This window comes from Pipistrellus kuhlii, unplaced genomic scaffold (genome assembly GCF_014108245.1).
Source record: "Pipistrellus kuhlii isolate mPipKuh1 unplaced genomic scaffold, mPipKuh1.p scaffold_m20_p_3, whole genome shotgun sequence".
Lineage (NCBI taxonomy): Eukaryota > Metazoa > Chordata > Mammalia > Chiroptera > Vespertilionidae > Pipistrellus > Pipistrellus kuhlii.
Genome location: NW_023425529.1, coordinates 8,563,412 through 8,834,971, shown reverse-complemented (window position 1 = coordinate 8,834,971; position 271,560 = coordinate 8,563,412). Strand labels below are relative to the sequence as shown.

The 271,560-nt window shown below is 43.6% G+C and overlaps 7 protein-coding genes, 4 long non-coding RNA genes and 1 pseudogene across 28 annotated transcripts; 6 read left to right on the top strand and 6 right to left on the bottom strand.

Moving 5' to 3' along the window:
* Nucleotides 1-3,379: 3,379 nt before the first annotated feature.
* Nucleotides 3,380-4,257, top strand: LOC118729347. The gene is made up of 2 exons (XR_004991204.1): nt 3,380-3,724; nt 3,940-4,257. It is a non-coding gene; the product is annotated as an uncharacterized LOC118729347 (long non-coding RNA).
* A 670-nt stretch (nt 4,258-4,927) lies between these two features.
* On the bottom strand, nt 4,928-44,752 carry NT5DC3 (5'-nucleotidase domain containing 3). Of its 2 annotated transcripts, none has more exons than XM_036456797.2 (14): nt 44,452-44,752; nt 35,717-35,901; nt 25,921-25,995; nt 24,779-24,834; nt 21,329-21,419; nt 19,576-19,713; nt 16,892-16,952; nt 16,159-16,261; nt 15,905-16,006; nt 15,055-15,136; nt 13,999-14,085; nt 11,029-11,169; nt 7,564-7,628; nt 4,928-5,988 (listed from the first exon to the last, which is right to left on the bottom strand). In XM_036456797.2, exons 1-14 carry the CDS (start codon nt 44,651-44,653, stop codon nt 5,514-5,516), a joined length of 1,863 nt encoding a protein of 620 aa, XP_036312690.2. In that variant the 5' UTR covers nt 44,654-44,752; the 3' UTR covers nt 4,928-5,513. The 2 variants fall into 2 exon arrangements, with proteins under 2 accessions (XP_036312690.2, XP_045443540.1); XM_045587584.1 differs by lacking the exon at nt 44,452-44,752 and adding an exon at nt 35,996-36,139.
* Nucleotides 44,753-48,592: 3,840 nt separating this feature from the next.
* On the bottom strand, nt 48,593-51,916 carry LOC118730626. Its single transcript, XR_004991537.2, has 3 exons — nt 51,769-51,916; nt 50,156-50,270; nt 48,593-48,869 (listed from the first exon to the last, which is right to left on the bottom strand). It is a non-coding gene; the product is annotated as an uncharacterized LOC118730626 (long non-coding RNA).
* A 25,758-nt stretch (nt 51,917-77,674) lies between these two features.
* Nucleotides 77,675-95,244, top strand: HSP90B1 (heat shock protein 90 beta family member 1). The gene is made up of 18 exons (XM_036454793.1): nt 77,675-77,857; nt 78,864-78,966; nt 79,659-79,800; nt 80,343-80,459; nt 81,480-81,811; nt 86,069-86,180; nt 86,565-86,684; nt 87,402-87,518; nt 89,631-89,768; nt 89,852-89,929; nt 90,030-90,095; nt 90,582-90,851; nt 91,112-91,357; nt 91,807-91,943; nt 93,690-93,768; nt 93,855-94,010; nt 94,324-94,452; nt 94,951-95,244. Exons 1-18 carry the CDS (start codon nt 77,809-77,811, stop codon nt 94,978-94,980), a joined length of 2,421 nt encoding a protein of 806 aa, XP_036310686.1. The 5' UTR covers nt 77,675-77,808; the 3' UTR covers nt 94,981-95,244.
* Nucleotides 95,245-101,118: 5,874 nt separating this feature from the next.
* On the bottom strand, nt 101,119-103,993 carry CUNH12orf73 (chromosome unknown C12orf73 homolog). Of its 4 annotated transcripts, none has more exons than XM_036454799.2 (3): nt 103,901-103,993; nt 103,309-103,425; nt 101,119-101,282 (listed from the first exon to the last, which is right to left on the bottom strand). In XM_036454799.2, the coding sequence occupies exons 2-3, from the start codon at nt 103,414-103,416 to the stop codon at nt 101,187-101,189; spliced, it is 204 nt and encodes a 67-aa protein (XP_036310692.1). In that variant the 5' UTR covers nt 103,417-103,425; nt 103,901-103,993; the 3' UTR covers nt 101,119-101,186. The 4 variants fall into 4 exon arrangements, with proteins under 4 accessions (XP_036310692.1, XP_045443537.1, XP_045443538.1 ...); XM_045587581.1 differs by having other exon boundaries at nt 103,886-103,992; XM_045587582.1 differs by having other exon boundaries at nt 103,856-103,970.
* LOC123653124 lies at nt 101,485-102,363 on the top strand (annotated as a pseudogene).
* Nucleotides 103,994-107,304: 3,311 nt separating the features above from the next.
* Nucleotides 107,305-108,330, bottom strand: LOC123653125. Its single transcript, XR_006742760.1, has 2 exons — nt 107,728-108,330; nt 107,305-107,460 (listed from the first exon to the last, which is right to left on the bottom strand). It is a non-coding gene; the product is annotated as an uncharacterized LOC123653125 (long non-coding RNA).
* On the top strand, nt 107,890-126,983 carry TDG (thymine DNA glycosylase). 3 transcript variants are annotated; one of them, XR_004990879.2, is made up of 11 exons: nt 107,890-108,014; nt 116,797-116,939; nt 119,748-120,079; nt 120,981-121,050; nt 122,821-122,956; nt 123,155-123,237; nt 123,319-123,413; nt 123,652-123,823; nt 124,250-124,375; nt 125,078-126,414; nt 126,468-126,983. XR_004990879.2 is itself a non-coding variant. In XM_036454795.2 (10 exons), exons 1-10 carry the CDS (start codon nt 107,992-107,994, stop codon nt 125,209-125,211), a joined length of 1,311 nt encoding a protein of 436 aa, XP_036310688.1. In that variant the 5' UTR covers nt 107,890-107,991; the 3' UTR covers nt 125,212-126,983. The 3 variants fall into 3 exon arrangements, 2 of the variants coding, with proteins under 2 accessions (XP_036310688.1, XP_036310687.1); XM_036454795.2 differs by having other exon boundaries at nt 125,081-126,983; XM_036454794.2 differs by having other exon boundaries at nt 125,078-126,983.
* A 117-nt stretch (nt 126,984-127,100) lies between these two features.
* Nucleotides 127,101-158,922, bottom strand: GLT8D2 (glycosyltransferase 8 domain containing 2). 2 transcript variants are annotated; one of them, XM_036454797.2, is made up of 10 exons: nt 158,560-158,914; nt 149,455-149,501; nt 147,381-147,473; nt 144,376-144,547; nt 138,691-138,808; nt 136,726-136,810; nt 135,843-135,955; nt 132,926-133,092; nt 131,968-132,080; nt 127,101-127,690 (listed from the first exon to the last, which is right to left on the bottom strand). In XM_036454797.2, the coding sequence occupies exons 2-10, from the start codon at nt 149,471-149,473 to the stop codon at nt 127,518-127,520; spliced, it is 1,053 nt and encodes a 350-aa protein (XP_036310690.1). In that variant the 5' UTR covers nt 149,474-149,501; nt 158,560-158,914; the 3' UTR covers nt 127,101-127,517. The 2 variants fall into 2 exon arrangements, with proteins under 2 accessions (XP_036310690.1, XP_045443536.1); XM_045587580.1 differs by lacking the exon at nt 127,101-127,690 and adding an exon at nt 130,267-130,601 and having other exon boundaries at nt 158,560-158,922.
* A 14,116-nt stretch (nt 158,923-173,038) lies between these two features.
* On the top strand, nt 173,039-217,389 carry HCFC2 (host cell factor C2). 8 transcript variants are annotated; one of them, XM_036455128.2, is made up of 17 exons: nt 173,039-173,238; nt 175,290-175,438; nt 176,890-177,050; nt 183,266-183,474; nt 184,767-184,851; nt 186,122-186,228; nt 186,333-186,521; nt 192,158-192,325; nt 192,851-192,903; nt 198,475-198,652; nt 201,590-201,793; nt 202,570-202,643; nt 204,627-204,764; nt 206,897-207,082; nt 207,934-208,219; nt 212,329-212,388; nt 215,962-217,389. In XM_036455128.2, the coding sequence occupies exons 1-16, from the start codon at nt 173,076-173,078 to the stop codon at nt 212,352-212,354; spliced, it is 2,376 nt and encodes a 791-aa protein (XP_036311021.1). In that variant the 5' UTR covers nt 173,039-173,075; the 3' UTR covers nt 212,355-212,388; nt 215,962-217,389. The 8 variants fall into 8 exon arrangements, with proteins under 8 accessions (XP_036311021.1, XP_036311023.1, XP_036311019.1 ...); XM_036455130.2 differs by lacking the exon at nt 212,329-212,388; XM_045587576.1 differs by lacking the exons at nt 212,329-212,388; nt 215,962-217,389 and adding an exon at nt 174,630-174,800 and having other exon boundaries at nt 173,099-173,238; nt 207,934-211,432.
* Nucleotides 217,390-224,190: 6,801 nt separating this feature from the next.
* NFYB (nuclear transcription factor Y subunit beta) lies at nt 224,191-241,728 on the bottom strand. Of its 4 annotated transcripts, none has more exons than XM_036455134.2 (8): nt 241,573-241,728; nt 238,911-239,015; nt 233,623-233,716; nt 231,796-231,926; nt 228,097-228,294; nt 226,757-226,838; nt 225,928-226,007; nt 224,191-225,274 (listed from the first exon to the last, which is right to left on the bottom strand). In XM_036455134.2, exons 2-8 carry the CDS (start codon nt 238,914-238,916, stop codon nt 225,242-225,244), a joined length of 624 nt encoding a protein of 207 aa, XP_036311027.1. In that variant the 5' UTR covers nt 238,917-239,015; nt 241,573-241,728; the 3' UTR covers nt 224,191-225,241. The 4 variants fall into 4 exon arrangements, with proteins under 4 accessions (XP_036311027.1, XP_036311028.1, XP_036311032.1 ...); XM_036455135.2 differs by lacking the exon at nt 241,573-241,728 and adding an exon at nt 240,826-240,975; XM_036455139.2 differs by lacking the exon at nt 225,928-226,007.
* Nucleotides 241,729-265,141: 23,413 nt separating this feature from the next.
* On the top strand, nt 265,142-267,302 carry LOC118730710. The gene is made up of 2 exons (XR_004991589.2): nt 265,142-265,619; nt 267,147-267,302. It is a non-coding gene; the product is annotated as an uncharacterized LOC118730710 (long non-coding RNA).
* The last annotated feature ends 4,258 nt before the right edge of the window (nt 267,303-271,560 follow it).

Below are 271,560 nucleotides of genomic sequence, written 5' to 3'. Positions count from 1 at the left end.
CCACCTGCATGAAACTTCCAGAAGAGGCACATTCAGAAGCTGGAAGTTATTAGTGGTTCCGGGCCTAGGGAAGGGGAGGAGGGAACTAACTGCAGAGAGGTGTGGGGTTCCTTTCTCCATAGTGGGACGTTCTGGAATTTTAGTGCAGATGTGCAGGTGGACCATGCAAGGCAGAAGGTCCATCACAGCAGGTCCCTGCCCTCTCAAGGCCAGAAGTGCCCCCTTTACTATGACAACCAGACACCCTCTAACCCACCCACCACACATTTCCAAATCGTCCCTGATCAGTACTGGCTGAGTGTTTGAACCTCTGCAGGGACAGAGCAATGAAAGGCTGGGTCGAGATCTCAGGCTTCCCTCTCTGTTGCCCTCACAGCCCACATGACTTTGCCCCACATCTTTGGGGTTTTGCTGAGCCAAGTCCAAAGTTCCGGAAGCTTTTCACTTCTCCAGGAAAGGGAAGAAGTCCAGTTTTAGGCACAAAACAGCTTGCCATCTCTCTAGGAGGATACACCACGGTGGGAAGAAATCGCTCCCCAGAAAGAACATGGGTCCACCAATCCTACCATCACAGGTACCCACAGGCACTGACCAAAAAGAAACAGCCATCGGTGGGAAAGGGAATGAGATCAAGGTCCCGGCACAATGAGGGATCAAGGATTTCAAGGTGTTACATACAGACACACACGTGTTCACACTCATGCTTAACCAGTTAATTAAAAAAAAACAAAACTCATTTACAATAGCTAAGATTTGGAAACAACCTAAGTGCCCGTCAGCAGATGAGTGTATTAAAAAACGGTGATACATCTACACAGTGGAATACTACGCTGCTATAAAAAAGGAATGTTTACCATTTGCAACAGCATGGATGAGAGCATTATGCTAAGTGAAATACACCAATCAGAAAAAGATAAATATCACATCATCTCACTCATATGTGGGATATAATGATCAACATAATTTGATGAACAAAAATAGATCCAGAGACAGAGGAAAGGGGAGGAGGGGGTGGTGGTTAGAGAGCATATTAGCATAACCAATGGACACAGACACTGGGGCAGTAGGGGCTTGCCCAGGGTGGGAATGGTTGTGGGAGAGGGGGGTGTCCATCGGGGGGGAAAGGAGACAAATGTAAAACTTTAGACAATAAAAAAATAAATAAATAAAAACCTCTTCAACATATTTAAATTTGTCTAAAACCCAGTAGTGATTTGACTTCATAGTGCTCACTCCTAATTCAGTATTATTCCGTGTTTCCTTCCCTTAAAACACTGCTTCCAACCTCCAGCTTTCACAGCAATTTGATGGCAGACAAGCCCGCGGATCACCATCTTCTCCCTGTTCTCAGGGAGGGAGCTGTCGGTGAAATTCCAGGTGGGTTTGCCAGCTGCCCACCCAAGGCTAAGTTCACACGTTTCCCAGCTTCAATACACAGTCTACAGGCTCTGAAAACAAGCACACAAGCTTTGCTGGGAGTGATGGGACCTGTGAGGTGAGAAATGAACCCTAAATCTCTCACCCTCCCCTCTCACAGGGATATCCTTATTGGTTATATTAGAATTTGTTATGGCTTTGCCACTAACGTAAGCATACACACACAAAAACACACACACACACACAAAAAAACACGATGACCTGCAATAGACTGGATGACACCATTCTTTTTATTTGGCAATAAATTCAGTATCTGGTAACAGAAGATCAACATTCAGAATAAATAGCAAATTCACATTCAGAATAAATATTATAGCAGGGGGACCTAGTTTGCATTGACTGTGCCTGCGATCGTACAGGCACCGTCAGTCATTCTACCGCATGATTAGAAAACAGGCCCCGACATCAGATTCAAGCCACGGAGCCGAGAGAGTGCAGAGGGCCGCCGAGGGCGGGCTCCCCGCTGAGACAGAGGTTCACGTGCAGGGAGTTCACAGGGTGTGCTCTGGGGCCCACACCTGGGGAGGGGAGGGAGGTGAAGGAAGGGAGTTGCTCAGAGGAGGGGTGTGACCTCGCCCATCCGAGACGGGGCTCCTTGGCAGGGCCCACAGCCGCTGAACACCCAGCGGTTGGGGGACTCGGACCCCAAGGGTTACATGGGAAGCCATGACCACCACAATCAGAGGTATAGTCAACTCATGCTAGTGCCCGAGCCCAGCAGCTGTTACACACCAGATGCCGTGCTGGGAACACAGGATGTCACCACTGGCCACAGGAGTGCATATGCCCCGAGCCAGCTCCTTGAGGACAGAGCACGCTCTCCTGCTGCCTGTTCCACTGCCAGGCTGTTCGTCTGCACGCTTTCTTCGTGACAGGAGGGCTTGCCAACTGCGGCCCGAGGGCCCACGGCAGCCTGCGGCTGGTTTATAAACCACGTCGTAAGAGGACAGAGCTGCGTCCATGCCTGGAGTGGTGGCAACGGAAAATGGCCCGCGAAGCTGAAAATCTGTTTGCTGAGCCCGCATTAAAGAATCTTCACTCCCTTTCCTTCCCTAACCCACTAGGGTGTCGGAGGTTAGCTGGCCTTGGAGCGAGGCTCCCAAAAGCTAAGGAAAATAGAAGACGAAAGAAGGAAATTGGTGCACAGGGAAACTGGTAAGAGGGAAGAGCACACGCTCCCCGGGAGCTGAACAGGGCCGTCGGGGGAACGCTGCCTCTGGCCACATTCGGTCTCAGAGCATTCTAGACATAGACAAGGGCTCCCCACGTGTCTTTGGCAGCCAACGAGCACTGGGGAGAGAGGAACTCAATGCTACACTGAGCACAGCTCTCCACTGCATCAAGGGCCTTCGGGGAGGAAGAGGGAGGAAAAGCCATTTAGTTCATCCAAAGCTAAATTAGTGGGAGGAAAGATTACTTTCCGTTTCTCCTCCGAAATAATGAAGAAGGCCGAGGCAGTCAAAGCAGCTAGTAATTTAATCTGAGCTGGGCCTGGTCAGTAACAGGTGGTTTCTGTTAGGCGGCACTAATGGCCACAGCAGGGAATGCAGCTGAAGAGCGAGAGCGAGAGCCAGAGCCAGAGCCAGAGCCAGAGCCAGAGCTGGGAGCTCTGAGCCAAGCTCCTAAAATACTTTAAAAACAAAAGCTAGGTTTCCTTACAGAAGCAATTCTGGAAAAGCAGCGGTGCAGGTCCCCTCCAAGGCGACCTGCTGCGGGTCCCACGCGCCCGCGTTCAGCCGGCGTGGACCGCCCCTGGACTACGAATGTGTGTGCACCTCCTTCTTAGAAAGTCCGTCTAACCCATGCTACGCGGGAGAATATGTCTTAAACGTGCAAACTAATTTTATTCTGTTGGCTTTCCAAATGGCTGCTTTTGAAGGGTGGAAAACAGACCCACCTCCCTTGGACCAACAGGCTTTCACCAGGGCGAGCCCCGGAGAACAAAAGGGAAAGAACAGAATGCCCCGTGCAGTGTGCCCAGGCCCGGCTGAGTCATGAGCACAGACCAGGAGGCTGCCCGCTCCTTCACGTGGCACCACCGCCCTCCCCCTGCTGCTGGCCCGGGAACCACGGGTCTGCCAGGCATACGCGAGGGGGCCCCGCTGAGAAACATGCCAGGCCTCTGGCACCGGGTGGATCTCAGCACGGCCATGTTCGATGGCGCACAGACCGAAACCTTAATTGGTAATACACTGTGAAATTCGTAATTCACACCCAGCGAATGTGTTTCTCCCCTGAGGTGTGGCTCACCCAGCCTAGACAGCCACGAAAGCAGGATTTCAAACAGGTCTACTGCCGAAACCGGTTTGGCTCAGTGGATAGAGCATCAGCCTGCGGACTGAAAGGTCCCAGGTTCGATTCCGGTCAAGGGCATGTACCTTGGTTGCGGGCACATCCCCATTGGGGGGCGTGCAAGAGGCAGCTGATCGATGACTCTATCGATGTTTCTAACTCTCTCTCTCTTCCTCTCTATAAAAAATCAATAAAATATATTTAAAACAGGTCTACTTCATTCTTGAGTAAAACAAACACCCTGTGACTGGCACTACAAGACAGCCAATGAACACCGGATTAAATAGACACCAAGAGATTTTTAAAAACAGGAGTAACTACATCCTCACTCAGCTTCCCCGAAGTGAAGCCGGCAGCACCAGCGTGTCCTTGGAGGCCTCAACACCAAGCAGCTCCGGGCCTCCACCCCCTAAATGCCAGTCAACTCTGATGCTCAGAGCACCTAGGAGCTAACAAACAGTAAACAGAAGGCCTACCCCACCCCCAGAAAGTAACGGACCACTGTGTGTATAATAAAATTTAGCAGGAGAAGGGGGCCTAGCCGATGGGGCCTCTTGGGTCTACGGGGTCACCGTCACTATCCTAGTTAAATACAAGGAAATGCCAGAGTAAAATCCCACCGTAACAGCAGCACTGCAAAGCACGCTCCAGAACGCATGTGCGCCTGCATGCTGGCAGGCGGCGGTGGCATGCCAAGCTAGCCTGTGGTCAATGGCCGGGTCTGCCAGTCACTGCCATAAAAACACTGCTAGCAAGCCCCTCCCTGCACCTGCCACACATCAGGTTTAAAACGTATGTCCCGGGCGCTGTCCTTACAAAGACGTGAGAAATACTCGGTTACCTAAGTCATTTCTAGCCCCTTTTCTCTTAGTTTCAATACCCTTTATGCTCCCCCATCTTAAATACAGACACCTAAAGAAAAACACCCCCGAGTCCCACAACAGCCCACGCATGTATGCACACACGCACGGCAGGAAAGGAAGCAAGCTAAGGGGAGCAGAGGGTGGGAGCCAGCCAGGCGGTGAGGCCTCCGCCCCCTCCCCTGCTGGACGCAAGTCCCCTCCTCCCCGATAATCCAGGGGGAGGCAGCGTGTCTGTTGCCTCCAGAAAGGGACAGTTTCTGACAATGCCTACATTTTAGCAACACAGCCCAGGGAGGGGACCGGCGTTTCACTGCAGGGACTTTTTTTTTTTTTTCTGTTCTGTTTTTCTGTCCTCCAGTGAGCACGTCCAGCCAACACTCAGGGGTCGTTTTCAGGGGGCCCATCCCCAAGCGTTGGCTCTGGGCGCTTGTTGCTCACAGCCTCGTCCCAGGCTGTTCTGCCGGCTGGACGTGTGACCAGGCGCCTTTCTCTCCTTCGAGGAAACGAGCGACCCCCATCACCCGTGGCCTCTGTCCTTCCCCAGGACGGGCTGGCGCACAGGAAGCGGAGACGGAGGACAATCCAGGGCGAAGGACTTGCATCTCCCCTTGTTCTTTCTCTTTTTTTTTTCCAACGGATGCACCGGAACGCCGAAGCCCTGGGACCAAAGGGCTGGGGGACCCCGCTGTTGGGGGGTCCCCTCTGCCACATATGCTGCTACAGAGCCCACTACACCATCTGCTTTCGGGGAGCAGTGTCGCTGCACACCACACACCCTTCAATCCCGATGCACCCTGGGAACACTCCCTGTTTTCCAGGGAAGAGGCCGGAGTTTCTCCTGCTGGAATACGGAGATGGCATCGGAAGTCTCCCCAGGAAAACCGACACCAGTGACAGCACCTGGGTCAACGAGAGGGCCGATCACCGTTTCCCCGTGAAGCCTGTCACTTTAGCCCGGGGTGACACGCTGGTCAGCCACCCGGGGAGCAGCCTCCGGAAGGTCCGAAGTAAATACCAAGAGGCGATTCCGTGTCTTTTCTGAAAGCAACGCTCGTAGGCACGCGAGGCCAGCCCCCCGGTGTCCCCCGGGGCCGGGCCGGGCTGCCGGCCTTGTCCGCGGGCGGGCGGGCGGGCGGGCGCGGTCACTTGGCCTGGGCCGCCTGCAGGAGGGGCAGCCTGCAGGGGGGGGGGGCCGGCCGACCAGGCGGGGAGCTCGTGCTGCAGCGGAGTCCTCCTGGGGTAGAAGGTGTGGCTGACGTCGTAGGTGAGCAGGCAGCTCAGGGACGCCATGTAGATGTCGGCAAACCGCGACAGGCGCCGCAGGAAGTAGGTGGGGTTCTGGTCTGTGCGGAACAGGCTCCCGAAGTGGGCGTTGAAGAAGCTCTTGTTCATTTCTCTGAAGGAGCAAGAAGAGAGGGCAGACAGTGACTCAGAAGAGGTTCAGGTGACTGAAACCAAAATCACCCTTCCACAGGACTCATTTGGGAGGAAATCCGTCTGTCCACCCGTCCACCCGAAGGACGACCACGCCTCCCCCTGGGACCCCGGGAGCACTGGCTGAGACTCCAGGGTCCCTGTGCCTGCCCCTCTATACCTTCACACCACTCTCACAGACAGAAGGAGAAAAGCAGGAACTGCTTCTGAAGCTACACACAGAGATGTGGAATGTTCCAGTCTCCAAAAGGCCCTCATCTATAGAATGGGATCAAGACCCTCCCCCCTTTTTACAAGGTGACAGCAAAAACTGGGTCAGATAAGAAAAACAGCCCTAGCCGGTTTGGCTCAGTGGATAGAGTCATCCTGCAGACCAAAGGGACCCGGGTTCAATTCCAGTCAAGGGCATGTGCCTGGGCTGCAGGCTCCAGGAGAGGGCCTGCAGGAGGCAGCTAATCAATGATTCTCTCTCATCATGGATGTGTCTTTCTCTCTCTCCCTTTCCTTTCCTCTCTGGAAGCAATAAAAACATATATCTATTTTTTTTTTTAATCTCATTGAGATGTAAAGTTGTTAGAAGCTCGAAATCAAAGCAAAAATTTCTGACAGATGAAATGGTTCCTTTATCTAATAATCAGGTCCCTGGAGTGCAGGGGACGAGGGGCCCAGGATCAAATCTCAGTACTTGCCCGTCACCCTCTCACCCAACATTCCCCCCCAGTGTTGGAGTGACCATTAAATTCAAATACGCCGAGCCCCTGAGAGTGATGAGTCAGGGCACCCAGGCTTCTGCAGCCCGAGGGAGGGGCTTCGGCCCTCTCCGTGCCCCGGCGGGGCCTGCTCCTTCCAGGGCAGGGACGGCCACGCACAGAGCAGACGTGAGCCTGTAACCAGTGTCCACACAACACATCCTCTCAGGGACGCACAGCCTCCTCAATAACCATTCCCTTAAGACGCACACCCGCCACACTTTTCCGGGAGCAGTGGGCATTCACCAGACAACACAGCCACACTGAGTGCGGGCACATTCCGGAAACAGCTGTGGTAACGGTGAGCGCCAGGGCTGGACCGGCCCCAGGAATTCACTGTGGTGCAGGGCCTGCCTCCAACACTGTCCCGGGAGCCACGTGGTGCAGCCAGCATCACCAACAGGGCCATCCCCCTCACCCCCACCCCCACCCCCAGGCTGCCCACATGGGGAAGCCAAGCAGGCGGGTTGGCAAGGCAGGCTCCTCCTCCCCGGCCTTCACATCACATGCGCCTGGCAGGGAATGTGGAATCAAGATACGTAATATGTCTGTTTCGGGGAGAGACGTGAGAGCACGTTTGTTCGGTTTTAAAAAAAGAAACAAACAAATGCAAGGGCAGGAGGTGAGTGCGGGAGGTCACTGCTGTCACGCATCACTCTCAGACAGCGGAGGGGTGGGTGGCTCCGGTCATGCCTGGGAGCTAAAACGGGCGTCTGGAAGCCTGCCCGGGCCAGGGGTGTGCGTGGCAGGGTGGCGGACGCCCTATGTTCGGGACGGGGTGCTCTTACCTCATCTCCTTCCTCTCCCTTTTCCACTCCTCCAGAACCAGCTGGGACTCCGCATCCCTGTGCACCTGCAGGGCACACGCCAATTACTGAGAATGTTCTGGATGCCAGTAAACGCAGTAGGTAATAAGAATTTCTAATGGGCAGCTTCCCTCGTGGACAAATGTTACTCAAATCTGAGAGAGGGGCACTTGCATGAAGTCATACATTTTCAGACTCCCCACCTGCAACCATCCCTTCTTCACCAAAATGATTTGAATGGCCAACAACAGAAACCTGGTTTAACAAAGGAAACTGGATATTATGAAGATATTAAGCAAGGCCTCTATTAAAGTAGATAGTGTTGTTAAAAGCTATGTATAAACATGTGCATATATCTACATAAAGTCTATGTGTATACTGTATATATGTGTACATTGTATATATGTGTATAGTGTATATATGTGTATACTGTATATATGTGTAATGTAGTCATTACACATGTTATTTTTTTTAATCCTCCCCCAAGGATATATTTTCCATTGATTTTTTTTTTTTTTTTTTTTTTTTTTTTAGAGAAAGTGAAGGGAAGGGAGGATGGGGAGAGAAACACCAATGTGAGACACATCAATTGGTTGCCTGCCACACATACCCCAACCAGGGCCAAGGATCAGTCTGCAATCAAGGTACATGCTCTTGACTGGGAATTGAACCCATGACCCTTCAGTCTGCAGGCTGACGGTCTAAATACTGTGCCAAAACCAGCCAGGGCCATTACACATATGTATTTCCTGTATGAACATATACTTAATACATACCACCTACCACATGATGTATATATTATGCATACACATCAACATAAAAATGGCAGGTAAGTGGAAATAACAGGTACACCACTAATTGGAAGCACCTGAAAATATGTGCACATACTAAGAAATTAACATAAACTATTTTCTTTAATTGACGCAAGGGCAGTAGAATTATAATTTGTTCTACGCTGCTGTCTTCCTTAACACTGTATTATCTTTTAAAATATCGAAAGGAAAAAATGTTTTTGTAAAAGGCAAAAAGATAAAGTACACCTCAACCAGATGGAAAAGCAGAGAATTCTCTGCTTGAGCTGAAACAGAAGCAAAGGGCAACTGCCCACGACCTAACAATGGAACCTCACACGCCTCCCTGCGAGGCTCCTGTGGCCGGACAGGAGCGCTCAGCCAGAGTCAGAGCGCGTGTGACCGCAGGGGACAGGCGGCTCCCTGCCCTTCCCAGTCACGGGGCAGCCTCGGGGCCCGGAGGAAAAGACCAAACAGACCATCTGCTTCTGACGCGGGAGCCAAGGCCCTTCTGTTTACCACGTCTGCCCCGCTCACCAGCTCGGCCAGCAGGCACCCGCTCAGGGTCTCTGCCACTCGGAGGACAACCCTGAGCTTGCAATTTGGGTTTCTTGCCCAACACCACTGCCCACACCAGCAGGAAGCAGCTACGCTGGATGACCACTGGCCGTATCACTGGAGACCGGAAAGCTAGCCCGGCACTTCTGGGGATGTTGATGGTTTTGTGAGCATAGTTTTGATTAGCTTTCACATTTTAATTAACAAATTAATCACTATAATAGAATTTAAACTCTACAATGTATGTGACTAGATAAAAAAATCTGTAGAGGGTCACAAGTAATTTATTTAGACTAGGGGTGTCGAACTCAATCAGAGAAGGGGCCAAAATCTAAAATCCAGCCTAAATCGCGGGCCGAATGGTTTACTGAACAGTCATAAACTGTCATTGTGATGGAAACGCAGCGGAGTGCAGTGATGACAGCGCGGTGCGGGCCACATTGCAAGGCCTGGCGGGACGGATTTGGCCCGCGGGCCTTGTGTTTGACACATGTGATTTAGACATATCCATATACTAAAGGCCTAGTGCATGAAAACTCATGCACTGGATGGGGGTGGTCCCTCAGCCCGGCCTGCCCCCTCTCACAGTCCAGGAACCCTCAGGGGCAGGAGGTGACCTGGTGATCAGGGAAAAGTGATGCCCCCATCACACCTCTGCTGCTGCCACTGCTGGCAGTGCAAGCCTCAGCCCAGCCCTGGTAACCTGTGCCTTCGGCAGCCCTGGGCGGCTGGGCAGCTGCCATCCAAGGCTTGCCTGTGCCTCAGGCTGGCCCTGGGCAGCTGGGGGACTGAGGGGACTGGGGGACTCCAGAGGCAGGCAGGCCCGGCCTTGCGGTGGGGCTGAGGGCACTGGGCACAGCCATCTTGTGGCAGTGGGCGACACCATCATTGAGGGCGGGGCAATTAGCATATTTCCTCCTTATTGGCTGTGGGCGCCACCATCTTTGAGGGTGGGGCAGTCAATTAGCATATTCCCTCTTTATTAGATAGGATACATATATACACATGCATATATTATATATGTACATATATGTATAAGTGCACATGCATATTACCGTAACCAGACTTGAGGCTACATTAATCTAGAATCAATGCCTTTTATTTTTAGAAAACCATCTCACAGACAAGCACGGGCAGGAAACAGAATGAGTCCTTGTCTGAGAACCAATGGAGCTGGAGCACGTGGACGCAGGACCGGGCAGTGCAGGCCACATGCTCTGCAATGCGGGCACCCCGGAGTGAGGGCCTGGCCTGCCAACCCCTCGCAGCTCTGCCTGAGCTCACACAGGCTGCCAGCTGGGCCAGGCAAGACAGTTCCCGGCCATTTCCAAAGCGGCTGGCAGGCCGCGGGCAGAGGCTGCAGGTGCGTTAGCCAAGAGAGCGGGCACCCGTGCCTCTGATCCTGAAAGAGTCGGCCCTCACGCTGAGAGGGCTGAAGGCCTGGCCGGCAGAACCAAGCGAGAAAGCAAGGTGCCTCATGAGCTTGGAGAAGGGAGGGGCGTCTTCCCAGGCCAGGAAATGACCACGAAAAACAACAAAACTGAGTATGTGACTTATGGGAAGAAAAAAACCACCGCTGCTCTCTAGTGAGCCAGCCAGTTGTAGGTATTATCTTCAAAAGCAAGAGGAAACTGCACTTTTGCTTTGAGACGCTCCAGTAAGCTGTGGTGCCTTGCCTGAGTGTTCATTTCACAGGACCTTTCATTTTACAGAAAGGGAAACTGAGGCCCAGACGGAGAAGACCACTGCAGGCTCATGGCAGAAGCAGGACTAGACCCAAAAGAAGGCAGAGGCTCTCGAATCCCACCCCCACAGGACATCTCCCAAAGAGGCTGTGGTGGGAGTGAGGCCACTGGAATTCCAGACAGAGGAACGTAAGTGGCCTTTTTCTCCAAATGGCTTTGGGGATGTTGAGAAAGATCTGTTCGGGGAAACTGGCAAAACTCTTAGGGGCAAAATAATGCCAGTAATTATTCTGCAGGATGACTTACGCCTCACACTTTATAACCACAATTAAATAGAGAATGTCTAAAGAAACACTGGCCAGCGCACTAACTTCAGGCTTCCCGAAAAAGGAGGAGAGAAAGAAATCTCAAACCTGCATTCGCTCCAGTAGCCCAGTCAGTGTCTGCAGCCAGGTCATGGTCTGGATGTACTGCTCCGTGTTCATGATTCTGAGCTCGGACCGTAATTCCGGGATGATGGCGCCAGTCCGCCAGCCATGCTTCAGGGTCAAGTCCTGCTCGCAAAGATCACAGAGAGTCAACGTTCATCTCAACGGACCTCCAGTCATTGCGTGACTGTCCCAGACACAACAGGTACTCACTGAACATTACTTTTTAATTGTAATGGTTAGTTATTAACCAAGCCGAATTCAATAGATTACATGCCATTCAACCCAAGTTAGCCTACGGCTTTGGTCATTACACCCCAAGAAAATTTCTGTTCTGGAAATAACTGCTGTAAGTCACAGCCTGTGCAGGCACTAAGAGTCTAGGATCATTATCCATGGCCTGTAAAACCACAATTAGGTCAGGAGCCTCGCACGTCATGGGGAACCGGGGAATATCGGACTTAGAATGATCACACAACCTACACACACATGATCACGGTTTTCATTCAAATATCATGAGCCTATGAGCTGACAACAGGCCAAGCGACCTGATGTCAGTGATGTCCCAGCAAACCTAAGATACGCAATCGCTGTGCTAAAAGGTCATTTGTGTTCTCCTTTGGCAAATATTTATCAGGGACTATGTGCCAGGCCCAGTTCTACAAACTGAGGCTGACACAATGAACAAAAACTGACACATCCCTGCCCTTGTGGGAAATACCAATGACAAATCAGCAAGTGAATGTGCAATGCCAAGTGGCCTTAGTAAGTTCTGAAAGGCTGAAATTGTAAACAAGCATCTTTTCTGCTCAGAAGGAATGAAACTAGAACTGACAGCAGGAGAAAGAACTGGAAAATTCACAACTAGGTGGAAACTGAACAACCCTCTTAATCAATGGGTCAAAGAAGAGATCATAAGGGAGATGAGAAAATACCTGGAGGCAAATCAAAGTGCAAACACCCAGACCTACGATGCTGCAAAAGCCATGCTGAGGGTGAGATCTACAGCTGTAAACACAGACATTAAACACAGACATCAAGTTACCTAGCTTTATATCTTAGGGAACTAAAAGAAGTAAACTAAAAGTTAGCAGAAGAAAAAAATAAAGATTAGATCAGAGATAGAAAATGGGGGGCGGGGGGAGAGAATCAACAAAACCAAGAGTTGGTTCTTCAAAAAGATCAACAGACTTGACAAATCTTTAGCATAACTAAGAAAAAAAGAGAGGAAACTCAACTTAGTGAAAAAATCAGAAATGTAAGTGGTGCCATAACTACCGATCTACAGAAATAAACAGGTTTAGCCGAGACCGGGTTGGCTCAATGGATAGAGCGTCGGCTTGGGGACTGAAGGGACCCGGGTTCGATTCCGGTCAAGGGCATGTACCTTGGTTGCGGGCATATCCCCGGTAGGGGGTGTGCAAGAGGCAGCTGATCGATGATGACTCTCTCTCATCGATGTTTCTAGCTTTCTATCTCTCTCCCTTCCTCTCTGTACAAAATCAATAAAAAATATATTAAAAAAAAAAAAAAAAAAAAAAAAAAAAAAAAGAAATAAACAGGTTTAAAAAGAGTACTCTGAGCTACTGTATGCCAACAACTTCTGGATAACCTAGATGAACAGACATTCCTAGAAACACACACCTGCGAAGACTGAATCACTAGGAAACGGGAAATCCGACAGGCCTCTAACTAGTAAGGAGTCTGGATTAGTAATCCAAACTCTTCCAACCAAGCCAAGCCCAGAACCAGACGGCTTCCCTGGTGAATTCTACCAAACACTTGAAGGTGAGTTAACATCATCCCTCTCCAACTCTCTCCACAACCAAAGAGGAGGGGGTACTTCCTAACTCGCTCTGAGATCAGTACTACCGATACCAGCTTTTAGTGCGGAAGCTGGTTAACACACAGATGGCCAGGCGCCAACCCCAGAGTGGCTAACTCAGTAGGTCTGGGGCGAGGCCTGAGAATCTGCATTTCTTACAAGGTCCCAGTGGTGCTCCAGCCACAGGACCACACCTAAGATGTGTGTGTGTGTGTGTGTGTGTGTGTGTGTGACCTCACAGGGCCACATACCCATGTGACTTAAGGGCAGTACACAGTAATATCTCATCAGGGCCTGAAGACCCCACCTAGCAAGAGGCGAACACTTGTGATGATGCCATGTCACACAGCTAGACATTCTGGGAGTGGCGACATCCTGATAGTAACACTTTATACTTCTAGTTTATTAAGCCCTTTTATATACATTATCTTCTTTCACACTTTTTTACAAATAAGGAGCTTGAGGGACGTGTTCAAGGTCACATAGCTAGTAAACAGTGGAACTGGGGTAAAAACTACGGTCTTCTGACCTGAGTACAGGTTTTTTCCACTAGACCTCAACCCATGGACAGAGGGGACTACGCAGGTGTGTGCAGGAGTCACCTGGGAAGATTTCACTACACACTGGCGCTGGGGCCGACCCGTCTAGCTCCAATTACATATTGTTCCAACTATGGTTCAAGCAATCTCCTCTTGTCGTTCCAATGGCATGAGAAGCCTCATTTTCACTTCAGGGCTGTTAGGAAAGGTGGATTTTTAACTCGACAGGCTGGCAATGGAGCCCTGACTGATGTCTCAAACCTTTATGCTGCGGTTATGTGTTTCTGACACACGGATAAATTGAAAAGGAAAGAGCACTAGCATCTATTTCTCACCATTACTTAAATGGAAAGATTTTCTGATTAAACTCTGAGTCAACTGCTAACTTCCATCATTTAAAAAAAAAAAATGTGTTTTTTTCCTGGCTGATCCATCCTGTTCTATAAAATGTAAGACATTAAAAATGTGACCCACTCCTCACTTTATGAAAGCATAAACATGACCTTAACCAAAAGAGAAATTCCTTAGTAAGTGGACTAACACGTCTGTCCCCCAATGAAGAAATAGAAGGGGAAAAAAGACTCCTCTCACCGCCAGGTCACTGTATATATGGTCACCAAAGTACAACACTTTGGATCCTCTCCATCCAGTAAGCTTCAAAAATTCATACAGATTGCCCTGCAATAAGGAAAATACAGATATTAACTCCGCCCTTGTGTAACCCATGGCCCAAAATACTTTTTAAAAATTTATTTTGCTTTTATAACTTATTTTAAATAACAAAATGTAAGGATAAAAACATCTTAGTGTGAAACCTTTTAGCCTTTCTTCTAAGTCAGATGTACTTTTCCAAAAGGGTTCATATGGCATATGCCTCTTTGGGACAATCTATTTACACTTAGCAGGCTCTGACTGTCTTCCCAGGTCAAATATTAACCTGCCATGTAATTCCATTCCTGATAAGGACCACAATCCATTTTACAAATTCCCTGTTATCATTTACTTTGTTATCTATCCTGTAAGTAATTTCATTCTTATAGTATGATTTTAGCTACATCTTAAATCATTTTCTTGGGCTAACTTCCTAGAAGTGAAATGGCTTTGTCAACGCTAAGTTTTCAAGGCCTACAAAATAGACGTAATGCCAACGTTGTTCTAAACCCACCAGGAATGTAGCAATACATTAAAAAAAAAAAAAAAAAAAAAAAAAACTTACTTCAGTAACACAATAATAGTTAGCAAGTCAATCATTTATTTAAACATTTGCAAGCCTTATATAATACCAAAATATATCAAAACTGTAGAATAAGACATAGCTTGTCACGAAGTAATTACTAATCTGGGCAGATACTAGTAATATGCCATGTGGTCAAATGCTTCTTAAGGAGACATTTCCAAGCTTTGCTACCAGTATCTTGTTATGTACTATGAAAAGTAACGCTTCACATTTCGTTTTAAGAAACTGTTCAATTCTGAGTTGATTTAGATATTGACTTAGGATTAGATTCTGCCACCAAGTCATACACAGTCCCCCGGGCAGAGCACTGAGCACTGCCAGCCCGGGTGAGCCTCGGTGAATGTCCGCTGTCGTCATTACTGACCACGCGCAGCACAGCAGCCAAAGGGATAAAGAAGGTCGTAAGGTACCTGCTTGTAAATCTGGCCCTTCTGCAACTTGTAGATTTTATCCCAGAGTAAGACACCTTTCTCATTCACCTTCCGGAAAGGTCTACGAACAGAGAAGGAGGACGTTATGAGGGGGGTGGTGGTGCAGGCTGTCTGCTGTGTGAAACACCACGTGGTCACCGGCCGGGAACAGAAGGGGCTGCCCGAACCTGAGAAATCCCTGGAAACAATTCTGGCATTCCCCTTCCCAGGGCACGGTCTCCCGAACTGTGCCCACCCCCCACCACCCACCCTCCCTGCCCGCCCCCCCACCGCCCACACCCCACCCCTGAGTCCAAGGACTTGTAGTAGAGAAAGAACTCCAGGGTCAGCTATACAACGGCTCCTCTGTTTCCCAAGGCTATTGGCTGCAGAAAGACATTCCATAAACCTTGGTAGAAATTTACTCCACCTGACGCAAAACCTGTGTTGCAGAGAGTTTTGCAAAATCCAACTGCAATGTTAAAGGTAGCATTTACAGCTCTCCTTAAAGAGCTACCCACCAGGTGGTTTGTTGCCGCTGTTTTGTTATACTTCACCATACATCTGCAGCGGGAGATCTAATGTACTGCGTGAGAGTACGTTTGCATTTTCCATTGTTATCCATCCATTTCTTAAAGCCTGACCAATAGGCCATTTTGATACGTGTAAGGTGTCTGCTATGCACACATCTCACTCTCCTCACAAGTACTTGCCAGAGGACTTCAAAATCAAAGGCTTTGGTGGCAGACGCTCGTGATTTCCCACCGGATTTCACCAAGACACACGCTATCGTAAGCATTCACAGATGCGAAGGAGGAAAGCCCAGGTCCCTGGAGAGGCGGGCACTCACCTCCGCCTGTCGTTGAAGAAGCTCGGCTTCTCGGCCTGGACGATGACCACGTCAAACAGGTCCCGCCAGTCCTTCCCGACGATATAGCTCATCCCTTTGTCCCTAAACAACACGCCGCCAGGTTAGCCTAGCCCTGAAGGGGTTAACTATTTTTTTTATTTTTATTTTTGCCACTTTTTCTTGCAAATTTCCTCTGAGACAGGCAATCCAAGAAGTGGGCCGGAAGGAAGCCGGCCAGGCACCCCGGGACTTACACAAAGCTGCTGGGGCTGTTGGTGATGAGGAACATCTTCTTGCCGTGATCAGCCAGCTTGGCCAGCACCGCGCGGGTCTGCTCGGCATAGCAGATGTACTTGTCTGAGAGCAGGAGGAAAAGGCACACACGGGTTCAGCGCGGGCCCCCCAGTCTGCCGCTGCTTGCTGAATGGGGTGCAGGCCCGCGCTGTCCAGGGCACGTGGGGGAAGAGGAAGAAGTCTTAAGGGAACCTGGATCAGGGTGGTCTATCAGTGTCCGGTGCATCAGTAGCCAAGACCCCCCCCCCCCCCGCCTCCTCAGTCAAAGGGCTGCAGCTGCCAGCACCTCTCTCTCTTTTTTTTTTTTTTTTTTAATATATTTTATTGATTTTTTAAAGAGTTAGAAACATCGATAAGAGAGAATTATCCATCAGCTGCCTCTTGCACACCCCCTCCACTGGGGATGTGCCCGCAACCAAGGTACATGCCCTTGACCGAAACCGAACCGGGACCTTTCAGTCCACAGGCCGAAGCTCTATCCACTGAGCCAAACCGGTTTCGGCCTGCACCTCTCCTTCTGAGTCAGGATTAGGCAAAGGGGAGAGAGACAGCTGAGAGGCGGGGATGCAGGACCCTTCCCAGTCAGAAAGGAGCTACCGCCTCGACTCAGCACCTTCGGGGACATGAGATGCCTGGAAGGGGCCCGGGGGAAGGGCGGCCTGGACCGCCTCCGTGGCAATGCCAAACACGTACCGATGTCGGCTTCGATGGCTCGGTACATGATTCCTTTGATGTGCACGTCTCGGATTGCATCCTGTCAAAAGGTACGTTTTTCAATCAGTGAGCGTACTGGCCCGAGTCGTAATACCAGCGAAAGGCACTCTGCCCTGAGGAGCCTGCGATCCAAGCACTAAATGGAACCTAAATTCTGGCCCATTTATCAGAGGTGGCCCCGGGGGGGGGGACGTAAGTTTCCATGGTGATAGTGGCGGGTTTTCAATGCAATGTGCAAGGGGATCACTGGGAGGAGATCATTTGTGTGGATAATTCTGAAAAAATAAAAAAATAAAATAATAAAATAAAGCCTCACATAAACCATAATTTATAAGCAGTATTGTGAACAAATGATTCCAGGCCGTCCAAAGGGTGTTATTGTTCATCTCTGCATCCACCCCTAAATCCCAACAGCAGGTTCAGAGACAGAGGCAGAGACAGAGAATGGGCCTGCCTCTCTTCAGCGCTACCGATGAGGGGAGGACTGCCAGCGGGGATGCTGACTCAGGCAGAGACGTGGTCCAGCCCTCGGACACGAGGAGGAGGAAGCAGCTGACCCTTTGCAGGCCCAGGAGTGTGGCGAGCTGCTGCCTGGCAGGTGTCCCAGCACAGCCCCTCTCTCCGGGGGCGCTGAGGAGGTCCTCCACACAGGCGGCACCTGGACACTCTCAGAGCCGGTGACAGGGGGCTGGACTGGGACAAACTGGGCCGTGAGCCTTAGCAAATCGCAGATTTCTGTCAAGCGTGAGCACCTGGACTGTAAATTCAACCTCGATCCCCCTCCCCCCCCCCCCCCGAACCCCAATACATCATATCGACAGAAGGCAATGGTTAAGAGCAAACCAGAACCAAACTTCCCGGCTTAATCCAGGCATCTTCAAACTACGGCCCGCGGGCCACATGCGGCCCGCAGAGGAGTCTGATCCGGCCAGCCAGGTTTTTTGGGCAGTGAGCGCAGCCGAGGTTTTACAGTAGGAATTAGTAGTTCATATAGTCCGGCCCTCCAGCTCTCTGAGGGACCATGATCTGGCCCCCACTTTAAAAAGTTTGAGGACCCCTGATAGACTCTGCTATTGACTAACTGTGTGACCATGGGCAAGTCACTCAACATCTCTCTGTGCCTCAATGCATCTATAAAATGAGGGTGACAATAACAGTTTCTACTTCAAGGCATTATTCTGAGGGCTTAATTAGTAGATATGCATAAAGCACTAAGAGGAACAGTGTCTGGAACACAGAGAACTCGGCACGTGTTCACTGTCGTGGTTGTCTGAACCGAACTTTTAAATAAACATCTCTCCTCACGAGTGCAAGGGGTTATGTAACTCTACGTGATTCCTAAAGATTCTTACAAATGGAGTATTTGTGTGCACGAAAAGGAGACTGGAAACTAAATATTTAGGTTCAGTTCACAGAACACCAGATTGATACTGAGACACTATAATTCATCTTTTATCTGCCTGAAACCCAGGACTCAGGGCGGTCAAAATTTTAAATTAGTCATAAACATATCATAAACAATATTGTAGGAATGAATATGGATCTTTGAAAAAATACATATATTTCAACAAATATGTATTATATACAGATTATATTTTATATATATTTCTAGCACATGCTTTGAAATATATATGAAAAAACATATAAAATAACACACACATTTTAAGTACTGGGAAAAGTTCAGTTTAAAGAATATTAAACATGCAACTACGAATTAAAATATATAAATACAGCTGAAGCCGGTTTGGCTCAGTGGTAGAGTATCGGTCTGCGGACTGAAAGGTCCCAGGTTCGATTCCGGGCAAGGGCATGTACATTGGTTGCGGGCACATCTCCGGTAGGGGGTGTGCAGGAGGCTGCTGGTGGATGTTTCTCTCCCATCGACGTTTCTAGCTCTCTATCTCTCTCCCTTCCTCTCTGTAAAAAATCAATAAAATATATTTTTAAATAAAATATATAAATACAGAGCTATATAAAGAGGTGTGGATATGCATATAAATATTTGTGTTGCTCTTCCTCCCCCTCTGAATGGATTTCCACAGCTGCTGCAGGGGGCCTCTGTGTGCCGGAGAGCATGGCGCCCCCTGTGGGCAGCTGCATCCCTGGGCCACAGCCTGAGACTCAAATGCCCGTCTTTGTGTAGAGCCATCCACCCAGCCGCTGGCCAGGCTCAGGGAGGAGCCAGGAACAGCTGGACCTCAGTCACCACTCGCCCCTCTGGCCTCAGAAACAATTGAGAAATCCAGCCGAAACCGGTTTGGCTCAGTGGCTAGAGCGTCGTCCTGGGGACTGAAAGATCCCAGGTTCGATTCTAGTCAAGGGCATGTATAATACCTTGGTTGTGGGGGGTGTGCAGGAGGCAACCGATCGATGTTTCTCTCTCATTGATGTTTCTAACTCTCTATCCCTCTACGTTCCTCTGTAATAAATCAATAAAATATATTTTTTTTAAAAGAAGAAGAAATTACAGATAACAATAGGATCTTCTTTTAACAACCAATTTGACCCATTTCCAGTTCTCCCAACGGAACGTCTTACAATGTTGAGGGACAAACCACAAACACAAGCACTGCCAGGCGAACGCTAGGTCCTAGTTCCACAAAAAGCACCAGGGGTGGGAACCCGGGACCTCTCCCCCGCACCCCCCACCCCACCCGCACAACCTTGACGTCTTTGTACAGGTGGACCGGCTCATAGTCGATGTTGTTCTTCAGGAAGTACTCGTTCACGCAGGACAGCAGGCCCATCTCGGGCAGCGAGAAGATGTCCATGAACTGCTTCATGGTGTTCCCTTCGGAGCTCTGCGGGCGGGGAGCACAGTGAGAACCCGAGGCCCGCGCCCAGCAGGGCCGGCTCGGCCTCTCCCGCAGGGGGTGCTGGTCAGCCTGATCCCTCTCCACGAGGAAAGAAACACTCTGACAATACCGACTAAGAAAGGTTCACCTTGGCCGAAACCAGTTTGGCTCAGTGGATAGAGCGTCAGCCTGCGGACTGAAGGGTCCCGGGTTCAATTCCAGTCAAGGGCTTGTACCTTGGTTGCGGGCACATCCCTAGTAGGATGTGTGCAGGAGGCAGCTGGTCAATGTTTCTAACAATCTCTCTCCCTTCCTCTCTGTAAAAAATCAATAAAGTATATTAAAAAAGAAAAAAAGAAAGGTTCACCTGTTCCTCTCACCCAGGCAGAGCTGGCATCTCACTCTAAGCATAAGTGGCACATCCAAGGAAATCCCCCCGAAAGTCTAACCGCCCTTCCCTCCACGCCCCTGTCCAACTCCCCGCTCACAGTCTCATCGAGCTCAGAGGAGAGCCGGGAGCCTACACCCTTGGGAAAGCAGAAAAAGCCACTGACTGTCCCGAGTCTGAGCACCTCCCAAGCCTCGAAGTGAGCTTGACAAAGAGCCTTTCTCTGAATGGCTGCACATTTGTTAACAGTTTACCAGCGGATGGGACATCTGCCATTGCACTTGGACAATGCTGGTAAGACAACGCATCTATCTAATAAGAAGCAAAAATGCAGGGGCCAAGGAGAACCACAGAGTTAGAAAAACAGAGGTTTCCCTTCAGGCACAGGGTAACCTGCTGCCCTCAGTCTCGGGAGGCGACAGCCGCTGCAGTGACAGCCCCCAAGGTCTTCATCCAGAACATGGGGACACCTCAGGGGGTAGTGGCACACAGGGGCAGGTAGCAGGAAGGTTAAGGAGTCTTCGTCAGGTAAGGAGGAAGGGCCTAAGAAAGGAGAATCAGCCCTAACTGGTTTGGCTCAGTGGATAGAGCGTCAGCCTGCGGACTCAAGGGTCCCAGGTTCGATTCCTTCAAGGGCATGTACCTTGGTTGCAGGCACATCCCTGGCAGGGGGTATGCAGGAGGCAGCTGACTGATGTTTCTCTCTCATTGATGTTTCTAACTCTCTCTCCCTCTCCCTTCCTCTCTGTAAAAAAAAAAATCAATAAAATATATATATTTTTTTAAAAAAAGAAAGGGGCCAAAACCAGTTTGGCTCAATGGATAGAGCGTTGGCTTGGGGACTGAAGGGTCCCGGGTTCGATTCCGGTCAAGGGCATGTACCTTGGTTGTGGGCATATCCCTGGTGGGGGGTGTGCAAGAGGCAGCTGGTCGATGACTCTCTCTCATCGATGTTTCTAACTCCCTATCTCTCTTCCTTCCTATCTGTACAAAATCAATAAGATATATTCAAAAAAAAAAAGGGGGGGGGGAATCACAAAAGGACCTACGGAGCCTGTACCATACTAATCTCTCTCAAACCCTGGGTCTCTCAAAACACAGCCCCAAAGCTCCTTGTCAGTTCCCTATGCGCAGTCCCGGAGCCGAGGAATCCAAGCTCCTACATGTCCCAGGCCATGTTTTGAGGAGGAAACAAGACAGGCTGCTTTCCCTAAACACGGCATTTCTCCTCACCTTGCCGTAAAAGTCGCTCATCTGCTCCAGAGGTACGTGGCAGCCCTCGTACATCTCAATGACTTCTTCATCGGGGACCACACTGAGGCCTCTGGGGGAAAGAAAAAAAAAAAAACAAGCTTGGCCAGTGAGAGCAACGAATGTCACACTTCCGGCAAGTGCTGGGGTCTTTCCAGCAAGGTGCGAGGCGTCCCCGGGAGGCACGAGGTGCCACTAGGAACTGCTGTTCCTCCTGCTGCCACCCTCCGGGTGACGAGAGCAGAGAGAGAAGAGCTCGTATCACACAGGCCTTCCCTTCGTTCTCTGCAATCCCAGGCGAAAGGCACTACTATCAGGTCTCCCTTGACCCAGCAGAGGCAACCGAGGCACAGAGAGGTCGTGCACCTTCCCCCAGGCCAGTCGAGTAGAAAGAGGTGGGTCAGGACTGGGTCCGAGGGTAAGGTGACCAGACGTCCCGATTTTTAATGATTTTTCAAACGCCACGGGACGCGGGATCAATCTTTAAAAATCGGGACTGTCCCGCCAAAAGCGGGACATCTGGTCACCTTATCCAAGAGCTCTGTGGGTCTTCAGCCTCCAGGCCACACTGCCGCCCTCAACAAGGGCCAAGGCCTAATGCCTTGCTTTGAGGCGAGTTGTTTTGGGGGGGGGGGGGTTGTTTTTGTTTCTTTTTTTAATGATTTTAATGCATTGGGGAGAGAAAGGCTGGCTCTGTCTCCATCATCCCTGTGCCCTCTGAGGCTCTCCCCTAAGGTCGGCGCCGAGATGGAAAAAGGCATGCACAAGGCCCGGTGGATCGACCCCGTGACACAAGGCAGGCAGGCGCCCGGGCACCGCCTCCAGGACGGGTGACCCGAATGCTACGTGGCAGGGAAGGCCAGTGTCCGCATCTGGACACCACGCCGAGGCAACACCCACCCCCTGCCGGCCTCTCCCACCTCCTGCCAGGAGCCGCGGGAGAACCTGCAAGTGAGCCCAGCGCCTCCGCACACAGGAAAGCACAAGTTCTGGAGTCAGAGCGGCTGGGTTTCAGCACTGCCGCTGCCACCAGCGCCATCGGGAGCAGGTGCCAGCGCCCAGGGCTCCGTGGTCTCAGGTTTCCTCATCTGGAGTCTCCCTCTCCAGGAGGTAAACAGGGGGCAATGTCGCTCCTCTGCCCCCTTCTCCCGAAGAGGAGGTGCTTGAGGAGCAGACACCATGAGGAGGGACCAGGGAAGGAGTGGTGGGAGCACCACACTGCGCTGCAGGAGGGGAAACACGTGACTCCATAAGAATTTTAGCTACTGACACAAAGAGGTTGCTTCAAATGCCACGTCGCTTGGCCAATGTTAAAGCATATTAACATTGTAATAAAGTAAAGTAAAAGATAATTTACGTGTGATTTGTGACTTTAAAGAAAGCTTAATGTCAGCCTCTTTTCTCCTTTCTCCACCCCCTGTATGACTTCTAAAAACATCCACGTGGATTCATTAAATATTTTGCCTCTGATCTTGATTAAACTTGTTACAAGTACCCGCTTTGAAAACAAAAGAGGCCATGTACTTCCGCCTATCTCCGCTCCAGAAATCAGATACGACGCTGGGACCAAGCCAGATCAGTCCGGACAGTGACCTTGGGAAACGGCGCTTGCTAAGGTAGCAGAGGTCAGGGGCGCGCACTCCTGCAAGGTTTGATCACTTGGAAAGAAAATACAAAAAAGTAGAAGAATTCTGCCGGGTGGGTTCTCGGCCTCCACACTAGGCCCGACCCAGGCCTTCGGAAGCCGCTGCTGCCTCTGAGCACGGACACGGGAACCTGGGCACACAGTGGCATCCTTACGGCCCCAGGGACCAAACGCCAGCTCCAAAGCAGCCGAGGAAGCAGCCTGCTGCAGGGTGTGTAAACCAGCACTGAACACTCCGTCACACACCCCGTGCGGGTATGAGACATCCAAGAGGTAGGAGCACAGATCGGAGCCAGTCTGCCTGGGGTTCCACTCCCACCTCCCTTCATCAGTTGCCAGCGGTATCGCCTAGACAAGGAGTTTAACTCTTTGGGTCTCGGTGTCATTTTAAACCTGGAAACAAGAACAGTACCTACCTCCTAGTGTTACTGAGAAGACTCAAAGAGTTACCATAGATGAATAGTAACTGGTACACGGTAAGGGACTGCGATGGGAATGACCCTAGCTTTTCACAAAGGTTCCTCACTCCCACAGCCCAGGACATAAAATTCAACCCGATGCAGCACCTGATCCAGCAACCGCGGTCCCTGGCAGGGCTCTGGCCTCAGAAACGAGCGAGGCTGAGGCGGAAGCATTCTTCCCGGCCACTCACTCACTCACGACCCCTTTTGAGGGGAGGGGAAGAGAAGGGGTATCTGTGCCTAGCGTGCTTTGGGCACCGTTCAAGCACGCTTCAGTCTGCATGGCAACCCGCCCCTGAGGAGGGCACTGGACCCATGCCCATCTGACAGAGGAGCCAACCAAGGCTCTGAGACAGTCGAGAGCTTGCTCAAAGCCACACATCTACGTGGTGGGGCCTGAGCTTCCACTCAGGAGGTGTGACGCCAGAGCCTACACATGCACCCCTTCAGCCACACCCTTCTCAGCACATGGCACAGGGACCTTCCCGTGACCTAATAGTGGGTACTCCTGCCCCTGCAGAGGCCTCAGCCCGCTCCTCCTGCCTGGCCCCGCCCATACACCTTAACACGATGGCTTATTTATCTACGGAAGAAACAGACTATCATTATAGAAGCCAAGAGCAAAGAAAAAAGACCATTTCAGGCTGAGGGTTGGGGAGAGGCCCGAAGGAGGGCTGGGATTTCAAGGAGCAGGAAGGAAGGAAACCCATCCTGGTGGGATGGCCGCCAGCGTGCACAGACGATGCAGGGAGAAAAGAGAACTCAGAGGAGAGGAATGCACGTGTTGTCTGGCCCTGCCCACCATCCGCTCCCTCTAAGGCTGACTGAAACTGGAGGGAAGAGAAATTGCCCTTCTCTCGAGCTGCGGGGACGGAAGTCTGGTAATTCCAGGGGTCCCCACCCCGAGGGCCTGCCTAGACAGAACTCACCCAGAGAGCAAGAGAGAGCCAAGGAACGGAAAGAGTTCTGACAACATCAACGTGGGCCCTGGGACCGGCCACACCAGCGACGGGCCTCGCAGTTAGTGAGCCAGGGCTGTGTTTTCGTTTGAGTTGGGGTCCGTTTGAGTTGGGGGTCCAGTCACCTGCAGTGAGAGTCTTAACCAACCCTGTAAGTAAAGGAGCTGTGCGTGCAGAAAGGGGAAGCTAAGGGTTTGGAGGTGGACAGAAAACCGAAGAGGTGAGGGGAGCCTCCGGACTTCAGGAGAGGAGGGCGTGGCCGAGGAAAGTGCTTTAGGCGCCATGTCCAGGACGGACGCCTCTGCAGAGAGCTAAGTGTCAGGGGAGGAGGGGCCAAGAGTGTCGAAGCTGGGGAGCTGCCTCTTACCTGTAGACGGTCCCCAGCTGGATGTAATGAAAAGCATCGATCTTCATCAGCACGGCCTTCAAAAACATAAACACAGGCAGATAATGCACAACAGTCTGCACGCTGAATCAGAACTCCGGGTGTCGTTATCAATCCTATGCAGGCGTCTTCAAACTACGGCCCGCGGGCCACATGCGGCCCGCAGAGGAGTCTGATCCGGCCCGCCAGGTTTTTTGGGCAGTGAGCGCAGCCAAGGTGTTACAGTAGGAATTAGTAGTTCATATAGTCTGGCCCTCCAGCTCTCTGAGGGACCGTGATCGGGCCCCCACTTTAAAAAGTTCGAGGACCCCTGTAAGGTGTTACAACAAGGAAGCAGCTGTATGTTGCTGAAAGCGTTGCTTCCTGATTAAAGCAGTGTGCAACTCATTAAAGACACGGCCTAGCCCGGCTGGGGTGACCCAGTGGTTAAACGTCGACCTATGTGGTCAGCAAACCGTGGCTCACGAGCCACATGCGGCTCTTTGGCCCCCTGCGTGTGGCTCTTCCACAAAATACCATGTGCAGCGCACACATACAGTGCGACAGAAACTTTGTGGCCCGTGCACAGAAGTCAGTTTTCGGCCTGGGGGAGTCTATTCTGAAAAAGTGGCGTTAAAACAAGGGACCAAAGAGCCACATGTGGCTCATGAGCCGCGGTTTGCCAACCACTGAATTACTGAGATCAAGGTTTGATTCCTGGTCAGGGCACGTGCCCAGGCTGTGGGCTCAATCCCCAGGAGGAGGCGTGCAGGAGGCAGCCGATCGATGATTCTCTCTCATCACTGACGTTTCTATCTCTCCCTCCCCCTTCCTCTCTGAAATCAATAAAAGCATTAAAAAGAAAAACACGGCCTCTCTGCAAGGTGTGACAAATGGCTCCTCCTCGCGCCCACAAGGACTCCTGGAAATAAACGGCATGTCCCCAACTGCTGAATGCATTCCTGCTTTTCTAATACAAGGTCTCTTTTAAAAAGCCTTCATCCAAAGACGTTCTGAAGAACTCAATTCTGTGGCCCCGAGGAACGTGAATTTAAAATCAGCGTGTGTGCTGAGCACAGAAAAGCACCCGGAGCCCACTGTATCCGAACGCCGCGAAACGAGAAAAACACGAGGATTGCACCTACCCGCTGCACATCGTAATGAAGTCCACGGATTGCAAAATTTGGGTCGTATTCATACTTCCTGATTTCCGCGGGGTACTAAGAAAAAAAAGAAGGAAACCAGTTTTAGCTGACAAGGCCCTCGCGGGGGTGGGTCCAGGTAGTGTCCATTCCGGTCCTTGTTCAAAGGCCGAGGTGGCTGACGCACTCTGAAGGTAGGGTTAGAGCACATGTGTCAAACACAAGGCCCGCGGGCCAAATCCGTCCCGCCAGGCCTTGCAATGTGGCCCGCACCGCGCTGTCATCACTGCACTCCGCTGCGTTTCCATCACAATGACAGTTTATGACTGTTCAGTAAACCATTCGGCCCGCGATTTAGGCTGGATTTTAGATTTTGGCCCCTTCTCTGATTGAGTTCGACACCCCTAGGTTAGAGGGTCAAATCGCAACCATCCCTCTGCTTCCGGCCCCAGAGCAGAGGGGTTTCTCATCCCTCCCACTTCTCTCGTCTTCACTGCCCCTCCTTCCCTCCTTCCCTCCGCCCCTAGGCTCCCAGACCCCTGAGACCCCAGACGCCCATCTGCTTCTCTACCCCCCTTAACACACTGTCAGCATCCGTTCTGCCCAGATGGGAGGGAGCACCTCCCTGTCACAGCCCTCGCGTGGCCCATTACCAGGTTCCATGAAGAGACCCAGATGCAATGTGGCTCCCATTGCATCTCTCATCTGGTCAGCAGGTCAGTCACTTGCTCACCTCCCGTGGGCTGGAGGGACCCCACAGTGTCAGAGCGGTGTCCTCCCCTCCCAGGCTCAGAGGGGCCCTTCTCAGCATGGGGCTCCCCCTGACCGCTCCAAAGCTCTGATTCAGAACGAATGTGGCTTGTGGAGGGAGCTGAGGTCCCCTGATATTTCCTAGTTATTGAGCTATTCCTCCCAGCTCCCCCCTTACCTAGGTCCTTCCCTCCTGCCCAGTCTCAGAATTGGACCAGCTACCCCACTGACAGCACCAATGTACCAAGCACTGCAGGCCCTGCCATTCCCATCTCACAGATGGAACATCAGAGGCACCAGATGAAACCACCTGGCCTGGGCCACGCAGCTGGGGTGTGGTGGGCGGGAAGTCAATGGGCAAAAACTGAAAGCATTTCCCTTAAGATCAGGAATAAGACAGGGATGTCCCCTTTCACCGTGCTGATTCAACATAGCACCGGAAGTCCTAGCCACAGCGATCAGGCAAGAAGAATAAATAAAAAGGCCTCCAAATTGGAGAGGAGGAAGTAAAACTGTCAATCTCAGATGACATATTGTATATAGAAAACCCTAAGGACTCCACCAAAAAAGCTACTACATCTAATAAATGAATTTGGCAAAGTAACAGGAAAATTAATATTCAGAAATTAGTGATATTTCTATACACTAATAATGAACTATCGGAAAGAGAAACTAAGAAAATCATCCCGGCCCTAGTTGTTTTGGCTCAGTGGATAGAGAGTTGGCCTGCAGACTGAAGGGTCCCAGGTTCGATTCCAGTCAAGGGCACATGCCTGGATTGCTGGCTCAATCCCGGGGAAGGGGCATGCAGAAGACAGCTGATAGATGATTCTCTCTCATCATTGATGTCTCTCTCTCTCTCTCCCTCTCCTTCTCCCTTCCTCTCTGAAGTAAATAAAAATGTGTTTAAAAAACAGTAACAACAACAAAAACTATCAATAACATATATGCATAACCCATAGACACACTTAGCAGTATGGTGATCACCAGAGGGAAGGTGGGGAGGTGAATGGGTGGTGGGCAAAGGGGGGAAGATGGGGACATCTATAATAGAATCAACAATAAAATTAAAGAAAAAAGCTTCTTATCACCAATAGAATTTTCTTTCTCTATTCGGGTAATTATTTCCCTTCCCTTCTCACAAATCCCCTTGCCTTCACATCACAATAGAAACACTATTAGGGTTTCTGCTTGAATTAGTGCGTATAGCAATTCCTTCTTCTCAAATAAATGCTTGTTGCCTCTCAAACAAAACACACACACACACACACAAAAAAAAAAAAAAAAAAAAAATAGGCAGTGATCAAGAAACCTCTCTGCAAAGCTGCCCTGCTAACTTTTCAGGGCCAAAGTCACATTGGCGTGAGAACATTTCCCGGTCCCACCAGGCTGAACTACATGCAGCAAGTTTTCAATGCAAGCTGCACAAAGCGCTGACTCAAATATCACATTTAGGCTCATTTATCTAACACCTGCCACGCGTGCCAAGAAATCACTACGTGATCGTTCCACTCAGGGGCGTTCCCAAGAATTCAGAACCCTGTGCACAGTTCATACACACACACACACACACCAGCACACACACACACACACACACACACACACACACACCACAGTCCTGCTAACCTCAAAAGAGGCGACAGGAATCCACGCCGCCGCAGTCTTCCTTGAACTCGGGAGGGACAAATAAGGGACGGGAGGGAGGTATTTAACTTGTTACTACGAGGGGGCCTCTTACTGGGCCATGGGCCCCACTGTTGTAGACGCTTTCTGCGACCCGATGTTATGCACTCGCCCGGATGAAGGGCTCCTCGTGTCCGTTTTCCTGTTGAATGGTCTGATGAGCCTGCCCGGGCTCACACAGACAAACAGAGGTCAGGCCAGGTCCACCCCAGCGACCGCACCATCAGGTCTGAACCAGCCCCCGGACGCTGGTGACAGCAGACCTGCCACCTCAGAGGCGCGGTGAGCTTGCGGAGGACTCGCGGGGACGAGGGGGAGCTGTTGGTTGTAGCTGAGGTGCGTGAATGAGAGAGTGTGTGTGCTCTGTACGTGGACCGCTCCAAAGTCTGGCGGCTCCTTCCCGAAACCAGGCCGAGCTGGGCTCCCTCGGTCACTCCCTCACCTGGGCCTGCCTGTCGCTTTGGCTGTTTTCTGGGAGCTACTTTTTCCGATAGGTGCACGATGGTTTCCCGATGGCCCAGAGACCACAGTCCACGACTGGAGAACTGGCAGAAGCAGCTGACGGAGCCTCCCTCCGCAGGACAGCATCTGATGAAGAATACGGGCCCCTGCGCTGAGGGGCCAGGTGTCACCTTCTAGGCTAGGGGTGTCGAACTCAATCAGAGAAGGGGCCAAAATCTAAAATCCAGCCTAAATCGCGGGCCGAATGGTTTACTGAACAGTCATAAACTATCATTGTGATGGAAACGCAGCGGAGTGCAGTGATGACAGCACGGTGCGGGCCACATTGCAAGGCCTGGCGGGACGGATTTGGCCCGCGGGCCTTGTGTTTGACACGTGTTCTAGGCCCACGGTGTGCTATCTGTGTGACCCTGGGTAAGGGCGTCTGTCTCTAAGCTTCGACTTTCTCATTTCTAAGGTGAGGATAACAAGAGTCTCACCCACAGGAAAGCAGGGAGGACTGAGTCAAAAAATGCCTTTGGGGGGTCAGGACAGCCTCCTCCCGCACACAGCAAGTGCTCAAGAACGCGGACTTGTGCCCTAGCTGGTTTGGCTCAGTGGATAGAGTGTCAGCCTGCGGACTGAAGGGTTCCAGGCAGCTGATCAATGATTCTCTGTCATCATTGATGTTTCTATCTCTCTCTCTCTCCCTCTCCCTTCCTCTCTGAAATCAATAAAGAAATATATTTCAAAAGGAAGAAAGAAAAAGAAAACTGACTTGTTTCACAGGATGAGGAACCAGGAGGCCTGGGCTTAGAGGCCCACCCACCCCCCCCCCCCCCCCCCCACCCCCAGCCTCTGCAGCTCTCCTGGAGGACTCTGGGAGAGCCACAACCTCATCAGGCCTTTTCCTTCACATGGAAAATGAAATGGTGGGCCTGGATCGTTCCACTCCTGCCCCTAAACTGTAATTCCCCACACAAGCAGCCAAGTCCCAAATGTCCCCAGGATGGGACACTTTCTGACACACACATGCACACACAGACGCACACACATGCATATAAACACACACCACGTGCACACATGCACACATGTGCACACACACGCACACACATATGCAGCATCTCTAGGAATAACCGGTCACAGCAATATCCAGTCAAGGAAGCCAAAGTCGCTCACATAGAACTGGAAGGTCACATTCTCTCCAATGGCCCATGGCTAGACTTTTCTGGACCTTTCAGTTAAGAAACTTTCCATCATCCTGAAAAACAGGACTCCCCCAACCTGTCACGAAGATTACTGGTACCCCTAAAAGCAGGAAGAAAAATCGAAGATAAAAGATTTTCACTTGGGATTTTCATTAAAAACATCTTCCGTAGGCCCACCCAGTCTGGTTTCCTTCAATGCATGGATTTTTTTCCAGTTCCGGGTGCAGTCTGGGCAGGTTGGTGAGTGTAGTCAGAGAAAGGTCAAGGTTTCCCCCCCGAAAATGCTCCAGCTTTGAGGAAAGTTAAGACTAAAACCCTGCGGAGGACCCAGGCGTGCCTGCAGGTGCCATTCCTGCAGATCTGCAGCTGGGCCACGAGCCCTTTCTGGCCAATCACAGAGCTCCGGCTGCAGCCAGTGGCCTCGGGGTCACTACACTGCCCATGAGTTCCTGGGGGCCAGATGCCTATACGTGCATCCACCTTTCCAGCAGTCTCAGCCTGCTCTCAGCAGGAGCCTACATTCCGAGTCTAATTAGAGGCAGGGCAGAAGGGCATGAAAGCAAAGCTCTCCAAAATCCACACAAAACAAGTGAGGGAGGGCAAGTGACCCACATCAGAAGGGCAGTTCCACACTCAGCATGGTGCTCTGGCGTCACCGTGGAATTCCACAATGACGTCAGCTATTTGCTGAGCACGCACTTTGTGCCAGGGCCTGGGAATCCAGCCGTGAACCCAACCAGCACAATCTCTGCCACTAAGCAGTTTCCAAATAAGCAAACACATACACAGTACCGGGCCTGGTGGGGGTAAATACTACAAGGAAAATGCAGTACAAGGGTTCAGAAATCTGAAAAGAAAAAATATATATATTAATAAGAAGCTAAGGGCTCAGGCTGCCTGGGCAGGACTGACTTCCAGAGCAGAGGCAATGGCAAGTACAAAGGCCCCAAGGCAGGAACGTGTCTGAGAGTCCGAGGAGCAGCAAGCAGGCTGGTGTGACCGGAGCAGAGAGAGGGCAGAGGCAGGAGAGGCTGCTGAGGAGGCCGAGGAAGCCGGGAGCCTTGGAGGCCTTCTGTGTCATTGAGCCCAGGAATGAGGTGGTTAATATTTAACGATTCATTCTTGCTCCCAAAGGAAGAGCAGTCTAAGGAGAACAGAGAAGCAGGGAGGCCAGCCAGAAGACCACTGCACTGTGGTGGCCGTGAGAGGGGTGAGAAGTGGCTGCAGTCAGGACACAAGTTTTATGGGTATCTTCTGAACGAGTGAAAGGAGAGCTCACAGCTGCACAGAGTGACAGCCTCCCAAAGAGCTCGTGGGAAGGATGGGAAGGGGAAATGGTGCAGAGACATGGAAGCACGACCTCCGCCAGGTGGTCAAGGTCAACATCACAGGTAAGTCATGTTGGTGGCCTGTGCCCTGGGGAAGATGTGACGACAATGGCACTGTACCTCTGTGGTCTTCCTCCCCCAAACCCTAACCCCATCTAGCCATAAGAAAAACACCAGACAGATCCCAAGAAAAGCATCAGCTAAATTCCCAAGAGAAGGAAATCCTAAAAATTACCCAGCTAGTACTCTTCAAAACGGTGACGGTCATCAACAAACGAGGAAAGCCTAACTGCCAAAGCCAAGAGGAGCCGAAGGACTAACTGTGACGCTGGGTCCTGGATGGGATTCTGGAGCAGAAGGACATGAAGGAGCAATGAAGGAAGTCTGAATCAAGTAGAGACTTCAGTTAGTGATAACTCTTTATTAATACTGGGTCTTCTCTTGTGACAAATGTACCGTGGAAATGTAATACGTTAACATGAAGGGAAACCAGGAATGGGGTATACAGTCAGAAACTCTCTGTATTATCTTTGCAACTTTTCTGTAAACCTAAAAACTTCTAAAATTAAAAGATTTTAAAAAACAAAAGAGAGTGAGGACCCCGCAGCATATGCTGCAGAAATCAGATGTGAAATACAGAATGCCAGGGGTCACGGCCAATGTTAAGCCTTAGACTGAAAAACTGGGTGAATGTCAGTGCCACAGATGAGGGTGCAAATTTAGGAGATGAAATCAAGAACTCCTCTGACACTCCCCTCCTATCCCTCCTTCATGGACAAATGAACTGAAGGTACAATTATTACCCAATCTTTTTTTTTTTTTTTTCTATCTTTGGTGTCTGTTTTTGTTGTTATTGTTGTTGTTGAGAAGGAGGAAGAGGAGGAGGAGGAAGAAGAGGAGGAAGAGGAGGAAGAGGAGGAGGGAGAGAAAGAAAGAGAAGGAGGGAGAGAGAGAAAGAAAAAGGGTAATTAAGGAGCTGAAACTTTTACATTTGCTTTTCGGGAAGATGCTAAATTGCCCACTTCCTGTCTATTACTGTGCACTCGAGCACAGATGTCTTTCCAACTCTCCAAGCACACAGAGTCTTTGGCAGGAACAACAGCACCAAAGCCAATGCTTCCAACAGCATCTTAGGAGAATCCTTTTCAAATCCAAAGCAAAAGAAAAATCTACATAAGCATAACTGACTCTATTAATACTCCTGATATAATTAGTGTATTGATATCTTTCTTTTATTCAAGCAACAAACATACATAATTGGAGTGAAACTTCATGATCTTAAATCTGGAAGCTTTTCTAATCATAATCATTGCAACTTTTTTAAACTATATAGGTAGGTATGTATGAAAATAATTTTTTTATTTTCCTAAATTCTTCATCTTCCTGAACATTTTATTTTCCTGTGAACAATGAGGTAGAAATGGCAGATGTTATTAATCCCACATGGGGCAACATGGCCTAAAGGAGGGGGCATTTGCGCCTTGGAAACGGACAGATCCTGGTTCTGCCCCCCACTGATCTCATGACCTTGACCTTCCAGCTTAACTCCATCAGCCTCAGTTTCCTCAAGAGTAACACAGAGACAGTATCTATCTGCAGGGCTGTCGTGCAGATAAGAAGTGATAAAGCCAGGCTCTAAATCCCAGCAGTCAAGTTCTAGAACCTGGGCTTTTGGTACCAGCAGACAAGCAGCAGACGGTACTGTTAGCAATGACCTAGGTTTTGTGAGTGACATCAGAGCCACAGCCTATGGCCTGGGAGTAGAAGGTCAGCACCCAGCCACACCCCTTCAGCTCAATCTCCCAGTGGGGTACCAGAGAGGTGGTGTAGGGGGACAAATGGAAGAGTAAGGGCAGGACCACATGGTTCTCATTCAGCTTCCATTCTCGCAGACCAGGGAAAGGACTACGGGTTAGGCCAGTGGTCGGCAAACTGCGACTCATGAGCCACATGCGGCTCTTTGGCCTCTTGAGATTTTAGCAAAGGCCAGCTTAGGAGTATACCCTAATTAGGTTGATAACAATGTACCTACCGCCGAAACCGGTTTGGCTCAATGGATAGAGCGTCGGCTTGGGGACTGAGAGGTCCCGGGTTCGATTCCGGTCAAGGGCATGTACCGTGGTTGCGGGCATATCCCCGGTAGGGGGTGTGCAAGAGGCAGCTGATCGATGACTCTCTCTCATCGATGTTTCTAGCTCTCTATCTCTCTCCCTTCCTCTCTGTACAAAATCAATAAAAATATATTAAAAAAAAACCAATGTACCTACCTATATAGTTTAAGTTTAAAAAATTTGACTCTCACCGAAACCGGTTTGGCTTAGTGGTAGAGTGTCGGTCTGCGGACTGAAAGGTCCTGGGTTCAATTCCGGTCAAGGGCATGTACCTTGGTTGCAGACGCATCCCCAGTGGGGGGGGGGGTGTGCAGGAGGTGGCTGTTCGATGTTTCTCTCTCATCGACGTTTCTGGCTCTCTATCTCTCTCCCTTCTTCTCTGTAAAAAATCAATAAAATATATTTTTTTTTAAATTTGGCTCTCAAAAGAAATTTCAATCGCTGTACTGTTGACATTTGGCTCTGTTGACTAATGAGTTTGCTGACCACTGGGTTAGACCAAAGAGAGTTTCTTGAACAAACGGAGAACCGTTATTGAATGGCAAAGGGCTAGATGGGCTGACATCTGGTAAGGCGGCCATAATTAAAGAAAGATGGCCGGTGGCTTAGTGGCAGAGGTCAAGTTATTTTTGGCAAATACCATTTCTGCATTTTAAAATAGGACACGATGAGTTGCTTATTAAGTGCACTGATAACCAAAAGCTGAAGAGAATATACTGCATCCAATGGTGAGGATTCAAAGCTGATAGAAACTTCGGCGGTATTAATAAAGGTATGGTATCCAGAATCAGGGAGGTGATGGTCTCCCTCTATCCCACACTACCAGACCCCACCCGCAGTAACATCTCCAGTTCAGGGCCTCACATCCGAGAAAAATAAAACGGAGCACAAACAAGGGAGATCAAGATGATAAAAGGAACCCGTGGAAGAGTCTCCCCCAAATCGGAACTGTCTCCCGGAGTAGCGGTGGTACGAGCGGAACTTCACAGGATGCCATGGGGTTCTCCGAGGACACGAACCCAAACGGTCTCTGAGGATGCTTCTCATCATGGTTCCTGAAATGTGTGCTCAAACCAGAGAAACACATGCTAGGTTTTGAGTGTGTGTGTTTTTTTTCCTTCCTTAGTCTAAGATCTCAACAATACTACCGTATTTTCCGGCGTATAAGATGACCCCCTAATTTTACAATTAAAACATAGGTTTAGGCCTATATTCGCTGTATAAGACTACTCCCCACTTCCGAGGCAACACCAGTTCTTTTTTTAGTAGACCGCCTCTCTGACTCTGGCCAATCCAAGCAGGCTTTTTATGCATGCAAATTATACATGTTCTGTACCCAAAGCTACACTGTGTTCTAGTAAAAAGCCTGCGAGGGCGGTGGTATAGTGCCATCCTAGATTTCCAAGTGAGGTGCTTTCTATCTGTCCTCTTTTCTCTGTTCCCTCTGCTGAGACCTGAATTCAGACCACTGAAAAAGTCCGGTTGACTTTTTTTTGTTTCAAAAGTCGTCTTATACACTGGAAAATACGGTATGCATCAGAAGACATTCAAATCCTATCTAATAAAGAGTGGATATGCAAATCGACCGTCACACCATCACAAAGATGGTGGCGCCCATAGCCACAGTTGGCGGCACCTAGTCCCCTCAGCCCCGCTGAGTCCCCAAATCCTTTCAGCCCAGCCAGGGGGGCGGCAGGCACACAGTGTGGTCGGACCTGCCCTCAGCCCCCTACCCGGCCCATGGCAGACCCAAGGCCAAGGCAAGCCTCAGATGGTGGCTGCCCATCCGCCCGGCCATGATTGTGCACTGGTGGGGTCCCTCGGCCTGGCCTGCACCCTCCCAAAATCCGGGACCCCTCAGGGGATGTCAGACAGCCAGTTTCAGTCCGATCTCTCAGGCCGCACCAAGAGACCGCACTGGTCCACGAATTCGTGCACTGGGCCTCTAATAATAATAATAATAATAATAATAATAATAATAATAAAGGAGGCAGGAGGAAACTTAGGGAGGTGATGGAGTTTATGGCCTTGATGGGGGTGTGGGTTTCACAAATGTATACTTACCCCCAAACTCATAAAAATGTATATAGTAAATATGTACAGTTTTTTACACATCCTCAGCTCAATAAAGTGGTTAATGGAATAGAAGAATATCCATTCATTCGGCCGCAATTTTCTAAGTGACACCTGTGTGCCGGACACCGGGTCAGGTCAGCCACAGCTGTTCTTTACCATCTAAGGGCCGGGGAGGAAGAACGACATGTCCCTGTGCTCTCACCCGGTGTTCATTGATGAGAAGGTCCCGAGCAGCGTTGAATATCAGTGTGTGGAGGTGCTTTGAGTAAAACACCAAGGTGTAGTCATAATCAAAGCCGTAGATCTCGATGTCCGCCAGGCTCATCTCATTGTTTGAGAAAATGGCATCCGGATTCAGCAAATTGCTCATGATTGAAGGCACCAATTCTAGAAGTAAAGAAAAAAAGAAATGCATTACGCCGTGTGGTAAGTAAGGGTTAGTTTCTAAGTGAAATGAGCAAACAGAGTGATCCGGCTTCACCTCGAAAACATTATGCTGAGAGAAAGAAGCGGCCAAAAAGGACCACGTGTGTGTGATTCCATTCACAGGAAATGTCTAGCCCAGGCAAATCCATAGAGAGATTAGTGGATGCCTAGGACTGTGGGATGGAGAGAAATACAGTGACTGCTAATGGGTGTACAGAGTTCCTTTCTGGAGTGAAGAAAATGTTCTAAAATTGATTATGGTGAGCATCAGCCTGCGGACAGAGGGGTCCCAGGTTCAATTCCAGTCAAGGGCATGTACCATGGTTGCGGGTACATCACCGGGGGGGGGGGGGGGGGGGGGGCCTTGCAGGAGGCAGCTGATCGATGTTTCTCTCTCATTGATGTTTCTAACTCTCTATCCCTCTCCCTTCCTCTCTGTAAAAAAATAAATAAAACATATTTAATTTTTTAAAAAAGAAGTCTAAAGATACCATCTTTGCAATGGAGAACAGTGCCTTTTTTTTTTTTTCTTCCAAAAATAAAATAAATTCAAGTCTTGATAATTTCAATGCTTTAGAGTCCACAGTGCTCCCCTTTTCCTTTCTGCTCACTTCTTTCTGACCAGGAAGGGCCCACCTTACCCACTTGCGTTCCAAGGGCCACCTGAAGTACTCCAAAGGTCCTCCTCATCTAGCAGGGTGATCGCTCCACTCCGGACTGTCCAGCAGCAACTCTGAGCATCCCAGAAGGCTCCTCGCAGCCTGGCGGCTTGGATCCCTTAGGAAGCTATGGAATCCTCTCCCCAGAAAAACGCACACGGATTTTGCAGAAAATTTTAGGGCACATGTGTCAAACACAAGGCCCGCGGGCCAAATCCGTCCCGCCAGGCCTTGCAATGTGGCCCGCACCGCGCTGTCATCACTGCACTCCGCTGCGTTTCCATCACAATGACAGTTTATGACTGTTCAGTAAACCATTCGGCCAGCGATTTAGGCTGGATTTTAGATTTTGGCCCCTTCTCTGATTGAGTTCGACACCCCTATTTTAGGGAGATGGACCCCTGAAGCCTATTCATGGTCTCCAGTTAAGCTGCCACATTACCTTAACTTCAAACCAAGCCTTTACATCCCCACACAGAATTTCCAGGCTAATGAATGAGGGCAAGTGTATGAATGAGTGAGTGAGTGAATGAATGAACGAAGGAATGAGTGAATGAATGAATTGCCCATTGATAATTTAGATGTGGCTGACTCTACTGAAAACCCTAACAGTCAAGATTAAACTCATTCCATTTCTTCATTAATTTTGACAAAGAAACGAAGGAGACAATAGCCTTAGTGTGTTGTTGGTTTGTCGTTTATCTGTTTGTTTTGCAAATGAAAACAATGTGAGGACAGGAAACAGGAACATTTTAGAAACCTGAGGGTAGCCAGTTGACATGAGTCAGTCCTAAGGAAGGGAGAAGCCAGCAATCTCACGCTCTTGGGCATCTAACACCCAAGACCTCTGGCCTTACATAATAATCGGATGGTGCTATTTTCTGAATATGGCCACATGACACTGTCCGCACGAAGCACGTAAAGCGGGGATCGCTTACAGCTTTCAGTGCCTGGAAGCTCTACCTTGGCAAACCCACTTTCCAAGGGAAGTTCTAACGGCCGGTTTAAATAACAAGTTTATATTTAGAAATGGCCTCGGCAATGAAGCCCCTCTCCCTGAGAAGCATATATAAGGCTCTCAAGGAAAAACAACCCCGGTGGAAAATCACCAATAGCCAGCACATCTCCGAAAACTGCTCTGGAATCCCCCCCTCCCCGCCCCCGCTGGACTGAAAGTGTGTTACTCACATGAGCATCATCACCGGAACGCTGGGACGTTTAATTTACCAGCACTCAGAACAAAGAGAGGAACATCAGGAGGCTAAAAGGGATCACAGCACGCCCAGCGACCTCTTAAAGAAGTGCTAAGAATAAAACCCATGCTTACAAGGCAAGGGAAAAGCAGGCCCATCACTCACCAGGAGGATGAGGAGACTGAACTGTGAACTCTGAAATATAAATCAAGGCTCTTGGCTAGTCAGTTATGCACTTTCCCAAAGAGGAAACGAGAGTGAGCAAGAACTTAGAAAGTGAATTCCTTTTGCGCCTAATGGATGATGACAGCAAGACTAAACAACGGCACTAAGAAATGGAGACACAGCTCTGTTGCTCTGGCCAGAGCCGGGCTCCCAGGCAGCCGCCCTGAGCTGGAAGCTGAGGGCCTTGCAGGGGACAGTGTAGCAGGTGGCAGCTTCCCATCCTTCATCGACTCCTCCCACGGAATGCTGGGAAATGTGGTGACCAACCTATAGCAAGACATGTAACCTGTCTGAGGGGTTCTGTTTACTCATTTTTATTGCAGTAAAATTACATAAAATAAAATAACCAATTTTAAGTATACGGTTCAGATCTTAAGTTCGTTCATATTGCTGTGCAACCGGTCTCCGAGAACTCTTTTCATCTTGCAAAATTGAAACTCCACACTCATTCAATTACAACGTCCCCACCTCCCCCCCACCCCACCCCCACTCCCCCCAACGTCAGCCCCTGGTAACCACCGCTCTACTTTCGATGAATTGTTCCAGGTACATCATAAAAAGGGAATCATCATATTTTGTTCTGGCCTATCTTATGTCTTCAAGGTTAACCCATGTCATAGCATGTGTCAGAATTCTTTCCTTTGGCAGGCTGAATAACATTCCATTGTATGTATATACCATGTTTTGTTTGTCTCTTCATCCATCAGTGACGACCCTTGGGTTATTTCCACCGCTTGGCTACTGTGAACAATGCTGCTATGCACACATATGTACACATGTCTCTTTGAGCCCCTGCTTTCACTTCTTCAGAGTATTTACCCAAAAGTAAAATTGCCGGATCATATAGTAATTTTTTAAAATACATTTTCATTGATTTCAGAGAGAGAGGGAGAGAAAGACAGAAACATCCATGATGAGAGAGAACCATCCATCAGCTGCCCCCTGCACACACCCTACTGAGGATCAAGCCAGAAACACAAGCATGTGCCCCAATCGGGAATCAAACTGTGACCTCCTGGTTCATAGGTCAACACTCAACCACTGAGCCACACAGGCCAGGCTGAAGTTCAATGTTTTAGGTAAGGCAAACCACAATCCCAGAGACACATTTCATGAATATTCATAAGTATTCAAAAAAGATTATGAGTTAGTGTATATTTCCTAAAGATGCTTTAAATTCTCTTTTAAAAGTCCACATGTAGATTGAAAATAAGGTTTTAACATTTCTTTTCAAAGTATATAGATGAAAATATATTGGGGGGGGGGGGGGGAGTACAGGAACTTTGGTTCCTAAGTTCCTAAGTGAAGCAGTATCTACATTTCAACGGCCATCTCTGTGACACATACACTCAAGGTTCAATATCCAAATTTGAAACATTTCAACTTCTCATCTGTAACTGCCAAGGAAAAGACAACCCCACTTGAGGTGGTTTTCTCTCAGAAAACAGCACACGTGACAACTTTCTTCTGTCAGGAAAGGCTTGGGCGGAAGCCAGTTTTGCTTCTGCCACTTGTCTGAAAAGTGTCAGTTTGTTCTGATGCAATTGATAGGTTAGGGAACAGTTTGACCATCACACAAATTTCACATTTATATTTAGAATGTTAGGTTTCCTGCCAACCAATGTTACTTGGGACGGTTGTGTCCATTTAATATCCTTTCTGCTCATCATTAGTTACAGGAAGGGAAATCAAGACGAGCAGAAAGTGTGACTTGAGGTACAGACAACTCCTAAGAGTGTGCTACTGTAAGACCTTAGAGATTTATTTGGGATTTGGGGTTTTATGGGTTGTTTTGTGTGTGTTTTTCCTTTTTGTTGTATTTATTGGCATGGCATTGGTTAACATTATATGGGTTTCGGGTGTACAATCCCACAACACAGCATCTATATAATGTGTTCAGCACTCCCCCAAGTCAAGTCTCCTGTCACCATTTATCCCCCAGGCCTTAGAGATTTAAATACAACCATTCTTAGCCAGAAACTGCTTTCTCCCGCACCTCCAATAGCCGTCCAATTGTAAATCAATTTTCCTTCTGCAATCGTCCCACAACAGATGTCCGATGTCCAAGGTGCCCTTTTCACTGTGAAGGTGAACATCTATGGGGTCATCAGCCCAACACACCCCAACCCTTAGCCGAGGAATGACCCTTTGCCACCTCTAAAAACACAAATTCTGTAGTTGGTCCGAAGGTTGTGGGTTATTGTTAAGCTGATTAAAAACACAAATTCTGGGCTCTTCTGGGATCCTACCCCGCCCCTCCATCCCTAGTCCTTGGTCCAGAACAGAACATGTGACTCATGTTGGACCACTCCTAGGGTCCTACCTCCTGGGTAATGACTTAATCCAGGCTAAACTAGAGTCCATCCATTATTTCTGTGTCTCTCCTTTATAACATTAAGGAGGTACCAGTGAAGCCATCATCCCAATAAAGATAATGAACCTATCTCAATGTCTCCAAACATTTCCTCGCCCCCTTGGAATTCTACCCCTCTCTCCCTCTCTCCTGTGCCCCTGCCCATCCCCAGGCAACTGCAGTTCATTATATCAGATTTGCATTTTCTAGGATTTTATATAATTGAAACCATACAGCATGTCGTATTTTGATAAACTAAAACTCTCAGGAATTTTTGCAATAAGCCTTACTGCACACCTACTGTGTGTCAGGCACTGTATGGGGCACGGGGCAGAGATTATAAACAAACGTAATGGCAAAGCACAAACCGTAATGAGCAACATCACATCACAGGCAGTGAGAGAGGCCAGGAAATGGCACTCTGACAGGTGGAAATAAGCGGGACTGACACAGGGCTGGGGGGGGCCCAGAGAAGGCGGCAATTCAAAAGCCACGTTTATTGCATTTATCAATCTAAAAAGAAGCTGCCTTTTTTTCACTAGGTTAGATATTTTGCATCATCTCCAGGGGAGATCAATCCATGACAAAAAGAATTACTTATCTGAATAATGAGTAATGCATATGACAGTTATACTACTCCCACCAAAAGTTAAAATTATAACTCTTACTACTCTGTAAGTGACACCTGTAATTGACTGCTCTGTAGAAATTCATTATGCTTCCCAAAGTTCCAAAAATAAAAAACACTTGCCCTAGCTTCTTTGGCTAAGTGGATAGAGAGTCAGCCTACGGACCAGAAGGCTAGGGTTCGATTCCGGTCAAAGGCACACGCACAGGTTGCAGGCTGGATCCCCAGTGAGGGGCGTGCAGGAGGCAGCCAATCAATGATTCTCATCATGGATGTTTCTATCTCTCTCTCCCTTTCCCTTCCTCTCTGAAGTCAATAAATATACTTTAAAATAAAATAAATTTAAAAAGCTTAACTGCTCAAAAAAAAAACTTAGAAAAAGAAAAGTGAGCCCTATCCAAAGATCAAAACACAAGGCAAACTATCAAGAATTTGCCATCGAGGTGTAGAGGGCACAGAAGAGGAACAAATACTTGTCAGTGCCTTCCGCACTGGACACGTCTATTCGTCATCTCAGTTAATGTCCCAGAAATCCCATGAAGGAAGACACACAGGGCAGGCCAGGGAGTAGGCTGGAAGATGCACACCGCATGCGGTATAAAGGGAAATAACAGGCCATATGCAAGCACATCCATCCCTTTAAATGACGATTGCACGTGATTTCACAGAGCTCATCATTTTAGAACAAGTTTTCTCAGTCTTGGTGCAACTGACATTTGGGGCTGTGTCATCTTTGCTGTGGGTGGCTACAGGAGAGCCGCATCCTTGGCCTCCACTAGAGGCCAGCAGCCTCTCTGTTCTCCCAGAAAAGGTCTCCAAACATTGCCAAATGCCCTGAGGGGCAAAAAGTCCCCCACTTCAATGCTGGTTGGGAACCACAGGTCTACAGGAAATTTTTGCTAAAGGTTATAAACCAATGTTTCTTTTCCTAAAATTAAAAGAACCTTTTCTAGAGCTGGCTGAATTGTATACAAGGTGCATAAATATTACATATCTAAAAATCTCAAGCTTAAAAAAAAAAAGAAATTCTAAATGAGGGGCCTTCTACAATGTGACCAGCACTCACCTGCAAGCACTGCTCTAAACACCCTTCATGGATGGACTCACCGATCCCTGGACACAACCCTATGACGCTGGTGCTACTGCCAGCTTCCCATTTTACAGATGGGGAAATGGAGCTTCTTCGTGGCATCCCCAGGGTCCCACAGCCTACGAGCAAGTGGCACATCTCACCCACAAGATAAGGATGACAAGATTCCTGCCCAGTTTCTCATAAAACTAAACATAGAATTGCCATTCAGCCAAGCAATGGCATGGCACTTAGAGAAATGAACACATACGCTCTTTCACACAAAAAACTTGGACCCAGATTTTACAGCAGCTTTCCTGTAACAGTAAAAAGCTGGGAGCAACCCAGATGTTCTTCAGCGAGTGGACTGTGGTTAAGTAAAGTTAAGCTGAGGTACATCCATACCATGGTGTGCTTCTCAGCTATTCCACACAGCTTAGATGAACCTCCAAAAGCCAATTCCAAAAGGTTACACATACTGTATAATTCCATCTATAGAACACTTTTGAAATGACAAAATCTTATAAATGGAGAATGGAGAATACGCCTGGAATTAGAGAGAGCATAAGGAAGGAGTGGGTATAGTTATAAAGATAATGTGAGGAGTATTATATATATATATATATAGATAGATAGATAGATAGATAGATAGATAATATAAAGATAATAAAGATATATAAAGAATATAAAGATAATATAAAGGTAATAAAGATGCTGGTTGTAAACTGTTCTTTATCTTGACTGTGGTGCAAGAAATAAGAACCTACAAGTGCTAAGACTGCATAGGACTAAATACACACACATAAGTACAAGTAAAACGAGGGGACTCTGAACAAGAGCTGAGAAATGTATCAATAGCGATGTACTGGTTGTGCACGGTACTATTTATTGTTTTGCAAAATGTTACTATGGGGAGAAAGTAGGCAAAGGATACGCCCAATCTCACTGTATTAATGCTTACAGCTGTATATTGTAAATATACAATTCCTTCCATTGAGAGTTTCCATTTGAAAGTCTTCCCTGCCCAAAAGAGGGGCTGCATGATCTACATTTCTTTCCCTGAAAGACTGCAACTTCCAGTGTCTCCAAAGCCAGTCCTTTTCCCACCATAGCACACATCCACTCCAAAAACCAACGCAAAATTAACTCGGACCAAAGGAAAAACTAAGAAAATGGCCGTGGTACACATAGCATTCTGCATTGCTGGCCAATCTTGAGTTCCCTCAGAAAAGTATCCCAATGGATTTCTTTCATTCGATTGACTTCTAGCCAAAAAGTGGACAATAATGATTCTACAAACTGTCCTCTCCCACCAAATAATCTCTCCTTATCTCTATGTGCCCTTTCCAACCCCCTCCTCAAAAAAAAAAAAATGTTTCAACTTTCCATTCTAAATCTCCCTTGAAAGAAGCAGCACCAATTATCACTGGCCCTTGGCACCCATTCCCAAATGGTCAGCCACTACCGCCTGGCAGAGCAACGCAGGATTTGAAATAAGACAGTGGCCTGGGTTAGGGGCTGAGGCAGATCGGAGTCCAGGTGTGACGGTGGCCCGGGTTCCTTACATTTGAGTCTCACTTTCCCATCTATAGGATGGGGAGGTGGCACCTCCCTCGGGTAGGCACAGGGAAGAATTAATTCAGGGAGACAGTCCAGGTAGCTGGCACTAATATTTCCTCCCTCCTCTTTCTCTCCCCATTTCCCTTGGTAACCACGGAACCATGCTGATGTTAAGTTCACGAGGCCACAAATGCAGTCACTCCCCGGGAGCCAGCCCCTCCCCGTCCAGAACACAGCCGACCTGCACACACACACACACACACACACACACACACACACACCTTTCCAACAAGGCAAACCCAGCCGGTCCCCTAAAACAAAGAAGGAAGCTAGATTAGCCTCCGGGCACTGTCACCTGCCCAGCAGGCGCGTCCAAAGTAACCCGCAGTGGGTCGGATTCGGCTGCTGCTATTCTTAGTGCCCGTTCCCAACCAAACCTAACGGTGCGTGGGGGTGACCGTCTCCACCCCCGGGGGAGCCCAAAGCGCTTCCGATGCAGATTTCTGACTAAAATATCCCAAGAATGTATAAAAGAGCTTTGTAATTGGAAGAAAGGCAAGAGTTGTAAAGTTTCCGGAGGCGCATTTTTCCGCGTTTCCCTGAATAGCAATGCGGAGGTGATGTTGCTCGCAGTTGGGGGCGATCGGGGCGGCTGAGGGTCACAATTGGGGATCCCGTAGATCAGCAAGCGGATCCTGCACGGGTCCGAGGCTACACGCTTCCCCGCTGACCGTGCGGGAGGAGACCTGGCGCCCCAGCCCCGCGGGGAGGGTCCCCGCAGCTACAGGGGCCCCCGGGGACGGGGGGAGGGCGATCGCACTCACCCTCCGAGCTCCTCTTCGCCTCCTGGTAGCGCTCCCACAGGTAGCGCTTCTGGTCGCGGGCGGTTCCAGGCGCCGTGCACAGGGCCCGCGCCTGGCCCGCGCGCGGCCGCCCCCGGGCCGCGGTCCTGCAGACGCTCCGCAGGGCGGCCGCTGCCGTCCTCGCCCGGGCCCCGTGGGCCATCGCCGCCGCCGCGGTGGCCATGCTTGCAGCCGCTGAGCTACAGCGGGCACCGCGGACTGGAGCTCCGCCCGCGCTCGGCCCAGCAGGCGGGCAGCTCCTTGCGTCTGAGCACGTGGTGGCGCGGCCCAGCCCCGCGGCTGGGAAGGAGCCTGGGGGCGGGCCCGGGGCGTGGTGGGCAGGGGCCTGGTCCAGTCTGGGGAGGGGGCGGGGCCTGTGGGGCGGAGCTTGGGGCGGGCCTGTGCGCTTGGTGGGCGGGGCCTGGCCCAGCCTTAGGAGGAGGGCGGGGGTGGGGTCTGGGCAGCCTTAGGAGGGGGCGGGGCCTGGCCCAGCCTTGTCAGGTAGGGGGCGGGGTCTGGGCGGGGCCTGTCGGGTGGTGGGCGGGGCCCGGTCCAGCCTTAGGAGGGGGCGGGGCGGGGCGTGGCCTGGGGCCACGCGCCAGGTAGTCTGCAGTCACTGCTTGGCCCGGCGGCGCCCCAAGTGGCAGTGCCCCAAGTGGCAGTGCAGTTGGGCAGACGCAGGTTCAGACCGAGGTCACAAGGAAAGGTATGACTTTTTTTTTTTTTTTTCTGTTTTTGTCTTGCTTTGCTTTTTATTTATTTTTTGTTTTTCTATATTGAAATTTCATTTTTATTTATTTTTTATTTTGTATTTATTTTTATTTTTTAATTACTTTATTGATTACGGTATCACATATTTGTCCTTATCCCCTCCATTCCCATCCCAAACCCCTCCCCACACATGCTCCCACCCCCCTGTTGTCCGTGACCACTGGTTAGGCTCATCTGCATGCACATAAGTCCGTTGGTTGATCTCTCTCCCTTATCCCAACCCTCCCCTACCTTCCGCTGAGGTCCGACAGTCTGATCAGAAAGGGATGACTTCTTGCCGACCCTCACCCTCGGCCACTGAACGTGACCCCGTTGCCGCCTGCCCGTCCAGCTCCGCAGCGTCTTCCTCCCGCAGTCTGTGCCTGTCCGCTCACTCTGGCTGCACGGACAGTGCCTCTCCAGGAGGTGCCCTCTCTCCACATGAATGGCCTCTGAGTTCTGGATCTCCCCTGGATTGCAGGGTGAGTCTAGAATGCCTCGGGATCCTTCCAGTGCTTCCCGGGAGAGGGCAGCTGTGCCAAGGCCCCACCCGTGGCCTGGTGTGTTTGAGGGCCACTCCCCTCTGCACAGCCCAGAAGGCCCTCCGGACACTGCCACCTTGTCCAGCCCCTGCCCACACTCACCTGCCCGGTGCACCTGTCCTCTCTCAGACCTTCTAGGCTGCACCTGTTCTGTGCAGTGTGGTTCCACCAAAGTCAAATAAACAGGAACTGCCCCCATGCTTCATTTCTGTGGGCCTGAGTCAGCCTTGGCTCCTGTGGGAAAGACGGATGCGGCCCACCCAGGGCCTGACGGAGACCCGCTGAACTGCGAGGGCTTCCCAAGCTACTGCGGTGGTCACTGTTGAGCGGGGCTGAGTGACGTCAGGAATTACTCTCATGTGTCTAAGTCCTTAATCTACAGAAGCCAGAATTAGAAATGGTGGGTAAGGCATTTTAAGAAAGATGACATCTGCTGAAACCGATTTGGCTCAGTGGATAGAGCGTCGGCCTGCAGACTGAAGGGTCCTGGGCTTGATTCTGGTCAAGGGCATGTACCTTGGTTGCAGGCATACCCCCAGTGGGGGCTGTGCAAGAGGCAGCTGATGTTTCTCTCTCATCAGTGTTTCTAGCTCTCTATCCCTCTCTTTTCCTCTCTGTAAAAAATCAATAAAATATATTTTTTCTAAAAAGAAAGAAAAAGAAAGATGACATCTAATACCAACCAGAGGACCCATTTAAAAAAAAAAGAGAGACTGATTTTAAATTTAAAATTGGGGGAAAATAATTATACTTATGTGTTTAGATAAAAAAAAAAATGCAATTTTTGTCTATATGACTTACCTGACTTTTTGGATTAAGAGTCCTCCTGCCATAGAGCAGAGGTCTCTGGCTGAGCCAAGCACTTTGAGGCAAAAAGTCACCTTCTAGAGCACATGTGTCAAACACAAGGCCCGCGGGCCAAATCCGTCCCGCCAGGCCTTGCAATGTGGCCCGCACCGCGCTGTCATCACTGCACTCTGCTGCGTTTCCATCACAATGACAGTTTATGACTGTTCAGTAAACCATTCGGCCCGCGATTTAGGCTGGATTTTAGATTTTGGCCCCTTCTCTGATTGAGTTCGACACCCCTATTCTAGAGCCTTTGTTTATTGTCTTCCCTCTACTAGGGGTGTCGAACTCAATCAGAGAAGGGGCCAAAATCTAAAATCCAGCCTAAATCGCGGGCCGAATGGTTTACTGAACAGTCATAAACTGTCATTGTGATGGAAACGCAGCGGAGTGCAGTGATGACAGCGTGGTGCGGTCCACATTGCAAGGCCTGGCGGAACGGATTTGGCCCGCGGGCCTTGTGTTTGACACATGTGCTCTACACTGACTGAGATGCTTGGCATTTCTTTTTTTTTTTTTTTTTACAAGAACCCCAGGGAGAAGGAAGTCACATAACGTTCACCTACCATACTTCACCCAAAATAAGCAGTTCAGCACAGAACCCCAGCTGGATGTAATAGGATATGAACCCGAAGTTCCGGTTTTTCCTCCCACTGAAATGGTCTCTCACTAGTCAGACTTAAATCAAATATCAGAGAAGAGAATAATAAGACCTCTCTGGGTCAGAGGTAGCTTGGAACGTAAATCACAAAAGCCTCTTTCATAGTCAGGATTAGTACTGAAATCTCTAGAATTAAGAGTTTTTTAAGATATGTTCTTAGCCGAAGCCGGTTTGGCTCAGTGGTAGAGCCTCGGTCTGCGGACTGAAGGGTCCCGGGTTCGATTCCCGTCAAGGGCATGTACCTTGGTTGTGGGCACATCCCCGGTAGGGGGTGTGCAGGAGGCAGCTGGTCGATGTTTCTCTCTCATTGACATTTCTAGCTCTCTATCTCTCTCCCTTTCTCTCTCTGTTAAAAATCAATAAAATATATTTTTTTAAAAAAAGATATGTTCTTGAAACCAAATCGAAATGTAGATGAGATGAGTTATAAAGGATCTATTAAACAGAAAAATTTCATCTTTGAATAAGTGCATCACAAAACTGTGATCAGCAGGAGAAACAAGCCCAGCCGTGTGACTCGGTGACTGAGCATCGACCTATGAATCAGGAGGTCATGGTTCGATTCCCAATCAGGTACCAGGGTTGCAGGCTCCATCCCAGTTTGGAGCATGGAAGAGGCAGCCAATCAACCATTATCTCTCATCATTGATGTTCCTATCTCTCTCTCCCTTCCTCTCTGAAACCAATATCCTATATAATAAAAGCATAATATGCGAACGGGAGGTCATCTGGGAGTTAGATTAGGGGACGGGGCCAGGCTGGGGAAGAGAGGGAGTACCCAGCCAGCAGCCGGCAGCCATTAGGGAACCTACCAGTGCATGATTGCATAGTGTACATATTAGAAACAAAATTTAGGTTTTAACACCCTCTCACAATTCCATCATTTTAGCATGTGCTTACTATAATCTCATGCATAAAAATGTTATGAATGTAACTAAAATCTGAGTTATCATTGCTGGAAGCCCACTATTCTCATACCCCTTGAAGGATTACACCACTTTCAACATGTTGATCGAATGTAATGATACAAGACTAAGGAAAGTCCTAAGACTTTTCAAGCTAGCAATTATCATCATTAATCTATAATCCAAAGAGAAACCTGAAAAATCAACTAAAGATTATTGTTTCCAATAGGTTAAAATACAGTTCAGGCCATTTCTTTCAATGCTGTTAGTCTGGGCACAGCCAACACTTCTGTTGAATACCCAGGCACATTGTGTAAATACCCAGAAAGAACCTGTTTATCCACTCCCTCCCCCTTCCTGCATTGACTGAGCACCATTTCTGATGCTTTGAAGAAATGAAGAATGAAATTCAGTGTTTAACTTTCATTTCATTTTAAGTTTCTAAGTTTTTATCTTTAATCAGAAAGTACCTTCGAATCTCTGGGCCAGGTCTGAGGCATTCTGTCCTGCATTCCATAAGTAAAATCCAAGGTGGGCCCATGTGAAGAGCCATTTGTTACTTCAGGTGCCGTGTTACTTAGTGTCATGGTTATCCGTGAGAAGGCTCTCCCTATACAAAGTGTCTTAAACAGAATTTGAGGAAAGATGTGACACACTGACATGAGAGAAGTGTGGTTGAGCATGGTGCTCTGCCTACAAAAGAATGAGAAATGGGATGGAAAAGACCTTTAAAAGGTATCTTTCTGGACTGACTAAATGTTTGTTTCCCTCCCCTAAAATTCGTATGTTGAAATCTTAACACCTGCCATGACAAGAGGTGGCCTTTGGGAGGTGATTAGATTGGGAGGGTGGGGCCTCCCTGAATGGGATTAGTGCACTTATAAAAGAGACCCCCAATTGCTCTCAGCCCCTTTCTTTCCACCATGTGAGAACACAGCGAGGAAATAACAATCCATGAACCAGGAACTGGGCTCCCACCTGACACTGAATCTGCTGGTACTTTGATCTTGGATTTCCTAGCCTACAAAACTGCGAGAAATAAATTTCTGTTGCTTAGCCGAAACCGGTTTGGCTCAGTGGATAGAGCATCGGCCTGCAGACTGAAAGGTCCCAGGTTCGATTCCGGTCAAGGGCATGTACCTTGGTTGCGGACACATCCCCAGTAGGGGATGTGCAAGAGGCAGCTGATTGATGTTTCTCTCTCATCGATGTTTCTAATTCTCTATCCCTCTCTCTTCCTCTCTGTAAAAAAAAAATCAATAAGATATATTTTTTAAAATTAAAAAAATTGAAAATAAATAAATAAATTTATGTTGCTTAAGCCACACAGGCTATGGTGTTCTGTTGGAGCAGCCTGAGCAAATGAAGACACTTTCCTAATGAGGGAAGGTAAATAGATAGCAAAAAAAATGGAGAGTTTGTAAAAACAGTTGCATACTTTAAAATCGAAGACTTTTTTTTCCAGAGAGGAAGGAAGAGGGAGAGAGAGATAGAAATATCAGTGATGAGCCGGGACCGGTTTGGCTCAGTGGGTAGAGCGTCGGCCTGCGGACTGAAAGGTCCCGGGTTCGATTCCGGTCAAGGGCATGTACTGTGGTTGCGGGCACATCCCCAGTGGGGGGTGTGCAAGAGGCAGCTGATCGATGATTCTCTCTCATCGATGTTTCTAACTCTCTATCCCTCTCTCTTCCTCTCTGTGAAAAATCAATAAAAATATATTTTTTAAAAAAAGAAATATCAGTGATAAGAGAGAATCATTGAGAGAATCATTGATCGGCTACCTTCTGCGTGGTCCACATCGGGGATTGAGCCCACAGCCAAGGCATATGGTTGAACTGTGACCTCCTGACTCATAGGTTGACGCTCAGCCACTGAGCCCCTCAGCCCAGGCTGAAGACAAGCTTTAAATAAGCAACGTATGGAGGTGACGCAATGGGGAAAGTCACCTGCTTCTGACAGAGGTAGATCAGAGCAATTACCTAATTTATGGTGCTCAGCTGCTTCCTGACGCATGAAAAGTTGGCCAGAGTGCTTGCATTTTCCTTTATTGTTATCACTTGTTTATAATATTCCATTGCTTTCTTCCTTTGGAGTCTGAAAAAGATAAATTTAATTAAAGTTTTGTATCAAAGTAGCATTGCCGTCATTCTTTCACTAAACAAACATTTGCTGAATGCTGGCACTAGGGCTGGAGTGCAAGCCGAAGACTAATTAATCCTTGCCTGGGGAAATTCCCGAGGTAGGAGGAGAGACTGGAGAGTGAAACAGAGGGCTGGCCACTCAGGGAGAGCACTGAGTACACACCGAAGGTTTTGGGGCTTTAATATTGAAGAGTTTTCATTAAGAGAATGACGTGATCTGATTTGCATTTTGGAAAACTCATTTGGGTGGATGTATGGAGGGTAAAGCAGGTGAGGCTACAGGCAGGGAGACCAGGCAGTTTAGAGCAGTGGTTCTTTTTTTTTTTTTTTTTTAAGACATATGTGTGTGTGTGTGTGTGTGTGTGTGTGTGTGTATTTATTTATTTATATTTATTTTTTTTACAGAGAGGAAGAAAGAGCGATAGAGAGTTAGAAACATCGATGAGAGAGAATCATTGATCAGCTGCCTCTTGCACACCCCTACTGGGGATGTGCCCGCAACCAGAGTACGTACATGCCCTTCACCGGAATCGAACCAGGGACCCTTCAGTTCGCAGGCCGACGCTCTATCCACTGAGCCAAACCGGTTCCGGCTAGAGCAGTGGTTCTTTCTCAGCCTTTCTAATGCCACAACCCTTTAATACAGCTCCTTCTGTTGTGGTGACCCCCAATCATAAAATTATTTTCTTGGCTACTTCCTGTCATTTTGCTCCTGTTAATAAATCGTAATGTAAATAAATATCTGTGTTTTCCGATGGTCTTAGGCGACCCTGCTAGTGGTTCTCAACCTGTGGGTCAGCATAGCCATCCTCGCTGGCTGGTCCTCATCACACACAGAGGCCTGTTCCTCATCCCCCAGCCCCGCGTGTCAGGCAGCCTGCCCCACCTTCAGCAAGAATCCTCTTCATCAGTATAGCCAGGGCCCCCCTGTTTACCCTGATGTCTCCTCTTCCCACCCCACTTTTCCCTGTATTCACCGTTGAGGGCAATTTCTCTCCCGCTCTGCAAAGCCCCTTTACCGCGGCCCTGCCCTGTCACAGAGGGTTTGGACCCTGGCTGCCTTGCCTTTCTGTAACACGGGTCACGAATGATCTTGTCTCTAGCAGCTTTAGTGGTGCTTGTGTGGGGACCAGAGACCATGGGCGGAGGCCTGCATAGAGGCCTGGGGCGGGTACATCGCCCTCACAAGGCCTGGGAGGGAGGCAGAAAACATCGGGCTCCTTTGGTCTTTTCCTGCTGCCGAAACCTCTGCACGTCCGTGGGCTAAGAGCTCCTTGCAAACAGGTTATGGTCGGAACATAACTCTCAGACACGGCAAGTCTCTCTGGAGCCAGAGAGGTGAGTCACCCCTGATGGGGGGCCCCAGACCTCCTTGCCATTGGGGGGGGGGGGGGTAAAGGGGAGGGTGTTTGGAGGAGGAGATACACTTGAAACATTTCATAAAAACTTACCTTTCACTCTCCCTTAATGGAAAATCAGTAAATCTGCTGAAAATTCCATCATTTCTCCGAGTAGGATGTTTTTCTCCCCCAAACACTTCTCCTGATATTTAAGCAGTCTCCAAATTTTGTGATTGCAAGAGAATTGTTTCCAGCAGCAAATCTGAAAATAAAACAGGCGTGTGTTAGTTACTGGGCACGATCAACGTTGGCTAGGTTCGTTGTGCGGCCAAAAATAATCCTCCTAACCACGCTGCACGTGGCACAGGAAGGTACAGCAGAGCGGTTCAGAACCACAGAGCTTCAAGGCCTTCCAAGCGATTTATAAGATGTTTGAGCTTCTTGATAAGAAACTGGGGCAACATTCTCAACCCTAGCATTACTGACATTCGGGGCTGGATAACTTGTTGTGGGGACTGTCCTGTGCGTTGTAGTATGTTTGGTGACATCCTTGGCCTCTACCCACTACATGCCAATAACACACGCGAGCGCACACACACACACACACAGGCAAAGATCCCGTGGGGGCCAAGATTGCCCTTTATTGAGAACCACTGGCCCAGAGGATGGAAAGACTTAAGTTCAGCATTTCTTTTTTTTTTTTCTTTCTTTTTTTTTAATATATCTTATTGATTTTTTACAGAGAGTTCAGCATTTCTTTACCCCGAAGATCAGAGGTGGGGGATGGATTCACGAGTGTGGGTTAAGCATATTAATCCTAACAATAAAAGCTAGTACAGGAAACCAAAGTGTATCAGAAAAAGACACGTTTACATCAGAACACCTACGGTGTATTCCGTGTCACAGGGTGGCTGGCCAGGAAGCTGGACATCCCAGTAGCACATTCCAAACCGTGGCTTCCTGTGAAGTTCTCCTCCGATGCCGACGTGGCCAGGCCAGGTCGTTCAGGCCTCTGCCTGCAGGGGAGGAATTTCAACCAAGAAGTGATGCCTAAGGTTTTGTTTTCCACAAAGGAAGTAAGGTGACAGTAGGCAGAATATGTAATACCGTTTCTTCATCACCACCAATAGTTGGATTTCTTTTTTTTTCTTAATAAATCAATGACCGGCCCTCGCTACGTGGGGCTTGGTTTTCATACAACGTGTTTGTGTGTGCACGGCCATTATTGGGCCACAGATCTAAGAACATAGATTGAAACCAAATTCTGGGTCCGTTTTACAAAGGAACAGGTCAGACACGGGGTGAGAGTAGAGGGGTCACGGGGTCACAAGTCCTAAGAGGAGGCCAGCGTAATAAGAAGCAATAGGTGGTCCAGCCGTGTAATAACACGCATGTGCCCAAGCCCCATAAATCCAATCCATCAGTAACGGCTCTACCTGGACACACAGCACCATAAGAATGTCCCTCTGAGGGCCCAGCACTTTGCTCCCTTGTTGAGAGCTATATATTCTGACAATAATACAGACTTGTATAAAGTAGGAAGTATTTTCAAAGTCATGCTTTGTTCAGAAGAGGGGAAAACCATAATAATGTTCTCAGAGGTGTTGTTACAGCATTGCTAGTAGGAAAAAAAATTAATTTAAAAAGCAGATTTAGCTCTCTCTCTCTTTTTTTTTTTTTTTTTTTTTTTTTTTTTTAACAGAGAGGATGAGAGAGGAATAGAGAGTTAGAAACACTGATGAAAGAGAAACATTGATCAGCCAGAAACCAAGGTACGTGCCCTTGACCGGAATCGAACCTGGGACTCTTCAGTTTGCAGTTTGACACTCTATCCACTGAGCTAAGCCGGTTAGGGCTGAATTCAGGCTTGATTACAAAGGACTGAAGTGAGACATTCTCTTTGGCCTGCCTCCCAGGAAGCCAGCCTCATCCCTTCACAACCAATGGGTTTCACAGGTCATGCTTCAACCCTGATTCCATGTTGGCAGGACTTCCAGTGAGACTGGGAGACCCACGAGGGCAGAAGCTAAGCCTGTGGTCTCGTAGCTATTACCCCAACTCCTGGCACAGGGCGCTGGCCAGGCACAGTCCTCAGGGAACAACGGCTGAGGGAATGAGGGAATGAGTGAATGAGTGAGTGAATGAATGAATGAAGCTACACCAGACACTCAATGATTGCCTAACAAACAATGTGCTTTCCAGACAGGCCCATCAGTAATGGAAATTGGGACCTCGCAGGAAAAAAAATCTGGTACAGGATAAAATCCCACAATCACAATCAGACACCAGAGAAACATTGGGCTCTGCTCTGAAAGATGAAAGAGTGGGCAAAATAGCTTAAATCAGACTCTCCTATTATTTATAACCAAGGCCTCAATTACTTTATAACCCACAGACGGGAATAACAAAATAGCTACCAGTTCTGATGATCTCACTAGGTGCCACAGCTTTGCACGCTGTCTCAGTTAAGCCTGGTAATGGCTCCAGGAGACAGAGAGAATCCTCAAAGGCGCTGAGTCAGAGGTGAGCATTCTTTCCGAGGTCACAGCAGTGAGTGGCACAGAACTTTCCATTGGGTCAGCCTGCAAGCAGCCCCCGCTCTGCTCACTGTTCCACGCTGCCTTCTAAGGGTACGAAGTATACTTGCAGATGCACACTGAGTCACTGAGTCACTTACCATGTTTCTATCGTCCCCAAAGGCTATACTATGCCATGGAGGATTCAGATATTGGTGGATGAGAATGGTCTCTGCCATAAAGGGACTTGGAATGTTGGATCTTAAAAATCCGCCCTAACGGGTTTGGCTCAGTGGATAGAGCGTCAGCCTGCAGACTAAGAAGATCCCAGGTTCGATTCCTATCAAAAGCATGTACATTGATTGCGGGCACATCCCCAGTAAGTGGTGTGCAGGAGGCAGATGATTGATGTTTTTCTCTCATCGATGTTTCTAACTCTCTATCCCTCTCCCTTCCTCTCTGTAAAAAAATCAATAAAATATATTTTTAAAGAATATTTAAAAAATCTCTTAAGATAGAATTCCTTCTATAGAGATGTGTGTCAATGGGTGAGAGGCAGTCTTTTATGCAATCCGGAAGATGTTTGCTTTAAAATAAAGACAGCTTGGTCTTGGATTAGACTATCTTTGGCCCACAACTTATAGTGAAGCCAGTGAAAGTTGATCATTTTTTTAAAGGGCAGTCCAATGGCATCCTAAGCATGGCTAACAGTTACATGTTATGAGTGAAGCTTTCATTGTATTCCACAAAGCCAACGTTTGTATTTCAGAAGTAAATCAATACAGACAAGATCGTCAAACAACCTTCTCCAACATCTTTATGAAAAGCATGACCAGCCTTTTATTAGTTCACTTCCATCCACTACTCAGCTTCTCTTTTTGCTTTATGAACGTTCCTCCCCCCTCCAAAAAAATGGCACCTACTGGTATTCATTCATTCCATATTGACTCCCATCTATTTACGGCTTCTTGTCATTAGTATACAGTTCAGTGCATGGATTAAAATCATTGTTTCCTTGCCGAAACTGGTTTGGCTCAGTGGATAGAGCATCAGTCTGCGGACTGAAGGGTCCCAGGTTCGATTCTGGTCAAGGGCATGTATATTGACTGCGGGCACATCCCCGGTGGGAGATGCGCAGGAGGCAGCTGGTCGATGTCTCTCTCTCATCGATGTTTCTAGCTCTCTATCCTTCTCCCTTCCTCTCTGTAAAAAAACCAATAAAATATATGTAAAAATAAAGAAAAGTAAAATAATAAAATAAAATCATTGCTTCCTCATGGTGAACATAACTAATCGATTTCTCCATTTTTGGACTACATTGTCAAGGAACCAAGGTGAACAATATCCAAAAACATCTAGCAAAATAACAAGAGGAGGAATGCTTGAAGGGTTTCCAATTCTGACCCACGTGACCTCAGCACTCAAGAACAACTCTTCTGCCTCTTCGGTCTTGCCCACCAGCTTCCAAAATCTCTCAATGAAGAACATTAGCCAGCATTTGTCGGTGGCAGTCACCTCAAGGGGCCTGAATCCCAGCACGAGAATGGAGAGAAGAGAAAATCATCTAAATTGTACTTAGAAAAGGCACAAAGAATCTCCGTCCCTGAACTTGATACCGGAGTTAAGTACATGGTCCACATTTTAGTGTTCCTCTCTCAAGGGATCAGCACTTTGCGTTTATTAAGATTTACATACGTTACCCAGTTTTTGAAACAATAACATAAAAAATAACTCTCATGGCTTTAAATAACCTATACATTTTAAAAACCAGAGGGTCAAAGAAGAGTATTTCTCTAGTGCAATCTGTATATTGCTGTGATTTGTATTTGGGGAGAGGGGGTGGACTTTTAGGCAAGATGAAAAAAAAAAAAGTGTTTCAATTTCTTGCACAACTCTGCCCTCTGTTGCAACTATCTTGAATTACTGGCTTTAACAGCAAGAACAGATGCTACAAAACAAAATAAGGAGCATACCGTGTGTGAATATGTGTTTGTGCACATGTGTATGATTATATTCTGCTCCACACAAATGAAAACACATAGAATTTGTAACTTGAAGACCCTATTTAATACATGGTACCCCAAAGTCATCATTTTCAGAATTTCTCCTTCCAAATGTTCCAGCATCTAAACGTCTACATTTTTCCACCTGTTGCATTTCAAATGATTACACTGAACATGTTTGACACAAGTATGTTCCTTGTTCCCCATCCGTGCCTTTGTACATGCTGTAGGCTACCCAGACCTGAGTACCCTCGTGCTTTCTGTCTGCCATCTTTGCTGTGGATCACCATTCTTGCACGGAGTGAATATTCACTGAGCATCTGTGTGTGAGACAGCATCCCAGGCTCATCAGGATAGCCAAGAAGGCTGCCTGCAGCCCTCAGCCTGCAGGAAGGCTTTGTACCAGAGTTACAGCGCCTCAAGTTGGAGAGCAAAAATGAAATCCAAGCCAAGGGAGAGAAAGCACGGAGGGTCTGAGACTTTTGTCCATCGTGGCTGTCTGAGCAAAGGGGCCTTCACCAAAATTATTATTGTTTTTAAAATTCATTATGCAAAAAAAAATCATTGTTTGGTATCTGAAAAATGGCAATTTGTCTTAATCTGCATTTCTTTGATTACTAGTGAAACAGAATATTATCTTTATTAACGATTTTTTTAAAAAATAGCAGCTTGCCCTAGCCAGTTTAGCTCAGTGGATAGCGCACCAGCTTGTAGACTGAAGGTACCCAGGTTTGATTCCAGTCAAGGGCACATATCCAGACTGTGGGCTTGATCCCCAGTGTGTGGCATGGAGGAGGCAGCCAATCAATGATCCTCTCTCTTCATTGATATTTCTATCTCTCTCTCCCCTTCCCTCTTCCATTCTGAAATCAATAAAAACATATTTAAAAAAAACAATTTATATGCTCTTCTTTGATTCTAAATGCCATGAAATCTACATGCATCCCTATTTCAGAAATGCTAAGTTTCAAGAAAGCCTGCTTCTTACAACCAGTGAAATCCGGTATTTATTCTTTAGTGAATTCATTCTTCAATAACCATTCACTGAGCACTGTGAGTACCTGCCATGGGCCAGGCACTGTCCTGGGTGCAGTAAAAGATGAACCCAAACAGACCTGGGCTGGGCTGTCAGAAGCAAGGCAGGGGAGGGGAGTGCGGGGGGGGGGGGGGGGGGAGAGGGAGAGGGGAGGGCGCTGACCATCACATGATCATACAAGTGAGTATGAATTCAAACTATGAAAGAACCATGAAAGAGATGGTGATGTAAACTGGTGGAGAAAGTTTTCCATGTATTAGAAATTGATATAATTTTTAAAAAAACAAAAAAGAGCTAAAAATAAATGAAAAAAAAAGAGTATAAGGCAAATGAGAAAGGGAGGGTGTGGGGCATTCTGGACAGAGTAAAGAACATTGTCGGAGGCGGGAGGACAGGAAAAAGCCTAGCACTTAGAGAACTGGAAGGTGGACCGAAGAGCAGAGAGAGCAAGGCATTTGGTTGAAGGTCAGGATGGAGACATAGGAAGGGCCACTCGGCACCCACCATGCCTGGTGCTGCTCCGGGCACTGGGGAGACAGTATGAACATGAGGGGCAGAGTCCTGCTCTCATGCAGCTTACCTCCCAGTGGCTGGGAGGGTAGCAGGCAGGGGTGAGAGGAGCAAGATAGATAATTTTAAAAAAAAAGAGAGAGAGAGAAAGAAAAGAAAAGACAAAGTCAGGTAGCCGCAAAAGCTACGCCAAGAGCGAAAACGTGCTAACACGATACAGAAGGACTAGGTATAGCTTAGCTTGAGAGGTCCCTCGGAGAAAGGACTCGTCAGCTGAGATCTAAACATGTGACCAGCAAGAACTGGTCTGATAAATGAATAGGAAGAGCCTTCCCGGCAGAGGGAGCAGCTGGTGTCGAATGTACAAGGAAGAATGTACATGGAGGACAGGAAGCAGACCAGGGTAGCTGACGTCTCGAGGTCAAGAGGGAGAATCTCACAAAATGGTGCTACGCAGACACGCAGATGTCATGCAAGGCCCTGTAAGCGAAGCTGAGGAATTTGGATTTTAGAATAAGTGCAATAGCAAAGCCACTGGAGTGGTCTTGATCTGAGAAGTGACATGATCTGGTTTACATTCTTGAAAGCTTATCCTGGCTATTTAGCAAACAATAGAATTTATAGGGGGGGAAATGAAAGTAGCAAGACCAGTCCCATTTACTTTTTACTAGAGTGAAAAGCTGAAGTCAGGATATCCCCTCTCACCACTCTCATTCATCATCCTACTAGGAGTCCTAGCTAGCGCAATAAAACAGAAAAAGGAAATAAAGTTATATTGAGCCCAGGCTGTGTAGCTCAGCGGTTTAGCATCAACCTATAAACCAGCAAGTCATGATTCGATTTCTGGTCAGGGCACATGCCCAGGTTGTGGGATCAATCCCCAGTAAAGGGTGTGCAGAAGGCAGCCGATCAATGATTCTCTTTCATCATTGATATTTCTATCTTTCTCTTCCTCTCCCTTCCTCTCTGAAGTCAGTAAAGATATATTTTAAAAAGATATACTTGGGAAGAAAAAAATACAAGTCTTTTTTTTTTTTTTTTTTTTTTTTTTTTTTTTTTACAAATGATCTAATTGTCTATGTAGAAAATCCAAAAAAATCAACAAGGTTAAGGATACACAAGGTTAATACACAAAAGCCAATTGCTCTATGTTCCAACAATGCACATTAGAATTAGAAATTTAAAACACAACAGGGGGTTGGGGCATTTGTGGGGAGGGGTTTGGGATGGGAATGGGGGGATGAGGACAATTATGTGAGACCATAATCAATAAAACTAAATAACTAAATAAAACCATTAAAATCATAAAAAATAGAATAAAATAATAAAGCACAACATAATTTATCATAGACTCCAAAAATGAAATACTCAGGTATGAATCTAACAAAATATGTACATGGCCTATAGGCAAAAATCTACAAAATTGTGGCAAAAGATATCAAAGAAGATTCAAATAAATAGAGAAATGTTCCATTTTGATGGATTAAAAAACTCAACATTGTTAAGACTCTTGGCCTACAGATTCAATGCAATCTTAACAAAAATCTTCAGTAGATGTCCAGCTGATCTTTGAGAAAGTAGCAGAGACAAGTCAATGGAGATAGTCTTGTAATAATTAGACATCCATATGCAAAAAAAAAAAAAATAATCTAGACACAGATATACCTTTCACTCAAAAATTACTCAGAATGAAACTATATCCAAATATAAAATGAAATACTAAAAACTCTTAGAAGAGACACAGAAGAAAATCTACATGACCTTTGACTGGGCAATAACTTGTTAAATAAAACATCCAAAGCATAATCCATGAAAAAAAATATTAAGTTAGACTTTATTAAAATTAAAAACTTCTGCTTTGTGAAAGTCAGTGTTAGAATGGGGGGGGGGACAGACTAAGAGAAAACATTTGTAAAGTACATTGTCATGAAAAGCTGTTCCTGTCCCATTTACTACATCCTCCTAGCATTTACCCTTTGCCCCATAAGAAAGCCTTGTCCTCAAAGACAAGATGGCTTTCCCTATCCCACCACATCCACCAGCCTTCTGTCAAGATGGAACCACGTTGGGGCAACCCATCCTTCCGCCACCTCTACTCTTATTCTCACTCTTCTCACCTTTAACATTGTCAAAAAAAAAAAAAAAATGTGACTGCAAGCCAGAAATGAGTTTTCTTCACCTTTATGCGGATCAGGGCTCCAGCCCAAAACAGGAGCAGCATGTCTCAGATCATCTATAAAAGCTGATTCGACCACAGGAGGTGACTTCAAGGCTCTGAGACCTCTCGTCTGGCCATCGATCAGAGCTGCAGCCTTCCCAGGTGCTGTCAGGCAGGAGGGGCAAGCTCGGGTGCCTACAAGCAGCCAAAGAAGCAAGATTTAGGTTCTGAACTTGGTGTATTCCCCGCACCCTAAATTCAGCGGCTTGTTCTCCTTGCAGCCACGAGGGGGCGCCAGACCACATGGTCCGGAGGGAGGAACTGGGAAACCCGGCGGGCGCTCCCTGTGGTACCTACCGTACACCCTCCTGCCCCTGGAACCGCATCCCTCCGCCAGCAAAGGGAACGGACTGGCCGCCCTGGAAACCCTGCCTTTCCAGAAGCAGGCGGGGGTCAAAAGTGTAAGTGGCTTATTTATTTGTCTGAACAAAACGGAGATAACGGAGAATGAGCCTGGAAAAGGGAATTCCGACTCACCTCCTGAGTAGGGAGGGAGGCGAGGCGCTGTGGTTGGAGGGTGCTCTGCTGTCCTCAGAACAGGCCTGGCCCTCGCGTCCTCCAGCCCCTTCTTCCCGCTGGTGGAGTTGGGGAAAGGCATCTGTCCTCTATCCTCTCCCTGCAGGCCAGTCCTGCCTCCGATGATGCCTGGCTCTCCTGTGCCAGGTACCTGTCCACCCTCCCTCCTGCTCACACCTGGGCCCCTCCACCCACCTGGGCTTGTGCTTCCAGTGCTGACTTCCTGGGGCTGCTTGCTGCGCCTCTCTGATCCACACTGCCTTTTACATATCTAATTGTTACTGGACTTATCTCCATTGACTTGTCTTTGCTACTTTCTCAAAGATCAACTGGATATCTACATAAGATTTATATATATATATATATATATAGATAGATAGATAGATAGATAGATAGATTTTTTTTTAATTTACAGAGTTTCTTTTTTATATATTTTATTGATTTTTTTAAAGAGAGGAAGAGAGAAGGACAGAGAGCCAGAAACATCGATGAGAGAGAAACATCGATCAGCTGCCTCCTGCACACCTCCCACCGGGGATGTGCCCGCAACCAAGGTACATGCCCTTGACCGGAATCAAACCGGGGACCCTTCAGTCCACAGGCAGACGCTCTATCCACTGAGCCAACTGAGATTGCATTGAATCTGTAGGCCAAGAGTCTTAACAATGTCCGAGTTTTCCAATCCATCAAAATGGAACATGAGGTTCTTCTTCGTGCCCCCAAACAATTGGTAGCAGACTTTTACTGAAAATGTAGGGGTCTCAGAGGAGGGTGTCCACCCAGCATTTGCCTTCTTTGCTCTTGGCCCCTGAGCATAAGTGGGCGCTGGCAAGGCCTTTCCCAGCCGCGGATAGTACATGCCCTGAGGGAAGGAGGGGCAGCCTTGTCCGGAAGCTGGGGCCTCGGATCCCTGGGGGAGAGTCTGACACTTGTAACACAATGTATTGAGTCCTCTGAGTATTTCATGCATCGAAGGGAGCTAGTCTTCCATTTACATTCCATAAGCCTATTTATTCATCAAGGGCTTAACTACTATTAGGACTTGGGTGGGTCCACAGGTAAATAGGAGCCTGTCACTTCAGCAGTCAGACCGATGCCATCCAGTCCCATGCCACTCATCTGCCTGGGGGCCCCTCCTCTGAGAGAGCTCCCGGAACCGGAACCGGAACCGTCAGGCAGAGCCAGCCCCGCCCTCTTCCGAGCTGGCACAGCTCTGGGGGTTGCCCTGACGAGGCCGCACATGCAGTTCCCCCGCGGGGAGCAGTTGCACATCTTCCCCCACTGTGTGCGTGGAAAGCACCTAAGGACGTGGCGCTGTATCCCAGTCACTCATGCATCCCCCAGAGCTACCACAGCGGGAGACAGAGGGGGTAATAATGATAGATGCTTGCAGAAGGAATGCTTAGGAGGACAAGAAGGGAAGGGGAGGGAAGGAGGAGGGACGGAAAAGGAAAGGAAGGAGGGGCCAGGGGCAGAGATGAGGTGGAGAAAAGGAAGGGAGGAGGGTCTAGCAAGGGGAACATGGCCAATCCAGTATCCCTGCCCAACAACAAACCCTCCTCTCTCCAGAATGCCTTTTTTTTTTTTTTTTTTTGACAAGACATTTATTACCAGGTGCTCTGACATCAGAGTCCACTGGGTTCACATTTAAAAACATCAAATGGAGCAACCCTGGGAATCCATCAGCCACTAATGTTGATGCCATAGGATGGTCCCTCCGAATCCTTGAATGAGTGGATGAATGGGAGCTATGAGTCACTAAAAGCTAAATACACCAAATACGGTATAAAAATGATGCAACAGAAACCGGTTTGGCTCAGTGGTAGAGCGTCGGTCTGCGGACTGAAAGGTCCCGGGTTTGATTCTGGTCAAGGCATGTACCTTGGTTGGGGGCATATCCCCGGTGTGCAAGAGGCAACTGCTCGATGTTTCTCTCTCATCGACGTTTCTATCTCTCTCTCTCTCTCCCTTCCTCTCTGTAAAAAATCAATAAAATATATATATTTTTTAAATGATGCAACGTACCTAGGACCTGGGAGAAAGCTGCACAAATGCCCCCGGGCACCGCTCATTTTGAAACGCCAGGCCAGCTCCAGACACTCTCCAGAAAGCCAGTTGATGTTGGGACTTCTGACCAAGATTCGCTGAAAAAAAATGTGCTTTCTTACGATTCGCTGGAGTCTGAAAGGCATGTGGACTGCTTTCTTGGACAGGGGTGATTACATCTATTTGAAATATGAATTAGAGTCTCACGAGAGGCCCAATGCACGAATTCATGCAAGAGTAGGCCTTCACAGCCGTCGTAGCTGCCTCAATTCTGCCTTCACAGCCTCAGCGGCTGCCTCGATCCCGCAGCTGCAGCCCAGGCTTCGTCCGTCAGGACATCCGGATGGCCATTTGGTCGATTTTCATAGTATGCTTTTATTATTAGAGATGCATCTGACTTTTTAGTCAGTGAAAGCGTCATCGCAAACAGATTGACAGCTCTGTGGCCATAATTAGAGAAAACAAGGTAGTTTGGGAACAAAAGCCACTAAAATATTAAAACGTGCCGAAACTGGTTTGGCTCAGTGGATAGAGCGTCATCCTGCGGACTGAAAGGTCCTGGGTTCAATTCCAGTCAAGGGCATGTACCTTAGTTGGGGGCGCATCCCCAATGCGGGATGTGCAAGAGGCAGCTGATCGATGATTCTCTCTCATCGATGTTTCTAACTCTCTATTCCTCTCTCTTCCTCTCTGTAAAAAAAAAAAAAAAAGACAATTAAAACGTATCTCCTTATAAATCAGTCTGAATTTGCCAAAAAATTACTTACAGTTATGATCCCTGACCTAGAATCTCAGAAGCATGTGAGCATGCTGATTTTCGTTATCTTCCCCTCCGCTGAGGAAATATCCGTGACCTACTTTTCTATTTTAAATACACACCATAGATTCTGCTTAAATAAGCACTTTCACATATTTGAGGGCATGCATGTAGGAGAAGTTAATCCACTGCCTGGATCTCATATAGGCCGGGCAAAATAACAACAAATTGGATGTTGGAGTCAAGACGATTATCTCTTCATTTCCAAAGGGAAGCGTTTGCAACGGATCCGTTTTAAGTTCTCCTTGACACTTTTTCTTACAATGAATGGGTCACTCAGCTGGAGAGCAGACCAAGCCCAGCTCTTTAGAAGACGTACTGTGAGCTGTAGCCTGGTGGATAGAGCATCAGCCTGGAGACTGGAAGGTCCCAGGTTCGATTCCGGTCAAGGGCACATGCCTGGGTTTTGGGTTCAATCCCCAGTAGGGGGCGTGCAGGAGGCAGCCAAGCAATGATTCTCTCTCATTTCTCTCTCATCACTGATGTTTCTCTCTCTCTCTCCCTCTCCCTTCCTCTCTGAAATCAATATATATATATATATATATATATATATATATATATATATATATATATATATATATTTTTTTTTTTTTTTTTTTTTTTTTTTTTTTTTTAAGAGCTACAGCAAAAGGGGAGCCCATTGTTCAAATACCCACCGTTGGTTTCTGATGACGTGATTTCCATGTTATCTACCCGCTTGGAGAGACTCCGTGCTCCTGGTCTGAGGTGTGCAGTCTGCCCAGGCGGCATGTGTAGTACTTAGGAAACCCACAGGAGGAATAGAAACTCCCTCCCCACTGCGAGTAGCTCAGGCATTGTTGTGGGTCTAAACCGGGAAGGTGAGGTGGGGAACGAGAGAGAAAGCGAGCTGCGACAAATACTACCTTGAGGCCAAGATTTGGAGTGTTAAACAGATTGCTGAAAGAGTGCAAAAACAGTTTCACTCCGGTTGGTGTTCCCAATGGTTAGAGCGTTGGCATGTGCACCGAAGGGTCTCAGGTTCGATTCCCAGAAAAGGGAATTGTCACTTCGTTCAGTGATACTACCTTAAGTTAAATGGCTTTGCTTTGCAATAAAATAAACACCTAAGGAGATCTTTCTAAATTCATTTCACATCCTTTCTCACCCCTTTGTCTAATAATAGCAACTATCTGTATACTGACTGCTTGCTCTGAGCCACACTTTGTGCGGAGTGTATCCACAGGCACTAACTGTATTAAGCATGGTTTTTTATTTTCTCTCTCACACGATGTTTTGACATCTGTTGGGGGTCTGATAGATCCAGAGAAAGATGGCTCCTCCAAAGGCCAGGCAATTCCTAGAGGTGGTGGACAGCTTGCCTGGATCAGGCCTTGCATGCGCAGACCAGCCAATCCAAGGCCACACCCTGAGCCGCTTTCTCATCTAACACTCACTTGCCAAGCCAGCATTTCATCCCAGGGCAGGGACCAGACAGCCACAGGGGGACAGCCTCTATGCCTCAAAGCCCGTCGAAATTATTCAACTGTCCAACCCTACACTGCTTACTCTGCTCTGCCGGATTTTTTTTTATGGAAACCCTAATAATGCCTTGGCCCCGGCTTTTCTCTGGCTCCTACCTCCTGCCTCCTGCCCACCTTGACACTTCCCGTGTGGCCCTGTGTGGAGTGGCATGTCTCCTTCTCACAGGAGAAGTAAATCAGTTATTCCCTTGACATTTGGCTTCTTCACACCAGCACTCAGTCCCTCCTCTCTAAGTGAAATCCCAGTACACAGTTAATGCACTAACTTAGGGGTGTCGAACTCAATCAGAGAAGGGGCCAAAATCTAAAATCCAGCCTAAATCACGGGCCGAATGGTTTACTGAACAGTCATAAACTGTCATTGTGATGGAAACGCAGCGGAGTGCAGTGATGACATGCGGTGCGGGCCACATTGCAAGGCCTGGCGGGACGGATTTGGCCCGAGGGCCTTGTGTTTGACACGTGTGCACTAACTCATCAGGCCTCCTAACAGCCCCTAGGAAGCAGAGGAGGAAATGGAAGCTCGGAGAGGCTCCATGTCTTCTCGGGGGGATCAATGAGGATGGAAGGAGGCTCGATTTGGGGTGGTAGACACTCAAAACAATATACAGATGATGTATTTGAGAATTGTACACCTGAAACCTCTATAATTTTATTAACCAATGTCACCCCCAATAAATTCAATAAAATAATAAAAATAAATACTAATTGCCTTATCTGATTCATTTTGATAGTAAACAGAGCTGGCATTTAAGTTGAGGGTCAGCTTTGGGCGGGACAGTCCCGATTTTTAACAACTTGTCCCACGTCCCACGTCGTTTTAAAACAGTCCCGATCTTTCAAAGAATCAAGACTGTTTTAAAATGCCGTGGGACAAACTGTTAGAAATCGGGATAGTCCCGCCAAAAGTGGGACGTCTGGTCACCTTAAATGCCAATCAATTCTTGCGTTCCATCCAGTACAAGTACACATGGCTTTAAACTGACAGAAGCCATGAATACTTCTACCGAGAAAAGACCAAGATGTGTGAGTCTTCATTCAGAATTTCAGTTTCCAGTGGAGTACCTACAGCATAGAAATGTGCCCTCATTAGGTGGAAATGGTCCCATCATCTGCTAGAATATGTATCGATAAATGGGATAGGGAAGCAGAAGGGGTTGGGAGCAATGAGTGGTACAGCTGGCACATAAATGCATATATGTGTGATTAGCAAACTCCAAATATTCACCCCAAAGAGATAATGGTATTTACCACCAGATGTCTCCTATACATTTTCAGGGTGTTACATAAAAAAATGTTTTGTATGATCCAACGTATTACTCTCACTTTCCAAAATGCAAAAATCATGTTACAAAGAGTTGGATTGGAGAAGAAAAGCCAGGCTGTCATGATCTGTGACGTGTCTGCAGCCTGTTGTCACGGGGTGCCTGTTTAGAGGTCACGGTCACCGCCCCGGGTGGCCCAGCAGTGCATACATATGGCATCTCCCACCCACTGCTTCGTCTCTTTGGTCCTAGCCCATCTTCAACCCAACATAACCAATCCGAAACTCCTCTGCCCACAATATTGGATCCCAGCTCTTGGGTTCTGAAAGTCACCAGGGAGAATTAGGTTATGAGCCAGCCAAAGGTCTGATTTGAGAAGTGATTTGAGAAGACCAACTTTCAAACCGTAATGAAGTGAGATAGTAGCAGCAACCCAACCTTATCATCAACTGCCTAATATTCTGAAAGCAATTTACTACACACGACTCCATCTGCTTTTATGTTTCAAAAGCAATATACTCTGTAGAAATTGGGCATATTAGAATCTAGAAAATCTAGTTACCCAAGGAAGCTTTAATGGATTAAGTCTCTCAAATGCATTAAAATTCTGTTAAGAGTCACGTGGAACAATTATATTTGACAAATGTTTACTGGCTGCCTATTATGTGAAAGGTTCTGTGCCAGATGACTAGGAGATAGAGGAGAGAAAAATGATCCATAATATAAAGTCAAGGAGTTAAGGGACGTGGAAATGATCCCCTAGACCAGCGTTTCCCAAACTTTTGACATATGTGTACCCCTTCTATAATTTTCGTAACGCTGAGTTCCCCTTGTACTCATGAGAACGTAGAATTAGGCGCAGCTAAGCACAGTGCAGTGCATATCCCCACCAAAATCCGGTGCAATGCGTACCCCCACCAAACTATTCCCGTACCCCTGGGGGCACGTGTACCACACTTTGGGAAACACTGCCCTAGATAAATAACCACTTTTCAAGGCGGAATGAAAGCCCGGAGTTGGATGTAGAACCAGCACCATGAAGAAGAGCTTCATAAAGAGGACACTTGAGCTGAGCCTTGAGACAGAAATGAGAGCAAGACTATCTCAAGCTGGACAAAGCGTGGGTGAAGGGCTGGAGGTGGGGAAGTACAGGAACAGTCGGAAGACAGGAAGCTGTTGGCGGTGAGAGCTGATGGCAGTGTTCCAAGGGCTCTAGACATCCTACAACACAGGACAGTCCCACACAATGACGCTCTGTCCCTACCTACCTGACTTTCAAATGTTCTGCAAGTCACAGAATTGTGGTGGGTGGGGCACTTTATAATTACCTAGTCTAGACACCAACTCTATTTTACATGTGAACATATTTTCTTGAATGGATTAAAAACACACTGAATTTTCTAGGAATGCAACTGCCGATTAAAATGATAGATTACATAGTATTTAATCTTAAATGATACCAAGATTTCTTCACCATTTCATAAAATCACAACCCTGATAGCAGTATTGTGCATGATGGTTGAGCCTTGAACACATCACCCCCACACCAGCATACTTTTACAGCTATCACTTTCATTGCTGTTTTCCTTATAGAGGCAGGCACCTGCCTACTTCTCTGTGCCTTCCATTGAAATCAGGTCTAGCTTTTACATGTTGACATACATACTATTTTATCACAAATTACTTTCTCTAACTCATCTTTTATGTCATAGTAGATGGTTGTATTGACTTTTATAGATATTTTATATCATAAAACGACATAAAATCAATGTCTTGAAAGTTATATATAAATGTGAGACATGAAAGAGAAGAAAGTATCAAAAAATAGTTTGAGCTTGTGTCACACAATAAAAACTAACTTTCAAGAAGAGAAAAATTAAACCTGATGCTTTGAGGGTTTTTTAAAATATATTTTTATTGATTTCAGAGAGGGAGAGGGAGAGGGAGAGAGGTGATGAGAGAGAGTTATGATAGGCTACCTCCTGCACGCTCCACACTGGGGATCAAGCCCCAAACCCAGGCAGGTGCCCTAACTGGAAATCGAACCATAACCTCCTGGTTCATAGGTCAATGCTCAACCACTGGGCCATGCTGGCAGGACCATCCTTTGAGGGGTTTTGTTTGTTTGTTTGTTTGTTTGTTTTTTGTTTTTTTTGTGTGTGTGTGTTTGTTTGTTTGTTTTTTTAATCTTTAAAATATGGGCAATGCCAAGATTTCAGGCCTTATATGACAGAATTCTAAAGGAGAAGGGGTTCTTGGACATCATCTAGTCTAGTCCAAAGCCCTCATTTTAGAGATGAGGAAACTGAGGCCTAGAGAGGTGAAGGGACTTGAGCACACAGCTAAGAGCTTTAAGTCACTTATTTCTTCTAATAGTATTTCTTCAAGAGTGCATTCTGAGCTGTGTGTGTCACCATTTCTTGGTGTTGATGGCTCACCAGCAGTCACATCTGGGAGACATGGATTGCTCAGCTTTCCCGCAGCTGGTGTAGAGATTAAGTGGCAAAACAAATGTGAACGAACCTCAAAAAGTACACAGAGCCTAACCATCCTAAAGCACAATCTCACTAAGAATCATCATCAAAAAATAACCCTGGGCCAAGAAAAAAAAAATGCTGTACTCAAGGAAGATGCTGGTGGGTTTATATCTTGGAAAACACACGTTCAGTATTTCTAAAATCATACGTTGGGTGATGAGAATCATTTTTCCTCAAAATTATGTTGATGATAAGGCCAGCATGATTAGTATTGGAAAATGATCTCAAACATCTCTCTTCATTCTGGCAGGACCAACTGTCTCTACTGAATGACAATGGCCTATGACCTAATTACAATGGTAACCTCTCAAGTATTTAAACACCCCATTGAGACAGGTAAATTTATGGAGAGAGGAAAATAGTTCACTGACGTCATTCCATGACACGTTGTAACAAAATGACTTAGTGATTGACCTACTTTTTCACTTTTTGGCAGTGTTGTCTCCGATCAACACAGATTTATTGAGAACCTTCTATGCCAGGCAATGAATACAACAATGGCCAATATTATAGATATGGTTCCTTGGCACTCACAGGACTAGAGAGAGAGACAATAAAATGCATAACAGGTCCATGTGTGACTCACCTGAGGGACCACAGAGGCAAGCTTACAGTGTTTGAGGGAGACACCCATACAAGCTAGAATACAAAGGGACTGGCCCTATCCTTGCCCCTGGCCCAAGTTGGGGACGAGGGAGAGAGGCACCCATCAGCTCCTCTTATGGAGAGTGTGTCCTTTAACTAGGACCTTAAGGGATCTGAGAAAATGGAAGAGCAATTTAGAAGGGAACTCAGTGGACAGACATGGGGCATGGAAGTGACTGGCAGTTCCGAGGAGACCAGATCCGCAGAGGAAAGGGAGAGAGACACTAGAGAAGTCAGCCTGGCCCAACCCTGCCAAGAACGCCCTCTAGAATTTCTGCCCATTGCTCATCACTAAGTGCAAGCTCTCTGAGAGCCCATGGTAGGAGAGGACCTGGGGGAAATCCTCCAAAAGAGCCAGCAGAGGCAAGTTAGTGCAGTAATGAGGACCGGGGGCTTCCGGCCCAGCAAAGACCGAGCTGAAACTCGCTGCTCTGCCCTCGTGCAGGTGTGTGACCCACCTCCTCACTGGGTCTGTGGTGCTGGGCAGTGAGAGCCTTAAACGACATGCTGATAAAACACTTGGCAGAGTGAAAGCTGGTTTGGCTCAGTGGATAGAGCGTTGGTCTGTGGACTGAAAGGTCCCAGGTTTGATTTCGGTCAAGGGCATGTAGTTTGATTGCAGGCACATCCCCGGTTGGGGATGTGCAGGAGGCAGCTAGTCGATGTTTCTCTCCCATCGATATTTCTAACTCTCTATCCCTCTCCCTTCCTCTCTGTAAAAAAAATAAATAAATAAAAAAAATCAATAAAATATATATATTTAAAAACAAAACAAAACAAAACAAAACAAAATAAAACAAAACACCCTTGGCACATCACCTGGCACCAGAAAACCAGTTCAGTAAGTGGAAGCCATTATTCAGGGCTGCCACCAGGGTCAGGGGGTAACAGGGTGAGGAAGCATGTAAAAGTCAGCTGTTCTACAGCCCTTCTGTGAAGCGTGTTGCAAAAGGGACACCAGTTGTCCACAAGGCAGGTGAGGGGCATGGGAGTGGTGAATGCTGGCTACAGGCAGCTCTCATCTGCAAGATCCCCTTACCCAAGCAGGGCTGAGGACAGAGGAGCAAACACGTGGGCTCTCCACCGGGCGCCCTGGCTTCCGCTGCGGGGAAGAGGGGTTGCAGCTGCAGACAGCTGAGGCAGAACCAAGAAAACGCTCTCTGCAGGGAAGCTGACCACCTCTCAGGCCCAGCTGTGTTCTCGCCTCCTCTGCTGCCACGTCCACCTCACCCAGGGGAGAGCCAGCTTCCCTGCTCAGGGGCCCTGGGCCAGACTGCCCGGGTCCCAGTGGCTTCCTCCCCTTGGGCTGCTGAGGTGACACAAACTCTCTTCTTGCTTTGCCGTCCTCCCTTCCTAATCGAATGAAAGGGAGTTTCTGATTCCCTTAGCGGTCTCTGACTCCCTGCCTCTCTTTCTGGCTCAGTGAGGAAGGAGAAAAATAAATAATAATTTAAAAAAAATCCATAATCTCATTCATTTGCTGAATGAAAAATTATAATATAATTTTTAAATTAGAAAAGCATAATTAAATATTTATCAGACCTGGAGAGGACTTTCAAAATTTACAAGCTGTAGAAGAAACCACAAAAGAAAACACTGACTGATACAGTTGCATTTTTAAAAAAACTTAAAAGACGCCCTAACCAGTTTGGCTCAGTGGATAGAGCATCGGCCTGCGGACTGAAAGGTCCCGGGTTCGATTCCGGTCAAGGCATGTACCTTGGTTGCAGGCACTTCCCCAGTAGGGTGTGTGCAAGAGGCAGCTGATCAATGATTCTCTCTCATCGATGTTTCTAACTCTCTATCCCTCTCTCTTCCTCTCTGTGAAAAATCAATAAAATATATTATTAAAAATATATAGTTGCCACAAATAAATTTATCTTTATTCCAGGAAAAATACTGACACCCTAGTACACTATTAAGCAAAATATACAAATAGAGGAAAAAACAATACAAGAATACATATAAAGGCATATTCAATGCCCTGGCTGGTGTGGCTCAGTTGGTTGAAACATCATCCCATACACCAAAAGGTTGTGGGTTTGATTACTGATCAGGACACATTCCCTGGTCATGAGCACAAGCAGAAGGCAACCGATTTTTTATGTTTCAGTCTCACATCAATGTTTCTCTCTCTCAAGTCAAATTTTTTTAAAGCATAGTCAACATTTCTAGAATTCAAAGAAATTTAAAAATAAGCAATTTATAGATTTTTTTCAAGTATAGCTATCTAAATATTGATGAAACTTATCTCAGATGATTTTGGAAAGCTATTGGGAGGTATATTTGGAAACTAAATGGCGATATACTTCAAAATATTTTGGAGTATTTATAATTTTTGACTCAACAATCCTACTTTCTGGGAATCACTCCAATCAAAATAATGAAAAGCTACGGCCAAGATAGTCATTGCATTCTGTACAACAGAAAAAACAGTAGAAGAAAGAAAGCAAACCAGTCGTCACTAAGGGAATAACTAAGAGATTAAAAGCACCACCTCTGATGGCAGGTTGTGCATCTATTACAAAGATAGTTTGGGACTTCTGCTTCCATCTGCATGCCTACCCTCTCTAAAAAATTAGAAAATTGGACAAAATATATGAAATAGCTATTTTCAGATATTAGACAACACAGGAGTGATCCCCAAGAGAAGTAAAGTAGAGGAGCTATATTATCATCAGGAAAAGTGTACTTCAAGGCAAGAGTGCTACTAGAGAATGACATCACATAAAGTAATCCACCAAGAAGTTTTAATAATCCTAAGAGTATGCACCTAATAACAATCACTTCAAATTTTACAACGTAAAATCTGGCAGAGATTAAAGGAGAAACAGACCAGTAATATTAGAGATTTGAGCATTTCTCTCCCAGTAATTAATAGTAGACCGACAATCATCAAGTACATAAAAGATCTGAGAAAAACTATCAAACAATGTTACCTTACTGACATTTCTGGAACATTCCACCCAATAACAACAGAATACAGATTCTTTTCAAGGGCCTACAGAACAAGGACCATATTCTCAGCCAGGGGTTAGCAAACTACAACCTGATGGCCAAATCTCACCTGTCCACTATTTTCATAAAGAATATTTTATTGGAACACAGCCACTCCCATTCATATTATGAATTTCATACTAAATCAGCAAAGTTGGCAGAGATCAAATAGCCCACAAAGCCTAAAATAGTTTCCATTCAGCCCTTTAAAACAATACATTTCCAACCTCCATTCTAGGCCATAAATCAAAAACTCAACAAATCTGGGAAAAAAATTGGAATCATAAACTATATTATCTAACCACAATGGAATTAAATTAGAAACAGATTATAGAAAGATACCCCCCAAAATTCACAAATTTTGGAAACTAAACATACATTTCTAAATAACTCATAGGTTAAAGAGGAAGTCAAAAGAAATATTAAAATAGTGACAGAGGATGAGGGAAGAAATTACTGGGAAGGGTCACAGGGGAACTTTTTAATGCGATGGATGTTCTGTCTTAATTATAGTGGTGGTGAAGTATAGGCATTCATCAAAACTTATCAACTGAACACTTAAAATTAGCGCATTTTAAGAAAATTACACCAAAATAAAGTTAATTATTAAAAATATTTAAGAACTACATAGCAAGAGAAAAACATAAGTAAGAGTTAAGTGCAAAGGAAAAAAACACACATATAGGCCATAATAGCATAGTGTTAATAAAACACAGCTAACTAGGGAAACAGCACAGTATAAAGGTGAAGAGTACAAGCTCAGAAGATTCAGGTCCTTACAGTAAGTTTCTTAAATTCACAGAGCCTCAGTTTCTTCATTTGCAAAACAGAAATAACAGTAGCTATATCACAAAATGGTTAATGAAGTTAAGTAAGTTATTAGATGCAAAATCCTAAGAACAGTGTCTATTAAACATTCAATGAATGTTGACCATCATGATTAGAACAAATGACATGAGGAAAAAACAAAAAATTAAAACGCTATATAGTAGCGGTGTTAGACTAACAAGGTTATGGCACATCTGTTTTTCAAAGTGACTGTAGGCCGAAACCGGTTTGGCTCAGTGGATAAAGTGACTGTAACCTATAGCTACATTATTTTATAATCAAATTTTTAAATTAAAAAAAAATAATTGCCATACCTTGCTCCACACCAGCTCATAAAGAACCTTCTAGCTTTTGAAGAAAGAGAGGATTAATTGTGGAGAAAACAAAAACAGAAAACATAGCAGACCTAAAGGGAAGGAGTTGTTTTTGAGTGGAACGACAATACAGAAAAGTAGGACACACCTTTTTATTTTTCTTTAAAACAATTTAAGTAAAAAAAAAAAAAAAAAAAAACTAGAAACTTTTCATTATTACCATAAGTGGCAAACCCTTCTCATATGCCACAAACAGATAGTAGTCATAAAAATAAATGCATTAGAAAGCAAACAGTGTGAATAAATTCTCATTAGATACAATTCCCTTATTAAAAACAGATTGACATGTACTTATTAGAGAGACATGTAAGACAAACTTGTACCAAACTGGCTTTCTTTTGGTATAATTAGAACTGAAAGGATCCAACATCCCACAAGGGAATCAACGTCATTAAAGTCTGTCCCTGGCCCCCCTGATGGCAGCAAGTAGCATCACAGAGGCCCCTCCCACATTGTCGGTACACTCCCTGAGGCTGAGCCCGGCTTTTGAGTCATATAAACCCTGCCTCAAGGTCTGACACTTCCTGCAGCTGGAAATCTGGAAATGACTGCACCCATGTGGCAGGACTTAATGAGACTTTGCATAATAGGCTCCTAATAAATGTATTAAACATAAATTTCTTTTAATATGCTAAGGTAACTTCTTGTCAAGAAATATCCTTCCCAACAGCTTTCTTAAGCAAGTTATTCCTGTTTAATTTATATTTCAGAATCTGCAAGAGACATGCTAAGCCCTCAGGAAATGTTTGCCATTTCTATGGTTATCTGTTGTTATTGTCAATGTTAATATTACATCTCCTGCAAATGTTTGCAGCCTCAGTGAGATCACTGTTTTACCGAACTTTATAACTGAAAGTTATGAGAATATCTATTAACTGGTCAAATGTTCCTCTGAACCTTTTCAGAAATTTCTCTCAATATTTGAAGGCTTAGAAATGTCTATATTCACCTGCCACACCTGCCACCCCCAGCACCAATGACCACAGCATCTAACTTGAGTGATTTTTACTGACAGCCCAAAACTGTACGTTTTCTTTTCCTTTCTCTTTAAAGTGTTTTATACTTAAAATGTAAATCAGTGGGGATGTAAATTGGTACAACTTTCCTTGAGGGTAATTTGTGAAGATATATCAAATGCCTTTTCAAATGCCCAGCCGTTGGCTCAATGGCTGTCAACCTATAAACCAGACGGTCACTGTTCGATTCCTGGTGGGGGGTGCAGGAAGCAGCCGATAAATGATTCTCTCTCATCATTGATGTTTTATCTCTTTCTGCCTCTCTGAAATCAATAGAAAAAATATTTTTAAAAAGCCTTTTCAAACTAGTCATACATTTTTGCCAAGCATTCTAATTTTAAGAATTTATTCTATTTGTCTATAAGGATTTATCTCTGAGAATTTTCATTGCAGCAATATTTATAATGGTTTAAAAATAGGTAACAAACTAAACTGGATAATGATGACACAGTCATGACATGAATTAGTGCACACTCATTAAAAGTTACCTGGTAAAAATATTTATTTCTAATAATGTTTATTGCATATTGGCAATGAAAAAGATAATTATAAACAACATTATTGTGTGATCCTAATTTAATTTAAAAATATATGTTAGCCCTACCTGGTTTCACTTAGTGGCTAGAGCATCGGCCTGCAGACTGATTCCGCTCAAGGGCATGTACCTTGGTTGCAGGCACATCCCCAGTAAGGGGAGTGCAGGAGGCAGCTGATTGATATTTCTCTCTCATCGATGTTTCTAACTCTCTATCCCTCTCCCTTCCTCTCTGTAAAAAATCAATAAAATATATTTTTTTAAATAAAAAATAAAAAGGATAGGAACTGATGATAAAATAGAGTCCGAAGAGGTGGAGAGAATAGGTGATAAACAGAAAGGCTGGGTACTGAGTAAGCTGCCCATTTCTTTTACAGGACGTTCAGCTAGGGATCCTGTCTTAAAGGGGCAGAGCTGAGCCAGAAAACAGCTGGCCATCTTCTTCTGCCAGCCTACTGTCTTGTGTTGCCTGCCTCATAAATTCCACCATTACCTGCAGAAAAGTATAGCTTCAAACAATGGGTCTATTTGGAGGGCATGTCTCATTCTCAGTTCCCTTCAGGTGCAACACAAACCACCCAGTGAACCTTACAATGGCATCTGCAGTTTCAGAACAGGTTGCTTACTTGTTCAGAGCTAGAGAAAAATGTAAAGAAGTTGAGCTGTGAAATGTAGAAAAGTGAAGAAACTCATCTTTTTTTTCAAAATACAAAAAATAAACAAGAGGGAGCCCCTTTCAATTGCAAGATGAGATGCTGCCCAATTCATGCATTGCCAAATAAAGCCAATTAAATCTTCAAAAAAGTTGTTAAACAAGAGCTAAAACATACAAAAATGCAATTCTGAGATTTCTGAATGTAATTCACACCCTCGTATTCTCTTTAAAAAAAAAAGATGCAAGCACAGAGGCATTTAAAAAAGCTTTGTAAATTACCTTTTGCTTACTAATAATAAATTACCTATTTGGGCAGATGTAAATAAGGCACCACCACAATGTGTACACACCAACCACAGAAATAAGGCTGACAAACCTAAATAAGGGAAGTTATAAAAGATTATGATAGACTATCACTGGAAAGCTTGTCTTCAGGAATTTGGATGATTATCTGAAAACAAATTTGAAGGACCATTTTCCTCGCAATAAGGAAGGGAGTGTTATGGTTGGAAATGGAGAGAGAGAGGGTGGGTGAAGGGTACCTAAAGACTAGGTTAAAGAGACAGAAAATAAGTCCAAAGGCGCAAGCTGAGTGCGAGGGACTTCCGTCGCAGGAAAGACACCTGGTGTTGCATGTCCTTCTGGACGCTGCTGGGTATTTCTATGAAGTTACAAAGTTACACTCCGTTTCTCATTTGCAGCCCCACGGGTTTTGCTTTCAAATACCTGCAGGTGTATCCGCCTGCCCCTGTTAAACTAAGAGATTTTGTGTTTGTGTGTGTGTGTGTGTGTGTGTGTTTGTGTGTGTGTGTGTGTGTGCGTTTTCTTTCCTGTGCTAGACAAGACTTTGCAACATTCTCCGGACTTAAGCAAGATTAGGGCCAACTTTAGGAGCAAGCCCAGGGCATCAAAGTTGCTCGCAATTTCCACTAAAAAAAAAAAAAAAAAAAAAAGCCCCACTACTCTTTTCTGTAAGCCAAATTAGGGAGGCTTCGGGATTCCGGCAGCGGAAAAGGCAGAGGAAGCGAAGCCTCAGGCTGCCCAAGTGACTCACAAGAAGCCACTTTTCTCGGAAACGCGCGTCTCCGAGTCAGAGGCGGAATCCAGACCCAGCCAGAGTGGCTGACTCGCCTAACACAACGTGGCCTTAGCCCAGGCATGGCGGCTTTTTAGTCCCGCTTAAAGCTGTCAGCTACTGCAATCAGAACAAAATATATAAATTCTAAGTCACGCAGCGCAGACTTCACGTCCAGACAAGCTGGGGAAATGCAGAAGAAAAGGCCAAACTAAGCTGCTGGTCAAAGACTACGATTCCCAGTGTTCAATGCGGTGTACCCCCAGTACGTTGCATGCCGGGAACTATAGTGGCGCGCACACACACACACACACACACACACACACACACACACACACACACACACACACCACCTCCTCCATCCCCTCCATCTAAAAGCACTCTTGGGATTTTCAGCCTCTCAGGTGTTTCTCTTTTCCGAGATGCACTGCCACATAGAAAGCTGACAGAAAAGAGTCGCCCTGGGATCCTCCTAGCGTGACCCCACGCTAAGATAGGGGAAAAAGCTGAAGAACTCGTTGCCACGGCTACCGTTCCCCTGGTCACGGAAGAAACGCTCTCCAGGATCCGGAAGTAGTTCCTCTGCGACCTCTCCCAAAAGAGGGATGTGTTCTGACCCGACGTTTATGTTCCCCTTCTCCCCCCCCCCATCCCTCCTCCCCTTCAAAGAGGCCAAAGCTTCCCAGGCAAAAGGGGCGGGCCCGCGTGAGAGGGGCCCGCGGAGCCATCTGATTGGAGCAAAGAGGTTCAGGGTGACCAATCGGGAGGAGCCACGCTTCGGGCATGGGGAAACCGCACCTGGACCTCTCCGATTGGTGGACTGCGGTCCCCCCCACGCGTCCCCATTGGGTGTAGAGAGTGCGTGGTGCGGCGCGATTGGTGGGTTCGTGTTTCCCGTCCCCCGCCCTCGAGACGTGGGGTGAAAAGCGGCCGGACACGCTTGGGGGGTAGTGGGCGGACCGCGCGGCGCGAGGTGTGAGGATCTGAGCCTTGGGGTGGCGGGGCGGAGGCGGCTCCTGCGATTCAAGGAGACTTGAGACTCTCTCCCCGGCCGCGCGCCATGAGGGCCCTGTGGGTGCTGGGCCTCTGCTGCGTCCTGCTGACCTTCGGTGAGTGATCCCGGAGGAGCGGGCACCCTGGAGCGCCCCCCCTCCCCCTCCTCTTCTCGAAGATTCTTGGGGCGTTGAGCCTGGGAGGGGGACCCTATCACCGGGTCTGCGCTGCACCTAGGGGACCATCGCCTTTCCTCGAAAGAGGCTTGGGGACTTTCCGTTTACTCTTGCTTCGCTGGAAAGAAAAAAAGAGAGAGAGAGAGAGGACAGAGTTATTTAAATCCCGTGCAGATCTCCTGGTGGCGGCCTGCAGAGCTCAGCCATCTCGCAGGGGGGGCCTCTCTCGAGCTCTCGCTCCCCCGAGAGCATGGCTGGGGCTCCATCGGGAGGACTCTTGCCCACGCCTCAACCTTTGGCCTGAGCTCTTGGACCCCCCCCCCCAAAAAAAAAAAATCCATGTTTTCCGAGTCCTCGAGAACGCGCCTTTCCTTTCTGGTGTCTGGTCTAGGGAGCGTGAGGTCCTGGGTCACAGTGTTGGATTCACTTGTGCTCCAGCTCCTTCCAGCTCTTCCCCCTTCTCGGGCCCCCGGGCCCCATGTCAGTCCCCCTCGCCAGAGTTTGCACAGAATCCTGCCTGTACTCTGACCTGTGGTTTCGCAGGCCTGGGTTTTGTTTGGCATGGCCAGTTTGGAGGCCTTGTCCTGGCCTGCGCGCAACACGTGTGCATGTGGAAGGGTCCCGGGATCAAATCCGCTAAGTTACAAAGGGTCGAGGGAGCCTCCTTGGAAGGGATGGCAGCCCCCGAGGTTCAGCATCTCCTGGGGAACCTCGGGATCTGAACTTAAATAAGAAATAGGCGGACTTGGGTTTACATTGGCTATTTAAACCTGTGGGTCTCCATTCTCCCATCCCCATCTCCCGCGTTTAACAGCTGAATTTTGCAACGCCTATCCTTTTTTATTTTCCCTCTGAGAAGTACGTGAAGCATCGGTGTTTTAAGAGATTTGTGTGTGTGTGTGTGTGTGTGTGTGTGTGTGTGTGTGTGTGTTCAATCTTCCTTCAGGGTCAGTCCGAGCTGCTGATGAAGTCGATGTGGATGGCACCGTGGAAGAGGACCTGGGTAAAAGTAGAGAAGGCTCAAGGACAGATGATGAAGTAGTACAGAGGTTTGTGTTCATCTATAACTGCCTGTGTAAGCCCTTCTGAACCCTGGAAAACTGGCTTCCTTTGTATTTCCAAAATTTAAGTAGCTAAAAAAAATGCTCAGAGGAAATATATCAAGCATGTGCACGCATGAGTATTTCCTTAACCGGCCCCTAAGAATGGTCCAACTTGAATGAATGCCTTTAAAAATTATTTTGATATCTATATTGCAGAACACTAGCACTAGAACCTTAGGAATTTAGGAAAGACATTTAGTTGGTTTGTCCTCAGGGCGTCCTTAGTAATTTTAAAAAGAGGATTTCTGTCCGTTGAACCGTGTTTTGAAATGTGTCCTCCCAGGACTTACTTTTGTAGACCTGTAGAGGCCAAGCTTCCCTGGGCAAAGGGGTGGTTCCACGTGTGAGGGAACATACATGAGTATGACTGCTATTGAGTAGAGGAATATTGGGTTTACTTTTTGTGTGTGTGTGTGACATTTTTAAGATCTGAGTATTTCCAATGCAATGTTAAAGGTAACCTCTTACTGTGGTAAAATCATAATGAGATGGTAGATTAGTAACATTTTATAAATGTTGCCAATTTACCCTTTTAACCCTTGAGACCATCTTAAGAGACTCCTGTGCTCTTAGCACAGATCATACAGTTTTGGAGGGAACTAAGCGATGCTTATTTGCTTGTCAAATTTACTTTTTAGAGAAGAAGAAGCTATTCAGTTGGATGGATTAAATGCATCCCAAATAAGAGAACTTAGAGAGAAATCAGAAAAGTTTGCCTTCCAAGCTGAAGTTAACAGAATGATGAAACTTATCATCAATTCATTGTATAAAAATAAGGAGGTAAGCAACATGTGGCTAGGATAATTATTTTTCTCTGTATGGTAGCACACTTGTTTACTTTCATAGTAAGTGTACTTAGTGATTCCAAATAAGTAATAAGATTTCAATTCCCTGTAGTGTATATACAAGAATTGCTACTATTATAGATACAGTGTGTGGTGGGAGTGGGGGGGGGTGTTATAGGGGATAGAAGGTTGTTAGGCATTTTGCCTTCTTTTTCTTTCCCCTCCAAAAATGTTCATGGCCTGCTAAACAGTTGTGAGTTGTTCAGGACCATTGCTAACCAAGCTTCATGCATTTCGTACCTAAAGATCACTAGTAGAATGGCATTACTGCTCTTAACCAATTCAGAAAGCCCTTCTAGTTGCTACAGTCTTTTGTGTAAAGAGCAGTACCTCCTTTTACCAAGAGACTAAAGCCACCTCTTTACATAAAGTGCTTTTTTAGAGTACAGAGGAGAAATAAAGTGAGTCTGACATTAAATCCAATGTCTTGTGTATTTTGAGCCTAATCTAACTGTATTAAATCTGGCCTCCATTTAGATTTTCCTGAGAGAACTGATTTCAAATGCTTCTGATGCTTTAGATAAAATAAGGCTAATATCCCTGACAGATGAAAATGCTCTTTCTGGAAATGAGGAACTAACAGTAAAAATTAAGGTAAGCTTAAAACAATTTTCTTTTAAAATAAAAAGAAATCTTAGTGACAGAGAACCTATAATGGTCAAGATAGACTAGGTTATGCTGCAGTAACAAATATTCCCCCAAATCTCAGGGAATTAAGGTAGGTAGGGGTCAGCAAAATATGGCTTATGGGCCAAGTCCAACCTGCTGCCTGTTTTTATAAATAAAGTTTTATCAGAACATTTCCATGCCTGCTTCTATATTATCCATGGCTGCTTTTGTGCTGCATGGTAAAGTTCAGTAGTAGTTGTGACAGAGGTCATATGGCCCAGAAAGCCTAAAATATTTACTCTCTGGCCCTTTTACAAAAAAAGTTTGCTATCCTCTGGCTTAAATCAGCCACATGCTGCCTGTGGCCTTTGCTTTATATCCTCTTCACTCCTTGACACAGGCTGATAGAGCAGCCATCTGGAGTGTAGCTGGTTGCCATGGTGAAAAAGCTTGGAGGGTCTTACATCAATTAAAGGCTCCACACTGAAAGCCACACTCTTGTTGCAACTTATTGGCCAGAACTAGTCATATGGCATCACCCAGCCATAAATAGAGGAAGCATATTCCTGTTACGTTCCCAGAAGGCAGAGAGTTGGAAATATTCAATAAAAATATTGATCACCACAAATTCTAAACCCAGAAGTCATTCAAGTTTTAGATTTTTATTTTCTACCAAAGAAATAAGCAAAACATAAAATTTTATTCTTGAATATTTTTTCAAAAATAACTTGTTTTGTTTAGTCTGCCTCTGCTTTCTTTATATTGATACTTTCTCAAACACACTAAACTTAAAATTATTCTCTATAAAGAAAGATGTTTATACTTAATATGTGCATTTTCTGAAAAGCCCATAAAAGAGTATGGAGGAAAATATCTCAATTTAGTTTTCTGTTTTGGAATTGATGTTGCCCAAAGCTGAGTATTTTTCAATAATAGCTCAGTATTTACTTGTCATACCATTAGTATTAAACAGATATAATTATCTTGTCTTTGTCTTTCCTTTAGTGTGACAAGGAGAAGAACCTGCTGCATGTCACAGACACCGGTGTAGGAATGACCAGGGAAGAGTTGGTAAAAAACCTTGGTACCATAGCCAAATCTGGGACAAGCGAGTTTTTAAACAAAATGACTGAGGCGCAAGATGATGGCCAGTCAACTTCTGAATTGATTGGCCAGTTTGGTGTCGGTTTCTACTCTGCCTTCCTTGTGGCAGATAAGGTTATTGTCACATCGAAACACAACAACGATACCCAGCACATCTGGGAATCTGACTCCAATGAATTTTCTGTAATTGCTGACCCAAGAGGAAACACTCTAGGCCGGGGAACAACAATTACGTGAGTGTTACTAATTCTTCATAATAATAATAAGAAGAATAAATAATTGATAGTCCTATTGAGGATCTTGACTCGCCAGTTCAGGCTCTCTAGGCAAATGGCTTATTCTGAGCCAATAATTTCCTTGCCTATAAAATGAGGAAATTGAATTGTTCTCATCACTTGAAGAAATGTCTGAGGACCTAACACAGAGCTGTAATGGCTGCTGTATGTGTGGGACATAAGTAGGAAGGGTTAGCCCTTCCAGAGGCAAAGGCTGATGAGGCCTCAGAGCAATGGCTTGGTCCAGGTGTTCAGGGAAGCAAGACTAAGACTCAGTCTGTAGAGCATCATGAATAAAGGGGTGGAGGAACAGCGTGTTCACAGGATTAAAGTCTTCTGAAGGATGGCAGGACTGAATGAGAGAGACTTCTTGGGTGACCATTAAAATATTTTGCCCAGGGAAAGCAGAGCCTGTTGTAAAGATAATCCAGGCAACATTTACTGTCTTCCTGGTCACTTCTTTTAATGAAGGCTAATTAGAGGGCTGCATGTCAGTACTTCTATTTATTCTGGGTTGTAGTCTCATTTGAGGATAATTAGAAATGATTGATTTTGAATTCATTTTAAGCCAATAACTATTGTTGGTGTAGATGAGGCAAGTCTTACACCCAGTATCACTTGGTTCCATCACAGTGGAGTAGACAGGGCAGCTTTTTTTCTAAAGGTCAGTAGACTTACCCAGTCCTGCAAGTTTCTAGAATAGAGCAATATTTCTCACATGTTATGTGCCTGAAGTCTCACTTTTTCCCCCTTATTCAGTTTTCAATTTCCTTAACATTAACTATTCAAGTAGGAAAAAAGCATATCTTATAATTTTGACCAATTTTCTTCATCCCAAAAGGTATCATTTCCTGTCTTCATGGGCACAGATGTTCTTTTAATGAAGGCTAATTAGAGGACTGCAGTTCAGTGCTTTTACTAATTTATTCATCCCAATTTACCTGTCCCTGCCTTTGTTACTAACATTGACACCTCCTAGTCTCATTAGGAGGCATCACTAATAGTCATACCCCAGAGCCCTCTCTCATTAGGTGTTAGACTGAGTGTTAGGTAATCACATCTCTGAACTAGAAAAAGCTAGAAAATGATGTCCCAGGAGATGCTGATGTCTTACAGTGCTGAGAGAAAGACAAGATTGCCTACATGTATGCTTTATGAAAGCAAACATTTTGTTGACTGCTCTGTTCCTTCACACTTGACAAGTAAATATTTGTATGAATGAGGTAATCAGAGCAGTTTTATGCAAGTCCCATGGATGCTTGATAAGTAAGTGAAACTTTACAACAGGTTCTGCTTTCCCTGGGCAAAATTGCCTTTTCCTTCAAGTCTTCCTACCTCACCATCACTCAACAGATACTCATTTGAATGCCTATTACTTGCTAGTATCAGAGAATAAGACAGGTGTGGTCCCTGCTCTCACATGGTTCATTCTAGTTAAGGGGTGGGGAGGGGGGGGAGACGACGACAATGAAGTCATTTCAAAGTGGCAAATGCTAGAAAAGAAGCTAAGGGACACCTCCCTTACCAGAAGGCCTTTGTGAAACAGTGATAAGTTCAAGTATTCCAGGAAGCAAGCACAGCATGTTGAAAGTTTCAGAGACAAGCCTCTTTGAGGAACTGAAAGTGTAGAGTGGCCAAAGAAAAATGGAGAGTGAAGTCTGGGAAGTGACAAGGTCAAAATCCTGCCCTATATCCAGGACTTCATCTCTGTTAATACTTTAAATTAGCCTCTGCTGTACTCTTAAGGGAAATTTTGTAAGGATTAAATGAGATCATGAAATATAATTACTTCTGTTCTTCTATCACAATGAGAGTGGTATTCTACATTTTCCTCCTAAAGCTAGTCACTGTGATCTCTCATCTTACCTCCTTGGAGACTAGCAAATTAATTCCTACCCCATCTTTTAAAGTCAGCCTTACCCACACACCGCCCTCTTTCCCATCAAAGTGTGAGCATGTCCTGGTCTCTGGGGTAGGATGAAGGCAGGTGGTGCCATCCTCTTTCAGGCACACTATTTCTCCCCTCCACAGCTGAGCTTAAAAAAGTACACTTGGCCCTAGCTTATTTGGCTCAGTGGAAAGAGCATCAGCCTGGGGACTGAAGGGTCCCGGGTTTGATTCTGGTCAAGGGCACATGCCCAGGTTGCTGGCTTGATCCCCAGTGGGGGGCATGCAGGAAGCAGCTGATCAATGATTTGCTCTCATCATTGATGTTTCTATCTCTTCCTCTTTCTCTCTGAAATCAATAAAAATAAATAGAAATTATTTTTTAAAAAGAAAAGGAAAAAAACATAATTTATTAAAAGAAAGAAAAAGTACACTTCCTTTGCTGCTACTTCACCTTTTGTCATGCCTTTCCATTGAAGTAATTTACCAGTAATCCTTGTTGCTAAATCCAGTGGATTTAGGGATTTTTTTAAATGACAGTGCTCCCCATCAATAGTCTCTTTTTTTTTTTTTAATATATTTTATTGATTTTTCACAGAGAGGAAGGGAAAGAGATAGATAGCCAGAAACATTGATGAGGGAAAATCATCGACCAGCTGCCTCCTGTACACCCCCCACCAGGGATGTGCCGCAACCAATGTACATGCCTTTGACCGGAATTGAACCTAGGGCCTTTCAGTCCGCAGACTAACGCTTTATCCACTGAGCCAAACCAGTTTCAGCAGATTGTCTTTTTTTTCTTAGTTTTTCTGTGGTATAGTCTTACAGAACTGGCTTTCTGCTACACACTTCTTAAGACTGTCCACTTACCTAGCTTCCATGACCCTACAAATCTTTTTATATTTCCTTTGCCCATTTCTTGAATATTAATGTTCTCTTTCTTTAAAAGCTAAGTTTGAGCCCTTTTCTCATTATCCTTATGTTCCTTATTTAATTTTTAAAGGGCCAGCTAGTAGATAATTTAACCTTGCAATCATAGGATTTATCACATGTCTCAACTGCTATTGTCCCTGACAGCAACCATGGACAACATATGATGAGGTTGTGTCCCAATAAAAAAATTTTTTTTTAAGAGAATTGGAATATTTTATTTTTATTGATTTCAGAGAGGAAGGGAGAGAGAGATAGAAACATCAATGATGAGAGGGAATCATTGATTGGCTGCCTCCTGCACGCCCCACACTGGGGATTGAGCCCGAAATCCAGGCATGTGCTGTTGACTGGAATTGAACCTGGGACCCTTCATTCTGTAGGCCAATGCTCTATCCACTGAGCCAAACCAGCTTGGGCCCAATAAAATTTCTTATGTGGGCGTCAGCCATACGCAGTTCGTTGACTCTGGTTAAGATCTCACTAATGGTCTGTTCATATATCTAATTGCCATTTAAGTATCACTAAGATGTCAAACCATTGGCTTCTGCTTGCATCCAAAATTGAACTCTTTCCCCAACTCTGCAGCTCTAAGATACTTTGCTCTGAGACCAAAGACTTGGTGACCTAATTTTATTGGGGGCACGAACATCAAGATATGGGCTGTCTGCTGTGTCTGAGAATATGTTGTGATAATTTGTTTTTGGCGGAAGGAGGAAAGGGTTTGCAGAGCGGGCAGTAAGTGCCAATACAATTTTCTGTATTGGATTTAGCTAAGCCAGGGTGTCCTGTAGAACTCTGGTGGAAATATTCTGCCCACATGTAAATTACTAACTACTTGGAATGTGGCGGTGCAACTGAAGACCAACTTCACATTTTCTTACATTTGACTGATGACCACTGTTTTGGATGGTGCAGATAGAACAATAATTCAGATTAATTTTCTAGTTTTTTAAAGGAACATTTTTATTAGGGGTTTGCTATCTATTGTATAATAATCACTTGATTTCTAGACTAACTTTTAGAATGCATATAATTCCACTTTTCTCTAGAATGTTTTCTCGCCTGGAGCTATCCTAAGATTTCAGTTTTACAAATGGAGAAACCCAATATATTTAGAAAGTTGGGAACATTTTCATTTTCTACTTAGAACTAAGGTTATTCTCTACTTGGGATTGCAAGGAAGGTTTTTGTTGTTGTTGTTTTTTATCATAACCATATTTGATGTATTTGCTCACAAACCCTTATTGGTGATGAAAGTTCTTAATATTTCTTTAGTAGAGAGAATATCTTGGATTAAACAGAATTACTGGCTATTAGCATTGTCAAGAAGGCAAATTTATAATCAAGTCTTTTAAACCATGGATGTGCCTATAAATGTCTTTTTTTCCCTTGCAGCCTTGTTTTAAAAGAAGAAGCATCTGATTACCTTGAATTAGATACAATTAAAAATCTCGTCAAAAAGTACTCACAGTTCATAAACTTTCCTATTTATGTATGGAGCAGCAAGGTAAATCTATATTGCTAAAAATTTATATGTATCACCTTTGCACATTTTTTAATTTGTAATAATAAAAGTGTAATATGCTAATTAGACCAGACGTCCTTCGAGACAAAGCCAGAACTGCAAGGGTAGCTGGGTCCCGGGTGCCAGAGGGAAGCTGGTGCCAGCAGCTGTGGGAAGGATGGCTACTCTTGCATGAATTTGGGCTTCTGGCCTCTAGTATTTAATATTAAAGAAAGCTAAATGTGGTTTGTTTTCCAGTTCAGGTATTTGGGTTTCCTCACAGAAGACCTATTTTTTTTAGTTGTCCTTTTGTTTTATATTCGACAGATGAAATCCAAATCTTTAAAGAAATGAGTTTAACCATAATTCTACTTTCTACTTCAACAGACTGAAACTGTTGAGGAACCCATGGAAGAAGAAGAAGCAGCAAAAGAAGAAAAAGAAGAATCTGATGATGAAGCTGCAGTAGAAGAAGAAGAAGAAGAAAAGAAACCAAAAACTAAAAAAGTAAGTCTGGTTTATGTCCCTCCTTAAAATATTGTGCAAGATATATTAGAAAACCTAAGTATGCACTCATTTGAGGCAAGCTTCAGTTTTTAAAGGTTGTTTCCAAATAGTAAGTCCATCTTACAAAAAATCAGAAGTGTGTAAGTGTGTCTGCACCTATGTTTCTCCTTCTAGAAATTTGTAAGTGCCAAAGAGCTCATTTTTATAAGAGTTTTCTGACTTCTATATATTGCTCAGGACTGGTGGCTTACACGTTTTGCATTTCAAAATCTTTAAAAAGCGTTCTGCATCTTTTGTCATGTAGGTATTAACTATAAAAGTAGTTCTCTGGCCTATCTGGCCTACTCAGGAAGCAGAGTAGGTAGAAGTTGTGGTGGGTTTTGAGGAATATTTAAGATGTTGGATTTCTTATAAGTGAGGAAATATGTAATATGTATATCCTTTTAGTTTCAAAACATTTTAAAGAACATTTTAGCTAAAAATAATGAAATATTGGCTTTTTAATTATAATGATAACCAGTTATCTTTTTATATTAAATATCAATTTTTGTTGAGAAACTTTCTTGTTTTATTTTAATTTTTTATATAATTGGCAGGAACCATACTAGATTAGGGATATCCTTTGTTCCTTCCATGTTCTCTTTTGAAATGTCCTAAAGCTATGGTTTCCACTAGTGTAACTGCTGAGAGAGACTAATTAAATGCTGTTAACTTCAGGTTGAAAAAACTGTCTGGGATTGGGAACTTATGAATGATATCAAACCAATATGGCAGAGACCATCAAAAGAAGTAGAAGAGGATGAATATAAAGCTTTCTACAAATCATTTTCAAAGGTAAATATTTAGAAAAATGTGATAAAAAGGTATTAAATTCCAAAATAAGTTTAAAATAATTTATAACTACTTTACAATTGATTTCCTTTTTAATCCTGTGTATTTTATGTTATGCATTAAAAAAATTACTCTGAGAAGAAATCTGTAGGCTTCACCAGGTTGCCAAGAGGTCTGTGTTATAGAAAAAATATATACCTCCATGAGTACATGTTTGGTTTCTACTATAGATACCATAAAACAAAGTTGTGTTATTGAGTGGCTTTTAACTAATTCTTTAAAGAGCGTGTTTACAACAACATCAAATAATTAGTGTGAGGTCATCGCATGCCTAGGCAGGAATAATTACTGACTGTTTTTTCTTTTATTAATCCCTTCTTGTAACTCTTAATCCAAATCTAGCAGAGATTAAGAATGTTCCATGTTAATGTTTTCCCAAACCACATTTTGTACAAAATAGAGTAGTTTAATGCACTTATTTAGCATAGCTAGATAGAATACTTAATATTCTATGATTGTATTGTCCTTTACTCTTTATTCCAGTGGTCGGCTAACTGTGGCTCGTGAACCACATGCTGCTCTTTGGCCCCTTGGGTTTTTAGCAAAGGCCCAGCTTAGGAGTACCCTAATTAAGTTAATAATAATATACCTACCTATACAGTTTAAGTTTAAAAAATTTGGCTCTCAAAAGATATTTCAGTGGTTGTACTGTTGATATTTGGCTCTGTTGACTAATGAGTTTGCCAACCCACTGCTTTATTCCATTTATTGATTTATTACCTAACCTTTGTTTTCCTTAACATTAACAACCAACCATCCCTTAAAAACTAAAAACTTGCCCTTGGTTCTCTAAAGTCCTGTGTATATAAAGGTACTTCATCTAGGGCAATTGTGTATTAAAAATATACACAATTATAAGTCAATACTATTATCTTAAACTAGAGGCCTGGTGCACAAAATTGGTGCACTCAGTAGGGGAGGTCTCCCTCAGCCCGGCCTGTGCCATCTCACAGTTCAGGAGCCTGTGTCCTGCCTCTGCATCCTGAGTGCTGCCTTGGAGGCGGAAGAGGCTCCTGTAACTGCCACTGCCTTCACCAGCCTGTAGCCAGGCTTCTGGCTGAGTGGCACTCCCCCTGTGGGAACTCACTGACCACCAGGGGCAGCTCCTGAGAGTTGAGTGTCTATCCCCTGGTGGTCAGTGTGCATCATAGTGACTGGTCGTTCCACCGTTCAGTCGATTTGCGTATTAGCTTTTTATTACATAGGATATTTTTAGAAGCCACTTTTTTTTTTAAGTTGAAACAAGTGAGGTTAATTGTTAATATATTTTATTTAACCCAACATACCCAAAATACTATTAGTTCAACATGTACAATATAAAAATTGTAATTTACTTTTCGGGATTTTCTTGTACTGTGTCTTCAAAGTCTGTTTGTATATTTTACACTGATCATTAATCACATCTCAATTTGGAATAGCCACATGTGGGTACATTAATGGATAATGCAATCTAGAGAATTTCTGTTTTTACCCTTTCATAGCTATTTATATACCTCTTTATATCTACTGCTATAGTCCAGTTTCCCTGGAAAAAATCTGTGCCTGCGTACTTTCTATGGTTGGCCGGTACACTCATGAATTATTGTATGATTTTACCATTTGGGCAGGATGGCGGTTTTCCCATCCTGTTCTCTCTCACAAGTGGAACCTTCCTGAGTTTAGGAATAATGTTATTGACAGTCACCATCAAAACAATCATGTTGTCTTAGTTTCTTCTTTTTTCCTCCAGACCCTCCCTATCCCCTTTTGATAAGGGGATTTTTTTTTAAATATATATTTTTATTGATTTCAGAGAGGGAGAAGGAGAGACAGAAACATCAGTGATGAGAGAATCATTGATCAGCTGCCTTCTGCATGCCCCCTACTGGGGTTCTGACTGGGAATTGAACCCTGACTTCCTGGTTCATAAGTTGATGATCAACCACTGAGCCACCCCAGCCAGGCAGGAACTTTATTGTTAAGTGCTAAACTGGACTGTGCCACATAATAAATTACTTAGCCTTTGTACCACCATTTTGTATGCTTTTTGCATAATGAAGTACCAACTTTCCATAGGAAAGTGATGACCCCATGGCTTATATCCACTTCACTGCTGAAGGGGAAGTTACCTTCAAGTCAATTTTATTCGTTCCTACTTCGGCTCCACGTGGTCTGTTTGACGAATATGGATCTAAGAAGAGTGATTACATTAAGGTGGGTTTTTAAGTAATGTAAATAGAATTTTAACTTTGAAAGTACAATTTCCCCAAAGTAACCTTTTTATTGTCTCTGCTTAGCTGTATGTGCGCCGAGTGTTCATCACTGACGACTTCCATGATATGATGCCCAAGTACCTTAATTTTGTCAAAGGTGTTGTAAGTATCTGAAGATTGAGAGAAGGAGGGATTGTTGTTTTTTGGTGTATCTTTTTCCAGTGTTTTTATTGCTCACTGAACTTCCTTTTATCACATGTAGGTGGATTCAGATGATCTCCCCTTGAACGTGTCCCGTGAGACTCTTCAGCAACATAAACTGCTTAAGGTGAGTACCTCTGGGAAGAGGCTGGCTGCTTTGCTCTTTGATTGGGCCACTAAGGACAGTTTCCATTAATAGAGTTACCAGATTTTGAAACTAGTCTTTGGTTATTCAGGTGAATTTAATTTTATTCTGGAATTCTCAAATCCTGAGAATCTTATTTTCCCCCATTATGCAATAAAAAAATAACTTCAAACATATATCAAAAGAATTACATAGTGAACACATACATATATATACATACATATATATAATTACATAGTGAACACATACATATACACACACACACACGCACGCACACACTCTCTACCTAGTCTAAAGATAGAATATAAACATTAAAGTTTCTGATTAGTCCAGCATAGGATTGCTCATCATGCCCTGCTTCTTGATAAACAGCTAGAACAGTGCCCTGCCTTTGTATCTTTTGCCTGCTACTTTACATCTAGTATTGAGATAATGTCCTCTAATCAGTTATTCTTTAATTTTGTTTAGGTGATTCGAAAGAAGCTTGTCCGTAAAACTCTGGACATGATCAAAAAGATTGCTGATGAGAAATACAATGATACTTTTTGGAAAGAATTTGGTACCAACATCAAGCTTGGTGTGATTGAAGACCACTCAAATCGAACACGTCTTGCTAAACTTCTTAGATTCCAGTCTTCTCATCATGCAAGTGACATTACTAGTCTAGACCAGTATGTGGAAAGAATGAAGGAGAAACAGGACAAAATCTACTTCATGGCTGGGTCCAGCAGGAAAGAGGTGAGATGAATGCCAACTGTCAGGGATCAGGGTTTGTAGCTGGAAGTTACAGCCAACGTTTTGAGAACAAAAAGGAAAACTTAAATGTAATTTTGAACTGTAGCAGGTATGAGGTCTGGTCAGTCACTGTATTCTCTGCACCTCTTTAATTCTCTACCTGCAAGTGAGGTTGTTAGTAATATATAAACATAGCTTTTGGGATGAACACGTTAACATATCATGGCTAGATTTGGAAAACTTAAGTCGCCTTTATTTTGTAGGCCGAATCTTCTCCATTTGTTGAGAGACTTCTGAAAAAGGGCTATGAAGTGATTTATCTCACAGAACCGGTGGACGAATACTGCATTCAGGCTCTTCCTGAGTTTGATGGGAAGAGGTTCCAGAATGTTGCCAAGGAAGGAGTGAAGTTTGATGAAAGTGAGAAAACTAAGGAGAACCGTGAAGCACTTGAGAAAGAATTTGAGCCTCTGCTCAATTGGATGAAAGATAAAGCCCTCAAGGACAAGGTATTCTTGTGAAAATTAGAAAGAGTAAAAATTTTAGTATTTGCATTTTTAAAAATTTTGTTTTGCCAACAAATTACACTTAGCAACTGGTTTCTTTGCAACCATTAAAACTTGTCAAGACAACATTTAATACTGTGGTTAAATTATTGGGAAGACAAGCTTAAAATTTAGGAACTGCAAAGAATTAAAAGGATAGTAATGGTTATTCCATATGTAGGTGCTTGGTTTTTTTCCTATATTTTTTAAGTTGATGTTTAAGTATTTCTGACAGAAAAATTCAGATTATAAAATGACAGTGGCTTCTACAAATATGAATGAGAGGTACTTTAATGGTCTGCCTCTATGTTTAGGATCTTAAGAGATGAATCCTTGAAGAGTTGAAATGCAAATATCAAATGACTTTAACTATTGATATTTATAGGTATCTAACTTTGGTTTCTTATTGCCAGATTGAAAAGGCTGTGGTATCTCAGCGCCTGACAGAGTCTCCGTGTGCTCTCGTGGCCAGCCAGTATGGATGGTCTGGCAACATGGAGAGAATCATGAAAGCTCAAGCTTACCAAACTGGCAAGGACATCTCTACAAAGTAAGTGTCCTTGGGAAGAGAAAGTTCCTGCCACAGTGTTCGCTCTTGTCCAGCCGTCCATACTGCAGCTAGCATTATCTTCAAAGGAACTGATGTGCTATAAGTGTCCACTATGTTAGGTAGAAAACAAGTTTACAAAGGGATTCTTCCTACATTAGATTGCTAAAGAAAAGGTCTTGGACTCATGATATACTTTATAGTATTTTATATATAAGTGCAAGTTTTCTTAACCTGTTACACATAAACTTTGTTTTTTTTTTCCATTACACTGTATGCTTGACTTGGTATTTAGACTTCTTTTACATTTTTGGATTTAGTTACAGATGAGGTCAATGACTATGTGTTTCTCAAAAAAGAGCTAAGTCTTTTTTTAAGCTAAGTAGTATGCCCCACAAAATTAAAGCTAAAATATTACCCATTAGTTAACAAGTATTTTTAACTCAAGGTCCAGGTATTGGAGGTAAGTGAATCTTTAGTACCTTCTATTTTTAAGAAATAAATATTTCAAGCTTGTGTTTTATTGTCACAGTGGTGGCCTTGAAAATAGCCTTTTCCCTACTTTTATTCTCTTATGATACTTGGAGTTGCTTCTTATTTGCTACCTAGTCATCCTTTTTCTCCCAAGGCCTAACTTAAGGATTCTTCTCACAAATGTACCAAAAGTAAATATGTAGATGCATATACATGTCATAATTAGCACAATTCATCAGTACGTATTTATACAATAAAATTCAAAGGTGCTATCTTGCTTATTTGTTTTGTCCCCCGACTAGATTATAAATGTCAGGTGAAGAGAAACAGGTATTTGCTTATCCCATTGCAATACCATGTTAGTCATTCAATCATTCATTAACAGGAAGTTACTTTTCATTCTGCAAGCATTTGAGATCTAAAGTAGGTATTACTGCTGTCTTTGTGCCATTAAGACTAGCCAGGATGACAAATCAAGTCATAATCTTCTAGCCCAGCACAGATCATGGGTATACCATGACAGGGACAGATGTAGTTCCTCCCTGTCCTCAGCATGCAGCTATAGGAAAGAGGACAGTCACCACCCACAGTAAAATTCTAGAGATTGTAAGGGTATGTTCAGTATTTGGAACTGAGCTCGGATAAAAGAAGTGATTAATTTTTTATGGAACCAGTTTGGTGAAGGCATCGTGGAGACTGTGTTATTTGCACACACCCACAGTCTGTCTAGACAACTCAGAACTCTGTGGGAACCAGAGCTGTAGTTAAGATAGTGAGAATGAATTAGTGGAGATGAACAAGACATTAAGTTGGTTCATCCACTCAACAGTGTTGGGATTCAAGTGTGTAGAACACAATAGTAAATAAAGTAGTTCTTTATTTAACCCTTTCATCTAAGCATGTCCATCCCCCTTAAAAAGGTAAAGCATGATGTAGCAGTAAGAGTATATCTTGATCTCTCCAAGAGAGATCACTGTAATTATGAAGGTAATAGAAAAATGTATGGACCCTAAAATCTGATGTTTGTTGATGTTCTTTTTAAAAAATATATTTTTATTGATTTCAGAGAAAGGAAGGGAGAAGAGATAGAAACATCAGTGATGAGAATCATTGGTTGGTTGCCTCCTGCACAGCCCACACTGGGGATTGAGCCCACAACCTAGGCATGTGCTGTGACCGGGAATTGAACCATGACTTCCTGATTCAGTAGTCTATGCTCAACCATTAAGCTATGCCGGCTGGGACGTTAATGTTCATTTTTTTATCCCTTAACAGTTACTATGCCAGCCAGAAGAAGACATTTGAAATCAATCCCAGACATCCACTGATCAAAGACATGCTTCGGCGAGTTAAGGTGAGTCACACTACAGCTATACTCCTTCATCTTAAATACACCTGTACTCTGTACCTTTTAATCAAGTGTGATTTCTCCCATTTCAGGAAGACGAAGATGACAAGACAGTTTCAGATCTTGCCGTAGTTTTATTTGAAACAGCAACACTGAGGTCAGGATATCTTTTGCCAGACACTAAAGCATATGGAGACAGAATAGAAAGAATGCTTCGCCTCAGTTTAAACATTGACCTTGATGCAAAGGTTTGTATTCCCAACCTTCCCACATAGACTTCATTTTTCTTTAAGAATAGGCTTCCCAGGATTAAGTGATATACCTTAGAAGTTGGACTAATTTCTACTTTTTAGAAATAATTAAGTGTTTGAATCCCGAGTGTCATGCACTATGCTAAAAATTAAACAAATTCTCTTTTTATATTCTTTTTTTGGTCTAAATCTCAGTTTGTTAGGATGGGTAACTCTAATTGGAGGATTGTGAAATTAATTATGATCTTATACATTTAAATGAGCTAAGTGAAAAAAGATCCATTAATGAGCTCATAAATGTTGCCCTTAGGTCGAAGAAGAACCTGAAGAAGAACCTGAAGAAACAACAGATGATGCCACAGAAGACACAGATCAAGACGAAGACGAAGACGAAGACATGGATGCCGGAACAGATGAAGACGAAGATGACACAGCAGAGGTAGGACCAGTCAAGAATGGGACTTGCATTCTTATTTCTGGCAAAGTTAGGACTGTGTAACATAAAGAAGTCAGGCTTACAGAGATCTGCCCCCAAATAGGCATCTCATAGCAAATTCAAAAGCTGGAGCAAATGATGTTTTTTTTCTTTTAAGTGTATATTTTGATCTCTCCTTTTATTCCTTTAGTCATCCATTCTTGAGATGTTTTTAAACAGATTTTTCTGTAGCCCACAATGGTTCTATACTCTTAGCCATTTCCTCCCCCTTACTATATGGTAACATTAGGGTGTTTTAAATTTTTATTGTGTTCGGGGGCCATTGACTTTTGGTGGGTTCTAAATTATCTAAAAATTTTTGCAGATTAGCAAGGTTTTAGTCTACAGCCAGAATAATGGAAATAAGCTTGGCCCATTCGTTGTTTTTCCACATATGAACCTTTTGAGCTAAGGATTTTATTTCTGCTAGCCTTTAATGTCTTCTGACTTTTATTTCCACAGAAATCTACAGCTGAAAAAGATGAATTGTAAATTACACTCTCACCATTTGGATCCTGTGTGGAGAGGGAATGTGAAATTTAAGTCATTTCTTTTTGGAGAGACTTTTGGATGCTTCCCCCAGTCCCTTCTCCCCTGCACTGTAAAATGTTGAATCGTGGGTCACCGAAAGAGGGTTTTTTTTTTTAGTTGAATTTTTTTTTAACATTCCTCATGAATGTAAATTTGTACTATTTAACTGACTATTCTTGGTGTAAAATCTTGTCATGTGTATAAAAATAAAAAAGGTCCCAAATATTCAGTGTCTTGCCTTTTTAATTTAAAAAAAAAGTTAATCATTTATAGTTAGAAAATATCATCCTCTTTTGTATGTGGGCTGGGCTTTGTGACTGTCTTCTAAAGAACAGAATATGGAAAGGGGAAATAGTGACTTCATAGCATAGACACTTGGCAGCCAAGTGATCGAGGTTGGTATCACCAGTGATGTCATGTATCCTTTTATAAAATGTGATAAGGACATTTTACCTCTGGTATTCTTTCAAAAAATAATAGCCTTCGCCTAATGAGAAGAACATCAGACAAACCTAATATGTGAATGTATACAACACCAAAAGAAGTTCACACTTCAAATATTTCAATTTAATTAAGTCCTTTATTTTAAAGTTTATTGAATGTATTGGGTAACAAATTATGTAGGTTTCAAGTATACCTGTTGTGTCTGCTTAATCACTTCACCTTTCCCACCAAGCCCTTAAACCCCCTTCAGAAGCCTGACAGTTGGCAGTCTGTTTCCTGTATGAGTGTTTCTATTATTTTCATTAGATTCCACAAGTGAAATCCTATGGTATTTGACTTTCTCTGACTGGCTTGTTTCACTTAGCATCATAGTCTAGGGCCATCCATGCTGCCCCAAAAGGTAAAATTTCCTACTAGTACTTCTTTACAGCCAAGTAGTATTCCATTGTGTATGCCACAGCTTATCTGCTCATCTGATGGGCACTTGGGCTGCTTCCAAATCTTGGCTATTGTAAATGACATTGCAATGAATATATATTTTTTTCTAATTAGTGTTTGTTTTCTTATGTATATTCACAGAAGTGGTCATGAAGCTGTTCCATTTTTAACTTTTTGAGATAATTACTGCTTTCCAGTGTCTACATTAGTCTACATGAGGGTTCAACTCTTCACATCTTCGCCAACACTGGTTGGTTGTTGATTTATTGATGATAGTCTAGCCATTGTGATAGGTGAGAAGTGATTTTATTTTTAAAATATATTTTATTTTTTACAGAGTGGAAGCGAGTGAGAAACATTGTTGAGAGAGAAACATCAATCAGCTGCCTCCTGCACACCTGGGGATGTACCTGCAACCAAGTACATGCCCTTGGCCCAAATCAAACCTGGGACCTTTCAGTCTGCAGGCCTACGCTCTGTCCACTGAGCCAAACCGGTTAGGGCAATATCTCATTTTAATTTGCATCTCCCTGATTAGTGACATTGAGCATTCTTTCATGTCTCTTGGACATTTGTATGTACCGTATTTTTCGGACCATAAGACGCACTTTTTCCCCCCCCAGAAGTGGGGGGGGGGGGGGGGGGAAGTCCCTGCGTCTTATGGTCCAAATATAGCCTACACATATACTTTAAAAAAAAAGTATAGTTTTTTTACTTGCCCGACTCTGTGTGGTCTCTGTGTGCTTGCCCGGCTCTAAAATGGTTCTAAATGCTGCTGTTTACTTTACAGGGTTGATTACATGTGTTTATGACTGTGATGTTGGGTTTTAATGCAAATAAAATATTTTAGGACACTGTTTGTTTCAGAATCTTTTTTTCATTTCCCTTCTCTAAAAACTGGTGCGTCTTATGGTCCGGTGCGTCTTATGGTCCGAAAAATATGGTACTTTTTTTGGAGAAATCTCTGTTCAGGTCCTCTGCCCATTTTTTAATTGTATTGTCTTCCTTTGTTGAGTTGTATTATGTATTTTGGAAATCAATCTCGTCAGATATATCATTGGCAAATACGTCCTCCCATTTAGTGGATATCTATCTTGTTGATGGTTTCCTTTGCTGTGTAAAACTCTTTTACAAAGGCAGTCCCATTTGTTTACTTTTTGTTTTCCTTGCCCAAGGAGATATATCAGAAAAAATACTGCTGAGAAATGTCTGAGTTTTTACTGCCTATGTTTGCTTCTAGGATTTTTATGTTTTCAAGTCTTACACTTAAGTCTTTAATCCATTTTGAGTTTATTCTGGCATGTGATGTAAGAAGGTGGTCTAGTTTCCCTTTTTTTGCGCATCTCTGTCCAATTTTCCCAATACCTTTATTAAATAGACTGCTTTTACCCCATTGTTTATTTTTGCATCTTTTGTCAAATATTGACCATACAGGATTTGTTTCTGGGCTCTCTATTCTATTTCATTTATCTATATGTTTTTATGCCAGTACCAAGCTGTTTTGATTACTATAACTTTGTAATATATTGATAGTTTGATATCAGATAGCATGATTCCTCTTTGTTCTTCTTAAGATTACTGTGGCTATTCAGGGTCTTTTGTGATCCCATGTAAATTTTTGGAATATTTGATCTCGTTCTGTTAGAAATATCATTGGTATCATGTTAGGAATTGCATTGAGTTTGTAGATTGTTATAGGCAGTATGGACATTTTAATGTTAATTCTTAAACTGTTGATTCACTGTTAACTGGAAAGTATTACAGAGTCATTTGAAATATACAGACAACTTCTAAACCCACAGCTGGTTTCCCCCAATTAAGAGAAATGCTATCATTATAGCTATCTGATGTCAGATTAGAATCGTTGAATAAAAAAAGCAAATATGATCTTTCTAAAGATTTGAGGAAGTTGCAAAAAATAACCCCACCTCAAAAGAAAATAAAAATGGTCATGTTTTTGACCATTTGATTTCAGATAGAGGTGTTTCTCTCTCTCTTAAATAAAAAATCCAAAGCTTTCCCTAGCCTGTTTGGCTCAGTGGATAGAGTGTCAATCTGCAAACTAAAGGGTCCCAGGTTTGATTGGCCAAGGGCACAGGCCTGGGGTGTGGGCTTGATCCCCCCCCCCCCAATAGGGGACGTGCAGGAGACAACCAATGTTTCTCATCATTGATGTTCTAGCTCTCTAGATTCTCTCTGAAATCAATAAATATATATATATATATAATTTTTTTTTTTTTAAAAAGACCCAAGGCTTTGTTCCTAAGACTGATGCTGACCAGATCCTAACTTTCCTGAGGGCTTAGTGATTACGGGAGTGCATGTGCAGGAAGGAGAGAGGCAGGCGTGGATGTTCTTACATAAACATGAATACAGGAAGGGCCAGATGAAGAGATGCGCAGGGCAAGGAATGGGCAAAGCGTGTGGCACTTCCATGCCCTCAGCCGGAGCTCCACTCTCCCAGCATCTCCTCCACCTGTCCACCAACCCAGAAGCTCTCTGAATGGATTGAAACTTTCTGCATCAGTATCATTTTTGAGTGTATTTGGCATCCATTTGGTCATCATTTTAAATGTTTTGTTATTTCTAGCCAGAAAGGCATCCATTGCTTTATTACACTGCTTTATGATTAGAACCCTTGTTTGTATTTTCAAGATGTTTAACTTTTTTTAAAATTAAATTTGCTGCAGTGACAACTGGTTAACAAAATTCTTCAGGTTTCAGGTGCACAATTCTATAGCACATCATCTGTACACTGTATTGTGTGTTCACCACCCAAGTCAAGTCTCTGGCCATCACCATTTGTCCCCCCCATACCCTTCTTAAATAGAGAACTGCTTTTTATTGGTAGTGAAATATGTTCCCTAAGATGCTAGTGAATTAAAATGTAAATATGGCCGAAACCAGTTTGGCTCAGTGGATAGAGCGTCGGTCTGTGGATGATTCTATCTCATCGATGTTTCTAACTCTCTATCTATCCCTTTCTCTGCCTCTCTGTAAAAAATCAATAAAATACATATTTTTAAAAATGTAAATATGGTGATGTTTTGTATAATTATAACCAGGACAGAGAAGACTAGTACAGAGATGACTGATTTCACATGTAATCCTGGGAAACAATCTTACTGATGCAACATCACTTGGTTTATAAAGATATCCATTGATTCAGCTACTAAGGAGGGAAAGGGAAACTAGGAGACAATCTGGCTACCCACTTCAGCCTGCCCTATTCAGTAGATATTAAAACTGGTAGATCCTGAGATACTTGAGAATTTCTAGCTCTAAGTCATTTGCCTTTGTTACTTTTCTTTGTAAAGCTGTACAATTATATGAATAACTACTTTCCAAAGGATTCACATGGAGGCCTATAAATACTATAGAATCACAAACCAGGTGAAGGTGTGTTAGGCTGTTGTAATTTTAGAACTAACTTCATAAAACGACCCATTGTGGTGATGAGGAATTAGTACACGTTCAGACCCTGTGGAGCAGGAGGGCATGTTCCCGGAGCATGCTCCTCAGGATCTTATCAGAATTCAAGTCCAGGAACAGTGTTAATCTTGTCTAGGGGCAGAGAGAGAGCTTCTCCTGTTGAATTCTACTGTTTCATCTTAAACCTATCAAGACAACTCTACAAGGGGGTCCCTGTAATGACTACTTTCTCTAATAGTTAATTGTCAACACTGAAAATTATATAGCAGTGTGATCTTTACTAGTTTGATTTTTTAAATAGACATGTAACATTGTGTGTTACTTTGGTACATTTATATATTGTAACATGGTTGCCATTGTAGCAATATTTATCACATTACATAATTATAATACAATATTATTGTCTGGATCATCAATTTTTAACCTTTTTTAATCTAATAAAATTCTGTGGCACACCAAAAAACATATCATACTTTTTGCCAATCTGACAAATAAGTATGTCCAGCCAGTGTGGCTCTGAGGTTGAGTGTCGACCTATGAACCAGGAAGTCCTGGTTCAGTTCCCAGTCAGGCCACATAGGCCACATGCCCAGACTGCAAACTTGGTCCCCACTGGGGGTGTGCAGGAGGCGGCTGATCAATGATTCTCTCTCATCATTGATGTTTCTCTCTCTCTCTCCCTATTCCTTCCTCTAAAAAAAAAAAATATATATATATATATATATTTTTTTTTTTTTAATAGATATAATTTTGATTCATTCACACCATATGGTTACTGTTGTGTTGGCTGTTGTCATTTTTTTTATTTGACAATCTAAGGGAAAAGGGGTCTGTGCCCCTGACTAGTCAGGTATTGCATGTTTTAAAAAATTCTTGTGGTCATACAGCCGAAACCGGTTTGGCTCAGTGGTAGAGCGTCGGTCTGCGGACTGAAAGGTCCCAGGTTCGATTCCGGTCAAGGGCATGTACATTGGTTGCGGGCACATCCCGGTAGGGAGTGTGTAAGAGGCAGCTGGTCGATGTTACTCTCTCATCGATGTTTCTAGCTCTCTCTCTCTCTCCCTTCCCCTCTGTAAAAAGATCAATAAAATATATTTTTTAAAAAATTCTTGTGTCATACAAGTTGAAAACCACCAGTTTAGATTCATATACTGTGTGTTTTAGATCACTATGGCTTATTTACTACTTGTCACAAGTTGGTACCCTTAAATACATCCCTCTTATCCCCACTCCCTTCTAACCACCATTTCACTCTCCATTAGGTGTGTTCGTGCGTGTTTTCTTTTTTAATAGGTATGACTTTTTTAGATTCCATACGTAAGTTATTTCATAACAATACTTGTCTTTCTGTTTGACTCATGACATTTAGCATAATGTGCTCAAGGTCCATCACTGTTGCTGCAAATGGCAGGATATTCTGCTTTCTCGTGGCTGAATATACAGGTATAACATCTTTCTTATCCATTCATCTGTTGATGGGGATTTGGGGTTCTTTTTGTACCTTGGCTAATAATGCAATAAACATGGGAGTGTGTGTGTGTGTGTGTGTGTGTGTATGTATGTATATATGAATTATAAGAGCAGGAGTCATTGCAAATACTGTATCTCATGTGATATCCACAGCTAAATGGCTATCAAACCACATTTAAGAACGCTTTGGCAGTTTTCAAGAAACACTGGTCAAGCCATAAATAAATCTCAATGCATCCGTTAACACCTTCTGTGCACCTCCTCCTGTAGTTAGCATTGTATTAGGTGCTTAAGTGCAAGTTGTTTGACTCAATAAATTTAAAAAATATATATTTAAGACTTATTATTCATAGAGTTCTTGGCAGAGTTGTATGTTGAGGTTTCTACTGCTGAGAAGTTTGAGGTCTGTGCTGTCTCTCTTTCAGTCCCAAGAGCTCCGTTTTGAGTTCTCCAGGCTTTGGTGGGATTTCAGGTATTGTCTATTAAAAACAACAACACAACACACAAAAAAGCACGTGTTAAAACTTTCTTAGACTGTAATTAAATGTGACCTGAAAGACTTCAAACCAGGTCAAGAGGAAAAGGAAGTCCCTTGCTACTCAACGCTAAACCGGTATCATGAGAACCCACAGCTGATCTAAGTCCCTTTCCAACCCTGATGAGTCTATTATCCAGGCTGGGTTTTAAGTTCTAGAGGGGGGAGAGTTTGCATCACTATCACAGATTTGAATAAAACTTTCCATAGTTGGAAATTCATTCCTGTACTATTGACTGACTCTTCGCCTGTACAGAGCAGTGAGCAAGAAAATATAAAACGACCTTCAGCCTTTCTGGTGGTAATGACCTTCCCTCGACACTATGCCTCTCGTTGAGGATCTCCTCCATTCTTCTCCAGAAGAGGAGAAGAGGCAACAGGAGAAGCAGCGCCTGGTGTAGCTCCCCAATCCTACTTCACGGATGTGAAATGCCAGGATGTGATAAAATCACCACCGGCTGCAGCCATGCACAGACGGTAGCACTGTGGGTTGGTGGCTCCACTGTTGTGTGCCAGCCAACAGGAGGAAAAGCAAGGCTTACGGAAGGATGCTCCTTCAGAGGGAAGCAGCACTAAAAGCTCGACGTGGGGGAAACCATCCCAATAAACACATTTTGGATACAAAAATATAAAATAAATAAAACTACTACCTCCAGAAAAGATGGTCAGAAAAGTCTGAGATTACCTTTTTAACCACTTTAGTGAGATAATTATTCACATTCTTTACCATTCACCCATTTAAAGTATAAATAATGGCCTTCAGTAGATTCATAAGGTTGCGCATGCACCAGTACAATAAATTTTAGACCTGCACCCCCAAGAGAAACCCCATGCCCATCACCAGGAACTCCCATTCCCACAAAGCTTTCCCACATCCACGCCACTGCCCTGGGCAACCGTTAATATACTCTTCGTCTCAATACATTTGTCTATTCTGGACAAATTTCATGTAAATGGCCTTATACAGTATAGTCTTTTGTGACTAGTTTCTTGGCATGTTTTTAAGGTTCATCCATGTTGACACGTGTAAGTACTTCATTTCCTTTTAGGAACAAATAATATTCTATTATATGGGTATACCACATTTTATATGTCCATTTATCAGTTTATGGACAACATGGGTGGTTTCCACTTTTGGGCTCTTATACTTTTATGAATATGCATGTATAAGTTATTGTGTGGACATTTTCATCTCTCTCTAGAAGTAGAATAGCTGGGTCCTATGATGACTCTATGCTTAACTGAGGAACTGTCAGACTTTTCCACAGCAGCTATACCCTCTACATTCCTGGCAGCCCTGTATGAGGGTTCCAGTTTCTCCACATCCTCACCAGCACGTGTCATTAGCGAGGATGCTCTTTTTAAAAAAAAATTAATACCCACCACAGTGGTTATAAAGTGGTATCATATGTGGACCTTACATTCTAGTGGAGAAAACAAGTAGAGAAAAGGGAATAAAATAATTGCAAATTGTGACAGGTGCTCCAGGAAACAAAGGACTGAGACAGAATGGCAGAGGAGCAATCCTTTTGAAGCTATCCTCAGAGATGCAGGAGATACCTAAGCAGAAACTTGCAATTTTGAAGAAGAAAACCAAACCAAGATCTGGGAGAAAAGCTCCCCAAGAACAGAAAAAAAGAGGCCTTCAGATGGGAACAGGCTTGATGAGTGTGAGAAACGGCAAGGTAGCTGGTGTGGCTGCAGCCCGGGGAAAGGGGAGGAAATGGTGTTAGGGAAGGCCAGCGGCAGGCAGGTGCCTGGCTGTGGCACCTCAGGGTGATTTCTGCCTGACTGTTTGAGAGCAGGAAATGGCATGGCTCTACATGCAACTGGATGCCATCGGCAGGTTTTAGGCCCAGGGCCAAAGCGCTCCTCATTCCGTTTTAAGATCCCTTTTGCTGTTGTGGGGAGGACGGGGGGGGTGGGGGGGGGTAGTCTGAGTGCGAAGCCCAGGACCCTCCTGCACTCACCAGGTCGGGCAGGTAGTACCTGTGCACCACTTGGGACCCCGCGAACATGGCCAGGAGGCTGGCGGTGAACATCTTCAGGTAGGTGGGCCAGGGCACGCCCGCGGGCATGGTCAGGGGCTGGGGGAGGGAAGAGGTTGGCGTCAGAAGGTTCCCAGCTCAGGACTAAACCGAGTCGGGAAACAAGCCTCCCAGCAGCGGGGTGCAGAGTGAGAACACCTGAGTCCTCTCCCACCGTGCCCCCCCACCCGGACCCCCTGCCCCCAGGCGCTGAGAGGGCAGACGTCCCCTCCAGGCCTGAGGCCAGTCTCCAGCGGTTTCTTGGCGTTGGAGGCTGGGCCTTCCGAATCCAAAGGCAGCTCTGGGGGAGCAAGGAAACGGCGGCCCAGCGTGGTTTCCCTTCAAACTCTAGGAGGGGAACTGCAGACCGCACCCCCACCGGCCCCACAGGCGGCCCGCGGAGACTGTCCCGCCCACGGAGAGACGGTGCCGGGGGAGGCCGCACCGGGGGAGACCGCACCGGGGGAGGCCGCACCGGGGGAGGCCGCACCGGGGGAGGCCGCACTGGGAGAGGCCGCACCGGGGGAGACCACACCGGGAGGGCACGGCCAACAGAGGGTCGGAGCGCGGGCGGAAGTGGCTGCCGGAGCCGGAGCGGGCGGCCTGTAGACGGAACGGAAAGGGCAGGGGCCGGGGCCCAGCCGGACTGGAAAGCGGGTAACGCAGCCGCGCGCACGTGACCCGACCGGAAGTGGGCCCTGGGGCCGAAACCAGAAGTGTATGTATTTTAAACCGATTCCCAGAACTTCCTGGCTCCGGCTCTTGTCTCCCTTCATCCCTTTCCCTACGGTAGGGTCCCCCTGGCGGATATCGAGACTTGGGGTCGCGATGGCTGTATTCCGGCACCATTTGCCCCGTGACATGCGCACATGGCTCGCCTTAAATTACCTTTTACAAGCCAGCGGGAGCCCGGCGCGCTGAGCAGCCAGAGCTCAGGTGAGGTCACCCTCCACGAGTGACGTTTAAAAGCCCTGTCTCCTTGTGCCCGGCGGCCTTTGCTAAGGAAACAGCCACCTCGAGACAGCTAGCTATACCCTACTGCTGCGGTGCCACTGGAAAACAGGGAACCCGAAATGGACAGTATTCACGCATTTTTAGGTTGTGCTTTGGTTATGGGTTGATTTATGTTAAGCAAAAGGTTAATACAAGACAATACGGAAAGATTATAGTTTGTGTGTATGAGGTGAATCACGATACACTCACTTTTTAAACAGGGAGGTATATTTGACATAAACCTCGTATTTAAAGCATACAATTTGATGAGGTTTTACCTATGTGTATACCTATGTAACCATTCTTACAATCAAAATCATGAACGTATCTATCACAACCAAAATGTTTCTTTGGGCCTCTTTCTAACCCCTCCATATCGCCTCCTTCACTGGGCAAGCAAGGTACATAAGCAAGCTCGCTAGGCTCTTGAAAGGGAGAGGAGGATTGGGAGGGAAGGGAAACAAGGTGAAGTGACTTGGCCCCTCTTTTGTTGCCCCATCATACAAGGTCTCTTCAAGTAGAGGCCTATTTGGCAAAGACAGGAGATTTTTCCAGGGCTTCCCTGAGCCAGGCTCAGAGCTGAACAAGTTTGTCTTCCAGACTGATTCAGGTGATGAGAGAGGCACTGGCAGAATAGGAGCCCCTTTGTTGATTGCCTAACCATTCCCAAGTTCAATGTCCTGCTCCCCAACAACTCTTCCGGTAAACTCTTCCTGTTGTAAGACAGAACTAAGAGAAGCAGCGGCCCTTGGTCTGCTGAGGTTACGAATGGAGCTAGCAGACCCAGAAGATGCAGCACCCTGCAGTGAAGGAGATCCTGGCAATCCAAGGGTAACTTCCTGAGTGAAAACCTAAGAAAAGTTTGTAACTCTTTACATATACTGTCAATCACTAGAAATCAGTGAGGCAAGCCAACTGCTTTAAAATTTTCTTAGACTGTGATCCTAGGTGGAAGATACCCTGTTTATTCATTAACTCAAATATTCAACGGATACCTACTGTTTTGTACTGGTTTCAGCTCATCAACAACCAATGTTGTGATGGAACCAGCCCTTATGGAGATTATATATATATTAGAGGCCCAGTGCATGAATTCGTGCATGGGTGGGGTCCACCCAGCCTGACCAGGGGGAGAGGACATGGGCGGTTGGCTGGCCTGCCTGCTGGTCGAACTCCTGGTCAAGGGGACAATTTGCATATTAACCTTTTATTATATATGATAATATACACTGAGTGGCCAGATTATATGTTCAGAGATCATAATAATCTGGCCACTCAGTGTGTGTGTGTGTGTGTGTGTGCGCGCTCGCACACATATTTTAATTGACTTTAGAGAGGAAAGGAGAGGAAGACAGATCAATGATGAAAAAGAATCATTGGCTGCCTCCTGCACACCCCCTATCATGCCTGCAACCTGGGCACATTGCCCTTGACCAGAATTGAACCCGTGATCCCCCAGTCCTCAGGCCAACACTAACCACTGAGCAAAACCAGCTGGGTAGATCTTATGGTTCTTATTATGGTTGTAAGACACCTCAGCAATAACCATCAGGAAACTGAGGTCTGATCAAATAATTGAATTGATACCCCTCCCCTGGGAACTGACCTTCTGACTTCACAACCAAGGACATTCCCTTTCACTTAGACCACATTCCACTTGCTAAGACCACATTCCACCTGTTAAGACTATTATCTTTCCCCTCTGGACTTTCCCAGAATCCAGATCCGCCCAAAGAATTTCCTGCTGAAAAAGCCCACCCAGAGTCCTTTAAAACCTCTGACTCTCAAACCCCAGGCGCTGGTGCCATTTGGGGGTTCAGCCTATCTGGACTCCAGATGACCTAATAAATTTACAATCCCGTACCACTTTTGGCCTCCTTTGGCAACCCCAACAGAAATGTTGAAAAGACACTGGTTTGTTATTTACAAGCCTCACTTGGGCCCCACAGCGAGGTCAGAGTAGAGAGAGTGAGCCTGCATGTGCATGGGCCTGGGTTCTACTTTATTGGGTCAAGGGTGGGAAGCCCAGGGTTTCAGAGTTCATTACCAGTGGATTTAAAATGAAAGAGTGGAAATTAAAGTAGTGGAAAAGGGAAAAAAAAAACAACAAGTAGTCCAAATGGTCATTTATTGAAATCAACTAAGATTCATTCTTAAAAAAGCCTGTTAGGAGAGGCAAACAGGCTCTTTCATCTCCGTGTGTGTGTGTGCGCGCGCGCGCGTGTGTGCGTGTGTGTGTGTGTGTGTGTGTGTGTGTGTGTGTGTGTCTGGCAATGCATTTATTCTAGATAGCCAGTCTATGAAGTGGATGCCTCTTGGAAATAAATGCCTTGGCAATCAAAGCTTAAGTTAGGCACTTGCATTATCAGAAGAAGATAAGAAATCAATTGTCAGGGTTTAAGTATGCATCAGGTTCTGAGTAGACCTATTAAGAGACACAGTACTGGTAAAAGTTCTGAAAAGTTTTAAAATATTAAGTTTTAAACAATTTATATAATACACATTAATGTGTATTTATTTACCATGAAAGCTCTTTTCTTGGATCCCAGAATGAAGAAGCCACATGACTCTCAGGGCCACATCCATCTCCCAGCCCAAGTGTTACATTAGTGAGAAACAGACCTTTGTTTCTGCAAACCACTGAGATTTTGGAGTCATCTGTTTACCCCAGCTTAACTAGGGGAAACTAATACAGCAACCATGTTTTTCATTATGCAAACTAGAGAAAGATAAAAAGCGATCTCCGTTAAAGATTATATAATGAAGTCCTTGTACGAACAGTAGTGACAACTTGAGAAATAACGAGACAAAAACTAGCTTTAAGAGCCATTGAGAAAACAATAAACTACAACACAGGGATAGTCTGGAAGGTTATAAAGAAAACGTGATGCATGAATGGCATCTACTACCATAGTCTTCAAAGATTCATATTTTTATATATCCAACTAAGCCAGACAACAATTTATGTCAAGTTCTACATTTTACAAAGCAGTTTTACAATCACCTCAATGTACAGATTAGGAACCTGGGGCCCAAGATAGTACAGTGGCCTGGACTCTCAGGTTCTCTGATTCCATAGACTCTTCTTTCTCCCACATCCCGCTTGATAATGAATGTAAAAACAGCTTTTAATCAGCATAAAAATTTGGGTGAAAAGGCCTGGATAATCCTGATCGATAAGCAAAACAGCCCCACCTACCTACCCAGCGCCCCCAGAAGGCACCCTCACCCATTCCCCCCCATCACCGCCCACCACGGAAGAGTAGGGATGGAGGGGGGGGCAGGAGCGCACGTCAGCAGAGCGCTCCCCCGCCTCCATTTCTGTTCTCCACCCTTCCCGAAAGGCCAAGCGGCCAGCAGAGGACACACCCGATTGGACTGTCCCGCGACACGTGACCCTCACACGTCCTGGGATTTGGCGAGGCGCAGGCGGAAGCGCCCCGCCAAAGAGGGGTTTGCGCGGGGGGAGGGGGAGCCCTGAGGGAGGGGGCGGGGCTTGAGCGTTCGCCGCGGTCTCCGGTCTGCCGGCCATCGGGTCCAAGCCTCCGGTCCCTGTACCGCTGCCCCTACGCCGCCATACCGTAGCGACCAGGACGTGACCGGAGCAGCCGTCCGCAGGAGCGGCCGCCGGGAATGGACGCGGAGAACGCGGGCAGGTAAGGCCGGGGCGGAGCGCCGCCCCTCCCCCCGCGCCCCTCGCGGCGGGGCGGCCGCGGCCGCGCATGCTCGCTGGGGGGCTTCAGGTGCCGCTGCCGCCGCCGCCGCCGCCGCAGGTACAAAGGCCGGGGCCGCGCGTGCGCACTGCCCGCCGGCCGCCGGCCCCTTCACGCCCGCGCCGCCCCCGCGCGGGGTCTGCGGCACCGGAGCCCCTCCCCAGCCTTGGCCGGCACCTAGCTGGCTTTTCAGTGTTAGTACCAGCCAGCAGCCTCCTGTTGTATGTCTGGTTGCCCTTCTTGGCTACGTTATCCTGCAAGGAGCTGTAAACGTGGAGTATGATCATATCCCTTCAAAGGTTTCATTTTTTAAAGAAATAAATATATATATATATATATATATATATATATATATATATGTGTGTGTTGTTTTTGTTTTTTTACAGAGAGGAAGAGATAAACATCGATGAGAGAGGAACATCCATCAGCTGCCTCCTGCTTGCCCCCTACTGGGGATGTGCCCGTGACCGGAATTGAACCTGGGACCCTTGAGTCTGCAGCCAAACCGGTTAGGGCAAAGGTTTCATTTTGTAGTTAAATTTATATGGCTCCCCGCCCCAAGATTTACTAAAAAGCAACGTCAGGGGCTACAAGATAGCTAGCTAGCGTTGCCATCCTGGAGCTCTTGAGTTCTGAGACCTTGACTACCCCTCCCAAGAAGTCATCGAAATGTCTTCCCATGGTCTTGAGGACGAACTTCAGAGACCATTTTTAATATGTCCTTTGGGGAGTGTTAGTCGTGTTGGAAAATCATTACAAAACCAGAGATTTCGAGATTTGAACGGGCAGAAAACAAACAAAAAATTTTTAAATAGATGATGGTAAGTAACAGGGTCTTTTTTTTTATAAAGTGATGCTGTGTATTGGAATAAAATACTGTTAGGCCTATGAAGACTTATCCTGGCTTGCAGTGGCTAATGGGCCCTGCACTTAAGGCTGGACACTGACTTCTCTGGGCCTGTTCATGTCTGTACAATAGGGCCTCGCTGGAATCCAGTTCTGACATGCTGTGAGTCCGTGTTATGTGGAAAGGGCTAAGTAACCAAAATCGTCTGAGAGTGTAGGGAAGGAGATGACATGTAGATAAAGTGGGAACTTTATCCTCATTTTGTGGATCGAATCCTGAAGTTAAAGTACTCTACTTCTTTCGCAGAAGAACTTTACAAGGAACTTGTGGAAATCACTCTGACCTTTGCGATCTTACTTCAGATCATGATGGAAACTTGGGTAAACCCTACCATCAAATGAATTCTCTGTGTTATAAGACCTTATTTAGTACCTTATAAAGCAAAGTAACAGGCTGATAAAGTATTTAGCTCGAAACTGACCTATATGCTGTCTTCACTTAAGCCATAGAGTTATAGACCACTTTTTAAATTTTGATATGCAAAACTTCAACCTCAGGAAATATGAAGAATTCTGTCTTAATCCCAAAAGGAGATTATCCTTGGGAATTCTGAAATGACAGGCTCCCATAATCCAAAGAAAGTGGTTCTCTGTCACCCTTACCTTGTGCTAATCAAGGAGTGGAATGGGATGCTGGGTAATAATGAGTTTGCTTTTTACTTTGGACGATTAACTTCAAAACATTCAAAGAGCCCTGGCCAGGTGATTCATTTGGTTGGAGCATCATCCTGTAAAGTGGAGGGTTACGGGTTCCATTCCTGGTCAAGGCACATGGCTAGGTTGTGGGTCCCATCCCCCTGGCGCTGGCAGGAGGCAGTGGATGGATGTTTCTCTCTCACAGGAGAGAGGCCTGAATATTGAAAATACAAACATGGGTCCCTGTTTCTTCCAGAGGTGGAATCTGTCTTCTTAACGTGTGGACTTTGATCCTAAACAAAATGTTTGCTTCTCAGTAGTAATTGAGCACGTTTGCAAGGAACTAGTGACCACTAGGCTACGGTATAAATTCAGGGGAAAAAAGTCAGAGTCACCAAGCCAGGTTATTCCCTTTTAGCGAATGATACTAGAGTAGACAGCATCAGGAGGGATGACAGGAGGTACCTAAAATATTTAAGCATCTCCTGTTTTTGTTATTGTTACGGCAAATTTATTACATACCAGGCACTGTTTTAAGTGTTTTGCACAGGTTATGTACTTTAATCCTCACAACCAGTAAATTGGGTGCAACTATTCCCATTTTACAGATGTGGAATCTGGGACATAAAGAGGTTAAGAAACTTGCCTCCAGAGCTAGTAAGTGGCAGTGCTGAGATTTGAACCCAGGCAGTGTGGCTTCAAAGCCTGCCTCCCTAACAATTGTGCCATACCACTGTGTGTGTGTGTGTGTGTGTGTGTGTGTGTGTGTGTGTGTATGTGTGAGAAGATGGACTGATAGCAGACTGATTAGGTGAAACCAAAGCTGGTTTACTACTGAAAGAGTCAAATACAGGCTGAAGGGAGTTCTGTACCGATGTGCCATTTTGTTCTACCCCAGCTTTGTACTTTTCACAAGTTTAATAGCCTCAAGGTGTTGATGAAACGATAAAATGTGTCCCGCTTTGTGGAATGGACGGGTTGAGTCGGAATCCTGATCAAGCCCAACTGGCTGGAACAGTGAATCAGCTTTTACAAAAAGAGACACAGTGTTTTTGCTTAGGTGTGGAAAAATCAGTGATACAAGTGTGAGGTGAGGGAGAGAGGCTAAAAGGGCAGTGTTCACTGATGGTGAACTCAGTATGAATGGATTGGATACTGCGGGTGCCAATACAGCCAATGTATTGGGCTCTGTACTCTGTCTGCAGGACGAGGAAGTAGATAGTCCTGCCAGGTTTCAGGAGGATGAGGCTCAATCTGAAGTATTCCTGTGTGTGTGTTTGCTTCTGAGCACCAAAATGACCAAATAGTGAGGAAATTGGAAGTCATACTACAGTATATGAGCTGCGGACTCTGGCTTATCCTGTATCTTTTTGTTTACAGTGTCTAGTGATTGTGCACAACGAGTACCCAGTAATACATGGTGAATACACACACTTCACTTAAGCATTATTGAATGCAGCCTTTAAATGGTTATGATGGAATCAACATCATTAAAATGTCCATACTACCCAAAACAATCTATACATTCAGTGCAATCCATATTAAAATACCAGTGGCATATTTCACAGATCTAGAACAAACACTCATTTTATAAATTTATATGGAACCAAAAAGATTCCAAATAACTGCAGCAATCTTGAGAAAGAAGAATAAAGTTAGAGGAATCCCAACACCAGATACCAAGTTATATTACAAAGCCATTGCACTCAGACAGTCTGGTACTGGCATAAGAGCAGGCACATACTGGTAGAATAGAACAGATACCCCAGAGATCAACCCAAGCCATTGCACTCAATTAATATTTAACAGAGGAGACAAGGATATACAATGGAATACAGACAGCCTCTTCAATAAATGGTGTTGGGAAAATTGGACAGGAACATTTTTTTAAAAATGAAACTAGGCCCTAACTGGTTTGGCTCAGTGGATAGAGCTTTGGCCTGTGGACTGAAAGGTCCCAGTTTTGATTCCAGTCAAGGGCAAATACCTTAGTTGCAGGCACATCTCCAGTAAGGAGGTGTGCAGGAGGCAGCTGATCGATGTTTCTCTCTCATCGATGTTTCTAACTCTCTATCCCTCTCCCTTCCTCTCTGTAAAATATCAATAAAAAATATATTTTTTTAAAAAAATGAAACTAGGTCACCAACTTACACCATACACAAGATTAAACTCAAATAGATAAAAAATAAACAACTTAGATGTAAGTCGTGAAACCATAAAAATCTTAGAAGAAATCATAGGCAGCAAAATCTCAGACATTTCTTATAGCAATTTGTTATATAGCTCCTAGGGCCATGGTCGGCAAACTGCGGCTCGCAAGACACATGTGGCTCTTTGGCCTTTTGAGTGCAGCTCTTCCACAAAAATACCACAGCCTAGGCAAGCCTATTTTGAAGAAGAGGCATTAGAAGAAGTTTAAGTTTAAAAAATTTGGCTCTCAAAAGAAATTTCAGTTGTACTGTTGATATTTGGCTCTGTTTACTGAGTTTGCCGACCACTGTCCTAGAGCAGAGAAAACTTTCTCCTAAGGAGAAAATAAACGAATGGGGCTGCATCAAAATAAAAAGCTTCTGCACAGCAAAAGAAACCATCAACAAACTGAAAAAGCCCACCGCATGAGAGAACATATTTGCCAATGATACATCAGGTAAGGGGTTAATTTCCAAAATAGATAAAGTATTCATACTACTCAACCAAAGGAAGACATAAAGAGTCCGACCAAAAAATGGGCAGACGACCTATCTAGATACTTTTCCAAAGAGGGCATACAATTGGCCAAGATACATATGAAAAAATGCTCAGTATCACTAATCATCAGAGAAAGGTAAATTAAAACAATGAGATACCACCTCACATCTGTCAGAATGTCTGTCATCAACAACCAACCAGTGTTGGCGAGGATGTGAAGAAAAAGGAACCCTAGTACACTGCTGGTGAGAATGCAGACTGGAAAACAGTACGGAGTTTCCTCAAAAAATTAAAAATGGAACTTCCATTTGAACCAGCAATCCCACTTCTAGGAATATATCCCAACAAACCCAAAACACCAATTAAATGTATGCATCCCTGTGTTCATAGCAGTGCAATTTACAACAGCTAAGATTTGGAAACCAACTGGTTTTGAAATGATTAATTTTCTATTTCTGAGCCCCAGAATTTTTGAAGATCCTTAATGACCCCTTAAGTATGCTAAGGGAGCCACATTTCAGAAATCATTTTTTAAAGTTTGGAGTCCTTGTGCTGGCCAGTGAGCATTGTCCTGTGTACCAAAACGTTTACTTTCTTATCAGGCACATGCCCAGGTTATGGGTTTGATTCCTGGTACAAGAGTCAGCTGATTGATGTTTCTCTCTCTAAAATGAATGGAAACTTTTTTTTTTTTTTAAGTTCAGACCCCTTTTGTAATGTGAATGGTGTCTCTCTAATTTTTATATGCTTTAAGTTTGGTTTTTCTTTACTTTTAAAAATGTTTATGTATTTACTTTAGAGAGGGAGGGAGAGAGGGAGGGAGTGAGAGAAGGAGGGAAGGAGAGAGAGAGAGAAAGATATCAAGATCAGTTTTGCTGTTCCACTTCTTGTTTATTCATTCATTAGATGGCTCTTGTATGTGCCCTGACTGGGGATCGAACTTGCAACGTTGGCGCTTTGGGACGACACTCGAACCAACTGAGCTGCCCAGCTAGGGCTTAGGTTTGGCTTTTTGTGAAGTACTCAGCATCTGTTGAACTCTGAGAGTGCTAACAAGAAACATGGGGGAGGGGCGGGGGAGGGAGCCTTCCTGACAATATATCGTGAGCAGGCCTCGTGCGTTCTTTGGCCACTCACTTATTGGGACCACATGTTTCTGCTTTTACAGATTCTAACCGAAAGCGGCTGTTAGACTCTCGGAAACTGGTATTAGCCCCAGCCAAAAGTTACAGTTCTTTTTACTAGAATTTCCAGAGGGCAAACTGCACAGGATCTTGCAATGTTAACAGCCTTATCCTACTCCTGATCAGAATAGTTAAATTATAAATATTGAACAACCAACGTTTGGACAAGTGAAGAAAAGAGCTACAAATAGCATCAACAGTGTGAAAATAGAGGACATGTCACTTCGTGCTGGGCACACTTCACTTCTCTTCGTTTTTACATTTTAATTTCTAGTCCTTGGCCTCACGGTTTCCCTGTGTGCAGCCTTGGTTTACAATGCTATTGTGTACTCGTTTCCACTTTAAAATATATCCAAGGTTTTCTGTCTTTTACAGAATATCAGTACACTTTCTAGGAGCTGCATAGTATTGTCTCATGTTAATGCTTTCTAAGTCATTGTATCACATTTATTTTACATATCTTGAGAACAATATATTTAAAGAAATATTGTAAAACTTTCAAGGTGTAGTTTATATCTTTCTTATTTTTAACCTTTTAATTTATTTTTTAAAATATGTTTTTATTGATTTTTTTTTTTTTTTTTTTTTTTTTTTTTTTCTTGAGAGAGAGAAAAACATTGACCGGCTGCCTCCTGCATGCCCCTTATTGGGGATTGATCCTGCAATCCCTGGCATGTGTCCTGACCAGGAACTGAACCAGCAATTAAACCTGCAACCTCTTGGTGCAGGGGATGATCTCAACCAACTGAGCCACACAGGCCAGGGCACTGATCCTTAACCTTTTAAAATCAACTTACCCTGACCGATAGCTTGATGTTAAAATGCCTCTCCAGTGGTTTGAACCCCTGTTTTCTTTGCAAATCTAACATTCTAGCTCGGCCACCCCTGGGTAGACTCTTACCTTGTGTCTGTCTCAGGCTTTGCACTTTTTCAGGGGGATTCTTTAGTTGGCCTTCTTTTACAACCATTTTATTGAGATACTAGAGGCGCCTTCCTTCCCCTGGCTTCCAGCACCAGTTTTCCTCTGGCACCTGGGACCCAGGACTTCAGTCTGCCGTCTTCCTCCAGAGTGTTCACTGCGCCATTCTGCTCCTGTACATCCCTTCGCCCCCCTCCCCCCTCTCATAGCAGGCAGCCACCATCGTTGGCCTTCTAATTTGCATACTCACTCTGATTGACTGTGGGCGTAGCGGAGGTATGGTCAGTTTACATGTTTGTCTATTAGGTAAGATGATTTAGGCACTATAAAGTTGACATGCTTAAAGTGTACTAGTCTGCCTTTTTAATTCCTGCTGTCTGAGCTCCCTGTCTTCTTTCTCCACATGCAAAGAGAAAGAAATCTAGTAAGAGGAGTATCTTGCCCCAGAACATAGTAAACAGTACTCATTCCCTTTATTTCCTAGCGTTTTCCCCCCCACTGCATATCCTGTGGCATTATTTGGCAGTAGTGTAACTTGGGTTTCATAAATTGTGTTTACTTCCCTCGCTTTGTGCTGATGCAGCAGCTTAGATAGTGGCTTATGGCCATCAGGAATATTTTTGGGAAATTGTTTTTTGTGAAGGCCTCTGTCCCTGACATTGAACACAATACTTTGAACAAAGCTTAAATCATGTTCAGAAGGCAGGTCTAAAGTGGTTTTTCCCCCATAAATTCATAGACAAAAATATTGATTTCTGTTCCTCATTTAGTGACAGAAAAGCAAAAACCCAGCAACAATTAAAAAATAGATCCAGTGATGAATACATAAACAGGCAAAGGACCCAGGAGAACTTTAGATTGGAAGAGAAATGGGAATGGGGAGATACTGGTCAAAGGGCACAAGTTTCCAGGTAGAAGAGGATAAAGAGGGATAAATAGAAGGAGACTTGACTTAGGGCGGTGAACACACAACATTCAGATGCTGTCTTATAGAATTGTGTACCTGAAACCTATGTAAATTCAGTAAATTTAAGAAAACATGAACAAGTTCTGGGGACTGATGGACGGCATCACCATGCTATTATTTACTTGAAGGTTCCTAAGAGAATAGATCTTAAATGTTCTCACTACAAAAAAGAAATATGGTAATTACGTGACATGATGGAGGTGTTTGCTAAGGCTGTCCCATGGTGGTCAGCACTGTATAATGCAGGGTGGAGCAAAAGTAGGTTTATAGTTGTTCATATATAAAGTGAGACAATAATCTATATACACCGTATTTTTCGGACCATAAGACGCACTTTTTTTCCTCCAGAAGTGGGGGGGGGAAAGTCCCTGCGTCTTATGGTCCAAATATAGCCTACACATATACTTTTAAAAAAAAAGTTTTTTTACTTGCCCGGCTCTGTGTGGTCTCTGTGTGCTTGCCCGGCTCTAAAATGGTTCTAAATGCTGCTGTTTGCTTTACAGGGTTGATTACATGTGTTTATGACTGTGATGTTGGGTTTTAATGCACATAAAATATTTTAGGACACTATTTGTTTCAGAATCTTTTTTTCTTCATTTCCCTTCTCTAAAAACTGGTGCGTCTTATGGTCCGGAGCGTCTTATGGTCCGAAAAATACGGTGTATATAAAAGGTTAATATACAAAGCATTCCCTTGGGAGTTCGCTTGCTCGCTGTGACATACACTGACCAGCAGAGGGCAGTGTGGAACAAAGGAAGGCCCTGGTCAGCAGCTGGAAGGCTCCGATTGGCCCTGATTGCCAGCCAAGTGTAGGGCCCCTACCTGTCAACTAATTTCGTAGATGGCCGAGGCTTCTCTAGTTAATAAATAATAATACAAGAATAAACTGTTTTGTGTACTCAAATGGCAAACCTACTTTTCCCCCACCCTGTATATAAGTGTATCAAATCAACATGTAACTTACACAATGTTATATGTCAATTTTATCTCAAAATTGGGAGGAAAGTTAGGCCGGGGGAGGGTTGGATTACAGGGTAAGTTAGATGATTCAGTACTTTCCAATGGTAGTAACACAAATGGTTTTTGTGCTCCTGTGTGGGCTTGTGAGCCTTTTGTGTCTCCCTGCTAGCAATTCCCATGATGTCATTTCAGGGAAAGTGCAGGCTGGCTGGATGGACTGGTAAGTTGTATTGAGGGCACATCTTGCCATTAAACAGTGTGAGGATGAATTAGTGTTGGTTAGTAAAGGTTGGGTGAGTGTGTAATACGAGACTAGATCTTCGTCCTCACTTTGCTGTTAACTTCAAATAAATACCACATTCTGGTTTCAAAATATTTGGGTCCTGAAAAGTTATTTACAGCTGATCATTTAAATTTACATTTGGGTAGTTTCCCCCTCTTATCTCAACTTAATTGTTCTTTCAGCTATTCTCTTCAGCAAGCTCAAGCTTTTTACACGTTTCCATTTCAACAAATGATGGCCGAGGCTCCAGCCATGGAAGCTATGGACACACCACAGATGCCAGCGGAAGTTCCAGAGCCAGCTCCTACTCAGGAACCTGAACAAGGTAGTTGCCCCGGTAGAGTATAGAAAGGTAGCTATTGGATTAGCCAACTTATTTAAGAAAGGGTTTAATGATGAGCTTTAGTTCTATTTTAGTGTTAAAATTTTTTTATTTATTTCAGAGAGGAAGGGAGAGTGAGAGATAGAAACATCAATGATGAGAGAGAATCATTGATCGGCTGCCTCCTGCACCCTTCTCACTGGGGATCGAGCCCCCCACCCGAGAATGTGCCCTCACCCTGAATCAAACCACGGCCTCCTGGTTCATTGGTCAGCACTCAACCACTGAGCCGTGCCAGCCGGGCTTGTGTGGAAAAATTTAACCCACTTTTTAGGTACTTAGTATCTGCCAGGCACTGTAGGGAGAAGGAGGGAACATGGATCCTGCCCGATACGGCTTTATCGACTGGCTGTGGTCCCTTGCACCAAAGTGCTTCTAGTTCAATACCCGGTTGGGGTACATACAGGGTTGCAGGCTCTGTCCCCAGGGAGGGTGTGCGGGAAGCAGCCAATGGATATTTCTATTTCTCTCTCTCTCTCTCTCTCTCTCTCTCTCTCTCTCTCCCTCCCTCCCTCCCTCCCTCTCCCTCTCTCCCTCTCTCCCTCTCTCCCTCTCTCTCTCTCCCCCCCCCCTCTCTCTCTCTCCCTCTCATCTCTCTGAAGTCAATAAAACATATTTTTTAAAAAGAACATGGATCCCGCTCTGGAATATCTCATAATGTGGTAGGGGAAAATAATAAGTAAACACCTGTCATGGTTCAGCACACAGAGCAGTGAAGAGCAGCGTGGGAAGCTGTGAGAGCTCATGGCATTGACACCTAATCAGACTGAGGCTCAGAGGCAGCTTCCCAGGGCTCAGAACTCCAAGGTGAGGAGACTATTTCCAGGAAGGAAGGACTGGGAGAGTTTCAGGTGGGGGAGCATGCACAAAGCACAGACAAGAAGAAGCACGATAGTTGAAACACAGTGGTTCTGACATTGGAGTCTGGGGTATAGCAAAGAAATGGTGAGAGACGAGGCTGGATAGGGGGCATTGAGGCTTATTTAACTAAAAGATGTATATCCTATTCCTGAAAGTAGCAGGGAGCGGTTGAGAGAATGTAGGCAGATAGTTGGGTATATCATCCTGGAAGTATTCCAGAGGATAGACTGGGTGGTAGAAAACAAGCAGAACTTGAGGCAAGGAGTGAATTAGAGATCCTTTGAATAATCGGGGGCCAAAATGAGGAGGAAGTAAAGGGATGGAGAAGGACAGAATTGAGAACTACTCCGGAGGTGGAATTACCTGGCCATGGTAGATGGGTTTCATGGGGAGACAGGGAGGAAGTGGAATCTGGAAATAATTCCTAGGCAGTTGGATGAAGGAGGTACCATTCACCAAGATAGAGAATTGGAAGAAAGGAGAACAGATTTGGGGGTGGGGAGATGGAGAGAAGGTAATGACTACAGCTCCCGGGAAGCTGTATTATATGAGAAATGTGCTCAAAGTTCCAGGTTATGATCCCAGGAACACGTCTCCCTTCACTGTGTTGGGGATACCCCTGCCCTTGGCCGCTGCTTTTCTGGGCAGGCAGCACTGGGGCTTCCCCAGCGACAAGCCAGTGGAGGTGGATCTCTTGGCATAAGAGTGGCTAACGCAGTGTGAGATAGGAAAAAGGGAGGATGGGAGGCTAGGATGGAGAAATGCCAAATGGTAGTAGAATGGGGGAGGAGCCTGAGAAGTTATAAGAGAGATGTGAAAGAACTAAGGTTAGAAAACCAAGGCTTCTTGATGGCTACTTTTGGACAGTGCTTTGTGACCAAAGATGATTTTGCCCTCTAGGGGCATTTGGTATTGTCTGGAGACACCTTTGATTGTCATGACTGGCTGCATGCTACTGGCATCTAGTGGAAAGAAGCCAAGGCTGCTATTAAATAGAGAATGTTGCCCAGCCTGTGTGACTCGGAGGTTGAGCAGTGACCTATGAACCTAGGAGGTCACTGTTTGAATCCTGATTAGAGCACATTGCAGTCTTGATCCCCAGTGGGGAGTGTGTTGGAGGCAGTCAATCAATGATTCTCTCTCATCATTGATGTTTCTCTTTCCCTCCCTCCCTCACTCCCTCCCTCCCTCTTCTTTCCTCTCTTAAATCAATAAAAATATATAGAAAGTTAAGCATTTTATAATGTACAGAACAGTCTCCCACAATCAAAAATTATTCAGCTTAAGATGTCAGTGGTGCCAAGACTGAGAAACTCTGCATTAGATCCTGAGATCAGATTCCTACTGCCAACCAGAGGTTTCATCCTCAGCACCTCTGAGTTCCCCTCTTGGCGTGTGTGTGGAACAGACACTCAGAATCCCTAAAACACGCCCACAGGCCTTGCTTTTGAGGCTTTCTGCTGCTGGAATTCTGGGGGAATTGAGATAAACTGTTTCCCTTCCTCCCTGTTTCGCTATGTACTTTTTCTGTCATTTGTCTACTTAACTATTTGTGTATTTACATGTAGAATTCCTATAAAATAGACTATAGATGCTTTGTGTCCAAGGGGAGGCCAAGGTGCCATGTAAGATTGTGTTAAAAAAATCAGTCGATGATTATGACGGAGGTTTCATCCCAAGAACAGCTAGCAGAGGAGGGAGGGTCATGGATGGGGCCACATGAACCCAGTTCTAGGGTGAAGCAAGGGGTAGACCTTGTAGAGGAGGCTGGGGCTGAGAGATTGGGGAGCAAGGGGAAAAGGATGTACATAGGGTGGCTTTTCTGGGAAAACTGCCCAGACTTTGCAGTTGCGGTTTCTGCATCACATCCTGGAAATCATTGTGTTTCAGAGGCTCCCAAAGGAAGGAAAAGGAAACCCAGAACAAGACAACCAAAAACACCAGCGGAACCCAAGAAACCGGCCAAGGCCAAAAAGGCTGCCGAGGCCAGAAAGGCTGCCGACGCCAAGAAACCTGCCGACGCCAAGAAACCTGCCGACGCCAAGAAACCTGCCGAGACCAAAAAGTCTGCCAAGTCCACAAAATCAAAAGAAAAGCAAGAAAAGATTACAGACACGTTTAAAGTGAAAAGAAAAGTTGACCGTTTTAATGGTGTTTCAGAAGCTGAGCTTTTGACCAAGACGCTCCCGGACATTTTGACCTTCAATCTGGATATTGTGATTGTAAGGATTTCCGTCCCCATTCGGTTTTATAAATAGCACTAGAGGCCCAGCACGTGAAATCGCACGAGGCTCAGTCCCGCTGTGCTGCGAGACCCATCCATGTATCTCCTGGTGATTGGTCGTTTGGTCATTGCAGCTTTACAGTCACTGGCCTTTTATAATATTCAAGATGGGTTGATTAACTTAACCTTTATCCTTGCAAGTAATTTTGCTGAAAAGAGCCATTTCTAAGAATCCTTTGGTAGTACCTGATGCCACCTTCATGAGGTCGTGTTACTGGGGAGTGTCTGAGAGGGTGGGCTCCAGAGTAGGGTTGTCTGGAGTCCAGTCCTGCCACATGTGTATGACCCTCAACAAGTCTTAGCTTTCCTGAACCCCTGTTTTCTCCTTGTGAAATGGGTGATAATAATGCCTCTCTCATAGGTTTCAGTTAAATTAAATAATTCATGTAACGCAGACTGCATGGGATCTGTGAGTTCCCCCTGAATGGTAACACTGATTCTGAACTTCGCTTTTTGTCTGCAACAAAGATACAGCACGCACACAGCTGTGCAGATGCTGTGAAGTCAGCTGCTTGCTGGGAGCTAAGAAGGAGGCTTGTGGCTGGACCAGGGCTCAGACTGACCAATGGCTCCAGCGCCTCTTTCTTTCCAGCCCAGTGGGTGGGGGTGGGGCCTGGGGATGTGAGGGAATCAAACTGGTTTTTAAAAACAACAGCAAAACTTTTAAAATAAAGGAAAATTTCTTTCCTCAGACTGGAGTACTTTGTTCAGATCAAGAGGAGATCACTGATAAATGATACTGCTTATGATGTCAGATTACACTTCTATTTTAATAAATTCAATTTTGTCCACCGCTATGTCACCCACACCCTTCTAAAATGAATGAACATTTTTTTTAGATTGGTATAAACCCGGGACTGATGGCTGCTTACAAAGGGCATCATTACCCTGGACCTGGAAACCATTTTTGTAAGTAATCACTTTCTTTTTATTATTACTATAATTTTAAACTAGATATCTGTGTTAATAGTTTGGGTTGTTTTTTTCTTTTCTTTTTTTAAAATATATTTTATTGAGTTTTTACAGAGAGGAAGAGAGAGGGAGGGAGAGTTAAAAACATTGATGAGAGAGAAACATCGATCAGCTGCCTCTTGCACACCCCCTACTGGGGATGTGCCCGCAACCAAGGTACAAGCCCTTGACCGGAATCGAACCTGGGACCTTTCAGTCCGCAGGCTGACGCTCTATCCACTGAGCCAAACTGGTTTCGGCTATTTTTTAAACCAAATTGTGTTTTTAATAAGAGAGATTGTATACATGTGTCAATATACATGTGTGTTTTCTGTGTGTGTACACAAAGAAGATTTTGAATGACATGTCTCTTGGTTTTCATGAGTGGAGGGGGATGAAAAGGGGTACTTCCTCCCTTGTTTGGATTGTTTCAAATGAGTGTTACTACCTTTTTAAAGGATTTTTTTAGTTGTCACCTATTGACATAGCAGCTATAGTGCATCGCTGAGCCAGTGCAGACAACACTGACCCTTGCATATTTCTGCTGATCGCCATCACATCTCCAGGAGAGATGAAATGCTTGCTCATTGGCAGTCAAGTTAAGAAGTGCTGTGATTGGAGACATTCTCTACAGAAACTCCATATCTAGCAGAAAATAGTATTAAAGACCTTCATACTTGTCAAGTGAGCTTTAAAACCACGTATAATTATTGTATTGTCCTGTATATGAGTTGTCTTACCAGCATGCCTAATGGAACAAGGCATGCTGTAGGTCTTCGGGGAAATGCTAGTTGATGATCTAAGAGTAACGTTAAAAATATTTAGGGCAGCTCTGACTGGTTTGGCTAAGTGGATAGAGCATCGGCCTGTGGACTGAAGGATCCCAGGTTAGATTCCAATCAAGGGCATGTTCCTTGGTTGCAGGCACATCCCCAGTAGGGGGTGTGCAGGAGGCAGCTGATCAATGTTTCTCTCTCATCAATGTTTCTGGCTCTCTCTCCCTCTCCTTTCCTCTCTGTAAAAAAAACAATAAAATATATTTAAAAAAAATATTTAGGGCAAATGATAGTAATGTGTTTTTGGAATGAATAGCATATTGTCTCCATTATTGAAAAAGTTTTTTCCTAGGGAATTTTGAACTTTTTCTCCACTGTCAAGCCCAGCGGTGTATGTTTACCTGTTGGAGGTGTTCCTGGGCTGGTGGTGCTATCACCAATGGTTAGAACTGTTTCAAAGTTTCCTGTACTGACTCGATTCTTGACAGGCATTTACCTTAACCCCCGCTATGAAAAGGGAATGATAATAGTAATATCTCATAAGATAATTAAATGAGATAATACATACAAAAGGCTTAGCATAGTCCCTAGCATACGTTAATTGCTTGATCCATTTTCTGATCTATGTTATAATATATACTTTTTTAAATTTCAAGAATAGTATGTAAAGTAACGGACAGATCTCAGAGGGGAGGAAGGTGGAAGGGTCCTGGAAGGGGTTAATCAAAGAATACATAGGTACATATACAGAGCCCAAGGAGACAAACAGTAATAATGGTAACAGCCTGGGGTGGGGTGGGGACTGGGTGGAGGGGGGAAAATGGGGGACATCTATAATACTGTCAACTATAAAAAAATAAAAGCAGAACAGTTAAAAAAAATAGACTACTACATCAGCCCATGGGGCAAAAACCTTTGACCTGCTATGGAAATAAACTAAACTCTCTCACAGGGAAGTGTCTGTTTATGTCAGGACTGAGCGAGGTCCAACTGAACCATATGGACGATCACACTTTGCCAGGAAAGTATGGTATTGGATTTACCAATATGGTGGAAAGGACAACCCCAGGCAGCAAGGACCTTTCCAGGTAATTACATGACATTCATTTTTACCGGCTGAACCGCGGCCGTGCTGGTGCCTCATACACTCTAGGATCACCATACTTTTCTAGTTCAGGCTGAGCTTGGCACACAGTATGTGAATTGATCTTTTTTTTGAAAGCTATCTGAATTTAGTATAAATATTGCCCTACTTATATCATGACGACTTTTTAATTTAATTTTAGTAAAGAATTTCGTGAAGGAGGACGAATTCTAGTGCAGAAATTACAGAAATATCAGCCACGAATAGCAGTGTTTAATGGAAAATGTAAGGTTTGCTTTTAAATTTTATCTTTTTTTTTCTTTGCTACATCATGGACAATGTAAATACGTTTGCATTTCATTTCAGGCATTTATGAAATTTTTAGTAAAGAAGTTTTTGGAGTAAAGGTTAAGAACTTAGAATTTGGACTTCAACCCCACAAGATCCCAGACACAGAAACTGTAAGTCCTTAAAATTATATTTGCAGATCAGCTCAATGCGGATTTTTTTCTTTCAGCTAGTTGACCTTTTTTTATTTGTTCTACGCATTGCCATGTATGCTACGCAAAGAAATGCACAACCACTTTGATTGGTTTTGCATATACTGCTGAAGTAATGAATCCAAAGAAAGACGCGTCTTCTATCTCCCTAGGAGTGGATTGAACAGATTGCTATAACTGTCACATTTTATGATTCCAGCTCTGCTATGTGATGCCGTCATCCAGTGCGAGGTGTGCTCAGTTTCCCCGAGCCCAGGACAAAGTTCATTACTACATTAAGCTGAAGGACTTACGAGATCAGTTGAAAGGCATTGAACGGAACACAGATGTTCAGGAAGTTCAGTATACATTTGACCTGCAGCTTGCCCAAGGTGTGTCCTCGTTATTGCTCCTTGTTTTCATTTCATGTCTGCGTACACTCCAGAAAGCATGTTGTGGATTTAAAAGCAGGAGAGGAGAAAGCGGTTATATTTACAGCCAGAATGCTCTGATAATGGCTGTTAGTCACTGTTAGAATCTCATTTTACTAAGGTCTTCCACATACTCTGGGGCTTTTACAGATGTTGAGGATAGAAAAAACATTGTAACCCACTCAAAATTAAATTTAGGCTGTAACAGTTCTTATGAGTTAATATAGTATATGTTATGAAGAATGCAAAAGCTTATACTTAGCAAAAGATGTATCTCAGTATACATGAACATTCAAGAAAGATTTCTTCCTCATGCTTTCTGAATAGAGCTATCTTTTAAGAGCGTTGTACAAAATCAGCTTTAAATCTCCTCCACTCTCCCCACAGAGGATGCAAAGAAGATGGCTGTTAAGGAAGAAAAATATGATCCGGGTTATGACGCAGCATATGGCGGTGCTTATGGTGCAAACCCATGCAATGGTGAACCTTGCAGCTTCCCTTCAAATGGGCTGAGTATGTCCTCTCCCTATGTTTGTTCTTTCAGAGACTTGCTTTTGTCAGGATTGGGGGCAGGGAAGTTCTTTTAAAAAGAGCAAATTATTGAATGGGAATTATTTAAAAAAAAAAAAATCTGGTTATTCATAGAGAAAATATGATGGTTATTTAATGTTTACGCAAACATACAGGCCCCTTTGCTTTAAGTCACTAACTACAGTAAGTCATCATAGTTGCATTTTTCTCCTTGAATAACAAATGAGGATTTATTAGTCTGGTATCTGAAAATAGAACAGAAATATACTGTATTCAAGAAGCTTGCTTGCCCTAGCTGGTTTGGCTCAGTGGATAGAGTGTCGGTCTGTGGACTGACGGGTCCCGGGTTCCATCCCAGTCAAGGGCATGTGCCTGGGTTGTGGGCTCAATCCTCAATAGGGGGCATGCAAGAGACAGCCATCAAAGATTCTCTCTCTTCATTGATGTTTCTATCTCTCTTTCCCTCTCCCTTCCTCTCTGAAATCAATAATATGTGTATACACACACACATATGTATGGATATATGTATACATATATATTTTTTAAAAAGAAGAGGAAGATGCTTGCTTAACTATTTTAATAACAGTTCTCATTCACTGGACAGTTAAAATCCCCTAATTTGATCATTTAGAGCTTTTAAATGTAAGAAACTAACGTTCTCCCTCTCCGCCTCCTCCCCGCCAGCGGCTGACTGTGGAGAACTGCCATTCAGTGACGTTCCCAACGGGCAGTGGATGAGCCAGTCGTTTACGGACCAGATTCCTTCCTTCAGCAATCACTGTGGGATGCAAGAACAGGAGGGAGGAAGCCTTGCTTAGGCATGGTGCTTCTCAGCCCTGCTCAGATGCTGCAGTTCTATTGCAGTGGTCAAGGAGTGGCCCTCCGTTTGCTAACCGAAGTATTTTATTAGTGCTTTCCTCTGGTGATGTAACCATAGTACAGTTGTGTGGTAGAATCAACTGTATGAACCTAGGTAGTTTGGAAGGAACATTTAGGGTTTTTTTGTACATGAGTTTTTGTATTTGAATGACCCATCATTCCAGCATTTTATAAAAGCTTTTTCATTTAGGAAGAAACAGATTTTCTTTTGGGAGTCACTTTTAAACTGTAATTTAAAAAAAAAAAATTGCAACAGTCTGAATATTTATATTTGATTATTCGCTGTGCGTAAACCTAGAAACACCATTATCCCTTTTATGCCTAAGAAGGGCATGCGATGCTGTTAGTAAGAATCGCCACTGGTAAAGAGGCGGATGTGTTGATTTTCACCTGAAGTTACGCCTCTGGGGTTGGGTTCACACTCAGACCTCTTTACCAGCAGCGATCGTTTGTGAGTGTTGCTTTCTAATGCAAACATAGAGTGTGGCCTTGCAGCCGCAAGACCAGCCTGGCCTTAGGTGACAGGGCATTCAACCCTGGCTCTGGCCTCCTCGCCCTGAGTGCTAATTCTCTCATAGGCAGAAGCTATTCTGCTGGGATGGTGGGCTCCAGGGAATGCAGTAGACCTTTTAAATGTTGTTACTTCACCTGTGTTTTACTTGAGAGATATACCCTCGATAGGGAAGGAACTGAATTTCCCTTTCAAGACCTATCCCCATTCGAATTTTATCTTCCTCGGCTTTCGGGGTGTCATGTGGCAAGTGATGAGAAATGAACTTTCAGGATGAGTGGCAGGATGCTGGAGGTGTTTGGTCACCTTTTTTAAACCGGTGCTTTACGTACATGAGATGTACTACTATAATTAAGACAAGTTTTCTTGCTGGTTAAATCTCGCAAGCCAGTAACTTACAAGCTTCTTTCTCTGCATCGTTGTTCTTTGTTACTGTGGACTGAGTTAACCTTACACAAGGTTAGTTTTTAAGTAATGTACCTTTGTGGTTTTCTAATGCATTTTCCAAGGTGCTACAAACAGCCCAGACTCTAGGCCTGGCAGGTGCAAACCGGGGTGTTTGGAAACGCTATCTGCATCTCCCCTTGATCACTTACACCCTCGGAGCATGCTTTTCAATATGAAAATATTTGTCAACAGGTGTTGTTTTTCTAAAAGGTTATATGCCCTATTCTTTTTTTATAGTAAGAGAAACAAATCCTTGTTGTGAATCTTAACATGCTGTTTAGCTGCTGGCTGTGATGGATTTTATTTTTCCTTTGGTCTGGATCAAGCTGTGTAAGAGTCACTCATGTTATTTAAATCATGTACTGTACTGCTGTTTACATGGATGTTTTGTGCGGGTGCTTTGAAGTGCCTTGCATCAGGGACTAGGAACAACTGAATTATTTTTTCATGGGACTGTGTAAAGCATGTAACTAGGTATATAATAATTTGTAGCCTTACAATGGATTTTTTTTTTTAATTTAAGTGGAGAAAATACCCTTTTAAATTATGGACACTTATTAGAGAATGGGTTTAAGGACTTTCCAAGCGTGCAGCAATGGTGTGTTTCATTAAATTTGGCCGGTAGTAAATGTTGATATATTCTATACATGATAATATGCGACTTTTTCATTAAAAAATGCTGAAAAAGTTTTTAAATTCATTTGAAAGTCCGATGATTTTTACAATAAAAAACTTAAGAATGATTATCCTTAAGTTGCAGGCTTTTCTGTAGCGAGACTTATTGTGGTATTCTTTCACCCTTTAAACCTGAGATCAGTTTACCTTCTGTTATATTTAACATGTATTGTAGAATACTATATACAATGAGAATCATTAAAAAAATCTATGACTGTTTTATTTTTCAGACATTCATGTTTTAAGTGTAATACAAAACACAAGACTGGCAACCTGTTAAAAAATATATACCTACATGTGAAAAATGCATGTAGAAATTTTGAAAAGTTTTCGATATAATTGTCACTGAGTTAAGCAAATTTATTGCTAAAACCTACATGGGGTTTCTTTCTTTCCAACAATATATTTCACTCACATAATTTTGATTTCCACCCTCAATGCTCATACTTAAGGAAGTAATACCTATGTGATCCAAGGTATTATTTGCACACAGCAGTCTTTGTTTTGCGTATTGTGGATCATATATTTCAAAGGTACTGTTCATAAAGAATGATGTTTTAGTAGGTTGCAAATGGACAATTCCACGTTTCTATACAGGAAATATTTAAAGTGTCAGCTGTTTTGGTTTCTGAGTTTAAATATCCCTGCAGGGTCAGGAACAAACCAGCTGTCCCATAAGTCGTTGTGAACGCTGGGGAAGTCCCACGGTTTATGTCTTCCATTCCAGTGGAGCAGTTTGGCTTCTTGCAGAAAATGCTCTGAATATCTGGTATCTGGACTCCAGCCTTCATTGTTTTTTTAGAGAAAAAGAATAGGCTTGTTAGAAAATAAAATTCTATAAAAAGTTGAGTATAGGTTCATTATTTAAAAAATTAAAGGGTATATAATGAAGAGTTTACTACCCACCCTAAATCTCTAAAATGACCATGGTTTGCCTGGCTGGTGTGGCTCAATGGTCGAGCGTCAACCTATGAACCAGGAGTTCTTCGCATCAGGGCACATGCCTGGGTTGCGGGCTCAATCCCCAGCGTCAAGGTGCAGGAGGCAGCCAATCAGTGATTCTCTTATCATTGATGTTTCTATCTCTCTTCCTCTCCCTTCCTCTCTGAAATTAATAAAAATATATCTAAAATATAATAATAAAGTGACCATGGTTTGAAGTTCTCATGAAAAATTATTCTACCTGTACACAATATGTGTGTATGTGTATGTAGTATGTATTTGCATATATATATATATATACATATCATTGCATTATTATATATGTTATTTTTAAAAATGTATTTGTAATTTGCCTTTTAAAATTACTTAGGAAACCTTCCACAGATGCACATTGATTTACTGAATTATTTTTACTACTTTTTAAATGTTTTTATTGATTTCAGAAAGCAAGGGAGAGAGAGAGAGAAACATCAATGATGAAAGAGAACCATTGATCGGCTGCCTCTTGCACACCCCCCACTGGGGAAAAGCCCGCAACCCAGGCATGTGCCCTCGACCAGAATTGAACCCTGGACCCTTCAGTCCGCAGGCCGATATTCTATCCACAGCCAAACCAGCCAGGGCTGAATTATTTTTAATGACTACATAGAATGAATGCATCTATGATTACTTATTTAGTGAGTTTCTTATTAAGGATATTTAGGCTGTTTCTGTCCCTTCACTAAAATCAACAATGCTATAGGAGACAGTCTTATGCATGTATACAAACAGTATGTCTGTAGGATAAGAATCTTATAGGTGGAATTGAGAAATTGAAGGGTGTGTGCCTTTTAATTTATATATATCTATTTTTAACTGATTTTTTTTTTTTACAAAGAGGAAGAGAGAGGGATAGAGAGTTAGAAACATGGATGAGAGAATCATTGATCAGCTGCCTCTTGCACGCCCCTACTGGGGATGTGCCCGCAAGCAAGGTACATGCCCTTGACCGGAATCGAACCCAGACCCCTCAGTCCGGAGGCCGATGCTCTATCCACTGAGCCACACCGGTTTAGGCACCTTTAAATTTTTTATAAGAGATTGCCAATTGTCCCCAGAAGAACTTGTAACGGTTTTGCCCCCCATTCAGAGTTGGTAGGAGTTCTTGTCTTCCTACATTATCCGACAATATGACAAGATTTTCTTTTTCAAACAGTCTCATTTTTACTATATGAAAAGTGACCAAGAATAAGATCCAGTTTTTAACAAACCCCTATCTCCATGTGTACATTATTTCCCTCATAAGTATTCACTTAGAGACTCTATGCATTTACTTTAATATTGCTGCTGTTTTAATATTTTTAGAATACTTCTTCCAGAAGTACATTAAGATCTTGAGGATGGAAGTATTTTTTTTTTTTTTTTAATGTTCTCTACCGTGTTGTTTTTTCTAAGGGAATTTGCTATTTTTGAAAAACAACAGTCCATTGAGTAAAGAAGGTGAGTAGTTAAGTCTGTTATTCTGGTTTATCATATGGTGTGAGACAAAAACAAAAACCTGTCTTCTGTTATTCATAAACGCAGCTGTGAGGGTGGGTGGAAGGAGATTTCCGTGGAGTCTGTACAGAGGCATTAATATGCTCATTGGGAAGAGGGACCTTCCCGCCAGAAGCCTCACCAAGTAGAATGTCATGTCTCCACACTCTGACAGGAAGGCCAGAAGGGCTTGTAGTTGTGATTTTAGCCAAACATGTTTCATAAATGTTTAATATTTTTAAATATATTTTTATTGATATTTTTACAGAGAGGAAGGGAGAGGGATAGAGAGAAACATTGATGAGAGAGAAACATCGATCAGCTGCCTCCTGCACACCTCCTACTAGGGATGTGCCCGCAACCAAGGCACATACCCCCAACTGGAATCAAACCTGGGACCCTTCAGTGTGCAGGCCAGCGCTCTATCCACTGAGCCAAACAGGTTAGGGCAAATTTTTAATATTTTAAGCTTCCCTGTTTAGACCCAAACTTGATGCTCTTAGCATTCCATTGCTTTCTGCTTCCAGAACATTCTCACATCGAGGTATGTTTCAAAGGACCACTGTATAGATTGACTTGGCAGACCATCCCTGATTTCAAAACCTTCGGCACAGACTAGATTCCGCTCTACGGAGAAAAACGACTTCTTTCTACCAAGAAAAATGACTTCTTCCCCTTGGGAAGATTCTGCCGCTTTCTACTCGTCAGTAAGTTAGATATTTCATAAAATGTAATTCTGAGTCTCTGTCCCAAGATCATAAATGCTCTGACCTTATCGATCTCAGCTCCGCATAGCTGTACCTACACAGCATTTTTCACAGACGTTCTACGTTAATGAGATTTTCTGCACATTCGTTACATTGAAATGTTGCTATTTGACCTAACAGTGAACTCAGCATTAATATAAATCAAATCGGACGGAACAATAGTGTCCTTAGCCTCCCTGTGTCGCTTTTATGTGCTGGCAGAGGCCTAGGAAAGTCAGGGAAGAGTCTGGGAATGAGGCAGAAGCCGTCCAGACGGAATCACTAAGAGGAGACAGGAACCCAGCTTGCACAGTTTTGTCTGTCCTAAAAGGAAGAGTAAGGGAAGGAACCACTTTAAAGGATTGTTTTCAAAACTAGAAACAATGCTCATTTTTATCATGGGAACTAGGCCCAGAACTTGGAAATGCAATGGGACTTGGTAAATAGATGTCCATAATCCATTGTCTCCAAGTCTGTAATAATCCCCAAATGTCTGAAAACCAAAGGATTTCTAATTACTTCTGTGGCAGCCAAACCTAGATCCCACTCAGGGAATTGCATAACATAAGTATATGCATCACTTGACCTTTTTAGGGTCCCAAAATCTTTCTTAATTTCTAAATAGGTCCGGCTCAGTGGTTTTGGCTAACAGGTTGTGGCCATGTGTTTGAGTGAAAGTGAATGTCTCGGTGCTTGGCTCTGTCCTGAGCAATTTATATATGTTAGGTCATTTATTCCTTATAAAAGATGTGTAAGGTTCTATTAGCTTTGATTTACAAATGAAGAAACTAAGGCACAGAGAAGATGAGAGCTTGCCCAGGGCCATAGGTAATAGAATTGGGACCCCAACCCACACTTAGAGCTTGCACTCCTGTAGTGAAGAGTAAATACACATAGGACACAATCAGGAAACAGACATTGAGGAAAGAGACATTGCCGGCCCTGGCCGGTGTGGCTCAGTTGGAGCATTGTCCTATATACCAAGAGGTGGTGGGTTCGATTCCTGGGTTGTGTGTTCAATTCCCAGTTAAGCGGTATATGGGAGGCAGCCAATTGATGTCTCTCTCCCTCTCAGCAGCCAATTGATGTCTCTCTCTTCCCTCTTCTTCTCCCTCTCCCTCTCCCCCCCCCCTTCTCTCTCTCTCTTCCCCGTCCTCCCCCTCCCCCGGTCTCCCTTCTTCCCTCTCTCTAAAATCAATAAAAAGCATATCCTCTGGTGAGGGAAAAAAGAAAATACACTGCCAGCTATCTAAATACATCATAGCCCTAGCTGGTTTGGCTCAGTGGATAGAGCATCAGCCTGTGGACTGAGGGGTACCAGGTTCAATTCCAGCCAGGGGCACATGCCCGGGTTGTGGGCTTGATCCCTAGTGCGGGACATGCAGGAGGCAGCCAATCAATGATTCTCTCTCATCATTGATGTTTCTATCTCTCCCTCTCTAAAATCAATAAAATATATTTTTTAAAAATAAATGCATCATAAACTACAATATTATGCTAATTCATTTGGTTTTGTCCACCGTAGGTCACTTTCAAAGAGTTCAATAAAAGTTACGAGAAAGTACTGACAGTGAAAGTTCTAACAAAAGTTCATGTTTATCTGGCACCTGTCATGTGTATGCTGAGCACGAGTCTAATTGCTTTTCAAGAATTCCTAGAAACACACCTCTCGGGCAGGCCATCTTGATCAGCTGCACCTGCAGATCTGAGCCATGAAGGTTCAGTAACATGTCCAAAGCCATCTCCAAGGTCACGTGGAGGGTGTGATGGAGGAAGCCGGTGCTGTAGCACGCTTCCCCCAACCTCATGCTCAGAGATCTCTAACGCGCACATTTGCGTTGTCTCTCCCCGGGACTCACCCAGGTGCCGGATGTGCCACAGCGGGTTGATGGTGGAGTATTTGCCATGGAACACAATCAGCATTGGGGACGTGGCCACCTCTCCCCCCATGGAACTGCTGTAGAGATTTTCCCTGAGAAAATGAAGAGAAAAGAAAGATTTGAAGCCTGGAGCCCCACCGACTCAGATAAAGAAGAATCTAATAATTTTAAAAGATGCGGGACAGTCTCACAATATTATAAGACTAGAGTCTTTCACTTCCCTCCAACCTTGTCTTTTGAAAATGGTTAAACCTACACAAAATTAAAAGCAGAAAACCATGAACATGCATGTACTTCACCTAGTGTCACAGGGTTAATATTTTGCCATTTTAATTCTCAGACTTCTTAACGGTAAACACAGAAGATCACATGCTGATTCTCCATTACTTAGAATGCCTTTGTTCACAAATTCAAGGTCTGGTGGAATTAAAAATATCCCGGAAAAAAGCAGGCAAGGAAATACAATGACATGATCGTAGTGATAATGTTAGCATGAATCTTCTCTGTTTAAGACTTCAATCGTGAGAAATTATATTTTTTAAAAATTCAATCCCCGGAAACCAAGTTGACTTCATAAAATAACCCTTAAAAAACCAAATCTGTGTAAGAAGGAGGAACTCGACTAAGATAAGTGATTTCCAGTGGAAAAGGTTCAGTAGGATTCTGGGAGAAGATGTACAGTCACATTATTAATAATTTCTTAGGAAAATGTTTGTATCATAAGGATTCCGCGGGATCTCACTTCCTCTGACATATCATTTGAGAACATATTTTCATCTATTGCCCCTTTGCTTTCCCAGGGAGAAAGTCTGACCTAAGGTGTCTAATAGTAATATATATCTAACCACTGAGCTATGCATAGAAGATTCATTGTATAATTGTGTTCCCAAGCGCGGGTGGGGGAGGTGGGAGTGGGGAGGGTAAGACCTGAACATACTCCACATTTTTCTGCATCCACCTCTCCAGCTGTTTGGTAATGCGCTGGTGCTTCCATTCCGTCATGTTGGCGACAATCACGCCCGGGTTGAAGGAGCAGGTGCTGGGGCTGATGCCGAGGTCTTTTATGGTCTGCTTCCTGTAGTCCAGGAAGCCCATGTAGGTGTTCTGTGAAGGAACAGGATAGGCGTCTAGGCGTGCCACATGGAGAACAATCTGAAAACAGTCATTTCTCTTGAAACCATTGTGTGGTGTCCCTGGCTTTCCTCCTGTGTCACTGGCCATTTCCTAGCGCCTGTTGCTGGTCTCCTTTAAAAGTTGGGGTCCCCCCAGTCTCATTTCCAGCACCTGTCCCTTCTCTAGCACTGACTCCCTGACAGCCTCATCTCATCTTGTGGCCCTAAATATCCTCCGTGGAGTTAGCCCTGACCTCCCCCCTGGATTTCCCACTCCTGCTCCATCTGCCAGCTCAGGGTCTCCTTCTGGATGCTCAAGGCAGCTCCACCGATATCCCCTTCCTGTCCCAAATGTGCTTTCCTACAACCTGCCCTATCTCAGTGAGTGCAACTCCGTCTTTCTAGCAACTTAGGCAGAAAACCCAGGGTCAGTAGGTCATCCTGGACTCGCCGCCTTCACTTTTCATCCAGATCTGTCAGCAAATCCTGCTAGTCCCATCTTCCAAAATCTATCCCGCTGCCTCTCCTGCTGCCTTCCCTGTCCCGGCCATAATGGCCACTCCCTGGATTTCTGCAAGGTCCTCCTAACCAGTGTTCCTGCTTCTCCCACTCCTTTCAACCCCACGCTGTCCCTGTTGCTCATCTGCTCCAAGCTCCTCTAACACCTTCCACCTCTTTCAAAGTAAAAGCCACAATTCCTAAAGTGGCCTGCCCTGCCCGACACCATCTGCTCCCCAATGTTCATTATTCCCCCTCTGGATCCCTCTGCCGCATCGACCTCCTTGTTTTTTTTGGTTTTTTTGTTTGTTTTTAATATATTTTATTGATTATTTTACAGAGAGGAAGAGAGAGGGATAGAGTTAGAAATATCAATGAGAGAGAATCATCGATCAGCTGCCTCTTGCACATTCCCCACTGGGGATGTGCCCACAACCAAGGTACATGTCCTTGACTGGAATCAAACCCGGGACCCTTCAGTCCGCAGGCCAACGCTCTATCCACTGAGCCAAATGGGTTTCGGCTCGACCTCCTTGTTCTGTGATCCACCAGACACACCCCTGCCTCAGGACCTTTGCACCTGCCGACAACACTGTCTTGGAATGTTGTTCTCCCTGCTTCGGTGGCTCCCTTCATTCTTTCAGGTATAGGTTCCCAACACCATCTCAGCAGAGCCTTCTATGATCACCCAAAAATACAGGCCACCCCCACCCGGATCCTCTGTTAGTACCTTTCTGGTCTTCCCACCAGAATGTAAGCTCTGTGAAGGCGGGGATTTTCATTTTGTTTGCAGTGTTGTTAGTACCTAAAAGTGTCAGGCACGTAGGAAGCCCTCAGTACACAGCTGAATGAATATGACACCGGGCAGGACATAAGGTTTCACACACGGGCTGCCATGATCTACCTCAGTGGAGGGCTCAAACACGACACAGCAGTAACAGACATACTCCATCGAGCGCTTTCTGTGTGCCAGGCACCATTCTAAGAACTGCACAGGCATTACCTCATTTTTAAAAAATATATATATTTTATTGATTTTTTACAGAGAGGAAGGGAGAGGGAGAGAGAATTAGAAACATCAATGAGAGAGAAACATCGATCAGCTGCCCCTTGCACACCCCCTATGGGGGATGTGCCCGCAACCAAGGTACATGCCCTTGACCGGAATCGAACCCGGGACCCTTGCGTCCGCAGGCCGACGCTCTATCCACTGAGCCAAACCGGTTTTGGCTGGCATTACCTCATTAAGTGTGTTCCATCACTTCACATGTGTTCACTAACCCAATTCTCACAGGGACTCCCCCTCTATCTGACAAATAAAGGAGAAAACAATGGGTTAAGTAACTTGTCCCAAGCTGCTTAGGTGATGGAGCCGAGATCTTGACCAATTCAGGTCTGGCCCCAGAGCCTAGGCCTTAACTGCCATTTAAAAATTAAAAATTATTTAAAAATTGTTCCCTGGAATTTTTTTGAAGAACAACATCCAATTCTTAATAGCGCCTTGCATTTTAAAGCCATTCTTTTCTCATTTCCACCCAGATAAGGAGCTCTTTACCCTTGAACAAAATCAGCATTTTCCTCTACTGAGGGGGCGGGGGGGGGGGGGGGGGGAAGGGGGAAGCAATGGCTAAAACTATGAAAGCAGGCCCTGTCCGGTTTTGCTCAGTGGATAGAATGTTGGCCTACAGACTCAAGGGTCCCAGGTTCGATTCCTGTCAAGGGCATGTACCTTGGTTGTGGGCACATCCCCAGTAGGAGGTGTGCAGGAGGCAGCTGGCCGATGTTTCTCTCTCATCAGTGTTTCTAACTCTCTCTTCCTCTCTGTAAAAAAAAAAAAAATCAATAAAATATATTTTAAAAAAACAATAAACTCTGAAAGCAGAACCAAAGACTCAGCAAGTCTCTTTCACAGAAAACACCACCTCTGACAGAAAGGGAGGTTAAGCGGGATAGAGATAACTGCCACTCCTGGTGCAGACCGGACATGCTATTTCATCTCAGCTCACAAAGACACGATAACATGGCTATTATTGTCGCCATGTTTCAGATAAGAAAAGTGGTTTCTGCAGGGTTCAGGAACTTGCCCCGGAGTGACCTCAGGGTGGAGCTGGGTGTCCATCCCAGGCCCCTGGGTTCTGCCTCCAGCAATCCAGATGGGGTGGGGCTCTGGAGGTGCAGCTTGCACTGGTGCTGAGTTGTGGGAGGGGGAGAGGTGAAGGCAGGATTTCTGAGACGCGCACTCACCTGCAGCCCCACAAGCCTGTGCCTGTCCTGGAGCGAGGGCAAATCGCAGTCATCTGAAAAGGCAGCGGCGTGGCCCAGGGCCAGGGTGGTGTCGTACAGCTCCTGGATGTCACCTGCGTCATAAACACCGGGAGTTCAGAGAGTGCGGCGTCAGCGTTAGGTGGCAGAGAGCCTCAGAGTTTAACCCAATCCCTGGCTTTGCTGTGGGGGACAAGTGCGTGATCCCCGATTTCATGTGGCTTGGCAATTTACTGAATAAGAGCAGCTCAGCTCAACGTAGAAAGCCACTTGATCAGAAGCTCAGCTGGGCATTGGACAACGGTCTTTATTTCTATTGCTATGTAGGTATCCCATCGATGCTTAGCTTATGTGCATCTAATATGTTTTTCATTGATTTTACAGAGAGAAAGGGAGAGGGAGAGAGAGAGAGAAACATTGATGTGAGAAGAAACGTTGATGAGTTGTCTCTCGAAAACACTGAACTGGTGATCTTCCAGTGCATGGGACGATGCTCAACCCACTGAGCCTCACCAGCCAGGGCTGTCTCATTTGCATGTAAACACTAAAACTTAGTTCTGAGAATGTCACCAGTGAGACGATCTCTCCATACATTTTTAGGGGTACAGAGGATGGAAAGAAAACCAACCTACTTATCTCAATGGATAGAGTGTTGGCTTTATCCATTTAACCATCTGTGAGTGGCTTTCAAAAACTCAACTGGACTGTCCAGGGAAGTGAGTATCAACCTCTGATTTATTCCTGAATTTGCAACAATACTATACTCCCAAATTTAATAAGCAGGGCGGGGGGAAATCACTGGGCAGCTAACTCCTTGGAAAATTGAGAGACAGTCATTCTACTTAGCCCGGCTCCTTGAGTATACCTTGGACAATGACATCGTCGTCCAAATAGATGACTTTCTCGTGTTGGTGGATCAGCAGAGGGAGATAGAACCGAACGAAGTTCAGCTGTGAGACAACAAAAGAAGCGAGGGTGGGGAGGAGGCGCAGGGTGCCGTGTCTCCCAAGGGTGCCGGGATTCAGTGGGGCTCGCAGAGGCTTCCTCCTGCATCTCCAGGCCACAGGTTGCCTGTCTCCCTCTGCATTCAGCAATTTGACTACTGTTGTTACATTGTAAGTCAGAAGACACCTTCATCAATAAGCCAGGTTTATTTGGAGTCCTGCTCATTTCGCGAGCGCTAAGCGGGCCCAGAGGAAAAATCTTGCTTCTCAAATGCTGGGGTCAAATATGGTAGAAGTCTCCCACATTGATACGTTTTCCAGTTCTTTGTCGAATGAGACTTCCAGACCTTCTGAGAAAAAGTCCTGTGTGCTGGGACAGGCCGTGAGACCCTATCTCAAGGCCTGGCCTGACGTCAGCACTCACAACTCTGTCTGGGGCATAGTTTATGGCCTCTCTGAAATGGGGAGTAGTCTTATTTTTCCCTATTATTTAAGCAAGCATACGTTTACAGAAGCCAGAATAGCAGGGTTAAATTTTAAACAGCAGTTTTTACCCAAGATGGAGGTTACTACCCTGTTTCCCCGAAAATAAGACAGTGTCTTATATTAAGTTTTGCTCCCAAAGATGTGCTAGGTCTTATTTTCAGGGGACGTCTTATTTTTTCCATGAAGAAGAATACGGTACACATTTATTGTTAAACGAAAATAAAGGAAATTTATTACCTGTATACGGTACGGTAGTACGGTAGTTGTCAACACAAACCAGACAAACTGTGAATCCTACAGTATCAAGAATTTACTCATTCATTCAATGACAATCAGGTCATCGTCTTCTGGAACATCATCATAACAATCCAATTCCTGAATTTCCTGGTGAATTTCTTGTGACTCCATTTCTTTCAGAATCAGTGGGCCAAATCTCTCATGTTTAGCAATAGCATTCTGAGACAGAGCCTGGGGGGGGGGGGGACTTATTTTTGGGGGGATGCCTTATATTTCACTCAGAAGGAAACCTGTAAGTAGGTCTTATTTTCGGGGAAACACGGTAGGCTTCACAGTGAACTAAATCAGACTCACACACACACACACACACACATACACACACACACACACACACACACACACACACACACAGGTATTATCCTCAACAGTAAGCTCAACCTCAGCTCCTTGAACCAGAAAACAGAGGAGCATCGGCGGAGGGTGGGAGTTTTATTAGCCACGACACAGCTTAATCCAAAGGCCCAGCTCAGCCCGGGCTCCAATAATAAAAACCTGGAATTGAGGGAAGATCGTGTCATTAGACAGAGGGCTTAGAATTGAGTACATTTTCAGGGATGGGTTTAAGGAGCAAGTATATGTAGAAGGTGGTTACATTTCCTGTAACTCTGCCATCAACACCACTCCTTCTGGTCCCTTTGGGAAGAACTCTTGCAGTAAAATACCTTAAGATTCCAAAGCTAGAAAATATGATCTTAGTCGATACTAGGAAGTATATAATCCATCATGCTACCAGTTTTCCTTCGTTGCTGGGATATTCCAAGATAAATGTTACGTCCAATCACAGCAGCCTGCGGGGTTGGGAATATTTTTTCCTGGCCTCACTACGTGGCCCCTTCCCCCACCCCCTCATGCATATTCACACACATAAATAAATCCTATATTTTCTTATGCTTCATTTCTTCTTTCACTACTCTGTTATGTTGATGTAAACCATCTTAAACCCTTTCTGGAGCAAGTGACTTGCAAATACAAAGAAGCTGAGTTTGGCAAAGATCTAACAACTGTGAGCTTCAGAACTATTCCGTCCGCATCCCAGTGGGGAGCACCCCATGTGGAACAGGGGCTCCCCGAGGACCGCCCCCAGCACCCACAGTCCTACTCACAGGCTGGAGCAGCTCCGGCCTTGCCGAGTCTGGTCGGATCTTCCCTTTGAGGACCATAGGGTTGAATTCCACGACTTTGAAGTTTATTTCTCTCAATTTAGAATGTTCGATCCATTTTCTAAAGAGATTAAACAAACAAACAAAACAACCTCTAATATACACATCCCATCTTCCCTCAATTTGAATATTGCCTCAATCCAGTGGCTCCCTGGAAAGTTAAAAAATAAAATATGTGTAACCTTAGTAGAGTTTAGTCTGTAATTCCCATTCCCCCCTCCCCCCATCTTGTCTGGTTTAAATCTTTCCATTATTATTATTATTATTATTATTCACATAACTTTTTCTGCAAAAGAAATAAAATAAAATAGCAATAACCAACTATCTCCCCAGATCTATGTCCTCTACACAGGTAACTGGAAGAACCTAACATTCCCCTATCTTATAAAGCAGCATCTTTAGTTGTCAGTACCACCCATGCCACATGTCAGCAACTCTGTAATGTTATGAAGCAAAGCAGGGCATTCCAACCTTCTGCAGTGACTGAGGTCACCTTTACCCTTTTGACTCCAGGGCCATTTGAATTTACTTGTGTTTCTTTATCTCTGTCTCTCAGTCTTCCCCATCCCTCCTCATTCCCTGCCTTCTCCTCTCACATATTCTCAGTCTTACAGAACTTCTATCTTTTAAAAAATCTGTACTAATAAAAGCCTAGGTGGCATCTTGCCCTCACATCATTACAAGATGGCTGCCATAAGATGGCCGCCCCCACATCATCACAAGATGGCCACCACAAGATGGCCAGCAGGGGAGGACAGTTGTGGGTGATCAGGCCAGCAGGAGAGGGCAGTTAGGGCGATCAGGCTGGCAGGGGAGGGCAGCTAGGGATGATCTTGCTGGCAGGGGAGCAGTTTGAGGGTGATCAGGCTGGCACACAGAAGTGGTTAGGGGCAATCAGGCAGGCAGGCAGGCGAGCAGTTAGAAGCCAGCAGTCCCATATTGTGAGAGGGATGTCCGACTGCTGGATGTCTGAGGGGTCCCAGATTGTAGAGGGTGCAGGCTGGGCTGAGGAACACCCCTCCAGTGCACAAGTTTCATGCACTGGGCTTCTAGTATATCTACATATTTATTAATTTCAAAGAGAAAGGGAGAAGGAGAGGGAAACATCAATGATGAGAAGGAATCATTGATCTGCTGCCCCCTGCATGCCTCACACTGGGGATTGAGCCTGCAACCCAGGCATATGGCCTGACCAGGAATTGAACCAGGACCTCCTACCTTCTAGGTCAATACTCAACCACTGAGCCACACTGGCCAGAGCAGAATATCTATCTTTTAATCTAACTCATATGAGATTTCTTATAAGAAATCATCTCAAAATAAATTTTCCAACACATAAGCCACACAGTAGTATTTCTTGTTGATTAAAAATTGCAGAGAGGAGAATCCAAGATGGCTGCACAGGTAAACACCTAGCCACAGCCGCACACAACAATTTCAATAAAATATAAAATGGACATTACCCAGAACTACAGGAAAGTTGACTGACTGGAAATTCTACAACGAGAAGCAAGGAGAAAACCAGAAGGAAGAGAGGAGGAACTGTAAAAGCCTAAGGTATGGAGACACGCGGCGCGCAGAGAGGACAGAGTCAGAGAGGAGGGGCGGTTGAGTGCCTGCCTGGCGTTCCCTAGTGGGAAGGAGATAAAAGCTCCGACTGTGCTGGGCCCCAGTTCTGACTGCTCTGAACCCCAGTTCTAGGCCAGACCCCGGGAACCCAGGCTCAAACAGAGGGAGCTGGGCTGTAAGACGGAACCCCGGGGGAAGCGGCGAAAGGAGGTCCCAGAAGCGCGCACATTGTGCGCCGAGAAGGGACGGTTAGCTGTGCCGTGGGATTGCCCTGGCGGGAATGAGACAGGGGCTCCAGACTGCTCTGGACACCACCTCCAACTCCACTTCCAACTGAACTGAACCCCAGTTCCGGGCTCATGGGGGGAGAGTCTAGACTGTTTGGTAGCAGGCGAAAATCGAGGGCACCTTTCTCTCAGAGGTGCTTGCAAAGAGTACTGAAGGACCCTGAGACTCAGGAGCCGCATAGGGCGGGGCTGACGGAAGCCAAAGCTGTAGGCTCCACCCTGAAACCCCGCCCCATCAGGGAAGCCGCGAAAATGCAGAGACGAAATAGATCACAAACGAAAGAAATGGAGGACAAAAAGCGACTGGATATTGAGTTCAAATCTACGCTTATAAGGTTTTTCAAGAATTTCCTAGAAAAGATCGATAAGACCTATGAGGATATGAAAAGGGATCAACTAGAATTAATAAGGAATCAACAAGAAATGATAAGGGATCAACAAGAAATAAAGAATACATTGTCTGAAATAAAAAATATTATACAGAGTCCTAAAAACAGAATGGAAGATCGCAAGAATCAAGTCAAAGATTTGGAACATAAAGAGCCAGAAGACACTCCTCCGCAGAAGCTAGAAGGCAAGAGAATCCAGAAAGTTGAAGATAATGTAAGAAACCTCTGGGACAACTTCAAGTGAACCAACATCAGAATTATGGGGGTCCCAGAAGATGAGAGAGAGCAAGATATCGAAAACATACTGAAAAAAATAGTGACAGAAAACTTCCCCCACCTGGTGAAAGAATTAGACTTACAAGTCCAGGAAGCACACAGAACCCCAAACAAAAGGAATCCAAAGAGGACCACACCAAGACATATCATAATTAAAATTCCAAGAGCAAAAGACAAAGAGAATATTAAAAGCAGCAAGAGCAAAGCAGATAGTTACCTATAAAGGAGCACCTATACATTGTCAGCTGATTTCTCAACAGAAACCATGCAGGCCAGACGGGAATGGCAAGAAATATTCAAGGTGATGAATAGCAAGAACCTACAGCCAAAGATAATCTATCCAGCAAAGCTATCACTCAGATTCGAAGGTCAGATAAAGAGCTTCACTAATAAAAAAAAAAGCTAAAGGAATTCATCACCACAAAACCAGAATTATATGAATTGCTGAAGGGGGTTTTTTCAGAAGAGAAAGTAAATAAAGAAAAATTATGAACAACAAATACGTAACTATCAACAAGTGAATCTAAAAACCAAGGAAATTTTTTAAAAAAATCTGATGAACAATATTAACTGTTGAATATAATAGAATCAGAGGTATGGAAGGGGAGTGAACTGATGATTCTTGGGGAAAAGGGGAGAGAGGGATGTGGGAAGAGACTGAACATAAACTGTGCACCTATGGATGAGGACAATGGGGGGTGGGGAAAGGGCAGAGGGTGGGGTGGGAACCTGGTGGAGGAGAACAATGGAGGGGGGGGGAAGGAACATTTGTAATAATATAAACAATAAAAATTTATTTAAAAAAAAAGAACTATGAAAGAAAAAAAAATTGACAGAGGTCTTGGCCAGCATGGTTCAGTGGTTGATCTTCAACCTCTGAACCAGGAGGTCAAGATTCAATTCCCAGTCAGGGCACATGCCCAGGTTGCAGGCTCAATCCCCAGTGTGGGGTGTGCAGGAGGCAACAAATCAATGATTATCTCTTATCATTGATGTTTCCATCTCTCTCTCCCTCTCCCTTCCTCTCTGAAATCAATAAAAATATTTTTTTAAATCAACAAAGAAATTAAATCTTCCTAAAATTTAGACCTGCACAATTTGAACCATAAAAATCAGCCATTTACACAATGTATTATATCAATTATTTCTCAATAAAGCTGTGGGTGGAAGGCAGTCATGCCAATAAAAAGTCAGCCCAACCGAAAAACTGGCAAGAGACTCAGGCATGGGCCCATCCTGGTTTGGCTCAGTGGATAGAGCATTGGCATGCAGACTGAAAGATTCCAGGTTTGGTTCCGGTCAAGGGCATGTACCTTGGTTGCAGGCACATCCCTAGTAGGGGGGTGTGCAGGAGGCAGCTGATGGATATTTCTCTCTCATCAGTGTTTCTAACTCTTTATCTTTCTCCCTTCCACTCTGTAAAAAAAAAATCAATAAAATATATATTTTTAAAAGAGACTCAGGCATGCATATCTAAATATCCAAAAAATGTGTGAAAAAGTGCTCAACCTCATTAAAGATAAGGGAACCCCACAATGAGACATTGCTGCTGTGGTGGTTGTTACAGGGCTGTGTCTATTATACATTTGTGACAATTCACTAAGCTATACATGGGTTTATTCAGTTTCCTGTATTTGTGTTACACTTTGATGGAAAGAGTTTTTAAAATATTTTAAAATAAGGGGTTGTGACCTGGGAATCATTCTCTGCTCATATGTCATACAATCCTGAAGCTCAAAACTACCGTTCAAATACAGACCCTTATTCAGACCATATCACACAAGCCATCCTTTGGGTTTGTTATCTATATCCACAGACAACTAAGGGCAGACTAAGTGAGCTCAGATTGTAATAGTAAATTATAAGAAGAGTGACAAATGAGACCAAAAAAACATTCAAACCTAGGAAACACAGATAAGCCCCCAAAACCCACAGCAACCAAGGACCATTTAGACTAGGACCAGGTCTCAGTATCTCCTAATGGTGATACTACCCACAAATTCAGTTATAAAAACCATCTATAAATACGTTCTTCTTGTAACTAATGGGAGTAACACTTGAGATACCGTGAGATTCCCTTCATCACTGTTTTCTCAAATATTCCATCCTCCCCAGAGATGGTCACTGTTAACATGTGGAGATCTTTCCCATATTTTTCTTTATGTTTTGTTAATTCTTACCTGAGGATATTGTTCCATTGATTTTTACAGAGAGTGGAAGGGAGGGGGGAGAAAGAGAGAAGATCATTGATGTGAGAGAGACACATCTACATGCCCCAACTGGGGCCTGGGATCAAGCCTGCAACTGAGGAATGTGCCTTTGACCAAAATCGAACCTAAGACTCTTCAGTCCAAGGGCTGATGCTCTACCCACTGAGCGAAACCAGCTAGGGCTATTCTACATTTTTATAATACATTTAAAATTTGATTTTCTGTCTATTTCTTCTCAATCCAACTCCAATTTATTTCTTAGTGTGGTGAGGGACACGAAAGATATCACTTTGCAGTTCAAAAACTATAATTAGTGATGAGCCACATTAAAATGACTGCATTAGCCCTAACAGGTTTGGCTCAGTGGATAGAGCATCGGTCTGCGGACTGAAGGGTCCCAGGTTCAATTCTTGTCAAGGGCATGTACCTTGGTTGCAGGCACATCCCCAGTATGGAGTGTGTAAGAGGCAGCTGTCCCTCTCATGGATATTTCTTGCTCTCTGTAAAAAATCAATAATATATATATAAAATATAAAATAAAAATAAAATGACTGCATTATACTAATATTCTCTCAGGTTAAGAAAGTAAAGAAAAGAGAAACCATTTTAGAAAGAATGACTCCTATAAACTGCTTAAGGATTGGGGTTCTTTAGTTCATTAGACAATTCAATTTTGCAGCATGACACACAGGCCTACCGAATTAGTGAGGCTTTGCTAGAAATTCCTTCGTGAGGCAACACATTTATCAAGTCACCAAATAAACCTGAGGTCATCCCCTTCTTAATTTGAATGACATTTCTCAAATAAAAATTAAAAAAAAAAGAAACCCATTTAAGAAAAAACAAGGAAGACCAAAAGGAAGTAGAAAACTCCAACATCTACAGTATACAACTTGCCGTATTCGAGACAGAGTGTTCCGGAGCCCAACTACATAGAACAAGATGTTGGCATCCGTATTGCTGTAGATGCTGTTGATGGCGGCCATCGCAGCCCCCATCCTCCCTGCTGCTGCACAGATCACCACGGGGATCTCGTCGTCCAGTTCCTCCGGAGTCCCGGAGTCATCATCTGGAAACATCAAAACCAGTGTCTTGGAACATGAAGGAATTTTACAGTCGAGTCAGTGAAACTTGTCTTCCCCACCCCTGAGGGAAGATAGCAGAGTGTGGAAGAGGCTGTGGATTGTTCTCCAATACCCAGTCTTTCCTTCTTCCCTTAGAACATTGGAATTTTCTCTGGCACGTGGCCAACCGCTAAGAATTTTTTCCAGACTCCCTTGCAGCTCTGTGTCGTCAGGTTCCAACCAGTGGGATGTTAGTAATGTGTGCAACTACTGAGTTTGCTTTTATAAGAAACTTGCACACCCGCCCTCTCTCCTTTTCCCTTCCCCTTGGCTGGAATGTTGTTATGAGGGCAGTTACCCTGGACCACAGATGGAAGCTGCCTATTGAGGACACCAAAACCCTAAGATAGAAGGAATCTTGAGCTAGATGGTTGCGGAAGTGACACATCAGACTTCACTTGAGAGGGAAAATAGACTTCTATTTTGCTTTAGTCGGTTTTTTTGTTTTGTTTTGTTTTGTTGTGTTGTTTTTTTGTTTGTTTGTTTGTTTTCTGTGTGTGTGTGTGTGTGTGTGTGTGTGTGTGTGTGTGTGTTTAACTTCCCTAGAGAAGCCGATCGAATAACAGTCGCCAACCTTTCTGACCTCATGGACCACCAGTAGTCCGCAGACCACCGATGGGCGACCGCTTGCCTAACACATACACACTTGAAAAATATGTGAAGAACTGAAAAGCTTCATTTAATTCAACAATTCCTCAACTTTCTCCCCTAAATTGGAATATTTTCCCCATCTATATTGCTATAAAATATATACTGCTTGTGGTCTTCCTTCCCTTATCCACATTCTAGTCAAGTGTCTCAAAAGTTGACAGAAAGAGAAAGAAGTTAAATAAAAAGCATGACTGATAGACAAAATCAATCACTTATCATTCTTTTGAGCCTTGGCTATCATATAAAATACTAATAACCAGTGTGTTGTTTTAAAACTGAAATGAAATCATACTTTTCATAGCCTTCTGCAACTTTCTTTTTCCATTCAACATACCATGGACATCATTCCATGTCAACATTGCATTCTTTTGAATGGTATTTTTTAATACTGGATTTATTTTAACACTGAATGGGATAAAAATTGTGATTTTGGTTCTATCCTTGTATCATATATAGCTGATTCCCCTGGCTGGTGTGGTTCAGTTGGTTGGGCATCCCATACACCGAGAGTTCAATGGTTCAATTCCTGGTCAGGGCACATGCCCAGGTTGTGGGCTCAATCTCCAGTAGAGGGCTTACAGGAGGCAGCAGGTTGATGTTTTTTGCTTATCTGTATTTCTCTCTCTCTCACACCCTTTCTCATTCTCTCTAAAATCAATAAAAACATGTAAAATTTTTTAAATTGGAAAAAAAATCTAGCTAATTAATCAGCCAGGATATGTACTTTAACAACTTTTTAAAAGCTAATAATTTCATTCCATGAATAAAGGCATTTGCAATGGGGATTAGCTGATCAAATGTGCTGGTTTATGGGCAGGGAATGAAAAGTGAGAAATACAGAGCTCAAAGTTCAGACAATTTGACCTTGTATGACCTCAAATAAATAAATAATTTAAAATTTTTTAAATTATTTATTTATTTGAGAGAGAGAGAGAGAGAGAGAGAGAGAGAGATTGACTCGTTGCTCCACTCATTCATGCATTTATTAGTTGACCCGATGAGGTATCAAACGTTCAACTCTGGCACATTGGGAGGACACTCCAACCAACTGACCCACCTGGCCAGAGCCTCTCTCTCTTTTAAAATAGTTTTAGGGAAGGATAATTTAGATACTGACTTGTCTAGAACCTCTAAAATTCAGATGTTGAAGTCCAAATTTCTAGTACCTCAAAATGTAACAGTATTTGGATATAGGCCCTTTAAAGAGGCATTGACGTTAAAATGAGGTCAGTGGCGGGAGGAGGGTATGGGGTGGGGGTGCCACTTAATCCCGTATGACTGGTACCCTTAAAAGAAGAGGAAGAGATACCAAGGACACATGTACAGAAAAAGGTCATATGAGGACACAGCAAGAAGGGAGCCATCTGCAAGCCAAGCAGAGAGGCCTCAAGACCCGCCAATCCTTCCAGCATCTTGATCTTGGACTGCCAGCCTCCTGAATTGTGAGAAAATAGACATCCATTGTTTAAGCCACCTAGTCTGTGGTAGTTTGTTTCGGCAGCCCTACCAAACTAACACAAATTTCTTTGTATCTACTTATTATGAGTGTACAGTTCAGTTATTATTTTTTTTGGTGTGTAAATGTATAGAGTTGTGCAACCATCACCACAATCCAATTTTAGAACATTTCCATCACCCCAACATGTTCCCTTGGGGCAGTCTGAGGTCAGCCCACTCCCACTCCTAGCCCTAGACAGCCACTCACCTGCTTTCTGTCTCTCTACATTTGCCTTTTCTAGAACGTTTGTATAAATGGAATCACACAATGTGTGATGTTTTGGGTCTGGCTTCTTTCATTTAGCATAATGTTTGTGAGGTTTATTTATATTATAGTGGGTAAATTGTGGTAAAATACACAATATAAAATTTACCATCTTAACCATTTATAAGTGTACAGTTCAGTGGTATTAAATACATTTATCCCGTTGTCCAACCATCTCTAGCATCCATCCCCATAACTCTTGTCTTGTCAAGTTGACACTCTACCCATTCAACAATAACTCCCCACCTTCCCCTCCCCTTAGCCCCCAGCAGCCAGAATTCTACTTTCTGTCTTAGGATGTTGACGGTCTAAGTACCTCACATAAGAGAAATCACCCATGACTTGCCTTTTTTCGCCTAGCATACCTGCTTCCTTCTTGAGCACAGTCCCCTTGTGAACTTTCTTATACAGAATCCCACAGAGGGTCACAATCAGAAAGAACAGCAGCACCTGATTAACTGAAATTAAAAAAAACAAAAGAGAGACAAGTTCAGCCTATCGAGCTGGAGCTGTGGAAACATTCAGAGCCGCCATGTAAGGAGTTGCCTTCCATGACACACACAGGCATGGTGGCACCGGAGTTTTTTGTTGTTGTTGTTTTTTTAATATATATTTTATTGATATTTTTACAGAGAGGGATAGAGAGTTAGAAACATTGATCAGCTGCCTTTGCATACGCCCTACTGGGGATGCGCCCGCAACCAAGGTACATGCCCTTGACCGGAATCGAACCTGGGACCTTTCAGTCTGCAGGCCGACGCTCTATCCACTGAGCCAAACCGGTTTCGGCAGGGAGCCTTCTTTAAGCAGATGGCATGCGTAGGGAAGACTCAACCTGCTATACTGTTGATACTCAAGGATATGCTCCTGCAGTGTAAGGAGGATCCTGGGATAAACCCAAGGAGTGGGATGGCAGAGGCTACCACCTCAATGGCGACCGGATGTTGCCTTTTCTGTGCAGGAACTTTGTTTGGAATAACAGCCAATGTTTGTATAACTTGTGAGAGGAGCCAGCACTTATTTCATGTTCTCGGCCATGGAAGCCCAGCTGCTTCTCAGATACTTCAGCCACCAGTCAAGGATGACATGCAGAAAACATTTTACCTCGTCCAAGCTGGTCTGGCTCAGTGGATAGAGCATCAGCCTGAGGACTGAAGGGTTTCAGATTTGATTCCAGTTGCAGGCTTCTCCCCTGCCTGGACCCCTAGTTAGGGCATAGGCTGGAGGCAACCAATCGATGTGTTTCTCTCACAATGACATATCTCTCTGTCTATCACTCTCTCTAAAAAATCAGTGGAAAAATATCCTCCTGTGAGGATTAAAAAAAAAAAAATAGAAAGAAAATGTTTGCCTTGGGTAAGAGGTTAGAAGACCCACCTACATGTGCTCCAGTTCTGAGCCTCCAGGAGCCTCTGTTTCAGAACTGTGGCCCCTGGCATCTCCTGAGAAGTGGGGTGATGCCGAATAGGGTTGCCATAGTAGGAAGCGTGTAGCCCTGGCTGTTACCAGAGATGATGAGGGAGGTTGTGCTCATAGCATTAAGTCACATTAAATCATAGCATGAGATGCCTTCCCGAGCTACATCAGGAGGCTCATGATGTTACCTTGCTGACAGACAGCTCCTCTCTGGCTCTGGGTTATCAGATTCAACCAGATACTACTTGATTTAAAACAAAACTATAGAGAAGCAGAAGGTAAGGGACAAAGTTCTATGGTTTATCAGTACATCTGATGAACATTTATCTGCCACAGCCAGTTTGGGGAAGTGGCCCAATGTCACTAAGATCTAACCCTTTCAACCATGGCTGCTACTGCTGATGCCAGGGTAACAGATAAAATACTTTAAAAAAAGAGAGAGAGAGAGAGAGAAGTATGTCTCATGAAATATTATATTTGGGATATAGTTATACTAAAAAATTACTCATAGTTTACCTGAAAGTCAAATCGAACGGTGTATCTTAACTTTTCATTTGCTACATCAGGCAACTCTACCCTGAGGGTAACAGAGACACAATCAGGTCACTGTGTGTCTTCCCAGATTCACAAACGACTGGGTCCAAAATCAGGGGCAAACCCAGGTTTCAATAGAATCTGAGACTATATCATTAATTTGAGATAACTCTTTAAGAATAAGAATACAAAATTACAGATGCTAAATTAGATGGGAACATGAATCTTTATTTAGATCAAAAATAATATTTACAAGTTGTATAGAAACATGTAAACCCTCTCATAATAAGTTCACCAATGACCAATATGCTTAACGATGATGATGATGATGATGATGATGGCAAGAGTTGCCTAAGGGAAAACTCTCCATGATAATAATCAAAGCAGATTTCAGGAAAATAAAAAAAGGGAGGGGGGAGGGCGAAACCCAGTATCACAACAGTCCTCAAGATATCTTTTAATCATGATTTTCAAAAGTTTTAAACTTACTTTTTCGTAACAAAGCCATGTATGTTCATGTGGATAAAAACTGTGACCTGTGGATTAAGAACAAAGTTTTGTTTAAAATAGAATCCTCTCTCCCTATAATTCAAAAAAAAAAAAAAAAAAAAAAAAAAAAAAAAAAAAAAAAAAAGAAGCAGTGAGCATTAAGAAAGGCATAGGACAGATGGGCAGCTTTGATGAAAAAAATGACGTTAACCAATTAGAAAAGAATTTTACATTATAAAATTCATTTTAGTTGATGAATCTAAAATCAAACTTTGTCACATTTAATATGTTCATTCCTTTCTTTGTGACATTTTGCCAAGCATCCAAGGAGCTGGAAACGGACTTCCTTTATGTTAAGAGGAAAAAAAGTTAATTTGCTACAAATAACAATTTGTCTTGCAAATTCAAAGTTTATTTTAAATTAAGTTGATTCTTCTATTTTTTAAATATATATTTTATTGATTGTTTAGAGTAGGGGTGTCGAACACAAGGCCCGCGGGCCAAATCCGTCCCGCCAGGCCTTGCAATGTGGCCCGCACCGCGCTGTCATCACTGCACTCCGCTGCGTTTCCATCACAATGACAGTTTATGACTGTTCAGTAAACCATTCAGCCCGCGATTTAGGCTGGATTTTAGATTTTGGCCCCTTCTCTGATTGAGTTCGACACCCCTAGTTTAGAGAGAGGAAAGGAGAAGGATAGAGAGTTAGAAACATTAATGAGAGAGAGAAACATAGACCAGCTGCCTCCTGCACACCCCCCACTGGGAATGTGTCCGCAACCAAGGTACATGCCCTTGACTGGAATCGAACTTGGGACCCTTGAGTCCACAGGCTGACGCTCTATCCACTGAGCCAAACCAGCTAGGACAAGTTGATTCTTTTTAATGAAGGTCCTTCAGAGGAACATCTGAGCTTGACGTTGGAGAGGAGGCAGCAGTCAGCACCCGGGAAATAATACCTTTCGGAATTAGCGATGTGACAAAGACAGCCTGCAGGGACTCCAACACAATAGGCGGATGTCACAGCACCCCAGGATGTCCTCCTCAACCGGAGTGTGGGGAGAACTCCTCGGAAGTGATCCAGGCCAGTGGTCGGCAAACTCATCAGTCAGCAGAGCCAAATATCAACAGCACAACGATCGAAATTTCTTTAGAGAGCCAAATTTTTTAAAACTTAAACTTCTTCTAATGCTACTTCTCCAAAATAGACTCTCCCAGGCCATGGTATTTTTGTGGAAGAGCCACACTCAAGGGGCCAAAGAACCGCATGTGGCTCGAGAGCCACGGTTTGCCGACCACAGATCTAGGGGAAACTTCAAATGGGGCTTTGACTCAGGTGCTTAACTCAGTGTCAACAACCAGCTACAATGTCCCTTTTCTTCCTTTTCCCAGGAGACAGGCTGCAGAGGCCGGGCACCCGGAGCTAACACGGAATGCCTTGGCAGTGACCTTGGCCCCTCTTGCACCTGGGAAAGAATCGAGCCCACACAGTAATTTACTAGGATTCTTCTGAGGTTGGTTGCAGGTGCTTATAGTCCATTGATGGTTTTAGATGACATGCATTTAGCTAACTTTAGGAGATAATATAAGCCTAGATGGTCATTGGCCACATGATAAACTCCTCACCCCACTCCCCAGCCCCCATCCATGAAGGAAGGCCATCTACTTCCAAAGGAGAGAATTGAGGGTGAGGGAGTGCGGGGAGGGGAGACAGACCAGAAAGATCTCAGCTCCGAGTCGCTGAGGTCAGTTCCCCCCTGGGTGAGCCAGCTAGCTGAGCCAATAAAATCCCCTTTTTTTCCTTTAAACCGCTTTGAAATGAGGCTCAGTGTCTTGCAACTAAAAATCCTTACAAATGTATTCCCTGTGGCCAGAAAGGGGTGCCCACATAGGGAGCTGTTTGAGGAGCCAACTTCTACTACTACAGTGGCTACCTACCGTTTACTGAAAGCTTCATTTGTACCCAGCTCTATACTGACCATCTAGGCCAGTGGTCGGCAAACTCATTAGCCAACAGAGCCAACTATCAACAGGACAGCGATTGAAATGTCTTTTGAGAGCCAAAAACCGACTTCTGCGCATGGCCACAAAGCTTCAATCGCACTGTATGCGGAAGAGCCACACGCAAGGGGCCAAACAGCCCCAGGTGGCTCGCGAGCTGCCGTTTGCCGACCTCTGATCTAGGCACATACTCTCCTTTCATTCTTTCCCCCCCCCTTCTTTATTATTTTTTATTTTATTTATTTATTTATTTTACTATATTTTATTGATTTTTTTACAGAGAGGAAGGGAGAGAGATAGAGAGCTAGAAACGTCGATGAGAGAGAAACATCGACCAGCTGCCTCTTGCACACCCCCTACTGGGGATGTGCCTGCAATCAATGGACATGCCCTTGGCCAGAATTGAACCTGGGACCTTTCAGTCCGCAGACCGATGTTCTACCACTGAGCCAAACCGGTTTCGGCCCCCCTTCCTTATTGATTAAGGTATTACATATGTGTCCTTATCCCGCCATTGCCCCCTCCCCACTTGCTCATGCGCTCACCCACCTGGTGTCTGTGTTCATTGGTTAGGCTTATATGCATGAGTACAAGTCCTTTGGCTGATCTCTCCCCTTTACCCCCACCCTCCTCTAACCTCTAATTCTTACACCTTTCAGGTGGATATATTGCTATTCCCAAGTTTCAAATGAGAAAATGGTGGCTCAGAGAGGTTCAGCGACTTGCTCAAAATCACACAGCTAGCAAAGGGCAGAGCAGGGGTTTGAGAGGAAGGGATCTCCGACTTCAGAGCTGATGCTCTTTAACCACAGGTGCTGGGGCTCTTGAAAGACTATTGTGGCGACCCCAGGGAGCCGGCGAGTTGCCATAACAGTTGCCACTGCATGGTGCAAATCAAGCTGTGCCCTCACAGGCCAGGTTGGTCTGCTTGAGCCCACCCCCACCCCGAGTGCCCGGTTACTCTAACGACTGAGATTACGCCAGAATCACAGAAATCATAAGTGTTGACTCATCTGAGGAGTGTGTGTAGGGGGGAGGGGGAGCAGGGAGGCGGGCATTGCTCCCCTGTCTAGCACGTTGCCAAGTCTAAAATCTCCTTATGACAAAACAAGAGGCTTCTGGGAACAGACTGGCACATTTCATTGCAAGGCGCAGCAGGAGTGAGGGAAATTCCTGAGCACATTCTTGGAGAAACCAAAGCCACTTTCAGAGAGAAGTCCTGGAGAAGTGTGTGCTTTGAAAAGAAAGCTGGGCTTATTTAATTTTTAAAAGTACGGAGCTGTGCACAGACTCCCCTCCCCCTTCCCCACGCCATCGCGTCTGTGACCGCGTGCCTGCTGCTGAAGCGGCTGTCCGTGGGTGTTCCTCAGACTTGCAGTCAAAGGCACTTTAATTGATTTAGTCGGTGCTCCGGGAATGCCTGCAGCTCCTCGATCACGTGGATTTGGCAGAGGGATCAGAGTGGTAAGGAGATAGAAAACTGATGGAGGAAGTTAGGGACAAGAGCTGGCGGGACCAGCCACGGGACGAGAAAAAGGGGCAAGAGAAACGGGGGGATGTCGAGGGCAGAGACTGGGAGAGGATCCTCTGGGTTAACACGGTCCCATGGGCAGAAACGCACCCGAGGACTCATTCCCATAGCAGAGGCCTGGGTGCACGGGAGGTCCCTCCTCCTTCCCACACTTCCTGTGGGACTCCACACCGAGGCCTCCCCATCTCTCTCAGAGTACCAGCAAAAGTCCTCCACGGGCCTAGAGAACCTCACTTGATCCAACTGGCCTCCTTGCCAGACGTCCTCCTGCCTCTGAGCCTTTACACTTGCTGTCCCTCCCCCACCTGACATGCTGTTCCCTCCATCTGGAACACTACTCCCAGATACCCACGTGGCTCACGCCCTCACTTCCCTGGGACTCAGTCAGCAGCCCCTACCCCCGGCAACGCATGTATCATATCTCGGCAATCGCCACCATCCAATGTGCTCCCATTTCACTGCTGGCTTATGGTCCGCCCTCCCAATGACGGATTACAGGCTCCATGAAGGCAGGGGATTTTTATCTGTTTTGTTCATTGCTATTTGCCCAGTACAAGTGCATGGCAGTATCATCCCTCATGTACACATATAATACCTTAATAAATAAAAAAAAACACCAATAGATAAAAAAAACAAAAAACAAACAAACAAAACTATTTGCAGACGGAAGGGGTGCATGCAGCTCTCCTCGGGGACGGTGCGCAGGCACCCCACACCTCCTGTGTTCACAGCACTCCCTCCTCTGGGGTCCTCCAAGCATCCTCTTCAACGTCTCCCTTCTAATCCCTCACTCAGTCACTGATTCCTACAATTTCACTCCTAATTGTTCTTTTTTTTAAAAATATATATTTTATTGATTTTTTTTTTTTTTTTTTTTTTGCAGAGAGGAAGGGAGAGAGACAGATAGCTAGAAACATCGAGCAGCTGCCTCCTGCACACTGGGGATGTGCCTGCAACCAAGGCATACAGCCGAATCTGGGACCTTTTACTCCACAGGCCTGCAACCAAGACAAAAGCCCTTGATCAGATTCGAACCACGGACCTTTTAGTCCGCAGATCAACGCTCTATCCACTGAGCCAAACCGGTTAGGGCTCCTCAGTGTTCTTTAAACCCATCTCCTGTCTCATCTCTCACGCTGGCTGCCTCCTCTCACTCACTCACTGACTCTGCAGTGACTTCCCACCTGGCCTTCCTGCCTCAAGGATGTCTGCGGCCGTTCCTTCCTCAATCTCTCACTAGCACCACTGTGACAATTTTGTCATTTGATAATTACATTAAATTAATTTGAAACATACATATCGTTTGCGTACTTTTCATTTTTTTTGTTCAATTTTTCTTGTCACTTGAAACCTTTCAAGTCTATCAGAAAGTTGAAAGACTGAATTCCTGTCCACGCTGTGCCAGATTCTTCATTTGCTAACATGTTGCTGTATTTGCTTTATTTCTCTCCTCCCCCATACATGACATCATGACACTTCGGCTCCTAATACTTCAGCGTGCAACTCTTAAGAACAAGGACATTCCCCTACAGAACCACAATGTCACAATCACCCCTAGGAAAACAGCACGAATTTAATCACATCTAGGAAGCAGGTGTTATTAAATGTCTCCCATTGTTCCAATATCCTATTTTATAATTTGGTTGTCATATCAAACTATATGACACTTAGTCAACCCCGCCCCACCCACACTGCCTTTTTATTTGGTTACTAGAGGCCCAGTGCACAAAATTTGTGCAGGGGGGTGGGTGTCCCTCAGCCTGGCCTGCACCCTCTCACCATCTGGGACCCCTCGGACACCCCTCTCTCTGGAGCGGGTTTTGTGCGTGTGTAAACTTTCAAGATGCAAGTCCGCAGAGCTGAGTGAAATCCCGGAGCCTGTCAGCTGCTTGGCGCATAATGGTAACAATGAGCAATGGAAAGTGGCGGCTGGTAGGAGCTGTTAAGATGGTGAAGAATGTGCACTCGGAGCCAGACCGCCTGCCGGTGGGTCCCGGACGGGCCACTCATTAGTGACGTCACCCTTGGCAAGTACCTCAGCCTCCCTGGTCTTCAGTTTCCTCCCTCGAAAACGGCGGGTGACAGACAGCCTTCCAGGGCTGTTGTGTGAATCGATGGAAGTAATGTTTATAAAGGTGTTAGAACCGCGCCTGGCATATAAAACTACTGAGTGTTACCTATCGTTCTAGGTTACTTAACTTAATAGGCAGAGCAAGCGAGCTACAGACTCCCGCACAGGACAAGAGCACGGGTGCCCCTGGAGAGAGAGAAGGCAGGAAGGAATCAGGACCCAGGAATTCGGCTTCCAGCAAAACACGCCGGCCTTTTTCCTTTCTTTCCTTCCTTCCTTCCTTCCTTCCTTCCTTCCTTCCTTCCTTCCTTCCTTCCTTCCTTCCTTCCTTTCTTCCTTTTTTAAAAATACATGTTATTGATTTTTTACAGAGAGGAAGAGAGAGGGATAGAGAGTTAGAAACATCGATGAGAGAGAATCATCGATCAGCTGTCTCTTGCACACCCCCCACTGGGGATGTCCCCACAACCAAGATACATGCCCTTGACCGGAATCGAATCCAGGACCTTTCAGTCTGCAGGCTGACGCTCTATCCACTGAGCCAAACCGGTTTCGGCCGGCCTTTTCGACTGTAGTATGGAAGGTTTACTCAAGATCCACCATACCTGCAGGACAGGGAGGCCAGGTGAGAGAGTCCTCAGCATGTGGAGAACCCGTCCTGCCCTCTCCTGTGTGGGAAGGAGGCGTTCTTTTTAAAAATATATATATATATTTTATTGATTTTTACAGAGAGGGAGAGAGAGTTAGAAACATCTATGAGAGAGAAACATCGATCAGCTGCCTCCTGCACACCTCCTATTCAGGATGTGTCCGCAACCGAGGTACATGCCCTTGACCGGAATCGAACCTGGGACTTTTCAGTCTACAGGCCAATGCTCTATCCACTGAGCCAAACCGGTTGCAGTAGTCGGCAAACTTGTTAGTCAACAGAGCCAAATATCAACAGTACAACTATTGAAATGTCTTTTGAGAGCCAAATTTTTTAAACTTAAACTTCTTCTAATGCCACTTCTTCAAAATAGACTCTTCCAGTCTGTGGTATTTTGTGGAAGAGCCACACTCAAGGGGCCAAAGAGTCGCATGTGGCTCACAAGCCTCAGTTTGCTGACCACGGGGATAGTGCAAGGAGGCGTTCTTTCTCAAAATGGCTGTAGATCAGTTATCAACAACCGCACCCCTGGGCCCAACCCTGCCCAGCACTGGTTTCTGTAAATAAAGTTTTGTTGGGACATAGCTGCGTCTATTCTTTGACATTCTGTCTATGGCTGTTTTCACCTGAGAACAGCAGATCTGAGTAGTTGCAAGGGAGACCACATGGCCTGTAAAATCGCCCACTGGCCCTTGGCAGAAAACGTTGGCTGGTCCCTGCTTTCCCATTTTGGCCAGATTTTCTAGATCTCAATAAGGCGCACGTAATCCATCTGAGGTCCTTGACCAGGGGCGGAAGAACAAGCTGTCCCCTCAGGTACTCACCAGGGAAGGTAAGAAGTAAAATGTCCACAAGAAAATCCGAAATGAAAACAGACGTGGCCGGGATAGGCTATGGCAGAGTGCTCCAAGAAATGTTAATCGGGGTTATGTGAAAGCATGATTCAGGGGTCAACGTAAATCACTTTAAGCAGATTTCTCTACTGCATGACTCTTGTGACCTTCAAAATGCCATTATACCTGGAGATTTTGGAGAGGGTGCTGTGGTTCACAAAGCTCACTGTCCCCATGGGGCTTCCTTCTTCTGAACATCCCTTGGCAAATGCTGAACTAAAAGAAGTCCTTAGAATCATGCTCTCTGGGGACTAGAAATGACAACTCTGAGTGCTATAGCTTAATGAGCATGACTTCCTCTCAGCAGGGAAAGAGGGAGAATAAAGGAGAAATCAGAGACCCAGAGTGGGAAAAAAGCAAAGAGGTGTTTGAAGAAGGCCCTGGAGGGACACCTGAGGGTGGGACGGACAGGTGGATGACTTGACCAGAAAGAAGGATGTACCAAAAGCATGGCGGCTGCCCAGTGCAGAATGAAGGGTCCCTTGTCATCATCATCACCACCATCGTCATCAGCATCACCAGAGAAGCAAACCTTCTCTGTGGCCTCTCCTCGCTACTCTACAGATTCTTTATTTTATCTTATTCTTAAATATATTTCATTGAATTTAGAGAGGAAGGGAGGAGAGAGATAGAAACATCAATGATGAGAGAGAATCATTGGTTGGCTGCCTCCTGCACGCCCCCAATTGGGAATCAAGCCCGCAACCCAGGCATGTACCCTTGGCTGGAATCGAACGTGGGACTCGTCAGTCCGCAGGCTGACGCTCTATCCATTGAGCCAAACCAGCTAGGGCTCTACAGATTCTTTAAACATATGATGCATTGGGGTCCATCCCATTTTACAGATGAGGAAACAGAGTCGCAGACAAGTTAATTCCCCCAGAGTCGGAGATTATAAAACTTCTAGGTGGCAGTGCATAGATTCAACTCTGGGAGTCTGAACCCTGAACCCACGTTCTCACCACTGCACCACACTGCTCTGCTTCTAAGTGCATTAGACAGAGGGCTGGGATTTCATTACAGAAAGGATACTGTTTAGAAATGCAGCACCAACGCTTTGGAGGAAAAGACAAAACAAACCAACCAATGTCACTGCACCAGGCCAAACAGCTAGAGTACGGCTCCCCCCACCCCACCCCCACAAAAACAAACAGCCAGATGTTTATATATCATCATGTTCTCACTCTCTTCCCTCTTCTATTAAGTATCCTTATGTTGTGTATCAGGCTTATCTAATACGTTACGCTGGCTCATAAAGCGGAAACAAGAAAACATTTTTTGGAAGTTAAAAAGCATTTTTCAACTTGAACCCCGACTAAGCCCTTGTCCTGTTCGCGACGCCGCCTTTACAATGAGCTTCCTTTATATTTCCACAACTGCCGCTCCTGTGGTGGGGGCAGGGGGCTGGGGACCTCAGAGCAGCTTCCTGGGACAGATTCCGAAAACACGAATCCCAGATCAATGACATCTTTTGTGGCTCAGAACCGTATCTGCACTGAATGCGAGACTAGCATTCGTCTGTGTCCCGGCTAACCGCGGATTTCCGTGTTTAAAATACGACGCAAACAGTAAATCGCAGTGTTTTGGGGTGGGTGGGGATAAACCGGGTCAGGAAACGCAGTCCAGGTGGTGATTCTCAACTTGCACATGGAGTGTCCTGGATTTGCTACTACGGCAAAAACAAGACAAAAACAAAACCTGCAAAACAAAAAAAACAAAAAACAAAACACACACACACACACACACACACACACACACACACACACACCAAAAACCCTCCTAAACAACACCCCAAAAAAAGAAAAAGAAAAGTTCCGTTGGAATGCTACAAACATTGGCTGGGGCTCCAGAAGGCAAAGCTTGGGTGGGCCAACCTACCTCTGATTTCCTTTCTTGCATCTACAGCAAAATAAAGGACTGGGGCAGGGAGAGACGGAAGAGCTTGTAAAGTTCTGTTTACCTGGTGACTGGCGAGGGCAGGGCTTTGGGCTGCCGGGTCCAGAAGAGCTGCAGGGCTGAGCGTTCCACTAGCGGCTGGCCCTGGGCTGCTGCCCTCTGCTGCCGCCGCTGCTGCTTCTAAGGTCCCATTGGAAAGCCCCAGGGGCCGGAGAGTCCAAGGCCAATGTTTGTTTCCAAGACAGTGTTCCTCCCCGGCTCGCACCTCCCTTCGCTTGCTGTGACTCTGCAGCAGCTCCAGTGTCTCCACCCCTGGGCGAAGCAGCTGGGGAGCCAGGCGTTGCGCTGGCGGCCCCTGAAACCACTTCCAGATGTGCTGGCCGGCCGGCCAGCTGGGATGGGCCTGCCTTCTTCCCCTGGAATCCCGGCCGGGGAGTCTGCGTACTTTTCCAAAACAGGGCTGCTCTGGAGGGAAGGACGAGAGACCGAGCAAAAGCAGATGCTCGGAGGATGGATTTCCACCACGAGTTGGGTCCACTGTGAACTTTCCAGCAGAAGAGGAAAATGAAGTTCACGATGACTTTAAGAATATCTTTATAGGCACTAGCTTTTCCTGAAACCTAGTGACTAAAATGCCGTTGTCCCCCTTTCTCCCCAAAGCAGCCAGAGGTGACCTCTGAACATGGTTCTATTCACTGGACCCAGAAAACTCCACAACATCATGCAAATAAGAGGCTCAAATCTTCGTGTCCACTTTAAGAATGCTTGTGAAACTGCCCAAGCCATCAAGGGTATGCATATTCAAAAAGACACCAAGTATCTGAAGGATGTCCCTTTATAGAAGTAACTAGAGGCCCAGTATACAAATTCGTGCATGGGTAGGGCCCCTCTGGGTGGCCTGCAGGGATTGGCCGAAACCTGCAGTCCAACACCGCCTGCAGCTCCTACCAGCACCACTTACCAGCCATGAGCCCTGTGTCTGGAGCCCTCCCAAGGGGAGTGCCCTGCAGGATGGGGCTGAAACCAGCTCTCTGACATCCCCTGAGGGGTCTGGGATTGCAAAAGAGCACAGGCCAAGCTGAGGGACCCCACTGGTGCATGATCGAGCTGGGTAGGGGCCACAGGAAGGCTCTAAGGCATGTCCAGCCCATCTTGTTCAGTTCCGATCGGCTGGACCCCAGCAGCAAACTAACATACCGGTCAGAGCATCTGCCCCTTGGTGGTCAGTGCTTGTCATAGCGACTGGTCGACCAGTGGACTATCTGCCCACTGGCAGTCAGTGCAGCAAGTAGTTGAGCAGCCTTAGCATATCGCTAGCATATTACACTTTGATTGGTTGTTCAGTTGTTCTGCCGTTCAGTCTATTTGCATATTACCCTTTTATCATATAGGATGTGTGCCATTCCGTCGTTACAATGGTGGAGTTGATAGTTGATCCCAACAGTGGGACTGGACTCTGAATTTTTGCTGCACATGCTTAAAAAATGCAGAGAGTAATGCTGACCTAAAGGGTTTAGATGTAGACTCTCTGGTCACTGAGCACCTTCAGATGAACAAAGCTCCCAAGATGCGGCATGGAATGTACAGAGCTCACAGGCTGATTAACCCACACACCAGCTCTCACTGCCACATGACCTCTCACCGAAAAACGGGGGCTTGTTCCTAAATGGGAAGAGAGGTTGCACAGAAGTAAAAGATATCCCAGAAGGAACTGAAGAAACAAAAAGTATGGCCTGGGAGTAAATTCAGCACACAAAAATACTAATGAAAGTAAAAAAATAATAACAATAAAAATAAAAGCCGTTGTCCCCAAACCAAAGCCCAGATAACAACTGTGGTCTCCTTCTACCAAGGCAATGATAAAGGACAGACATCCTAGGGAGGTGTGTTTTGTGCCTGAACATGGAAAGGAATCAACTCTGCCCGTGCTGCGCTGTTCTGAGTTTCCGTCTCCGATCCTCAGAATCCCAGGCAATGGTGCCAGCAGTTTGCCTGGGATCGTGGACCTTAGGACTTCGTTTCTGCAACAATGGCCTCTCCCCCTCATTCCTGTAAGGAAAGAGGACCCACCCCTCACGCCTCCTTCTGCAGGGGTGCTGCTGGAGAGAATGATGAAAGTCACACTGTAATTTTAAATGTCCTAGTGGTCACCTTAGGAAATTTACAAAGAGGGAAAATTAATTTTAACCATTTATTTCATTTACCCCAATATTTACAAAATAGTATTTCAACTCGTAATCAGTAGAAAACATTATAAACCACACATTTTATGCTTTGGGGGTACTAGGTATTTAAATCTGGTGTATACTTTACACTGGTAGCACCCCTCAGTTTAAACACTAAATTCCATCAGAAGCAATTAATTTCATAAAATGAACAGTTTAAAAAGCATAGAGGGGATAAATGGTGGTTAAATAAATAAATAATAATAATAAAAGTAAATTCACATACCCAAGTTGTTCCAATCATTAAAAAAATAATTTTCCCTCCAATAACTGAATGAAGTATCTTTTTTTTTTCAATTTCAATGAATTAAGACTCAGTAAAATTTTAAATTCAGTTCCTCAGTTGCACTAGTCACATTTTAAGAAAAATTCATAGTTAATGTGGGTAATGGCTACTGTACAGTAATTATAAGAAAAATAATAATTATATGATGGATGTTTTTTTTCTCTCCAGATTTGAACTTGAAAAGTGGGAATATCCTGAATTCGTACAGAGCTTTTACATGGGCAAAGTGTTTTCATATCTTCTACTTTATTCTCACAACATTCCTGCTCAGAAAGTTGAGCAGATGAGTTTTGCCCCAATTTGCAGATGAGCAAACTGAAGCAGATGAACAAGTGAACTCCAAGTTCCCAAAGCAAATTAGTGAGGAAGCCAGGACTGGAATTCCTGTTCAGCATTTCCCCACTGTTTCTTACTTGAGGCATATTTCAGATCCTGGAGTTTCTGACAGCACCTGCAGAGTGAAACTGCATCCACAGTGACTGCATTCTTCATTGGTTTTCCTGCAGCATCAGGTCACTGCTTGCACAGAATTATTGTCTGTCCTGGCGGTGTTCCCTTTTGTGTCCTCATCCCAAAGCCCTCCTACAATCCAGCTTGACATTATGGACCTGGCTTGACATTATGTTAGTCCTCTTCTTTCTTGATAGATAACACTCAGCAGTTTTAATTACTACATAACTAATTAGTTTTAACTAATACATAACATAAATTAATATAATTAATATACTTTCAGCAAGGTGTATATTTTTTAATCCTCTAACTTTTTATTGATTTTAGAGAGAGGGATAGGGGGAAGAGAGAGAGAGAGAGAGAGAGAGAGAGAGAGAGAGAGAGAGAGAGAGAGAGAGAGCGCCACATCAATGTGAGATAGAAACATCAATCGGTTGCCATTGACTCCCATATGTACCCCAAACCAGGTATCAAATCTGCAACCTGGGTATGTGCCCTCCATGGGAATAGAATCCAGGACTTTTTGGTGTATGGGACTATGCTCCCACCAATCAAACCACACTGGCCAGGGAGGTGTACTCTGTTTTAAACCACAACGACATGGTTGTAAGATATTTATCTCTAGTTGTGGCAAAAGCATTTTTATACATTTGTGGCAAAAGCATTTTTATACATTGATCCTGTGGGAAGTCAGAAGGGTTCTGTGGCAGCACCGGGTACTGTGCACTAAGTACTCTTGTTCCAGCCCTCACTGCATCCACAGGAGCAAAAAATAGCAAAATAGCCCAGGGCTTGTCACCGCTCTTCCAAAATTGTCTCTCCAACACTCCAAGCGACCTTCTGACATTCCTGTTTCCTCCAAGGATCGAGGATTGTGCTTTCTCCTGTGTCTCTCTCATCCACTTGGCAGGATGCCTGACCCAGGGGAAGAGCTCCTGAATAAATGGGTTCAGAGAGGAGGACAACCAAAGCACTCAAGAGTGGGACTCGGAACTGGAATAATAATTATGGTTTTTGTAGACCCTGCTTGCTATTCACATGAACTTCCGTGTGGACCCACATCTCTCTGGTCATTGATTGTTTTACACTTTCTCGCTGACCTCCTGCCATCTCCAGCTTCAGATTCTCCCTCCTTTATTCCTGCTGGGCAATGTCCTGAGGATGCAAGAGGCATATTATCCACGACCTAGATTTCTACACTGTATGTACATATTCTTCCCTGGGGAAGAAATGAGGACAGAGAGAGAACATGCGGGATGTAAGTGCAGTGGCTACCAGCATCGGCTCCGGAGGCAGACAGACGTAGGTGCCAGCCTAAGCCTTATACAGCTGTGTCACTAAAAATCCCACTTCAGTTTCTCATCTATAAGGTAGGGAAGCCTCATAGAACCTGCACAGGATCCTCGTAGGGTTAAAAGGCATCGCACATGTAAAACACTCATCAAGGACTCAATACCTGGAGGTTATTATTGTTGTCTGGAGAAACCCAAGGTATGAATAAGGGAAATGAAATGCAACTGTAACATATTCGGAACAATAACAACAACAAAAATCTGAGTGAGTCAGTTATAGGATGCTGCCAACACTGCTGATAGCCTACTTAACAACCTTCTCCGCTTCCTCCCTTCAAATAGAAACACTACTTTTTTTTAAAAAATGTTTTATTGATTTTTTACAGAGAGGAGGAGAGAGGGATAGAGAGTTAGAAACATCGATGAGAGAATCATTGATCAGCTGCCTCCTGCACACCCCATGCTGGGGATATGCCCTTGACCAGAATGAAACCTGGGACCTTTCAGTCCGCAGATCGATGCTCATCCATTGAGCCAAACCGGTTTCAGCAGAAACACTACCTTTTGGGGCAGGAGGTGCTGGTTAACAACAGTTGTCTCCTCAGACATCCTCAGCTAGCGTGGCCTGTGAGCAGAGCCTGCTGTCTGACTTCCTAGAAAGCTACGTTTTCCTGGCAGAGAGCAGTGTGGTACCTTGTGCCCTTTCTTTCTGTCTGAAATCTAACTCCCAGGCCTGGAGGGGAGCAGCATCTTGCAGCTCCGAGGACCGAGGTCCACGCTGGGCTGCTGCATATGGTCACAGCGGCTGTGCGCGGAGGCTGCCGTGTCGAGTCAGCGAGGGGCCTGGCAGGCCGCAGATGGCTCAATTCATAGGCCAGTGGTGGAGATTTTGAAAAAAAAAAGAAAAAGAAAAAAAAAAAGGCTATTTGAAGTGTGCAGTTGACGGCGTTAGGGAAATATGATTAAGAGATGGTTCAGTGGCCTGGGGTTAGAAAATGCAGGGGGCCAAAACTGGTTTGGCTCAGTGGATAGAGCGTCAGCCTGCGGACTGAAGGGTCCCAGGTTCGATTCCGGTCAAGGGCATGTACCTTGATTGCGGGCACATCCCCAGTAGGAGGTGTGCAAGGGGCAGCTGATTGATGATTCTCTCTCATTAATGTTTCTAACTCTTTATCCCTCTCTCTTCCTCTCTGTGAAAAATCAATAAAATATATTTTTTAAAAAGGAAAAAAAAGAAAGAAAATGCAGAGAGCCACACTGTGTCTGGCCCTGAAGGACAAGGGAAGGAGGTAGTTAGCAGGTCTGCGAGGAAGTACCTGTGTGAACACGGCAGCCTAATAGGGACAGCCAGTGCTGACCCACAGAAAAGGGACCAGGGGGCTCATTCCTCCAACCTCACCATCTCCTCTTGGTGGTGCCTCCCAGTGGCCAAACCCAAATGGAAGCCAGAAGGCAAGGGAGCTCAAGTGACAGAATCCACGTCTGCCAGCCTCGAGGGGCATGGACCAGGTTGAAGAGTGGAGGGTTGATCTGTATAAGGAAACAGAAGACATCCTTGCATGGGGTGGCCAGCAGCCTGGCATGTGTGAAGAGGGCAGAGCAAGGACAACGGAGGAGCCCGAGTCCCCAATGGCATCGGGAGTCACCCCAGCAGCTCTGACCTAACTACTCAGGACACAGCTTGCAGCGTGAGGAAGAGGAGCCCTCTGTGCTAAGTCACGTGGGTCAGGTTTCAGTCATATACCTGAATGCGGTCCTGTGTTACCTTTATGCATTTCACATGCACTTTATTTTATTTTATTATTTTTAAAAATATATTTTATTGATTTTTTTACAGAGAGGAAGGGAGAGGGCTAGAAAGTTCAAAACATCGATGAGGGAGAAACATCGACCAGCTGTCTCCTGCGCGCGCACACACACACACACACACACACACACACACCCCACTGGAGATGTGCCCACAACCAAGGTACATGCCCTTGACCGGAATCGAACCTGAGACCTTTCAGTCCACAGTCCAACACTCTATCCATTGAGCCATACCAGTTTTGGCTTCACGTGCATTTTAAATTTGGGGTGTCAATATATTGTATAGCTGGTTCGTTAGGATTCCATGTTTCTTTTCTGCTGAAAGTCAAATGAACACCATTTCTTCTTACCCAATGGGCCTGTCTTGCTGAGGATAGATAAGCCTTAGATAACAATGTAGGAAAGCCGCTAAAGACGACTGGAAGGAAAGGAAAGAGCATTCTGTAGTAGCAGTGACTCACGCAATGATGCGTTGGGCTGACAAGCCTTTGCTCATTGCCTCTGTTTCCCGGCGCTGGGCTCCAAGATCACCCATGTGGGGCAGGAAGCACAACTCTACGAGCCCCAATTCCCTCTTTTGCCTGATGGAGCTCACTGAAGGGTCGTCTCCTTGTCTGGAGCTTAGATGTCCCGTTACCCCCTGATCTACACAATTGCTCCTGCACTCTGCTCTTTGCACCTGGGTTCTCTCTCCCACACAAGATGACCGTTTTTTTCTTCCTTGGCTCTTGTGCCAATTTCCTTTCTTGAAACTGGTGTAGGCTCTCCCTGGCTAGAATCCTGCCTTGCTCTTGCCTGCTGCCCTCTCCGTGTGTTGGCCACAGTTCCGGCCAAGACCCACGGCCAGAGCCGTGCGATCTGTGAACAGGCCTCTCAGACACCATCTGCTCCCTGCATCCTGGGAGCAGTGCCTGCCCAGCCTCTCTGCTGCTGGAGTCCAGTCGACCTGCTGGCACGCCCCAAACCTTTCCTCAAAACTCTGCCAATAAACCCTTGGCCCGAGTCCTCCGTGAAAATTAAGGCATCCCTTGGACATGGCAATTGACGCTCTCGGTGAAAACACGGCACTGTCTGCTGCCTCCCAGTCTGAGTCCCTCCCTCTGAGGCAGATACCTTGGGGGCTCAGGAGGAGGAGGAGGAGGAGTGGTAATGATGTAACGAAAATGATGATGCTGCTGGAGTAAAGCCATTTACTACTTCCCAGATGCTAACTACCTGCCAGGCATTGCTTAAGTGCAGCAACTGTGCTTGTTGGCACGGCAACAGCACAGATTTCAGTTACCATGGTTTAATTTCATGATGTCATCCCTCTCCCGCAAGCAACGCAGTTCAAATCTGTTACCATAGAGCAACTGTAATCCCACAGGTGCAAACTTTGTGGCTAGCTTTTCAAAAATAACTGTGCAAATCACAGGTCTCCATCAGAATCAGTGGCCACTCATGTCACTTCTTTGACACCGTTATTCAGTCTATGTACAGACAGCAAAGCATGTCGTAATGCTTAACACCCAGCAATAAACCCACGTGATGTTTACAAATATGAGCAACAGAGGGAAGTGACCAACAAAGACAGAAGTGTAGTAAAGAAACAAAAAGTGATAACACGGGGAGTGAAGTCCAAATCCAAGGAAACTGGCCGTGAGATAGAACTATGCAACTCCAGATAGGCAGCCAGGAAAAGTCAGTAAGAGTGAATCTATAAGCATAAGGAGGAAAGTGGTGGTGATGAAAAGGAGGCAGATGTTCCAGAGAAAGTGGGTGAGCGAAAAATCCACACGAAAGGAACGCTCAAAGATGTTTGATGACATTGTAAGTGTGAAGGATCAAATATATATTTTTAAAAATTAAAAAAAAAGATGGGAAGCTGATTCAAATTTATTTAAATATTGTAGATTTTATTGATTTTTTTACAGAGAGAGGGAGAGGGAGTTAGAAACATTGATGAGAAACATTGATCAGCTGCCTCCTGCACGCCCCCTACTGGGGATGTGCCTGCAATCAAGGTACATGCCCTGACCAGAATTGAACCCGGGACCCTTAAGTCTGCAGGCCGATGCTCTATTCACTGAGCCAAACCGGTCAGGGCAAGCTGATCCAAATTTAGAAAGAGTACGCCAACCTACCAAGGCACAGGAAAGGTGCTCACGCTGTTCAGTAATAAGAAGGTCCCCTTATTGGTAAGTTTTATACAAAAGTTAAGACAGTTTGTTCTTTATGTTTTAAATTACAGAATGACAAATAAATAACAGGTTAACTAATTTTCATTTGCCTAGATATTTAAAGCCAACAGGAAGAGTTTTAAGCATTTTGACAAAAATTTTAAAGCTCACCAAACAATTGCGATTTTTCTCATTGAGAAGCCCCCTTTGCAGCATTTAAGCTGGTACAGTCATTTTATAGGATAGCACTACCGTGCAAAGCAAGGGCTGCCTGTGTTTTACATATATTCTCTCATTTGGCCTTTAAATAATCCTAAGCAATAGATGCTATTATCATCCCCATTATACAGATAAAGAATCTGAGGCTCAAAGACAATAAATAATTTGACCCAGACCAAAAAGCTAATAAGAGGCTGTACCTATTGGATTCTAAACCCCACGATCTTAACCTCTATGCTGTATTATGAGTCTAGGTAGATGATGGGTATTTGATATGGGGGAGCAGGTGTGAAGGAGAGAAAGTGATGAGAGATGAAGGTAGGTACCTTCTCTAATGTAATCTAAAAGGGCTAGAACAGTATTGTCCAAAAGAGCTTTCTGTTTTCTATTCTATTTTTAAATATATATATATATATATATATATATATATATATATATATATATATTGTTTTTTAAAAATATTTTTATTGATTTTTTACAGAGAGGAAGGGAGAGAGAGAGCTAGAAATGTCGATGAGAGAGAAACATCAACCAGCTGCCTCCTGCACATCCCCTACCAGGGATGTGCCCGCAACCAACATACATGCCCCTGATTGGAATCGAACCTGGGACCTTTCAGTCCACAGACCGACGCTCTACCACTGAGCCAAACCAGTTTCGGCTATATTTTTTATACTTTTTAAAGGGAGAGGGGATGGGAGAGGGAGAGAGAGATAGAAACATCAATAATAAGAATCATTGATGGGCTGCTTCCTGCACATCCCCTACTGGGGATCGAGTCTGCAACTGGGGCATGTACCCTTGACTGGAATCAAACCTGGGACCTTTCAGTCTACAGGCTGATGCTATATCCACTGAGCCAAAACAGCAAGGGCTTCTATTCTATTTTTAAAGCATATAACAATCTATATAATGTATATAATCTATAATATAAAAATATATACGTATTCATCCTTAATATACATGTAAATCTATGTGCACTCCTTAATCTATCTTTTCTTGATCCTCCAAGATTTTGTTACTCAAGTTTCTACTCTTCCTGAGGCAGGCCTTGTTGGTTAACTCAACCACTCTCATTTCCAATCTTCTTCTTCCTTGCCTGCTTCTAATGATTGAGGCTGAAAACAAACAAACAAACAAACAAACCACCTTCTCAGACTCCTGTAGCCACCCTTTTGTATGATGACTTCTCATGTCTGCTCTCTCTTCTTTCTCTGTAAGAGAACCTTGAATATTACCTGGGTAAATGACCATCTCTCTCTATATAAAAGGTTAATATGCAAAGTGTCCCTTCAGGAGTTCGACCAGGAGACCAGGAGTTCGATCACTCATTATGATGTGCACTGACCACCCAGGGTGGCACGGAATGAAGAAAGGCCCCAGCCGGCACAGGAAGGCCCTGATTGGCCCTGATCGCCAGCCAGGCCTAGGCATCTTCCCCGTGCACTAATTTCATGCACTGGGCCTCTAGTTCTAAATAAAAACTATATTTCCTGGCTGGTGTGGCTCAATTGGTTGGAACGTTGCCACACACACTGGAAGGTTCGATTCCTGGTCAGAGTACATACCCAGGTTGCAGGTTTGATCCCCACTAGGGTGCGTTCAGGAGGGAACTGGTTGATGTTTCTCTCTTGCCTAAAAAAATGGATGTTTCTTGTTCTCTCTACCTAAAAAAATAATAATAAAATTAATAAAATATATCCTCAGGTGAGGACTAAAAGAAAAACACTATATTTCCCAAACTTCTTCAATTAGTCTGTGACTAAATATTGGCTTATGGGCTATAAACAGAAAAATATAATAATAAAATAATCCCAGGATGTGTTCTGGAGAAGAGAATGTTCCTTTTCTTTACTTTTTTCTGCTGGCTGGAATGTGGATGCAATGGCTAGAACTGGACCAGCCATCTCAGGCCATGAGTTGGAAGGAGGAATTCCAAGCCATAAAATCTACAAATTCCTGAGGACTTGTGAAACAGAGCAGCCATGCCATTTTTGGAATGCCACCTCCAATATTCATTTACATGGAAGACACATCAACTTTTAAAGCTTTTTTTTTTTTTTTTTTTTTTTTTGTATTTCTTTCACTGCAGCTAACATCATCTTAATATACAAAGGCTTCAGTTCTGGAACTGGGGGCTCTGGGTAGCTTATGGACAAGATGCCTTTTGGTCCATGCAAATGGAGAGTCCTACTTCCCCATCCTGGCTATCCTCCTGCTTCATGCCTTTGGGCATGGTTTTGTAAGGATAACAATGCCCAGGGCTGCAAAAGCTTTCTTATGACCACAAAGGAAAGATCAAGAGAAATCCAAAGCAGCTACCCAAAACCATGACACCACTGAAGTGCTGAACTAACTCTGGAGCCACCAACTCCAGATTTCTTGTGCAAGATAATTATGAGCATTATCATTTAGTTGCTATGTGTTGAATATTCTGCTACGTGTGGCAGAAAGAATTTCCAAATGACATTTCTCTTGCTGTGTTCTGGATGTTTATGTCCCTCCACAAATTCATTTGTTGAGAATCTCACCCCTAAGGTGGGGCCTTTGGTATTTTGGTGCTTTAGGTCATGAGGATGTGGCCCTCATGGGTGAGATTAGTGCCCTTTTAATATAGAACCTAGAGACTTCCCTGGCCCCTTCCACCATGTAAAAACACAGGGAGAAGTCAGCAGTCTGCAACATGCAGACCCTGACCATGCTGGAAGCCTGATCTTGGACTTCCAGCCTCCATAACTATGAGATACAAATTTCTGTTATTTATAAGCCACTTAGTCTGTCGTATTTTGTTTTAGCAGCCCAGAATGAGTCTTGATTGTGGCCCTAAAGAAGGATCCAGTTGAAAAAAGAAAGACTGACAAGATGTTAAGAACAGCTTTCCCTGTACCCATGTCTCCCCTCCAGGCACTGTTCTTTCTTTCATGGGCGAGTCTATAAAAAGTGGACTACACATGATATTTGTACTTTTTCACTCGTTATCCATTCTTCGATCTACTCTGCCTTCCTCCCTCCCGCTCCACTGAGCATTTTAGTAATAGCCTAATTTTCAAATCAAATAGACACTTTTTTTGTCTTCTTCCTCTCTGACCTCTCTATGCCTGTTGGCTTTGATAACCACTTCCGCCTCTGTGAAATCCCCTTCATGGGTGGCTTCTTTGATATCACCCTCATTCAGTTCCCTTTTGACCTCTCTGGCTCCTCATTCTCTATTTCCTTCATGAGTGCCTCCGTTGGTCTGTGCCTCCTAAATGTTAGCTTATTCAGAGTGATTTTCTGCCTCACTCTTCTCTTCCCTTTCTACACTCTCCTCCTAGGTGGTGGCTTCCAATCCTGTAGTTTCTAAGATTGAAGGCAGCTTCCTTGGGAACCGGGGCCCTAGTCTAGACTCATTATTTAAGCAGAGATGAGTCAAAGCTGATTTGGTAAAAAGTATTTTTCCCATTGGATTAAACACTTAGTCATGAATTGAATTGTGTACACCCAAAGTTTGTGTTAAACTCTTAACACCCAATACCAGCAAATGTGACCCTTATTTGGACACAGGGTCTTTGTAGATGTGACCTCATCAAGCTAAGATGAGGTCACTAGTATGGGTCTTAATCCATTATGACTCGTAAATTTATAAGAAGAGACAAAGACAGACACAGACAATACGCTGTGATGAGGGAGGCAGAGATGGGAGTCATGCAGCCACAGGCCAAAGTATGCCTCCTTTATATATATATTAGTGTTTTTTTTACAGAGAGGAAGAAAGAGGGATAGAGAGTTAGAAACATCGATGAGAGAGAATCAATCTTCCATCAGCTGCCTCTTGCATACCCCCCACTGGGGATGTGCCCTTGACCGGAATCGAACCTGGGACCTTTCAGTCCACAGGCGCTCTATCCACTGAGCTAAACCGGTTTTGGCCCTGCTGTCACCTTGATTTTGGATGTATAGCCTCCAAAACTGTGAGACAGCCCATTTCTGTGTGTTGTTTTTTTTTTAATACTCACCTGAGGATATTTTCCTATTAATTTTAGAGAGAGTGGAAGAGAGAGGGACAGAGAAAAATGTCAATGTGAGAGGAACACTTTGATTGGTTGTCTCCTGCAGGGCCAGGGAAGAGCCTGCAACTGAGCTGTGTGCTCTGGACTGGAATCAAAACTGGGACCCTTCCACTGAACCAATCCTGATGGGGCAGTTTGCAACTTTTTAATTTTACTCTTCATCTTTTTCTTAAAGAATATTAAAAAAATATCTTACTATCTACTTACATAATCATTCATAAAAGTTGGCCATTTTAACAATGAACTCTCAGAATAAAGTACAGTTCTTTTTTAAAAAAAATACATTTTTATTAATTTTAGAGAGGGAGAGGGAGAAAGAGCTAGAAGCATCAGTGATGAGAAAGAATTATTGATCAGCTGCCTCCTGCATGTCGACCACTGGGGATCAAACCTGCAATTCAGACATGTGTCCTGACTGGGAATCGAACCGTGACCTCCTGATTCATAGATTGGTCCAACCACTGAGCCACACCAGCTGGGCTAAAGTACATTTCTTAATCAAATATCTTAAGTTTTATGAAAACCATATTGCTTTATCCCTTCTCCAGTTTTGTTTTAGAAACACATAAACTTTATAACAGAAACATTTAAGAGCCTATGATATGTGACAAAGAAAATCTTACTCCATACCGTAAATATTCACATCCCCTTTAGTTTCCAGCCATCTTTTGCCGCCCTTCCCAAATTTCCTTTGAGCATATTTGAAATTGGGGTAATAGTGAGAAGGAGAATTTGAGGAGCAGGAGCTGAAAAGAACAGTGAGAATTCCTTTAAAAAAGATAGAGGATCGATCACCCCTCAGAAGAAAGTTTAGATGGATGAGAAGGTGGAGAGGGAGTTGGGGAAGGGGACTGAACTAGACATAGGAGAGAAATGGAAAATGACAAAAGAGGAGGAAGAAGGAATGTTAGGAAATTTCATATATGTTGTGTGTATTCCTACTTTTTGAGAGTGTGAGATAGGGGTTTTATTGCTTCCCACTTTCCCCCCAGCTTGACTTGTGTCTCTTTGATTGTGACTCTGCATAGGGCTAGGTCACCAGGCAGCTGAGCCTGACTTAGAAGGGTTACATCTGCGGCTCAGGGTAGGGGCTCTGAAATCAGAACCCTGCGCATGACTCCTGCTCCCAATCCTGTTCGGCTCCGTGCGGGGTGTGTGTGTGTGTGTGAGACGGAGGGGGGGGGGGCACAATGACTTTACTTCTCTGTGCCTCACTTCCCCACCCACGGAAAGGACACAGGACCCACTCCCTGGCTTGCTGGGAGGATCAAATGAGAGAAGACAGGCGAGGTAATCAGGACAGTGCTTGGCAACGGAAGACGCTCAACTGTTATAATAAAACAGAACTTTTCCCTATAACATCTCACCTGCTTACACAGAACAAAAACAAACAAAAACAAAAACAAACACACAAAAAGAACCTTTCGGGGCTCCCCGTTCCTAAACTTCGTGGAATGTTACCCCCGAGCCTGAGCGTCCCGCGTTGCCTTTGCAGGCTCAGCTCCTGTGTCCTCTCGAGCACGCTCTGGGTCTCAGCCCGCGGCGCCCGGGCCGCCGGGCCGTGGTCCAGACTCCCCTTCCTCGCTCCCGCGTTGGGGGGCATCCTCCCGGCCCGGGCGGCACGACCCGCCTCCGCAAAGAGACTTTCCCCGCGTCCTGACGCCTCGCACCTCCGCGCGGGCTTTCCTCCCCCGGCGCTGCGACTGCCTAACTAACGGGTCTGACCGCCCGCACATCCCAGATGCTCCAAAGGAAACCGCTGCGTCTCCTCTCGCACCGACAAAACGCGGGGCTCTGGGAGGGGTGGGGAGAGGAGACTCGGTCCGTAGGAAATGTCCTCCCACCCAAAACCTGTTGCCCCGGTGCCCCAGGCCGGCCACGTTAGCCCGGGGGTGGGGGCGGGCTCCCCGGCTACGACCATCCCCGCGCCGCGGCCCGCCAGCCTCCGGCCTCGCCCCGGGGCGGCCGCGGCCACGTGACCGCCCCGCCCCGCCCCCGCGCACAGCTGGAGGCGGGCCCCGCCCTCCCCCGGGAGCCCAGACGGCCCGGGCGGCGCGCGGCATTGTGGGTAGAGGGGCGGGGGTTGGGAAGATGGCGGCTCCCAGCCTCCTCAACTGGAGGCGGGTTTCTTCCTTCACGGGGCCGGTCCCCCGCGCCCGGCACGGACACCGGGCCGTGGCCATCCGGGAGCTGATGATCATCTTCGGCGGAGGCAACGAGGGCATCGCGGACGAGCTGCACGTCTACAACACGGGTAGGCGCGGCGGCGGCGGCGGCGGCGGCGGCGGTGTCCGGCCCCGCCTGTGGGAGCCGCGGAGGGGGAGGGGAGGCGAGGCGGCGGCCGCCGGGGCCTGACAGCTGTCACCGCCCGGTCAGCGCCTCCTCCCGCGGGCGCGAGGGGCGCGGCGCGGCCGGGCGGCCCGGGTCCCGCCGTGTCCCGGGAGCGGCTTCGTCTCCCCGGTGCCCCCGGACGGAACAGCCCCCTCCCCCCCCTCCGAGCGGGACGCGCCGGCCCTCCGGCGGCGAGCGGTCCCGACCGGGTCCCCTCCCCTCCCCCCGCCCGAGGCTAGCGGACATGGGCGCGCGAGGGCGGCTGTTGCTAACCGTCTGCACCTCCTTCCCAAGTCTCGCTCCCCCCGGGCCCCTCTTCTGTCAAAAACAAACAAAAAAACCCAAAAAAAACCCCAAACCCAAGCGCCTCCGGACCTTCCCGCTCCTCGCCTTCTTTCCTCTCTCCGGAGGAAGGGAGACCCGGGGCTGGGGTGCGGATGGGAACCCAGAGGCTTCTGGTGCTTTCACCCCCCGATGCAGCCCGGTCTCTGGCAGGTGGCAGTTTAGATTTTACCCCGACCGGTAACCCCCTGCACGGCCGGGGAAGTGGTTGGGGGTGAGAGCAGCGCACAGCGGGGTGTGAGTGCCGCCGCCCCGCCGCGCGGCGCCGGGGAAGGGGACTGACTGTCAGCCCCAGCGCCGCCGCACACCGCACACCGCACGCCGCCCGCCGCCCTCGCCCCGAGGCCCTGCTCCGGAGACCTCCGTGGATTGGAAAGGAAGCCGGGATTTCATTTTTCCCCACGTGTACATGCGCCCGCTCCCGGGAGATACTACCTGTTTCCTTGGTGTAAGGGCTAATAATTCCTGACTTTGGGGTCTGGGCCGTAGTCACTTCTCTTTGGCCCAGCCGCTTCATCCTGTGGTCATGTAAAGGTTAATACAGTAGCGGAATAAGGGGGCTTTTATTTTTATTTTTTATTTTTCACCCTCTCCTTTTCCTGGCACCCCGACATAGGAAGTTAAACGAGTTATCTGAGCCCTGGCCAGGGTGGCTCGGCTGGTTGGAGCTTGGTCCTGTGCTCTGAAAGGTGGTGGGTTCGATTCTGGGTCAGGCAGGGCGGGCACATACACACACACACACACACACACACACACACACACACACACACACACGGGAGGTTACGGGTTGGATCCTGGTGGGGGTGCCTGTGGGAGGCAGCCGGTTGATGTTTCTCTCACAGGGGTGTTTCTCTCTGTCTCTCTCTACCTTCCTCTCCCTCCAAAGTCAATAAAAACATTTTTTAAAAACGTTATTTGACAATTGGATGTAAAACTTTGGCTTTGAAATAAGTTTGAGTTTTGTTCGGCCAGTTTCCTAGAATCAGCGCTGTCAGATTTTTCACTTGTAAAGTGGAGATGATGATATCCGAGCTGGGTTTTTGTAAGAGCTACAAGATGTAGATTAGGGATTTTCAACAGCAGCATTATTGACATTTGAATGAGAGAATTCTTTGTGGATGGGGGACTGCACTGTACTTAATTGTAAGTTTGGCAGTATTCATGGCCTCTGCCCACTACTAGCCAGTAGCACCGTCCCCCTCCCTCCAGTTATGACAACTAAAAAATTTTAGTTTGCCCCTGGGTGAGGGGCAAAATCACCCCCAATTAAGGACCACCGATGTAGATGATATATATAGAGTACATACTCATAGTTGGTGAAAAATTACATTTAGGGCCTGGCCAGGTAGCTCAGTTGGTTAGAGCGTTGTCCCTATAAGCCAAGGTTGCAGGTTTGATATCTGGTGAGGGCACACACAAGAATCAACCAATGAATATCTGAATAAGAGGAACAACAAATCAATCTTTATTCCCCCCACCAACCCATTCCTCCCCCCCACCAACCCATTCCTCCCTCCCTCCATATCTCTTCTCTCTCTCTCTCTCTCTCTCTCTCTCTCTCTCTCTCTCTCTCTCTCTCTCTCATCAATAGATAAATAAAATAATTGCTTTTAATTTTGTTTTGGCAACTAGTTACAAACCAGTGGTTCCTACCAGCTGTTAGAGGAGACATCCCTCCAGGCTGTGCTGCCCATGGATTTGTCTGTGATGGTACCAGAATATTAGTATTTGGGGGAATGGTTGAATATGGAAGATACAGCAGTGAGCTGTATGAGTTACAAGTAAGTGTATTTCAGATTTTTTATTTCAATAATATTGCTCATAATTCTTCAAAATATTTCATTAACTTAAAATAGTGTGAGCTTCACCTTTTATAGTTCAGAAGAAATTATTTCCACTTCACCAAAAAACTAGTTTTTAATGTAATATTTTTCCAATACCCAGTGGAACGTTTCTATCATTAAGATATCTGTTACTTAGCACCATTGTACATATTACACGTTTGTGGTTTTGTATTTTAGTGCAGTTCTTCAACCTCAGACTGCAGCAGAAGCGCTTAGAGGGCTTGTGAAAACATAGGTGGCTGCGCGCTGCCTCGCGAGATTCTGATGAATATTGTCTGTAATGGGACCTTACTATGTGCACTCCTACCACGTTCCCACCTGCTGCTGCTGGTCCCCAGATAGTACTTTGAAAAGCTCTGCCTTAGTTGTAGAAATTGTTACCCTCACACTAATCTTTTTTTTTTTTTTTTTTCTGGCTAGACATACAAAAGAGGGACAGCAGTTTTACATATCCTTTCTCAATTTGACACTCTACTAAACCAGAGTCCACTGTGACAGCCCTAATTGACTTTTATTCCTGAACTGTGCATATATTCTCAGGGCATGACCTATGTTTTCACAAGCCCTCCAAGTGCTTGTGTTGCGGGCTGAAGTTGGAGAACTGCATTAAAATACAAAAGCCTAAAAATATAACATGAGAGCATCTGGTAACTGGCAGATGTAGGTGGGTTATACCTATTGGTAAGCAACTAATTTTAAAAATACTTTCAGATCAAGAAAGCATGTTTAGCTAGAGAATAAGTTTTTGAGTTTGATTTGTTAAATGGTCTTTGTGCTTATTTAAAGGATAAAATATATACCATTAATGGAGTAGTACCTAATTTCAGAAAGTAAGAGTACATAAATTACATTTAATCTTAAAGCTATATATAATATTTAATGTTTCATTTGGAAAATAGTTTAGGACTGTTAGTGTTTATTTTTATAAGCATAATTTGCCATTGCATAAAGTTGTGAATATGGCTCTAGCTGGTTTGACTCAGTGGATAGAGCATCAGCCTGCACACTGAAAAGTCTCGGGTTCTATTCTAGTCAAAGGCACATGCCCAGCTCCTGTACTCCATCCCCAATAGGGAGCGTGCAGGCGACAGCAGATCGATGATTCTCTGATCATTAATGTTTCTCTCTCTCCCTCTCCCTTCCTCTCTGAAATTGACAAAAATATATTTAAAATAAATCTGTGAATATGGAAGACTAGACAAAATTTCTATTGAAACATTTATTTTAATTCCAGAAGTTATCTGCTTAATTGTCATTTGTCCCAAAAGTACCTTTTTGGAGTCTTCTGGTTGGATTCAGATTTAAATGCATTAGTATGATGTTATATTATTAGCAACATAGGAATATTTTCCTGATTTTGTCTGAGTGTATTTATGCTCTTTTTTTAGGCAAGTCGTTGGTTATGGAAAAAAGTGAAACCCCATGCCCCTTCTTCTGGTTTACCTCCTTGTCCTCGGCTTGGACATAGCTTTTCTTTGTATGGTAACAAATGCTATTTGTTTGGTGGCCTGGCAAATGAAAGTGAAGATTCGAATAATAATGTTCCCAGGTATGCTGACCCTGTCTCAGGCCAAATGCTTAGCTTATGATTTAGATTAAAACATTTATTTCTTCCCTCTTTCATTATTAGAGTGGAGGAAGCTTAGCCTTTTTTGCATAACTTAACAGAACAAATCTGTGTGCATTTATATTTTCCTTAGTCCCTGGAGTAAATGTTTTCAAAACTATGCCTTTTCTCATCAGAAATACTTACTTAGTTGATATTAATATAGCTGCTTATAGCAATATATTTGTACCTTTTAAACCTGCTGATGTGTTTTGGTTGACATAAATGATCATGAAAGGTAACAAATGCTTATTTTCACATTGCTTTCTCTAGGAATTCGGTGACAAATATTTGACTACAAAATGAAGGCCATCATTTCCATTTTTCACACAGAAAGCTATTAGAGTGGTTCACACAAGCAAATACTTTTGGAATCAATCCTTTCTTTTCCAAAACAGAATCACTGCCTCTTTTGTTTTCACATAGTGTTTTGATCACACTGTCATTATAGCCGTCAGGATTTGGAGATTTAGAGTCTAAAAGGCTGTTTCTGTTTCACTGCTCACTATGTGTGTCCTTTAGTAGAAGTAATCTAAGCCTGCTTTCCTTCATTCAAATCGGAGTGATTAAATACCTACCTTTTAGTGTCATTGTGATGGTTAAATAAGATCATTGGCATAATTTTCAAAGCACTTTGAAGTTGCCACCAGCACATAGTACAGTAGTTATTATGACCATGATAAAGGGTCTTTTTACTACATTAAATTAATGTTAGAGTCTTAGTTTTTATTTTCAAGCTTTAAAAAATAACATTTACTAAAACATGGAAAATTTGGAAACTGGAGAAAAGGAAAAATAATTTATTCTACCACACTAATGCAGATACTTTTAGCATGTCTTTTTTTCATTTTTTCTATTAAACATTTTTTTTAGATAGACACTCATAAAAGTTAGAAAATTCTTTCTCACAGCATCAATGTCCCCCACGTAGGCAAACACATAATTCAATTTGATATGTACCTTTTGGGACCTTTTTCATGTAATACCTTATATTGTCAGCTTTTCTTAAGTTATTGTATATAGCTGGCAAGCTTCTCAAGTTTATGCTACTTGAGGGTGCAAATAGATACATGCAATGCTTTCTAAAGCCTCTGATCGAAGCTAGTACATTCTATTGGTCTAAGCAAGTGAAAGGCCAAGCCTTCAGTAATGATTCCAAGGATATATGTTCTGCTTATTGGGAGAGGAGAGTTGGGTACATTAATTTGATCCTACAAAGACATGTATTTTCTTTTATAGAAGTGGGATCTTTTTGCTCTGTGACTTTGGGTGTGTACTTGTTTGTTTTTGTTGTTTAATTCTTTTAAGGAGATAGCTTGGAGCTCTTTTCATGGCAGCAGGTATATATTGACCTTGTTTTATAAAGGCTGAAAGTAGTGTGAATTATGCAAAATACCATTCCCCTGGTGGACATTTTTGCTATTATTTTTATAAGATTGATACAAGTGAGATTTGAGGGGATATCAAGGGATATTTACATTAAATTTTTTAGGTACTCCTGATACTCCTGAATCAGTCTCCAAAGAGAAAAACAACTTATATTACTAATAACAGTGTACGAGAATGCCTACACCCTTGGCAATACTGAATTGTGTCACTCTTCTTAATTGTTGTCTAGCTAATAGGTGAATATATTACACTAGTGGCCTGGTGCACCGATTTGTGGGGTCTCTTGGCCTGGCCTGTGCCCTCTCACAATCCTGGACCCCATGGGGGATATTGGAGAGCCGGTTTCAGCCCGATCCCCGCAGGACAGGAGAAGGGACCCCACTAGTATACAGATCCGTGCACTGGGCCTCTAGAATGCATTTAAGATCTTTGGTTAATCTCTTCCCACCCTCCTTCCTCCTCCCTTCCCTCTGAGATTCATCAGTCTGTTCCATGTTTCTATGCCGATGGTTTCCACTCCTGCATTGAGCATCTGGCCCCTGGTGGTCACTATGTATCATAGGTACCAGCCTGTGGTACAGTCAGCTGGTCCATTGGTCCCTTAGGCTTTTATATATATATACTAGAGGCCCATTATATGATATTCGTGTAAGAATAGGCCTTCCTTCCCCTGACTTCACTCCCAGTCGCCTGGGAGTCGGCAAGTCCCCGTTCCCTGGCCACCCGGAGCCGGCAAGTCCTCACTTCTGTCTGGAGCACCACTCCAGTAGCTCCCTCCGCCACCCCCCTTCTCCTTATAGCAGGCTTCACTCTGATTGGCTATGGGTGTAGTGGAATGATGGTTAATTTGCATGTTTTTCTTTTAGGTAAGATAGGTGGTTTTATTTTGATATTTTTTAAATTGGAAATGAGGGCTGGCTTTAGCTCAGCGGTTCCTTCGACAGTAAAATTGGAAATGAGTTTCATTAATTGTATTTTGGACATTTGCAATTCCTATTTTGTATGGATTTCATGGATATACCACATTTGTTTATTCATTTATCAGTTATGGACATTTGGATTATTTCCAGTTTTTTGGCTTTTATGAATAGTGCTGCTATCGACATTTACATACAAAGCTTTGTCTTGACATGTATTTATTTTTCTAGATTAGAAACCTAGCAAAATTACTGGATTATATGGTAAATTTACATTTAAGTTCTTAAGAACTTCCAAACAGTTTCCAAAGTGACTATTCCATTTTACATTCCACCAAAAATTTATGAAGGTTCTCATTTCTCCATTTCCTTGCTAACACTTATTTTTCTGTCTTTTTTATTGTCACCAATGTAATGGTATCTCACTGTAGTTCACTTTCCTAATGACCAATGATATTGAGCATCTTTTTATGAGCTTTGCAGCCATTTGGTAAAATTTCTATTCAAATCTTCATTGATTTTTAAATGAAGTTGTTTGTGTTATTATTGAACTAGAGGCCAAAGCACAAAATCTGTGCAAGGGTAGTCCTCCCCCTGGCTGCTGGCACCCGGGACCCAGGCTTCCCTCCAGCAGCCGGCAGACACCCAGGACCTGGGCTTCCCTCGTCCGGAAGGTTGTCTGGAAGGACATCCAGTCTAATTAGCATATTATGCTTTTATTATTATAGATTGTAAGAATTATTTATATTCCTGGATACAAGTTTGTTTTTAATCAGAAATGTGATTTACAAATATGCTCTTCCAGTCTATCTTACCTTTAATTTTCTTAATGGTATCGTTTGAAGCACAAAGTTTTAAAATTTGATAAGCCAAGCATATTAATTTTTTATTTTATGGATCAGGCTTTTGATGTCATATTTAAGAACTCTGCCTGTCTCATGCTTTTCAAGATTTATTCCTCTATTTTCTTCTAGAAGTTTTATAGTATTAGCTGTTACATGTATATGTATGATTCATTTTGGGTTAATTTTTTTCCTGGGGGAAAGTAAATGTCTAAATTCATCTTTTTACATGTGGATATCCAGTTGTCCCAACATCACTTGTTGAAAAGACTATCCTTTTCCCATTGTATTGCCTTGGCATCTTGGTTGAAAGTCAATTGACACAAAGCGTGTTTATTTTTGGACTCTCAATTCTGTTCCGTTGATCTATATGTCTAGCCTTATGCTTGTACCACATTGTCTTGATTACTGTAGTTTTGTAATAAGTTTTAAAATTAGAAGATGTAAATTCTTAAATCTTATTCTTTCTCAAGAGTGTTTTGGCTGTTTTGGATGCTTTACATTTCTATGTAAATTTTAGGATCAGTTTGCCAATTTCTGCACAAAGTTCTGTTGGGATTTTGATAGTGTTTGTGTTGTATATATAGATTGAATTGTGGAGAATTGCTATGTTATTAATATTGAGTTTTGCAATCCATGAACATGGAATGTCTCTCCATTTATTTAGACCTTCTTTCTTCTATCTCAGCAGTATTTTGAGGCTTTCAATGTACAAGTCTTGCTCTTTTGTTAAATTTTGTGGGGCGCGGCTACAGTGTTTGGACAGGTTCAAGCCTTGGACTGATGAGAGGGCACAGTCCTCTTGTGGCCACGTGCAAGTCCCAGCCTGGAGGCAAAGCCCTCCCAGCACAATTACAGCCAACAGCTGTAGTTATAAGCTTGAACCTATGGTCTGGACATGTGGCCCCACATGCCTAAGTGATATAGGCTGCAAGTAAACAAAGCTTGATCAGGTGCATGTGATTAAAGAGGATCGAAACTCACAAGAATATTGTAAACATCTTGACTACGTCCTTATTTTGCCTCGTGGCATTGGCTATAAAATAAAGACACTGATCCTAAAATTTACATAGAAATGTAAAGCACCCAAAATAGCCAAAACACTCTTGAGAAAGACTAAGATTGAAGAATTTACATCTTCTAATTTCAAAACTTACTACAAAACTACAGTAATCAAGACGGTGTGGCTTTGGATGCTGGCGCTGCTGGGTGCCCATTGGGGAAGCAGAGCTGAGTAGTTGTGACAGACTTTATGACCCTCAGAGCCTAAAATGTTTAATTTTTGGTCCTTCACTGAAAAAGTTTGTCAACTCTTGTACTAGATTCTATTCTGTTTCATTAATATATTTACCTTTTTATCATTAATTTTGATGTTTGCTGTAGGTTTAGAATATTTATCTTTAATAAGATAGTTTTCTTAAAAATTGTTTGGGTAGGCCAAGACTGGATTGGCTCAATGGATAGAGCGTCGGCTTGGAGACTAAAGGGTCCCGGGTTCGATTCCGGTCAAGGGCATGTACCTTGGTTGCGGGCATATCCCCAGTAGGGGGTGTGCAAGAGGCAGCTGATCGATGAGTCTCTCTCTCATCGATGTTTCTAACTATCTCTCTCCCTTCCTCTCTGTACAAAATCAATAAAATATATATTTTTTAAAAATTGTTTGGGTATAGGTTACTAGTTATACCTGTAAACCTTTTTATTTTATTTTTTTTCTTTAATGCTTACCTCCTTTTCCCATATGTTCCATATATTCTTAAATCTTATTTTAGGTTAAAATAATGTTAATAAATTAATTTTTTGGTCAAATTTTCTTAGTGATTATTTAGACCTCACAACCACAGTTATCAACATCAATTTAAATGTAATTATAAATTGCTATTTTCTTTGCACTTCAATTTTTCTTATTCAGTGTATTTTTTCTTGGATTCCTTTTTATTTTTCCTGATTGATATCTAGAATCATTTTTTCCTAAAACAATTATATGGCTAAACTTTGAAATTTTATAAACCCTCAAATGTTTTAATTTTGCCTTCATATTTGAGTAGTAATTTAACAGGAAATAGTTTTCTATAAACATTATTTTGTTGAAAGCATTCATGTCACAGATAAGAAGTTTATGCCAGTTCCAAAAGTAAAGAAGTTGTATAGGAAGTAGTTGTATATGACATTAAAGAGTGAAAATTTTAAAAGAAGGAGAACCTGCAAAACATTTGAAAATGCCTCATTTATACGTAAGTGGATATTCAGACAGAGAAAAGTCTTACCAATTATTACGAGTAGTAATTTTTAAAAAAATCTCATACCATGTAATAAATTGCTCCAAAAGTAAGTGATGCAAAATAACAACCATTTTATTACGCTTATGAATTCTGTGCATTAGGAATTCAGACAGAACATAGCAATAATGATTAGGCCTTTAGATGGGAATGTATGAATGGTCACTTGCATGTATGAGCCTCAGCTGAGATGGCTGAAGGGTGGACTCAGCTGGGACTGTCCTCCTTTGTGCCTACATATGGCTCCTTTAGATGGTGGTTGTGTGACAGTTGGATTGTGGTTCAGGATTTCATAGTGAAGCTGCCTTGGCCTTTTGTGACTCAGCCTCAGAAGTCACATAATGTCATTTCATCATACGCTACTAGGTAAAGCAGTCACAAGCCTGCCCAGAATCAAGGGAGAGGACATAGACCCTACCTCCTGGTGGGAAGAGTGTCACATAGTTTATGGCTATGTTTTGAAACCATAATGGTTATTGTCATGGACAAGAGTGTTGCCTAAATGATGGCAGAATTTTTTAGATCTCTTCTGTTATACTCATCCCCAGAAAGGTGCCTGGTACACAGTAGTGTTTGGTAAATATGTGTTGAATGATTAGGGATGGGGTTTCTGCTCTCATAATGCCTTTCTGTACTATATGAACTTTCATAGTAAGCATATATTATCTTTGTAGGTAGAAAAAATAAAAGGTGTACATTATGCTAATATTTTCATTTATTTAATGATATCCTAGATATTTAAATGATTTCTATGAATTGGAGCTACAGCATGGTTCTGGTGTTGTGGGTTGGAGCATTCCAGTGACTAAAGGGACTGTGCCTTCTCCAAGAGAATCTCACACAGCTGTTATATATTGCAAAAAGGATTCTGGGAGTCCTAAAATGTATGTTTTTGGTGGAATGTGTGGTGCTCGCCTGGATGACCTATGGCAACTTGACTTAGGTAAGCTTAACTTGATTCAGGCTCAAGAACTGGTTATGATTGATAAAAGCAAATATAAAAATTGCTTTGAAAATATTTTTTATTATAGTATTGATTGAGTTGGACTTAGATTTATTTATAACTAGCACGGTAAACATCACCAGGGGCAGCAGGGTGTGATGTCAATGGTTGCTGCTGATCAATTAGACCCGGGGCCAGCAAACTGCGGCTTGTGAGCCACATACGGCTTTTCGGCCCCTTGAGTGTGGCTCTTTCACAAAATACCACGGCCTGGGTTAGTCTATTTTGAAGAAGTGGCGTTAGAAGAAGTTTAAGTTTAAAAAAAAAAATGTGGCTCTCCAAAGAAATTTCAATCGTTGTACTGTTGATATTTGGCTCTGTTGACTAATGAGTTTGCCCACCACTGAATTAGACCAAACAAATGAGTGTTTGATTTATGATAGCAGCTCTCCTGTATTTCCTGTCAGTAGGATCTCCACCATAAGTCTTGGTTTGCTTTAATGGTCCTAGTTCATGCTTATTGTCCCATGTAATTATCCATAGTATCCACTTGCACTCTGTGAAGTGTCCTAGTTGTGGATGATCAAATTTATTTCATTACTCTTACCTATAGGAAATGTAGCATTAGTGATGTTACTGCTGGTCAGCGAAAAACCCTTGGGTAGCTCTTTTTAAAAAAATTCTCATCCAAGGCTTTGCTCTTTACTGATGTGTGTGTGTGTGTGTGTGTGTGTGTGTGTGTGTGTGTGTGTGTGAGAGAGAGAGAGAGAGAGAGAGAGAGAGAGAGAGAGAGAGAGAGAGGAGAGGAGAGAAACATCAATTGGTTGTCTTCTTGCATGCTCCCCAATAGGAATTCAAACCAAAACCTTTCAGTGCTCGGGATGATGCTCCAACCAACTGAGCCACATCAGCCATGGCTTGAGTAGTCCTTTTTTAAGAGATCCTAGGAATAAATAAATGGGGAGTAGGTATGCCTCTTACTTTTGACTGTCTCTGCACAGTGTACTCTTACTTAAAAATGTTAAAATCCCTAATGTGGTCCCAACTTAGAATTGATGGCATTCTAAATACATCTCTCTGTTACAAGTACTAACATTAAAGTGTAAGTAGATTTCTTTGACTAGCAATTTATGTCAGTTGGAAATGTTTAAGATGAAATTCAAGTAACAGGTTTGAAACATTTTTGCTTTATTTTAATAAGACCTTTTTGGTTTTAATTTTTAAAATTCTGCAAGTTGAGATAGTTTGCTGTTATTAGATCAAGTTGCTAATATAATTATTTTTACTTTTAGAGACTATGTCATGGTCAAAACCAGAAACTAAAGGGACAGTGCCCCTTCCGCGAAGCCTTCACACAGCCAATGTTATAGGAAACAAGTATGGTGCTTTTTTGTTTTCACTGTTTTTAAACTGACTTAACAGAAACATGGAGCAGACTATCAAACCTCAGAGGGAAGGCAGGGAGGGCAATGGGGGACAAAGGGGAGCATATGTAATACTTTCAACAATAAAGACTTATTTTTAAAAAAGAGAAAGATACAAAGGAGTGATGCTACTAGTTTCTTAGAAATATATTACTGAATTTAATAATATATCACTCCTGATTGGCTGGTGGCGTAGCAGTGGAACAGTGAACTTACATGTTTGTCTATTATTAGGTAAGATTGTTTGACTCTTGTATGTGCCCTGACCAGGGATCAAACTTGTAATCCTGGTGCATCCAGACAACGCTCTAACCAACTGAGCTACCCAGCTAGGACTCATTAGTTCTTTTCAAAAAATAGCCATTTTTAAAAAACAGAATCCTTTTATAAAATGCAGCTTTTCATTGGAACTCTAATATATAAGAGATTAAAAATATAGCTCTCTGGTTAGCTTGAGGTCACCTGGGACCCAAGCTCTACTGGATGAGCCTTTCTCCTTCATTAGCCATTAGGCGTGTCTCAAGAACTGGAAGGGCCCTAAGAACATAGTTTAAAGTTTTTTATTTGAGTGATATCAGTGGCCAGACTAAAAGGAAACTTAATCCTCTTTGGTTATTATATGCATACAATTTTAAATTTGACTTTGAATGTCATGGATCATTTGAGTATCTTTCTGACTGAGATACCCTTATAGTACATCAATATTGACTTTCAAATGTATAACAATTGAAATATTCCCCGCTTTTTAAAAAATATATATATTTTATTGATTTTTTACAGAGAGGAAGAGAGAGGGATAGAGAGTTAGAAACATCGATGAGAATCATCAATCAGCTGCCTCTTGCACACCCCCTACTGGAGATGTGCCCGCAACCAAGACCGCAACATGCCCTTGACCGGAATCGAACCTGAGACCTTTCAGTCCACAGGCCGATGCTCTATCCACTGAGCCAAACCGGTTTCGGTAATATTTCCCACTTTGAATAACTTGCCAGAGAGAAATAATTTTGATTTTTTTATTGATTCATAAAATTGTAATCTCTTGAAAGAAGACTATTATCTTCTTTCCATTACCTTGGCATTGACAGTGAGTGACTAATTCTGTAGCTTGGTGTCAACAAATAAGATATTTAAGTCTATTATTAGGATTTTAAATTTAAAAAATAAAATTGATGCTTTAGGAAAAAATTTAATTACTTTATGTTCTTTTTGTTTGTTTTTAGGATGTACATTTTTGGAGGATGGGTTCCACAAAAAGGAGAAAATATTGAGGCTTCACCTCATGATTGTGAATGGAAATGTACAAGTTCATTTTCTTACCTAAATCTGGGTGAGTCTTTTAAGAGTTGCTAATAGAAATCAAATTTATTAACAGAAGAAGTTTTGTTTTGTTTAAGAATAACAGATTAGTCATGGATATTTCTATCTTTTTAGATACAGCAGAGTGGACCACCCTAGTATCAGATTCTCAGGAAGATAAAAAAAATTCAAGACCAAGACCAAGAGCTGGACACTGTGCTGTTGCAATTGGCACTCGATTGTATTTTTGGAGTGGGAGAGATGGCTACAAAAAAGCACTGAATAGTCAAGTTTGCTGCAAGGATCTTTGGTATCTTGATACTGGTAGGTAAGATTATTCAACAGATAAAAATTTTCTTTTAGATAAATAAGTATTGGAATAGTGTCCCTCTTTTGAGACATTATTCCACTGCTTGTCTTTCCCATAATTAAAAATACATAGGAGATAGGTGGAGGGGGCAAAAAAGGGAGAAATGGGAGACATCTGCAGTACTGTCAGCAATTAAAAAATACAAAAAAAAAAATACACACACACACACACACACACACACACACACACACACACACACACACACACACTACACACACACGGAAGAGCCCTGGCCAGAGTGGCTCAGTTGGTTGGAGCACCATCGCATATTCTTAAAGGTTGTGGGTTTGATTCCAGATCAGCGCACATACTTAAGTTGCAGGTTTGATTTCTGGTTGGGACCAATTGATATTCTCTTTCACATCAATGTTTCTCTGTCTGTCTCTTCCTCGACCCCCTCTCCTCCTTTCCTCTCTAAAATCAATAAGCATATCCTTGGAGGGGGATTTAAAAAATTCATGGAAGAAATAATATATGTAGTTACTTCCCACTCCAGGAGAGTTTCTTAATTTCCCTCTCCTTGAGGGTAGACTGCATTTAGTGACTTCTTTCCAAAGAATAGAGTATGAAAGGCAAAAATAGAAGCTTTACAGTGGATAAACCTGGCAAATAGCACCTTACTTGAGTAATCAAGGTTCATATCACTAGTGATAAGTCATGTTGATATCATTTGCCCCTGCCTCCCATATCATGTGATAAGAAACTTCACCTTATTTGTACAATTCCCAAAAATCCATTACTCTATTCTAACTATGAGAATATATCAGACAAACCCAAAGTGAGGGACATTCTAGATATTCTACAGACTGTGTGAACAGTACTGTTCAAATTTTCAAAAGAAAGACTGAGAAATAGTCACAAATTGGAGGAGACTAAAGAGACATGAAAACTAAATGCAAGGTGATGCCCTTCATTGGATCCTGAAACAAAAAAGACATTAATTGAAAAACTGGTGAAATATGAATAGTCTGTAGTCTAGTTAATAGTATTACTCCGTATTACTCCAATGTTAATTTTTTTTTTAAATATATTTTATTGATTTTTTTACAGAGAAGAAGGGAGAGGGATAGAGAGTTAGAAATATCCATTAGCTGCCTCCTGCACACTCCCTACTGGGTATATGCCTGCAACCAGGGTACATGCCCTTGACAGGAATTGAACCTGGGACCCTTGAGTCTGCAGGCCGATGCTCTATCTGCTGAGCCAAACCAGCTAGGGCCAATGTTAATTTCTTTTAATTGATTTTTTAAAGAGAGAGGAAAGGGGAGATAGAAACATTGATTTGTTCCAGTTAGTTATGCATCAGTTGGTTGATTCTTACATGTGCTATGACCAGGGATCAAACCCACATCCTTGGCATATCAGGAAGATGCTCCAACAAACTGAACTACCCGTCCAGGGCCTCCTCCAATGTTCATTCCTTAGTTGTTGTTTTTTTGTTTGTTTGGTTAGTTTTTTTTTTTTATGGACAAAGCCTAAAGTACAGTTTTATTATCTTCAATAAAACAAATCATATCTGTTAAAACATCTGACTTAAATGCTGTTTTTCCTAAGAGACCATGTTCAGACTCTCACTAATGAAATTCTGTCTAATGGTGAAGGTCATCTCTCATTTCTGTTCTGTAAATACTTTTTTTTTTTTAAATATATTTTATTGATTTTTCATTCCTTAGTTTTAACAAATGTATTAGCATTAAGGGAAAACAGAAAGGGATATATGGGAATTCTTTGCAATTCTTTGGCTGTGGTAGATGACAGAAAGAAGTGGAGGATGAAGTTTTTTACATGAAAAATGTGGTGGCATTTCCATTTACTGAGATGGGGAAGACTGATGTGAAACAAGCTTTAGGGAAAATAGAGTTCGATTTAGACTGTGCTAAGACCATGAAATAACAAGATCAAGTAGGCAGGTTAGTGAATAAAGGAGTCGATCCAGTAGGAAAATCAGATCTGGAGATGTAATATGTGTTGTTATATAAGAAAAGCAGATGATAAAGCATATCTTTTAAACGGAAAAATCTTGAAGGATTCACTGTGCACCACAATATTATCTACGGGGCTATATCAGACATTTCTTAAAAGGTTTTCTCTCCTCTCTGTATTATCTATTAATATAATAACATATATTACTTCGGTAATGTAAAAACAGTTTAATTTTAAAATTAAGATAATGAAAAAATAATAAATGGGAAAAAATGTGAAAGAAGCACATACTAACAAGTAAGAGAAAAACATACTAATTCATATTTGAAATTGGGAATTATTAAGTGAAGTTCAAAGATAAGCTTCAGTCTCTGAGATTGGAAGAAAAATGTGTGCATGTAAATTTTTCTCAATAGCAGATATGTCACTTTAAGCAGAGTCTCTAAGGAATCTATGACTTTTACTTATTTTTATTTACTTATTGATGGGAGGAAGAGAGAGGAAGGGCGAGAGAGAGACAGATAGACATCGACATGTTCCACTTATTTATGCATTTATTGGTTGATTCTTTTTTTAAAAAATATTTTTTTTTATTGATTTCTGAAAGGAAGGGAAAGGGAGAGAGAGAAAGAAGCAGCAAAGATGACAGAGAATCATTGATTGGCTGCCTCCTGCACGCTTTCAAATGGGGATCGAGCCCGCAACCCAGGCATGTGCCCTTGACTGGAATTGAACCCGGGACCCTTCAGTTCACACTGACACTATCCACTGAGCCAAAGCAGCTAAGACCACCTGTTGATTCTTGTATGCGCCTTGACAGAGTGTCAAAGTTATAACCTCAGTGCATCAGGATGACACTATAATCAACAACTACCCAGGCAGGACCTGGACCTGGATCTGAGACTTTTATTTTTATTTTTATTTTTTTAAATATATTTTATTGATTTTGTACAAAGAGGAAGGGAAAGAGATAGAGAATTAGAAACATCAATGAGAGAGTCATCGATCAGCTGCCTCTTGCACACCCCCTACTGGGGATATGCCCGCAAACAAGGTACATGCCCTTGACTGGAATCGAACCCTGGACCCTTCAGTCCCCAAGATGACTCTCTATCCATTGAGCCAAACCAGTCTTGGCTGGATCTGAGACTTTTAAAAAGCTAAAAGTTATTGGCTTTAAATAGCCATTTTTTTTTCATAAATCTTTCCATAAAAGACGTTAGACATGAATATTTATCTAAAAGTAATTATGGCCACTAATCATAAGGGCCATTTTGCTTTTCCTTTTGTAAATTAGCATCAGTTTTGTGGGTGGTGTATGAGGGCCCTTTGTCTTGCTTTTTTTCACTTTTAAACTTTGTGCACTTGCTAATAATTAAAAGAGTAATATTCCATAAGGCTTTTTATGAATAGTGGTCTTTTGCTCCCACTCTCCTCCCATTATCCTTGCTTCACAAGCATCTATTTTTAACTCTGTTAACTCTTCTTTGATATTTACTTCCATATCTACATGTAACATGAGTATACTGTTGGATTTTTTTCAGTTTAGGCACAATATGCTCCCTTCTGCTGTGGAAGTTAAGGACTTATCTTTCCCCACCATTCCCTACTTTCTATTCTCTCAGTATAAATACACTAAAATTTTGTTAGAGGAATATTCAATGTTTATATCATGACTATGTAAACATTGTTCGCAGGTGGGCCGTATAGAATATGCTGAATACCTTCCTTGTCCTATTTTTAACTTGCCATGGATTAACTCACTTTTGTTTGTTTTAGATTTGTTTTTCACCACTAAGTCAATCCGTACTCTGTTAATTGCTTAAATTTTCTCTCGGCTCATTATGGTGAGATGCATCAGATGTTCTATCAAATTTCATCATCTTGAAGAGATTACTTCTGCTTCAATCTGGGTGATTGCCCTCCACAGATTGAGCACAGCTATCTTCTTGGAGTCTCCCTTCAGCATCTTCCTGGGGATATGATTTGCCTCTCACTTGTGCCAGATTCCCTGTGTCCTGGATCCTGTATTTTTCCCTATCTTAGTTTATGGATCCTGTATTTTTCCCTATCTTAGTTTATGGCCTCATTTTTTGTGGAACGCATTCCAGGAAAATGGTGCTTAGGTGACAATTTTATTTTGTGAACTTGCATTATTTGAAAATAGGTTTAGTCTTCCTTCTGAGTTAATAGACACTTTTCATGGAAATGTAATTCTACATTAGAAATCCTTACCCTTAGGAATTTTGAAAACATTGTTATATTGTACTCAAGCTTCTAGTGTTTTTGTTGAGAAAGCTGAACCACTTCTGATTTTTGGTCCTTTTAAATGTGTCCTTTTCCCTCTCTCGATAACTTTTAGGATTTTTTTCTTCACCCCCAACTTGTTCTTAATTTTCATGATGATGTGCCTATTGTGTGCATGTTTTTAATTTATTGTGTTGAGTACACAGTGGACTCTTTCTGGAATTTCATGGTCTTCAGTTCTGGGAATTTTATTGATTTATTTCAATGGTTTGCACCCTATTGTTTTCTCTCTTCTCTTCATGTAACTTCTGTTATGTGCAGGGTTTACCTCCTGTAGCCATGCTTTTGTTCAGGTGTGGGTTGCTGTACTTTGAGTAACATAAATAAATTGGATTGTTAATAGTATCATGGAGGAATATACATGGGAATAGTTAAAAGGATCTAGACTTAATTATTCTCTAAATTAGGCCCATCAATTTTTTTTTTCTATAATGGCTCAGGTAGTAAATATTTTAGGCTTTGCAAGCCATATGGTCTCTGTTATAACTACTCAACTCTGTTGTTATACCATGAAAGCAGTCATAGACAGTACATAAAAAAAAATGAGTATACCTTCAATAAAAGTTCATTTACAAAACATTCACATGAGCAATAGTTTGTTGACTGCTACTCTGAAAGATACAAATAGATATTAGATGTGCTCTGTAGGGTTAAATTATCATTTATAGATTTCAGTTCACTAGAAGAATTAATTGTCTTATATAACTGCAAAGAGGTGATATACTACCTCTGGGATTGTGAGTTCTGTGGTTTGGCAAGTAAACCAAAAGAGGAAAAGGATATCTTTGAAATAATCTCAGGTTCTTTTTTCTAAGAGTCTGTAATTTATTTGTTTTGGAAATGTTGGTAATATTTTATACCACAGTAATTACCTGTTTTGGATAGTACAAGTTTTGATAAAAGGATATTAACTTCAAAGATGTTATGTTTTTCCAAAATATCATATCCAAATCACCTAGCATTAACAGTATTTCAACACGTATACTGTTGCCTAAAAATTGACTCATAAAATTAAAAACTTAGAGTAGGTAAAATTATCTAGCTATTACTATGTAATACTTCCCCTCACTTCTAGGATTAAACATTTTTTTCTGAATCTGATGATTCAAATAGGTTGGAACTACATTATTTTTAGATTTATTTATATGAAGGATTAAATAAAATAAAAATAGAAACAGAACCTCAAACTGTTTTCATTTGACCTTCCATAGCCGTGTTTATTTGAGTAAATTTTTCCCCTTGGTAAACAGATGAAATATTCATTGCTGACATTTTCAGAGCTCCAGGTCTACACAAACTTTACAGGCAAACTATTGATACATTTGAAATGTATAATGTCAATATCAATATTGTTCTTTAGAGAAACCACCAGCGCCATCACAAGTACAACTGATCAAAGCCACTACCAACTCTTTTCATGTCAAATGGGATGAAGTGCCTACAGTTGAGGGCTATCTTTTGCAGTTGAATACTGACTTGCCATACCAAGCTGCATCGTCAGATTTTTCAGCAGCACCACATATGCAAGGTAAATTGCATACTTAACATAAATTGTCACACTTATAACATGTATGCTTTTTTAAAAGATACTAAAGAAAAGCCTATAAATAGGCCTGGTGTAAGAAATCTTATATGATGTTTCCTGTCTGGTAAATATGTTGTGTTTCAGCTTTATAACTTGACTGTTTTACAATTACAGTGTAATAGAACTCAGATATGTAGGGTAGCCTGTTTCTTCTGCAGTTCATTGTGATGGACTGTCTTAATTTGACAAGCTACTTAACTCCAGGAGATTATTTTCATTAGCGTTCATAAATATTTTGGCTCTTCCCCCAAATATTTTTAACTAACAGGTACTTGGAAATAAAAGCAAATTTAATTTTACATGTTTTTCAAGAAAGGATTTCAGTCAATTATTAAGAAAGCAGATAAACTTTGATAAAGATAACTACTTTTTAACCTTTAATATGTAACTCTTGAAAATTCTTGACTGTAATATATTTTATTGAAGCTAATTTAGATCATATCAGTCTGAACTTTCTTATTCTTGCAGGAGTCAGGATGGACCCTCACAGACAGGACAGTAATAGCATCATTCCTAACAGTGTAAGTTTAATTTAGGATGGTAAATGAATGTGTATGGTTATAGTCCCATGTTTTAATATTGTTAGCATATTACCTTAGGACAGGGTTTCTCAGTCTTGCCTGTACATCAGAATGACCTGAGATTAAAAAACAAACACACAGAGTCCCAGGCCTTTCCCCAGATCTAGTAGTAGCAGAATCTTTAGGATGGTGTTCAGGTAGCTGTGTTTTTAAAGAAAGGTCCATAGATCATAGTGACAGTAGCCTGAATTAAAAAACCCTGACCTCATTACACATGGCATCAGAAGCTAATCCATTACTTTTAACTAGTGGCCCAGTGCTTGAAATTCATGCACATTAAAAGGGACTTAATTAGAGGAAATATTTTAATATTGGTATTTGCCCTTTTTAATAGAAGTGTCAGAGATGAAAGAAAATTAATAAAATGTATATGAAAATCTTCCTCCTGTCAGAATCTGCAGTTGCACTGCAGGGCCCAGAGTCAAGACCCCACTCACCTGCATGTTCCTCAAAATTGTGTGAGACCCAGACCCGGCCAGCCCCACCCCCATTGGGTGAGTTCCAGACCCAGCCAGCCCCACCCCTGTCAAGCATCGCTGGGTGGGGTCCCAGCCTCAGGTCCCCTGGTGCACACTGGGCATGCATCCCCTGGCCCAGCACTGGGGTGGAGGATGTGGCCTGAGGTCCCCCAGCAAGCCCTGCCAGGTGGGGAGCGCGACTTGGGGTCCTCAGTCAATCCCCACTGGGCAGTGGGTGCAACCTCATGTCCCTGCTGATTGCTCATTATGGGAACCTGCCTCTGCTGTGGGCACAGCCATCTTGTGTTACGGGAACCCTGCCTCCACTGTGGGTGCCATCTTGTGATGGCATGAGGGTTAATTTGCATATCGCCTCATTATAATATAGGATTTTGCCATTTCTAAATATGATACACATTTTAAATTTCTAAAGATGTACTTTCAAAATATATATGAAATATATTTATGTATTTTGTTTACCAAAGAATATGAGTTGCTAAGTTGAGCACCGGTGTGTGTGAGGTTATTTCTTGTTTATGAAGAGCTTCACAGTAGGTTTTTGTAGAGATTAATGAATAAGCTTACTAGGATTTACACTGCTCTTATCTGACAAACTGTGCTCTACATTCATAGTACATTCTTTTCAAGGAAAATGATGTAGATATAGGCTCAGGTGTTCTGAACATGGCAGAGGATCTGTAATAAGCAAAAAAGACTTATTATGCCAAAAAGGGGATATAATAAAGTCCATACAGTTACTTCTGAGTAGACCATATTAATGTATTCACACACACACACACAAAATAGTCCCCCATTTTCTTTGGGGAGGTACATTTTAAGACCCTCAGTGGATGCCTGAAGCTGTGGATAGTACCAAACTCTATATATTGTTTTTTCTTATACATACATAGTCTGTGATGCAGTTTAATTTATAAAATAGGCACAATAAGAGATTAGCAATAATCCTACCTACCAAAAGAGTAACATGCAAATTAACCATCACTCTGCTACACCCACAAGTCATGCCCACTGGCCACACCCACTGGCCAATCAGAGCTAGTATGCAAATAAACCCAACCAAGATGGCTATAGCCACAGAGAGCAGGAGGGAGGCATTTCCCTGGCAACGGAGGAAGCCAAGCTTTCCACCTGCCCTGGCCAGCCTAAGCCTCCACTCAAGGCTACAAAGTTTCAATTATAAAAGGTAAACAAATCCAAACAGAAATGGCTGCCACCCAGGCTTGGCTCTGCTCCAGGCTAGAAAGTTTCAATTGTAGAAAGTAAATATATCCCAGGTACCAGGGCCTCCGCTTGAGTCACTGGGGGACATGGCCGGCCTTCAAACCACCACAGGCCCCCCACTCAGGCTGCCCCATGCCCCAAGGGAACCCCCACCCTGATCTGGGACACCCTTCAGGGCAAACCAGCTGGCCCCCACCCGTGCACCAGGCCTCTATCCTATCTAATAAAAGAGTAATATGCAGATTGACCATCATTCCAACACACAATATGGTTGCCCCCATGTGGTCAAAGTCCTGCCCCCATGTGGATACAAGATGGCCAGCAGGGAAGGGCAATTAGAAGTGACCAGGCCCGCAGATGAGGGAAGTTGGGGGCAAAGGGACAGGCAGGGGAGCAGTTAGACATCAATCAGGCTGGCATGGGAGTGGTTAGGGGGTGATCATGTTGTCAGGCAGAAGTAAGGGGAAATCAGGAAAGTAGGCAGGCAAGCAGTTGGGAGCCAGCAGTCCTGGATTGTGAGAGGGATGTCTGACTGCCTGTCTAGGTCCAATCCCACCGAGGGGTCCCAGATTGGAGAGGGTGCAGGCTGGGTTGAGGGATAACCCTCTCCTCGCCCTCGTGCACGAATTTCGTGCACCAGGCCTCTAGTATAATAGTTAATAATAAAACAGAATATTTGTAACCATAGACTGTGATAAAGGTTGTATGAATGTGGTCGCTTGTTTCAGGAGATCCCTTGCTAAAGTCTTCATATGAGCTAAGTTCTTTCTGCACAACATGTTGGGACCCGTTTTCTGATCATTCTTTCACCCACAAATTTAATGTCTTTTCCATCTCAATTAAGCACTTACCATGTACTGTGGTTGTAACTTTCTCAGCTTTAGGTGTGGTAGCAAAACTAGCACAAATTTCTTTTTCCTTCACAATTTCACAGATAGAAGGTTTTTTCTTATCATAGATCTTAGCAACCTCAGCATATGATTTTTTAAAATTTCCCTGTTGAGAACTTTCACCTTTTTACTTAAAACACTTTATATCTTCTCTTTGGCATATCTAAATTGCCAACATCACAACTCTTGCACTTTGGGGCCATTGTTAATTAAAATAAGAGTTATTTGAAGGCAACCTCTGTGATATCACAATAGTCCATCTGATAACCAAGATGGTTATTATGTGACCAGTGGGTAGGTAGTGTATACAGCATGGCTACACTAGACAAAGGGTGTATTCTCATCCAGGCAGGATGGAGTGGGACAGCCGGAGATTTTACTATGCTACTCAGAATACCATGCAATGTAGAACTTATGATTTATTAGTTGTTTATTTCTGGAATTTTCCATTTCATATTTTTGGCCCATGGTTGGTTGATAAGGTAATTGAAATCACAAAAAGCAAAACTATGGCTAAGGGGTGCTATAAACACATATGTTATATGATGACTATATATTTTATATATAAATTAGAGGCCCAATGCACGAAATTAGTGTAAGAGTAGGCCTTCCTTCCCCTCGCTGCTGGCACCGGCTTCTGTCTGGCACCCGGGACCCAAGCTTGCCTTGCAGCCCGGCTCGTTGGGAAGGTCATCTGGAAGGATGTCCAGTCTAATTAGCATATTACACTTTTATTTTATAGATTCTTAAAAATTTAGATAGTGCTATAAGGTTTATAATGAGGTATAATAATTTCCTACTCTATCCCTCTTTTGATTATGCCTCTCTAGAGACAAAGATTTCTTTTTGATTATTGGAGGTGGGTTTTTGGAAGAATCTCCTGAAACGTATTTAATCTGCTATGTTTAACCAGAAATCTTCAGGGCTTATTTTTCTCATTTTAAACACTTCTAGTTAGACTAGATAGATACCTGATTGTTAAGCAGAGTACAGAGAGACATTATAAAATGGAGACTTTGTAGTGACATACACCTTTGTTCAGATTCTGTCTCTGTTATTACTGACTACTTGACTATGGGTAGATTACTTTTGCTCTCTGAATCTCTTTTTTTTTTTCATGAATAATAGGGGTCATATTATTCAACTTATAGAATTCCTGCCACATAGTATAATGCTTCCTAATGGTTGTGGCTATCATCATTATTTATTAACAGTAGCACCATCACTATCAATTAGAAAAGAAGTATAGGACCGTCTTCAGCAAACTGCAGCTCACGAGCCACATGTGGCTCTTTGGCCCCTTGAGTGTGGATCTTCCACAAAATACCATGGCCTGGGCAAGTCGTATTTTGAAGAAGTGGCATTAGAAGATGTTTAAGTTTAAAAAACTTGACTCTCAAAAGAAATTTCAATCATTGTACTGTTGATATTTGGTTCTATTGACTAATGAGTTTGCCGACTACTGGTATAGGGCATGTTAAGTTTCCATAGAGCCATGAGAATTTATAGTTGACAATATAGTTATAATTGACAGAAAAGTAACAAAAAACAGGTAACTAAAAAGGAGCAGGAATATTGGAGTATCGGAATAAAATCAGATCATTTTTATGGTTTATTACACCTGTAAGTATCCTATATAATAAAACACTAATATGCAAATCGACCCAACGGTGGAATGACTGGTCACTATGCCGTGCACTGGCCACCAGGGAGAGGTGCTCACTGCAGGCGGACATCCCCCAACGGGTCTTGGACTGTGAGAGAGCGCAGGACTGCAGGAAGGCCCAGGCTGGGCCAAGGGGACTCCCTCCTCCCCATGCACAAATGGCATGCACTGGGCCTCTGGTAATAACAGTAACAATGAGGGAATTTGTGTTCTTGGCCCTAGTGCCATTTGTTTCTCCTTGAGGGTTCCTGAAAAAGCGAAGTTACTAATCTATAATAATAAAAGCTTAAGTGACCCTTAAGGAAGAATGACTGGTCATTATGAAGCACACTGACCACCAGGGGGCAGACGCTCAACACAGGAGCTCCCCCCGGTGGTCAGTGCACTCCCATAAGGGGAATGCCGCTCAGCCAGAAGCCAGGCTCCAGGTGGCGAGCACAACAGGAGCCTCTCTGGCCCAGTGCTAAGGAGCAGCGAGCAGAGCAGGCTGGTGGCAAGGAGCTGGAGGGGTCCTGGACTGCGAGAAGGTGCAGACCAGGCTGAGGGACCCCGCCCCCCCCCCCAGACCAGTGCACGAGGCCCTTTGTGCCGGGCCTCTAGGGCCTCTAGTTGTAATATAATAACTGATGTTCACATTAATGATATGAAATAGAAAAAACTTTTAATGTGTTCTTTATAGTATGTTTACTAAGAAAAATAAAATATAATTAGGAGGATTCCTATCTAAAATGTTTAATGGTAAAGCACATTGATGTGTCTGTGTATTAAATCTTGATATCTATATGGAAAGTTCAGTTATCCAGAATAATTATTTTGCTTGAAGAGTCCATGTAACTGAGATTTTGCTTTTAGGAGTCGTCAGATCTGTAATATACATGTCTGATCCTTGTTAAGAAAATTTAACCAGAATGTTAGATTCAGTAGCTGTGGTGCAGTCTCCTATGTTACATCCATATTTACTTAAATATTAACTACAAGTTATAAATATGTAGATTTTCCCCTCTCAAAATATACCCTCCCCTTTCCCTTTAGAACAAGCCATTTGAGAATGGAAATTAAGTAAAAAGAAATTGTTTTCTTAAACTATTTTAAATTTTAAAAATAATTCTTACAAATTAAGAATATAATTTAAACTATTTTATATTTTGGTTAACTTATTTTCAAAATCATTAAGTTGTAAATTTGCTTGTTTTTTACATATATTTCTATGCAATTGGGCGTTGCTTGCTACAATAAACTATTTTATTTCTTGTAGATCAGTGATACAATGAACAGTGCAAAAACTGAACATACAGTTATGAAAGGAACTCCAGTGAAAAACAAACCAGATCTCAAATCATCGACTGATTCTAATGCCGTTTTACATTCACCTTTGGCAACTAATGCTTCTAATCATAATAGTTGTATGGTGGATATGCTAAGGAAAAATGAAGGTATAAAGATAGTGTTTTAAGTAAAGCTACAGCTTTTTATAATAATGGAAGGGACTTTTTGAGTGCTTGAAAAAGTAAATGTTATATGGTTTTGATCCATTTTCAAAATAATAATATACCAAATAAATTGACTAGAGTGATGTATGATGTCAATTACAATTAATAAATTGAATAGTAATGAATAATTATGAGCAATGGACTTTAAATAACAATAAAAAATACATTTAAAATGAAAAGAAATAATTTAAGTGAGAAAGCTCTTGTGTTTGTAGCTGGCCAGTGTGTTCAGTGTCACTATCCTATTGCTCTGTTTTCTTAGCATTTATAACTGTTTAATATTATTTACTTTGGACAGGGATTTTTTTGTCTATCTTGTTCACTTCTATTTTCTTAGCACCCAGATTCAAGCCTGGTAAAGTAGTCACTTAGTAAATATTTGTTCAGCAAATAACTGGATTATTTTCAGAAAGATAGTTCACTTATGAGAGCTATTGCAATCATGGGAAAGCTTATGATTTGGTGATCTTTATATTTAAAATAAGTTAGTTTGAATAGTCTGAAACCAGATGAGATATATTTAGCATTGCTTCTGATTTTAGTACCTAAAATTATTTTATAAATCTCATTCTGATACATCCTTGACATAGGTTCCTGTGACTTTATTTTATAATTTGAAAAAAATTATGACAGCTGATTAAATTTAATTCCTTTTTAATGATTCAAACTTAGCCATTGTAATATTCTTTTTATTTCCATTTTTCTTTATAAGTTGATTGCAGAAAAAATATTCAAGGAAAATAATTTCTTATAAGTTTTGTCTTTTCATTGTGGAAGAGGAGAGTGCTTTTGTCTTACTGATTTTCTGATATAAGAAAATTATTTGGTCAAAATTATAGAAACTTGGTCCTAGATCTCAACTTTAATTTCTTTTGTGTAGTGATTTTCTATGTCTATTTTATAAATAAGTTTACACTCTTATAAACAAATATGAGCTTTGAGATTTCAAAATATTAATATACTCTAAATTCTACATTGTAAGGCAGTCTGGATAAAATGAATATTAGGCAAATGGGAAATTCAAAGTAGTTGAACAGTGACAGTACCTGGCACATCATCGATACTCAAGGGTGTGAGTAAATGGCTACCCAGTCTCAGGTTAACATGAGCAGATTGGGGTTTTTTTCTCTGCTGGTTGGGATAGCTGGTATTTTTCAAGAGTGGAAGAGTGACATGGTTAGTTTCTTGTTTTGTTTTGTTTTGGAAAGGGAACTCTAGTCTCATCATCAGGAAGAATTATAATAGAAATAGTTTGGGAAACTTGTTAGGAGGAAACTTTCAGGATTCTGAGAGATACATCGAGACTAAAGCAGTCAGTGAGTTGGAGGAAAGAGAATACATAATTTTGGAGACTATTAGTCTTGAGAATTGGTTGGATATGAGAAATAAAAACATGTTGAACATGACTCCTAGTGTTGGACATTCAGTGGTTGCTGATACTTGTCATCAAGAGAAGAAATATAGGAGCAAGTGTGAATTTGACTGTTTTTGAGACATTTGAGGGACATATGGTAAAGATTTCTAATGGATAGTTGGATACTTAGGTCTGGAGTCTAGGAGGCAGTTCTTGTCTATAAATATAACTTTAGAACTTAAGGGTCCCTAACGTGTAAACTTCTCAAAGCAGGGACCCTGTTTGATGTGTTCACTGCTCTATTTCCAGCACCTGGTACAGTGCCCGTATCATGTATTTGAAAGAAGTATAATCATGAATGGTAGTTAAAACACAGGGGAAATATGTAAAAGGAGAAAAGGCTTAGGAATGCCTGCATTTAAAGGATCATTTGAAGGAGAGAAGCTAGCTGAAGAGATTAAAAAGGGGTTCCTAGCAGGTTAGGAAATGAACCAAAAATATTGGTATCATTTTTTCCCTCTGAAGTGGGCATCACAGTTTGTGACTAGTGTGTGCATCTCTCTCTCTACCATGTGACTGTACGTTCATGAGGTGTGTACCATACTTTCTTTGTCTCACCGTTATCGAAACGAGCACAAAGTCTGGTAGGTAGTAAATCTTAATATTGCAGAATGAATGAAGATAAGTTACCTAAAGAAAGGAATAGCTTCAAAAAGGAGTGTATGGTCAGTATAGTTTCCATTGCAGAAAGGTGAGGTGATTTAAAATTGAAAAGTATTCCTTAGAAATCATTGATGTCTGCCAGAGCCATTTCATTAAAATAGGTAGTGTTTCAGAAACCACATTTGCAGAGGCTAGGGAAATAGGACTGTTCAGAAGGGAATAGCAAGGGGAGAGAGTAACAGGATAACTGGGAGGTGGGGGGTTAAGGAAAGTGAGTATTTGCTTGAGAGACTTGATAATGCTATGAACTGAGGGCCAAAAACTACTAACGAAAAAGAATCTATAAATTCTATAGAGGGAGGAATGACTGGTCAGAGGGTCCTGAAATATGGGGGAGGAATGGGATCAGGAAGAGAGATTAGACTTCCTTAGGAGAGAGGTCAGCTCATTCTCTGAAATGGAAGAGAAGATGGAGAGGGTGGACATAGTCATAAATACCTTTCTAGTTGAGGACAGGAGAAGGCACAAAATTGATGGCATTCATACCTGATGACCTCTATTTTTCCCCCTAAAACGGGAGGCAAGGCCATCTGATGCATGATTTAGTAGAGTTGGAGAACAATGATTCAGTGTTTAGAATGGAAGAGGGAGCTGAGAAGTTGGACACCTGTTTTAGACATTATACACTTTATTTTTCTAAATATTTTCTACCTAATGGTTAATTATTATGAATGACATTTATGGTGCTCATGTTTATGATTTTAAAATGGAAAAATGCCAAGAATTATATGATAAGAACTCTAAGATACAACAATTATCTGCAGTTATTATGTTAATAATTGATCTTTTCCCTTTAATTTTAGGTCCTCACACTTCAGCAAATTTAAGTGTTCTAAGTAGTTGCCTGGACTTAAGAACAGTAATTCCTGAAACTTCTGTATCCAGTACTGTTTGCAGTGCACAGACGATGGTAACCCAGCAGACCATTAAAACTGAATCCTCCAGTACAAATGGGGCAGTTGTTAAAGATGAAACTTCACTAACAACATTCAATACCAAATCTGAAGGTTTGAAATGTATTTCACATACTGTATTTTGAAGCATTTTTGTATGTAAATTCATCAAACTTGTTCTAAATGGGAAATGAAATGTGTTTCACATACTGTATTTTGAACCTTTATTTGTATATAAATCAGATTTATTTTAGCTGGGAGTTGCAGTTCACCTTGAATTGAACTATATATAAAATATAAATTATTTCAATTAAAATTATTATGTAATACTAGAGGCCTGATGCACGAAATTTGTGCAAGGGCCTCAGCCCGCGCAACCCCCACCGGCCCTTGTAGTCCCAGCTTCATCCAGAAGGTTGTCCAGAATGTTATCCTGATGGTAGTTTGGCTGTTTGGTCTAATTAGCATATTAGCACTTTATTATATAGAGTACTATCTGCTGTCTTACATAAAATGTTTAAATTGACACACACTGAAACACAATACCGTGAAAAAAAAACACAATTTTTTTTTCCTTAGAAAAGAGAAAAGATTAGTTTTAGACTATGGAGTAACAATTCTCCCAGCTTGATTGCTTTCTGATTTTGTAAATTCTTTTTTTTTTTTTTTGTGATTAGGAATTGTGTTTTATCTTTGGTAAATATTTGCTGAAGTTCTAGCTGGTTATCAAACCCTGAAAAAATCAACTTTGTGAATTAGTTTGAATTAGAGAGTACATAGTTCTTGTGGTGTTTTTCCCTCTGGCTAATTTTTTATATTTATAATTTATATTTTAATGTGTCTAATAAGTGATTATGTAAGTCTTATCTGATGAATTGTCTAATTTTTAGTTGATGAAACCTGTGCACTGCCTGCAACTAAGATCAGCCGTGTGGAGACACATACTGCAGCAATGCCGTTTTCTGTAAGTATATGACATGGAGACCGTGTGTTTACAGATGGTTAAATAGACTTTAAATACTGAGCATTTTTTACATAAGTTACAGAAATAGTCGTGTGTGTACTCAAGTAATGATTTGACACAGATTGAGAAATAAAAGGTTGAATAGGAAGAATGTTCACAGTAATATTAAGTGAAAAAAGACACACACACAGATGTACATACATATTGTGGTCCCAATTTTATTAAAAAATACACCTAATACATCCATTCATATATCAAAATGCATTCACACACATCCACACTACAATTCTAGATGAATTTTTCTAGGTTGTGGGGCCACAGATAATTTTTATTTTATTCTTTATGCTTTCAATATTTTTCTATAATGAAATGTGTTACTTCCATAATCAGAAATGTATATGTAGATATAGATATGTAAATTACATTAATGGTTTTAGGAGTAAAAAGATATGTTATAGAACATAAAACTTGAATGGCTCTATTGCTAGTTGCTTAATAGGAGAACAACAGAATATTATGATATTGGGTTAGACATACCTATAGGATAGCCCAGTGTTCTCTGACATTGGACAATATTATTTGCTGCCTTACATAAAATATTTAAATCATCCAGATTTAAAGGGAAGCTAGAATTGGTCTGCATGGCACCAAATTTAAAATGCTAGGAAAGTGCTTCACAAAGATATCAAGATTGTCTTAATTAGATAAATATAAGGACAATACATGTTTGTGTGCATGTGTGTGCATATACCTTTTATTTATTTTAAAATTATCAATTATTTCAACTTTATTGCTATGAGCAAGAGTTTTTATTTGACCTAATATTTACTTTTTAGAGTTTTCAAGAGTTGTCTATGGTTTTAATTTTTTTTCCCAATCATGATTTTACTGATTTTGATAGTAATTTACTGTCATTGGCTTTTACCTTTACAGAATGTTAAATCCTAGTGTTCTTAGATTCTTCTCAGGGAAGAATTATTAAAGTGAACTTTTTTTCTCTTAAATCTATTTTGTGATGCATCAGCCAGAATGGTATTTGTTATTTCATTTGGAGCCAGTTGTTTTATAAAAGTTGTTGAAGAGAGTTTTTACAACTTTAAAAATGAAAACAAGTTCAAAACTATTCCTCTTTTTTAAAGAAAAACCTTAAAGACTCTTGATTAGTTCACTTTGTCGTGTGTGATAGCCTAAATAACAAATAATGTGAATTGTAAGCATGTACCTCTGCTGTTATATATTTAAGACAGAAATAAATAACTGAAGTGCACATTTGTTTTGAGCTTCTGGAAACAGTGTCTCATTTATAAAGAAGATGGCTTAAAAAGGTTAGTTCCAGGGATAAGTATAATTCACTTATCATAAAAGTAGCTTAAGGTAGAGGAAGTTTATTTGTTTTAAAGCAAGGTAAAAAATGTAAAACTGTTTAATCTGTTCCTCTTTAGTACATATACTAAAGTGTATTCAAATTGCATTTTAGTTTTGAACATTTTTTCTCCTTTTAGGTTTGGAGAATCACAGGTATTTCAAGTGCAAAGATCACTGAATTTCTGCTAGTTGTTTTTGAATCTAGAAATAAGCCAGCTTGGAATGAATTTTTTCTTATTAGCTCCTTTTGGAGCCAGTTGTATTGTCACACTAAAGAGATTACACTTTCTGAGAGAGTCTCTGAAATGACAATGTTCTATAAAACAGCTGGCATTTTAACATACCACTAGTGGATTGGAAAGCATGCTAACTCCAGCGAGGATGATAGTACAGAGCTACTGACCTGGAGAATGCCTGTCACTCCCTGTGTTTGAATTGGCATCCCTGTTTCACTGTCAGTTGACCTAATCTCTTAAGAGTTTATTTACTTATGAACTATTAATGTTGCGGTGTTTCCCCATATGCTTACTTGTAGATCACTGCATGGAGTTATTAAATCTAGAAATTTATTATATGCTCAATAAGAGTCTTCATAAATTTTTCTTTCTCTGAAATCAGAAAGAGACTCCTTCAACCCCAGTGACCACAACGAAAGCAGGAGAACGACAGTGGTGTGATGTAGGAATTTTTAAAAACAATACAGCGTTGGTGAGCCAGTTTTATTTGCTGCCAAAAGGGAAGCAAAGCATCTCAAAGGTAGCTATTGATGTATTTTCTACACTGAATTATAAGCCTCTAGAATGAGGCTTTTTTTTTTTATGTAACTTTAATTGAAGACACTTGAATGCGTGAAATTAGGATCTGTTCACAATCTGTAATTGAGAATTCTATATACTAGTTATGTTGTATTCTTTTTAAAGGATCTTTCTATAAAATATATCACAAGCAGGTAATTTCTTTATTGATTTTTATTTTTTAATCGGGTAAGCGAGGATATTTTCCCATTGATTTTAGAGAGAGTGGAAGAAAGAGGGAAAGACAGAGAGAAATATCGACGTGAGAGAAACACATCGATTGGTTTCCTCCTGCATGTGCCTTGACAAGGGCCGGGGCATGGGAGAATACCCGGTGAATTCGAGGTATGAGCCCCTGACCTGAATTGAACCTGGGGACCCTTTGGTCCGCAGGCTGACACTCTGTCCACTGAGCCAAACCAGCTAGGGTAATTTAAAAATCTTATGCAATCACTGGGCTGAGTTTTGAGTCATAAATAATATAGTCTGGCTAGTATGGATAAGGATTTTTTGAAATATCTCTAATTTTATTATGTGATGTGTTTAATTGAATGTTTTTCTTACTCTGAACTTTATTTCTGATTTCACAATTTTAAAAAATTAGGCTAGTGAATACCATTTAAGTTTCACTTGGTTCTGAAATCCCTTAAAGGAGGACCTCATACATATAAATAAGACTTTAACCCTGTGAGGATTGTGAAATAGATAACAGCCCCAAAGCATACTGAACTAATTTTTATCTGGAATGGGGAATTTCAAAGAGAGAATTGCCAAGAAATAAATTGAATCTCCCAAAGATCTGCACAAATGGTGAATATATAAGTTATTATATTTTAGTTTTTCTAATATTACTTCCAGTATCCTTTTTCATATTGGATTTTTCCAATTCTTGAAAATAAAATAAAAGTCTTGGTTAATAATTTGTTAGTATTATGCCTATTGAAGTTTCAGAATGCAGTTTGATTTCATATATAAGGAAATATCCATATAAGGTCCTAACAGCTACTTGTTTTTCCTAAAAGGTAAAAAGAACTTAACATTAAGAATCAGTAAACTTGGGCCAGGACCGGTTTGGCTCAGTGGATAGAGCATCTGCCTGCAGACTGAAAGGTCCCAGGTTCGATTCCGGTCAAGGGCATGTACCTTGGTTGCGGGCGCATCCCCAGTAGGGGGTGTGCAAGAGGCAGCTGTTCGATGATTCTCTCTCATCGATGTTTGATGTTTCTAACTCTCTATCCCTCTCTCTTCCTCTCTGTGAAAAATCAATAAAATATATATTTAAAAAAAAGAAAAAAAAGAATCAGTAAACTTGGGTTTACATGATTAGTTCCAGGACTCAACAGTGTGACCTTTGACAAGTCACTCATTTAAGCTCTCTGAGACTCAGTTTCCTATGGAGATGACATAGCTCCCTTAAAATGGGATGATGTGTTGGTGCTACATGTTTCACAGAGGGGTAGTAAAAGTTAGGGAGAATATGTGAAAATTATTTGAAAGCTGTAAATATTATAATCTTCCTACTTAGAGTATGAAATCCAGTTATTTAACATTTATTCAGCTTGGAGATGAGATAGTTGTTACTTTGTTTATAGTGGTTGTTAATTTTTGCTACTTATGTACTCTTCATGTGCACAATATCCTTGCATTTCTTTTTATAATCAGTAATTCTCAACTGGAAGGGCACTTTTCCTGAGTAAGAATCACCAATTTATGGGCTCAATTGTTTTGGTATTGGAGGTCTCATTCCATGTGGGAAAAGGGGGAAATACATAAATGTAGACTAGAACCTTTAAATAATTCATTATTTAAAAGTTTTGGTTAGCCCTAACCAGTTTGACTCAGTGGATAGTGCTTTGGCCTGTGGACTCAGGGGTCCCAGGTTCGATTCCGGTCAGGGGCATGTGCCTTGGTTGTGGGCACATCCCCAGTGGGGAGTGTGTAGGAGGCAGCTGATAGATGTTTCTCACCGACGTTTCTAACTCTATTTCTATCCCTCCCTCTCTATAAAAAAATCAATAAAATGTATTTTTTAATGTTTAATTACAAAATAACTAATTGCACCTTTTCTTTACTTTTGCATGTATTGCATTTTAGCTAGGAAATGCAGATGTCCCTGACTACAGTTTACTTAAGAAACAAGATCTTGTTCCAGGCACAGGATACAGATTCAGGGTTGCTGCTATCAATGGTTGTGGAATAGGCCCTTTCAGCAAAATCAGTGAATTTAAAACTTGTATTCCTGGTTTTCCTGGAGCTCCTTCTGCAGTCAGAATTTCAAAGGTGAGATGTCTGGATAAGACTTGGTTATGTAAATTATTTGAAACTTTGTACATGAAGTAAAACTGTCAATAAAGAGATTCTTGTTAGTGTCTAATGAAATGGGAGATATTTAAAAAGGGTGTATTAAAAGGTTAAAAGAATATTATCTGCTAACCAATCACAATATTTTTTTTTTAACAATTTCTTTTCTTTTTTTAATATATTTTATTGATTTTTTACAGAGGGGAAGAGAGAGAGATAGAGAGCTAGAAACATCGATGAGAGAGAAACATCGACAAGCTGCCTCTTGCACACCCCTACCAGGGATGTGCCCGCAACCAACGTACATGCCCTTGGCCGGAATCGAACCTGGGACCTTTCAGTCCGCAGACCGACGCTCTACCGCTGAGCCAAACTGGTTTCGGCCAATCACAATATTTTTAAGAACCAGATTTCAAGCAGGATTACAGCATCCAAGTTAAAGAAAGAGAAATCTGCTGTTTCTTAATATTAATTGTATTCTTGTTTATGGAACCAAAGGTTTGTGCTGGAAAAATTTAATAGAATACATAAAATTGGATTATATTTTATCCTAAGGTCCTGACCCATTAAAATTTTAGAGAAAATACCTGCTTTCAAGCAAGAAAAATACCTTTCTTGGCATAAGACAAGCAGACAATTAAGCCTAGATATGTTTTTGAAAAGTGGGCATTAATTACACATGCAGATCCAATTAAGGTAGGTTTTTAAAACTCAACAATAAAAGTTCTAACATCTAATACAAAAAGCACTTTGTATTCTTAAAGGTAGAATTAACATAGTAGAGAAAACTTCAGAACCTTCACCAGTTTTTTTCCTCTCCTCTCTTCAAGAATGTTGAGGGTATCCATCTTTCCTGGGAACCTCCAACTTCACCTTCTGGAAATATTTTGGAATATTCAGCCTATTTGGCAATCCGCACAGCACAAATACAAGATAATCCAAGTCAACTTGTTTTTATGAGGATTTATTGTGGTCTTAAGACATCATGTATAGTGACCACTGGGCAACTTGCAAATGCACATATTGATTATACATCCAGACCTGCCATTGTGTTCAGAATATCAGCAAAGAATGAAAAGGGATATGGACCAGCTACACAAGTTCGATGGCTTCAAGGTAACAATAAAAAAGGACCTTTAAATTGAATTGTTTTTACTAAAGCTATTGTGATTATGATTATTTATTAGTAACTGGTTATGAAGATTTGTCATTTAAAAAGAGTATTCTTTGAATTTCTAGCAGTTCTGAATTTGAATTTGTAAGCTGTTCTTAAAATGTATTTGCTCAATTCTAGATCCAAATAAAAATAGAAAAGAAGCAAAGACTCTCTGAGATTTAGTATATGGATTCTTTGTTTTAGTTATAGCTCTTTTATAAAAGAAAATAGTAAAATTGAGATAAAAGCTAGAAGACATTATTACCCCAATATATTTTATAAAGGTCATGTAACTCAGTCATCCTAGGGTTATTGAGGAGATTCTAGTAACTGGCTGTTGTACACTGTGCTGTCTTATACCGTAAACATTCCCTACATTGCCCTGACTATGAGTACTTCCTCTAACTTTATATGATCAGTGATCCTCTCACTAGTGTCTCCTATTGAGTAATATTTGTTTTATTAGTCTTAGCAGCCATTTCTTCGTTTATATATATTTGGAACAGAACTTACTGAAATCTAAAAAGAGGCAAGTTCAGAAACTGCTTTTGAATTTTATTATTTTCCCAAATTATGGCAAAATATAATGGGTTTTCTCATTAGGGTGATATATTGGAATATATTTTTGGCCAAAGCACTTAACTTATCTGGCCCTCAATTTCCTCATTAATAGATGAGGGAGTTTTAAAAATTTACTTTTAAGGTCCCTTTCAGCACTTAAATTCTATATTCTCATCAGAAGTGAAGTATGTCCCTGAACATTTTAACATCATTTTCATTGGCCCTAACTTTGCTTTTGCTAAAACTAAAACATTCAAAATTAAACCGCACATTCCCCTTATTGAAAAAAAGAAAGAAGCACCTTAAAAAGACACAGATTTTGAAATAGTGTTTTAAACATTTGTAAGATTTTTGTAAATGCTCTAAATATTTTATTTTTGCATTGTTTTTACCTCAAAATTGTATAAAAATATTTACAATTGAAATATAAGCATTAGATAGCTTACTCAGGTTCCATTACAACCTTAAAGATGCAGATAGGCATTGTGGATGCTCTGCTACAGGTAATCTGTTTTAAATCGTTTAGGAATTTCTTGGTTTCACTGCCTATTCAAATTGGGAATAGATACAGAGCAATAATTGCACAAAAATATTTCAAACTAAGAACTGCAGTAACTGCAGCGGCACAGGTCTATCTTTTTTATATCTTATAACCTATGCCAGTTTAGGTTGACTGAGTAGCTATGTCCTCCAACTTCATGTATAATACTCCACACAAAGATAGATTTAATTGTGCAGAATTGATATACTATATGTATGTTCCAGTTACTAATTTAAAGTGTATAGAATATTTTAATATATAATTTTTGTAAAGAACTGGGATTTTTATACCACAGTATTTGTAATTAATGTGTCTCATTAAGTAAATTTCTCTTGAAGAAATATGCAAGTTGTTAGATACATACTGAGTGATTTCCAAACTCTAAAGATAAAATAAATGCACTACTATGGTGTTATTAGAATATCTTTTTTTGTGGCTGTATGAATCCTTAATCTTTAAATGTGTATTTTACAAACAATGTTTACAAGGAGCTTCTCTGGTTTGTTATCCCAGCACCACCCTTGGTGAGAGCTTCATTCTGCATTTGTTTAACTCATATGCTTTGCTTTTTGGCATATGCTTGCTTTTTGCACTAGTAGAATTTTACCTCATTATTATGTTTGTTATCATTTGTATAGCTTCCATAATGTGTCGATATAGGCTAAACAAAAACATAACCAAAGTTAAAATAAATGGTAAGCAATTTTGCACATATTAAATGCTAGGGTTTGTTGTGTATGTGTGTGCATTTAGTTATAAAGAGTAAGAATGGAAAGTTATAGTAAGTATGTGTATCAGGCCCAATTATTTTAATGACCTGTTTGCTTTATTAGAAAAAGGTCTGGCTGTAAGTCCTTTAGTCTCTGTATAAATTAACAGTTTGTATCATGAAGCACTTCTCTTAATGACAAGGAATAAGCTGATTTTAAGCAAAGAATGGAATATTTGTTTGAGTATGCTTTGCTTATATTTTGTATTTGATTTAGTTTACTTTGCTTAAATGCTTCTACTGTCCTAGACCAGGAGATGAATATGAACTTTTGGTTCTAACGTCTGCCTTATTTTCTAGAAAGGTATTCTTTCTTTCCGAAAGGATTTGTTAAAATAGCAAATGTTTTTACTTGGAGAACTGGCCAGAGTCTATTATCATTATTTAGCATTTGTACATTAAATGCTAGTCACATTTATCTCTCTGATAAGTGATTGGTGACTGAAAGATGCCATTGAGAAATCTCTGTGGCTTTGACATTAACAGTTAATAAGACCTCTTTGAGCTGTGTGTTCATGATTAGAATGGATTGGAGTAAATAATAAGAGAAGCGCATTTAGCTAGTGATTGGTACATTTCTAAGGGGAGATCCCAGTTGAGTAGCAGTAGGCTATGTAATGCAGATGTCATAAGAGGATTTACACTTAGTTAAATTAGTTTTTTTACTGCTCCCACCTGGGTAGGCAATTCAGATGTACAAGTCTTTGTGCCACGGTCTTCTTCCTGGGCTCTGCAACTTTGGTTCATTTATGTAGTAAAAAGATTTTGATGTTGCATGCTCTAGAATTATGTTTTCTAAAATATTGTATTGGTTTCATTTTAATTTAGTAACCTGTTTTGACAATTTAACTAGAATTAAAATAGGGTATTATAAACTCACTTTCACCTGCATTTTTTTTTTAATGGAAATAATCTCATTGCATGTATGAGGCCCCCTGCCCTATAACCCAATTACGTAAATATAATCTATAAGCAGGTGAAACTGTTGATCATTATTTCAAAGACTTGTAGACTAGTAAAAATTTGTTCTGATTAGAGATATAGTCTACTATAACTGGAGATTTTTTTATTAAAAGTGCAGCACTTGTAGCATAAAAATCATTTGTAACATTGGATATAAAGAGATTATTAGTATTTAAAATTATTGTTGTCATTTGGTCATAAATGAAGTAAGTTGCAAAATAGACTTGGTCTTTCACCACTTAAGGTTTAACTGCAGTTATGTTTTTCAAGATTTACTTTAGGCAGTTTTATGTATTGTGTACCAATGATATGTAAAATAAAGCACCTTTTCTACTATTACCAAGTATAGGTGTTATTTATTTTGAACTATATGAAAGAAAAAATAGTGATGGCAGAGTAAACTTATAGAAGTGTTGATTTTATATTAGTCATGTAAAATAACATAGGCAGGTTCATAAAGAATGGATTGTGTCTAAAAACTTGTTTTTAAGTTAGTGGATTGTGTTAGGTAGTCATTTTTTTGCAGGAATGTAAAGCCTAAGCCTATTGTAGCTGAACTATCAATAGTATGTTTGTAAGTAAAAAGGCAAATAGTTCCAAACACAGTCTAAACTTGTCACCTCTTTTTTTGTCTTCTACTTACTCTTTAAATTTTTTTTATTAAAGCATAGTTAGCATATAATATTAGTTTCAGGTATACAACAGTGATTTAACATTTATATACCGCATGATGGGACCACCACGATAAGTCTAGTACCCATTTGTCTTGAAGCAAAGTTAATGATGATCTAATTGACTATTCTCTGTGCTGAATACACTATTCGTCCCGTGGATTATTAATTTATAATTTGAATTTTTTCATCTCTTATTCCTGTTCACCTTTGCACCTATTTCTATGCCTGCCTCCCCTTTGAGGGTTTATTTCTGTTTATTTGTTTTGCTTTTTTTTTTTTTACTTCCAGATATAAGTGAAATATATTTAATTTTTTTTTCCTTATGCTTTTCACCCATTTTTAACTCACAGTTGCTACACCATGGAAATGGATCTTGTGAAAGGTCAGAAATACTTCTCAGTTCCCAGATCCAGTGAATTCTTTGGTTTTACTAGTCATATTAACCATTCTCTTGACCCTGTCACAAGTCTTTTTTGTTGTTGTTTCTTTGATACCATGTTCTGCCATTATGTATTTCTGTCTCCTTTCCCACCCCTACTGAACTTGTCCATTTTTTTCAAGATTCTGGTCAAATTTTGCCAACCTGATGAAATGAAGCAGTTCCTGGCATTCCAATTACGGGTGGATTTTATCCCTTCTTCTTGTACCCCCACTGTCCTTGTTAAATCTCCTTTCATAGCTGCCTCTAGATGGTGCGCCCTGTTTGTTCCTCTCCCTCTGGCAGGTGGGAGATCTCTGCAGCGGAGCCTGGGTTCTTATGTCTCTCCCACATTACCCACGTAGCTGGTACTGAAATATTTCAACAAATTATTACAGAAAGTTGTCGCCTTTGTATCTCTCCATACTTTCACTCCCCTTTATCAAGTTGTGGTTAAAAGGGGAGGGAGACTCTGAAAGGAAAAGAGTTTTTAGCAGATTTAATAAGCCTTTGGAGGAAATGAAGTCTCCAGCTTCGTCTTCCCCTGTCCTGCTATTATTACTTAGGTTCCTGAGAGAAGTTCTGGGATAAATAAGGGTATGTCCCAAATTTACTAGGCTAAAAGAGTTTAATGTAGATGTGCCCAGATCTCAAGAGGGAGCCTGTGGTCTAAAAGATCTCAGCATTTAGTGAAATCAGTCGTAATTGCTAGGATGTCATTTTTAACATTGGATGATCAGGAGAATGAACTAAAAATATTTTCAAAGTTAACTTCTCTGTTTCCCTGTAGGCAAGCCATGGATAGTTGTCTAACATTAGAAAAAACTATTTACTGTTAATATTTAAGCACAGGGGACTGCTGGAGGACATGGAACACCAGCATTAGAGCCACACTGGATTCCGTTACATTCCCAGTCAGGTCTCTTTGTCTCCTCTGAGCTTGAGGGACAAAGGAGTCTTAAACTACTGGAGAACAAAATAACATTGGCACACCTTCCTTCCAAGCTTCCCAGGTGTAGTTGGGAATCCCCATACTTATATATTCTATGATCTGGAAAAGACTTTTTTACCAGGCGTGGGAAAACATGAACTACAACATTCTGCATAGAAACAATAAATTCTATAAAATGAACGAAGAATGAAAGGCTATAAAATTCAAGGATATCAGCCTCCTTGTCCAAAATAGATTTTTTTATTAGTATTCATTTACTTCTTTTCTGACCTCTGAAGAACTAAAATCAGGAAAATGTCCACTTGTGTGATTATTCCTCTCACCTCGGACATCTGAAAATGAGTATGTTGAGGTTCTTTTGTTTTGCATAGTTGGTATCTTGCATAACTTGATTTGAGCAAGAAGCTTGTACTTAAAGTTAATCAGACTCACAGTCTGACTACCGCTCATGGTAGTACTTCAGATTCCAGTCTTGAGAATACAGGGTTATGAAGCCTGTGGTAGAAAGTTATAGATGTGAGGCTGTGGAGGGAACAGAAGGATTTCTTATTTCCTGATTTGATTTGCTGGTTCAGCAAAACGTCTTTGCAGAATGCTCAGAGATGTCAGGGAATTTACATTACAATCTCTGAAGTGCAAAAAGTATGGATTGGAGGCATATCAGATGTGAAAGCTGGAGCAGAGAAGGAAATGGTCCCTCATCCTACCCACTCTCCCTTCCCGGTCCCCTTACCACCCAAAGCCAAGCTGAAAGAGACTTCATTCATTACTCAGCATGAGAATTGAGAAGGTATAAAAAGAAACCCTCTGTGTCAGAGCATACACAAGTTAAAAATAAAAGGTAGCAGCTGGTATTTGTTTTTGAACGTGAGGTTAACTCTTCCCACAAGTAAATCATGGTCCAATAGGTGTTCAGCTCTGACCAAGAGGATTTATTCGTTCCTCCTCCTATCTGGGGAGGTAGGAGTTCCCTAAGCACTTGAGAAAGGTGCCCCCCCCCCCCCAACTTTCTGTTTTTGTTTTTGTTTTTTTAAAATATATTTTTATTGATTTTTCACAGAGAGGAAGAGAGAGGGATAGAGAGTTAGAAACATTGATGAGAGAGAATCATTGATCAGCTGCCTCTTGCACACCCCCTACTGGGGATGTACCCACAACCAAGGTACATGCCCTTGACCTGAATCGAACCTGGGACCTTTCAGTCTGCAGGCCGACGCTCTATCCACTGAGCCAAACCGGTCCCAGCTCTTTTTTTTTTTTTTTTTTTTTTAATATATTTTATTGATCTTTTACAGAGAGGAAGGGAGAGGGATAGAGAGTTAGAAACATCGATGAGAGAGAAACACAGATTCAACTGCCTTCTGCATATTCCCTACTGGGGATATGCCCACAACCAAGGTACATGCCCTTGACAGGAATTGGACCTGGGACCCTTCAGTCCACAGGCTGATCCACTGAGCCAAACTGGTTAGGACACAGTCTGTTTTTTATAGGAGACGGAGGAAAAACGCTACAGGTCTGATAATTACCATCCGGTATAACCAAGGTGTGCATGCGCATAGCATGTAAGAGAGTGGGCATTGTTCTGAAGGTCCAAGGAACTGTTCATCCAAAATCATTTTGCTCTCAGTTGCTGGCTAGCGCCCCCTGGTGGCATTGTCCATGCCAGCTTAAATATGGGTAAGATTTGGGTCTTGTGGCCACCTGAGAATTTTTTTAAATAGCTACAGCAATGTCTGGAACTTTTTGATGAGTAGGGAAATCTACTTCCTACTTCCCCATTTCCTGGGAGTGGTTTTCCAGCCATTTACTGCCGGGCTTAGTCTACCTCTTTCACCAACTCCCTAACTCAAGATAATACCTGAACCCTGCCCTGTTTGGGTATGGGGGATAGATAGTTTTAAGATCTTTTTTTTCTCTCTCAAAATTGCAAATTGTATGCTGAAATTGGTAGCTAATGCCCTGAACGTTGTACCTTCACTGTGTCTTGTTTGATCTGCAAAGTACCACAGCCATTGATGACCTTGGCAAAGACAAGATTGCAAAATTGTTTATGACATCTGAGTGATCAGCCTGGACCTACGACTGATCGATGTGGAGAAACTGTAAATAGCTATGCACTTTTCATATTTTTTTATTAACATAAATGTATTATTAGAAGAATGCGCCGCAGCGGGGAGGGGAGGAGGATCTGGGGGAGATAATAGATCAACCGAAGGACTTGTATACATGCATATAAGTACAACCAATGGACATAAAACTATGGGGAGGGAGGGGATATGGGGGAGGGAGGGAGGGGGGCAAAAAAAAAATCATTAAAATATGTAAAAAAATAAATAAATAAATTAAAAAAAAAAAAAAAGAAGAAGAATGCGCCAAAGGGAATTTGTACTTTTGAAAGTCAACAGAATTCAGTAAAGAAGCGGTGTTCTTGTCAGTGTATTTTGGAATTTGCATCATCTATCGCTTCATTCTCACTTCATACAAATGATTATACCCAGTGTACAAAATAACCAGTTAACCAGAATTATTCTAGTGACTCGGAGCCTGGCAGTGCTTATAATATCTCATAGGATCCTGATCCTACAGGAACTTGGTTAACTTCCGTGAGAAACAGCCCATGCTCATTCCTTTTTTCATATTATCAAGTACTTCTTCCCCACCAGTTACAATAATTGGCTGATTTGCAGTGCCCAGAAGTGGGTGAAATACTGGGGAGATGTTCCCTCTCTTTGTTGATGAAATTATGTATTACATAACCTTATGCCATTTTTGTTTTATATGTTTTGTGAAATAAATGATCATGCATGTGGTCAACCAGTAGCTTAAGAACTAGAACATTCTCAGATGCCTAGAATCCTCCATTTGTCCTCCCTTCAAACACACCACAGGAGGCAAACATTATTCTGGATTTTTTTGTTAATAATTCCATGTTTTTATTTATGCTTCTACCATCTATGTCTATATCCCTAATACATTGTTTAGATGTTCCTGTTTCTGAACTGTTATGTAAGTGGCATTATACAGGATGTATTCTTCTGTGACTTTTTTCTGACAATTGTTTTTGAGATTCCATCCATGTTTGTACATGTAACTGTATTTCACTTGTTTTCCCTGCTGTATAGTATTCCATTACCTGACTATACCACAGTTTATCTGTTCTGTTCATGGAGATTTGGGTTTCCAGTTTTTAGTTGTTATGAACGATGCTGCTATGAACATTCTGCCAATTACAGTGTAAGCTCTGTGTGGGCAGGGATTTTGTCTTTTTTGCCCGTTTCGACATTCACAACGTCTAGAACAATGCCTCCACATATATTTGAGGAATGAATGGATTCTTGAATATGTATCCTGATGGCACATGCTCAAGAGTTGCTCTTGGGCGTTGTTTTCAAAGTGTAGCCCAGGGACCTCTGAGGGTCCCCGAGACCCTTTCAGGGGGTCTCTGAGGACAAAACTAGTTTCATAGAAATAGTAAGACATTACTTGTCCTTTTTACTCTCATTCTTCATGAGTTTACATCACATGGATAGCTAATCCAGTGTGTGCCTGTGTATTTTTGTGTTTTGAAAATGTCTCTTAATTTCTAATACAACAAATATTTATAAATATAACCCACATGAACAACAGCAATTTGAGATCAGTAATTGTTAAGGATGTAAAGAGGCCCTAAGACCAAACATTTGAGAACCGCTGCTCTAAGAAGCAGGTTTTCCTTGTCCATGCTGAACTGCCTGGTAAAGCATTTATACCGGTTTACACTCCCCCTGGCAGTGGTTGAGTGGCATTGCTCCACGTCTTGGCAAACTCGTGGTCTTCACCGTCTTTTATACTTGTCAATTGGAAGGCTGTTATATTGTGTCTTACTATGGGTTTCATTCGAAGTTCCCTGATAATTACTGAAATTTAGTTTTTCCCCCTATGTAAACATATTTCCTTTGCTATAAAGTTTAGTTTTTGTCCATATATAAAAATGTTTTCTTTTCATGTCTTTTGCCCACTTTTCTGTCTGGTGTGTGTCTTCATTGATTTATATTTCTTTATATATTCTGGATACCAATCCTTTGTCATTTAAACATGTTGCATATATACTTCTCCCAGTTTGTCTAATATCTTTTGTAATTGTATTGAATCTGTTGACCTCATTTTGGAGAAATTTATTTTCAATAATGAATCTTCCTAGCCAAAAACATTGTATGTCTCTCCGTTTATTTGGCCTTTTAATATCTCTCAATAAACTTGAATAATTTTTTCCCCATAAAGGCTTTCATGTCTTAGATTTCTTTCTAGGAGTTTTGTATTTTCTATGCTATGGTAAGTTTTATTTTTTTTAAATTACTTTTTATTCTAACTGGTTGTTGCTGATTATACATATACTAAGGGCCCAGTGCACAAATTCATGCACCTTGAAAGGAACTATAGGCCTTGGGGCTGCAGTGGGCACTGGGGCAGGTGTAGGCCCATCGTTTGTGGCCCTGCCTGGCCTCTCCCACGGCAGCCCCTGGTCCCGTCTGCCTGCAGCCCCGCTCCCGCTGCCACTTCTCCCATGCGCTGGTGCTGGCCCCGCTCACACCTGTTGACAGTGCGGAGTGATTGGGCCTGGCACCAGCAGCGGAGCTGGCATGTCAGTCGGTGTGAGCAATGGGGACTGGCACCGGGTGCCAGCAGCAGGTGCAAGTGGCAGCGCCAGCAGTGAGTGTGAGCAGGGCCAGCACTGGCAGCAGGTGCGAGTGCCCGGTGGGACCACTGCGCATGGGAGCAAAGAATTTTCAGTAACCACCAGAGGCTCGCCTTGGTCTGCTGCCCCCACTCACCTGCTCCACCATCCCACTACAGCCAGTGCCCACCATGTTCCATGTGCTCCCCCTGGTGGTCAGTGCATGTCATAGCGACCGGTTGTTCAGTTCTGCCATTCGGTCTATTTGCATATTAGCCTTTTATTATATAGGATTGTTACTATGTGTTGATTTTTGGATCCAGCAACCATGCTAGACATTTATTAGTTCTAAGAATATATTTAGATGTCCTTTTGAATTTTTATATAATTATATCATCTGCAAATAGTGAAATTTTCTTCCTTTCTGATCCTTTTACCTTTAAAAACATTTCTTCTTACGTGTCTGCAGTGGCTAAGGCCTGGAGTATAGTAAAGAACTGATAGTGAACATCCTTGTCTCAGCCTCGATTTAAAGGGAATGCTTTCAACATTTCAGTTCAGTATTTTTTTCCCCAAAAAAAAGTCCTTTGTCAGGTTAAGGAGAGATTCCCTTCAAGTTGGCTAATAGCTTTAATATGAATGGATGTTGAATTTTATTACTTTCTATCTATTTAAATGGTAGAATGTTTTATTTTTAATGTTAATGTATAAAATTGTGGTAGTTGGCTTTTTAATATTCAACTGATCTTTAATTGCTAGGAAAAACCCAACTTTGTCATGGGTGTGTATGCATGCACTCGTGCATTTTAATACATTGTTGGACTCAATTTGCCAGTGTTCTGTTTAGATAATTTACGCCTGTATTGATGAGTGAAATCGGTCTATATATTCCTTTCATGTCTCGTCGTGGTATCAAGGTTAGACTAACCTCATGTAATGAGTTTTTCAATTGTCTGGAAGAGATTCAGATTGGGCCTTTTTTTTTTTTTTTTTTTTGTCTTTTTTTTTTTTTCTTTTTTAACATCATTGACTTCACAGAGGAAGGGAGTGGGCAAGAGAGAGAGGAACATCAATGATGAGATAGAATCATTGATTGGCTGCCTCTTGCATGTCCACACTGGTGATCGAGCCTGCAATCCAGGTATGTGCCCTTGATTGGAATCAAACCTGGGACCCTTCAGTCCGCAAGCCCATGCTCTATCCACTGAGCTACACCAGCCGGGGCTGGACCTTGTCTTAAAGCCATTTGTCATTAAGAGAAGAATTTTAACTATTGCTTCCACTTCTTTAGGGGTTGTAGGATCATAAAGATTTCATGCTGAGTCAGTTTTGTATATGTGCTGCCGAAGCAAGCACACAGTCAGTTTTGATTAATAAATTTTTCTAGTGATTTCTCCATTTCATCTTAGTTTAAAATTTTTTATATATGAAGCCATGTTACTTTTACATTTTTAGTTTCCACAGCACCTGTACTTATGAGCCTTTCTCATTCCTATTAGTTTATTTGCACCTTTTAAAAAATTAAAAAAATAAATATCCCAGAGCTTCAAATATATAACCCAATTGTTATTTTTAAAGTTATTTCCAAATGCCAGGGTGTGTTATATATTTGTTTTTTGTTTTTGGTGGAGATGCTGGGGACTGAAGTGTTATAGTTGATTAGCATTTTGTAGAGAATATGAGCTATAAAGTTTCAGTTTTCTGAAATGAAATAGCTTTATGATTTATCACGTGATCAGTTTTCATGCATGTTCCATATACTTGAAAGGAATGTGTGTTCCCCAATAGTGGAGTATCATGTCTATTAAATAAAACTTATTAGTTGTTCTGTGTCAATCTTTATACTGATTCATCTTTTGCTTGATTTCTAATTTCCTGAAGTCTCACAATCTGATTATGATAGATTTTTCAGCGTCTCTTGAAGTTATCATTAATTTTCTTTCTTTTTTGGCTTTATTATTAGATACATACTAATTTAGAATTCTGTCTTCCCTGGTGAATTTTGGACCCTTTATAACCATGCAGGGACTCAGTAGTTTTGCTATTTTTGTTACTATTGCAAGATTTTGGTTAGTCTTTATCTGAATATCTTAGATCTGTCTTTGGTCTTATATTTTGAATTTACAGGAGACACACTCAAAGGACCAAAGAGAAACTATCTTTTTAATTGCATAGGTTTGTATGTGTGTGTGTATATATATATATATATATATATATATATATATATATATAGCGTTATTACTTTTATTAGTTATTGTATTATCTATTTGTTTTTTTTTAAAATATATTTTATTGATTTTGTACAAAGAGGAAGGGAGAGAGATAGAGAGCTAGAAACATCGATGAGAGAGTCATCAATCAGCTGCCTCTTGCACACCCCCCACTGGGGATATGCCTGCAACCAAGGTACATGCCCCCGACTGGAATCGAACCCGGGACCCTTCAGTCCCCAAGCTGACGCTCTATCCACTGAGCCAAACCGGTCCCGGCTGTATTATCTATTTGTATTACAACTGCCTGCACATTTATATTTATTGTGATTGTGATTACAAATATGTTGGATTTATTTCTAGGTCCTTATCATAAATTATATCTTTTTTGGGAGTGGGAGGGGTTATTTCCCCCTCTATCTGTTGATTGTTGTGTGTGTTTTTTAATATCTTCACCAGATATGTTTTTATTTATTCTCAGAGATAAACAGATGTGAGATAGAAACATCCAACAGTTGCCTCTTGTACATATCCTAACAGGGATTGAACCTGCAACCTGACTGGGAATAATCAAAATGCAGCCTTTTGGTGTATGAGATGACTCTGCACCAACTGAGCCACTTGGCCAGGGCTTTATTTCAATGAGTTTTATTTGGTTTACAAATCTTCTTGTTTGTTCTCTGTGTAATCTTTTGCTCATTGTTCGAATTTTCTCTGCTTCTATTCCTTTACAAATTACTTTTGCCTTTAGAGTCCTTGCGAGTGATTCCACTGTTGTATACCCTGTGTTGTTTTTCTCTCATAGTGCCATTTTCCTCGAGTTTAATGACATTTTAAACTTACTTTCCTTGGGAAATAGGAATTATTTGAAGCGTGGATTGAAATTGCTCTGCCAGACACTGCAGGGGGAGCTACCAGCCTGAAACCACTTGGCCAGCTTGAAGGTTGTGGTTTTCAGGTCACAGACCTGGAGGGTGGGCTTGTGTGAATTTGTGGGAGCTGGTGACTTATCCCCCTCACCCAGCACAATGGAGTCAGGCAGATTTCCTAGCTGCTCGCTTTTCTGTGTGGCCCTCTGGACTCTGTGAGCCTCAGGCTTTAGGTCCAGGCCCCCCGCTGCTGCTGTCTCATGGTCTCAGGGAAGAGTGGGGTCTGGTAATGGCTCACTTCACAGGTTTCCTCTTTTCACCTAATTTGGGAGCTTTGCAATGGCTTTCATATCAACTCAGTGATATATTTTAAGATATTATATATTAATATTAATTTACAGTGTTGCTTCTATTTTTCCAACATTTGGTTTATAAGCTGGGGGTTATCAAGAGTATCTAGACTGCCTTTCAATTGGAAATGAAGTCCAAGTTAAAATTGCTTTTTTTTGCCCTTGATGTAAGTAGGAAACATGGTAGTCTGTAGTCTACAGAATTCCAGGGTGCCACGCTCTCAGCTTTGCGCTGTCCAACATAGCACCTTTATGAGACTGCAACTTGCAAGGTTAGAAATATACAGAAGCCATTCTTTAGTTATACTCTTCCTCTAAAAGAATGGCTCTGCCATTTCCTTAAATGGCTAGCCCAATATTACTCCTTTGTGTTCTTTGATTAGTCATTGCTTTGGTCTGAAAAGAGGATTTGGATCTGATTTCTTGTAAACATAGCACTGGGGATTGTATATGCATGAATAAGCCTCTTGGCATACCTATCCTGGCTGAAGGCACTGTCTGTTATGACTTATCTTTTGCCCAGCAACTAGTTTTAAATCAATTACCCGGTGTTTAAGGTTTGAAAATACCTTCCATTCACATGTACTCTGAAATTGAACTCTGGAAAAGGTACAAAAGACACAAAATTGTTACTGTTTTTTTAGAGGACAAAGTCGACCTAAATTATACCTTAGAGGCAAGAGTTTATGCTGTAGTGCCATAAATTTTTAATCTTATTTCTGTGGAAGATGGAGAAATTACCTGTCAAACGTGTAACTTTCACCCCCAAAACTAATCCATGGACATTAGGTTATACAGACAGAGCCAGCACATACCTGACTTTTTGGGCATGAACACTCGCTGGCATAAACCTTGGCATAGGAGTTCTTAGAATACATTGCCTCGCATGTGTCTCTAATATGCAGTGCAAATTAGAGAAAACAGAAAACTTTCTGGAAGCAGGGTCAGGGAAACCTGTAACTATACTGTTGCACAAGTTTACATTTAAGAAAGGTGATGGCCAGAAGCCAGAGAAATTAACCCATCCCAATGTCAACTGTGGTACATGATTTGAAGGGATTCTGCCTTAGTTTTAAAATCCTAAAAATCAGGTATAAATAATAAGTCTTGAAATAAGTATCTAAGGGGCTCCTATCTGTCCCTTCTCTGCCTCATAATAATAGAGATGCTTTACTCCAGAGAGAATTTTACTATTTTACCTTCCTAGTGTCATATAATTGGGTATGAGGATGTTTTAAGCTATTTGTATTTCTCTTCCTCCTATCGTATAGTATCTATTATTTTCATTTCTTAAAAAAAAAAAAAAAAAAAAAAAAGCCTTATTGCCTGTTTCTGGATGGCCTTTGTGGGTTAAAGGTATACTGGTTACCTTTAATAATGCTAACTGAACATACTTATGAGGATCCTAAAAGGATTTCCTATAGCAATAGCAATTAGGCATGAAATATGGGGGGAAAATAGTTTCTACCATTTGCTAAGAATGAACTCTTGCAGTGCAAGATTTAAAAAAAAAAAAATCTTAGTGAAAATTACTTTATCAACAGTCCCAAACAAGAGAATATTTGTTGCTTTATGTGATAAAATATACTTTTCAGCCACTCATATATGTGATACTAAGTTAAGAGCTATACCAAAAGCTAGCCTATTTTAAGTGCATATTTTTGGTACCTCTGAATTAGATAATTTATATTTTAATTTTTATATGTATTCTATCTATGACTTAGTCTGTAAGCCCATTTCTCTCTTGGATATTTATAAAAGCAGTATGTACAAACTTATTTAAAACACACACACACACTTGTAGGTTAATGTAGGAACTTACATACTTATGACATTCCAGAGGGGACGAAAACATACTCAATTCAATGCAACATAAGCCGAGAAAGACTCCATCACTACCACTTGCTTGTGTAAAAGGAGATTATGTAGCTAGCACATGCAGAATGCTAAGGTTCTCTCAGAGTATGACAGTCATATAACCCAAAGTGACCTAGTTTTACCTACTTTAAAGCTTTTAGTCAGGACTACCAGCGAATTATTCAATTTAGAAATTGGTTTTGGTATATATTAAAATTTTTAAGTTGTCTAATTTTTCTTTATCTTGATGCTTAAACATAACACAGTCTTTGAACTACGTAAGACCAAATGCTTTTTATCAATTATATAGTGACATACTACCTGGGTCAAATAGAAGATATTTCAAAAATACACTGATATGTATCAAAAGCCTAAAAATTTTGCCTATTTGTTAACCCGTCTGTTAACCCTGCAATTCTACTTCTAAGAAATTATTTTAAGAAAACAGTCATGGATGTACACAAGATTCAGTGAAGTATTGTTTATAACTGTGAAAAGATGTATACAGTCAAAATGTCCTAAAGAGGATTAAATAAATTATGCTTCAGCCACACGATAGAATAATAGAGGAATAAAATTAGGAGACTATGTTCGCAATATATTCCGTGAAAAAAAAAAAAAAGCATATTATGAAACAGTATGCAAGCAAGTAGGAACCTATTTTTATAAAAATATACATATTTGGCAAAGTAAAAGGACAAATGATATTTACCAAAATATTAACACTCGTCATTTCAACATAGTAATAGAATGAAGGCTGTTTCACCACTCCTCCATTTTTGCTTATTTGTTCTCTGTGCTATTTTTTAAAGGGGAGGGGAAGTTATTAACCTCAGATTATCCAAATATGCCCTCATAGGCGCTTCTGGCAATGTAAATGTTTCTGTTCAGCCTATATGTGGCAAACTGCTTCTACCTTAAAAATATGAGCGTCCTTCCAAGATCACATTCTCTCAAATACTCACCCTTTTTGGCAAAATGTACAAAAGCAATTATTGATTTTTTTAAAAAACCACACTCAAATTATCACCTAAAAGATGAAAAAATACAAATCCTTATTTCAAAAAAGGAACAACCCAAATACATACTACTAAATTATGCAAAGTTACATTATCTAGGTTTCGTTTATTGCAAAGATCAAGACAGCACACTAGAAGCTGGCGGCTTCTCTCTCACCATTCACAGCACGCACTCAGCTCTTCATTCTGTCCACTCACCATGCAGAAAAGGTCAGTGTACAGACAATGACGTCTGATGCTTCTTGGTTCCCATAGTATAACCGGAAACTTGACATTTCAGTTAAAAAGATAAAATGAGGACATTTATCATCAGACTATAAAGTAGTCCCTCTTCTGGAAGAGGATAGTGAGATACGTTTTGGAAAAATCTTATACAAAATGAAAGGGGCACCATTTCAAGAGCACTAGGACTACATTAATTTAAATGAATTCCAACACTCATAAATAAAAGGAGTCTTAACAAAGCTCCAATGGACTAAAACTATCCTAACAGGCACGATGAACAGTGAAAACACTGTTGATGGGCACCAAGTTCAATAGGGCAGACAGTATTTGCTTCTGCATTCACACTTAATTTTTCAGTTACATTTTTTAAAAATGGTGCTGCTTATGCTATGAATGTTTTACAAAAAATTAATTTTAATAAATATGGCAAATGTTAAAAATCTAGCTAGGTCATCATGCAAGATATAACCAAGACAAACTCAAATTTATAATAAAGGCAACTTGCATTCAAAATGAACTCTACCCTTGTATTTTATTAAAAGGGCAAACATCATGAATTAACCCAGCTGCTTACTTGAATTACAAAAGTAACATGATTCAATATGAAAATAAGAAACTGTCTACAAATCTCTGACAGTAATAAATTGCAATATACAATGCATACAGGAGTCATACAGAGCAACAAACTCTCGTACAAAACAAAAATACTTTAATACCTTTAAAATCCAAATTTTTCTTTAAAATCATTCATGAAAAAGATTCTCAAGTCAGAATTAACACCTCAATTAGTCAAGCATCAGGAAGCTACATTACAGCTATTTAATATACAGAGAGAGAGCTTTTCCCAGTCCTTCTGATGTCTCTGCTTCGGAATCGTACAGACTTGCTTTTCCTACTCCACTCATCATTTCTTCAGATCATGAAAACTGAATTTGTTGAACACCAGAAATCTAAGGTTAGAAAATTTAAGTTGATAAGAATGAAAGAAAAATTCGTTTAAAAATAACATGCATATTATAATTCAATGAATAAAAACAATAGTCAATTAAGAAAAACAATAGAAGATGAAAAAAAAAGTCTACATCTCACCCCAAATCTTCACTCTTTCTATCCAAGGAAACTATTAATTTCTTGTGCACCTATCTAGAAATATTCTATGCAAATATGAATGTGTGTCTGTACACACACACACAAAAGCCTAAGTGGCCATTAAGACCAGTTGATCAAATGTCCAGTCGCTATGATATGCACTGATCACCAGAGGGCAGACCCTGGTGGTCAGTGAGCTCCCACACCAACCTCCCACTGTCCTTCCTCCTGGACTGGGCGAGATCGCCCTGATTGGCCCTGACTGCCAGCGGGCCTAGGGGCCCCACCCATGCACAAATTCGTGCATGAGGCCTCTAATCTGTGTGTCTGTGTGTGTGTGTGTAACTTTAAGAGAGTGCCAAACAATTGTATATTTTGATAAAATAGTATTTAACCTTTTTAAAAATCAGGTTAATAATAACATAATAATGTGTTGAAATTAACTATCTGTGATCAAAATCAATGGATATAATCAATTCTTAAAATAATTTAAAATCCAAAGAAGGTACTCTACCTGTTGATATGATGTTGTGTAGACCATAACATTTTGTTGTTGACCATCTGCAGTTATTAAACCAGCTGGTAACTGGTTAGCTAAAAGACCAAAAAAAAAGTTAAAGTGAGAAAAGAACTGCATCTACTTTCTTGGCCTGAACCGTAAAATTGTGCCATTAACATCTTATAATTCTGCTCTTTATCAATGTAATCTTGGGCCAACACATAACCCCAAATATTCCATTTTTAAAAAGCTCCTGAAGCAGTTTTGGTTTTCTGAATCTTCATTTCTCTGAACTGTACTTTAGCTAACTACCCATATGCACAAATCTGCCGAAATGAGTTTCTGATTTAGGGATAGACCTACACCATGAGGGTTGGCTGAAAGCAGTATTCACATAACGAAGTAGCATAATTTCTTATGTAAGAAATCATATAAAGTTTATATAAGAAATAGAATATTTACATATAAAACTTATATGAGAAATATAATCACCATAGACCTTTTATTTCACCATATAACAATGATACTCAAATCAGTTCAAATTTATTTAAATCACAAGATTTTTATATTGCAAACTACAGTTCTCAACATTCCTATCTCATGTGAATCTTAGACAAAAAAATAAGGGCTATGGCAATCAGTCAAACTATCGGTGAAGGATTATATCTGCAAAATTTAAATTTTATACTTATCCCTCACTGTGTCAAATATACGGGTACCAACTCAAAGGACTATTCAAGACAGGGCTATGTCAAAACCCTCAGTGCTGACTTTCCTAAAGTACCACCACGGACACTAAATTACATTAAATTTAGTTGTATAAACGTATCACAACACTGCTTACCAAATGCCTCCTCTGTTAGTTCTTCACTTAATCCATCTGCAGCTGTGACTGCTCCACCAATGCCTTTCTCCCCTTTCATTGCCTGGGGAAGGAGAACCAAAAATGTAATCACTGCTATTCAAAAGGAACAGTTCTCTAAACAAGAATGCTTGATCAATTTCTAAAATTAGGAACTTCTATTTTTACAAACACTACACAGTATTTATTAACACTTCTGGTTAATTACATATGAAAAGGACTTCAAATGCTAACTTTTTATACAAGTAGTAATCATCAAAAGGTAGTCTTAATAATGACCTAGAAAATCTAAAATATTTATGGGTAAAATTAAATTATTCTAATTCCACACTACATCTAAAGGAAACTGGAACTCTACTTACAGATGAAATAATCTGTAAAATAGTATATTCAGCTTATAAATCTACTACAAATGGTCCAAGTTATCAATTATATATACACTCTCAGCCAACTGGGCAGTACTGTAACAGCAAGTTTAGAGTTTAATTAACTTTTTTTAAGAACAACAAACACCTTTATTACATGAACTAAGATAAGAATAAGGAGGATATATTTGCCTTTCCAGGCCTTGATTTTCCTCAGATAGATAGAGCTTAAAATTTCTAAATCAAAATTACAGTTTGGAACAAAGACCTCTAAGTTATCCATTCTAAAATCCCATTATGCTAAAGATTTAGAAAAATACTGTGAAGAATCTACATATTTCTTCCTACTTGAATCATTCCATAAAGGTATCACTAATTTAATGGTATTCTAACACTAAAGGAACTAAGAAAATATTTTGAAAGCAAAGTGAATGATACACCCAACTTGCAGTGCGGAAATCAATACACTGATTTTAATTCATTTTCACAAAATTCATAGGCAGTGATGCTACCTCTTAAATTAATACCAATACCAGCACGCACTGACATTATTGAGCATTCACTATATGCCCTGCTGAATGCAGTCCATGGACTGTTCCACTGGGTCCTCTCAATAATGCGGGAGGCAGCAGTATCACTAGCCTCACCTTACGGATCAGGAAACCAGGCCTAAATACTTCAATAACCTGCCAGGGTCACAGAGTTCACCTGTGGTGGAGCTGGGCTTCACCCTCCAGAGTCCACATTCTTAGTCATTACGTAACTCTGCTGCTGTTAGCAACAACCAGAGGGAAAAGAAAGGACTTCCTACTTGAGTACAGTAACGTAAGGGATGACACACATCTGAGAAATGTTACGTAGTTTTCTATAAAATGAATTTTTGAGCAATGCATTTTAAAAGTTAGTGCATAGCGTGTCTTATTTTCTCAGAAGCATAATGGAAGACAGTCTACTCACCTCTCTGAATTTCTGAAGGTACAATTTTAGAGGTTCTACGTAACTGTCAAAACCGAGGGTGGACATAGCAAAGAGGATGTCTTCACCATTGATTGTCTTCCGTTTCTCTTGATGGCATCTTTCGCTGGCCTCCGATGTTATAAAACTGATGAACTCACTCACACATTCCTGGACACATTCTTTGGCATCTTTTGCAATCTGAAGAGAAAGGTGAAAGGTAAACTTGCAGGGAGTATAACCATCACCTTCCTGACAACGGCAAAAGTGAAAGTTACTCAGAAGAATACAAACTTCAGTTTATGACGGTTAACCTTTAGTCTCTGAAATATATGCTAATAACATAAACACAGTTTGTACTACTAAAATTCCAACCCTCAGAGTGAGAATTAAAAACTCAAATACAAGTCAGAGAAGCCTTGACAACTAGTCACAGAAAACAGATATAACCTATAATAATAAAAGCATAATATGCTAATTAGACGGGTCATCCTTGGGGACGAAGCTGGGGCTACAAGGGAAGCCCGGGCCTCTGGTTTAGTTATAAAAGCAACCACTGGACATCCCTTCCATCCCAAAGCAAAAACCCTAACGAGTGTCCCAAGAAAGCCAGGTTGTGTGTAGTTAGTATACTGTGGGCTACAGACTTCGGTACCAGTTATTTCTAAAAATAAGGGCACTGAAATTTTAAAAATCAAACACTGAAGTCACATAAGACTTACAAGGGAGTGAAAGAATGACACCTGGTGTCATTCTACTGAAGATACAAAAGTGTCAGGTATAGGTTTTGAGTTTATTAAGAAGCATTGCTGGTTTTGCTCAGTGGTTAGAGTGCTGGCCCAAATGAAGGGTGGTTGGATTCCAGTCAAGGACATGTACCTCGGTTGCAGGCTTGATCCCTGGCCCCGGTTGGGGCACACGCAGGAGGCAACCAATCCATATGTCTCTCACTTTGATATTCCTCCGTCTCTTCCTCTCCCTCCTACTCTCTCTTAAAAAAAAAAAAAAAAAAAAAAAAAATCAATAGGGAAAATATCCTCTGGTAAGGATTAACAACAACAAAAGCCTACCTAGCCGAAGCCGGTTTGGCTCAGTGGTAGAGTGTCGGTCTGTGGACTGAAAGGTCCCAGGTTCAATTCTGGTCAGGGGCATGTACATTGGCTGCGGGCACATCCCTAGCAGGGGGTGTGCAAGAGGCAGCTGGTCGATGTTTCTCTCTCATTGATGTTTCTAACTCTCTACCCTCTCCCTTCCTCTCTGTAAAAAATCAATAAAATTATATTAAGAAAAAAAAAAAGCCTACCTAAAGAAGCGCACAACCACCACCTCATAAAAAGTTCTCTTAAGAGTCTAGGATTAGAAAGTAAGACTTTAATGGACTAAATTATGTAATTCCAAAGCCACTTCTAATAGGAATGACACTCCAGATCCTTGCTAAAATATACCGTCTTTCATCTCCATGCCTAAAATCCTGGAGAAAAGTAAATAAGAGCTGCATAAATGCAGTCAAGCAAGATAATATAATGTGAGCTGTATACACTGAGTATTATGATCTCTGAACGCATAATAATCTGGCCATTCAGAGTGTGTGTGTGTGTGTGTGTGTGTATTAGAGGCCCGGTGCATGAATTCATGCATGGGTGGGGTCTGGCCAGCCTGGCCAGGGGGAGGGGACATGGGAGGTTGGCCAGCCTGCCTGTTGGTTGAAGGGACAATTTGCATATTACCTTTTTATTATATAGGATATACACTGAGTGGCCATATTATGCGTTTAGAGATCATAATAATCTGGCCACCCAATGTATTGCTAGTAGCCATTTTAAAAGAAACAGGTAAGTTAATTTTACATGTTTTATTTAACCCAATAAACCTAAAATATTACTTAAACACAAGATCAATTTAAAAATTGAAGTATTTTCATTCTTTTTTTTTTTTTTTCATACAAGCCTTTAAAATCTGGTGTATGTTTTACATTTCAAGCGCATCTCAGTTAGCTCCAATAACATTTAAAATGCTCAATAACCATTTGTAGCTATGGGTCCTGGACAACAGTGCAGGCCTAGTCTCAGAAATAATCAGCAGTTGTGCTTTTTCCCCCCTTAAAATAGAAAGAGGCCCAGCAGGTGTGAGTCGGTAGCTGAGCCTTGACCTGTGAACCAGAAGCCATGGCTCAGTTCCCAGTCAGGGCACATGCCCAGGGTGCGGGGTCGATCCCCAGTAGGGATGTACAGAAGCAGCCGATCAGTGGTTTTCCCTCATCATTGGTGTTTCTCTCTCTCCCTCTCTCTTCCTCTCTGAAATCAATAAAAAATATATTTTAAAACAACAGCCCTGACTGGTTTGGCTCAGTGGATAGAGCATGGGCCTGTGCACTGAAGGGTCAAGGGCACATGCAGTGGGGGGCATGTAAGAGGCAGCCGATCGGTGATTCTCTCTCTTCACTGATGTTTCCATCTCTCTTTTCCTCTCTGAAATCAATAAAAATATATTTTTTAAAAAAACATAAAAGGAGGACCTCTCAAACTGAAACTTATAGGCTGAGTGATATATTTTAATAATATATTTATTTAAAAGCTTTGTTACTTTCATATATACTCTATAAGGTATAATAAAATGATAGAGAAGTTTATTAGGCAATATAAAACAAAGTGTGAATTTTATTTAAGACCAAGTGATGAGTACAGTGACAATGAGTTTTTAAAATTGTTCTAACAAAACTACTTAAAAAATTACCAGTTGAATGTAAATGTATGTTAATATCTATAACTTTATAAAAAATAGTTGTTCACACTGGCCAGGTGGTTTGGTTGGCTGGAGTATCATCCGGTACACCAAAAGATTGCGGGTGCAACTCCCAGTCAGGGCACAGGCCCAGGTTGGGGGTTCAATCCCAATCAGGGAAAGCATGGGAGTCAACCTCGAGAGGTTTCTCTGTCTCTCCCTCTCTCTCTAAAACAGCGGTGGCCAACCGATGAGTCCGAGGACCACCGGTGGTCCTTGAGGTTCGAAAGGTTGGTGACCGCTGCTCTAAAAATCCATTTTAAAAAATGTTCTCTCAGGTAAAATGACAAAAACATAAAAAAATAGTTGTTTCCAAATAAAAGGGTTTTTAAAAAACCCTTATAATACGCACATCAGTCCAATGTGACCGAATTTTGCTGCAACATTATGGAAGTTACCAATATGCCCAAACCCGAGAGCTCTGACAATGCACCTATTTTTTAAAAGTTTCTTGTATTGCCGGGACCGGTTTGGCTCAATGGATAGAGCGTCAGCTTGGGGACTGAAGGGTCCCAGGTTCGATTCCGGTCAAGGGCATGTACCTTGGTTGCGGGCATATCCCCAGTAGGGGGTGTGCAAGAGGCAGCTGATCGATGACTCTCTCTCATCAATGTTTCTAACTCTCTCTCTCCCTCCCTTCCTCTTTGTACAAAATCAATAAAATATATATATATTTTTTAAAAGTTTCTTATATTTCATTTGCTTCGAATAGATGGGGGAAAGAATGCATTTTGGGTACATGATAGAACTGAAAATGAAACAGTGTTCAGTAACTAAGTATTAGAATTGAAAGAAATACTTGATTTGCTGAAGGACTGAAAAGAATAACTAACTGTAGGCATGATCTATGTTCATGTAGTTTTACATCCCACCCCACCCCACCCCCAAAAATCTCCCGGTGAAGCTTCTCCTCCACATTACCTTTCCCGTCTGAGGTATGGCATTTTTCATTATCCGCGCCACGTTTGCAATTGGAAGATATATATCTTGTTCTCTGAAACTTTCTTTTGAACCATTTGTGTCTTCATGATCATTCATGCTGTCCTCAGTATCTAAAGAAATCAAAGTAATTTAGTTTGAGGCTTCTCATAATTTTTATTTCAAGGTAGAGAAGAAAGACTGTCTATAGCAACCTAGGATGAGAGCCATTCTGGCTCATGTCCTAACCCTTTTTAGGGATTAGGATATAGTACCGGTAGTTCTTTTCACCACTTTCTCAGGCCAGAACTAAACCTTCTCCTTAATTTCAAACCTACTGCCTAGAACTCTTTGGTCCTCAACTCTGTCTACTCAAATGCTACCTACTCATTCTCCAAACAGCTCAGTAACCACCTCGCACAGCACTTCAGAAGTGAGCTCTGCTTTCACAAAACATCGCAAGTGCCTCTGCATTTTTCTGACACACTGTGTAATTCTTTTTACTTCTGGCTAGAGGCCCGGTGCACGGAATTCGCCATCTCGTGGGCCCGGAGCCCTCGGACATCCTTAGCACTGCCGCAGAGGTGGGAGGCTCCCACCACCGCCACTGGGCTCTCCGGCCGAGAGCCTGGCTCAGGGCGTCTGGCTGAGCAGGGCTCCCCCCATGATGTGCACTGATCACCAGGGGCAGCTCCTGCATTGAGTGTTTGCCCCCTAGTGGTCAGTGTGCACATCACAGTGACCGGTCATTCCGCTGTTTGGTCGATTTGCATATCAGCCTTTTATTATATAGGATTCCTTCTATTAGATTTTTTTCTACTTGAGACCAGGAGTCAGCTGTGTCTCTTTCCTAGCACTTGGTAGCACCTATGACAAGGGAAGTGCTCATAAATGTGTTGCATGGCTGAGCTATAAAACTTATAGACCCTGACGTATGGTGATGGCTCCTTGACTCTTGCTAGATTAAGAGCTTATATGTCTACCCAAAGCCAAATTTACCTAGGAAGGAAAAATTGGACTCGAATATTACTGATCCAATTGGCTTATTACTAATGTATTGTAGTTACAGTTTTGAACAAAGCTATGGCAGTGATCCAATATTATTACAAAAAGTGAATTTTCAAATTATGTAGATTTAGATATAACTGAAGCTTTCACAGTACCAATAATATCCTTTGATGATTAAATGCATTATCTCGTAAGGGAACTTCCCACTTTTTATATGAATTAAATAGGAAAGTCACGTAAGCTGATTCAGTATACATTTTCATGTGTTTAAAAGGATGTTATAAAAATTAACTTGTTCAAGTATGTTTTAGGATGAAGTAACTAATTGCCTCCTCTAAGTGCCTTCTACAAAAATGTATCTTAATGTTTTTTTACAAATCACAATGCCACAAAGCCAAATTATTTCTGATAGGCCAATTTTAATACCTGCAGAGCTCAAACTTAATATTGAAGGAAAAACAAAAATAAATCTGTTTATAAGTACTAAAAATAATAGCTAGCAGCTCACCCTCTAAAGAACTTACTATTCCAATTGAGTAAGAATTTTCCATATTTAATTGTCAAATAGGAAATCAGTAACAAATTTTTTAAGAAACTTTAAAAGCCATACTCCTACAGAATTCTTTGCTATCACTCATCACTCTTTGAAGACTATTGCAATTAAAGTAGCATGGTGCACCTTTATACACTTTCTCTGAATGGTGATGCAAGATTGCTAATTTTCCTGTAAAGACAAAAGTAGCCTATAGCATTGTAATAATGGACTTTCCACTTCCTAATTTGCTCCTACTTGTGAATTTGTTCGGACTGTGGCTGTCTTACCATCATGAGGCTGTATAACATAGTGACTTCCTCCAATATAGTCTGCAGAAATTCCTAGTTGAGAAGCATCTGTTGTAGAACTGTCTCCATCCATCTAGGAGGAAAAGGGTTGTCAAAATTCTTCAATAAAACTTGTGTAAAAAAATGTAGTGCTCATGAAATATCATAGGACAGGTCAACTACATTTGTCATGGCTTAAGCTTTCTAAAAGAAAACATTTGTATTTCTTGACTTGGAAACCTTTTGATAATTGGCCAACTGTCCAAGAGTCCCCCATCATCCTCCATAAGTGCAAACAGAAGACCAACAGGGAGACACAATAAGGAAATGAATCTAAAATGCACATCTCTTTATTTTCAACCGCATAACCATCAAACATACTGCAGGCAACTCTGATTTACAGCCTAACTTACCCCCATCAACAAGCAGAACCAAAATTAGTTTTCTCCTGAAAGCACCTGTGTGCGGCACTTCCGGCTCTCCTGCGGAGCCTGATATTCCCAGGAAAGCCTCTGGTTCCTCTGTTGACTTTCTTTGTGGTCACACAGAAGGCCCACAACAGACAATGCCTTGATTCAAACTGTTGTCTGGGCTAGAAGCGTATGGATTCCTTGCACAATCTGTACCCATGTAACCAAGCATGCACCCACATTTTGAATGAGCCCATCAACCTCTAATTTTAGCCAAAGGTTCATTTTCTCTTTCCCATAACCTCAAACTTTTGATTCTTTAAAGAAAGAAGAAAAGGAGGGGTCAAGGAGACTGGAGTTCTGCATACAAGGGTAGGGAAATTATAACCACAGACAAGAGTGGTTATAAGCCATTTAAATGGCTACTTGAAAAGATGCCTGCTTAATTAATTTTGCTCAGAGCTAAAAGAATTCTAAGAGGGGAAATCTGGAATAAAACAGAACCGTTAGTTTTAAAATACTACAATCCACTTCACCCACACGGCAAGCCCTGGGAGTCTTTCAGATAATACTGAGAGAGAGAGAAACAACAACAAAAACAAAAAACAGGACTGGCTAGTTGTGGGTAGAAAAAATTTAATGCATTATCTGAATAAATATAATAGTATAGCGAAATTTAAGTGGAATATATACATGCTTTCAGACCAAATCAAGAGATACTTGATTCTAAATATTCATCAAGCCCAGAATCCAGCTATTTGAGATAGGGAAGGTGATATTATTTCCATTTTATATAGAAATACATTTAACCAAAAGGGACTCTTGTTTTCAGAGCTCAGTAGGAGAGTCAGAGTCATAACTCACTAACTGAATATCACTTCTCAGAGGCCCTGGCTGGGTAGCTCAGTGAGTAGTCCTGATATGCCAAGGTTGTGTCAGGGCACAGACAAGAAACAACCAAAGAGTGCATAAAGAAGTGCAACAACAAACTGCTATCTCTCTAAAATCAATCAATTTTTTTAAAGTATGAGTAAATAGGTACCCTGTACTTTTACAAATTATTAAAGGTAGGTGAATTCTGTTCTCTACCCCCTAGAAAAACTATGTAAATTATGGAAATATATCTGCAGCTCCAATTAGGTTAGATACCGCAGTCAACAGATGTATCAAAGAAATGCCTTGTTATTTATTTTTTTAAAAAATATATCTTATTGATTTTGTACAGAGAGGAAGGGAGAGGGATAGAGAGTTAGAAACATTGATGAGAGTCATCGATCAGCTGCCTCTTGCACACCCCCTACTGGGGATGTGCCCGCAACCAAGGTACATGCCCTTGACCAGAATCGAACCCGGGACCCTTCAGTCCCCAAGCCGATGCTCTATCCACTGAGCCAAACCGGTCCCGGCTGAAATGCCTTGTTATTGAAGACTTTGTAAAATTCAACAGAAATGGAAAAGAAGTGTTAGACAAGGACTCAAATACTGCAGTTAATAAAATAAATGCATGTGAAACATTACCCAAATACAAAATACTGTATTAATCCTAAAATACAAACAAGATCCTAGGAGAGCAGTCTTTACTAGACAGGTATGATGATAGGTTTTATTAGTCATAAAAAAGCTCCATTGGAATAGCTGTGAACTGACTGGTTTTTACAACGCCCGAGGGGAGATCCAGCTGCAGGAGACAGAACTGAAAACAGCTCTTTGTTAATCGGGGAGAAAAAAAACCACGGTAAAAAATTCTCTCCAAAATGAATATCCACAGGAGAGCATGAGCCTTTTTAAAATAGCTGCTCTGCAGGACACTGTTCAAATGACTAGGATCTGAGATTAATTTATAAATATAACATAAAAAAGTATTAAAGGCAAAATATTAAAAAAAATCACCTTATCTTGTCATGCACTTCAATTAGCAACAAGATCATCAGTTGGATTAACAGAATTAGTCTCTAAACCTCAGTCTTCTAAAAAATGCTTCTGAAATTATTTTGGAGTTGTCAGAATTAAACAAAGAACAGACACCTGCTAAGGACAGCGTTAGGTACTCAGGAGACATCAGTGTCACCTCTCCGCCTTTGAAGATAAGCCACGCCCTCGGCTTAGCTGTCTGCGTCTCCGGTTCCGCAGTTTTATCCATCCTGTCCTTTCACCATACCGTCTTCCTCCCCTACTTCAAACCCAGGGTCCCCCATCCTCCTCAACCTTTGGGGTGACTCCATTCTGCAAGCCAAGACTTACGTGTTCCCTTCTCTGAATCCCCAAAGCACTTACACCTTTCATTCAACAAGTGAACGAGCACATCAACAAATCAGCCTCATCTTTTTTTTTTTTTTTTATTGATTTTTTACAGAGAGGAAGGGAGAGGGATAGAGAGTTAGAAACATCGATGAGAGAGAAACATCGACCAGCTGCCTCCTGTTCACCCCCTACTGGGGATGTGCCCGCAGCCAATATACATGCCCTTGACAGGAATCGAACCTGGGACCCTTCAGTCCGCAGACCGACACTCTATCCACTGAGCCAAACCGGTTTCGGCCAACCTCATCTTTGATGCTTACAATATGCTATCTACATATTGGGAGAGGGGGGACTTGCTACAATCCCAATTTTTTTTCTAGGTCTAAAATATCCTATAAAGTTTTCTAAAAGTAGACTATCGCTTGTAAGCAAGCCAGTCAACAAACATTTATCGCGTAAACACTCAGGACGCATCAGGCCCGTGCTGTGTGGGAAGCAGTCACCAGCTCAGACAGGTCTCTGTCCTCACCTGGCAGAGAAGACAGACGTTACGTAAACTGGGGGCACGGGGAAGGGGAGGTAAGCATAGCCTACCGGTACTTCCAAGGAATGTGCTGGAATTGGGCCACCTGGTTTGAATTCCCTACTCGCTGGTCATGAGACCTTGAGCAAGCAGGATGAGAACAGAACTTGCCATGCAGACAGCACTGTACAATAGGAGCTATTAAATAATTACAAGTGATTAACTGTTGGTGCTGAGGAAAACAAAGATGTTTTGTTACATGTTTGGGGAGTTTGTTCCGAAAGGGACCTCCTAGACTGAGGGTCAGGGAAGGCTGCGTTAGGAAATCACATTTAAACTGAGACTGAGAGATGAATAGAAATCAGTCAGGCAGGGAAAGAATGTTCCAAACAAAGGAAATAGGGAAATACAGTCCTAGTGGATTACAGCAAGCTCAGTGGGAGCTAGACCAAGCAGTGCGGTAGACAAGAGCAAAGAGGGTCAATCGGATTTCTTTTTAAAAGACCACTCTGGCTACAGTCCAGTGTATCAGTGAACTGAGGGGGGCAAGGATGGGGGCAGACCAGCAGGGACCACAGTGCTGCAATCAGGGCAGGAACTCAGGCAAGATGGTGGTCGCTCCGGTATCTGGAGACCGAGAGAGCAGGGGCTGAAGAGATGGTAGCAGCTGGTAAAATCAGCAGATCTGGCAACTGACTGAACCAGAACTGGAGGAAGAACCACAGACCATGCTGGGATTCTTGCAGCTGGGCAGACGATGCCTCTGCTGCAGAGAATGGGAAGGAAGAGAATGGACTGGGCAGTGCCAAGAGCCTGGCTGAAGTTGATGACCAAGAATGTGTAAGTGGTACCGGGATGCCCACTTGTGATACTTACTGGTGAAGGACAGAGAACAGAGGGAAGAGCGTGTGGGAAAATGACAAGAGAACACGTAACATGATGAATCATGAGGATCAAGGGAACTGGCAAGTAGGAATAGAGTAGTTAAATCACACTGAATTCCTTCAGTGACTATTCTAGTTATTTAGCTGAAAATAGTGTTCTCTAAAGTATGGGAAGTTAATGGTTCTGGCTAAGAAACGCACCTGGTTTCGGATTCATCTTCCCAGGAGGCATGATGGGACAGAGGCTCTTACAACAGACACTGGGTTTGCAGCTGAGCGCCCCCTTCCAAACTCTATGTCCTCCGTGCCACCTTCTTTGTGCTCAGCCTCCCACTTAAAATGGGGCTGCCAGGAGAGGTGAGGTTACTGTGCCTGTTAGCTCTCAGCAAAGGGCACCTTACGTCGTAAGCACCGGACAGATGAAACCTCCTATGGTTACTGTCCCTTCAAATGCAGTTCTCACCATCTTCCCGGGCATCAAGAGTGGCTCCCCCACTTCACCTAACCAATCTTGTTTCAATCCTTATAATATGACTAAAAAAAAAGCTTAGTGCTAGGAGCTAGACTGTGCCTTTCTGAGGAGCACCTTTCAGGTTAGCAGTGAGGCAATCACTGCTCGAGGCCTGCTGTCACAGGCACAGGAGCAGACCCAGAACGGGGTATCCAGACAGGAATCCGGTGGGATCTCTTCACTCGATTATCCTGTGAAATCCCTGCCCGGACCATGCAGATCTACCCTCCATCCCCTAACCATAAGTGATTCCCCTTCAGGCTTCTGCATTCGGCAACACCCTCCACCTATCCGAATCCCTTCAACCTTCAGGCTCATTTGGAGCCTACAAGCTCCCTCCATGGCATTCCCAACTACCCAGGCTTCCCTACCCCTGTCTTTTCACTTGTACTATCCCTATTGAGAACCAGCATTTTCCACTCCACACATAACTGTCCTTAAGTATTCAATCGACTAGCGCCCTACCAGATAAACAGCCTCTGAAGAGCTGGGACAAGCTTTGTATCCTGTAGCTTTAAAACAGCGCTTAGGGGCCCACAGCAAACGCTATATACCGAGTCACTAAACAGGGGGAAGCTTTGGGAATGAATATAGGTACTGTCTGGCTAGACTTGAAAGGCATTCATCCTATTCGGACTCCCCACTATAAAATCAGTTGTAATCCCCAGCTAATTACTGTGCAAATCTAATTAACAACCAAAATGGGAAAGCATACTTACGGTCATGAAATACTGTCAGAACGGTGTTGTCAGTGGTGCACAAGAACACCCTTCCACACCAGGGTCTGATATTCACCCGGGGTCTGATAATCACCCAATTTCAACCTAAAACATAAACGTGGATCAGTTGTAAAAACGTGAAGCCTACGGGCTTTCTTCTTTGTAAAGTTGTAAAAGGCAGGTATAATTTTACCTACAATTCTTACTCGATGGAGTGCATGGCGTTAAAAGGTGCAAAAAGCAGGCACCAATCAATGTTTGTTAAACTGGAAGATTTATTTTGGCCAACTCAAACTTTAAAAGTTGACTATTGTGGGGGAGGGGGGGTAAGAAGGAAAGGGTGAATTGCTTTCCCAACATAACCCTGAGTTTAGTCAAGCTCACCATATTCATGACAGCACCCCAAATTATATAATATGCAAGAGACCAAAAATTACACATCTAAAGTACTTAAAATATTAACTGCCAAGACATATCGGCTTAATTTGGGGATGGCTTTCTTAAATGAAATTTAAGATGGTTTTAGAATGAAATTCAGGGGTCCAAAAGGGACGAAAATTTTAATCTCAGAATATAATGCTTTTAAATTCAATATCTCTAATTATACTGGAAAGATACATGCTGTCCAGAGAACATGCATAGAACAACACAATCAAGACCTCTATTTATAATTTTAAAGCACCCACCAATCTGGACTAAAATTGCATCTGAACAGCTCTTCATTCTCACTGCAAATAGCTGAATAAATTGGTATCAATTACGAATGCTACAATCTCCATTTCCCATTTGTTCTTTTTCCTTTTGGCAAGTGAAACAATTAGAGGAGTGTCAAAACGAAAACATCCTTTCCGTGTTCATTTGAAGGGGAGAAAAATAACAGGCATTCCAGCATGAAATCTAGTAAACAGCAGGAAAAGATTATAGCCACTTGAAATTGAATTTTCAAAAAGCCATTACAGGGGTAGAGGCAGCACAGACAGGCTGACATTGTCTGCTATCATCGTAAAAGCAATTTTTAATTTCTTTTCAAATACTGTCCTCTTTTTAACCCCAACATGGCCCAAAAAATTCCTTCCTGTAGCTAGACGTGCTGCATTTTTTTAAGGGTATCTTTGGGGGAGGAGGGGTTAAGTCCTCACAACACTTAAAATGTAAAAAATATACATATATATATATATATATATATATATATATATATAAAACATTTCTTTTTTTGCATGGGGGTGGGGGTGGAGGTGGGTCTACCCCTCACCCCACATTCACCCAGTTGGGTATCTAGATCCAGCAAATCAAAGAAAACAAAACAAAACAAAAAACGTTCTCACCCCATATGGCATATACATTTTCAAAGACAGGTTATGATCTATGTGCAAGCTCAAGGGAACGCGTACATCTGTTTCACGTTTGGAGAAATGCAAATCGCATCCCAGAAAAGCGGCCAGACCCTTCCTCCCTCCGCCCTCCCTTCTCCCCGCATCCACCCCCGGAGTTTTGCATCCATCCAAAGTCCTTCCGTGAGGCTCCGAGAGCAGCGGGGGAAAGGAATAAAAATGACTGAACCGCCTTGGAGGGGATTCTGGCCAAACTTTCCATACTTTACAAATAACCCCCCGACCGATGAATGCCGCTGACACAGGCGGGTTCGCCTCCCCGCTCCCCGCTGCTGAGCAGTTTGCGGGCGAGCGGGAGCCCCAACCTCAACACAGAGCCGCAAAGTCCAAGGAGGTTAGCGGGATGCTGCTGGGTTTTGTGTTGTTTGGGTTTTTTTTATTTTTTAAAGCTCGTACACCACCTGAGCTGGACTACTTCGGGGGAGGATCTGAGGGTGCCCTGCCAGGCTTTGTTCTCCCGGGCCGGGGCCGAGGCCCGCGCAGCCTCCCGCCTCCCACCCCCCGAGATGCAACCTCGGTCCCACCTTCGGGGCGAGTCCGCGGCCCGCGAGCCGCCCGATGGCCGCCTCCTGTGCGCGCAGAGCCGGCTGCGGGGAGACCGGGTCCCTCCCTTCCTCCCCGGGCCCCACGCAGGAGCCGCAGGGGGACCCGGGCCCCGGCCCCGGCCTGTCATCCCCCCGGCCCGGCGGCCAGGCCCGGGCCCGCGCCCAACGCCCGCCGCCCGCCCTCCGCGGGGCCCGGGGCGGGAGACAAAGCGGCCCGGCCGCACGCCGCCGGCGGGGAGCGCTCCCCGGGGACCCGCGCGGCGGCCGGCCGGGAGGCAGGGGCCGGGCAGGGTGTCCGGACCGCGTCCCCGGCCCCCCTCCCGGCCCCCAGCCCCGGGCCCGCTCCCGCACAAGATGGAGCCGGCGGGGCGCCGGGAGGAGGGGGGCGGCGGCGCCGGGGGAGCCCCGTGCTCGGCGTCCGGCCGGAGCTCCGCGGCGGCGGGAGGCGCCCTGGCCCGCGGCCCGCCCGCCCGGCGCACAAAGCCCGCGCCGCGGCCCGGCGCCCGCTCCGGGCTCCCGGCGCCCGGCTCCCCGCTCCCCGCTCCCCGCCGGCCCGCAGCGGAGCGGCCTCCGGGCGGGCGGGAGGCCGGGCGGCCGGGCGGGAGGCGAGTGCCCCGGCCGCGGCGGCGTTGGCGGCGGGGACGGCGCCGGGAGGAGACGGACATTTCATTCGAGCGAAAGTGGAGTCGCTTTAGGAGCGATCATTGGCCGAAGCGAGACACAAACCTCCAATGCAGCCCTGGTTGGCTCCCGTCTCCAATCGGCTGTTTGGTTGGACAGAAAATGGCTGCGAAGGAACCAGTCCCAGCGCGGAGAGCTCCGCTTCCAGCGCTCGGCCTCCCCTCCCTCCGCCGCGGGCCGCTTCCCTCCGCCCGGCGCCCTCCCTCCGCTCCCCTCCGCCCGGAACCTCCCTCCGCGCCGCCCGCCCGCCCCGCCCCGCCCGCCCCGCCCCGCCCGGCCCCGCCCCGCCCTCCCCGCGCGCGGGCGGGCGGAGCGGGCTGCGCGCCGCGGGGCGCGGGTCTGGGGGACCCCCGCCGTCTATTGGGGGGCCGGGATGGGGGGCGCTGCTCGGGTCCGAACGGCTCGCTCCCCACCGTGTCTCCAGGGGCCCCTGCGGAGCGGGCGATCGCGCCCCCCCCTCCTTTCAGCTCCCACGTGGAGCTGTCACCCCGGCCCGGGGGCCGCCAGGCTAAGAAGGGGACGCCAAGGGCAGGCGTCGCGGGCCCGGGCGACACCCGAGCCGCCGGGCGGATGGACGGGAGCGGCGGCGGCTACCTCCCGGGCCGCCCTCCGCGCCTCGTGTCTTCCCGGTTTCCTTGTTGGCGCTGCCAAACGCACAGCGTTCCCTCCGACACAATGTAGTCTACGGGGCTCGCGTTTCTGGGGGTTTCACCAAAAAAAAAAAAAAAAAAAAAAAATGCAGCCTGGACAGCCTTCACCCCCAATTTAAAAAGTTGCACCAGCCCTTTCCCCCTCTTCCCCAGCTCTACACCCCCCAACCCTCCCGCCTGACCCCGCACCCCCCAAGTCACCCCCCTTCCCCCCACCCGGTAGTAGTTGCAACTGACATGTGGCTTTTCCCAACAGATGACATTTGGGCTGCAAGAATCCTTGGCCCGTTCTTTCCTCCGAGCGGCCAAGCGCCCTGGCTGCCCGCAGCCTGGGCCGGGCTTCCCCCGGGCAGGCAGGCGGCGCCCATCACCCATGGGCGCTGAGCCAGAAGCCACTCGCTGCTGCTAACGGGTGGCGGGGTTTCTGCAGAGGGAGCCGGGAATCGCCTTCCTTCCCTTCGCTTCCACTGAAACAAGTGGCGTGGTGCCACGTTAAACTTTCCAGCCTTAATCACTTAGACATATACAGGAGGCATGTTTTATTTATAGAGCACCTACTGTTTCTCCACATAGTTTCACATTTCCGGAGCCAATCATTTGAAGCAAAAGACGAGGGGAAGCCTCCAAATGATTCCAAGAGCAGCACGGAGCAATGCCGCTCTCTGTGGAATCAGCCAACCTGATTTCCATGCCAGCTCCTAAGGGCTTGTGACCTGGCTTTTCTTCTGTGAGAGTTTCCTCACCTCCCTAGGGGCGGGGGGGAAAGGGGGAGGGAGTGGTGGTGGTGGTAATCCTAGCTACTGCTTAGGTTTGTTTAGAATTCACATGCATACATATAGAAAGTCCTAAAAAAAAAAAATTGGTCTCATTATCTCAAGATCTTTATGTGATAGGAATTTTAATATTTATCATACTTTTTGAAACTGTTATTGGGTAAAAAAAAGGAAAATATTAAAATTGGCTTTTGTTTCTTCCTTTCTCTATGATTACTTATACAGTGGAGTTTTAGGAGTGAAAGGATGTGTTCAAGAGCAGGAAGTAGAAAAAAGAAGTAGTAGGATCAGGAGAAGTATGACTAACCCACACACTGGATGATGAGCCAAAAGATGCACCAGATGACCGCTTTCTCTGAGCTAACGTATTATTTCAGTGCTGTTGATCTAATCTGCCTGCTTCATTCGGATTCAACAAAAAGGTGATTCAGCTCCTACTGTTTACCAGGCTCTGTGCTGGGAGCCCCGAGGCCACGAAGGTGAGGAAAGCACTCTCCCTCCCCTGGAGTCTGTTCCTTGGCGGAGACTGGGGCCTTGTCCACACCCTCTCTGCAGCCGAACCCCCAGGCCATCCTGCCTGGACAACCTGCCTTTACACCGGTATTCAGGAAGCCCTCAACCATCGGAACCGTTTTCTCACGATCAGCTGGTGATAGAGAGACCCGGATCACAATTCAGTCTTGAGAAAGACATAGCTAACCCAGACCTTGTATGAAAGTGATTTGCATGGAATATGAGCACCACAGCTGCCCCTTAGTTTATACCATTGTTTATGAGTCATGATTCAGCAGACAGTGAAATAATCTCTGGCACAACGAAGACTTCTCGGTTGGATTATTTTATGACTTTAATGAGGCTTCCTAGAATTCCAGGACAGCGCCGGGACCGGTTTGGCTCAGTGGATAGAACGTCGGCTTGGGGACTGAAGGGTCCCAGGTTCGATTCCGGTCAAGGGCATGTGCCTTGGTTGCGGGCATATCCCCGGTGGGGGGTGTGCAAGAGGCAGCTGATCGATGACTCTCTCTCATCGATGTTTCTAACTCTCTATCTCTCTCCCTTCCTCTCTGTACAAAATCAATAAAATATATTTAAAAAAAAAAAAAAAAAGAATTCCAGGACAGTGTCTATTATAGTATTGTCTCCATTCTTCTCTTCTCAGTCCATTCTATGCACTGAGGGCCTGGAGGGAGCTGGAGTCTGCTTCCCTCCTCCCAGCCCCCCAACCTCAATGCCTTCTAGACACACAGAGAGAGAGAGAGAGAGAGAGAGAGACCTCTTGCCAGTAAGGTCTTGCCTGTCTTCTTTTCTTTCTTTCTTTCTTTTTTTTAAATGTATTTTATTGATTTTTTACAGAGAGGAAGGGAGAGAGATAGAGAGCTAGAAACGATGAGAGAGAAACATCGACCAGCTGCCTTCTGCACACCTCCTACTGGGGATGTGCCCACAACCAATGTACATGCCCTTGACCGGAATCAAACCTGGGACCTTTCAGTCCTCAGACCGACGCTATACCACTGAGCCAAACCGGCTTCCGCTTGCCTGTCTTCTTTTCATCTTTGAGGTCTCATGTCTTCAAAGAGGCTTTCTCTCAACCCCTCCTTCTAAAACTCTCCTAACGTGTTATCAGGTGTGAAGGCAAATATTCTGTTACTTCAATAGGATTGGCTGAATTGGCTTAGCTTGGGGTGTTTTTGCTGTTGTTGTTGACATAAATAGATCCAAGTGGAAACACTTCGGATTACCCCCACTACTACCACCATAGGTCACTCCACGTCTCCTCTCCCCTCCTAACTTGTCTGCCCACTTCTGCCCTGGCCTACACAGCAGCCAGAGTGGTCCTTTGGAATTGAACAAAGGAAAAAACTAATTGTTCTTTGGCCACCATACAAGTAACCCCCAGGTTCTGTTTCAATCAGTGACAAACTCCCAATCAGTGACAGCTCTGGCTTTAGAAAGTTAGCGAATAAGCAACTGCCACACTCTAATAATCCTGCTTGCTGTCTTAGCTAGACTTCACTTGCTCTCTAAACTGTCCAGTTACTACAAGTGATGATTAACAAACTCCATGCTTCCAAAATACTAGGTAAGACCACAGATTTCTTTGTCCAGAGCTGTGTCCTTACAATGCAGCCATCCTTTGCTTAGAAAAAAATTTTGACCAATAGGAGATGAGGGGGATGTCCTTGGTTAAAGGGGCCTGCATCTGACAGCCTGTCAAGACTAGCTTCAGCCCTGGCCGGTTTGACTCAGTGGATAGAGCGTCGGCCTGCGGACTGAAGAAAGTGCTGAGCATGTATTTCTTTCAGATACAAACGGTGGCCTCTTCACCGGACAAAGCCAATGGGATCAGTGATCTGTCTCCTCTCCACTCCCCATCGAATTGAGTCTCCACCTACTTTATCCTTTGCTCACTCCAGCCTACAGCCAGCAAGACACCAAATTCTGCCAGCAGCCAAGTAAGTTTGGAAGTGGGTCTTCCCCAAGTGGAACCTCAGATGACTGGGGCCCACCTGAAACCTGGTTTGCAGCCTTGAGAGAGCCAAAGCCACTGCCAGATTCCTGCCCCATAGAAACTATGAGATAATAAATCTTAGTTGTTTTAAATGATTGAGTTTAGCAATAAAGAATACAATCTAATTGTCTAACAATTTGAAAGTGGCCGAATAAAGTATGTCATGAAATAGAATATTATGCTATTATAAAATTTTACAGAATTTTTAATAACAGTGGGGAGATGTTTAGAATATGTTGAGAATACAGCAAACTACCAAAAAGGAGAAAAGAAAGAAAGAAAGAAAGAAAGAAAGAAAGAAAGAAAGAAAAAGAAAAAGACATATAAGCTCTCACCAGTTTGGCTCAATAGACCAGCAGTCTCAGTTCTATTCTGATCAAAAGTATGTACCTCAGTTGCAGGCTCCTCCCCGCCCCGGGCCCTGGTCAGGGCGCAGGCAGGAGGCAACCCGTCAATATGTTTCTCTCACATTGATATTTCTCTCTGCCTTTCTCTCTTTTTCCACTCTCTCTAAAAATCAATGGAAAAAATAGCCTCGGGGGAGGATGTGAAAAAGAAAAGAAAAAAGAGAGACATATAATACAACCCCAGTTTTGTAAGTCTATATTTACATGAAAATTAGTAAGAAACCTGCAAGTTCATAGGTTGAAAGTCACAGTTTTTGTTTTTGTTTTAAACAGAGTCAACTCACACATGGATTTCAGTTAGGAACTCATTCACTTTGTCCACTTTTATGGATGACCTCAAGTGTATCAGCCATGGTGGTTTCTGCTAGGGTAGCAGAGCTAGAGACAGAGAGAGGGTGAGTAGTGGAGAACCAAAGGAGTAGTGACTGAATAGGGTTACTCCTGGGGCGGTTGGCATGGGTAACGGAGATGGGCTCTAGAACTGGGTTGGCATAAAATCCTGGTGTTATTAACTACCAGCCTTGTGAACTCAGGTCTACAGGCTTCATCATCTCTGTCTTCCCCAACCTCCTTATCATTTTGAAGATAATGACTTAACTCATCGGGTTGCTGGGAGGCATGAGTCGGCATAAAGAGCTGAAAAGAGTCCCTGGCACATTGAAAAATGGCCCAGAGTGGTAGCTATTACTGTCATTGGTGTAATTATTGAGAAGAAGACAACTGAGAAAGAAGTCAAAATTAAGACAGACTGAGCCCTAGCCGATTTGGCTCAGTGGATAGAGCATCAGCCTGCGGGCTGAAGGGTTCCAGGTTCGATTCTGGCCAAAGGCACATGCCCGGGTTGCATGCTCAATCCCCAGTAGAGGACGTACAGGAAGCAGCCAATCAATGATTCTCTCTCATCATTGATGTTTCTATCTTTCCCTCTTCTTTCCTCTCTGAAATCAATAAAGAAATATATATACATATATATTTTAAAACAAAGAAAGACTGTGGAAGAGTAACAGCTACTAATATTTTGTTATTACAGTGGAATCCTGCCATGTTTGAAGGTCATCTGGTTTACCCAGTTATGAGAGTAATTTATAGCAATGTGATCATTAACACCCATCCTCGCTGTGGATCAGAGGTGCCTGGCGGAGGAATAAAAGGGCAGTAAATTTTAAGAGGGACTTTAGGGAATGGTCCTCTGAGGGAGGTGTGAGGAGAGAAGGAGCCGCTGAGGAGGCCCTGGAGGAGCGGAATGGGGGGTCACAGCCCTCTGTGCCCCTCTGGGACCAGGACGGCTCCTGCCGCTGTTAATGGCTCTGAGGCCCGGAAAGATGGTGGTGCATGTCTCCCGTATATACCGTATTTTTCGGACCATAAGACACACTTTTTTTCCCCCAGAAGTGGGGGGGGAAAAGTCCCTGCGTCTTATGGTCCAAATATAGCCTACACATATACTTTAAAAAAAAAAGTTTTTTTACTTGCCCGGCTCTGTGTGGTCTCTGTGTGCTTGCCCGGCTCTAAAACGGTTCTAAATGCTGCTGTTTACTTTACAGGGTTGATTACATGTGTTTATGACTGTGATGTTGGGTTTTAATGCACATAAAATATTTTAGGACACTATTTGTTTCAGAATCTTTTTTTCTTCATTTCCCTTCTCTAAAAACTGGTGCGTCTTATGGTCCGGAGCGTCTTATGGTCCGAAAAATACGGTAATTCCAAATACAGAGGACGCGTCACTGAAAAATACATGGATGGTAGGCCCGAGGAGTTCTCTCTCTCCAAAATGGGCACTCTGGTATGTTTTTCAATGACAAGTTATTTTCCAAAAAAAGTCACCTCATTCTCTTTTTCTTTTGTTCAGCTACTCTCTCTCTTTTTTAACTGTTTTGTTGTTGTTGACAGTATTACAGATGTCCCTCATGCCCACCCCCACCCCCCTTTGCCCACCCTCACCCAGTCTTCCCTCCTCTGGACATCACCATTCTGTTCTCTGTGTCCAAGGGCTGTGTGTGTATGTTCTCTGGCTAATCTCTCACTTCCTTTCATCTAGTCTCCCCCCCCCCCCCCACAAACTCTTTAAAATTTTCATTTATTGATTTTAGAGAAAGAGGAAGGAACCTTTTAACATTTTTATTTATTGATTTTAGAGAGAGAGGAAAAAAGGGAGGGAGGGAGGGAGAGATTTGTTCCACTTACGGTACTTGTGCTTTCAAAGTGTCCATTTTGGTTGATTCTTGTATGTGTCCTCACTGGGGATTTGAACCCACCACCCTGGCGTATAGGGAAGACACTCTAACCAACTGAGCTACCTGGCTAGGGCCTCCTCGCATTGATGCCCCTGCTTTGCTGGTCCCTGAGCATATCCTTGGTTTGCACAACAGGCAGTTCCACCTGGGAAGTGTGGGCCGCTGGCCCCTCACCCCTTTCCATTTCCCTGGCACACACACAGCCTTAACTCAGAATTCACCCCCTGCGGGCAGCCTTCCCTCGTCCTCCCAGTCCAAGCCTCAGGATCACATGGACGTGTTCACTGAGCACAACTGCTTCTGGAATGTAGATTCTACAAGAGCCTGGCCAGGTCTCTCTGTTCACCACTGCACCCTTATCAGTGCCTGGCTCCGAGCTGGACGTTTACCAGATGATCAAATTATTGAATGCATGACACCCTAGCCACGCCACCCCACTCCCTCCAGTCCCGCCCCTCACCCTCACCCCAACAAGCGCCTTGAGGAGAAGTCTCTCCTCCCCACCCTCCCACCCCCGCCCTGCCAGCTCTGTGAAGGTCACTCTAGCTAGTCTCCAGGACCCTTAAAGTGCCCCTTCCTCAGCGTCAGAGACCCTCCACCACGCCAGTGACTTGACACTGACTGAGTCTGATGACAGCCCGATGCAACCGAAGGACACAAAGTTATAAGGCACAGACTGAGTCTACACGACTGAGCCTTCTGAGCCCAGACTGGTAGAGGTTTTTTAAGAGGCCTGCGTGACCTCACTCGGAGAAGTCGTTCACTTTATGAAACGAAAAGTGGAGATGCTTTGCCAGGTGCCCCTCCCCACTTGGCAGTTACGCTTCTGAAACAGGGTTTCCCCTTCTGGAGAAGCTCCTCCCACTTTCGTTTGCCTGTCATCAAAGTCACAGTTTCCTGTGCAGAACTGCCAAGACATTCTTGAGATGCTCTAGCTCAGTGGTCGGCAAACTCATTCGTCATCGGAGCCAAATACCAACAGCACAATGATTGAAATTTCTTTGGAGAGCCAAATGTTTTAAACTCAAACTTCTTCTAACGCCACTTCTTCAAAGTAGACTTGCCCAGGCTGTGGTATTTTGTGGAAGAGCCACACTCAAGGGGGCCAAAGAGCTGCATGTGGCTCGCGAGCCACAGTTTGCCGACCACGGCTCTAGCTCAAAGGTTACAAACTCCTCCCCAGCCACTGCAGGCGTCTGGCTTGACCCTCATCCTCCTCTCCTCCTGCAGACACAGCCAGCGACCAGGACTTCACAGCGGATACTCCTGCTGGTTCCTATCACGGAAGCTCCCCCACCCTCTGTGTGTAGCCCGTGTGTGGCCATTGCATTATTGGGGAGGTCTCCCCTAATGGACCTGGCATCTCGGAAAGACACAAGCGTGGGTGACGGACTCTTTGGAGACCCTCCTTGGCTCTCGATGCCCTGGCTCCACCTGCACCCCATCCCAAGTGCAAACCCTGGCCCCGGATTGAACACTGGACCCCAAGGAGAGCAGATGTCAGTCTCTCTCTGGTGTCGAAGCTCCCAGGAGCCTACCCGGTGGCGGTTTCTGCCAGGCCCCAGCCCAGGGGAGAGCCAGCCCACAAAGGGGGAAGCAGCGCGGACAAACAGGAGGGTCTCCATCGAGTCCCAGTCTCTGGTTCTCCCTCCGGTCTAAGGCAGTGTTAGCTGGGTTCTGACCTTGACGCTGAGCCCTGAGTAACGTGTCCTGTGTCTAGCACAGGCCCAGACACAATGACCACAAAGAGGAAGTTAATCGGAGTTAGTATGTGCAGGGTGGGGCAGAAGTAGGCTTCCAGTTGTTGGTCTGGAAAATAATAGGATCATTAATAAGTCATAATACAAGAATAAACTCTGTTTTGCATACTCACAGCCATAAACCTAGTTCTGCCCCACCCTGCATACCCGCCTCTCCACCACCCCAGATGACAGGCAATGCAAAGGAGATCACCACAAAGCTTACAGGAGGGAGGCAGACTGGTATCTGAGAGAGAACCAGGAAAGGGGGAAGGAAGTGCCCAGAGTGGGAGACTGAAAGAGAGACACGGTGAACTGGACTTCCTTTTTTTTTTTTTTTTTTTTTTTTTTTAATTCCCGGCTAAAATAAAGGTTTATGGAGCTAGAATCAAACTTGTACAGGTCTGGCCTGATCACGTGGAAAACTATTGGGTGGAATCCCTCTCCGTCATACCTTAAATGGAATTGATTCCAGATAGCCTGCTCCTGGCCCTCTCCTCTCTCCCCCTTCCTCCCTCCCTCCCAACTACCGGCAGGAGCCAGGAGGCGGAGCATGTAGCTCCCCCTAAGGATCCTGGCACAGTAGTCATGGCAGTCACATAGGAAAATGGTGATGTCCACATGACTAATAGAGCCGGCATTGCTTGTAAATATAGTGCCCACCTGGCTGCCAGCATACCTTTCCATGCCCTTCAGGGATCATCACTCTCTTTCCATGGGGGCCATTGCGCTCCTCCCTGTCTCTCCCCACCCCCTGCCCCAGCTGCAACCACCTGCATGGCCAAACATCATGTGGGTAGTTGAAAGCTAAGCAGATGGTAAGCCCTCACCTCCACAGCCATAGCACTTGGCTTGAGTGGGCGGTAACCACCCACACCAGCACAGACGGGGCTCTTTCATGGAGTCTGAAAGATCTAGGGGAAGAAGAAGCAAAGAACGTTCCTCTTGGATGGTAAAGCCACCATGTGACCAAGAGTACTCAGTTGGCTCATCTCTTGAAGTATGGCAAATACTGGTCCACATAGAAAAAGAAATGGAGGGAGAGAAGAGGGGGAGGGAAGGTGGGGGAGGGAGGGAGGAAGGGGAAGAGAGAGAGAAGTTGGAGTTCAGTCTCTGAAAATCCTGAACTTCCCTAGTTCCGATTTCCTGAGGCTGAGTTGCTATCCTTCCATTCTCAGAACTACTCCAGTATCCTCTAAATCACCCCACCTGTCTTTCCCCCTCTTACATGAGTTTGAATTCAGGTTTATTGCTGGCAATCAAAGAATCCTGATCAATATATAAATTGGGATCTATTTTGGATTTGGCTGAGAAGCATTTATTTATTTTTTATAAATATATTTATTTCAGAGAGAGAGAGAGAGAAAGGAGAGGGAGAGAAAGAGAGAAAGGAGAGGGAGAAGGGGGGAGGGAAATCAGTTTTTGCTGTTTCACTTATTTATGCATTCATTGGTTGATTCATTTATGTCCCCAGAGTGGGGATAGAACCCCCAACCTTGGCATATCAGGACCATGCTCTAATCCACTGAGCCACCAGGCCAGGGCGGAGGAGCATGTAGAGAACCCAGATGAAAAAGCCTGCAGATTGGGAGCAAACTTTAAGAACCAGCAGTCTTCAGGAAAACAGTAGAAAGGGACAAGGGAGAGAAAATTTGGAGGTCCGAACCTATTTTGTTACTCCTTGTAATAATAGCAGCTATTGTTATCTATGAGGGGAGTACCATCTTCCTCTTACAGGTGAGAAAACGGGCTCAGCAAGACCAAATGGTGAGTGAGTGACACGTTTTCAACCCAGGTCTGTAGGATTTCAAAGCATCATCTTCATTTCTCCAGCCCAGGGCATGGCTCATCAGCTGCACATGCGTTCTCTCTGAGACATCTACAGGAACTGAAGCAGAATCTCCTGACTCATTCACTCCTGGTCCTCTGTCAAGGTCCAGATTGCTTACTGGTATCTGTCAGAACTGGGGAAAGATCCATTCCGACAGATACGTCAAAAGTCTCTCTCACCTGGCCAGTGTAGCTCAGTGGTTGAGCATTGACCCATGAACCAGGAGGTCATGATTCGATTCCGGTCAGGGCACATGCCCAGGTTGCAGGCTCCATCCCCAGTGTGGGGAGTACAGGAGGCAGCTGATCGATGATTCTCTCTCATCTTGATAGTTCTCTCTCTCTCTCTCTCTCTCTCTCTCTCTCTCTCTCTCTCTCTCTCGCGTGCACGTGCGCGCTCTCTCTCTCTCTTCCTCTCTCTTTTTCTCTCTCTCATCTCCTCTCCATCTCTTCCTTCCTCTCTCTGAAATCAATAGAAATACATATTTTTTACATATATATTTTATTAAAAATATTTTTAATTGATTTTTTACAGAGAGGAAGGGAGAGGGATAGGAAGTTAGAAACATCGATGAGAGAGACACCGATTCAGCTGCCTCCAGCACACCTCCTACTGGGGATGTGTACATGACCTTGCCCGGAATGAACCTGAGACCTTTCAGTCCACAGGCCTATGCTCTATCCACTGAGCCAAACCAGTTAGGGCTATATTTTTTAAAAGTATATCTGAAGGCAAAATGGTGAAAATATTCTTAAGCATCTAGGCTAGGAGTTGGCCAACTATGGCCTGCAGGCCTGCTGCCTGTTTTTATAAATAAAATTGTACTGGAACACAGCCACTCTGTTCATTTACATGTCATCCTATGGCTGCTTTCCCACTACAAATGAGGTTCAGTTATTGTGATGCAAAACGTAATATTCACTGTCTGTCCCTTTAAGAGTCGGGAGCCAGCACAACTGGTTCACAGCCACATCTGCTCCAGCATGAACTGGCCCGTGGATCTGCCCAGCAGCACACATCCTGGTGCTCAGTGAGCAACCTTATCATGCCTAACTCGGCAGTACATCTGGTTCCCTGCGCCTGCCCTGCTACTCCCCTTAATTTTCTTTTCACTTTGATTTTTCGTGTCCATAACCCACAGCATAAATCTTACCTCTGCCTCCTACTCCCTCAATCACACATTCGCCTCTGCTCAGCTGTTTCCAGCACTTTTTTTTCCAACTGCAGGCTCTGCTCTTGAGTTTGGCCAAAGGGGATGTCACCAGCAGGAGATCAAAGGCGGGAAGTATTTGTGCCCTGGTTCCTTCCCTGCTGAGCTGTGAGTTAGAGGCCTTCCTCCACCAAAGGCCTCAGCCCTGTCGGGGCATCTCTCTCTGTGCGGCTATTCTCCATCGGTTCTCAGACTGTCCCCTCCCCCTGCTCCTGCAGACATAGGGGTGCTAATGGTTCCTGGTCTCATGAACCCTGGGAAACAACTGTCTCCGATTGGTTTTCCTAAACCCTACTCATATCTTTGGCAACCTGTGCATCTTCTTTGGAGAAATGCCTATTCAGATCCTTTGCCCATTTTTCAATTGGGTGGTGTGTGTGTGTGTGTGTGTGTGTGTGTGTGTGTGTTTTATATCATCATTGAGTTGTAAGAGTTCTTTATATATTATAGGTATCAGTTCCTTATCAAAGTACGATTTGCAAATGTCTTCTCCCATTCCATGGATTGCCTTTTCATTTTCTTGATGGTATTCTCACATCGATGCTTCTCTCTCTGTCTCTCCCCATCCCTCCTACTCTCTATAAAAATCAGTGGGAAAATATCCTCTGGTGAGGATTAACAAACAAAGAAAAAGACAATCCAAGCCCGGGTTGCCACTTGTACTTCTGACAACAAGCTGTAAATCAGAGTTTTCCCTCCTCCCTCCTTGGATTCAGTCAGTTTGCTGGAATGGCTCACAGACCTCAGGGAAACATTGACTGACATTTACCCATTTATTACAAAGGATATTATAGAGGAAACAGTGAACAGCCAGATGGAAGAGACACTGAGGACGAGGCATGGGGGCAGGGCGCAGAGCTTCCCTGACCTTCTCCAAGGGTGCCACTCTCCCCAGATCTCCGGTGTTCAGGTCCCTTTGGGGTTTTTTTTGGAGGATTCATTACATAGGCGATTTATTAAATCACTGGCCATTGGAGATTGAACTTGTGGAGGAGCCGACACCAGTTTGGCTCAGTGGATAGAGCGTTGGCCTGGGGACTGAAAGGTCACAGGTTCGATTCCAGTCAAGGGCATGTACCTTGGTTGCGGGCACATCCCCAGTGCGGGGTGTGCAGGAGGCAGCTGATCGATGTTTCTCTCTCATCGATGTTTCTGGCTATCTGTCTCTCTCTCTTCCTCTCTGTGAAAAATCAATAAAATATATTAAAAAAAAAAAAAAGAACTTGTGGAGGAAAAGGGGCCACATGTTAACCTGACAAGCTCAGGGAAGGCCTGCGTGGGGGCCTTGCAAACTCAGAAACCTAAAGTTGGTTAAATTAAAACTTTTTAAAATTAAAAGGCAGTTTAGAGTAGGTAGTCATGTCCTAGGTCGGTATCTTCCCTGACAAAGATCAACTCGGATCATAAGGAGCCTATTGTTTTTTTGCATCCATGATAACACACCTTTGGAATGTCAGGATAACTTATAACTCCCCTTTTTCTGGACCCCTCAGGGCACAACCAATATGCCTGGGCACCAGGGCGGAGGCCACAAATTCCCTCATTGTTATTGTTATCCTGTTAATTGTTGACAGTTAATTATCCTATACCCATCTACGTATAAAAGCACGTGTCTATCATTTCACTTTCTTATCCAATCCCAGAGATTTCCGCCCCCTTGCTTTCTCCCTTCCTCCCTAATCTATCTCCAACAGATTTCAGGTAACCCACTTTCAGCTCCTCCTTTGACGGTAATTTATAAGCATGGGTGGAAAACCGCCATTCCCCGGAGCGTTGTCTCAGTGCTAGAGTGTCTGCTTCTGGACAATTGTTGACAATTGGGTCAAATAAACTCACAAAAATGCTTCTTACGTGAACAATCTCCAGCCCATCTCCTTTCTCTGGAGGGTGTGGAGTCCCAGGATCGAGAGTTCCAACATCTAATCGTCTGGTTGGTTCCCTGGCAACCAGAGGCTTTCCTTAGGGGATTCCTAAAGTTACCTCACTGCCATAAACTCAGGTGTGGTTAAAAGGGGTTTGTTATGGATATCTAGATACCTTTACTCTCTTATTACTTAGAAAGCTCTAAGAGTTTTAGGAAGACCAAATATATATATGTTTTATTTTATTTAATATATTTTATTGATTTTTTTTTTTTTTTTTTTTTTTTTTTTTTTACAGAGAGGAAAAGAGAGGGAGAGAGAGTTAGAAACATTGATGAGAGAGAAACATCAATCAGCTGCCTCCTGCATACCCTCTACTGGGGATGTGCCCGAAACCAATCTACATGCCCTAACCAGAATGGAACCTGGGACCCTAGAGTCCTCAGGCCAACGCTCTATCCACTAAGCCAAATCAGTCAGGACCAAATATATAGTTTATTATAAATCACAATATCACAGAAACAACTGGTTCTTCACCACACATAGCTTGACTCTGAGCGATTTCTCCCCTCCCCCTCCCGGTTGCTCTAGCCTTCGATGTGAACAATGGCCTGCAGTGGTGTGCAGCCTGGCAGGCTAATGCTATCACACAGCCGTCAGGCTGTATTGTAATTATCCGTTTAGCTGCCCGTCTTCCCTGGACCAAGCATTCTCAGAACTCTAGGGGATCTTTCGTTCTCTCTGGCATGCTCGGGGAAACCCTTGCCCGGTGCACTCAGGACTACTTTGCACCAGAGCAACTGTAGAAAACCTCATGTCTGTATCACCCTCTTCAGTCTTCACACACCTAAAGACAGTATGGCTCCATCCTTCACTGGTTCACCTTCCCAGCGAAACCAGGCTGAGTTTCTGGCTCTGAGTCTTATTTGCCTTAGACTAATTTCCTCAGCATCGAACAGGCCAACTCTTTTTTTAAATATATTTTATAGATTTTTTACAGAGGGGAAGAGAGAGGGATAGAGAGTTAGAAACATGGATGAGAGAGAATCATCAATCACTGCCTCTTGCACCCCCCCCCCCCCCTGGGGATGTGCCCGCAACCAAGGTACATGCCCTTGACCAGAATCCAACCTGGGACCTTTCAGTCAGCAGGCCGATGCTCTATCCACTGAGCCAAACCGGTTTCGGCAAACAGGCCAACTCTTAATGCTAAAGACCTCCAAGCACACAGAGGGCAGTGCAGGGACCAATAAAGAGAATTCAATGGTGGCATTTGATTGATTCACTCGAGGACAGAACCAATACCAGCAGACTTTCGCCTTTGCAGTTGGCTATACGCTTGCCCATGAGACCACAAAGCCAAAGTCCTTCAAGTTTGCTGCCAGTACAAATTTGCAAACATATATTTTGGAGGAAAAAAAAAAATTGATTTGGCAGTTCAACGTTCTTCTGCCCTTTTGATCTTTGAGTCAGTCTTTGCTTATCTTTTTATTTCTTGGTACAGTAAGAACTCTCATTAAATCATGCTTGAAATGCATGCTTAATCTGTGTTCAGAGTTATCTTTAAGGGAGGGTTCCAGGCTAATAGCTCTTCCTAGCAGGTGAGGGGCCTCAGGCAAATCACACTCTGTCCCTGCTCGAAATGTCTAGGGAAGATGACGTGATAGTAAGAGTAACATCCAGAACAGCCTCCAGTGGAAAAAAATTAGACACACACAGGGTGTCTGTAGACCAAGAGGGACCCCAAGGTCCTATAGCTCACCTGCCTCCGGTATTGGAGAAATTCAGAGCTGACTCCAGGCAGGCCTCTTTATTTCCTCTTTTTTTTTAGTTAAACTATTGCCTAACTTTCAAAATAATGAGTAGGTTCTCCAGTATCCTCCAATAGTGCCTGAAGAACGCTGTTATCCACAATGTGACTACGCTGACAATTGGATCCACAGCTAACTTCTTGTCCTTTTGCTTTTACCGCTAGAAATTGCTTTTTATTTATTTTATTTTTCATAACCACATGGTTCCTTCTACCTACAAAACAAGCTATGGTCAACGAAGTCTAGCTTTTATTTCTGTCCTTCCCAGTCAGTTTCTTCTCTTCCCCTGTTTATTTTTTATTTATTTTTATTTTTTTAATGGCGTATTCTTCCATTGTACGTAAACACACACATATATTTGTATCTCCCTCTTTTATATATATATATAAACTTTGGAAGAGTAGACTCGCTTTCCTCCATCTTGTTCTAATAACATCTACAGCCCAAGCCCAGAAAGTATATTTAATGTGTTGTGTGGTTGGGTACTATTTTAATGTTTGCTATAATAGGCAGGCTGGCCTACAACACAGCTCAGAAGAAGCCACGCCGCTTTTATCTTCCCACCCAGACCAAATGCATCCCCAGTGAGGCCCACAGATAGGCTGAAGTCAGCTGGCTGAACGTGGGAAGCGTCCTGGCACCGGGAGGAACTGCGGTTCTGGCCAGAGGCAGTTCCTGTGCGGGAGCAACAGGGCGCAGAACTCAATCTTCCACTTGGTGCCTTGGAGATGGGCTGAGCATCTGAGGAGGGCTCCTCTCTCCCAGGTGAGGTGGCGGATCCCGCCAGGTGACCCACATTGGCTGTTTGGGTCCAGCAATAGGCACCTGAGGAAGAAGGAACACTTGCTGGTTGTTCTGTTTTGCTTTTTCTGTTTGTTTACAGACTCAAAGCAACCCCTTGACCTGGGAGGCAGACGGGGCCAAAGGTCTGATCCAGGCTGGGAGAGAGTGGGCGGAGAGTGGATAGAGGCAGGAGGGTGGTGCCTAGAGCTAGGAGGTGGGCGGGGCTGAGGTTTGGGGGCGGGGCCTGTAGGAATACAGGGCAGGGCCCCATGCCTGGCAAGAAAGGAAGAGTTGTATTTTTTTTTTGTGTTTTTTAAAAAAATTAATTTTATTGATTTTTTTACAAAGAGGAAGGGAGAGAGATAGAGAGTTAGAAACATCAATGAGAGATAAACATCGATCAGCTGCCTCTTGCACACCTCCTACTGGGGATGTGCCCACAACCAAGGTACATGCCCTTGACCGGAATTGAACCTGGGACCTTTCAGTCTGCAGGCTGACGCTCTATCCACTGAGCCAAACAGGTTAGGGCTGCGGTTTATTATTATTTTAAAAAATATATTTTTAATTGAATTTTAGAGAGAGAGGAAGGGAGAGGGAGAGAGAAACATCAATGTGAGAGCAAAACACTGATGGGCTGCGTCCTGCATGCCCCCTCCTTGGGGATCCAGCCACTACCTGCAACCTTTGGGTACACTGGGGAGAGAAGGATGCCATCCACTGAGCCACACCAGCTGGGACTGCAGGATGATTCTTGTCGCGAAGCCAACCCCCTTCCCGCCTCCCTCGTGGTCCCCAGAACCTGGCGCACCTGAAGCCAGAGAAGGAGGCTAGGGGGCCGAGTAGAGGAGCAAGGAGGGGAGAACAAGATCAGGCGCAAGTGGCTGGAATAGTCCGGAATACTTCCCTTCTCAAAGCACACACAGTCCCAGGTAACTCCTACCAAACATCCGCCCTCTCTTGTTCCTAAGGCTGATTCATTTGCTCAGACTGCCTTTGGTGAGTATTCCTCCTGAATTAAGTGTGGCCCTGCGGAGTTCACAGTAACATGTTATCAGAAGTTTCTCGCCAAAATCGGTTTGGCTCAGTGGATAGAGCGTCGGCCTGCGAACTGAAGGGTCCCAGGTTCGATTCCCTTCAAGGGAATGTACCTGGGTTGCGGGCATGTCCCCAGTGGGAGGTGTGCGAGAGGCAGCTGATTGATGATTCTCTCTCATCGATGTTTCTAGCTCTCTGTCCCTCTCCTTTCCTCTCTGTAAAAAAAAAAATCAATAAAAGATATTTAAAATAAAGAAGTTTCTCATGGGATATGAGATGGGAGAAGGATTGTATCAGTGGCAATGCTTCCCATTGCAAGTCAAGAAAACCCCCACTGAGAGGCTCACACAGTAGGACATTTATTATCTTTCTAGAGGCCCGATGCACGAAATTCATGCAGGAGTAGGCCTTCCTTCCCCAGCTCCCAGCACCACTTCCCTCTGGCACCCGGACCCTGGCTTCCCGCACAGCCCGGGCTTCATCCAGAGGTCATCTGGAAGGAGGTCCGGTCTAATTAGCATATTATGCTTTTATTATTATAGATACAACAAGCCCATGGGGAGAAGGACCCTGGGGGTGACTTACCCAGCAGCTCAGGGCATCATGGGGGACCCGGGTTCTTTCCACCTTTCTGCTTTGCCCTTCTCAGTGCGTGGGCTTGGTGGTCAGGCAGCTTCTCTCAAGGGGGATAGAGGTTGTAGTTTTAGGAGAAACATCCAAACTTAGTTTCCCCGGCAGAGAAGGCCAAAGCCACCTGTCAGAAACCAGTCTGCCTGAGTGGGTTAGCCACACACCCTTGCTGCTCCCAGCAGCCCCTGGGAAGATGGCCTCAGAGGCTCAAGCACTGCAGCCGCCACCAGTCCGCTGTGCTTCCTGCAGCTGAGCTCTGAGGGACATTCTCACGCCATCCACAAGCATTCTCTCCCCTGAAGCACAAATGCTCCAGCTCGCTTCCCCTGTGTGTTCCACGTGTCGCAGGTCCTTGTCCAAACCTCTGTAATTGACGTAAAGATCGACCAATCAGGACCTCACTTCCAGGCTAGGCCAGTGCCCACCTCCCCAGATGCATAAAATCCCGGTTCTGTAAGGAAGTAAAACGCGGAGGGTGAATGGCAGGTAAATAAGCTGACATCATAGCCTGCTACAAGGAGGGAGGGGGAGCTTTTGAGTCTGTATGTTTCTGTATAGTTTGGGTCTTATGAACATGTGTTACTTGCACAATAGTTACTCTTTTAGTTAGGCCGGTTAAATGGGGCTTGGCATCACAAAGAAAAGTTTTTGATTCCATCTCTATGATTTATAATCTGTAGCCTTGGGCAAGTAACTTAACATCTTCAAGTCTTCGTTATTAAAAAAAAAAAAGTTGAAAGGGATTCTAAAAAAAAAAAAAGTACAGAAAACATTAAAGAAATGTGAGTTTCTTTTAAGTTCTGGAGAACAAATTATTCTCTATCTGTAGAGATTCAGAAACATATGTGTTATATTACACTACTTTAAATTTAGTTATTGCTCTCATATTTCAGAGAACTGGAAAAACACAGTTCTTCCGTAAGCACAGAGAATAAAAAAAAAAAGAGAGAGAAAGAGAGCCACACTGACTTCCTTTCAACGAATTTTGTAAAATGGTCTTATATTGCCTCTGAGCTGGTTTTTGTTTGTAATGATAGAGAAAATAATATACTTCCCAGAAGGTTATGAGGTTTGATTATGAAGTTATGCGGCTATTTTGAAAATGATCAGTTGAGTTCTATTTATACATTTATATGTAATCTTGGTTCTTAGCTAAGAGAACTCCAATGTTGGGGGACTTGATTAATCTTTTTTTTTTAATATGTTTTATTGATTTTTCACAGAAGAAGGGAGAGGGATAGAGAGCTAGAAACATTGATCATGGATGAGAGAGATACATCGACCAGCTGCCTCCTGCACACCCCCTTCTGGGGATGTACCCGCAACCAATGTACATGCCCTTGACCGGAATCAAACCTGGGACCTTTCAGTCCTCAGACCGATGCTCTATCCACTGAGCCAAACTGGTGTTGGCAAGGTTTGGATATTTCTAAGAAATACTGGAGGCGGCAGAGATGAAGTGGCCTATAGTCTAGGGTGCAAGTAAGAATTCGGATCTACCCCCACACTAGGGTGAGATTGTAGAAGAGCCATTTATCTTTGCTGCCTCTAAGTTTCCTTGTTTCAAAGCAAAAAATAATTAGGCTGTTTGAAGATTGTGCCATGTCAGTGATCTTTTGCTCCATAAAATAAAAAAATAATGCTCTAAATGTTAGGTGTTTAAAACAACAATCCTTTAGTTTGTTCAAAATTTCCTTGGTGGTGTACTTTGGGCTGAGCTCAGCTAGATGAGTTTTCTTCTGATTTTGTCTAGGGTCACTCACGTGGTGACAGTCAGTTTGTAGATTGGCTAGGAGACTCTGCTGGGATCCCATCTCTGTTCCTTATCCTCTAACTAGAGCCCGATGCCTGAAGCTTCATGCAAGAATGGGCCTTCCTTCCCCAGGCTTCTGGCACTGCCTTGGCTCAGGCCACAGCTGCCTTTCCACTTTCCCATGCTGCCCAGAGGCCTGGAGCGGCTGGGGTGGCGCAGGACACTCCTGGCTGCTCAGTGCCTGCATATGCAAATTAACCCACCATCTTTGTTGGGTTAATTTGAATACTCACTCCTGATTGGCTGGTGGGCATCTCGAAGGTATGGTCAATTAGCATGTAACTCTTTCATTAGTGTAGATTAATGTAGATAGGCGAGGCTAGCTCAGGCTTCCTCACAGGTCACTTTCTGGAGGAAGAGCAGGCAAGCACAGAGCTCAAGCACTTTTTAATTCTCTGCTTGCATTATGTCTTCCAATGTCCCATTGGTCAGAGCAAATCACGTGGCCACACCAAATACCAGTGTGGGAGGGGTCCACAAAGTGGTCGGACCTAGGAAATCCTGACCCAGTGGAGCCTTAGCCTTTGTTGTAACTATCTACCCTGGGACCTCGCATACATCAATCAGCAGATGTGAAGACTCACAGCGTTCATTTTAAAATACCAAATGAGTTACAGTCATAAAGCCTCGAGGTTAAGTACAGCCAGTGTTGTTCCTCAGAGTGCATTTAAAATGGAAGAGATGCCGGATGGGCGTGGCTCAGTGTTTGATCATTAACCTATGAACCAGGAGGTCATGGTTCGATTCAGGTCAGGGCAGGTGCCTGGGTTCCAGGCTCAATCCCTGGGGAGGCGAAGGGGGTGTTGGAGGGGGGCATGCAGCAGGCAGTCAATCAATGATTCTCTCTTATCATTGATCTCTCTCTCTCTCTCTCTCTCTCTCTCTCTCTCTCTCTCTTTCTCCCTTCCTCTCTGATATCAATAAAAATATATTTAAAATAAAAACAAAAAAATTAAAGAGGCACTCTCCCTCCAGGGAGGATGCTGGTGCCATTCCCTTCTCCTTCTTCCCCCACAGGCATGTAGGGACCCCATGAGACTTGCAACCAGGGCAGCAATGGGCAGTGGTAGCTAGTCTCTGGTTAACCCCCTGAACCTGTCTCCAAGGCCCCCCTTTCTCTGACTTTCCAGTGAGCCAACACAGCCAGCCTAGGCTCTCCTGGTTTTTCTTCTATGCCCTTCCTTGTTTCACTGTCCTAAGTATATATATTAATAGTTTTGCTGTAGTCAATACATTCTTGCTTGCTTCTCTACAGAAGAAGAAGAAGGAGGAGGAGGAGGAGGAGGAGGAGGAGGAGGAGGAGGAGGAGGAAAGAAAGAAAGAAAGGAAGGAAGAAAAGAAAATAAAGGAAAGGAAAGGAAAGGAAAGGAAGAAGGAAGGAAGGGAGAGAGAGAGAGAGAGAGAGAGAGAGAGAGAGAGAGAGAGAGAGAGAGAGAGAGAGAGAGAGAGAGAGAGAGGAAAGAAAGCTGAAACCGGTTTGGCTCAGTAGATAGAGCGTCTGCCTGCGGACTAAAGGGTCCCAGGTTCGATTCTGGTCAAGGGCATGTACCTTGGTTGTGGGCACATTCCCAGTAGGGGATGTGCAGGAGGCAGCTGGTTGATGTTTCTCCCTCATCGATGTTTCTAGCTCTCTATCCCTCTCCCTTCCTCTCTGTAAAAAATCAATAAAATATATTTTAAAAGAAAGAAAGAAAGATGCCGAGTTGGTGTGACTCAGTGATTGAGTGACAACCCATGAACAAGGTGGTCATATTTTATTCCTAGTCAGGGCACATGCCCAGGTTGGGGGCATTCAGAAGGCAGCTGATCAATTATTCTCTCTCATCATTGATGTTTTTATCCCCCTTTATCCCTCTCCTATCCTCTCTCTGAAATCAATAAAAACATTTTAAAAGTTATTTTAAAAAATAAAAAGTAAAATAAGCCCGAGGAGGTTTGGCTCTGTGGATACAGTGTCTGCCTGTGGACCAAAGGGTCCCAGGCTCGATTCTGGTCAAGGGCACGTTCCTCGGTTGCAAGCTTCTCCCCAGCCTGGACCCTGTGTGTTTCCCTCATGTCAATATTTCTCTCTGTCTTTCCTGCTCTCTTCTACTCTCTCTAAAAATCAATGGAAAAATATCCTCAGGTGAGGATTAAAAAAAAAAGACACCAGCTTTAAAAAGCAAAACACCTGCAAGATACTTGGGAGGAAGAGTAATTTGTGAAGTCAAAATGAAGGTTAGTACCGTAACACAGTTTGCGTTGTTTGAACATCTGCTGGGCTAGAACATGCCCTCCCCAGAGGAGGGGGAGGTGAACAGTCCCACTCGGAACCCAGCCTCATCTCGACCTCCCACCTTGTGGGGGTGAGGGTGGGTAGTTCTTGGCTCCCGGTGCCTTTTTTTTTTTTTTAATTGTTTGAAGTCTTACAAATAGTGGTACATATGTCTCCTTCCCCCCCCATGACCCCCCCCCCCGCCTTCCCTACTACCCAGTACATGCCCTCACCTGCCCCTCCGCCCGTGTCTTGTATCCATTGGTTATGCTTATATGCATGCAAACAAGTCCTTCAGTTGATCTCTTACAGAGCCCCCCACCCACAACCTCCCCAGCCTCTGTAGTTTGACAGTCTGTTCAATGTTTCTTTGCCTCTGTATCTATTCCCCGCCCCCATTTCTTTCCTTTAAAAATAGTTTTTATTTTTTTATTTTTATACCCCTTACCCCCATCCTCCCCTACCTTCCCTCCTCCTTTAAAAAAAATCTTACCTCTGCAGACTAGAAATAAACATATAATAACAAAAAATGTCTGAGTCCCAATTTCAAGGTCCAACGGTTCTGAGTCCCCGTTTCAATGCCAAACAGTTCCTTCTGTGTACACGTCAGCAATGACATCTGGGTGGTGGGCACGTGGTGGAAATGCAGGTCCGACTCTGTGCCTTGCTTTTCATCGCACCCAGAATCCATGGCCTCCATCCACTCCACACTGTACATGTCCACGAAATGACATTCGTTTGTTGTCCATTCCCCTCGTACACATGCCTGTTTCTTTCTTTCTTTCTTTCTTTCTTTCTTTCTTTCTTTCTTTCTTTCTTTCTTTCTTCCTTCCTTCCTTCCTTCCTTCCTTCCTTCCTTCCTTCCTTCCTTTCTTTCTTTCTTTCTTTCTTTCTTTTAAAATATGTTTTATTGATTTTTTACAGAAAGGAAGGGAGAGGGATAGAGAGTTAGAAACATCGATCAGCTGCCTCCTGCACACACCTCACTGGGGATGTGCCCACAACCAAGGTACATGCCCTTGACTGGAATCGAACCTGGGACTCTATCCACTGAGCCAGACCTGTTTCGGCCACATGCCTGTTTCCCTTTCCAGTCTTGCCCCCGCATGTAGCCCAGGTTTGGGCACAGACCGGGAGCCTAATCAGCATTGTTGGGCAGTCAGGGGAATGAAAAGCTACACCTTATGCAACGAGTACCTCCTGCCATGTTTCCCGGCACCAGGCATCCTCTGTTCTGAGAATACAGTGCACTTTCCCGTCTCCTAACGGATGATTCACTGTGTTAATTAGTTGCCAGGGGAGGGCAGTAGCTCCTTGCTTCAAACGCTTGTCTCCATACACATCCTCTGCTGATCAGTTCTTCCCGGAGCAGCGGCAGGACCAAATCCCTTGGGTGCTGCCCGCACTCCTGCCACCATCCCACCCTCCCTTCTCCCACTGCCTCAGGGGTCCTTGCCACTCCTTGCTGGGACTCCCACCTTTGCCTCCTCACTGGGCCCCTTGCCAGCAGCAGCCTTGCCCAATCCCCTTCCCCTCAACTGTCAGAGATAGCATCATAAAAATATTTTTAAAAATGATCTCTAGGATTAAAGACCTGCCCCGTTCCCCAACACCTCGGGATCAGATCAAAGTCCAAACCTTTTGGCACGAAGCGCAAGGCATTATGCAGTCTGGCCCGAGGTTCCGCTCTGCGGCTCTCTCAGCACCAGCCCCCTCCCCCGCACACAGCCTCTGCCCCAGCCACAGGGGCCGTTCCTGTGTGGAATGAAATGTGCCTTCCCTGCCAGGACGCCGCAGTCTGGTGCCATCTATCTCCTTTACCCGAGCTGCCTTCACTTCTCCTACGTAACCTGGCAAACTCCCTCCTTCTCCTCACTCAGCCCTCCCTCGAAATTGCGTCCCCAGCAAGCCTGGCCAGCCTCCGTTGGTCGTATCCCTATTAAAATCCTCCTAGGCGGTGTTGAAAGTCTACAGTCACAGCTCCTGCTGCTGCTGCTGCTGTTTCCAGCAAGAGATGAAGGAAAGAGGAAAGGAGGAAATTGGGAAAAGAAAAAAGACAAAAAAAAAAAAAAAGAGTGTGTCCCGTTGGTGTCCCATCCCTGACTTCTGCCTTCCCGCTGCCTCTCTGCCCCACTGCGTCGCTCTGAAAGGCTTTGTGTGGGGAATGCGTGTTGTTTGTCGGCCTGACATCCCTTCCCTCTTCTGGAAGCAGCATTCTTCTTCTCTGTGGGAGAACCTGCCCGGTGTAGTTTGGGTGGGTTTGATCATACCCACCTCCCGGAGAATTCCATGCCCTTGACATGATGGATGGTTTAGAATTGGGCCCATGAGCCATTCAAAAATTCCTCCTTGAGCCTTTTCCGCCAAAGAGGTTTGGAAAGATGCTCTCCCGCCTGAGGATGCTAAGCTGGTAAAATGAAAGTCTGGGCTCTCAGTCATCATTACGATCTCCATGAGAGAAGGCCTATTTAAGGAAAAGGGAGTGTGCCTTGATGATGTTTGAGCTCCTGGATCAAGCTATGCCTGAAGCCAACTACTTGAGGTGAGCCAATAAATTACTTTGGGGGAGGGATGGGGGTGGGTTGCTAGTTACATGTGAAAGAGTCCCCAAAAACATACTTGAAAACCAAAAATGCTTTGTTATTAACGTGACCCAGAAAAGGTGTGGTTAGATATGAAAAGTAAGGCTGTTATCTCACAGGAAATACAACAGAAGCAAAATTTTTGGGTGAGAAAACTATGGGTCCCTAAACCTTCAGAGCAGTTTCTCCAAAAGAGGCTTCATTCTTGACTACAAATGTATGGTGAGAAAGTTACCAGAAAGCAGGCAAACCCATTTCCAAAATTTACATTTCTTTGCCCAAGATAAACTTTTTTTTTTTTTTGCTTTGTTCTTTTTTATTTCTTTAAATATGTCTTTATTGACTTTAGGGAGACGAAGAGAGAGAGAGAGAAACATCAATGATGAGAGAGAATCATTGATTGGCTGGCTCCGGCACTCCCCCTACTGGGAATCGAGCCCACAACCTATGCATGTACCTTGACTGGGAATTGAACCTTGACCTCCTGGTTCACGGGTTGATGCTCAAAGCCTGAGGCACACTGGCTTAGTTCATTTTTTGATTTTTACTACCTTTATTATTATAGATGCTATCTGTATAACCCCTTGAAGGGGCCAGGTTAAGAAACCTGGTGCTCATTTTTTAAGTACTAAAGCCAAGGGCAATTTCACTTTTTTTTTTTTTTTCCTTCCAATGGTTTCAGTGAACCATCGAGTTCATTTTTATTAATACGCAGAAAAATTTAAATGAGTACTTATTCATAGACCCTTCTGTTAAAGCCTATCTCAAGCACAAAAGGTGTTTCTTGACTACTGAATAAAAATAACATGGGACCCAAGAGAGATCTTACACATATTTGAGGTGCTAGTGGTGTTTAAGGGAGAGAAATAGAGAGAAGTTTAAGAAATGGCCCTGCTGGTTTGGCTCAGTGGATAGAGTGTCGGCCTGTGGACTGAAGGGTCCTGGGTTCGATTTCAATCAAGGGCACATGCCTGGGTTGCGGGCTTGATCCCCAGAAGGGGGCATGCAGGAGGCAGCCGGTCTATGATTCTCTCTCATCATTGATGTTTCTATCGCTCTCTCCCTCTCCCTTCCTCTCTAAAATCAAAATTTTTTAAAAAAGCATATATTATTTTTTTGTTTTTAAAGAAAAAGAAATGTTCGCACTTTAAGATATCTCTAGATCCAGGACTTCAAAAGACACAGACACACACACACACACACACACACACACATATGTGTGTGTGTGTGTGTGTGTGTGTGTGTAGAGAATTCTTCTCTTTAGAGGTTTTTAGAGGGAAGCAAATTTATGGGCTATTTTTGGAAAGTGCAACTTTAAAAGAGGCAGGATTGACAAAAACCAACTATTCAATAGTACCAAAAAAATCTGCTTTTAAACCATTCTTGGCAGTTCAAAAAAGGCCAGAGAGCCGCTGGGGGCGATGGTGACGAAGGCGCCTGGGTGAAATGTCTGCAAGAATAAAATCAGTTGAACGCTCTCACTTCAGGACAACTTCTCTAAAAAGATCATGAGAAATGGTCCTTAGAAAGGTGTGTCCGGGAGGCCCGGAGGAAGAACACGCTTGATGGTGCCAGCTCACTGACCTTCCTTTCTTTCACTCTGTGGCAAGTCCACGTAAATAGAACACCTATTTTTCCTTTCATTTATTTACTCACTAGTGGCCCTATGCATGAAATTCATGCACGGGGGCAGGGGGCAGGGGGCAGCAGGAGAGTGTGTCCCTCTGCCTGGGCTGCACCCTCTCCAATCTAGGACCCCACAGGGATTAGGCCTAGACTGGCAGTCGGACATCCCTCTAGCAATCTGGGAATGCTGGCTCCTAACCGCTCACCTGCCTGCCTCCCCGATCATCCCTAACCACTCTGCCTGCCAGCCTGCTTACCCCCAACTGACCCCCCTTGACAACCTGATCGGCCCCCAAATATCCCCACCCCCCCACCGGCCTGATCACCAACTGCCCTTCCTTCCTGGCCTGATTGCCCCTAACCACCTCTGCCTTGGCCCTGCCATCCTGGCTTTTCCCAGAAGGACGTCCAGAAGCGCTCCCGGTCTAATTAGCATGCCACCCTTTTATTGGTATAGATTTGTGAAGTGTTTACTGAGCAGCTGTTGATGAGCAGTCTGTGTGCTCAGGAGAGAGCAGAAGGAGCTGGATTGTAGGACCCCTGTCCTCACTCTTCACTCCTCATCAGCTCTAGCCTGGACCATTCAACAAATATTTACAACGAAGGCATATTTTGTGCCAGACACTGGGCTACCATAGAACCAGTTGCTCCCCCTGGAAGTGAGGGTGGCAGGTAGAGAGGCTTTGATTCCTAAAGAAACCTGAGGGGACCCAACATGACAGTGTTGCAGAAAAGGCTAAGATATAGCAAGCGCATTCAAGTAAGGTCATATTTAGAAGGTGCCAGAGTCTGCATCACAACGAAGGGTCTGGAGAGGCCAGCTGCGGGCAGCACGTGTCCCCTTTCTGCAGAGCTGAATGGCCGGACGTTTTAGATCAGGACCCACCACCGTGGGAGCGGACACTTTGGAATCACGGTGCCCGAGATGCAGCCTAGGCATGGCTTCTGCTGATCCCGGAGGATGTTCTCAGCATGGAACTAACCCAAAGGCAGAGCCCCCAGGGGGTCTCACTGGGACAAGATGCAAATCTTCAATCTCACAATCACCAACCAAGTGTTGACAAGCTGACACCAACTGCCCTGAAACTTGCCTGTATCCATGGTCACAAAGCAACGCTGTTAGTGAGAGCATTTCATATCTGGGCCTCTCTTCAGCCATTCACCAGTCTGCATTCACCACTCTGCATCCAGTGAGTTGAATGGAAGGAAGGAAGGGAGGAAAAAAGGAAGGAAGGAAGGAAGGAAGGAAGGAAGGAAGGAAGGAAGGAAGGAAGGAAGGAAGGAAGGAAGGAAGAGAAAATCGAGCAATAGAGAACTAGAGCACAGACCTTACCTAGATGTTTCTATGGGCCTATACATTCCTTTTGTATAATACTTACCCCGGTTGGAGTTTCCATCGCTTGAATCCAAAAGATCCCTGACTAACGCAGAACCATAAGTGTGTTGTAACCCTGTGCGGAAATTGTTTCCTGTTTTATTTTTAATTGAGGTGGAATTCACATACAGCGAAACATACAGATCGATACAATTGTGCCATTCAATGGGCCTGTGAGGTCATGTCTTACTTAGGACATTAGAGTTGCAAATAACAGAAACCTATTTCAGGTGGCTTCAGGGGGAAAAGGAGCGGAGGAAATTATTATAGCAACATAGACAGGTCTCACGGAGCCCGAGGTCTCTGCCACCGCCTAACAACCCCCACACACTCTGCAGCTGTAACCACACCATTTACTATATCTTCCGGATCAAGACCAAAACTCAGGTCCCAGCCAGGCTGAGTTCCCACCCCGAGACCCTGTGGGAAAAATCTGCTTCCCAACTCACTCATGTTGCTGGCAAATTCAAGGCCTTGCTGGGGTAGGTCTGCGGCCCTCATGCCTTTCTGCTAGGTGACCTCCGGGGGGGGGGGGGGCAGGTAGGGTTCCTGCCACATGGACCCCCAGACCGTTCACAGTCCTGGTTCTCAGTGGGAAGGGGTGTGATTCTGCCTCCCGGGGACACTCCCGTGGGTGTGGGCGGGAGGCCTCCGTCTGCACTGGCTGGTGGCAGGAAGGCTTCATTGCTCACTGCATGGACCTCTCCATGGGTTGCGTGAGGGTTCTCCTAAGATGGCCACTGACATCCTCTAGAGCAGTGGTTCTCAGCCTTCCTAACGCCGCAACCCTTTAACACAGTTCCTCACGTTGTGGTGACCCCCAACCATAAGATTGCTTTTGTTGTTACTTCGTAACTGTCATTTTGCTGCTGTTAATGAATTGTAATGTAAGTAACTGTGTTTTACAATGGTCTTAGGCTCTACAGCAGCGGTTCTCAACCTGTGGGTCTCGACCCCTTTCACAGGGGTCTCCTAAGACCACGCAACCAAGGTACATGCCCTTGACCTGAATCGAACCTGGGACCTTTCAGTCCTCAGGCTGATGCTCTATCCACTGAGCCAAACCGGTTAGGGTGGTATGTTTGATTTATTAAGTCTCCTTTGTGAGAACATCATTAATTTATGATAACTCCTAGGTTCCATATTTCTCCGTTTATTACTCTGTATGTAAAGATTCCTCAGGACAATATTTTTAGATAGCACACAATATTTTTTTTAAAATACAGAATCTAGTTGCAAGAGCATCTTTCCATGAGAGACATGGGTCCAGAAGCCCAGACTTGGAAGTTCTGATCCCAGACTGATTGGTGTTTGATCATCCTTCATCTTAAGTATTTATTCAGGCTCATCTGACCCTCTTCCCCCCAGAAGGTGACTGATTTGCAGTATCACTGACACTCATTTTCCATTTGCCTGATCCAGGAAAAGGACTCCATTCCCACTGGAAAGCTGAGTCCTCATTATCCATGCAAAGATTCTTTCTGGAAGGATCCACAAGCACCTAACCGCAGCTGCTTCCAGGCAGGGAGAAGTGGGGCTTGGGAGAGAGCCTTATGTTTCAGTGCAAACTCTTCTGTATTTTAGGGGGGGGGGGAAACACAATTTTATGTTGTGCATGTTTTGCTCTAAAAACAAAGACACTATTCTTGAAGCAAGAACAAGTCCTAACCATGTGTTCAGCCAACTGGGAATCGCAGGGGGAAAATAAGGATTAAAATGGCAGGGGAAACATTTCCTGAATCAGAAGACAAAGCCAGCAGAGAAAATGATAAAGAGACGAAACTGCTTCAGAGGCAACAGTGTGTAGCATCTGTCACCCACATGGGCGTCAGATAAAACTGGGAGCAAATTCTAGTTTGGCCATTTGTTTTTACAGAGGAACCTATTTAACGTCCTCATTTGCCACATGGGCGTCATCATGACCCTGTGTTATTACTAAGGTAAGAGTATTTGGCGCCGAAACCGGTTTGGCTCAGTGGATAGAGCGTTGGTCTGCAGACTGAAGGGTCCCGGGTTTGATTCCGGTCCAGGGCATGTACCTTGGTTGCGGGCACATCCCCGGTGGGGGGTGTGCAGGAGGCAGCTGGTGGATGTTTCTCTCTCATCGACGTTTCAAGCTCTCTATCTCTCTCCCTTCCTCTCTGTAAAAAGTCAATAAAATATATTTTTAAAAAATAAATAAAAAGCTCTATGGGCTTCCTTTCTGAAAAACTTAAAAAAATGAAAAACAAAGAGTATTTGGGGTCTTTTCCAGGGGACCTCGAATCGCAGCTCCCCAGGGGAGGCAGAAACCACCCGTTCGTTGAGTGTGTACTTCGTGCCCATGATGTTGATGAGTGTTTACTTTTATTTACTCTTCACCGCTCTCCTGCCGTGTAGATGTGAAAATAGGTCTCGTTTTACAGAGAAGGTGGAGCCCAGAGAAGATCAGCAGCTGGCTCAAAATCAGACAGCTCGTGGCTGCCAGAGCAGGGTTCACATTCGGTCTGTCTCATGCCAAAGCATGGTTTTCTGCTCTTCTCACCGGGGATTGCAGTGGCCAGGACGAGGGTAGCGGGAACCTTTTGAGGCAGGAGGCCGTTCTGACTGGAGGCATCGGGAGGTACATGTCCCAACCACCTGCCACGAGCAGTTTGGATGTCCTACCTTCCCATCCACAGCAAGACCAGCGTGCTGAGCCAGCTTCCTCCTCTCAGGGCCCCGCGGTGACCTGGCTTCGCTGTGCCCTTGGCTCTGAGGAGGGGAGGGAGAAGGGAAGATCAATCACTAAAGGGCCTTCTCCCACCGTGTGCTGAGGAATTCGCTCCTCTCTTCCGAATCCCTGTGCATGTCAGCGATGCAGGAAGTTCCGTTTTATTCTCCTCTGAAGTCCTAGGTCCCATCACACTGACTGGTTGGCC

Excerpts from the sequence above, each read along its gene's own strand:
- HCFC2 (XM_036455126.2), top strand. The coding sequence starts at position 173,076 with ATGGCGGCTCCCAGCCTCCTCAACTGGAGGCGGGTTTCTTCCTTCACG. Across the intron at positions 175,439-176,889 it reads GTGAGCTGTATGAGTTACAA|GCAAGTCGTTGGTTATGGAA; the intron begins GTAAGTGTATTT and ends CTCTTTTTTTAG. Across the intron at positions 202,644-204,626 it reads CTGCAGCAATGCCGTTTTCT|AAAGAGACTCCTTCAACCCC; the intron begins GTAAGTATATGA and ends CTCTGAAATCAG.
- HSP90B1 (XM_036454793.1), top strand. The coding sequence starts at position 77,809 with ATGAGGGCCCTGTGGGTGCTGGGCCTCTGCTGCGTCCTGCTGACCTTC. Across the intron at positions 91,358-91,806 it reads ATAAAGCCCTCAAGGACAAG|ATTGAAAAGGCTGTGGTATC; the intron begins GTATTCTTGTGA and ends TCTTATTGCCAG. Across the intron at positions 94,011-94,323 it reads ACATTGACCTTGATGCAAAG|GTCGAAGAAGAACCTGAAGA; the intron begins GTTTGTATTCCC and ends TGTTGCCCTTAG.
- NFYB (XM_036455134.2), bottom strand. Across the intron at positions 226,839-228,096 it reads ACCTTCAGAAATTCAGAGAG|GCAATGAAAGGGGAGAAAGG; the intron begins GTGAGTAGACTG and ends CTCCTTCCCCAG. Across the intron at positions 225,275-225,927 it reads ACACAACATCATATCAACAG|ATTTCTGGTGTTCAACAAAT; the intron begins GTAGAGTACCTT and ends TTCTAACCTTAG.
- GLT8D2 (XM_036454797.2), bottom strand. Across the intron at positions 144,548-147,380 it reads TGTGCTCAAGAAGGAAGCAG|ATGATGACTCCGGGACTCCG; the intron begins GTATGCTAGGCG and ends TGATGTTTCCAG. Across the intron at positions 135,956-136,725 it reads CGACGATGTCATTGTCCAAG|GTGACATCCAGGAGCTGTAC; the intron begins GTATACTCAAGG and ends TTTATGACGCAG.
- CUNH12orf73 (XM_036454799.2), bottom strand. The coding sequence starts at position 103,416 with ATGCCCGCGGGCGTGCCCTGGCCCACCTACCTGAAGATGTTCACCGCC. Across the intron at positions 101,283-103,308 it reads GGTACTACCTGCCCGACCTG|ACAATACCTGAAATCCCACC; the intron begins GTGAGTGCAGGA and ends TGTTTTTAATAG.
- NT5DC3 (XM_036456797.2), bottom strand. The coding sequence starts at position 44,653 with ATGGCCACCGCGGCGGCGGCGATGGCCCACGGGGCCCGGGCGAGGACG. Across the intron at positions 21,420-24,778 it reads CAGCTGGGGACCGTCTACAG|AGGCCTCAGTGTGGTCCCCG; the intron begins GTAAGAGGCAGC and ends TCTTTCCCCCAG. Across the intron at positions 11,170-13,998 it reads ATATATACAGTGACCTGGCG|GACTTGACCCTGAAGCATGG; the intron begins GTGAGAGGAGTC and ends CTTTGCGAGCAG.
- TDG (XM_036454794.2), top strand. The coding sequence starts at position 107,992 with ATGGACGCGGAGAACGCGGGCAG. Across the intron at positions 108,015-116,796 it reads GACGCGGAGAACGCGGGCAG|CTATTCTCTTCAGCAAGCTC; the intron begins GTAAGGCCGGGG and ends TTGTTCTTTCAG. Across the intron at positions 123,414-123,651 it reads AGATCCCAGACACAGAAACT|CTCTGCTATGTGATGCCGTC; the intron begins GTAAGTCCTTAA and ends TTATGATTCCAG.